Genomic DNA, 226,833 nt, shown 5'->3' with positions numbered 1-226,833 from the left:
TAGGTCTTTGGTTGTTCCCAATCAAAGTCCTCTGGTAGGCAGATTTGTTTGGAAACTGTCACTTATCATCTTGCTTACACAGTCTACTTAAGTCTAGCACTAGTTTCAGAATTAACTGCGATTTTGTTTTTGTTTCGTATAACCCCACATTATGGAGAATGGTTTGACAACAGAGTTCTCTCTTCCCTTAGACCTTTCCAGACAGAACCCTACTCTGACCTTGCAAAGAACAGAAGCACAGAAAAAGTATCAGCATATATAGTTTATTGTGACCTCTCTAATATCTTACAGCAGTGGGTTGATGGTTCACTCAGGAGCATTTGGGATGGGAGGCCGGGAGGCAGGCAGTGTAATGAAAGTGTAGCACATGAAGACAGCTTGCTGAGGGGCAGCCTTCCTGCCATTGCCTGCTGGTGACTAGTCTTAGTCCGCTAAGCTACTTGGGGCAGGAAGGAGCCAGGCCAGGCCAAGAGCCCTCTGTTCTCTTTCGGCTGGCCCAACCCAGGTTTCAGGCCCTTCCCCCCACTTCCTCATTCATGGTCCCCTAGAGCTGAGGGAGATGTAGGAAGGTAAGAAGCTCTCTAGCTGCCACGCTTGTGGGTGCTACCGGCTGAGCATGGGCTCCCCAGTCTGGTCCTTGGCTGGGCTTTCACTGCAGCATCTTCAGACTGGTTGGGATGAGGGATGCGGCTTTGCTCTTGGGGGGCTGTTCCCGCTCTGTGGCATCCAGGAGCTGCTGCAGGTAACAGGAGGTGCCGAGCAGCATGTGGCCTGTGGTCCGCATGCTGAAGAGGGCCCAGCGGAGAGCTTCCCTGGGTGGAATGTGAAGGCATTAGGGTCAAAACACCAAGAAAACCCCTTCCTGCCTCTTCTAAATGCCTGCTCCCCCAGGCTCCGTTTCATAAACTGTAGAGTGAGGTGCAAATGGAACAGATGTTGCCTTCCCTCAGCAGATGGGACAGGGTCTGCCTTAACTGAGATGTCTGCGTATTCTGCAAAATTCAAGCTCCTTTAGTCTTTCTAATACTGTTGATAACTTTGGATCAGCCAGATGGATCTGCGTCACATGACTCTGCCCATTCACCACCTCTGTTCTAGACGGAAGTGTTACCAAGACGTTTGCAATCTAGGTAGTTTTCAGAGTGCTGGATGTGAAGATCTCCCTGCCTGGTGCTGTAGCGCACTGAGAGCAGAACCCCAGTCACACAGGCTTGAGTTCTCATCCAGTCTCATTAGCTGTGACAAGCTTGGCAAGCTGCTATAGCTCTGAGCTGCAGCACCCTCGTCTGTGTCACACCACTTTGATCGCACACAGGGCTAAGGAGGTTGAAATAATATAAATCATTTAATACAGGGCCTGATGTGTAGAAGAACAGGGGAGACATGGGGTCAAGACTAGGTGGTTGATTGTTTGACTAACCAAATTCTTATCCAAATCTGTTTGAAAGAGGGTCATACGGGTGTCTAGTCCTAGCAGGGAGAAGAAAACAAAAGGAAAATGAATTCTTACTGGCTGATATTAAAATCTGTCTTCTGTTAACCTTCATTCAATAAATGAACTTATGATTGAGGTGGAGTGGGACGGAAAGTTCAAACCATGAACATCTGTACCTGAAAATCCTTCAGAAATTTAAAGGCTGTACCTGAGAAGAATACCTATTTCTCAGATTAGAGATCTGAGGCTTCCAACTAGCCGTCTGGACATAGATAGGAATGAAATTCTGACACATGCTACAATATGGACTTTGAAAACATGATGCTAAGTGAAATAAGCCAGACACCAAAGGGCAAGTATTGTATGATCCCACTTACATGAGTTACCTAGAATAAGAAAATTAACAGAGACAGGAGAACAGAGCTAAGTATGGCTGGGCAGGGTAAGTAGAGAGTTAGTATTTAATGGGTACAGAGTTATAGTTTGGGATGATGAAAAGTTCTGGAAATGTATGTACAAGTGACCATTGCACAATATTATGAAAGCAGAGACATCACTTTGCCAACAAAGGTCCATCTAGTCAAGGCTATGGTTTTTCCAGTGGTCATGTATGGATGTGAGAGTTGGACTGTGAAGAAGGCTGAGCACCGAACAATTGATGCTTTTGAACTGTGGTGTTGGAGAAGACTCTTGAGAGTCCCTTGGACTGCACGGAGATCCAACCAGTCCATTCTGAAGGAGATCAGCCCTGGGATTTCTTTGGAAGGAATGATGCTAAAGCTGAAACTCCAGTACTTTGGCCACCTCATGTGAAGACTTGACTCATTGGAAAAGACTCTGATGCTGGGAGGGATTGGGGGCAGGAGGAGAAGGGGACGACAGAGGATGAGATGGCTGGATGGCATCACTGACTCGATGGATGTGAGTCTGGGTGAACTCCGGGAGTTGGTGATGGACAGGGAGGCCTGGCGTGTTGCGATTCATGGGGTCGCAAAGTGTCGGACACGACTGAGCGACTGAACTGAACTGAACTGACTTAATGTCACTGAATTTTATACTTTAAAAAAAAGTGGTTAAAATGGAAAACTTTATGGTATGTATATTTTACCACCATTAAAGAAAAAAACACTTGCTGACACCCCTAAACCGTTCCAGAGATTCCAGCTTGCTATCGTTCTTGTTTTTCGGTACCAATACGCCTACTGTGTTTAGGTCAGAGTCCCACTTCCCCTAGATGGACCGAGTTTAAAGACGGAAACTTCTTGCTCTAGATTTTGCAACCTGCAGTCTGTTGGCAACAAGCCCAGATCAAGAGGGAAGACGATACAGGACAGGAAGAAAATGGAACTTCTTGCCACAGAACCAGGCCTGAGCCCGCCGCTGAGTGTCGTCTCTGGCAGGCAGACCACAGCCTCAGGTCCCTCATGTGGAGACTGGAAATGCAGAGAAGAAACTCGGAAAGCCAAGAAGGTCTGGTATGCTCTAGCCTCATTCCTTCTGGCAGAACTCTGGAGATCCAGAGTAGGATTTCTCAGCAGCCCACTGTGAATGACGATTCATATGTATCTTCATTGCTTCTCCCATTATTTGAATTATTGCTGTGTTACCAGCTGATACAGCATTTGCCAAGGAACTGGAGGCTACAAAAATTCTTGCCCTCTGGGAGCTTGCTCTGACATCTTATTTATCCCTGCGTCTCTAGCTCATAGCATAGGGTCAGGCACTTAGAGACTGCTCAGTAAACACTAAATGAAGCAACTGGGGAGAAGTGGCATCTGTCACAACTAACTGGCAAGAGGCCAGCTTTGTGGTTTTGAACTAGTTGGCTACATTTGCTTAATGGGGTAAGAGTTCTCTAGAGCACCACTTTGGAGCAACTGAATTTGGGAACCACCACCATAACTGTACTTTAATAACATTGTCCCATGCTTCCTTCAGTACTTGATTAGACTTTCAAAAGTAAAGTAAGAAGATTTTTTTGAAGTTTATTAGAAATATAAATGACTATTACCTATAAACTGCAGATTAATTCTGATCTATGGAAGGACAGTTAGTTCATCCCTTCCACACCCATGGCTAAATCCAGGTTTGTATTTATAAATTTAGCTCAGCATTCTTAATGAATCTATACATGGGTAGGATTTTGAACTGATTGTAACTTCTTGCTGGTTCTGTCCTTAATTGGGTTCAGTAAGATTATTGACACGTTTACTTTTTAAAAGTTGATTAGAAGATTTCTTAGGAAAAGTTACTACTTTAGCTGAAAAATAATTAGTTGTTATAGTGGAAGGTGATGAGGAAAGCTAAATGTATCCAGATTCCACCAGCAGGATTGTATGAATCCCTTTGGTATACACTGCTATAAACTAAAACATGACTGCAGCCATGAAGTCCTAGACAAATGCTGACTGTCGTGGTTTGTCAGCATCAACACCAGTCCCAGGCTCCCAGAAGGCTGAGGGTGCATGGGAGAAGCTAGGGCCGCTCCCATTGCTGTGTACCCACCCCAGCCCCAGCTAATCCCAGTTCACTCACTTCATGATGCGCTTGGCCCCGGAGCAGTGGAGATCATAGGAGACGGAGTATGTGCCATAGAGAGTTGCCTTCACGTTCAGGCAGCCAATGAAGTCCTGTGGGTTCACCTTGTATAGGTCGAAAGTTACTTGGGCCACATCGATCTTGGCAGGCTTGTGGGAGAGGGCGAGCTGGTACCTAGTGCTCTGCATCAAGACAAGCATGTGGTTGGCATCCCTCAAGGATTTCTCCTAAGCTCCCAATATTCTCCCACACAGGTGGGATATCACCTGTTCTGATGGGGGCTGCCATTTCTGCCCCTTGTGGAGGACCATGAATACGGTGTCATCTGCCAGGGATTGGAAATACTCTTCTGTCTCTACAGTTGTGCCATCTTCCTCCAGCACCAGGAAGAAAGGCCTGTACGCCAGCATCAGGGTATCCTGGACCTGGAGAATAAGGTAAGTGATGCTCTTGCCGTCCTATGTAGCCACAGAGCTGGTTTGGGGAAGACCCAAACCAGCTGTCAGGGACAGAATGAGTGGGCTGGGTTTTATGGGATGGGACTGAAACCCAGGGCTCTTGCTGTGGGGTCACCATCCAAAGAACCTATGTCATGGTATTCCTTATCTGACTTCATGGCTAATATTCTAGAATAGTGCTGTCCAATAAAAATATAATGGGAGTCACATATATAATTTTTAATTGAGATATAATTCACGTTATAAAACTCACTCTTTGAAAAGTACACAATCCAGTGGTTTTTCTGTATTCACAAAATTCTGCAGCTATCACCACTATCTAATTTCAAAACATTTTCAATCCCATTTTTATTCAAAGAGAAACCTAGTACCCATTAACTGTTACTCCTCATTTCCTCACCCTTGGCAGCTTCTCCTCTTCTTTCTGTCTCTATGGATCTGTCTGTTCTGGACATTTCATATAAATGGCTTCTTTCACTTAGCAAGTTTTCAAAGTTAATCTGTGTTTCAGCATGATCATTTACTTTTTTATGGCTGAATAATATTCCACTAAATAAATATGCTACATTTTTAATCCATTCTTCAGTTGATGAACATAGAGGTTGTTTCTACTTTTGAGTATCATAAATAATGGTGCTTTGCACCTTCATGTACACATTTTTGTGTGACATATCTTCTCAATTTTCCTGGATATATACCTAGCGTTGGAATTTCTGGGTCATGTAATAACTCTATGTTTACTCTTCTTAGAGAACTACCAACATGTTTTTCAAAGCAGTTGCATGATCTAATATTCTCACTAGCAACTTCTCCACATCCCTATCAACACTTGGTATTGTCTGTCTTCGTTTTAGCCATTCTAATGTTATGAAGTGTTTTTTATTTGCATTTTCCTAATGACTAAGGATGTTGAGCATCTTTTCATGTGTTATTAGCCATTTGTACATCTTCTTTGGAAAAACATCTATTCTGATTTTTTGCCCATTTTCAAGTAGATCCTCTTTTAAGAGTTCTTTATATATATTCTTGATACTAGACCCTTAATCAGATATGTGATTTGCAAATATTTTCACCCATTCTGTGGATTATCTTTTCATTTTTTTGTTAGTGCCCTTTGATGCACAAAAGTTCTTAATATTGATTAAGTCCAACTTTTTCCCTTTGGTTGCTTTGAGGTTTGGTGCCATATCTAAGATTCCTATGTTTTCTTCTAAGGATTTTATAGTTTTAGCTCTGCATTTAGGTGTTTGATCCACTTTGAATTAATTTTATACATAATATGAGGGAGGGATCCAACTCAGTTCTTTGGCATTTGCATAGCCCATTGACTCGGCACCATTTGTTGAAAAGACTACCTTTTCTCCATGGAATAACCTTGGCATTCTGTCAAAAATCAATTGACCACAGATACATGGATTTATTTCTGGACCTTCAGTTATATTCACTTGATTTGTATGTATTATGGGCTAAATGGTATCCCTGTGAATTTCATATATTGAAGTCCTAATCCCAGTACCTCAGAATGTGACTATAATTGGAGATAGAGTCTTTACAGAAGTAATTACATTAAAGTGAGGCATTAGAGTGGGCCCTAATCCTAATATGACTTTAAGAAGGAAAGGTGTCTCTATAAGAAGGAACGATTAGGGGCTTCCCTGGTGACTCAGTGGTAAAGAATCCGCCTGCCAGTGCAGGAGGCACAAGTTTGATCCTTGGTCCGGGAAGATCCCACATGCTGTGGAACAACTAAGCCCATGCACCACAACTATCAAGCCTCAGCTCTTGAGCCTGGAAACTGCAAATACTGAGCCCATGTGCCGCAGCTGCTGAAGCCCAAGCACCCTAGAGCCCATGCTCTGCAACAAGAGAAGCCATGACAATGAGAAGCCTGCACATCACAGCTAGTGAGTAACTCCTGCTTGCCTCAATTAGAGAAACCCCTGCACAGCAACGACAACCCAGCACAGCCAAAAGTGAATAAGTAAACAATTTTTTTTTAAATAAAAGAAGGAATGACTAGGACAAGTTACTCCCAACCAAGTGGAGGGGGAGCATGGAAATGGGGAAGGGTGTCATTCTTGCCACTGTGACTCCCACCCACAAGTAGTATGTGTCCTTGCTTTCCTCTCTGGAACCTTACTGATCAATAGTTTTTTGTTTTTTGTTTTTTTTTCAATTTAAAAAAGTTCTTTTTCTCCACACCAAGGGGCATGTGGGATCTTTCCCCCTCCAGGGATTGAACCCAGGCCCCCTGCATTGGAAGCACAGTCTTAACCACTGGACCACCAGGGAAGTCCAAGATTTCCTTTCTGATGGCAACTTCAATAGGCTGGTGGTGCCCGTCTGGAGTCTTGTCCGTCTGGTGATAGGAGGGTGGCAGTACATTATCATCTGATACTAACAATAGGCCAGAGGTATTTTTCAGAGCATATTTTTCTTATGAACTCCATCCCTACTGAAGTCCTACCTCATGATACCAAGGCTAGAGGCAGCTGTCAGGGCCAGCTCTCAACCAAGGTCCCCATGGTGAGCTGTGCGAAGGCAGGCCCATCCCTACCTTGACATGGAGGTCCTCAAGACTGTGCACCATGATGCCCTTCCTCACACTCCGGTCAGCAGTGGTTACTCTGCAGGGCCGGGCCCTGGGGGCCTCTGCACTGGGCTCCGACAGCTGCTGCTGGGTCACCACCGAAGTGCTCACTGCCGTGTACCTGGGAGCCATATGGAGCATCAGCATGATGCTGCCTTCCAGCTCTCACACCACCACAGGGTAACTCACTCCCCAGTTCTCTAGGCTCAGCTCAGGATGCTCCTCTTCCCCTACCATCCACCCAGTCTGCTTTGCATAGTCTTCCTTAAAAGCCTACTGGATCAGTGCATCTTAAACTTTAGTGGACACATATGTCCCCTGGGGATCTTGTTAAAATGCAGGCTCTGATTCAGTAGGTCTGGGTGAGGTCTGCGATGTTACATATGTAATGAGTTCCCAAGTGACATTGATGCTGCCAGGTCTTAGATCATGAGAAGTAGCCAGTGACAGAAGATGGCCCAACCTCTGCCTAATTACTACTTTCCTCTCTCTGCCTCCTTCTTATCATCTGTAATGTGAGATGAAATGGCAAAGCTGAGGTCAGTATAAGAGAGTTTTGAACTGAGATACACAATGTAGAACCAAAGGACTACAGGGAACCTAGGTTTTGGAGTCAGGCAGACCCAAGTTCAAATCTTGGCTTCACTACACATTTGCTCCAAGAGAGCGCCCACCCTGTGCCTCAGTTTCCCTGCCTATTAATCTGGCAAAATAATCCCCACTTCTCAAAGTTGGGAATTTTAAGTGAGATTAAGAATCAAAATCTCAAGCAGTGTCTCCCTGTTTCTACTTAGGGTGTGATATGAGGATTGGGAGAAGGCAGCAGCCTTAATATCTCCTGGGGAATTGTGGAAGGATCCCACTCCAGACCTCCTGAATCAGCATCCGCATTTGAACAAGATGCCAAGGTGACTTACATGGCCATCGAGGTTGCAGAACGTCTGCCCTACTGAGCATGTTAGCTCCCCTTCTCTTCCCCAGCTGGCTTTCCTCACCTGGAGAGGGACTTAGGGTAGAGAAGGCTGAGGGACTTCATGGCGTATTCCATCCTTGTCAGCTGGATAGTGTTGGGCCTGGAAAGCAAGCAGAGATAGCCCATTGCAAGGGATGAGCGGCTTCTCTCTCTCTTGTCTTTTTTTTTTTTTAATGTTATTTTGGCTACCCCACTGGGCATGCGGGATCTTAGTTCCCTGATTAGAAATCGAACCCCACCCACTCTGCAGTGGAAGTTGGGAGTCTTAAACAATGGATGCCAGGGAAGTCCTCTCTTGTTTTTTGAAACAGTGCAACCCCACCTCTATCCATCAGGCCTCCACTCTGGTTTCCCCTCGCAGCTCATACACACCTCCCCCAGCCCTTCTCCTGTCCAACCCCAGTAGACCACCATGACCAAGTTGGAGACCCCCTCAGTACCCAGGCTCAGCTCCCCTCAGCAGCCATGCCTCCCTCCCCGGCACCACTCACTCCATATTTCTCTGACCCCTGGTTCCAGTCACACTGATCAGGGATCCCAAGTCGAAGTGAAGAGGCCCTGCTCAGCTAGTTTCTGTCCTTGGGGACAGAGTCCAACTTTACGCTGGCAGGAGGCTAGTCACACCACCTCACAGGGCGGGGGACCTTCCCTCACCTGTCATCCAGAGACCTCCCAGGCCAGGCACCCCGCAGACTAAGCCTGCTCTTTCCAGTGGGTCCTTGAGCAATCCAAACCCCTCCTGAGGCTTCCCACTGGCCAAAGGGACTTTCTACCATGGTGGGTTCTATATCCATTCTAATACTGGAGCTGCTACCCTAACATGGCTATTGAGCACTTGAAGTGTGGCTAGTATGACTGAGAAGCTGGATTTTTAATCTTATTGAATGTTAACTGGTTTAGATATATACAACCACCAGGGCTGTGGGCTGCTGGCAGCCATCCTGGGCAGCACAGCTCTAGCCGACAGCCCTGGGCTGACCTGCCAGCCCTTCTCTCCTGAGCCTGCCCAATCCAGGCCTTCCTGAAGTCAGTTCCTCCACCAGCAGTGCCTCCCTCCAGCCCAGGGCTAAACCTTTGCAGCCTTGAAGCCTGAGTTTCACTGCATTCTGTGATCGCTCACAGAATTTCCCCTCCATCCTGCTACTTCCTTCCCCCCAGCCAGGTGGGCCTTAGTGTCGGCTTCTGCCACGCTCCCTCCAACCTCTCCCTGGGTGCCTCACCCTGAAATGTTCTCCTGTTCCCACCCCAGCGCAGACCGGGCCTGATGCAGAGCAAGGGGCTCAAGGAGTATATGGAGCACAGGCCCCTCCCTAGTCTTTCCTTTTGACAATGTAGGGGTCTCCAGCCTGACTGTGAAAGCCCTCTGCCCCAACTTAGCACTTTCCCCTTCAGCTTGCTCCAGCCTCACTCCTCACCCCCAATCACAAAACTGCCAAGCCCCACCTCACCTGTTCTCTAGGAGCCAAAACCAAATCCAAACAAAAAAACCCAGAATATAAAACTCCTTACCTCCAGCTCACAGCCTCCTAACCTTCCAGTCCTGCCCTGCTCAGCCCAACCCTCCCTCTACTTTATTTCCAGCTCCGAGGGCAGCCCCTCCCCTGGCCTTCAGCCCCAGCTGGAAGAGAGCATGGGCACTGAGTGTGCGGCTCTTACCCTTGGGATGGTAGGCCAGCCTCACTTCCAGAAAAAGCCAGAAAGGAAGGGTATAGGCGTGTTTTGAAAGCTTTGGGGCAGGGAATGGCCCAGAACATGGCATTGGGCACAGAGGGCACAGGAAACAGGCCAATGTGAATTGTGATCCCTGCTCTACTTGTGTTAGCTGTTTGAGTGCAGACAAGTTGCCTTAACCTCCCAGAGCCCCAGTCTCTCACCTGTTCAACAGGGATCCTGTCTTAAAGGGTTAAGGTAAGGATTTGTATGAATACAAGTGAAGGGCTTTGCAACAGAGATACTTAATAGATATAAACAAATATTGGTGTTACTGATAATGTAATTATTTAATAATAGCAGAGGATTTAATAATAATAATTAACACCAGCTGAAATGTGTAGTGCTTAAGAATAAGATCCGTGACCCAGCAATTCTACATATACATAATATTTGGAGTTATATTTGAAGTTCCAAGAGAAATGAAAATCTATATCCACACAAAAACTTATACACGAATGTTCATAGTGTTATTCATAACAGGCAAAATGTAGAAACAACCCATATGTTTGCCTTAAAAAGTGTTCATAGAAAATGTGTTTCCATAAATGGAATATTATTTGTCAATCAAAAGGATATATGCTGCTAGAGTACATCGATGAACATTGAACACGTGCAAAGTGGAAGAAGCCAATCACAAAAGATCACATATTAATATATGTTTGTATCATCTCATTTGTATGAAATGTCCAGAATAGGCAAAATCATAAGGACAAAAAATTAATCAGTGGTTGTTTAGAGCTGTGGCTGGGGAATGGAGAGGGAATGGGGACTGTTAGTGGGTATGGGGTTTCTCTTAGGGGACACAAAAAATGTTTTAATTTATTAATCTAATCCCAGTCTATTTTGGTGATTGCACCAAGTCTATTTGGAGGTTACACAGCCCTGCAAATATAATAAAAACCAATGGATTGTACTCACCTAAGTGTGTATAGTATATGAATTCTCTCTCAATAAAGCTGTTTTAAAAAAGGGGGTTCAACCTCGTCTTTCTTTTAATGATAGATTTTTCACACTAGTGAGTCAGAATCACATGGAAGGTTTGTTAAAAATCAGATTGCTGGGCTTCATCGCAGAGTTTCTGACTCAGTATGTTTGGGGTGGGGCCTAAGAACGTATATTTCTGATTACACGGTGATGTTCCAAGGTTCCAATGTGATGCTGAAGCTGTGGCTACTTAGGGACCCCATTTTGAAAACCAGCAGCCAGCACTAGCTGTGTGATATAACTCATCTAAGCTTCAGTTAGATCTGACCAATAGGGATTAAAAATAGCTCCTACCCCTTGGGTGGTCATGAAGAATAATCATGAAAAGTACTTGATACAAAGCTTAGTGCACCCTTCAGGCTCAAAAAATAGCTATCATCATCATCATCTTATTACTTACATCTAAATCCTTCCCTAGAGAAGCTTGCAGACAACCATTATTCATTCACTCAGCAAATACTTATTAGGTATTTACTGTAGGTAAATACCTAATATACTGCATTTACTGTATACTACCCCTCCTTGGGGCTGAGAATACAGCAGGAAACAAGACAACCTTGTCACATACTTAAAGGAGCTGATATTCCTGGAAGAAGGAGGCACTCAGACCATGAACAAATATGCAGATAATCAAGACGGTTTCAGAGAATGATGTTCTCGGAAGAAAACAACACAAAGTGATGTGACAGCAACTGGCTGGAGAGCTAGATTGGCCTATGGGCTCAGGAAAGACCTCAGAGGTGAGCTTTCAGCTAAATGATGACTGGTGAGAAGTCACTCTTTTGAAGATCTGAAGTGTCTTGCTCTGTTTGGGCTGCTATTCAGAAAACCATAAGTTGGTGACTTATAAACACCAGAAGTTTACTTCTTGTAGTTCTGGAGGCTGACAAGTCCAAGATCAAAGTGTTGGTAGTTCAGTGTCTGGTGAGGACCCTCTTCCTGGTTCCCAGACACTGTCTTCTCTCGGTGTCCTCACCTGGTAGAAGGAGCAAGGGAATCTCTTTCATAAGGACACTAATCCCACCTCCCGAGGCTTTCCTGTTGGCTAGTGGTGAAGAATCTGCCTACCAGATTCCAGAGAGCCTGGTCCATGTGGTCACAAAAGAGCTAGACACGATTTAGCAACTAAAGGACAATCCCACCTCCCCAAAATCCTACCTCCAAATACCATCACATTGGGGATTAGGTTTCAACATACAAATGGGTGTGGAGCAGGGGTCACAAACATTCAGTTTGTGTTCCTGGGACTGGAAGCCAGTCTTTTGAAGTGCTGGGGTGGGTGGGGGCATTCAAGCAAAGGAAACATCAGTGCAAAGGATTTGAGAAGGGAATGGGCAGGGTGAGAGGACAGGAACACAAATCACTAAACTTTAAGTGGACTAAGAGCAGAAGAAAAGTACTGATACTTCAGGGAAGATGTTCTGGGGAAACCGTTAGGGCCCCTCCCTAGAATATTCATGCCTCAAATATTTATTGAACATCCACCATGTGCTTAGTGTATCATGATAAGCCAATGGATGACTCAGAGGCAGTCTGGAAAATCGTGGAAATCACACACAGAAAAGACAAAGATAAGCACAAGCTAAAGCCAGAGGGGTGGGGTGGGGGCGGTGAAGAATTGCTGAGTGACCCTGAGGAGTCTTCACGGTGCTTAGAAGAGGATGATTTTTGGATCATTTGGAATTTATTACTCAGAAAGTATTTCTTGAGTTTTACCCTTTGCCAAACACATGGGTTGATGACTCAGTTCATATCTATCTCTTTAGAGCTCACCTCTAGTTGCAGAGGCAGATTTCTGAGCATGGTTCTCAAATGCTGAAATGCATAAAATTATATGAACACCTTGGAGGACTCTAGTTACGACTCAAAATTGAGAAGCAAAAAAAGGAAAAAAGATTATATATTCAACCACATTAAAAAACTATTCTGCATCTTAAACTTGTAACACCATGAGTAAAGTCAAAAGACATACAATACATAGGAAAAATATATGGCAACTAATATTAGAGATTCTCTCTCTCTCTGCTATCTATATAAATCAACAAGACCAACAATGCAGTAGAAAAAAATGGACAAAGAATATGAACACAGTTCAGGGAAATGAAATGCCAATGACTCAACATATGAAAAGATGCTTCAGTTTTTTTCAGTAAATGTAATTTTGAAATTCTTATTTTATGTATTTTTTCTTGTGGTAAAATGTACATAAAATTAACAATTTTTAAGTGTATAGTTAAGTGGCATGAAGTTATTTACACAGTTGTGCAACCATCACCACATTCACCTCCAGAACTTTTTTCATCTTTCTCATGTCTATACCCATGAAGCAAGTCCCCACTCCTTCGCCTCCCTCCGTCCCCCAAGTCCTTAGCGACCACTGCTCTGCTTTCTGCCTCTACCTAATTTCTTTCATGGCCTTGACATTTTTAAAAAGTATACTCCAGTTACTTTGTAGAATGTCCCTCAATTTGAACTTATCTGTCCGTCTCTTCATGATTAGATTCTGGCCAATTATTTTGGGCAGAAATATCAAATAAGCTATCAGCTTCCCTGATAGCTCAGTTGATAAAGAATCCGCCTGCAATGCAGGAGACCCCTGTTCGATTCCTGAGCTGGGAAGATCCTCTGGCGAAGTGATAGGGTACACTGCAGTATTCTTGGGCTTCCCTTGTGGCTCAGCTGGTAAAGAATCCGCCCGCGATGCGGGAAACCTGGGTTTGATCCCTGGATTGGGAAGATCCTCTGGAGAAGAGAAAGGCTACCAACTGCAGTATTCTGGCCTGGAGAATTCCATGGACTGTATAGTCGACTCGACTGAGCGACTTTCACTATCAACACATAAGTGATGCTGGTCCTCAGTTGTATCAGGAGGCATAAGGACTCTGTCTCACTCGTGGGCAAGTATTTAGTTAACGGGGTGCCTACCAGGTTTCTCTACTGTAAAGTTACCATTTCTTCTTGCAGAGATTAATCTGTGGGGAGATACTTTGAAACAATGTGGAAGATGCATACGCTTGAGAAAGTCATAGATCCCTTCCACGCGTCAGTTTCCCCATCTGAGAAGTGGAGACAGAGACGTCTGAAACTTGAATTCGAGCTTAAGGAAGTGAAAATGCTCGAGAGACTGGAGAATCAGCTTCAGCCCTTGGCAAAACCCCCAAACACTAGGAGTTAATTTTTTGAGCACTCCGAAGGATGGGGAGAGACGCCCAAGGCTGAGCCGAGACTGGAAACGCTCGCGTACGCGTGCGCAGGAACGTGACCACAGAGTTGGTCCTCCAGAGACAGAGAGGCCGGAAGTTGTCTTCAAAGAAGCACTAGACTGTTGGGTTGGGTGAGCTGAAGCTCTACGAACAGGGTCGGCAGGCAGTTCCGAGCGGTAGTCGCGGCAGTTCGTCGGCTTGAGGGGCTCCAGGAGTCTGGGTGGGGAAGATGGCGTCTCGGGCAGGCCCGCGAGCGGCCGGCACTGACGGCAGCGACTTTCAGCATCGGGAGCGCGTCGCCATGCACTACCAGATGAGGTATGAAGTGAGAAGAGGAGCCCGCAGGGCCAGAAACACAACGCCGGCCTGGTCTCAGGGTTTTGCTCCTCAGCCCGCCCTCGGGCACCTCCCAAGTCCCCTCCACCTGGCACAGTCCAGGGCCCGCCCCCAATGCCGGGAAGCCCCTTCACTCCTATGAGTTCCACCCCTTGATCCCTCTGTACCCTGAGGGAGTCCGGGCCCTGGGGCGTGGTTATGTTGGCCCGGCTCTCGGGAACCTAACTCCTAATTGAGCCTCAGTTTAATCTGCCTTTTTGGTCTTGAAGAATTGGTGAGCCAATAATCTCGTGAGAATGTAACATAAAATCTAGCACTGAAGTCTGCCCAGTACGCGGTAGCTGTTAAATTTTGGGTCGTTTTGGGGTGTGGACCCTAACGTCGAGACTTTGCCTCAAACGAATTGTATGGAACACCCCTCCCCGCCCCCCCCCCCCCCCATCATGTAAGGGATAGTTTTGCGTTCGTTTGTTCGTTCAACAAATATTTATTTACCTTCTACCCATCATGCATTGTGTTAGGCACTGAGGATATAATAGCGAAAGCAGCCCTGGTCTTCGTATTCATATTATACCTTCAGTAAAAATTTATTGACAAACAACAAATCTGGTCCCTGCCTTCATGGAACTTGAAGTCTATGGGTGACTGATCCCCCTCCCACCACACACACACACCTTTCTGCACTTTCTATTATATGATATATATATTTTTTAATTTAGAGGTTTTCGTTAAATCCACTGAAGTTTCTCAGAATCTTTTCCACATCTTTTTTTCCAGAGTTTTAAAGACTGACAGGCCCTTTGGAACCTCACTTTATTCTTATGCTTAGACCCTTGTTCAAGGGAACCTCACAACCCAAGCTAGCATTTTCATGCCTGTCTAGAGTAGAAACTCTGCCCTCTGGAGATGTGAAGGGGATATATTTAGGACCTAAGAAAATTCAAAGAATAAGAGAAAATTTGCTTACTTTAGAAGAAAAATGTTTACTTTTACTGAAGAAGTATGGACAGCCTGAGTTGGTTTCTTTGCTGCCAGTACCTCATTCCATAGGCTCTACTCATATGCTACGGTCAGGGTTCTCTTTTTTTAATGGCCGTGCAGTGCAGATTGCGGATCTTAGTTCCCTGACCAGGGGTTGAACCTGGGTCCTTGGCACTGAAAGCACAGAGTTCTAACCACTGGATTGCCAGGAAATTCCCCAGAGTTTTCTTTCTGAACACAGCCCTGAGTTACTCTTCTGTCTTTAAAATGACTGAGTCAGTCTTTGCAACTTCATATCCCACTACTCCCCTCCCTGCCACAGTGTAGTCCTTCCACACCGAGCTGTTTGCTCTCCTGGAACACAAATGTTTATGCCTTTTTGCCTGCATGCTATTACCTCTGCTCAGAATGTCTATCTCCACCTACCTCTCAGAGCCTAGCTCAGATATCACCCTTGTCTAGATAGCCTTCTCAGTCAACTCATTTCAGTCGGAATTGATTACTCCTTCCTGTGATCCCATATATTTTGCAACATAGATTTACAAGAGTTTTTCCAGTTCGTTTGTAATTACTTTTTCTTCCTCTGCTTTGTTCCCAGCCTCCAGGCAGGAACTATACCTTATTTATATCTGTATCCCTGTGTCCAGTACAATTGCTTGACATACAGCTGGTGTCAGAAAACTCTGAATGAAAGATACTTCTCCCTCTTCTCTGCCCCACAGTGTGACCCTCAAGTATGAAATCAAGAAGCTGATCTACGTGCATCTGGTCATATGGCTTCTGCTGGTTGCCAAGATGAGTGTGGGACACCTGAGGCTCTTGTCTCATGATCAAGTGGCCATGCCGTATCAGTGGGAGTACCCCTATTTGCTAAGCGTTGTACCCTCCCTCCTGGGCCTCCTCTCCTTCCCCCGCAACAACATCAGCTACCTGGTGCTCTCCATGATCAGCATGGGGCTCTTCTCCATTGCTCCCCTCATTTATGGCAGCATGGAGATGTTCCCTGCTGCACAGCAGCTCTACCGCCATGGCAAGGCCTACCGCTTCCTCTTTGGTTTTTCTGCCGTCTCTGTCATGTATCTGGTGTTGGTGCTGGCGGTCCAAGTGCACGCCTGGCAGTTATACTACAGCAAGAAGCTCCTAGACTCTTGGTTCACGAGCACACAGGAGAAGAAGCGTAAATGAAGCCTGCTTGATGGACTGCTGTGTGAGGTGACGCCTGGGCCTCCCACCCAGTGAACTGAGAGGGTAAAGGCGCTGCTGTAAAATCTCCTTTGGTGATTTTGGCGGCTGCAGTGTTGGCAACTAGTGCAAACTAAGCCTGAGTTCTGCAGAGCCCCTTCTGTTGCCATCAGCTGGTGGTGGAACTGATTAATTTATTCCTGGTTGGTGGAACTGGGTGATCAACAGCTGTGAAACAAACTTCGGCTTGTTGAAGTTGAGGTCCTTCTGAGTTTTTCATCCTGACGTCTTCTTGGTCATTCTCTCCACTTCCATCCATCACCCCTTCCCATCAAAACTGAAGGAGATGGGAAATCAGTCAAATTCTCCTTCAATCAGTGGGTCCTAGAGCAGGAAACATCTGGGAGGCTGCTCCCCCTGCAGGTGTTGGTCTCTACTGTGAACCCTTTTAATTAAAAAGAACCTCAATAAAGTTACAACTGCCTAGTCCCCCCTGTGCCTTGTGTTGGGGATTTGATAGAATGTGAAAAGTGTGTTTTGATGGCCTTAAGCACTCGGAGGTAGGTAGAGGCTCCCTGAGAAACCTGGCAGTGGCCTCAGGGAAGTGAACTGGGCACAGGGAACCTAAGTCATAGTTGAAACCCTGCAACTGATGGGCAGGAGCTACCATGCGCCATAAGGTTAACCTCCACCTGTAAAATGGTCCATTCTCATTTATGCAGCTTGGGTTATGGGCTTGTCTTTTGACTGGATATTAATGGTTACCACTCAGTGTTAATAGTGTCAGTTATGTGTGTAATACTGTTTTATGGTTTCCAAATGAATTTTAAAGTGTCCTACATATAGGGAATTTGCAATCTCCATGAAGCATAATATCCTTGTGAAACATCCAGTGAACATAGTATGTAATGGTGTGGAGCAGATAAGTGTAAAAGGGATGTGGGGAAGAGATCTGTGAACTAAACCTCCTAAAGTCTGACACATTGTAAATGTTTATTGCTTGAAAGATGAGTGTCCCTTTGCTCTTACCTGCTTGACTTTATCATGTCTGGATGACACCCAGATTCTAACTGTGGATCCCTGCCCTCCAGAGTCATTTTGTTCTATAAACATTCTATGTATTCAGTCTCTATTAGGTACTGGCAGTACTTCTGTGTACGTAAGTTTTAGACGTCCTGATTATCTTGACAAACTCAGTGTGTCCTGAACTTAACTCTTTGCCTTCCACCTCATATCCATTTCTCTTTCTGCCTCCCTGTGTGCTGATGAGTATACCAAGAGCACAGCTCCGAATCATCAAGTCCCTTACTTTGTGCCCTTGTTTTCTGAACAACCAAAATTCCTTAATCCCTTTCAGACATGTCCAAAGTGTGGTCCCAGTGCATCACTCCTGATTTATCTCCTGATACCCTCGCACACTGTCTGTCTCAGTCAGGAGAACCTCTCATGAATCCCCGTATCAGTTCCATGTTTTCCCAATTTCCTTCAAAATTTTCCTTTCAAAAAACAAAAGTTTTCCTTTTCTACTTCTTTACTATTTACTTCTCTTTCGAGACCTAGTTTATATGGTAATTCTGGAGCCTTCTGGTTACTTCAAGGAGTAAGGGTTCTTTCTTTAAATTCACATGTCACTTTAATTTTATCTTTTCTATTGACAGAACTACTAACATTTTTTTCTCACCCCTAGTAGCTAATGTATAGCGTGCTTTCTGAATTTATTGAGTGAAATAATTTGTCCTACTATAGACTAAAGTCATAACAAAGAACTAGACTGATGCATGGGTAGGATTTGGAGAGCAGAGAGGTGCAAACGTAAATGAGTGGATAATGGAGTTATGTGCACAGGCAATGACTGCTAATTTTCAAAGAACCGGGATATAAATAATTTATTTTTTAAAAGTATAAAATTTATTTGATTATTAGAATGGTACTTTACAGTCTTGGAGCACTTCTCAAGACTCATGGAAATTAGTGTCAACAACCAAAAAAAAAAAAAACCATTTGATTAATTTTAGTCTTCTGCTTGTTGGGTTGTTAGGATTCTAACTTTTCGGGCCTTTCCAATCACTTTTTCCCCCTTGCCTCATGGTTGTAGTATTCCCTGAAGTAAACAAGATTCCCTTTGTAAAGGATCCTGATTTAGTGGGAAGAGGACTGTATTTGGATCAAAAGGCAGCAGGTTCACATACCAAGATCAGCCCTGCCTAATTCACAAGAATGTTTTAAAGATCAAAAAAGCCTTGTGAAAGTGCTTAAAGAACTCTCTGTAGCACTATATAAATGTGAGGAATGGTTATTAATCCCTGATCTTATGGAGCTAGAGGATGTAGGCATTGGAAGTACCCTTAGTGAGTATCTAGTCTGTGGGAAAGGCAGTGTGGTATAGTGGAGAAACAGTTTCTGATACTACACTGACTCAAATCTAGCCAGACGTTTTGCTTCCTTTTGCCTTGATTTGAGCCTCAGTGTTTGATCTAATATATGGGGGATCATAGTATCTACCACACATGATGGTTGTGTGGGTTCAGTAATGTATGTAAAATGTGCTCGTGCTTAGTCGCTGAGTCATGTCCGACTCTGTGACCCCATGGACTGTAGCCTGTCAGGCTCCTTCTGTCCATGGGATTCTCCAGGCAACAGTACTGGAGGAGGTTGCCCTGTCCCCCTCCAGGGGCTTATCCTGACCCAAGGATTGAACTTAGGTCTCTTGTGTCTTCTGCATCACAGGCGGATTTTCCACTGCCGAGTCATTGGGAAAACTGTGTAAGCCGTAGTATGTGCTTAGCTTAATAAATATCAAAATCCCTTCCACTGATGAGCAGTGTTGGTGCTTCCCTCTCATGATGGAAGTCCCAGCCACTTCTCTTAAGCATAATTTCTTGCCTCCATATTCTGGAGTTTGATTCCTTCTGGAAGAGCAGGAGTAAGAAAGGGACACTTGTGTACTCTTGGTTTTTGTTGGTCTAATTGGTTGGGCCTTCTTGCCCAGGGTGCCCTGATAGTAGGCACAGTTGCCTCAACAGATCTTGGGAATCTGCCATTACAGGAAAAGCCTAGAGACCCTGCTGCAGTTGTCTGACCAGAGTCCACACATGGATAAGGCTTTGTCAGGAAAAACGGCTGTCCAAGGCCCCCACAGTGTACTCTACCTGAGCACGTGTCAAGGCCTGCCATGACCTCCTGAGCACCTGGCTTGGTCCCCAAGTAAAGGTTATTGGAGCATGAAGTCTGGATCAGCTCATTCAGACACAAACCACAGGTGAGACAGGCCTTGGCCACTTTCTAAAAGGATAGGACCTAGTGCTGCAGGCCTACCACACACCACTGTTGCCATTACTCCAGTTGGCCACCTCCTTTTCCAGCCACAGAAGGATTCCAGCTCCTCCCTTGTTGACACTTGCCAGACAATCCCTACTCCCCTAGAAATCTGATCATTGATAACTCATTCCCATAAGACATACGTATCCTTTATTCTTTGCATCTATTATGATTTCTTACCCCACGTTGTTAACCCTGCCAACTCATCACATCGTTCAGTCTAGTACTTCTGTGGACTACAAGGCCCAGAAACCACAGATCTCCCTAAAGCAGTGTGTTGTGACAGAAAGAGCTAGAAAGACATGGGGGTGAGTCCTCTCTCCGTTTTGTGTTTGGTTAAGTTACTTAATCTTCCTGGTGTTCCCAAGCCTGTAAGATGGTTTGGTAAGACTGACCTCAGGGGTTATAGACCAGTGGGCCAAGCCCATAGCCCAGAATCTGATGGTAGGAGCTCAGCAAAATGTTGGTCTTCCCCAGGGTGTGCTGGAATTCACCCACTGTACTTTTTAAACTCCTTTTTGGGAAAGGCTCCACAATAAATGAACTAGCAAAACAAAAAAATATAGACCTCCTTTTCTCCCTCCTTTCCCTTATTTTCTGTCTCTTCTGCCTTTTATACACGCTCTTTTTCTTCCCTTTCTTATGTATGTATATGTGTCTCTGTTCTTTCTTTTCCACTTCTCCTCCCATACCTTAGCCAGAGTCAGGGAACAATTAACCAAATGTTAAATGTTTTCATTGTGAGAATCAGAAGATGAACATGAAAGTGTTAGTCTCTCAGTTGTGTCCAACTCTGTGACCCCATGGACCGTAGCCTGCCAGGCTCCTTCTGTGTATGGAATTCTTCAGGCAAGAATACTGGAGTGGGTAGCCATTCCCTTCTCCAGGGAATCTTCCCAACCCAGGGATCAAACCCGGGTGTCCTGCATTGCAGGCAGATTCTTTACCATCTGAGCCAACCGGAAAGCCCAGAAGATAAAAGGAGTCAAAAGTGAAAAGTGTTTGAGAACGGAGCCAACTTTCTCACTTGGTGTCCCCGGCACTAGAAAACACATTATCTGTATAGATCTAAACTATTGTGGGCTAAGTGAAAAATTAGGGGGAAGACTCCGTAATCTATCTGAGCCACCAGGGAAGCCCAAGAATACTGGAGTGAGTAGCCTATCCCTTCTCTAGGGGATCTTCCAAACCCAGGAATCGAACCGGGGTTTCCTGCATTGCAGGCAGATTCTTTACCAACAGAGCTATCAGGGAAGCCTTAGTATGGCCATACCACCCTTTTCTCCCTTCACATCTTAGCAGTTTGCTTGCAGTGATGGGCTCCAAGGCCAAAAGAACTTAGGCAGGCAGGCCCTTAGAAGTTCTCAGGAGCAGAGGAGCATGAGGCAGTGGGAGGAGAGGCCCTAAGGATGGTAGAAAACGAACCGTGAGACGCTGGCAGAGTTGGAGCTCCTTGGGCTTAGAGACCTTGACCAAATCATTCTCTTTTCTGCTTCTTATTTCTCTCCTTAATTCTCACTTACCTGTCTTGTAAGATAGTTAAGAGAATCAGCTCTGAAAGTGTTTCACATATGAAATGTGAAATAAACTGCTTAGATGAAACATCATAGTTTACATTTACCCAACTACAAAGCACCTATTTCATGATATCCACTTCTAGGCACTGGAGAAACATAAAGAATAAGAAAAGATCTTTCTAAGGAACTCAAGAGTTAGTATTTTTAGGATAATGGGTACAATGGGGGTCTTCAGACAGTGGGCCTGAAGACTTAGAAACTTGCTAGAATTGGCCTAAAGACAGCTATGGTCAAGCTACTGAAAGGTACAGAGGGCTAATAACAGTGTCAAGGTACCTTCACCCAGTAGGTGTGCCCCCAACTTTTTTTCCACTGTGTGTGTCACCAAGGTGAGAGCTGAAGCAGCTCAAATGCTCCATGAGCAGGAGGAAGCCGTGGGACGACGGGGAGGGACCCCACAGAGAACAGAGCCTCGTCAGCATCGGAAACCACAGGAAACCAGGTCAGTGCGTGGGGCCCGCTCCCTCTGCTCCAGCACTCAGCTCTAAACTCTAGGGCCTCCTGAGCAGACTGTACTGATTAGTGGATCCTTGGAGCTGGAGGCCTTTTGGCAGAAGAGCCAGAAGAACAGGCCAGTGGGTCATCAGAAAGCTACTCTATAATCCTGAGAGTCAGCCGGCTAGGGCCAGGGTGCGCTGGGGGACACGTGAGCTTTATGTGCCTCCTATAGTGCTTTCTTGTTCTCTAAATAGTGCTCAGTCACCTCTGTCTCCAGCACCCAATGCACAGAAGTGCTTGATAGCTCTGTCAGCCCTCTAAGTGAGAGGATGAAGCGTGTGTCCAGGGGAGATCCAAGTCCAGGAGCTGCTAAGGGGCAGGTGCCATCCACAGGGTGTTGCAGGAGTAGGAGGGGTTAAGTAGATGCAACCTGCCATCCACCCCCTAGCCGTATACCCACCTCTTTCCTGTTCTTTGCCAGAGCAAGAGCCCCCTTGACCTTTAGGTAGGGGAGCGGGGTTTTCTGAGGGGTAGATGTTCCCCAGTCCCTGCGCTTGGGGAAGGAATGTGGCCTGGCTGGCTGGTTGGGAACGAGGAGGAGCTCTGGGGCAGGGCGGGGCAGGGGCAGGCTGAGGCGAGGGCTCCTGCTGGCACTGCACTCCCGGCTGCTGCGCAGCAAGCCGGCCCAGGCCCTGCCGCCCACCTTCGGGCCGTGCAGCCATGCACTGGGCGCCTTGACCCTACGGAACCCCATGGGGAGCCCCAGACTGGCAGCCCTGCTCCTGCCTCTTCTCCAGCTGCTCACTGGCCTGTCTGCCTCTGCTGGGATTGGCTGCCCCTTCCTTCCCCGCTGGAGTACTCGCTGTCTACTGGCCTCCCGCATGGTAAGGTGCGCCTGCCACTGCTGGTGGGGACACCTGGCTCGCACAGGCTCATAACACTCCCCACTCTCCGGCCTGTCCTTTCCTACCACCCAGGTCCCTAAGCTCTGATCGCAGCATCAGCGTGTCCTCTACACCATCTTGAAGTGATAGCCATAGTCCCAGGGCACCGAGGGCCTGGGCAGGGTGGAGCTGGGAAGAAGACAGCCGGAGTGGATGGGCTATTGGTTTACGGGTCTCAAGCAGGGAGAACACCCCTGTGAGAACCTCTGCTAATTCTACTTCTGTCCTTTCTTTTCCCTACCTGGCCCTGTGCTTTCAGGATGGCAGTTTCACTGGTGAGTCTCATTCCCTGCCCTGCTCCCCTTCCCTGTTTCCTCCATTCTAATTTTTTTTTTTCTCTACCTAAGAAGTGGCATATATCAAGGGAAAAGCACAGGGTTTAGAGCGAGGACAAGCCTGGATTTGCATTGCAGTACTGCCACATACTCCACACATGGCTTCGGGCAGTGCACGGTGTCTGAGGGGTACAGCAGCAGAGTAGAAATGATTGTACAATGAAAACTGTTGTCCCTGAGCTGTGGGGAGGATTAAATGAGAGCCAGGTAAATCTCCAGGCACTCTGCCTTGACTAGTTCTTCACCAGTCAGTCGTACAATGATCCTTGCTATTTTACGGTACCTTCTGCTTTACAAGGTATTTTGCTACACATTATCTTACTTGAGCTTGACAGCAGCCCCACTTTATGAATGAGGAAGCTGAGGTTTACAGGAGTCTGTAACTTGCCTCAAGTCACTTAGCCAGGGTGTAAGTGGCAGTGCTCAGCCTCAAGTCCAACTTGTCTAAGGCAGAAGGGACCTCCTGGGACCTTACTGTCTGATTTCCTTTTCTTCTGTCACAGGAAGGTCTGCCCAGATTCCTCACCATATCCAGCCGGCCCCCCACCTCTCCCCAAAGCCTTGGTGTGCTTGCTGCTGCCACTGTCCCCACTGCTGGTGTCTGCATCTGGTGTCGGGTCCCTCGGGTATGAGAAACAGCGCTCTGGGCCATTCTTAGAGGAGATGGGAATTGGGGGAATTGGGGGTGAGCCAAGTGAGATGTATCACACTAAAAGAGATGTTAGTCCTGTTGCCAACCTCAGCAGAGACTTCAGCCATCCTGAAATAGCACACTGTGCCTATGATAAGTTCTGTTGTATCATTTGGTGAAGGTGTTTCTCCTTTCAGCTGGTACCAGTTCTTGGGATTAAAATGTTTCAGTTCTATGAATTTACTATTACTACGTTCTAGTAAGGCAAGATCTGTCTTATAAGAAAGAACAGACAGATCTTATTCAGCTCTACATTTTTCTTGCCTACCTCAGTGCCTGGGACATACTAAATTCCCACACACTGCTTAAGAATCGACAGTTTATAATTTTTCACTGTTATAAATAATGCTACTATGAATCTTTGTATACACATAGATTTTTCTCTACTTAAGAAATTAGTTCTCTTTGGTTGTATCATAACTTTCAGGACTGTAAACGTTTGGGATCATTACCCTCCCTGATGTAAAATGATTGACTGTCCAGCACCAGGTCACATCTTCCGATAGGGGAGGGACTGCGAAGGGCCGGGTAGTAAGTGTGCTGTTCCCTGTGCAGGGCTTCAGTGGGGCTGGCTCCGCCTCCTAGTGCAGAAATCCGAAAAGTCTTACAAGTTCTGGCTCTGTAGGAGACACAGGATGCCAGCGTCTGCTCAGGTACTCTCCCTGCCAATGCCAGCCCTGCCCGATGCCCTACAGCCCTTCCCTTTCTGGCCTCTCCTTCTGTTCTCCAGTCATCCAAGAGAGAGGGAAAGCGTGGAGCTGAAGTAGACTATTCTGTCCATTACACAGTTAGGGACACTAAAGCTTAAATGTTGAGCAGCTTGCCTGTCGTGCCCCGGGCTGCTCCATAGACAGGAATAGAAGCCAGAGTTCCTGATTTCTGCCCTGAGGCCAACCTTGCTGTCTGCCTGCAGAGGAAGTTGCTGAGTAGCTGCTGCCTGTCTGAGAAGGGCCATCACAACTCCAGCCTCTCCCCAGATAGCTCCCACAAGGGGCTACGCTCCAAAAGAACCCAGCCGGTAGATCCAGAGGCAGGGGAAGGTCTCTCCAGATCCGGCTCACAAAAGCTTGGAGGTAGGCACGTCGTGTGACTGGAGATAGTGGAGCCAAGTAGTGGTGCCTGTGCTAAGGCCAAGAGACAAGGCCACCAAATCCCCCTTCTCCCCAGGACCTGAGTTCTCCTTTGACTTGCTGCCTGAGACAAGGGCTATTCAAGTGACCATTCCTCCAGGCCCAGAGGTCAGTGTGCGTCTTTGCCACCAGTGGGCACTGGAGTGTGAGGACCTGAGCCATCCCTTCGATGCCCAGGTATGCAGTGCCATCTGCCCATAAAGCCAAATCATACAGGGCCGGAACCAAAGGACCTACCTATTGTACAGATGAGGAAACTGAGGCCCAGAGAGGAATGGTAATTGTCCAAGACTTCTTACAAGTCTGAAGTGCCTATCATGAAGACTTTGAACTAGAGAGAGAAGGCAGGGGGCCGTGTCTCTTGGCAGGAGAGGAAGGGAAGAGGGGGTAGAGATCTGGGACAACCATGAATGCCCAGCAAGGTGAGGAATATGGCACTTAACCTCAGTGCAGTGACCCTCAGTGAGATTCAGGTTGCCTTTTCAGTTCCACCAAGAAGTTGTTTTCCCTGAGAAAGTAATAAATTGGTTACATCTGTCTTGATACCCTTCGATCTCTCTCTCTTTTGTCACTGCTCCTCAGAGAATGAGATGTCCCCTGTTCTCCCAGCCTGTGGCCTGACATCCCACCTCAACCTCCAGTTGTCATGGATACTCTTGTATACAGTTGGAGCCATTTGCAGGGACTGATGCTGTACCCAAGTCCCTCAGATCTCCACATTTAAAATGATGATGATGCCTCCCGACATCATCGTGATGCTAGCATTTAATGCATTGAGTTGGTGCTTCTAGCACCTAGCACCCTCCCCAGCATACAGTAGGGGCTCAATAAATGTATATTCCTTTCCCCAACTCCTCCCTCCCCCTATTCCATGTATTGAGACACTTAGAGCAGATGGCCAGACTACAGGACAGAGACCCCCCCTGAGAAGGAATTTGTCAGTGAAAGAAATAAGCCTCAGATAAGAGGAAAAGCAGGATGTATGGTGGGTAAGTTCCAGCTTCTTCCTGCCCTTGTCCAGGGTGCCTCTGCTCTTTCTCAGCCCCCTCTTCATCTCTCCCTTTGCTGAACTGTCCACAGAAAATTGTGCCTGGGAGCCACACTGTAGACCTGCCTTATGAATTCCTTCTGCCCTGTCTGTGCATCGAGGTAAGCAGAGGGAAAGGTGTGGATGGTCCATGCTCCACTCCTAGGCCACCCAGACAGCACAGTTGGTCAAGTGTATCTCCACTAAGTCCGGTTTTAAAAGGGCTGGTGTTAATGAGATGCTGGGGGAGACTGGTGCCAGCCTAACAATGAGCCTCACACTGGGTCAGGGGTGGAGGTGTCCTGCTGATCATGGGATATTCCTGGGGGTGATTCCAACCTCAGCCCCACCCAAACCCAGCTTGCTTTTGTTGAGACCCAGCCTCAGCCTACCCACAGAGCAGAATAGACAGCTGCCTTCACTGGGTGTCCTGAGCTATTAGGGTGAGGGCTCATGGCCACTGCAAGGTTGCATATGGCTCCAGAAGTGCCATTCCCACTAGCCCTACATGGCAGTCCTCCTCCTCTGCCTGTAGGGCTGAGGGGGCCTAGCATTAAGACTTATTTTAAGGGACTTCCCTGGTGGTCCAGTGGCTAAGACTTCACACTGTCAATGCAGGGGGGCCAGAGTTTGATCCATTGTCAGAGGACTAGATCCCACATGCTGCTACTGAAGATCTCACGTGCTGTAACTAAGACCCAGCACAGCCAAATAAATAAATATATTTTTGAAAAAAGGCTCCTCTGGGCTAGACAGAAAAGTCTGGGGGCCTTGTTACTGGGAAGGAGATGAAAGGGAAGGTACAGGCAGAGACATGTAATGAGCGCCTGCCAGAGGTACAACCACTGGATGTTGAGGGGAGAGGCCTGGAAGGGCACTTGGCAGCTTGGGAATTGCTGAGAATGGACACCTGGGAAGGCAGAAGTTGAGGAACATGGACCTCATGATTTGCCTCTTTCTGGGGCTAGATTCTCCTCTCCCAGAGAAGAGGACTCAACCCCTCCCTCACTGATCTCGCTCCTATAGTCCGGAGTTCCTCCCCAAGCGCCTCCACCCTGGCCTGCACCCCACATGGCTGCCCCTCCTTGGTGCCCAGCCAGCTCAGGCAGCTTGTGTCCAGGCAAAGTCAAGCCAAAATGAGTTTCAAGTCTGAGTGATGTCGGGAAAGCCAGTCCTCTGACCTCCATCCCTGTTCCCTTCTCCCACAGGCATCCTACCTGCAAGAGGACACCGTGAGGCGCAAAAAATGTCCCTTCCAGGACCAGCCTGAAGCCTGTGAGTGCTGCTCATGTGACTCCTGTGCACGCACACCTTCTCTCTGTCTCTCTCCCACACACACGTACATACACACAAACGCACGCACATGCACACCCTCTACACTGGTATGGGAGGAAGTCCGCAGAAAGCATGAGGCACTTTCTCTGGAATTAGTGCAGAGGCAAGTCATGGACTACCGTGTCTGCTAAATCAGACTGTTGAACATTGTCCTAGGCACTATGGGAGGTTCAGAAATATCCACCCCAGGAGTCAGTGTACTAAGAGGGTGGTTCAGAAGACTTGGGCTCATATCCCAGCTCTGCTACTCATTCTTCTCTGAGCCTCATCTGTGAAATAATGATACTTGCCCTGCTTCACTTTCCAACTCCTTATGAGACTGGAATTCAATATTATATGTGAAAGTGGTTGGTGACATCTATGCATATTGTTGAGCCCAAATTGCAGAGACAGGATGCTCAAACATGACAGATGAGTAGCACCAAGCAGCTTATGGTCCACAGCAGGATTGTAACTAAGGAATAGGCTATAGGGCATGACCTGTGGGGACAGAGAAGCCCATGATGGTTGTCTCAGGGGAGGGAGAAGCCCATGGTGGTTGAATAGAAAAGGTCTCCTAAAGGAAGTGACACCTGAGTTGGGCTCAGAAAAAGGGCAGGATTTAGAAAAAAGAGAACGGAGGATAAAGCATTCCTAATTCTGAGAGGAATGTAAGAAAAGATATGAAGATTTTGAGTTTGGGGAGCAGCAAGGAGTTGGCCAGAAGGGAGGCGCAAGAAGGAGAGGAGATAGCTAAATATAAAAGGTAGTAGGAGGGGCTGGAAGCGGCATGCTCCTTTATCACCTAGGCAGACCATGGCTGTACCAAGCTCCTTCAGAAATATCATCTTCTGATGCCCTGGGGATCAGGATCAGTTTCAGGCCTCCTGGGCCTCACTCTCTGCCCCTGCTGCCTGCCCAGATGGCTCAGACTTCTGGGAGTCAATGAACTTCACTGACCACAGCCAGCACAATCAGATGGTCATGGCCGTGACACTCCGCTGCCCACTGAAGCTGGAGGCCTCCCTGTGCCAGAGGCGGGGCTGGCCGACCCTCTGCGAAGACCTCCCCAATGCCATGGCTCGAGAGTCAGAGGGGGTGAGTCAGGCCTTCCTAGGGCCTGGGCGAGCAGGGCTAGGGCCTGGGGCCCTGCTCTCAACTCTCTTCTCCCCCCACAGTGGTATGTCGTAGAGAAAGTGGACTTGCATCCCCAGCTCTGCTTCAAGGTACCAGCATGTACCTTGAAGTACAGGGGCTGGGAAGGGTGTGCATGGTGCCTGGAGCTTGCTGACTTGCCATTCTTGGATTTCTCAGTTTTCTTTTGGAAACAGCAGCCACGTTGAATGCCCCCACCGGACATTCGGTGAGCCAATAAGTGACCCTGGCTGGGACCCCTCTCTCACCATTTCACCCTCACACAACTGTGGTGAAGCCAAACTCTATCCCTGCCCTAGACTTCTCTGTCAACTGCAGCCCAGCTCCTATAACCTCCCACAAAAACATCATCTCTCACCTGACGCTCTCCCCCGTCCCCCCCTCCACAGCAGCTCCATCCTGGAATGTGAGCATGGATACCCAGGCCCAGCAGGTGGTCCTTCACTTCTCTTCAAGGACGCATGTCACCTTCAGTGCTGCCTGGAACCACCCAGGCTTGGGGCAGGACAGCGTGGTGCCCCCCGTGTACAGCGTCAGCCAGGTATGGCCTAGCCAGGGTTTGGCTCCCACTGGGACCTATTGATTAGAGCACATCAGGGAGAGGCAAGCAAATATCTGACTTACAGCATCTGCTGATTTAATGACTTGATAAGCCTGTATTCAGCTGCCTCTTCTGCCAGTCAGTGGAGTCTTCGATGGAGCAATTTCTAGGCCTTTCCATTTCTGAACCAACAAGGATAAACAGGCAAGAGGCTGGCCCTCTCACTCCCAGCTGCTCTCTGACCCACTCCAACTGCCACCACATTTTGTACTGATGCCCTCTCCTGAACCAGCTGTCCTCCACACACCCCTGCCTGCCTCCACAAGGCATCGGGCAGGAGTTCTCTGTCTCTGGGAGACAGAACCCCAGGAAGCTGAAGTGCTCTTTGCAGAATACTGTGAACCACTGACAGATTCAACTCTGTCATGTGAACTAAAAACAGCTAACTAGCAGACTCTCTTCTGTGTATCTGACATAAAAACCACCATCAAATATATCCGCAAAACCACAGCACCAAGCTGACTAAGCATGGCTCGCTCTTTTCAGTTCTTTCTTATTCACATGCAGCTTATTTGTTTTATAGTCTTTGAGGGCTCCCAAGCAGACAGATGGTAGTAAATGCTATAGATTTAAGACAAAATCATGTGGGATGACCTAAAATAGGGAGCTATATCCAAGGACTCCTTTATTGCTGTGAGCTGGGAACATCATTGAGTTTAACCATGGTTTGAGAGCCACAGTATCATACCCGCTCACAGCTGGCTGGAGAATGGGGGCTGAGGAAGGGCTGGGGCAGGGGGTGGAGGGTGTTTCCAAAGAATGGAGATTGATCCACCCTAACCAATGCCCAGAACACAGGGTGAAGCCACATCCTGCCTGTAGACGGGGCTGTCAGTTCAGCGTGCATTTATTCAGTGCCCGCTCTGTTCCCACTCTGTAATAGGCCCTGGGAGATATAAGAAAATCATGTAACACAGCCTCTGCCCGTAAGAAGCCTATCGTGTAATAAATAAGCACTACTACCAAATGAATACACACTGCACTGTGTACTGTAAACGGCATCCACCTGCATATTCCCATCTGAGGCTTTCAGTAACCCAGTGAAATAAGGATTATTATCCATTATACACAGATGAAGAAACTGAGGCTCAAGGAGGAAGGTAGTCTATCTCGATGCAAAGATCTCACTGCTAGGAACAACAAAGGGAGAGTTAAGGCTGACTTCGCTAGCTGTGGTCTCCTGACTCTACAACTTACATTCTTTCCAGTGGACAAGCTGCCCCTCCAGGTTTGCAGGGCAGAGATTAACCTCCTGGTTTGTGAGCTATTAGAGGACAGAACCAATGTCTGTGCTCACCTTGTTTCCTCAGGGCTTGGTACAGAGTCAGTACTCAGAGTATGTTTGTTGATGAGTGCCTGATTAACATGTATCTGTGCCACAGTTCAGATCTGGGAGTGATCAGCAGGATCTGGGAATGAAGCCTAGGAAGGCTTCTTGTTGGGGTGGCACTTGGCCCTAAGCTTGGTAGGATTTGAGTGGGGGTGGCGTGGAGAAGGGAAGAACACCACCTGGGCAAAGGCTCAGGGGCTGCACAGAGCCAGATTTGCCTCTGTGGGGACAGTCATTCTGCTCTTCATTCCCACAGACTCAGGGCTCAACCCCAGTGACCCTAGACCTCATCGTTCCCTTCCTGAGGCCAGGAGGCTGTGTCCTGGTAAGGAATTCTGCCCTCACTCTGCATACACACCCCTGGCATCTACGCCACAGGTGGCACATGGGGCAAATCCAGTCAGTAAAAATGTTTGATTTGGCCAGCACAGTGTTCAAAATTGGAATTAGTTGTCACCATTTAACTAGTGGGAGACGTCATATTTTTAAAAGTTGATTTCTGGCGTTTCTTGAAAACTCAGAAAGCCTGGTGCTTTGTGTCCACATTCAGATGTGGTAATTGGTGTGGGAGCTCAGTGGTGTCTGATTACTTCAGTCGGGACTTGTGCCCCTCCAGCTCCTCTTGGGTGCCCTGGTCCGCTTTGGGTTTACTTTCTGAGTTTGCCAAAGCTGGCCCAGGCGCAAACCCTGTGCTACAAGAATGCCCTCTCCACGGTCCCCCTCTCCATCCTCCCACCTCATTCAGCTTCCCCTGGGAGGAGGGTTTACCTTGGCTCACAAGGGTGGGGGGCTCTGTGCCCTCAGGTGTGGAGGTCAGATGTCCAGTTTGCCTGGAAGCGCCTCTTGTGTCCAGATGGTGAGTTCTTGGGAGGGGACGGGGAGTGAGAGGGAGGCTGGGCACTGAGGAGCTGGGCTTCGCCTCACCCTGCTTGACTCAGTCTCTCACAGACGCCTGGGGCTCTTGATCCTGGCACTGCTGGCCTTCACCACTCTACTAGGAGTTGTTTTGGTTCTCACGTGCCGGCGTCCACTGTCAGGTAAGCTTACTGGGAGGTAACTTGGGGACTTTTTTGGCTGCTAGGCCAGTTGCCCTCTCCTTGCTCTCCTGCCCAGGATGCCTTCCCAAAGAGCCTCCTCCCTGCTGTGCGCACCCGTCCTGTTACCAAGGCTTTTAGCCTTAGGCCCCCTAGTGGGCAGAGATGGTTAAAGCAGGACAAAGGTCCCTCTGCCGGTAGTTCTCTGCGGCGTCTCTAGGCAAGAGGCAAGTGGGGTGGAAATGCAGCTTGCGCTGCACCTGTCGCCCTGGCCCTTGCCTCTTCCAGGGCACTTTTATCTAAATTAGCCCAAAGGTGCCCTATAGACTAAAGCTGCCTTGGGTACCCAACCCTGGCGCAGATGAGGAACAGGGAAGGTGGAGGGGGGGTGAAGTTCAACCCTATCAGGTAGCCCTGAGGCCTGGGAGGAGAGGGCTGGGTTTTCCTTTAGCCCCCCACACTGCTCATCTGTTGCTCCCGCCCCCAGGCCCCGAACGAGCGCCGCCGGTGCTGCTGCTGCACGTGGCGGAGTCTGAGGCCCAGCGGCGCCTGGTGGGAGCACTTGCTGAACTGTTGCGAGCCGCGCTGGGCGGCGGGCGCGACGTGATCGTGGACCTTTGGGAGGGCACACGGGTGGCACGCGTGGGCCCCCTGCCGTGGCTCTGGGCGGCTCGGGCACGTGTGGCGCGGGAGCGAGGCACCGTGGTTCTTCTGTGGAGCAGTGCCGGCCCCAGCCCCACGGGCGGCCCGGATCCTCGCGCTGCGCCCCTGCGCGCCCTGCTTCGCGCCGCCCCGCGCCCGCTGCTGCTGCTGGTTTACTTTAGTCGTCTCTGTGCCAAGGGCGACATTCCCCCGCCCCTGCGCGCCCTGCCCCGCTACCGCCTGCTGCACGACCTGCCGCGCCTGCTGCGCGCCCTGGATGCTCGGGCTTCTACTGAAGCCACCACCCGGGGCCGCTTCGTCGCCCAGCCGCGCCTGAGGGGTCGCGTGGAACTGTGCCGCAGGCTGGAACTGGAGGCCGCCAAACTTGCCGACCAAGGCTGAACAGAGCTCAGCGCAGTCAGGATGTCTGTGACTGCAGGCCTAGGGGCACTGGCTGGAACCCCCTCACTCAGCGTCCCCGCCCACTCCCCACGTTCCCCCAGTGTCCAACCTCTTCCTCCTGCTCATGCTTCCTCAGAACCCTCAGGGAAAGTCTCTTTTTACAGAGAACGCCCTTGACCTCAGTCCTGTGGTGGGTGGGGATCATCACACTTCCTCTCTCCAAAAGTTCCAGAGAATAGTGCACGTAGGCTCCAGTCCACACCGGAGAGCTTAGGGCTTGGGGAGGCAGGAGAGATGGCAGTTCTGTCTGGGAGGCGCCTCCAGACGAGTGCGGGAGGAGGGGGATCGGTGGAGAGGGCAGAACACCCCTTTGGGGCTAAGGATCCGCCTTTTTCAGAAGGAGGCCCTGCCCACAGATGGAGGGAGGGAGGGCTCTGGACCCAGGGTGGTGGGGGCAGACGTGGGACAGTGGGGACTGAGAGAAAGATGAATAAAAGAAAACATGATGGGTAAGCTAAGAAACACAAGGCGCCTCTTCAGTGTGCCCAGGGTGCTGAGCTGGGGAAGGGCCAGCATTACCCTACCCAGGGCTGGTTATACGTCATTCTGTGGGCCCAGATCCTCTGTGTCCACATCCACATCCACGTCTGTCACGTTCTCACAAGCAGTGCCTCTGAAAAGGCAAAGAGGGATCTGGAGATCTTGATCCTCACTGTGATTCTTCAGAGAGAATAAAGGAAAACGGGTGATGTGGGTCCGTGGTCACGCAGCTAGCCTGTGGCAACAGCACAATTAGGACCCTGTCTTCCTGCCTCTGGGGTCCTGGGTTCCTCCCCTCGACCCCACACTGCAGCATAAGCCAAGCAGTGATGAGAAGTCCACTTTCTAGTGCCTTTAGAGCTCCTGTCCCACAGTGAGGCCCAAGGAGAATGTGGGAAGGGACCTGGAGTCCCAGAGTCATATGGGAAGTGAAAATGCCCCAGGATTGCCCAGAACTCTCCTCCTTAGGGACTCCCAGAGTGAGTAAGAGCTCCCTTACTCACCCATTAGGCCACCACCCTCTTCAGGGGCCCCTCCCAGCCAGGTGTCAGCAGAGAAGGAGGAGGAGGAGGGGAAGAGGAGGAGGGACTGAGCCACCACCACTCCAGTCCAGGGCTGCTGGCTCCCAAGTCTGGTGTTGGTGGGAGGGACCGGGCGGGGCGGGAACAGACGGCTGCCTGCCGGGAGCCAAAACGAAAGCATTGTGGCTGGGACTGGCCTGGAGTCTAGACTCCCGGGAGAGGCGAGCGTGAGCGGGCCAGCGCTGGGACCCCAAGGCTGAGGAGCGATTCCAGCCTCTCCTGCCCCGAGGCCCGCGGCTGAGTGGGAGCAGAGGTGTGGTGTCTGCCCCCCCTCGGGGGGGGGGGCAGGACAGGGCCTCAGGCCTGGGTGCTGCCTGGCACCTGGAAGATGCCTGTGCCCTGGTTCCTTCTGTCCTTGGCTCTGGGCCGGAACCCCGTGGTCCTCTCTCTGGAGAGGGTTGTGGGGCCTCAGGACACGGCTCGCTGCTCTCCGGTGAGTCTGGGGCCCCGGGCGGGCTGAGGAAGGCTCCGGGTTCGGTCTGGGGCTGTAGAGGCCCTAGCCTGGCTCCTGTCACTGCCATCCCTGTCAGAACCGCCCTGGCTGGTCTGTCGGGTGCTGATGGGGTAAGAGAAGAATGGGGAGGGGGCAAGAGCTAGATCTGAGTTCTTCTGGGAGGGACTCGAAAAAGGGAGAAAGAGTCGGCGGCCGAGGGAATGTTAGATCTGGAAGCATAAACTCTGACTTGTCTTTACCTCTCTCCCAGGGCCTGTCCTGCCATCTCTGGGGTGAGTAGCTCTACTTTTAGAGAGGAAAGATCTTCCTGGGTTGGCAGCAGGGAAGAGGGATGGGAGCTGTTCAGCCTAGGGAGAGCCCAAAGCTCCTTGGCCCTCTGGGGGTGTCAGGTGCAACCAGACTCTGGGTCTGAGCAGCTTCAGCACCTACCCCACCCTTCACATGCAGATGGTGACGTGCTCTGCCTGCCTGGAAGCCTCGTGTCTGCCCCAGGCCCCGTGCTGGTGCCCACACGCTTGCAGACAGAGCTGGTGCTGAGGTGCCACGAGGAGACTGACTGTGACCTCTGTGTGCGCGTGGCCGTCCACTTGGCCGTGCAGGGTGAGCCTATCATCCTGTGACTGGGCATTGGGTGCACGTGAGTGTGTCTGATGTGGACACAAGGACAGGATGGGAGGAGACTGTCAGGTAGCCCGGGGCATCCTCAGATTCTCCTGGAGACACTGGCCAGTGCACACCGCCCAAGTCAGCCTGGTCTCACTGCCCACCCCCCAGGCCCCAGGCCTGGCCTCTGCTTCCAAGCACCGAGCTTCCTGGAAGGAAGCTAAACCCAGAGCTGAGGCTGGACCTGTGCCTTGCTCTTGGGCCCTTCCAGGGTACTGGGAAGATCCTGAAGATGAAGAGAAGTTTAGAAGAGCAGCTGACCCAGAGCTTGAGGAGCCTAGGAACGGTGAGAAGAAGCTGGTCGACCCAGCTGTCCCTGCCCAGAGCTTTGCCCTCCCTCCTGGGCCTGACCGCCTCCCCGCCCTGTTGTTCACAGCCTCTCTCCAGGCCCACATCGTGCTCTCCTTCCAGGCCTACCCTACTGCCCACTGTGTCCTGCTGGAGGTGCAAGTGCCTGCTGCCCTCGTGCAGCCTGGTCAGTCTGTGGTATGCAAAATAATAATAACGCTAACCACTTCCTAAAGCTGAAATTCATGAAGTACTTTCATGTACATTATCTCTTTAAGTCCTAATCTCAGCAGGGCTGTGGGCAAGTCATTTCAGTCCTTTATGCTTCAGTTTGCTTGTCTGTAAAGTGGGAATAAGAGTAGCCCCACCTCGGGAATTCTCTGGCAGTCCAGTGGTTGGGACTTCCAGCTTTCACTGCTGAGGTTTGATCTCTGGTCAGGGATCTAATATCCCACAAGCCATGAGATGTGCCTCCCCCACCAAAAAAAAAAAAGAAAAGAAGAATAGTCCTATCTTATATGGCTGTTGTGAGAATTAAATGAGTTGATATATGTAAAATACCTGGTATAATGCCCAGCTCGGAAGAGCCTCAGAAAGTTTAATTTTTCTTTTGTAATCCCTTAACTGAGTGGGAGGGTGTTATCCCTTCACTGGCCCTGCTGCCACTCCTCCTGAGGGTGTGTATCTTAGAGTCCTTGAGGACATGTTCATGATGGAATTTGGGGGCATACAGTATAGTCATTGGTTTGGAATAGGGCAGAGGGTGAGTGGAGAGGGTCCATGGAGAGGATTCTGAGCCTTATACCACCAGCCTTCCGCCACCCTCTCCTCACAGGGCTCTGTAGTATTTGACTGTTTCGAGGCTGCCCTGGGGGCTGAGGTGCAAATCTGGTCCTACACTCAGCCCAGGTACCAGAAGGAACTCAATCTCACGCAGCAGCTCCCTGGTAAGTGACCCCAGAGCCTGAGGGGCCCCAAGTCTGGCCCCTTGTCTGTCTCCCCACTGGCAACTGCCCCTCTGCACTCACCCCCTTGCTTGTCCCAACTTCACTCAGTCACTCTCGCCCCCAGCCTCCCCAGGTGACATTGCTCCCCAGTGGGCACTGAAGTAGATATGGGTGATATTGAGGGGACAGGGAGTCTTCCCAGGGGTTGGTTTGCCCCCCTCCTTTCTTTGGCCCCTAACCCCACTGGAGGCTTTTCTGTGATCTCTCCCCAGACTGCAGGGGTCTGGAAGTCCAGGACAACATTCAGAGCTGCTGGGGTAGGAGCTAGGTCCAGTGAGGCTGGGAGGAGGGAGGGGCTTGTTCTGGAGTGGGAGGGGCCCTGGGAGTCAACTTCAGGCCTGGCTGCCACACCCCACAGGCTCACAGAGCTCATTGATTCATTTATCACACATGATCTACAGTAGTTCCTACTCTGTGCCAGGCATTCAAAGGTGAATTCTCACTCCTTAGAACAAATATTTGTTCATACCAGAGACAGCCAGAGGCCCAAAGCATGGTCAGGATTATGGTGTAACCCCTGTCCCGCCCCAATATATCAAAATAAAAATAGCTTTAAACCATAAAATAAGGGCTAAGGATCTCAAGGTTCTGATGATGTTTTTCACATAAACTATTTGGACTTTTGTTTCATTCCTTTAAAAAAAATACTTTATTTATCATGGTGTACCATACATACAGAAAACTGTAAAATGCACTAATTTTAATTCCAGTTCAATTAATTTTTACATATGTGTACACTTGTGTAACTACCAGCACATCAAGACAGAAACACCGTGGGCTTCTGAACTCTTATATTATTTCAACTTCATTTTCTGCTTAGTTTCTTAAACTTAAGCTTGATGCCTCTTTGGTAATTCATTTAAGACTGCTTAGCACCAGGGTTTTGATATACAGATACACATCACGGATTTCATGTCTTGATTCATTTAGTAGACCTTGATTCACTTAGTCATCAGATATTTACTGAGTAATTATTCTGCCCAAGGAATATCCCTAGGCACTGGAGATAAAACAATTAAAAAAAAAAATCCCTGCCCTCACAGAGCTAACATTCTAGCTGGGAGTCAGGGTCATAGTAGAGGTGACAGAGGACACTTCCACGTATTTCACGTGGAAGTGTGAAATACACAGTAAGTTAGATGGTAATTAATACTATAGAGAAAATTCAGGGAAGAGGGATATGGAGGTTGGGAGTGGCAGTGGTCAGTCAGCATAAGACCCAAAAGAGGCGAAGGAGGAGCCATATGCATATCTGAGGGGAGAGGGTTCCATATGGAGGGAAGCGCCAGTGCGAAGGGCCTGGGGCAGGAGCGTGCCTGGTATGTTTAAGTGTTAGTAAGGAGGACAGTGTCTGCAGCAGGTTAATTAAGGACATGAGTGCTAGGAAAGGAGATTGGAGAGGTCACAGCAGCCAGACAGGAAGTACTTGCAGGCACTGTAAGGACCCTGACTTTTACTGTGGGAGTGAGGTGGTGGGGGCGGGCATCAGAAGGTTCTGAGCAGAGGAGAATGCTTTTAGTGGTTACAGGGTACTGTCTGGCTGCAGAGGGAGAAGCAAGGAGAAGAGCCAGCTCCAGACCCCCTACTGGGGTCTACACGGGCTCCATCTTGGGATGCAGCCAAAGTTTGGTTCGTGATGGGAGACACAGGCTCTGCCCTCCAGGGGCCCCCTAGTCTAAGGGGTTTGAAGGAAACTCCAAAGGGCAGTGGGTGGGTATTACCCAGGCTTGGGTGTGCGGAAGAGGTGAGGGAAGACTGTCTGTCTGCATCCCCCTGCAGCCCTGCCCTGGCTCAACGTGTCTGCAGATGGCGAGGACGTGCGCCTGGTACTGGACGTCTCTGAGGAGCAGCGCTTCGGCCTCTCTCTGTACTGGAACCAGGTCCAGGGCCCTATAAAACCCTGGTGGCACAGTAACCTGGTGAGGCCTCCCCCTCCCCAAGTCCATTCTCACCACAGGCTGATGCCCATGCTAAAGTTGCAAGTGCCTTATCACAGGGGACCCTTGAAAAGGACACAGCCACCCACAGTCAAAGCAAGGATCATCGGTGGGGGAACAGCTACCCGCCTGGTGTCCTTAACTTTGGCCTGCAGCCTTCCTCCTACTCATCTTCTCCAGCTTCTCCCCTTCTACTTGTCCCACAGACTGGACCACAGACCATTACCTTGAACCACACGGACCTGGTCCCCTGCCTCTGTATTCAGGTAGGAGCAGAGTCCGGCCGGGGGCCCGGGGAAGGGGATCAGGGAATTGGTGAGAGGGTTGGTCCTCACCTGCCTGGTGGAATCTATGGCTCCTAGGGGCTGGCCCCCTTGACCTTTTCTGTCCTGTGTCTTCTCCTTGTGCATGCCCTGAACACTCTTCCTGCTCTTTGAAGGCTTCTGCCACTCCTCTAGTTCCCTCTCTGGGCTTCCCTGGAGAATAGAGCCTGTGTTGTGAACTCAGACTCATTTGAATCCTGATTCTTGCCATTTCCTAGCTCTGTGACCTTGAGCAATTCACTTCACCTCTCTGAGCTTGTTTCCTATAAGTAAAATGAGAATAACAGTACCAGCCTAAGAGGGCTATTACAAGGAAGTGTGCCACTTCCAGCTTATATATGCTATAATAATACATTCTCCCTCTGATTGTACATTTAATTGGTCATCAGGTCCCATGTTTTACTTCTGACATTAACGTGTCTCATTCTCACTACCTAAAATGCCCTCACTTCTTTTTCATATACCCTAATCCTTCCAGTTCAAATGTTACTTCTTTCCCAAAGCTTTTGTTCAAACTCCTGGCCTCTCCTATCTCCTCCAAATCTTCTTGCATTTCTGTCTTTTCTGTTCATTATTTATCATTTCTTTTGTTATTTGAGCACCTGTCTCTTCTTGCACAAGACAAATCCTCAATAAATGGAGTGCTTGATTTATTAATTTGTATACATGTTTTATTCTTACTACAACTGCGAATCTGTGATTTCCCTGAAGGCAAGGAAATAATAACTATTCACATTTAGTAATTTCCCTGGAGCTTTGCATAATGCTTGGCATCTAGTGGGTGCTAATCAAGTTTGTTAAGTTAATGAATGAATGAATGCGTGAAACTCTACTGCTTAGCACAGTGTTAGGACATGTAACAGACATTCATGAAATGTTTGCTGTCACATAAATGTTCTCATTGCCAAGCACAATGCCTACTACATAGTAGCTCTTAAAGGTTTGCTGAAGAAATTATTCTATTTCTCCTGTGCTTAGAACAAGGCTAAGCCAAGAATGGGTGCACTTAAAAGGTCTATTGGAAGAATAAATGGAGAATAGACGGATGTGTCCTTCACACTTAGCACAGTGCCTGGCAAGTAGTGTGTTCTCACAAAGTGATTGTGGATTTAATTGTCGAATGTCCCTATGCCTACCATAGTGCTAAGACACATGGTAGGTACTCATTAAAAATTTGTTAAGTGAAGATGTTGCCAGATGTTGGCATGGGGATTGCTGAAAGAATAAATGTGTGCAATTCTAGGACTTTGCAGAGAACAGGAAGACCATATGTTTGTAAAATACGTCCTCCCTCTATATTCAGTATCCTAGAGGGATTAGTTCCAGGACTTCTGTGGATACCGAAGTCTGTGATCCTCAAGTCCTTTATATGATATAAAATGGTGCAGTAGTTACATATAATTCACTCACATACTCCCATATACCTTAAATCATTTCCAGATTGTTTATAATACCTAATACAACCTAAATGCTATGTAAACAGTTTCCTGTAGACAAATTCAAGTTTTGCTTTTTGCAACTTTCTGGAATTTTCTCCCCAAATATTTCTGATCTGAGGATGAGGGACAGTGGATAAGGAGGGCCAAGGAGGGCTGACTGTTTGGGGCTGAATGAATGCACCCCCAGGGCTTTAAGCAGAGGGTTGGCTGGGTTGAACTGACCTGTGGAGCTCTCTTTCCTTTCTAGGTGTGGCCCCTGGAGCCCGACTCTGTCAGGACCAGCATCTGCCCCTTTAGGGAGGGTGAGTGAACAGGTCCTGCCAGGGCGGGAGCAGTGCGGGAGGGACCTGCTGGTGAGCAGTGCAGTGACCTGTCCTGTGCCTGCAGACCCCCGCGCACACCGAAACCTCTGGCGCGCTGCCCGATTGCAGCTGCTTCCCCCGCTGGAATGGCGGCTAGACGCGCCATGCTCGCTGCCCGCCGAGGCCACTCTGTGCTGGCAGCCACTGGATGGGGGCCCCTGCCTGTCGCTGGTCCCGCCGCTACCCCGAGAAAATGTTACTGTGAATGTAAGTGAAGTGGCAGGAGGTTCCTGGGGTTGGGGAAGGAAGGGGAGCCCAGGAGCCCACTTTCATGACCTCATGCATTACCCTCTTTCCACAGAAGGTTCTTGAGTTCCCCTTGCTGAAAGGCCACCCCAACGTCTGTGTCCAGGCAAGAAGGGGGCGCCAGAGAGCTGAGCTGGGGAAAGGACCTGCACGGACCCCCAGTCTTCTGGATCCACTTTATCCTTGGGTCCCTGGAGCAAAGTGGTTACCAACTTCCTCTTTAGGAGTTCCACTATTTACTTTAGCAGTGCATGGCATGCGAGCCTGGGCACTTCACCTGTCTGAATGTCAGTCTCCTCATGTATTTAATGGGGATGATAATAGTAACTACTTCACAGATGAAGATTAAATAAGTGCTTCACCTTGGTGACTGGCACAAACTAAATGTTCAGCAAACCTTAGCTGCTTTGATACTTGTTATAATTATCCCATTTCCCTACCTGGAGAAATGGGTTGCTTTACAACTTCAAAGGGTGGTTATAAAAATATTAATTCAAGATTTATTGAGCACCTACTATATGCCAAGCACTGTTTTAGGCTCTTGGGATAGCTGTGTCAGTGAATAAAACCAATAAATATTCCCACCTTTAGAGAACTTATGTTCTAATGGAAAAAGACAGACAATAGACATAATGAGTAAATTACATAGTCTGTTAAAATTGTGTATAATTGCTATAGAAAAAGATGGGGAAGGATAAAGGAGGGTTGTAGTTGCAATTTCAAGAGGGGCAGTCAGATGAGGCTTCTTTGAAAAGGTGGTTAGATGAGAAGGGAGTATATAAAGTGCTATCAGAAATGAAAAGAGTAGGGACTTCCCTGGCAGTCCAGTGGTTCAGACTTTGCCTTCCAGTGGAGGGGGTGCAAGTTTGATCCCTGGTTGGGGAGCTAAGATTCCACATGCCTTCCAGCTGAAAAGCCAAAACATAAAACAGAAGCAATATGGTAACATTCAATAAAGACTTTTAAAATAGTCCACATCAAAAACAAACTTTATTTTTTTAAAGAAATGAAAAGAGCTAATTTAGGCTGGGCTTCCCAGGTGGCTCAGTGGTAAAGAATCTGCCTACCAATGCAGGAGACATAGGTTTGATCTCTGGGTTAGGAACATCCCCTGGAGAAGGAAATAAACCCACTCCACTATTTTTGCCTGGGAAATCCTGTGGACAGAGGAGCCTGGTGGGCTACAGTCTATGGGATCACAAAAAGTTCAGACACAGTTTAGAGATTAAACAGGGAAGCAATTTAGGGCTGTCAGACCCTTTAGCACAGATAACCTCACGAGGCTGAGGCTGAGAAAGATGGAGTGATTCCTCATTAACCAGCCTTGAAGCTAGATCTGCCTAAGTTCAGGTCCAGAGTCCAGACCACCTCCTCCCCCAACCTGACAGGCCTCCCCCTTGTTGCTCCTTCCTTCTCTTCTGATTTTTCTGGCCTCAGCTTCTTTGTTCCTCATGTCTCTAACTCTGGCCTCTTTTGAGCAGGTGAGCACCTGGGAGAAGCTACAGCTACAAGAGTGCTTGTGGGCTGGTGAGTGGAACCTCAGGGGAGGCTGGGGCAAGGCCACTGCAATGGGGTGAGCCCAGGAAGTGCCAGCCCCTGGGGTGAAGGTCAGACATGGAGCAGGGTTGGGTTGGGTCTAACTCAGAGTGGGCTCTCACCCTTTCCAGACTCCCTGGGGCCTCGCAAGGATGACATGCTGCTGGTGGAGACACGAGGCCCCCAGGACAATAGTTCCCTCTGTGCCTTGGAACCCAGTGGCTGCACCCCACTGCTCAGCAGGGCATCCACGGTGAGGGATGGCGGGCCCTCCTCCATGTCCCTTTCCAGCTCCATCTCACACCTGACCTCAAATTTTCACTCTCTTCACATTCCCCTCCTTCAAGCCAAGCCCTGTGCTGGTCTCTGGAAATGTGGGGGTGACTTAGACTTGGACCTTGTTCTCAATGGCCTCTCAGAAGTCTCCCAGCCTCCCTCCCCAACTATCCCGCCCACCTGTAGCCTGGTGGGTCGCCTAGGTGTGGTGCCTCTAGGTGACAGCCCCCACTCCTTGGCTTGGCAGAGGGCAGCTCGCCTTGGAGAGCAGTTACTACAAGACGTGCAGTCGGGCCAGTGTCTACAGGTAAGTAGGTGGCAGGAGGGCCCTTCCCAATGCCAAAAGGCAAGGGGCTTCAAACCCTGTCTTAAACTTTTTCTACCTCTTACTGTGTCTAGCAGGAAAGAGTGAGAACCCTTCTGGGGCAGGGTCCTCCTCACTGTCCTCTAGCACCCATCCATCCATGTGCTTATTTTCTGTCCAGCCCAGGGGAACCTAAGGGTTGAGCCACTGTCCCCAAGTTGCTCACTGCTGGGTAAGAAACCAGCAAACAGATAACCACTGGATTAAGACAGTTGATAACCAATGTGTTAAGCTTTGGGTTCCAGGGGACATTCAAGTAAGGGTCTCTTCCTGTGGGCCAGTTCTGGCACCAGAAGGAAGGCACAGTCCAGAAAACAGGCACAGCATGGGCAAAGCAGAGCAGCTTGTGGCAACCTGCTGTGTGTAGAGGGAAATACGCATGGTCAAGGCTGCAAATTTGGGACTGGAACTTGGTGAGTGTGGAACACCAAGCTGGGGCCCTGGATTTGCTTTTGTTTGTATCTTACAGCTCTGGGACAATGACCTGGGAGCACTCTGGGCCTGCCCCATGGACAAGTGTGAGTATTACAAGAACTGCCCTTATCTGTACAGGGAGCTGGAATCTTGACAGGGACCATTCCCAGGGAAGCACACACAATGAATGGCCTTGTCCTTCCCTGGCTAAGATCAACCAGAGGGTAATTCCTTCATTAATTCACAAACTAATCTGGTGATCCCAGTATCACCAGAGACAAAATCCTTGTCCTCATGCCAGTGTCCAAAGCCCTGAATGCTTACAGAGGGGAGCTGATCTAGGTCAGGCGAGTTCAGGGGAAAGGTTGGAAGTGAACTCTGAAGGCTGAGCTAGATGAAAGGGGTGGGTAAAGATGCATTTTTGTGAAGACCCTGGGTGATTTTTTGAGGAACTCCAAGGTGGCCACTGTGATTGTGTTTTGAGAGGTAGACCTCTGTCATGAGATGAGGACATGAGGGCCATTGTAGGGCCTTGGGAACAAATGTAACCAATTTGGATTTTATATTAAGAATAGCAGGAACTTTTTGAAAGGCTATAATCAAATTTGCATTTAAAAAGATCTTGGGCCGCCCTGTGGTAATGAAAGTGAAAGTGAAAGTCAGTCAGTTGTATCCAACTCTTTGGGACCCCATGGACTGTATAGTCTATGGAATTCTGCAGCCAGAATACTGGAGTGGGTAGCCTTTCCCTTCTCCAGGGGATCTTCCCAACCCAGGATCAAACCCAGGTCTTCGCACTGCAGGTGAATTCTTTACCAGCTGAACCACAAGGGAAGCCCAAGAAGACTGGAGTGGGTAGCCCATCCCTTCTCCAGTGGATCTTCCCGACCCAGGAATCGAACTGGGGTCTCCTGCATTGCAGGTGGATTCTTTACCAACTGAGCTATGTGGTAGAGTTAGAGGCAAAAAAGAAAGAGGTCAGAGACACCAGATAGAAGGCTGCTGCAGTCATCCAAGAGAGTGAGGTCAAGAGTCTAGCAACCCTAGCCTTGGAGTGGGGGCAATAATCTTAGCTGACATCTTAGCACTTACTATGTCCCCTCAGCATTATGTTCAGTGCTTTATGTGGATCAATACATATAGTCCTCACAAGAATCCTATGAAGTAGATACCACTGTTACCTCAGTTTTACAGAGGTGAAAACTGAGGCAGAAGGTGAAGTCACTTACCAAGGTCACCCATGTAGATTGATCTGTGTTCATACCCTGTACTCTGACCCTATGAGCTCTGACTTTAGGCAACTCTCTTCATTTCTCTGAGCCTCAGTTTTTCTCCTTCGTGAAGTGGGGGTCTCTTAACAAGCCCATCTTCTCCCTTAATTCTCCTAGACATCCACCAGCGCTGGGCCCTGGTCTGGCTGGCCTGCTTACTCTTGGCCGCTGTGCTTTTCCTTCTCCTTCTTCTCAAAATGAGCCGTGTGAAAGGTGAGCGCTTCCCAGCTCCCCATTCCCCAGGGGCAGGACTGGAAGTTGGCCAGGAGAAAGCGGGGACCGGGCTGACCGGCTGCCTCCGCTCCTCTCCCCTCGCAGGGTGGCTGAGGCTCTTGAAGGAGAACATCCGCGCGGGGGGTGAGTGTGAGCAAGAGCGGGGCGGGGGGCCGCCCCCAGCGGCCCTCGGGCCAGCTCACGTCTCCCTCCCGCTCTGTTCTCTCCCGCAGCGGCCGCCCGGAGCCGCGCGGCTCTGCTCCTCTACTCCGCCGACGACGCGAGCTTCGAGCGCCTGGTGGGCGCCCTGGCCTCGGCGCTGTGCCAGCTGCCGCTGCGCGTGGCCGTGGACCTGTGGAGCCGTCGCGATCTGAGCGCGCAGGGAGCGCTGGCCTGGTTCCACGCGCAGCGGCGCCAGACCCTGCAGGAGGGCGGCGTGGTGGTCCTGCTCTTCTCGCCCGGGGCCGTGGCGCTGTGCCGCGAGTGGCTGCAGGATGCCACTTCGGCGCCCAGGGCGCACGACCCGCACGATGCCTTTGCCGCCTCGCTCAGCTGCGTGCTGCCGGACTTCTTGCAGGGCCGCGCGCCCGGCCGCTACGTCGGGGCCTACTTTGACAAACTACTGCCCGCGGACGCCGTGCCCGCCCTGTTCCGCAGCGTGCCAGTCTTCTCTTTGCCCTCACAGCTGCCCGACTTTCTGGGGACTTTGCAGGGATCCGCCGCCCCCCGCCCTCGGCGGCTCGCGGAGAGAGCGGAGCAAGTGTCCCGGGCCCTGCAGCCCGCCCTGGAGAGCTGTTTCCGGCCCCCGGGGGCCCCGGGGACAGGACGCGGGATGGGGCCTGAGGCAGGAGACAGAACTTGAATAAAGTCAGACCCTATTTTTCTACCCGTGTCTCCAGTGTGTCTCCTCAGCTACTGTCCGCCGAACTACCGCCAGTATCCGGTATCCCCGCGCCCCTTTAACTCCCGGACAGGTGCAGTCCGGAGACGTCTCTGGTTGGCTGGCATGGGGTGACGCAATGGCACATGGCCCACTGCCATTGGCTGTGGCGTGGGTTCCTCCCCTCCCGGCTGCGGAGTCGGCGGCGGGTGCACGTTTTACGCAGCCGCGGCGTTGGGAAGACAGCTGCTGGCGACCGCGGGCTGGGTGGGTTGTCCCTTCCTCCTCCGCGGCCTATGTGGATCTGGATCCTTCCTTGCCCGCTAGTGGGCCATGCCTTTGCCGTCTGAAGGCCCTGGACCTGACCTCTTCATATCCGGATCCGGGCTCCTCCCCCCGCCCCCACACGGGGGTTCCGGACTCCTCCCCCCAAGACCGTCCGTCCGGAATCTTCTCCCGCAGTATTAGGAATCTAACCAGTTCTCCATAATCCCGCTGATTCAGCCTTTTAGAACCGTATTCCGACACTAAAACGATGGGCTGACTCCTACCTCCTTGCCGAGGATCCTAGCCATCTACCCCAGCAGCGACGAGGATAACTTATTACCATCCTGGAATTTTAGAATAGCTTCCTTTCCCTGTCTTCCCTCCCTCGGACTTAACCCAGTCTAGCCTTGTTTTCTTATACCACAGATCTGGGCCCCCAGACCCGCAGCACCGCAAATCCCACCCTTTTCTTTCCCACTTGGCTTCCCTAGTGAACCCTCCCCATATCCTCTGTCTACAGGTCCCCAGCCTGGGAAAAGATGGCCCCAAGATCCTCAAGGGGCATAGCCCCAGCTATGCTCTGTGGTTTGAGCCTCTTCCTTGGCTTCCCAGGCCTGGTCTGGGTCCAAATTTCTGTGCCTCCCCAATCTTCTCCCCACACTGAGCCCCATCCGTGTCACACCTGCCGGGGACTGGTTGACAGCTTCAACAAGGTGGGTGCATCAGCAGTATAAGAGGGAGGGGCCAGCTACTGTAACACAGTGGTTGAGAGTTGGGAGCTCTGGGATACAAGCCTGTATGAACTCATGTCCCAGCTTGGTTACTTGCTATTTGAATAGACTTGGGCAGGTTGCCTCTCTGCCTCAGTTTCTTGGTTTGTGAAATACAAGTGCTAGGATGTGCCAGGCAATATTAATAATTTTCTCCATTTCCAGGGCCTGGAGAGAACCATCCGGGACAACTTTGGAGGTGGAAACACTGCTTGGGAGGAAGAGAAGTTGTCCAAATACAAAGACAGGTAAGAAAGAGGCTGGAGGGGTGAGTTTGTATACCTAACATTCCCAGTCTCTGCTATGCTGGTAGAGGCCTAGAGACACGTGGAGAGGACTTACTCAACCAATGTTGCTGAATATAGGACAGCACTAAACAAGCCAATCAGAATCCCTCCTTCAGGGAGCTTACATTCTAGTAGAGGAGACAGTGAATAGATAAGTTGTTATTGTTTAATCACTAAGTCACGTCTGACCCTTTTGCAAGCCCGTGGACAGTAGCCCGCCAGGCTCCTCTGCCCATGGGATTTCCCAGGCAAGAATACTGGAGCTGGTTGCCATTTCTTCTCCACGGGATCTTTCCGACTCAGGGATCAAATCCACATCTCCTGTATTAACAAGCAGATTCTTTACCACTGAGCCACCAGGGAAGCCCAAATAAATTAATAATGTCATATCAGGTGAAGAATGGTAAAGCAGGATGGACTGCAGATTGGTGGGAGACATGGCATTCAGCATATGACATTTGAACAGAGACCTGAGGTGCAGAAGCAGACTGTGCAACAGTTCAGGAAAGGGTTTGGACAGAGCGGGACTGAGCTTGATGTATTTCAGAAGTGGTTGGATTTGGAGTAAACTGAAGGGAGAGTGGCAGAAGATGAAGGCACAGGGCCCGGAAAGTCACAAAAAGACATTTAGATTTTGTTCTGAGTATATCAGGAAGTCATTGGAAGTTTTGAAGCTGGGAAGTGATAACAGTTTTATTTGTACCTACAAAAGGTCTCTCACATGGGCACAGGAAAACCAGTTGGGAGGCTAGGTCATAGACTAGGCATGTTGGCAGTGGTGGATGTGGTGAGAAAGGGTCAGAGTCTGGGTTTATTTTGCAGATAGGATAGAACGTGATGATGGAATCATCATGAAGTGTGAGAGGTTTGGGGCCTGCGCAACTGGGTGAATAGTGGGACTTTTCTGAGATGAGATAAATGGGTCTAGGGGAGGCATGGAATCAGGTGTTCTCATTGAACATGTTGGGCTGAAACGTCCATTAAATAGTCAAATAGAGTTAGATGTAGGAGTCAGGAGTTCAGGGGAGAAATAGGGCTGGAAACATGAATTTGATAGTCATCAACATATAGTCAGTGTATAAAGCCAGGGAACAAGATGAGATTATATTGAGAGGAGAGGCTGAGTCCTAGACCCTTTAGCTTTTCAGAGTCCAATTGGGAAGAGGAATCGCCATGCTTGAAATTAGACCATGTTGTCAGTTGGGATCCTTTGTACCTTCGGGAAGGTCACTTCACCTTTGATCCTCTATTTCCTTATCTGTAAATTGGGAGTATTAATGTCAATCCAATTTTATATGATTGTGGTAAAGATTAAACTGTGATTAAACCACTAGAAAGAAAAGTTTTGGTACTCTGTAACATTGGTCATTTTCCTTTCCCTCAGTGGGCCTCATTTTCCTCATTTGGGAATGAAGGGATTGACCAAGGTAACCCTAAGGGCAATTCTAGCTCTATAATGGTTCCTGTTTTGTGGTTTTATTTTAAATCACCACGTCCCATATGCCAGGCACTGTGCAAGACCCTTTAAGCATAATGTAATACATTTTTTGTATTGCATATATACTAAATTTTTTTTATTGTTGTAAAATGGAATAACACAAAATTTACCATTAGATATACTAATGTATATTAAATATATATTTAGTATGTTCAGTGTTTTGCAACTATTACCATCATCTAGTTCCCAAACAATTTCATCCCCCAGAAGAGAAACTCCATCTCCATGGAGCATCATTCTCTCTTCCCCCAGCTGCTGGAAACCACTAATCTGCTATCTGTCTCCGAGGATTTGCTGATTCTGTTGGAATCATACAATATGGCCTTTTATGTCTGGCTTCTTGCACTCAGCATAATGTTTTCAGGGTTCATCCACTTTGTAGCAAGTATCAGTACTTTATTACTTTTTAAGGCTTAGTTATGTTCTGTTGCATTAATAGACCACATTTGTTTATCCATTTATCAGTTGATGGACATTTGGGTTGTTTATACCTTTTGGCTACTGTGTATAGTATTGCTGTGAACCTTTGTGTACAAGTTTTTGTTTGAACACCTGTTTTGCATTCTTTTGGCGAAGTATCCAGGAGTGGAATTACTGAGTCATATGGTGATTCCATGTTTAACTTATGGAGAAACTGCCGAATGGTTTCCACAGTGGCTGCACCATTTTTCATTCCCACCTGCTATGTAGGAGGGTTCCAGTTTCTCCACATCCTTGCCAACACTTGTTATATGATATGTTTTTAACTACATCTACCGAGCAAGGCTATTATATTCTGTTGTGCAGATGCAGGGACTGAGCTGTCTTCCAGCAAACCTACAGGGGAGCCATTGTCCCATTTTACAGATAAGAAAACATGTTCAGGAGAGGCTAAATGACCTGCCCAAGGTCACACCACTAGATTGGAACCCAGATCTGTCTGACTCCCAAAACTAGCACCCCTTGGCCTGTGGCCTTTGACATTGTCTGGCATCAGGTGGGGGAAGGGATTATAAGAGGGTAGTAGGTGGGCTGGAGTGTGTTCCTACCACCCGTCCCTGTCCCGTCAGTGAGACCCGCCTGGTAGAGGTGCTTGAGGGCGTGTGCAGCAAGTCGGATTTCGAGTGCCACCGCCTGCTGGAGCTGAGTGAGGAGCTGGTGGAGAGCTGGTGGTTTCACAAGTGAGTGAGAGGGGCCTTCCTGGGTGGGGCTCAGGCCAGGCCCGGCTGGTAATGCAGGGGGTGGCGAGCTAGCGGCTATGTCCTCCTTTGGCTCCTTCCTCCAAACCCAGGTGTGCCAAGGACTTCTGGGGAACCCAGGCTCCCACTCTGAGCTGCAGTCTGCAACTCTGCCAGTCAAGAAGAGGGCGGCCTTATGGGTCCTGTGCCCACAATGGCTGTATCACAGATGCTGTGGGAGGTTGGGGGAGGGGGGGTGGGCGGCGCCTCTGACTCTGTCTCAGCCCCCGCACTGTCCCCCTCCTCAGGCAGCAGGAAGCCCCTGACCTCTTCCAGTGGCTCTGCTCAGATTCCCTGAAGCTCTGCTGCCCTTCAGGCACCTTCGGGCCCTCCTGCCTTCGTGAGTTTTTCCAGGTCTTCTTGGGGGCTGGAAGGGAACTGCTGGGGCCAGGGGTCCAGTTGTGGCCCTGCCCCTGGCTGGCTCTGTGAGCTTGGGCTCCTCAGATTACTTCGCTGGACCTTGGTTCTCACCTACCTCACAGAGCTGGTTGGTGAGATGAGCAAATCAATGGGGAATGACTCTGAAAAGAGATATGGGGCTAGACTGAGTCAGATGGGACCATGGTTTCTATCATGTATTTGAGAAATCTGCCCCCCGCCCCCAGCCCCACCTTTCCCATGCCTGGACTAAGGGACTAAGGTATGACCTTCTTAGGGACAGGCAGGTGTTGCCTTGAAGCCCCTGCTGTCACCAGTTTTTTTTCCACGAAGTCTTGAGACAGGAGCTGAACTCACTCCCAGCCCCTTTTGAGAAATCTCTCTTGCAGTTGCACATATAAAGAGTTAGCAACAAAGATGGTCAATTCAGTCTTCCTAAAAGAAAAGATTTGTAAATAACCTAACCATTCCACAATGGAATGGTTAGATAAATTTCATAAAGTTTTATGACAGAATATTATGGCATTGTTAAAATGGTTTCTTCTCCAAAAATGTTTACTGACATGGGAGAAAATACTCTCTACATACAAAGTTGTATTTATGACCCCACCTGGTTCGGTGTCTGCCCACAGCCTGTCCTGGGGGTGCGGAGCGGCCCTGCGGTGGCTACGGCCATTGTGAAGGGGAAGGGACTCGAGGGGGCAGCGGGCACTGTGACTGCCAAGCTGGCTACGGGGGTGAGGCCTGTGGCCAGTGCGGCCTCGGCTACTTTGAAGCGGAGCGCAACGCCAGCCATCTGGTATGTTCGGGTAGGTAGCCCAGAGGCGCGGCGCCGGGCAGGGGTGTGTGGGATACCTGCCTGCCCACCCTCATACTTCCTCCGTTCCGCCCAGCTTGCTTTGGCCCCTGTGCACGCTGCTCAGGACCTGAGGAATCACACTGTCTACAGTGCAAGAAGGGCTGGGCCCTGCATCACCTTAAGTGTGTAGGTGAGTGGCACCCTGTCTGGGAGGGCAGGCAAGGTCTCGGGCTTGGTGACCGACCGACATACATATCTCTAGGCTCGACCAGTGCAGTCTGCATCTTCATAGAGAAATACCAACCTGCAAAAGTGGGAAAGTAACCAGGCACTTTCAGTACAGACCAATTGTTGTATAGCGGGAAATGTGTCTCATCCAGTTTGGTGGTGGGGAGTCAGGAAAGGCCTCTTGGAGGAGGTGTCACTTGGGTCTGGTCTTGAAGATTGGATAAGGGTTAGCCAGGGGAATGAGGATAAACTTGGGGTCAGGAAACCTGTGTTCGAGACTTAGTTTGGTCCCTGTCTAGTCATTTAGATAGACGAGGGTAAAGGCTAAGCCGCTGTAACAGAAAGATCCCCAAAGACTGTGGCTTAGTGAATATAGAGGTTTATTTTCATGTCATATCAGTGTTGAAGCCGGTGATCCAGGCTAGCAGAAAAGCTCTGCTTATCACGGTCATTAGGACCTGGATTCCTTCTGTCATACTGTGCAGTCATGGGCATCTCTTTGTTTCACCATCTGGCACTGAGGAGGTGAGGTAGAGAAGAAGGGGCACAGAGGATCTAAGTCCATTGTTTTAAGCGAAAAGTGCAGCACGTCACTTTTGTCTGCATCCCGTTGGCCAAAACTCAGTCCCAAGGCCACAGTTAGCTGCAAAGTTGAAAACCAGTAGTCTCCAGTTGGCCAGGCGGAGTCCAGCTGCACCCCTGTATCTGTGGCGGCGGACAGCCTGCTGTCTCAGCCACACTCTTTGAGCCTGGGCAAGTCCTTTCCCAACAACCATGGCCTCAGCTTCCCTGTGAGTGAAATGGGGATTGAAGTCCCCACCCTGCCGGCCTCTTCGCAGACATTGATGAATGCGGCACGGAGCGAGCCAGCTGTGGAGCTGACCAGTTTTGTGTGAACACGGAGGGCTCCTACGAGTGCCGGGGTGAGTGTCTGCTCCTGTCTCTGGGGACAGCTATGGGGAGGGTTGGGGGAGCTGCTCCACGCCTTTCCCCACAAACTGCCACCTTGCCAGGTGCCCCAACCCCTCCACCCTAGGTCCCTTCTGGAGCAGGGCTCCCCCAGGCCTACAGGCAGCTCGCCCCCATCTCTCTTCCTGCTCCAGACTGTGCCAAGGCCTGCCTGGGCTGCATGGGGGCGGGACCCGGCCGCTGTAAGAAGTGTAGCCCTGGCTACCAGCAGGTGGGCTCCAAGTGTCTCGGTGAGTGTCCTGCCACCCAGGAGGGCCTCGCCCACCACGAATTGACAGGGGCTGGACTGTGGACGGGGTGTGGGAAGGAAGGGCGGAATGTTGTCTGAGCCAGGGCAGAGGGGTGTCAGGATGTGAGTGAGATGGGACCCTGGCGGTCAGGGCTCTGAGCCCTCCTTGCCCTCCCTCAAGATGTGGACGAGTGTGAGACGGCGGTGTGTCCGGGGGAGAACCAACAATGTGAGAACACCGAGGGCAGTTACCGCTGCATCTGTGCTGATGGCTACAAACAGATGGAGGGCATCTGTGTGAAGGAGCAGATCCCAGGTGAGCCCCAGGAACCTGGGGAGGGGAGTTCCTCAATACAGGGGGAGGGCCAGCAAGCCCCTCGTCTGGGCAGCTGCAGACCTTCCCTTCCCCACCCCTTCACAAGGCTGCCCTGGCACAAGAACCCCACCGCCCAGGCTGGCTTTCGGTGGCCTCACCCTTCCCAGGGTAGAAAGGAAATCTGACTTGGTGTCAAATCATTCTGCCTTTCCAAGCCTCTTTCCCCATCTGTCCTTGCCCTGCTGCTGAGGGCTGTTGTAGGCTGTGGGTGTGATGAGACGAAGGACAATCACAATGATGGTGATAGTGACCACTTCCATGGTTTCAAACTGCATGTCACATGCTGTTCCAGGCATGTTGTACATATTGACTGATTTCACCCCTAAAATAGGATGTGATGGATCTTATTTTCATCTCCACTCTGCATAGTGGAAACAGGGACACAGATGAAACAGCTCGCCCAGGGCCCCATGGTAAGCAGGTGGCAGAGCTGGATGTCAAATCCAGGTGCTCTGACTCTGGAGCCGGGCTTGTACACATGCTCTGACATGACAGTCTCATGGCCTTGGGCAAACCTCTCGGCACCCCAGTTTTCCATTTAGTGAAACATGGATAATAACTGCCCATCTGGGAGTTGTTCTCAGCGGTGAATGACGCTGTGTGCTGGTGTGCCCAGCGGGCATGTTTGTGGCAGTGATGATCAGGTGTGTAGGAGGCTCCAGAAAGAGAAAATGGTGACAGGCGCTTCTCTTGCTCAGAGTCAGCGGGCTTCTTCTCGGAGATGACGGAGGACGAGCTGGTGGTGCTGCAGCAGATGTTCTTCGGTGTCATCATCTGCGCACTGGCCACACTGGCCGCCAAGGGTGACTTGGTCTTTACCGCCATCTTCATTGGAGCTGTGGCAGCCATGACTGGCTATTGGTTGTCAGAGCGCAGTGACCGTGTGCTGGAGGGCTTCATCAAGGGCAGATAATCGCTGCCACACCTGCATCATCTCCTCCTGCCCAGGCTGCCCCTGAGGTCGGGACTCTCCCATCTGGACACTTGAGGCACTTGCTTTATTTTTGAGAGTGGGGTAAGCACCCACTCCGCACTTTATAGAGCAGCCCAGACACCAGGCCCCTGGAGTGAAAAAGTAGCCCCAAGGGTAGGTGCCTTGAGATCTTGACTTTGGGGCACTGGGCCAGCTTCACAATGTGTGAATTTTTTTTAAACAGTGTCTCCTCGTTGTGGCTGCTGGTGAGCTTTGGCCCTTGCCCAGGGTGAGGCTGGGGGAAGGTGTCCCTGCAGGGGTAGGCCCTTCACAGCCCCCTCCTGCCAGCTGCATGCTGCCAGTTCCTGTTCTGTACTCACCCCCTGCCCCTCAGCCACTGATTTATTTATTCATCTCAGGAAATAAAGAAAGGTCTTAGAAAATGGAGAATCTTGTCTTCCTACCTGTTCCCACCTGCTGTGGGTTGGCTTAAGCTACTGAGAGCCCTCCACCCTTGGGGAAGTTTCCTAAAGCCCTGGGAAACTGAGGGCTCTCTTGATGGGAGGAGTAGAGGGAATGCAAAGGAGAGCCTTGGCCCTGAAATATGTTAAGAGAAGGGGGATGGCGGAACCAAGCTTAGGAATGGAACTTTCTTAGTTCAGTACTGCCTATCATTTGCCAAAGGACCCTGACAAATGACTCTTCTCTAAAAAATGACTCTTCTATAAAATGGGCATAATAATGCTTCCCATCCAGGCTTAATGTGAGAATTAAGGTGATACAAAGAGCTGAAAAGTGTACAGCAGATAGATATTCCATGAAACATTGGTAGCCATTATTTTTAAAGCCTCCAAGAGGACTTCCCTGGTGGTTGAGTGGTTAAGAATCTGCCTGCCAGTGCAGGGGACACGGGCTCGATCCCTGGTCCAGGAAGATTCCATGTGCCAACGGGCAACTAAGCCCATTCGCCACAACTACGGAAGCCCTCATGACCTTGAGCCCATGCTCCACAACCAAAGTAGCCCTCCCTGGCCACTGGCCAAGACTAGAGAAAACCCACACACAGCAAGGAAGACCCGGTGCAGACCAAAAAAACCAGCCTCAGAGGGTTGAGTGCCCTTTGGAATTCCTCCCTTCCACAGTACACACAGGACTTGGAATCACTAGGTGGGTGGGTGAAGGGGGCCATCTCCTCTAAACAGGATCCTGGCAAGGGCAGAAGGAGGCATGAGCCAAGTCCTAAGGTTTATTTCTTTGGCACAAAGAGGACAGTCTGGACAAGCAAGACTCATCTCCACCCTGGGGAATCTGGAGGGGATGTTTCGGGCACCTGCATCCTGTTCCCCATTCTCAAATCCGTGCATGTCCACCCTGTATTCCGTATAAGTCTCGGCCTTTGTGCAAAATACCCGCTGAAAAAAATAGAGATATTTTAAAAAACAAAAATCCTGGGCTGGGGGTGGGTTCATGTCTGGCTGTCTCCGGAGGTTGCATTCAGTTGGAGGCCCAGGAATACTCCTGGAATGTCTTTCAAATGCTCAAAGTCCCAGAAGGTCTGCGCTCGGGGCCCTGGTCCTGAGTTTCTGGACCCCTCAGAGCTCGATGGTGTCACTGGAGGCGCTGCGCGAGTCTCCAGTCTTGCAGCGAGGCTGGACCCCATTCTGGGGCTCCCCAGACCATGCGGGAGCCGGGGCAGGAGCTGGTGTAGACAGTAGCTGCACTGTGCTGGGCAGCTCATCCAGGGGCAGACTGTCCACCGACGACAGCCCGTGGCGCCACGGGTTCCAGCTAATCTTGAGCGAGCCCCGGGAGAAGCTGTCCACGGAGCTGCCGGAAGCCGCCGCGTCAGCTTCTTCCACCACGTGTGGCGGGACCGGGCCGCGCACGCGCACATCGCTGAGCGACCGGCAGCGGCCTCGGAGGAGCGAAGAGCCCAAGCCGTCGAGCTCGGCGTCGGGGTGGCTGCCCCGGCGCGACCGCAGCGCGCCCCCGGGCGGCGGGGAGGCCAGGCAGCGGAGGCCGCAGCGTCGGAAGACGCTGTCTTGGACCAAGTGCTCTCGGAAGAGCGCGGCATCGATGCTGCGGCTCAGGTTGATGGGTGATGGCGGCCGCAGGTCCAGCTCGCTTATTGACGGCGCCGGCCCCACGCTGCTGCGGGACAGTCCGGGGCCACCCTGGGGACCGCGGCTCAGCGACGTAGCCGAACCCCAGGCGCCGGAGCTGGGCGTGGCTGGAGGCCCACCCTCCGCTGGATTGCGGATAAGGCTCTTGCTGATGTCTAGGGTACCCGCGCTGACGCCACTGGGCCCCGCATAGCAGTTGTTGGGCCGCTCCGGCACCTCGCTCTTGCTAGAGGGCGTTGGGCACGCCAGGCGCAGCAGCTTAGCCCAGCAAGCGTGCTCTGTGGGTGGCCTGGGCCGCGCGGCGGCCAGAGCGGCCAGCGCCAGGGTGAGTGCCCATGTCAGCTCCAGCAGGCGCAGCCAGAAGTGCACGCCCCACCAAGCCCACGAGAAGCGGCCCACCCGGCCCGGGCCCGGGTACAGCCAGAGCGCCGCCGCCAGCTGCAAGCCGCTGGCCAGCAGCCCCAGCGCGCCGGCCACGGCCAGCAGCCTAGGGCCCGGGCTGGCATCCCAGCCTCTCGGCCCGTCCAACAGGCGGCGACGGCACAGACAGAGAGTGCCCAGAGCCACGGCTGCGCCCCAGGCGCACGATAAGCCCTGGGCCAGAAGGTTGAGCGCAGGCCTCACCGACAGCAGGTCTGTGGTGAGCAGCCCCAAGCCGTGCGTCAACGCCAGTGCTCCCAGGAGGAGTGGGTTCTGCAGCTGCTGTGGCAGCCCCGCGCCCAGGCCCAGCAAGGTCAGGGCTGCCAACGCGGTGAGTAGCAAGGGGAAGGGCAGGTTGTAGAGCACGAGGCCGGCGCGTAAACCCAGCCGTGCCTGCGAGCCATACGGGTCGGTGAGCATGTAGGCGGATCGCAGACCCCCCGCTACCAGCACCAGCACCGCCGCTACCAGTGCCAGCCGGGGCCCAGCAGGGGCGGCTGCCAGCGAGGCCAGTGCCAACAACGCGGGCAATAGGAAGAGCACCCCCACCCCATAAACGTGCAGCTCCCAGGAAAAGCTCAGCACCCGTCGCAGGGGACCCCAGCGCAGAGGGGGTGCCGTGGCGTTGGTAGGGGGGCTGGAGGCAGGGACTGATGCCATGGAGCTGGCTGAGGGCTCCGGAGGGGGTGGCTGGCCCAGGGCGCGCTGCGTGGTGACCCGAATGAGGCCCCGGCGAGACGTCGAGGGGGCCTGGACAGGGGGTGCTGGGGGATGGCTTTGGGGGCGCCCGGGCCACTCCTCGGCTTCATCTGCAATAATAACAATATTAAAATAGCCCTTTGAAAAGTGCTTTTGATTTCCCATCATGCTCCAGTGTGGTGAACAAGTTATATAACTTTGCCAAGCACATCTGTAAAATGGGGATGGTAACAGCAACCCCCTCCTTGGGTTGCGGTGAGGATTAAACCTTTAGCATAGTCCCCAACACCCACTAAGGGTTAAATGGATGTGTCCTGCCATTTTTATTGAGATATCAGCAGTTCTCGTTAGGGGCTGCATATTAGAATCACCTGGAGATCAACTCAATCAGAATTCCTCTTGCTGGAGCCTGTGCTTTGGAATTTTTTCAAAGCTCCTCCAGTGAATTGTGGGAGTTGGAGAATCTCTTGCACTAAATAAACCCATGTTAATTTAAGACTTTTCTAGTCCCCAGAGTGCAAATGACTTCTCCCAGAGTACCCAGTGAGTAGTAGTTTATTATCCTAAGTTGTTTGAAGTTGTTGGTCAGTTCCTTTAAGGAGGCATTCATCCCCATTCATTCCCCACCCCTCCCCTATATGCTTCACACAGGTTCTTTTATTCCAGAGTACCCGCTCTGGCCAACCCCCCAGCCATGCCCTCACCTGGCTTCAGGGATCCCACAGGGCTCTCTGTTCGGTTTGCAGTTGGGCCAAGGTCCAAGGGGCCAGGGATGAGGGACTTGGGGGTACCTGGGGCCTCCACTGCACCTCTCACCCGCTGAGGGGAGATGGGATCTGCTCCATTCATTGCTGCCAACTCTGAAATAAAAAAGCAGTCATGGCTTTGCCTGACCCTCTAGCGTTCCCCCAAATCTAATCTTCCAGGAGAGAGGCATATCACCCTCATTTGCCAGAATGAGGTAAATGGGACCCAGAGGGAGCAGAGGTCACACAGAAACGGGGACATCCAGCCGCCCTGGAACACTGCCCCTCCCAGCCCTGATCAGCACCCTCACTTTGATACCCACCTGGCTTGGGCTGCCCATCAGAAGTCTCTGAGGATGGGAGATCTGACGGCTGGGGTCCTGGTGAGCCCCTGACATCAGGGAGGTGAGCCTCTTTGGGGGAGGGACTTGAAGAACTGACTTCCCAGGCCTCCCCAGCTCCAGCCGTCTTGGGCAGCTCCATGGGCTGCTCCTCAGCAGGAGGAAGGCTTCTGGCCAGTGCCAGGTCTGGTTGGGACTCAGGCTCCTGAGAGGATGCCCCCTCAGCTGGTGACACTGAGCCAGTATCAGGGGCTGCTGGACCCTGCTGGGTGGAGAGGGGGCCTTGAACTGCCTCCTGGAAGTCCTCCTCACCCCCACCCTGTTCTTCCATCCCCGGCCTCGCCACAATACCCGGGTGGGGCACAAGAGTTGGGGAAGGGCCCTTGTGGTCCTCGGGAAATGTCTCCGAGACCCTGGTCTTGCCTTTGGCCAACAGACCCTCATCTCTAGGCGGCAGCTGTCCCACTCGGCCTCCAGGTCCCCCCGACGTGGGAGGAACAGTGGCTAGCCCGAGGTGGAGTCTGGGAGTCGTGGGGAAGAAAGGAAGGTGGGGTGCCCCCACTGGATAGGGGACTGGTGCTTCTTGCTCCATAGGCTCCTGTGAGTCAGGAGGTCCTGTCCAGCCCTGAGAAATTGGCCCTCGAGCCATCTGGAGGTCGTCGGTCACTGGGAGTCCTCCTTTCTGAGCCCCGTGGGCCGCTTTAGGTCCATGCAGGGCTGGGCCAAGGGCGTCTTCAGGCCTCTCTGGCATCTCCTCAGCAGGGACCTGGGGGACACTGGCATTCCAGGGGCTCTCGTCTCGGGGGTTCTCCCAGAAGAAGTCGAAGGCCTGACGCTCCGTGTCAAGAGGGCCCTTGCCTTGGGCTCCAGGGGCCAAGTGTGGTTCTGAGTCCTCAAGGGGTCTGGGAAGGCCCCGGCCCAGGGCAGGGCTGGCCCCCAGGGACAGCAGGGGCAACAGCAGCAGGAGGCCATGCACACAGCCCCAGGGGCTGGGGGCCATGCTCCACGCTGATGCCTGGGCCTCGAGCCCTCCGCTTCCCGTCCTCACCGGATGAGCCTGAAAGAAGGAGAGGGGGATGGCGCATGAGGGGGGTCTCCGATGGCTACCCCCTGGGGGCTGGTGGGAAAGAAAGAAGCAGCTTCCTCTCTACCCGTTCCTTCCTGTTCAGCCTCTGCATGCTACCCAGAGTCCTTTTAACACTACCTCTCTGGTCATGCCACTTGCCATAATTCAGAACCTTCAGTGGTTCCGCATCACCCTCAGGAGAGAATATAAGGTCCTCTCCTGGCCTCCCAAGGCCACACCAGGCTGCTCACCTATCCCTCACCACCCACAGAACTGCCTGACACTCCACGCCTTCGATACTGCTCTTCCCTCAGGCTGGAATGCCGTCTCCCTTCTCCTTGCTGAAATCCTTTATATATAAATATATTTTAAATCCTATTCTTGAAGGCCCAGCTCAAAAATTACAGAAGTGGAGAGGGAGAGGAATATGCCCCTGCCTTTGAAGAGGGATCTGGGTTTGAATCCCAGCTTCACTAGTTTCTGGGTGACTGACTTTTCCCCTCCGCATCATGGTTTTCCCATCCGTAAAACGGGTATAATAATAGTACCCAACTCCAAGGGCCTCTTATAAGACATAACAAAACACGTGATGGGCCAGGCCCATAAATGGAGCTGAATAAGCATTAGAGCCCTCTGGCTTTTCCTTTTGTCCAGAAAGCTTTCTTTCTCACCAACCCTCTAACCATGTCAACAAATAATTGGAGCACGTACTGTGTGCCAAGCCTGGGGGATAAAGCAGTGAACAAGACTGGCAAGATCTCTGCCCTCATGGAGCTGGTGTTCTGGGTAAAAGACAGACAATGACTACTTTTAAATAAGATGGGCTATGGAGAACATAATACAGGGGTAAGAAACAGAAGAATGGGGGACGACTTTACACAGGCGTGCAAGAAAGGCCACTCAGGTGACATTTGAGCTAAATACAGAATGGGAAGAAGGAGTCATCCATTAGATGATATCCAGGAAAAGCATTTGCTGGAGGAAACAAAGTGCAAAGGCCCTTCGGCAGGCAGAAGGAGCACAGCAGACGCAGGAGAAAGGAGCAGAGGGAGATGAAATCAGGGAGGCAGGGCTTTCTCAAAAGCCACAAAAAGGCACCTGGATTTTTTTCTCAGTGTCCCACCCAGGAAGCCAAGGGAGATGACAAGCATAGAAGTTACAAGGGAGATCTGAGAAGTGTTTTAAAAGGGGGAGAGAGGCCGTTGCAGAAATCCAGGTAGGCTTTGACGGTGGCTTGTTTCAGCTTGAGTATTTCTTTCCCTGACACCTTCTCCACCCCTTCCGTCACACCGGTCACACAGCATAGTAATCTCCTGTCTCCCCCACCCGCCTGGGGCTTCTCAAGGGCTGTGTCTTTTATTTCTTGTCTCCAGTCACTGCATATGCCTCAACCAAGTATATTCCCTTACAGTTCCCCTTCCTGAGAGTCCCTAATGTAGGCGGGAGGCAGGAAGGGACCCCACAGCCAGCAGAGGGGGACAGCGGCTGTGAGAGCCAGTGCCTGGGTGAGTTTAAGGGCAGAGACCCTGTTCGATTTCTCTCTGGGGACCAGTTGTGCTCAAAGCTCCCAGGTTCCTAATCCTTGGTGGCTCACAGACACCTTGAGAAGCTGAAGAAAATGCCAGGTGGCCTCCCCGGGGAAATGTCCAAGTTCACCAAAGCTTGTGGGTAATTTTAGGGGGAATCAAAGACCCCTTAAACCCATCCCCCAAACTGAGTTTAGGCTCCGCCTCGTTAGTTCATTTCTTAAACCTGGCCCAGGCTAGGTGCTGGGGACCCGAAGAGAAGGCTCAGTTCCAGTGTCCAGAGTGGGGTTGACCTGAGGTGGAAGAACTGGAAGGCCACGGACACAGGCGCTGGTGAATAACAGTTCTCCTTTGTCAAGCTCGTCCCCACTTAGGTTCCTGTGCTAAGCTTAGCTGAATGTCCTCGATTTCATCCACCTCTCCCGACACAAGCAGGTGTGGGTATATCCATTTCATAGGGGAAGAAAGCAAGGTTCAGAGAGGCTGAGCAACTCAGCCAAGGTCACACAGGCTGCCAATGGCTATAGCAGGGGCTGTGAAACCCGCACGGACTCAGTTTACACAGGGGGTCCGAGAAGATTTGCAGAGGAGGAGGCAGTAGAGTTGGGCCTTCAAGGATAAACATATGCCATCTGCTCACCACCCCCGATCCAAGAGATGTAGTCATCTCCGGATGAGCAGGGGGCTGCCCAGCTTTGGGTTCCAGCTGCTGAAGAGATTTTTTTTTAGTGGGGAGGGTGTTCTCCCTACCTCAGGGACTGGGGAGAGGCCGTCCTGGGGGGAGGGTGCGGGCCGCCGCAGGGCAGCCTCAGGAGCCGGTCCATCTCGGGTTACCTCTCCTTTTTCTCCATCTCCTCTCCTCTGGCTCCGCGCCTTCCCGCAGTGTCCTGGGTGGGGGTAGGCGCTAGTGCAGACCCTGCCGCTCGCACCTGAGAGCGGGGCTGCAGGCCATGCTCCCTGCCGGGGCCCCTCCACTGCCCCCTCCCTAGTCCACTCCTCACCTGGGCGCCAAGCTGGCAGCCCCCGTGTTCACCTTGCGCGCGTCCCTGAAGCTGCTCTCCACGCCGCATCCTCCGAGATGCTCAGACTTGGCTAACAGAGCCCGGCGCTGCCGATAGGGGAGCCCGCCCACAGGAGTGCCGTCCCAGCTTAACCCTTTCCCCTTAAGGGTGGATTCTTCTCCCAGTCCTAACCTCCCCTCTCTGAGAGAGTCTCAGGGCTAAGAAAAGAAGCGAGGTCACCTCGGAGGGATGTGAAAATCACTTCCGCAGCATCCCTGAAAACGGGGCAGTCTCTTTTTGCATACCTCCTGTGATGGGGAGCTCACTCCCTTTGTAGTCTAGATCGATATCCTTATAATACATACATACTTACTAGGGACCTCCTACAGGTAAATCCTACCTATGGCGTGATGTATATCCTTCAGCTTTTTGAAGGCACAGCCACATACACATTTTAAATAGAAATGAGATCATACTGTACATATTGTTCTGTAACTCGCCTTCTCCTTCACTTCCCAATATATCCTGGCATATTCAGCATGTACATTTCTACAGAGCCATCTCATTTCTTGTATTCAGCATGGAGAACTGCAGCATATGATCAGCCTGCCATTTTTACTTAGCCAGTTTGGGAAGTCGGACGTGTAGGTTGTTCCCAGCTATTTGTTAGCAAGAATATCAAGGCACCGGCACTCCCGTGCAGACATCTTTGTGCACATGCACTGGTGTGCCTATCAGATAATCTCTACCCGAGGCATGGGTAGGTCAGTGTCTCTGCGCATTTTCAGGTTGGTCTGTCAGAATGCTCCAGGCCCCTCTTTGGACAGTTCCTGATGTATTCAATGGCCACCATAAGGCTCAGTACATTAAGGAAAATCCATAGAAGGAATACCTGTGGTCATTAAATATGATGTGGGATCTTTAATGGCATGGAGACATGTCGAGAGTAGACTTGTTTATTTATTTAAAGCACAGTCATTCGAGTTATAATATATGCTGAAATTGTCCCAATTCAAGCAACATAGAAACGTTCAAAGAATACAGGAACTGTCTTATCTTTGGTCTCTCCAGCTCTGCTCCCCCCCCGAGATGTACCCATTGTTAACATCATACTTTTCTTTGCATCATATAAAAATATGTATGTGCATGCATTTCTACAAAAATGGGATCATACTATGTGTATTGTTCCATAAGCTTGTTTTGTTTTAAGCAGATATATGTTGGAAACATTTTGAAGGCAACACATACTAGCTCGGCCCTTTCTTTTCATTAGCTGTACAGTTTTGCATGCTGTGGATGTTCTGTTAATTTGTCAGACAGCCCCAGTATTCCCCTACTGATGAGTAATCAGGTGATTAACAGCTTTTTTTTTTCCCCTAGAAGCAATACTGCAATAAGCATCCTTACATACTAATATATATATTATTATATGCTGATACTCTCATTTCTCAGATAATTATTTGTATGATCCTATCCTATCCCTAAATATTAGAAGGTAAATAGTGATTGATGTTGTGTGTATGTGCTCCGTCATGTCCAACTCTTTGCAACCCCATAGACTGAGGCCCGCCAGGCTCCTCTGTCCGTGGGATTTCCCAGACAAGAACACTGGAGTGGGTTGCCATTTCTTTCTCCAGAGGATCTTCCCAACCCAGGAACTGAACCTGTATCTCCTGCATTGGCAGGCAGATTCTTTATCACTGTGCCAACTGGGTTACTAGGACACGACTGAGCGACTGAGCACTCATGCAGATAGTGGTTGATATAATTTTTATCTAATTTTGCTTTTCTGTTTACCAATGTTTTATACAACCATGTATTTCTTTTGTAATCAGAGGTAAGAATGATAATATCATTTTAAAAAGAAAGAAAGAAAATCCTTCCTAGGGTTGAGCTGAAGTATCTGCCAGTGTTTTCCTATCTTTAGCTCTCACAGAAAACCAACACTCAGCCCTTAGATGTGTCTGACATGCTGTAGTGTGAAGAGTGGTCAGTCTCTGCTGCTGCTGCTGCTGCTAAGTCGAGTCAGTCATGTCAGACTCTGTGCGACCCCATAGACGGCAGCCCACTAGGCTCCTCTGTCCCTGGGATTCTCCAGGCAAGAACACTGGAGTGGGGTGCCATTGCCTTCTCCGGTCAGTCTCTAGTAGCTGATAAATGGCGGAGCCTGAATCTAGCTTTTCTGACTCTGGGGGAGAGTTCAGGCTTCTCCCATTTTACCATATCATCTGACCAGCTTTACTATTTTTTCTTGTGGAAACCCCTTCAGGATTGTAAAGTCATCTGTTATTTCTCTAGGATTTTCTTCTTCCAGGCCAAACCCTTCCAGTTCTCTAGCCTTCCCTTGAAAGACAAGGTTCTGAGATCTCACCATGGTGACATCTCTCCTCTGTTTGCTTCTTACCAGGTCAACAGTATTCTCTTTAAAGAATGACTCTTGGAACTGAGAGAATAAAACTGAATGTTCACCTCCCCTTTCCTAGAGTCTACTCCTCTATTAATATGACCCCACCAATTAATATGCTGAAGTAATGTTTCTGGCAGCCACATCACTTTATTCTCAATATTGACCAGGTCTTCCCCATCTCACTGTGTGCAGCTGGTTTCTTTTTTCTTCTCTTGGACATATCCCATGGCATGTGGGATCTTAGCTGTCCACCCAGGGATGGAACCTGTGCCCCCTGCAGTAGAAGTGCACAGTCTTAACCACTGGACCACCAGGGAAATCCCTGCAGTTAATGTTTTGATCCTCACTAGAGGATTCTACATTTGTTTGTTGCTTATCTTATCTTGTTAGATCTAACCAGTTGTTCTGATTTTGTGGGAAACTATCTAGATCCTGATTCTACGTATAACAGCTAGTGGGCATTTTTTGGCTTTGTCCAAGATCTCTCTTCTGACAGTATGCTCATGTCCTTTGAGGGGCCTCTGTCTTTTCCCCTGGGGGCAGTCTTGGTGGGAAGGCAGTTCTAGGGGCCTATTACGGAAGCTGTGGGATCCAGGCCCCTCCTTTCAGTGCCTTATGGGAAAACTCACTGATGAGTCTCCTTTGGAAATGTCAAGATTCCCTCAGCCGGTTCAGGGCTGGCTTGATTCCTTTCCTCAGTTTCCTCCAAGGAGGGTATGGTTTGTGTGCTTGGACCCCAATTCATGCCTTTGCAGAGTCTCACTGGCTTGGCGGCGCCCAAATCCCCAGTTCCCTCAGAATCATCAGGCTGCTGCTCCCCGGCTGCCTCTCTGGAGCCCCAATCCCATTGTGTTTCCAAACCATGGATTGGTAGGGGCTTTGAGATTGCAGACAAAAGCAAGGAGATTATGATCCCTTTGGCCAGAACCCACGATGAAAGCTGATCCAAAGGAAAGAGGAGACTGGCTAGGGGTGGAGGTGAATGTTAAGTGGGGAGCATGGGGTGCCATTCTGGCCCTAAAAGCTCCTGACCTCATCCTGGAGAGGCTGGGACAGCAAGGATGGGTGGGGGATGATTCCAAGCATAGCATACGGCGTATGGTCAGTAGCTGTTTATCAAGCTCTTAGTCTGCCAGGAGCTGTGGTACACATCTTACATGCATTATTCTTTCTAAGTCCCGACAACACCCTATATACTATTTGTTTTTCCAGTTAGGTTTTGTAAAAAATATGTGTTTATTTCTGGCTGTGCTGGGCCTCTGCTGCTGCACACAGTCTTATTCTAGTTGCAGTGAGTGGGGGCGACTCTCGAGCTGTGACGCACAGGCTTCGCAGCCCGGTGCCTTCTTTTGTTGCAGAGCGCAGGCTCCAGGGTGCATGAGCTTCAGCAGTTGCAGCACGTGGGCTCAGTAGTTGTGGCACAGGCTCTGTTGCCTCGCAGCACGTGGAATCTTCCCACATCAGGGATCAAACCTGTGTCCCTTGCATTGGCAGGTAAATTCTTAAGCCTGGACCACTAGGGAAGTCCCCATGACCCTGTATTATTATTTTTTTATTTTTAATTGGAGGACAATTGCTTTATAATATTGTGTTGGTTTCTGCCATATCAACATGGATCAGTCATAGGCTTACAGATGTCCCCTCTCTTGAACCTGCCTCCCATCCCATCCCACCCCTCTAGGTTGTCACGGAGCACCGGTTTGAGCTCCCTGAGTCATACAGCGAGTTCCCACTGGTGATCTATTTTATATATGGTAATGTATGTGTTTCCATGCTACCCTCTCAATTTGTCCCAGCTTCCCCTTCCCCCACTGTGCGCACAAGTCTGTTCTCTGCCAACAGCTTGATACATTATTATGCTTTCCATTTTACAGCCAGCAGGCTCAGGCTCAGGGAGGTTATGTAATTTGTCCAAGGTCACACAGCAAGTAAAAAGCCAAACCATAAGAGCCAGTGATCTTAAGAGTGATGACACTATCCTGCCCCTCTGGAAGAATCGCAGAGAGAGGAGAGATGAAAACCACAGGCTTTCCCGGTGGCACTTACTGTGCTAGGAGTTTGAATCTGAAAATAGGCCTCCAGCGCTCGCTTCGGCAGCACATATACTAAAATTAAAAACAGGCCTCTGACGGGATCTCCGATGAAAGGAGAGCCAACCACCAGCTTTGGGAATTTTTGAGAGCTCCTAATCCAGAGTACCTTGGAAGCTCCCAAGGAAGGGGAGAGAGAATGAAAAGGCAAAGGTGAGTGACAGCCAGGATGAAATCTCCTGCTTGGACAGGACACTTGGCTGGCCTTTCTGTTCTGGCGAGTCACTATGGTGGGAAAGAGCAGAGAAACAAAAGGCAGCTTGGGAGTGGGGCTCGGGGAGACGGTGCTGTCTGGCAGACCTTGTCTGTTCTCAGCCACTGTCTTAGCTGTGAGGGCAGGAACAGTCACACTCCCACATTGAGCCTCAAGGGTTCCTGGAATCTTAATTCATTCTTTCTCATATTTTAGCCTCCACGGATACCAGCTAAATGAACCCTATTTTTTTTTTAATATATATTTTTTATTAGTAAGTCTGATGAACCAGTACACACTGTAAAAATCAACTGTCCTTTATTTTATTCCCTCTCACTCCCAATTCTTTTCAACTCTTTCTGGTAGTTCTGATTATTTCTTTGGTTTTTATATGTATTTTCTAATTGTCAGATTTATATTGCTAATTTTTTTTTTTCAGCTTTAGGTTTTACCTCTTGACTACTACAAAGGAACGCGAAGATTTAGCTCTTATATTGCCTTCCACATTTTCCTGTGCCGCTTTTGTTTATATCATCAATCTGCATTTACAATAGTCCAACCACGAAACAAATTATCCAAGCTGAATCAGGAGTGTGCTATGATTATAATTCCTTTGCTAGATGTTCTGCTTTTCCTGGGGTAAGTGTGGCTTGGGTTTTTATTTACTTAATTGTCTATGCATCTGTCACTGATTCCCCATAATCTTTCCTTGAAGAGAAAAACAATCTGAAGATTTGGTCTCCCATCCCAGGTGAGAATACTTTCAAAAAGGCTTACAGACTTCGATAACAAATACGTAGTGTCTTCAACAAACTAACAGCTTGGAAAAAGCAGGGGGAAGGGAAAATGTTATAAGAGACTTGAGTCATAGCAGTCAAATGCCACGTGCAGGGCCCTTGTTGGGATCCTCATCCAGACAAAGCAAGGACACGAAGGTGCTGGAAGATAACTGGGTAATTTGAACATTGATTGGGCCTTAGCATGGACTAAACAATAAACCTGTTTGGACTCGGTGAATAAGGGTATTATGGGTTATGTTTTATCATTTCCTCATCTGTTACAGCTACTTACTATTTATATGTGAGATGATATTGTATCTGACATTTACTGTTGAAACACTCCAGGAAAAAAACAAATGGGCTTGGATGATACATGAAAGATTGACAAAATATTGATTATTATTATCAGTGAAGGGAGATGGGTATGTCCTTATACTATGCTCTCCACTCTTGTGTATGGTTGAAATTTTTCATAGTAAAAAGTTTAAAACAAAAAAATTCACAAAGAAATGGAAGAAAGGAAAAGATTGCACAGGGCTGGCTGTGCAATTGGTGAGCTGGTTGTAGAAATAAAACCTTTTACGTATTGAGCACTAGCCCATTTTGTGTCTAGTACGTGTTTTGGGTCTAGTACATGGATATAGAACTCGGGTTTCTGAAGCCTGCTGACCTTCCCAGGCTCCTCCAGAGCCTGGGAGATGGGGATGGTGGGACCAGGGTGAGCACAGGGTGAGGAGGAGGGCTGCTAGGGCTGCTGTTAAAGCACAGGAGAGGCTCAGGGACATGCTGGCATGCCCGACACCCCTCTGCACCCAGCGTTCACAGATGTCTCTTCCATGCCCTCCTCATACATCCTGGATAGTATCCAAGAGCCCCTCATAGCCGTGACCTTGAGAGATCTTGATGTCAACAGCCAGGGGCTTACCCTCACTTAATGGGATGTAATTCACCTATTTAAGGTGTTCTATTCAGTGGATTTTATTATAGTCACGGGGTTGTGTAACTATCACAAGTACAACATTTTATCATTATCTTTTATTACTGAAGTACGGTTGACTTACAATGTGGTATTAGTTTCAGGTGTGAAGCACAGTGATTCAGTTATATACACGATTACACATTTGGTTGATGGCTATTTGGGTTGTTTCCACTTCGTGGCGGTTATGAATAATGCTACTGTGTTTGTGTACAAGTTTTTGTGTGGACATATATGTACTCATTTCTCTTGGGCTATCGTCTAGGAGTGGAATTGCTAGATCATATGGAAACTTTGTTTGAGCTTTAGAGGAACTGCCAGACTGTTTTCCATAGTGGCTGCAGATCTGGGCTGGGAAAGGAATGGATGGGATAGAAGCAGAGAGTAACGGGGTGGTGAGTGGGGAGACTGAGGCCCAGAGAAAGAAAGTGCCTTACATACAGCCACACTGAGGCAGAGCAGGAAAAGTGGGGCTAATCATCTTGACGGCCTCAACTCCACCCCAGCAGCAAATCCCTTCCTACCAGTCCCTCCCAAAGGTTCTTGAAGTAACATCAGGATGAAGTGCGTGTCTGAGGAGTGACTTAGAAGCTCTCTGCCATCTGGCCTTGCCTCTGCCTCATCGCATCATGTCTTTTTTGTGTATTTATTTGGCTGCATTGGGTCCTACTTGCAGCACACGGGATCTTTAGTTGAGGCGTGTACTGTGGCATGTGGGATCTAGTTCCCTGACCAGGGATTGAAACTGGGCCCCCCTGCATTGGGAGCACAGAGTCTTAGCCACTGGACCACCAGGGAATTCCCAGGAGTGCTTTTCACTGCACTTACGGAGCTGGTGTCTCCGTGAGAAGACAAAATGCCTGAGAATAGAAAAAAGCAGACTTGAGAAAGCAACCAAGTCTGGATGGTATCATTTGAGGCCCTGGCTCCAGCTACACTGGAGTAACTGACCACCGGGCATTTTAGTTTTTGAACCAATTTACATTAAGAAAAAAAAGAAAACTGCTTAACCCAGATTGAGTTCTGTCAGTTGCCACTGCAGTATTCCTCACACAGTAATCCCCCATGCCTCCCACATGTAGCCATGCCCACCAGGCTCCTCAGACCACACAGGGGAACCACACTGGCTTTTGCCTCTAAGCACAGGTTTACCTGCTGTCCTCCAATCCAAGTCATCATTATTTTTATGAGTTGCGTTTTGCCACTGACTGTCCATCTTTAGTCTTCCGTGCAAGGTGCCTTTCATACCACCATTATCAGCAAGTGGACATTCCAGGTTGCCCTAAATGGTTTTGGGTGCTAAGACCAGGTTGATGGTAAAGCTGGAATGCTCACCTAGCAATCTGATCCAAATTAAACTCCAAGCAGACATAATAAGCAGTGTTCCCTGAACTTGTGTGCTGGTCCTGAAAAGACCTTGCCAAGACAAACTTGGCTTTTCCCTTTGACTTGCTGGTGCCAAGGACATACACATTTACCACCGTGATGGGTGAGAAGAGTCTCACACATTTTACCCACCCAGCTTCACTACAGGGAAAAGGACAGACTGTGTGGGTCAAGAGGCAGACCGAGGACACACTGTAGCAAAGAGGGTCCTACACTCAGTCCCCGCACTCTCTCCATTCCTGCCTGATTCGGGCCTTTCTGTATATCCCATGCCACTCCCCACTTCGTCAGGAAGCAGTGAATTGTAGACATTTTCATCTGCGGGCCTTGGCTGGTTCTCTTCCCTCTGCTTGGGATGCTTTTCTACACTGCAGAACTCTTTCAAGACTCAGATCAAATGTTAGCTCCCCTGGGAATCTTTGGTCCTTTAATATTTTAACAACTCTTTTAAATATTAGCATTTCTTAACCTTGGGTCAGTGTGTCACTATGAATAGGCTTTAAAGGGTCTATCTGTGCTCCTGGGGTCACCCTAGAGGTCTGTGCCCATGTCTGTTACTCTGGCGGCCAGGGTCAGAGCATCCATCAGATTCTCAAAGAGGTACTGTGACCTAACGAATGATTAAGAACCACCAGTTTCTCATGTGTCTCTCTTATGAGCTCCTGAGGACAGAAGTCCCATCTTTTCCGTTTTAGACTCTCCAGCACTGGTCCACAATACATACTCCTAACTGCTGGCAGAAGGCTGTGAGTGACCCACAGAGGGAATGTTTTTACAGCAAAGACAAGAAAACAGAGTAATTTGTAGAGTCGAGTTGTTTGTTCTTGATTACAACATTCAACGTGTAGATTACATTCACCTCTTGGTACCGAAAAGGCCCTCTGCCACCTTCCTGGGACAGTTAATCCAGAGAGAACTATTCCTGGGCAACCCTTACCTCTGTGTCCGCCAGCAATCACCCTCTCTCCCTTCTTACAACCATATGTAAGGTCTCTCTCATCCAGAATAACTTGGACATGGGGTCTTTTGTTCAGTGGAGTAGCCATGTATAGTACAGCTCTACTGATTTGACAATGGATTTAATATATTATGAATTCCAGATCAAGACCTCACATTATTTAACTGCTGAAGTCTTTGAGGATACCAAAGGCATTTGAGAATCTGGCAGTGTTGCAGGGTCACCAATTTTTACTTGATAGTATTAAAACAGAGAGAAGGTTTGCTAAGTCTGTCCTGGCCCTGGGTTATTTACTCTGAAAAAGAGCTTGAGTAAGGTTTTGACACATTTGCTTTTCATGTCATTTGCAGGCGCAAGATGAACAACACAGAGAGTTTCATTTTGTCTATCCATTGGTCTTAAATTTTCAACAATGAAAATGTATTATTTGTGAAAGGGAAGTTTACTAACAAAAAATTAAAGGTGAAATGCCAGGTGGATGGATTCCAAGAAAACAGGAGTTTACTGAGGTTTAAACGTCAGAATGACTGCACATAATAATTAGGTTTAATTAACGATGCTTTTTCCATAGACTGAATTTTCGCTGTTTTTTAATATTATCACTAACTTGAGTGTCCCCCCTTTCTCTTACTTTTATTACTAGAGTCACCAGAAGGAACATTTAAAATATTTAAAAAATAGCTGTTTCTGGGCAAGTCACCCAGCATACACTCCTCATGTTTCCTCTGGGTTCAAACATGAAGGGGAGCCTGCCTCAGACAAGAACAATCCTTGCTGCACCCCCGCCAGCTCATGCACCCCCTTTTCATTCCAAGAGGCTCCAGCTCAAATGAAAGTTATAAGGTTAAGTGCGACTCCGAGTTCCAGACACAGCTAGCCCCTGCTTGGTCTTCAAAAAATAGAGGTCTGTAATTCCTTTTTGAACATGCCTTCGAAATGGAGGTCTTTGGCCATGAGCTCCTCTTCGACATCATCCAGCGCCCATTGGTGATCCGTCAGTTCCAGAGCTTCCCACTCTGTCTGCAAAGGAAGAGAAACATGGGGGCAGGGAGGGAAGGGCTATTATAGGAGCAATGCTGATGTGCTCAGGCCTCGAGCGGGATAGAGCTCTGCACATGTGACCCTCACTCAGTCCTATGAGGGAGGTGCTGCGGTGCCCTCACCCACCCCCACCCCTAAGTTACAGACAGGAGACTAGGCTAAGAAAGAAACAATCTGTTCCGGTCCCTGGAGCTGGCAACTAACTACACTTCTCAAGTATTCTATTAATGTTGACTACTTTTGCCTTTAATTAGTAGGTCTTTAAAAAAATGCTCTACGAAACTTAATGTGCAATATAAATGTTAGCTCACAGGTATGGGTTTTAAAAAATAATAATTTGCACAATCCATCCCTTCAATGTGTGCAATTCAGTGGCTTTTAGTATTTTCATAAAGATGTGCAAGCATCATACTATGTAGTTCCAGAACACTTCTGTCATGGCAAACACACTCGACATCAAACAGCAGACACTCCCATTATCCCCTCCCCCAAGCCCTGGCAACGACTACTTCATTTTCTGAATCTTGTCATCTTTTCTGGATGCAGTATGTGGCCTTTTGTCACTGGTTTCTTTCATTTAACATTAAAAAAAAAATTATTTTGTTGAAGTATACTTGATCTACAATGTTGTCTTGGTTTCTGCCATAATGCAAAGTGATTCGGTTATACATATACATTTAGTTTTTTTTCATCCTTTTCCATTAAGATTTATAACAGGGTATTGGTTATAGTTCCTTTCTCTTAGCATGTTTTTACGGTCCCTCTCTGTTGTGGCATGATTCAGCTCTTCATTCTTTTTTTTCTTCTTCATTCTTTTTTATGGCTAATGTTCCACTGCATACATTCCATTGTCTAGACATTGCATTATCTGTTCATCAGATGATGGACATTTGGATTGTTTCTAGTTTTGACTATTATCAGTAGTTTTCTGAACATTCTTGTACTCAGTTTTTGTGGGAAAATATGTTTTCAGTTCTCTTGGGTGTTTAGCTGAGAGTAGAATTTCTGGGTCATATGGTAAGTGTGTTTAAGTTTTTGAGGAAAGACTAAGAACCGCGTTGCAAAGCAGCTGGACAATCACCAGCACGTACGAGGGTTCCAATGTCTCTACATCCTTGTCAACACTCGTTATTGTCCATCTTTTTTATTATAACCATATGAGTGAGTGTGAAGTGGTATCTCACTGAAGTTTTGATTTGCAAAACCCGCGATGACTAATGATGTTGGGCATCTTTTCATGTGCTTAGCTTATTGGGTATTTGTGTGTCTTCTTTGAAGAAATGAATATTCATATCCTTTGCCAACTTTTTACTGGATCATGTTTGTATTGTTGAGTTCTAAGAGTTCTTTATTCTGAATCCTGGACCCTTACCAGATATATGATTTTCAGACACTTTCTCCAATTCTATGGGTTGGCTTTTCACTTTGTTAATGGTGTCTTTTGAAGCACAGAAGTTTTCATTTTGACAAAGTTCCACTTATCTATTTTTCCTTTTGTTGCTTATACTTTTGATGTCATATCTAAGAAATCATTGCCTAATCTAAGGTCACAAATATTTACACCTATGTTTTCTTTTATGAGCTTTCTAGTTTTAGCTCTTATATTTAGGTCTTTGACCCATTTAAAAACTTTTATTCAAAACATTTTTTATTGTGGTAAATATTAATATACATATGACACAAAATTTGCCATTTTTAACCACTGTTAAGTATACAATTTAGTGGCAGTTTTTAGGTTCACAATGTTGTGCAACCATCACCACTAACTTTTTCTAAATTTTTCATGCCCTGAAACAGAAACTCTGTACACAATAAACAGCAAAACTATTCTTTCCCTCAATGAACTGTTTTGGCACCTTTCTCAAAAATCATTTGATCTACATGTATGAGCTTCTATTTCTGAACTCTCAATTCTTTAAAAACAAAACAAAACTTTTTTTTATTTATTGGCTGCACTGCACAGCATATGGGATCTTAGTTCCCTGGTCACAGATCAAACCTGTGCCTCCTCCACTGGAAGCACACAGAGTCTTAACCACTGGACCGTCAGGGAAGTCCCTGCTGAATGAAATATCAGTTCTGTTCCACTGATCTGCATGTCTGTCCACACAGTCTTGATTACTATAGCTCAGAAGTAGGTTTTCAAATCAGGAAGTCTTGAGTCTTCCAACTCTGTTCTTATCCAACATTGTTTCGCCTGTTCTGAAGCCCTTTCACTTCCGTATTATCTTCTGGATCAGACTGCTAATTCGTACAAGAAAAGCTGGTGGGATTTTGAGTCTGTAGATCAACAGATGCCATCTTGATAACAGTAAGTCAAGACAATATGTACATGGATATATTTGCATTTATTTAGGGCTTCTTTAGTTTCTTTCAGCAATATTTTACAGTTTTCATGGTACAAATCTTGCTGTTTTGTTAAATTTATTCTTATCCTTTTCGATACTATTATAAATGGAATGATTTTCTTAATTTCTATTTTTCAGATTCTTTATTACCAGTGTGTAGAACTGTGACTGATTCCTGTAAACCCTGCTGAATGTATTACATGTAATAGCTTTTTTGTGGATTCCTTTTAGGATATTCTATATAAAAGACCACATTACTTGCAAACAAAGACAATTTTACCTCTAAAACTTTTTTTTTTTTTTTTTAATTTTGGCTGCACTGTGTCTTCACTGCGATCCACGGCCTCTCTAGTTGTAGCACGTGAGCTTGGCTGCCCTGTGGTATGTGGGATCCTAGTTCCCAAACCAGGGATCGAACCCAAGTCCCCTGCATTGGAAGGCAGATCCTTAACCACTGGACTGCCAGGGAAGTCCCTACTTCTTCCTTTCTAATCTAGATGCTTTTTCTTTCTTTTTCTCGCCTAACTGCCCTGGCTAGAACATCTAGAATAATGTTGAATAGAAGTGGTCATAGTGGACATCTTTTGTCTTGTTCTTACCCTTAGGGGCAAAGCTTCCAGAATAAGTATGCTAACTGTGTGTCCTTCATAAGTATCTTTCATCAAGATGAGCAAATTCCTCTCTATTTCTAGTTTTCATCATGAAAAATTTGTGAGATTTTGCTGTGTAAAATTATATTGGATTTTACAAATTCAAGAATCATTGTATGAAAGGCTCAAATAATTTAGATTTTATGGGGGGGCAAGCCACATGGCCTATGGGATCTTAGTTCCTCCACCGGGGATTGAACCTGGGTCCTCGGCAGTTAGAAGAGTGTGGAGTCCTAACCACTCGACTGCCAAGTATCCCAATTTGGATTTTACTGAATGAAATTTATATCAGGTCCAAAAAAGTTCAAAATATTCCAAATGTCTACCTCGTATCTCTGATTGGGGTGTTTTTATAACTTCATTTGCACTGTGGATTAAATTGGGTGAGCATTTAAAAACCACCAAAAGTACCAAGAATCTCTAACTTACTTATCAGATGATTCTGTCTCTGGAATAAGAGACATGTAAATGAAAATACATCTTTGCTAAACTTAAGATGATGGAACCATATATATAGCACACTCACTTAAGGGAATTCATCTTTAAAAGTAACTCTGGTAACACCTTTGAGCCTCAGTGAAGCTGGGAAGAGAAGTGAGTGTACCTTAAAAGCTTTGTTGGTGTCTGCGGGCATGGCCATGGCTGCGCCAGTCATCTGCTCCTGCATCATCCGTGATTGGTCAGCAGCTGCAGCATAAGACACACCCCAGTGAGTGCCAGGGCACAGCAGGCACCCAGGACCCTCAGGGAAGAATGGTTCTCACACAGCACTTACAGATGCTTGGCAGTGGGTTAGAGGACCATGGGACAGTTCACTGACTGGCCTTGTCACACACTTTGTGAAAGTCACTTTACCTCTTGCAAAAAATGGACGTGATAACAGCAGGAGAGAGAAGATTAACTAAAGGAAGCTCTAACCTTTATTTCAAATTTAAATAACACGAGCAATAGCTATGAGTTACTGAGCAACACCAACATGCCAGGTACTTCACTAAGTGCTCCATGTATCTACCTTATCTACTCCTCACAGCAAACCCAGAAGTCAGTTATTAAGGTCCCTATTTTACAGGTAGGCAAACAGAGCACTGGTGTGGTTAAGTAACTTGCCCAGGGTCCCAGCTATTTAAGTAAGAGAGCCAGGACTGGTACTGGTCTCTAGTCAATGGGCGAACTGATCAAACCAGCCTTCTCTCAGCTTCAGGCTTGCATTGCTGGTGCTGGATCCCTCATAGGAGGGTATCAGACTCTGCATAACTAAATACTGTCCCTGTGATTAATGAGATCTTCAGTCTGACCTTGCGATGTTTAAGACTCTTTCAGAGTACCTCAGAAACTTAGGAATAAGTTTAGGGAATGAAGCACCATATTTCACTCTGTTCAATACAACTACATAATCACTCTGGCCCTGGTATGAATGACTCAGCTATTGAAGTAATTGCCTCTTACCATTATCTTGGCCCAAAATCAGAGAGTAGATGCTCCGAAGCCCAAAGACGTTGAGGAAATACCAGGATGCAGAACTCACCCTAGGAAGCAAAAGTGAAACAATGTAGGTAGCTATTTCAGAATACACTAGTTCACACACTTCTCCCACCCGAAGTTGTTCAGAGTATGTAAAGGAATCTCCTGGGGTCAGCCAATAGTCATCCAGAGCACAGCCAAAGAAGAAATACATGTTATGAAGGCCATGTTACAAATATTAATAGTTATAGCTCTCTGCAGGCGAATAGCTGAGCCTTGTGGACAGACTTGGGTCAAACCTCGATTCTTCCACTCACTTCAGAGAGTTGCCATGAGGGTAAAATGAGTTAATATATGGAGGTTAACGGCTCCTTCTTTGGCATTCAGTAGCAGGAACTGAACTCACACCTGGTGGGCTTCATTTTATCAGGGTATACAAGTTTTGTTTAATTATCCTGCCTACATAGTGGGTTTTCAAACCATTTATTATTTGTAATCATGACAACACACACTTGTTATTGATGTATGTATATAATACACGCAAATAATACTGAAGTACGTAAGATAAATTGAAAGAGGCCGCCTGTCCTGAATCCCATTCTCTAAAGAAACCACAAGTGTTAACAGGCTTCATATTGAAGACTGTAGTGACTGGAAAAGCCATTTCAAGTTTTGAACTATATCCCAAAGCTCTCCTTAGGTTAGGTTTCCCACCTTGCCCCAGTGAAGTTAATATGCTTGCATATAATAAAAAACTAAAACGAGTGTCAGAAATGATACAGAGAGAAAGGACCCACGCTTCATTCCAATACTTGGGTCACACTTATCTGTACATAATCTTTCAGATTGGTAAGCTAGTTCATATGTGGTTCCAGGCTCCTTTGTCCACACGAGCATGTCAGAAACATACTTGTCCAGGTGCTGAGAAAAGATAAAACAGCTTTTCTCCACCCCATGAAGTTTGTGTTTGGCCCACAGGAGACTGGAAGGCCAAAGCTGAACAGTCATGCTACTTGTAGGAAGTATAGCTTTTCTCCTCTGGGGGAAGTGTGCACGGCCAAGACTCTCCCAGCGCCGGGTCTGTCGTGTCCCTCCCAAACAAGCACAGACTGCTCCAATGGGGAGTCAGTCAAGATCAGTCAGGCAATGACCCCCAACGCCCATTCTCCTCCTCCTACTGTCTGGCTGTTTTATTTTATTCTAGTCTACTCAATTTTATTTTGGCTACGCTGGTCTTTGTTGTGGTGTGCAGGCTTCTTGAGTTATGGTGGGCTGGCCTAGTTGCCCTGCCGCAGGCGGGATCCTAGTTCCCTGACAAGGGACTGAACTCGTGACCCCTGCATCGGAAGGGGGACTCTTAACCACTGGACCACTACGGAAGTCCCTGTCTGGTTTCCATTAGATGCTAGTTTCTGGGAAGCCAGACAAAATAGTCTTGGAGAGACCACATGAAGAAGCACTACTGTGTTCCCGAGGCTGCAGCACTGTCCTAAGAGCTCTTCATATTTGGGGTTTTATTACTCTGATATAAAAAACAGAACAGTAAATAAGACACAAGTGCTGGATTTGGACAGACTTGTGGTCAAATCTCAATGGCTCCACTTCATAGGGTTGCTACGAGAATAAAATAATATATGGAATGTATCTAGCACAGTGACTGATACCAGTGAAAAGAATTAATGTTGTTTTTGGAAGTATTGTATTTTGAAACAAATAATACCAACATCCACTTCCATAAGCTCCAGGGCTTTGTTGTTAAAAAGTCTGCTTTGGCCAGAGTTCCTGCCTTTAACTTTTTTTGGGGTGGACACATCTACTTTTTTGAGCTCCTAAGACCCAAGAAACTAGGGGAAAGAGCTTGATACATTCTCTCCTTTTGCAAGAAAACTCATGTAAAAGTTATCAAAATCTGTGGCATTCTGAGTGGAGTTTCAATGAGAAAAACTCCAAAAACCTATTCCAGTGAAGCAGGCAAACTGGAAATCCTGTTGTTTAATAGATCGCTGTTTTAGATTTTGGTTGGTGTTTTTACTCAATAGAAGAAAGTCCTTACCAGGAGGCATCTAATGTTAGTAGTTCAATTCCTTGCTGTAGCATAGGCTTAAAACGGAGGGTCAGTGGAAACGGGACCTTGGCTGCAGAAAAGAAAGAGAAAGTTCAGAATCACACCCAGCTTCCTCTGTAGAACGGTTTAGTAAGTGTGATACACATATTTCCCTGAGGAGGTGGGAACTCTGTACCATACAGTGCTTAGAAACTTATTTCCACAAAGAGCCGTATGCCACTTCTGAAGGATTAACACTCAAAAGTCACTCTATTCTAGTTCTTTGAACAACACCAGCTTCTCTAGTGCTTAAGAAGTAAGGGCTCAAACTGAGCTGTGCCCCAAAATCTGGAAAAGAAACCAGCACTAGTCTGTTAAACCCAAAGTGGAATATATACACACAAAGAACTATATTACTGAGACACCAAGTTCATTTAAATCAAAGCGGCTCACGAACAAATCGACAACTGACCCCAACACCTCAAAAATGAAGTCAAGACAGAAACAGGCTTCCCGTCCTCCTACTCACTGGGACACAAAACTAGTTTTGGATACAAATTAGTAAGCCACTCGTTCAAGTCCCTTAGTGAAAAAGCTCCATGTCATGAATGTATGAACGCTCTGGGATAAGAGCCATGAAATTAGAGCATAATCAATTTTTTGTTCAAGAACTGTTATCAGTTTCCACTCGAGAACACAGGACCCGGGACAGTAGTATGTCAGCAGCACCTGGATTTCTGAGTAGGGTCATGGGAAAGGATCACAGATGAAGTAAACCTGAAGTCTTCTGAGTCTGTAACTTACTTGTGACAAAGCCTGAAAACGTCATGTTGATCCATCCACCAATAAGAATCATAGGCAGGACATTGGTGACATTGCCTTTCATCATATCTGTGAGCATGGTGGGATCTAAGACAGAAAAACAAGCAACCAATAGCTGTTACCACAGTTGGTAGGGATTTATTCCTTGCTTTCTGTAACTTTTTACTTTACTTGACAAAATTAATACAAGTAATACAAGTTCATTGTAAAAAATTCAAACGACATAGAAACATAGGATGTGGACAGTTCCTCTGCCTACTGCCTAAACACTTTTAACTGTTGTCTATTCTTCTATCTTTATATGTCAATACAAACATACATATATACCTATACATGTATATACACAATGGTTTCTTTCTGTATATATATACATGAAGGGATACTATGCTTACTATTCTGCTTCTTAATTTAAAAACTTAACATACTGTGATATATTATGTTTCCATATTGGTGTAACATGGCTCATTATTTTTAATGTCTGCATAGGCGTCCACTGTGGTCACACTCATCACTTCTGGTTAGATCTATAGATTGTTCATTGGCAAAAAGAAAAATGTTGTGAACAACTTCCTTGTACATAAATCTGCAAATTTGTGTAAGTGCTTCTGTGAGAGAAACTCTTAGAAGAATTTCTGGGCCAAGGGATTTGACCATTTAAAACTGACTTTCAACAACAGTAAGAGGACTTCATTTTCCATGACCCTGACAGTAGCAGTTTTGGTCAGGCTTTTCAATCTTTTCGAATTTAATGGGTTAAGAAGGACACCGTGTTTTAATTTGCATTCCACTGATTTTAGTGATGTCAAGTATCTTTCCATATATTTTATTGGTCTTTTGTTTCTTGTAGGTTTGCTAAAAGACTTATTATTGAAATCAATTCCAGTACCTTCTGTCTGGGTTTATGATACTGGTTATCTAACCTAAAGAAATAGGTACTGAAATAAATGGATAAGTAAAACCAAATACTACATTATTTTTGTTTTACTTTAAAGCTGCTGTGTTCTTCACATGACTGGGATCAGAGGAAGTAAGAACTCTGTTAGAGGAAAAACTGTAGGGGGAGAGCAAGCAATCATGTCTGACAAAGAAATGAATCACCGAGGGAAGCATTTAGGCAGAATCTGGGAGTCATCTGCCAGCAGCAGGATTGCACTGGGTGGGACCTGGGACTGGAATGCTTTCCAGCTGTGCCCCTCAGAGCCCTGGGTCCTGAGGAACAGCAAAGGGGAGACACCTGGGGACAGGGGCCCTATTCCCCGTCCCCTTAGCCGAGAGGTCTTGCTTTTAATTCCACTTTATACAGTGGAGTTCCCAAGGTATAAGATTTATTTGAAAAAGAGAATCCCCCCTTTTGTAGATCCCTGTATCCGATGATCCCTAAGTTCCCTCAGATTACTGTCTTATACTATTTAAATTTCAAATAAAAGGACATCCTCCCTGCTCATCCCACCATCATGTTAAAAATCTTCCTTAAAGATGAGAGAGGGGAATATACATACCAGTCACAGGAGAAGGCGGCACAACCTTCCTTTTAGTTTTTTTGAAAAATCCATCCTCTGGGTTGTTGAAGTAATATTTTCGTGTCAGGAAAGACTAGTAGAAAAAAGAACTTTTTAAGTCTTAAAACTGTGACATAGAACATTGTCAAATTATTCCCCCGAGGTTTAGTCAGAAGGCCCTTGGAATATGCTATTACACTCAGAGCTGGCAGCCTACTTGGCAGCCGTCCTGACACTTTAGCTGAGTCACATTTGAAAACAATTTCTCAAGAAGAGCAAGGTCACAATGACAGCAAACACCACTAGGCCACAGCTTAATTACTGACTTGCCTGCCTTCAGCTTTCCCCGAAGAGTCCCCTTATAAAACATTCAGCTATCTACTGTCCTCAACAGTGAATCGTGGAGCTTGTAATAAAAGATAAATGAGTACCTGTTTGGGAATGTATTTTCCATTTTCCCTGAGGACTCTGCTTCGAATTAGGACTTGACTGAAGGGAAAAAAAAACAAAACAAAAAAACAAAACCAAGACAATGAGATTTTTAAAAGTGAAACTCTAGAAGAAAATGAGAGAATAAAGTAGAAAACCTATTTAAACACAACAGAAGGCCTATTTGGCAATAGCTCTGTGTGGAAACTTTTCAAAATACAAGTCTCCTTAAAACCAACAGGACATACTTAACCCAACACTCAGCTTTCCACAAGAAGTTTTCAGGAGTGACTCTTTCTAAATAAAGATTTCTGAGGAAGGCACATTTGGGACATGACGCTTTTTCTTACTTTATAATGAGCTAAGAAGGAACTTTTCTCTGCGTAAAAAGAGTAGCAGTTGGATGCTACTCAAAAGACCTGGGGGCAGAAGGGAGGAAGGGCAAGGATAAAAGAAGGAAGTTTAAAAACAAAGCAAAACCAAAGAAATGATTACAGGGCTTGACAGGGTTGTTACCTGACAGACAAATACAAATTCTACTCAGGGTGCAGATGTTGGTAAGCTCTCAGTAGATACTTACTGAATTCATAAATGAAATTATCTGGTGATATTTGAACATAGTTGATTCTTACAGATAACAAAGTGTACCAAGCGGGCAGTGTTAGAACAAACATCAAACAGAAGAGATCAAAACGCTAATTTTTCTAGGTTGTTTTAATGAGGGGAGGAAAAAACCTCCTTAATGGAAATCCTTCTTAAAAAGTGAGACAAAACAAAATGCTATAGACACAAGCCTGAAGAGTTGAGAGGTGATATGTTCCATTCCCTGGGAGCTAGACTAAAGCTATTCATAATGTGGCCTATGTCGCAATGCTGGTCTGTGGTGAGGTAAGAACAGACACTGAGACTAAAGGTTTAGAAACTTTTATAGCAATCTGACATTGTCCAAACATCCAAATATGTGATCAAAAATTTTTTATCAAAGCACCAGCCTGTGACAGACTGAACATTCAAAAACCCAAACCGGTCCTTTACCCCAGACAGTTTAAGTAGCACTGGGTCTAGAATAATGAGTAAAAATTTAAGCTCTGGAGTTGGACAGATGGGTTCAAATATTGGCTCTGCCACTTGTTAAGTATGTGATTCTGGGTGAGTGCCTTAAATTTCCTACACCTCCATTCATATTGTACACAATAACAGGCTTATTCTCGTTGAACGAATACTTCTCGAGCTTCATGCCATGTTAGGTGACATGAACAACAGCGATCAAAAAGCAAGAATCTATCTTGGACTTCCCTGGAGGTCTGGTGGTTAAGAATCTGCTCTTCTACTGCAGGAGGCATGGGCTGGATCCCTACTCAGGGATCCTGCATGCTGCGGCCAAAAAAAAAAAAAAAAAAAAGGCAAATATCTCAAGGAGGTTAAAGTCTAGCAGGGAAGAAAAACAATAGTCAAATAACCACAGGAATAAATGTCAAATCCATCTGTTACATACCAGGAAAGAGAGACGGATAATCTGAGTGTGTTAACAGGGGGATGTGACTGAGTCTAAGAAGTCAAGGTCTTGGAGAAAGCTTTCCTGAGGGGCTATGATTAAGCTGAAATCTTAAAGACGGGTAGAGACAACCTTGGCAAAGAGCTGGAGCATGGGCAAAAGCCCTGAGGCAGGAGTAAGCACTGTTGTCTCTGAGGACCAGGAAAACGCCATATGGGTGGAAGCAAGAGGACTACAGAAACATGGTGAGACAAGGCTTGAGAGCTTGGCAAGAGCTGGACTATGTAAGAGAGTCTCAGTGCTATTTTTTAAAAAAATTGTGGTAAAAAATATTAACATAAAATTTACCATCTTAACCACATTTAAGCACACAGTTCAGTAGTGTTAAGCATATTCACACTGTTGTGAAACAGATCTCCGGAACTTTTTCATCCTGCAAACCTGAAACTCTATTCCTATTGCACAATAACTTCCCTATTCCCCATCTCCCAGCCCCTAGTAACCGCCATTCTGCTTTGTGTTCCTGTGAATTTGACTATTTTAGATACTTCATGTAAGTAGAATCATACAGATATTACCTTTTTGTATCTGGTCTCTTTTGTTTAGCCTCATGTTCTTAAGGTTCATCTGTGTTGTAACCATGTGACATGATTCCTTTCTTTTTAAGGGTTCCACTGTATTGTAATCTTTATCTTAAAAGCAAAAGGTTGGGGAAAAGGAAACCCTTGTTGGTGGGACTGTAAATTGGCACAAATTTATGAAAAACAATATGGAGGTGCTTCAGAAAAATAAAAATAGAATCACATTATATATACATATATATAATATATGTATATATGTAACTCTGTGTTCATTGGAGTATTAGTCACAATAGCCCATATATAGAAACAACCCCAAGGACTTCCCTGGTGGTCCAGCGGTTAAGAATCTGCCTGCCAATGCAGGGGACATGGGTTCAATCCCTGGTCCAGGAAGATTCCACATGCCATGGGGAACTAAGCCCTTGCACCACAACTACCGAAACCCATGAGCTCTAGAGCCTAAGTGCTGCAATTCCTGAAGCCCGAATGCTCTGGAGCCTGTGCCCTGCAACAAGAAAAGCCACAGCAAGAAGCCCATGCATCACAACTAAATAGCAGCCCTTACTCTCTGCACACAGAGAAAGTCTGCACACAGCAAAGAACACCCAGCACAACCCCAAATAAACAATAATTTTAAAAAGTCCTGAAAGGATAAAGACAACATGATATATGGGTGGACACAAACACCGGAACATTAATTCAGCCACGAAAAAGAAGGAAATCCATTCACTTGCAACGACATGGACAAACCATGAATACACTATACAATGAGGCAGACCCAAAAGGACAAATACTGTGTGATTCCACTTACTGAAGTACCTAAAGTAGAATGGTGTGTCTCAGGAACTGGGAGAGACAGAAATGAGTTCAATAGGCTCAGAGTTTCTGCTGGGGTCAGGAAAATACTGTGGAAGTGTACAGTGGTGGCAGGTGCACAACAAGGTGGATGTACTTCACGGCACTGAACTGTATAGTTAAAAACAGTCCAAGTGGGGCTTCCCTGGCGTCTCAGTGGTAAAGAGCCTGCTGCCGACGCAGGAGACATGGGTTCAGTCCGGTTAGGGAAGATCCCACATGCTGCAGAGCAACTCAACCTGTGTGCCACGACTACTGGCCCACTTACAGCCCGTCTTCCGCAACGAGAGAGGCTAACGCAATGAGAGGCCTGCGGACCGCCAGCAGAGAGTAGCTCCTGTTCTCTGCAACTAGAGAAAAGCCTGTGCAATAATGAAGACCCAGCACAGCCCAAATAAATAAAATTAAACTTTAAAAAAAGAAAAAAAGAAAGTGGAAAGTTTTATATGTATTTTACCACAGTTTTTTAAAGAGCAAAAAGCAAATACTAAAGGATTTTAAGCTAATTCTTCACATATGTCATTTAAGGTGATTACCACTGTACTTAGCATACCCTGAGCACTAAAATAATAGTATTTCCTATCTTCCCTTTACATGTTTTATCACTTGGACTAAAACTCCCTGAGAGTAGGGTCTTGTCATATTTTGTACCCCCTAGCATACAGCACAGTGCAGGGCACATGGTAAGTCGTCAAAAAAACCTTGTTCACTATAGAGAATTCAGGACTTCCACAGGCTTAACAGAAATTCAGATAGATCTCTATTTATACTGCTGAGCAATTCTGCAGATGTGGGGTTGAGAATCATGTGAGGCATTTAAACCCTGAAATAAGGCCAACTTAAATTATCCTATAAATTTTAAATACTCAGTTTCTCTTAAGGTCTGCAAATTCTACAAGAATTTTTGAATTTTGCATTTTTTTCCCACTAGTATCTAAAAATAAGTCCCTGCTCAACTAAGCACAACAACACAACAACTGGCAATAAAGCTAAAGTTTATCTTCTGCCGTCGTAATTTGCAAGTGAAAAACATTTTCTTAAAATGAAACTCTAGTTTTCCAAGTCAGTATTTTTCAAACTGGAGTTTCACATTCTTAAAGATCTATTTGTTTTTACTTTCCAAAAAGTCACCATTCTACAAGCTTGAGAGTCACTTTTTACATACGTTCTATTCCCAAATATGGTCTAATGTTTTTTCATTTATATATTTCTCCATTTTGGTTTAACACATTTTAGAAAAATTTTAGTAACCTCTGAGGCAGCAAAACCTTAATTATGAAACCAAATGTCCCATTTGTGATCATTCAGGCTTATGGAAACTTATACCGTATCTAGAGGAATGTTTTACAGACATCATCTAAAATTTAGTTCCCACTCCTGCTCTATGAGGCATGTCCTGTTATCATCCCCATTTCGCAGATGAACAAGTGAAACACAGGGGTAACTCAGCCAAGGAAACTCAGCTAGTGGGGGCCTGATTAAGCCGGGCAAACTGACATAACCCCTGTGCTTTCTTGCCCAAGGTCACGAGAGTGAGATTGCCGGAGAGGGGAGGGCGCTGACCTGTCGGAGACTTGTTCCTGGGTGAGCTTCTTGTCGCTCTGCAGCAGGATGGACACGTAGTGGCGGATCATGCCCACGAAGAAGGTGATGATAACGATGGGCAGGACCACCCAGAGACGGATGTTGGAGTCAAGCAACAGCTCCGGCCCCGCCATCTTCACAGAGTGGGCTCCCGGCCGAGTGTAACCGGGTTTCTTTTCGTCGGGGCACCGGGTCCTAGTTGAGGCCGCCTCTGGGCCTTCTCACCGTCCTCAGCCAGGCGAGACCCGGACCCTACGGCGGCGTTGTCCCTTGAGTCCTGCCCCAAGCCGGGCCGCCGGGCCGCCCACTTCCGGCGCGGACGTTTTACGTCATGGCGAGGGCGCGCTGAAGTGGCGTCAATGTGGCGTCAGTGTGGCGTCCTACCGGCGGGAAAGTTGAAGAGGCGGGCCGGCGACGCCTTCTCCGCCGGTGACTGGAGCAGCGGTCGTCGTCTCTCGAGGCCTCGTGAACTTACGGCCTGGTTTCTCGGTCCCAACAGAGCCTGGCCTTTCCCTCTGAGCCTCCGTGCCCTCAACCTCAGCTTCTTCAGCTATCTAGTCGCGGGATAATACCTCCAGGTACCTTCCTGCGTCGTTAAAAAGACGAAACGAGGAGAGACTTGACCCCCATCCCCGCCCCCCGCCCCTCCCCGGAGGACCTAGTCCAGACAGCCCTCCGGGTTTCCCCGGGTTTGAGGCTGCTGGACTGGTTAGCAGGTGTTAAGGGCGTGTTCCCTGAAGTCCAGAGGCCATGACTTGCCTTAGTTTTTCCTTCTGTAGAATGGTTGAGAATGCTTATAAATGTAAACGAGGCAAAGTATATAAAAAAAATGCTTAGCATGACGCTTGGTAAGTAGTAAATGGTAAGTATTGTTGGAAGCCACTATTATGGGTGGTAGTTAAGAAGCAGGTAGATCCTGGAGCCGGACTGCTAAATTGGAATCTCAGCTCTGCCACTGAATCTGAGAATAATGGGGGGTGGGTGGGTGGGTGCGTGTGCGTGTGCGTGTTCGTGTGTGTAGGCGCTCTTGTGCGCCCGTACGCTCAGTGCGTCAGTCATGCCCCAGTCTGCAACTGCGTAGACTGTGGCCCGCCGGGCTCCTCTGTTCATGGAATTTTCCAGGCAGAAATACTGGAGTGGATTGCCATTTCCTACTGCAGGGGATCTTCCCGATCCAGGGATTGAACTCAGGTGTCTTTAGAGTAATGGTACCTACCTCAAAAAGTTTTGTGAGAAATAAAGGAAGTATTAGATATAAAAGACTTAGTAGTTTTTGTTAGATATTAATATTTACCTTCCTGCCAGCTATTCTCATTTAGCGAATATTCTCAGAAATTTTTTTCTTTAATTCTAGGTACCATGCTGGGCCCTAGGGATACCTGAGATAAACAACACTGGATTCCTGCTCTCAAGGAGCCCCTCAGTCTAGTGTGTTCTAAGGTTTCTTACATATACTCTGGAGCAGGAAAGCTGGAGGAGTAATCTCCTTTCGGGATAGGAGTCCAGTTTTCAAGGAAGAAGACATTTGATTGAGACTTTAAGGAGATGGAGTAATTTCCAGGCAGATAACAGCATTTCAGTTGGAGCAGGAATCATTTTTGGTTCACAAATGTAACCCCAACACCTAGCCCAGTCCTCAACATTGGAGTTTTGGATTAATGAGTTAAAGGAATAGTAGATTGGGGCTAAATGGTGAAGGATCTTCAATGTCAGAGAACTATGGGTTTTATTCTTCAGCAAGAGAAAAGTGATCTGGCTAAAGAGGCAACTAGGTAAACAAGTCGTGAAAGTAAGCAAGTATTGACCAGAAAGAGGAGTTGAAATTTTCTCAAGATCTGGCTTTAAATAGCATTTTGTGAAGTCTTTGGTTTTGGATAGAGCATTAATTGTTTTCTTTGAGCTAATATTTTTAACTTCTCAGAATTTATCTAGCTTCTACAGAGTAACTTATGTTCTCTGATTTGTTCTGCAAAGTAATTTAACTGAAGAAGACTGGTCAGAATGATTTCCAAAAGAAAACTATCAGTGTCAGAGAATAAAGAGAGCCTGACAGAAGATGCCTCTGGTAAGTGTCTAATCATTTGTTGCTTTATTTTTTGTAGCAAATGTGTGAGGCACTAAAAGGGGTATAAAGTTCCTCCTTTCAAGTGTTGGGAGTCATCAAGTCTTAATAGATAGGACACACACAGTCCAGTGTCAAGAGATTTGGAATTTCTACCTCTAATTGCATGTATGACTTTGGGCATGCCTATAGTCTGTGAGCTTCAGTCTCCACATAAGTGGAATCTACAGACGTAAGAACTTATCTATCGTACGTCCTTCAGGTGCTGGGACACAAAGATAACTACATAGTCCGTGCTTAGTCGTCAGTTGTGTCCAACTGTTTGCAGCCCCATGGACTGCAACCCACCAGGCTCCTCTGTCCTTGGGGATTCTCCAGGCAAGAATACTGGAATGAGTTGTCATGCCCTCCAAGGGGGTCTTCCCAACTCAAGGATTGAACCCAGGTCTCCCGCATTGCAGGCGGATTCTGTACCAACTGAGCCACCAGGGAAGCCCCAAACAATTGTTGTGTTAGTCACTCAGTCGTGTCCGATTCATCGGGACCCTCATGGACTGTAGCCCACCAGGCTCCTCTGTCTATGGAGTTCTCCAGGCAAGAATACTGGAGTGTGTAGCCATTCCGTTCTCCAGGGGATCTTCCTGACCCAGGGATTAAACCTGGGTCTCCTGTGTTGCAGGCAGCTTCTTTACCATCTGAGCCACCAGGGAAGCCCCTAACCCTTTAAAAATCTTATGGTCATCTTTCCTCCCTTAAAAAAATTTATGATCTCAATAAATGCTGTGATGGTGATACAGAAAGGAATAGCATCATATCAAAGCAAACACGCCAGAGGCAAAGAAAGAGGACAGACTCTGTCTATAATGAGAATGCAACTGACAGAAGCCCTAAGTATTCCTATGAGAAGTGGTTGATAGTCTTTTGTTTATTATATTCATCTACTCTATTAAGGCAATTCTAACATTGCTTCATTAAGGGAGAAGAGTAGATAATCATACTGAACCTCAGGTACCTTTTTGTTTATGTTTGCTTATTTTTTTTTAATTACTTCTCATGGATTGAAAGCCTTGGGGTGAAATCAGTCTGGACTTTGTACTCAAAGATAAGACGTAGGCGAATCTGTCACATTCTTCCACCTCTGCATCCTTATCATTGGTTCTCAAGCTTCGGTGGGAGTAAGGATCATTACCTGCAGAATATGAATTATTAAAAATTTAGATTCCCAGGCTCTAGCCTTGAAATTTTGATTTTGTACGTCTGGGATGTGACCTAAGAATATGCTTCCAATAAGCTTCTCAGTGATTCTATGCAGTGGTTTGTAGAGTACATGAGAGACCCTGGCTGCTTTAGAATTTGGGTGGAAACCATTTCTATGGTTATTCTTGTTAGAGGTGGCATATTTTGAATTCTTCAAAAGAAAACTTAATAGGTGAAAATAATTCTGTTTGTTAATTGTGTTGTTTGTCTGCAAGCCATTATTGCTGACCCTTGTTAGAGATAAAATTTCACTGCAGCATCAGTTCCAGTATAGTCTCTCAGGGACCCATCAACTATCCTAGGTATTGTTCTAGGGTTTACATTTTAAGCTTTGCTCTACTCTTTGTCGAATTCTTGACATTTTTTTCAATTTTCAGAAGCCAGGAAGCAACCACTTTCCAAAAAGACAAAGAAATCTCATGTTCACAATGAAGTTGAAGAAAATGACAATGTCTTTGTAAAGTTTCTTAAGGCATCAGGAATTACTCTTAAAACCGGAGAGAGTCAGAACCAACTAGGTAATGTTTTAATGAAAATCTTTTATCTGGGTATAGTGAAAGGGCTCAGAACTGAATAATGGATTTTCTAGAGAGGCAGTGAAGATTAGAAATGGGAGCACCATCTGTCTGGAGACAAGGATGAAACTGAAATTATATTTTAGTTAATGACTGTTAAGTAAAGTATGTCTAATTCTTTTTTTTTTTTTTTAAGAATGTTATATATAGTATTACTTTGTTTTCTTGTGAAAAAATAAATACCCAGAGAGTATTTATCTGGGTCAGAATTAATTTCAGAGGAAAGTTTATAAATAAAGCCATATAAGGCCCTACTTTAGGAGCATAGATTATCCCATTCAGTTAAGGGTATGGCATCTTTTTAAAATACTTAGTAGCTATCCTTTACTAATGCTAATTCTCTTCTGCTGTGAGTTTATTAGGTTGGGAATACCTTTATTGGTTTCATCAGACAGGAACCTAGGTCTTAGGAAAGGGAGACAATAGTCAGGAGAGTTCAAGACACTGGGGACCAACTCGTCTTCTTTTCTTATAGCTGTGGATCAAATCGTTTTCCAAAAGAAACTCTTTCAGACTCTGAGGAAACATCCTTCTTATCCCACAGTATGTATTTTCTCCCTAGTGCTGTTTTTTTTTTTTTGCCAGCAGTACTCTTCAGTTGGGAATTTAAAGTCACTGGCATAAAGTTGAATGTGCTACAATGATTTTATTTAACCCACAGCAAATGTTAAACTAAAATTTTTACTCTTGTTTTCTTTGAATGTTACCAAGATAATAGAAGAGTTCGTTAGTGGCCTGGAGTCTTACATTGAGGACCAGGACAGTTTCAGGAACTGCCTTTTGTCTTGTGAACGTGTGCAGGATGAGGAAACCAGGTGTGGAGATGAGTCGTCGAGTCTTGCTGAAATTTTACACCAGTTGGATTGGGGGGTGTGGGGAGGTTGGATAGAATGCAGGTTTTTTTTTAATTTGGTTTTGATTTATAGCTCTCTTTTTCTCAGAGTTTTAGCCTAACCTTTAAATTATTAAGTTCAGGATACTAAGAATCCAGAATGTTTTTTAAAATGTATCTCACCTCTGTTGGTGAAAATTTCAACTCTTTACCTCTCTGTGACTAAGAACTGTCTTCTCATGTGCTGTACTTCTTCTCCAACAGGATAGTTTCTCCTAAAAAATTACGTATTTAACCAATTTTATGGACAAAGGATAATAAAAACCGTAACACAAAGCAGAAAACAAATTTCTCTCTTTTTTTTTAACAGCACGGGCACATCTTACTGTAAGAGCCTCATTAAATTGCTTCTGGGGATTGACACATTACAGGTGAGGCTGTGCCACTTTTTGTGTGAACATCTCATGGATGTGATTTGTGGTGTATGCCCAAGTATAAATGGCTGGAGCACGGGGTAGAGCAGGGGTAATAGAAGCATTTGAGTTTGTAGCAGTTTCCCACAGCCCTGTTGCTGAGATGAATCTGGAGAGCAATATCTGTGGTTTGGACTGAGCTGATTTGCCTATTGTATCCTGAAGTCTCGTTTGTCCGGTCAGCCTCTGCTTCCTGTTTTGTAAAGCTTCATGCTATGTGGTCTGTATACCATGTATGTCTCTGCTATATTCACATCTGCATCATCTCCCATTTAGCTTTGTATTTGCTTATTAACTAGATTTTGCCATTTTCCTTCTCTCTGCCTCTCTATTTAGTAGACAGTCTGTCCCACTGTTAATCTTAGCATTCTCTTTTCCTTTTCATTGGAAATCTTGAATATCACTTAGTTTACTTAAATCTATAGGAACTCTCTTGTTCCCCTGAAGAGAAATCTTTATTGCAAACTATTTGATAATCTGTTAAGATTTGCATGTCATGGGTTAACAGTTCTCATTATAATTAATCATACTATTGATTATCTGATTATTTTAGTGTTGCCTTGATAGTCATTTTGCAATTTTTCAGAGGGTGGGTTATTGACAGATTTTTGTATTCCAGCAGGTTCTGTTCAAAATACAGGCAGCATTCATGTGGACATTCTTAAAAATGAGCATTTCAATTATAGCAGGTTTTTGCCTCCAAGAATCTTGATGGAGAGAATTACCGCTGGTTGTACATTTCTTTTGTACATTTCGAGACCATCTCCTAACTCCCTATGTCTTCTTTTTTAGCCTGCCATTATCAAAGTCTTATTTGAAAAGTTGCCAGAATTTCTTTTTGAAAAGTAAGTGAAGTTATACATCCTGGTGTACTTACGTTTCTCTGAAAAGATTGCTCTGAAACATCATTGGTACCTCTGAAGATCATATTTATCGTGACTCCAGATTTTTAAGTAACTACTCAAGTTTAACTGTGGTGACTCTTTAGAAATTTTAGTAGCGTGTCTTATGTATTCCTAGAAGAATGCACGATAAACTGGTGGTAGTGATTGTTTCCAAGGAGGGGAGCCAGTTGGCTGGAGTCAGATATTGTCTGAATGCTGTTCTTTACCTTTTCAGTTTTATACTGTACATGTGCTGCCATTTTTTAGAAATGTACTTTAATGGTTAAGATTCCAGGCTTTCACTATCAGGGGCCCAGGTTTTATCCCTGTGTGGGGACTAATATCCTGCAAGCCATATGACATGGCCAAAAAAGAAAAACAAACACAGTTTGTTTGTTTTATTAAAAAAAAAAAGTTAGGAAAAAAGAGCAGCCTAATAGAAAAGTAGATAAAGATCATGAATAGATAATTCACAGAGAAGAAATATAAGAGCATTAAATGTTTTTTTAATGCACAAGTTCATTAATAATCAAAGATGACAATTTCAAATAATATTTTTTACTCTCAAAGGATCTCCCTTGTTGAGTGTAATTAACAAGCCAGTTCATACATCACTGGTAAACATATATAAAGCATTGTAATCACTCTGAAGATCAGGAGGTTGTGTGTATCATAACCTTAGATTTTGCTTTATGTTCAGCTGTACATCCTAATTTATCCTAAGGTAATAGCTCTGAATGAAAACAGTAATGAATATTATTGCTGTTTAAAATAAAAATTGTAAACAGATTTTTAAGTATTAGGGATTGGTTAAGTAAATTAGTATAGGGATATCATGTGGATATTAAAAATTGTAAAAAGGGTTATATAATACCATTTAATTAAAAAAATTCAGGTTGCAAGTCATATTTACAATTCACTCAATATTTTGTTAACAAAAATTCATACATATACATTTACATAGACATATGTATGTCAGTGATGGACATCTCTGGATGAGAGGATTTGGGTCATTTTAATTTTCTCCTTTTTAAAATGTGCCTTTTCAGTGTCTTATATGTAATAATAGTAAACTTGAAGGTTTATCTTTAAAAATTCATGCTTTGCCTAAATGGATTGCACTAGATGATTTGTGTCCTGGCTAGTCTTTTTTAGTAGTTAAACTTGACTATTATAAACAAAAATTGAAAGTGTTGTCAAGAAGAGGAGCTGGAGGTAATCCAAAACTTAGACATAGGAGGCTGGGAAGAAGGCAAAGACTGTCATCTTACGGGAAATAGTACTGAGTCAACTTTTTTTCATCCATATATGGATGGTTTTTAATACTTTCACAGACATAATCTCATCTGACCTAGGTTTCTATACCAGTAAAAAATATTCTGCTGTTTCAGTACTTATCACATCTAGGTAATTAGTTTTTACTTTTTAAAAATAATTTCTCTTACCCAATTTATTAATAATCTTTATTTTAAAAATTGTTCATGTATTTTAACAGATACTCTCCAGACCTTTCTTCCCCTCTCAACCCTCCCCAGATATAGTCATTAACAGTTCAGTGCATCTTCTTCCAGACATCTTTCTCAACATATATGCATATGTCCTATGTTTTTTTGGTATCATCTGTGTGTCTAGCACAGCGTGCAACCCGTGGTTAATGTTTCATTTCAGTTCAGTCACTCAGTCGTGTCCTACTCTTTGCGATCCCATGAATTGCAGCACGCCAGGCCTCCCTGTCCATCACCAACTCCCGGAGTTCACTCAAACTCATGTTCATCGAGTCGGTGATGCCATCCAGCCATCTCATCCTCTGTCATCCACTTCTTCTCCTGCCCCCAATCCCTCCCAGCATCAGTCTTTTCCAATGAGTCAACTCTTCGCGTGAGGTGGTCACAGTGCTGGAGTTCCAGCTTTAGCATCATTCCTTCCAAAGAAATCCCAGGGCTAATCTCCTTCAGAATGGACTGGTTGGATCTCCTTGCAGTCCAAGGGACTCTCAAGAGTCTTCCCCAGCACCACAGTTCAAAAGCATCAATTCTTCGGTGCTCAGCTTTCTTAACAGTCCAACTCTCACATCCATACATGACCACTGGAAAAACCATAGCCTTCACTGGATGGACCTTTGTTGGCAAAGTAATGTCTCTGCTTTTTAATATGCTATCTAGTTTGGTCATAACTTTCCTTCCAAGGAGTAAGCGTCTTTTAATTTCATGGCTGCAGTCAGCATCTGCAGTGATTTTGGAGCCCCCAAAAATAAAGTCTGGCACTGTTTCCCCATCTATTTCCCATGAAGTGATATGACCAGATGCCATGATCTTCATTTTCTGAATGTTGAACTTTAAGCCAATGTTAATTGAATGACTGAGATGTTATATGCAGTATTAATGTTTGCTGCTGTGTAGGTCAGACAGGCTATGTTCCTGATTTTTCATCCACTCTAACATTTCAGAGTGAACAGTGATGGAATCAGCATGCCTCGACTCATCATCAATCAGCTAAAGTGGCTGGACCGAGTTGTGGATAGTAAGGTAGGCTTGGGTACTTTTTTGGTCTCTTGTCTTTAGAGAGTGTTTTCTGCACTTAACACCAAACCTTTGGAATTTGCAGGGTTTTTTGCCTTTCTAGACAGGAAATTCATATTCTTCTATCCATTAGCTTTTTTAGCTTTCGTAGTTTGAAAGTCATGGTTATTTCATCCTTTAAATGTCTTCAAAAAACAGAAGTATATCTCACTGTGATGGAAGTGAAGAGTCTTGTCCGACTCTTTGCAACCCCATGGATAGTCCATGGAATTCTCCAGGCCAGAATACTAGAGTGGGTAGCCTTTACTTTCTCCAAGGCATCTTCCCGACCGAGGGATCGAACCCAGGTCTCCTGCATTGCAGGCAGGTTCTTTACCAGCTTAGCCACTAGGGAAGCCCATAACTGTGATGACTGGATGTGATTTATTAAATTAATTATTTGTAAGGAATTCACGAATTTCTCAAAATACAGAGATTATTATGTTTTATTTCTCAAAAAAAGTGAGGTCTGAAACCATCCTACTTCACTGCAGATGTGTTGATTTAATTATATATTGAGGAAAATTTCTTTGGGAGTTTTGTTATTAAGTACCTTGGTAAAGATGAATCTGTTTTGAGCCTTTTGCTTATTCTTTAGAGTTCTTAAAATCATTCTACTAAGTTTTGTCACATTCAAAGGCTAAATCTTTATTTGAAAGAACATAAGTTTTGGAGTCTCATCTGGGCTGGAATTTTGGGTCTGGCACTTCTTAATTGTGTATCCTTGAGCAACAGATCCCTACCTTTTAAAAAAGGAAATAGAGATGTAAATATTAAGTGAAATAAAGATACTAGATAATATGCCATCCGGCCTACTTTTTTTTTTTAATATAGATACCATCTCATTTATGAAAAATCTCTAGGTGATTTACTTCTGATTTTAGATTTTGAGCTTGGATGTATGTGTAGTTGTCATATTGTACACAAAATAATTCCAGGTCTATATTTTGGGAGTAGGAAGTCTTTCTCTATTCTGGATACTGTGTTACAGTTCTTATAATAGTGTCCTCCACTGCAGGATCTTACCACCAAGATCATGCAGCTGATCAGTGTTGCTCCGCTGTGCCTACAACATGACTTTGTCATCAGCCTACCTGAGATCCTAGGGGATTCCCAGCATGCTGATGTGGGGAAAGAGCTCAGGTGGGTAAGCACCTTGTTGCCAGCTTGAGCAAGCCTTCACTCTGGGAGCCTATTGCCACAGTATAAAAAGAGTAATAATACTGTGTTTCTGTATAAAAGAGAATGATACTTGTCTTACTGGGATATTGAATGTGGCTTGTTTTTCTAATAATATATATTTAAGTAGGTGTACGTATCTGTTGTGAATATGAAGTCTGGCTTAGGATTAGGTATATAAATTTGATCTGTGGAGACGTAAACTTTCCTTTATTAGCATTTTTTTTTGTTTTGTTAGCATTTCCTGTACCCACGGGTGTCCTCAATCATGACTGCACATCCAGATGGTTTGTGGAACCTATTAAACATCAACGTTCTTTGGTCCCTAAATGATTAATTCTAGTGCACATTGTTGTGTCAGATCCATTGCTTTCTGACATTTATGTGAAAAATTCTCATTGATAGAGCAGTAACGAAGAAGGGGTAATGCAACTGTGTATTTATCCTAGAAGTAATTAAAAACTTCAATTTGTAATACCTCCTCTTCTGTAGTTATCTGTAAAGCTATCTCCGAAAAGGTCTAGAGATTTCTTGCCTTTGTACTTTTGGGCAGACTGCTCCTTCTGTGTATAGCCCTATACCCCTCCCTTTGCCTGCCTGTCCTTTTGTATAACTTTCTCTTAGAATCCATTGCTGTCCTTCTCTACTCTATGCTACTGTAGCACCCTGCACATATAGGTATCATATTTATCCCACTTCATTATAATTGTGGCTTTTCTTTTTCCTTTTCTGAGGAAGGATATGGACCAAATCTCAACAGTGGTTTCCTCTGAGTAGAGGGTATGATGAAATAGGGTTTCTTGTTGTTTGAATTTTTCAAAATGTGCATGTATTTTTTTTACTCAAGAGAATTTTAATGAAACATACTACAAATAGAATTTAATGGAAGCTAAGTATATCCTCTCTTCCCATCCTTGGATGATTTTCCCAAGTCATTACTTGCTCAATTCTGTTAAAAGTTGGATAATTTCTTTTCCACTGTTCCCAGCGACCTTCTAACAGAGAATACTCTGCTCACCGTCCCGATCCTGGATGTCCTTTCTAGCCTCCAACTTGAGTCAAAGCTCCTGACTAAGGTACGGAGGACTTTGCTCTCCAGAAACAGAACTAGTCTTCTCACCTCCCAGAACCGATATCAGTCATTCATTGCCCTGGACCAATTGTATATAATGAAAATTTCATTTTGAAACAGTGCTGAAAGACACCTATTCTTTTTTTTTTTTTTTTTTTTGGTGAATTTTATGTGCTACGCTGTGATAGATGAACTGTTTGTTTTTAAGCCGTAAATTTTAGTGGAAATTGTCTGTGTTGCCTGCATATTTACAAACTGTTCCCATAGGAATAACAAATTTTTATGGCTTTCTGTAACCAGTGGAAAATTCAGACTCCAAAATGTAAGATAATAACTTTCATATTAATCGCCTCTCTGTTTTTGAAGAAGCCGTAGCATTAACAGTTGAGAGCTGGTAATTTGGAAAAAAGTAAAATGTGTTTTTCTTCTGAAAGTGCAAGTGAGAAGCTGAGAGAAATAATTTTTCTAATTTTACCTAATGAGTCGTTACTAGATTGTGATATTAACATGGAAATATGTAAGATTTTGTGTTTTTTGTGTTTAGGTCCGCCAGTTAGTGATGGGTAAGCTGTCATCTGTCAGTTTGGACGACTTACCTGTGATCATCAAATTCATTCTTCATTCCGTAACCCCCACAGATGCACTTGAGGTACTCTGCTGTTTCCTAACAAACACTAGGGTATTAGATCCTGGACAGTACAGAGAATAGTTGTGGTGCTCTTGTGAAACTCAGCAGTGAAAAGAAACCTAACCTAGAGGAAAATATATCAAGATAAATTGTTTAAAAGGTTCTGATTCCTCTTCTCTGTCCTGAAACTAACTGATAATGCTAATTAGTCCAGATAGTATTCAAGGGAGAGAATGGATCTACTAGTCAGACTTATTGTTCTGTATTAGCCGCTATAGGTTATATTTGCTATTTCAGTGTAATGCCTCAAGGAATTCTGGACTTTTAAGGAGCATGACGTACTATAGTTGCATTAGTTATTTTCATCAACTGTCTCTTTCAAACTGCATTGTTTAATAATTCATTTAATAATTCTTCCTCAGTCTTTGAGGAGAATGTTATGATTCTTCTGTTGGAAAAATAGATTGTGCCTAGCTGCTGTGAATGATCAGAACACACAGCTAACACATTTATTTGCTGTAGGTAATTTCTGAGCTTCGAGAGAAGTTGGATCTGCAGCATTGTATTTTGCCTTCACAGTTCCAGGTTTCTCTAAGCAGGTTGAGAAATAAAGGACAAACAAGGTATAAACTCATGGACAGTTAACCACCCTTTTTCTCACATGAGCAAGGAAAGTTTTTTGACATTTATTGTGGAGCCAGGACAGAAGATCTTAATATTTACAACTACAAATTATGTAGTAATATCATAATAATATATTACTATTATTTTTCAAATAATATTTATATGTATTAAGTATGTATATGTACATGAGTGAGTGTGTGTGTGTGTGTGTGTGTATTCCCTTTGCTATTCACATCAATCTCTGATAGACTGCAATAAATTTTTATTAGCTATTTTACACATGAAATTGTGAATAGTTTTAAGGCACATGCCTAGTAAGCAGGAATCTAGATCTTACAGGTCCTTCTCTGGTAAGAAGGATTTCCTTTCCCTCTGCTACTTGTAGTTTTTCAGGAAATCAAGAAAATAGCAGTCAAGACTGTGTTACTCTTCTCTTCGATGTAATAAAGTCAGCTATTAGATATGAGAAAATCATTTCAGAAGCCTGGATTAAGGTGAGTGAGATCTTTGAACATTGAGGAAGAAGTGGCTGGCAATCAGTCATGGATATATAAGTAAAGGTAGTTGAAATAAAAGTCTTGAAAGTCAATCAAGTAGAAATAATAGATGATGGTTTGCCAGATGAACAGATTGGTTCAAACGTGTTCTTATGTGTTGTAATATTTTTGTGACCCTTGTTTTTCCAGGCAATTGAAAGGACCCCCTCGGAGGCTGAACACAAGGTAATGTTCCTCTTCTATGAATGTTAAATATTATAGATGTAAAATTAGTGATATTGCCTGGCTTTCCTCCCTGCTGTTTGGCCTGGGATCTTCCAGTCATCCTTTTGCAGCTGCTCTGCTGCTGCTGCTGCTAAGTCACTTCAGTCGTGTCCGACTCTGTGCGACCCCATAGACGGCAGCCCACCAGGCTCCTCCGTCCCTGGGATTCTCCAGGCAAGAACACTGGAGTGGGTTGCCATTTCCTTCTCCAATGCATGAAAGTGAAAAGTGAAAGTGAAGTCGCTCAGTCGTGTCTGACTGCTAGCGACCCCATGGATTGCAGCCCACCAGGCTCCTCCATCCATGGGATAGGAAGATAATCTGAAAGGATGGCTTGCCAGATGGTCTTTATTCTGGCAATACAATGAAATAAAATATCCACAAGGGGAAGTAGTAATATTCCAAACAGTCACAGTGAACTGCAGTCAAAGAAGCTCCCATGAGGAGATGAGCACTGGAGTCACCTGGGTCATGAGTCAGGTGTTTAGGTCCCTCTGTCTGATTGCCCTTCCTCCAGTTTCACATGGAATTGTCAAGATAGTAGCATTTCATGTTTTACTTTCTTTTACCTGATGAGTGAATCAAACAGTCCATCTGTTATCAGGGTCATGATACTGAGTCTATCTTAACTCTGGAAATGCTTTCTTCAGTCAGGAAGCCAGAAGATTGAGTTCCTTATGTGCTGATTGGTTCCATTTAAGGATATTCTTTAGTTGAAATCTCTTGTTTTGGGGGGGTTTGTTAGTTGAATTATTCAGTTGTTGGATGACTATTTTGAAAGCTGTTGTGATATTGAATAAAATAATGAAAAACTCATTTTTTTTGTGGTGGCAGGATAGGAGGGTGATCAGAATATCCAAGACAACTATTATTGCATAACCCTTGGCTTCCTGCATAGCTATTTTTACTGATTTCTATTCATTGTATAAATATAATTTTGTGTTCTGACTTTTTTCTCTTCACATTGTGTCATAAATGTTTTATGTGCTTCTGCATTGTCTATTTTCATTTTTAATAGCTGTATTTTCTGCTATAATCTATCCTAATTTTAGTGTCTGAGTTGGGCCATCAGTGAAAGGATGTCCCAAGTAATTTGTTGTTTTTTGTTTTTATTAATTAGAGCATCTAACAATATATGTTAATGTTAATTGAGATAAAGTTGATAAATTGATAATATTATATTAGACATACAATGCAAGGATTTGTTATTTGTATAAGTCATTTGCAAAATGATCACTGCAATAGTGGTTAATTTCCATCACCGTACACTGCTAGTACAAGTTTTTTTATTTGTGGTAAGAACTTGCAAGATCTACTCTCTTAGCAGCTTTCAGATGTGTGATACAGTATCAGTAACTATATTCACCATGCTGTACGTTACATCCCTGTGACTTAATTATTTTATAACTGAAATTTGTACCTTTACTCATTTTACCAATTCCTTCCCATCACCTCTGGCAACCACCAATTTATTCTCTGTATCTGTAAATTCATTTTTATTTTTTAGATTCCACATATAATTGAGATCATACAGTATTTGTCTTTCTCTGTCTGATGTATTTCAGAATGATACCCTCAGGGATCATCCATGTTGTTGCAGATAGCAAGATTTCATTCTTTTTTGTAGCTGAATAATAGTCTCTCTCTGTGTGTATCACATTTTCTTTATCCATTCCATCAGTGGACTCTTGAGTTGTTTCCATGTCTCAGTTATTGTAAATAATGCTCTAATGAACATGGAGGTACAGATATCTTTGCAAATTAGTGTTTGTTTTCTTCGAATGCATAATCAGAAGTGGGATTGCTGGATCTATAGTACTTCTATTTTTATTTTTTTGAGGCCCCTCCACACTGTTCTCCATAGTGGTTGTATCAATTTACATTCCCACCAACAGTGCACAAGGGTTCCCTTTGCTGTCCCTCCTTTATTATTTTTGTCTTACATTTGTTATTCTTTGTCCTTTTAATTATAGCCATTTTAACAGATGTGAAGTGATATTTCATTGTGGTTTTGATTTGCCTTTCCCTGATGATTAGTGATGTTTTACATCTTTTCATGTTGGCTGGCTAGCTGTATGTCTTTGGAAGAATGACTGTTCAGATTCTCTGACCATCTTTTAATTGGATTGTATTTTTGCTGTTGAGTTGTGCAAGTTCCAAGTAGTTTGTTCTTTTCTTTTTTGTCCTGCTTGGCTTTTTAAACTCTCCCTCTCCTTTTTTTTTTTTTTTAAATTAAACATAGGTAATACAAGCTAATTGGGGAGGGAGAAATATCACAAGTATCTAAATATCTGTAAAATAAAGTTTACCTCCAATCTCTGTGCCACTCTTCTGGATTATCGTTCTTCCAGATATTTTTTTTTTTTTTTTAACTTTACAATATTGTATTGTTTTGCCAAATATCGAAATGAATCCACCACAGGTATACATGTGTTCCCCATCCTGAACCCTCCTCCCTCCCCATACCATCCCTCTGGGTCATGCCAGTGCATTCACATCCAAGTTGTATATGTGTGCAAGCACAAGCATGCTCACTCTGATATTTACACATATTTGTACTTGTATATTGTTTTTATACAAATGGAATCTTACTGTGATTATTGCAGATTGCTTTTCTTTTGCTTCACAATATATTGTCAAAAAATATAGTATATCTCATTTTTAATGGCCACATAATATGTTGAAAATGACCATTATAATTTATATAACCATGTTCAGATTGACATTTTCAGTCTCTAACTTTTCACAAAGTAATTTTCCTAATAACAATGAAAATATATACTGAATTTGGCAAGTGATTTCTTTTCTTTAATAAATGTGAAGCTATTCAAAGTTGTTTCTGTAATAATACTACTTTTACTTGTATTCCAATATTTTAAAAATAATTTTTTTATTTATTTATTTTTGGCTGTACTGGCTTTTCATTGCTCCACATGCTTTTCTCTAGTTGCAGCGAGTGGAGACTACTCTCTAGTTGCCCTGCTCAAGCTTCTTATTGCGGTGGTTTCTCTTGTTGCAGAGCATGGACTCTTGGGCTTTTGGGGTTCAGTAGTCATGGCTCTGGGACCCTAAAGCACAGGCTAAATAGTTGTGGCACATGGGTTTAGTTGCTCTGTGGCATATGAGATCTTCCCTCATCAGGAATTGAACCTGTGTCTTTTGCATTGGCGGGCAGATTCTTCACTACTAAGCCACCAGGGAAGCCCTTCAATATTTTCTTAAAGGATACCAGTGGTTAATAGTTGTGACACTTCATTTCTCTGAAAAATCTTCTAGGTTTTATGAAACTGTAGGTACTCCCATGGGATTATGTTGAGCAAATGAGTAGTGTTTGTCTTAATGGAAAAAGTTGAGAGCTGCTGTTTTGTTGTAGTAAATGTACTGATTTAGTAAACTGTTTTCCTGTTGGTGCATATTTATTAACAACAGATTTTTGACCTGGCAATGCTTCTCATCATCTATAGCACCAACACTCAGACAAAGAAGTACATTGAGAGGGTGCTAAGAAATAAGATTCGATCAGGCTGCTTTGAAGAAGATCTGCTACAGGGTACATTCTATATTCATTACTTGGTAAGTATCAGAGAAATCGGGCAGCATTAGTCTGAAAGTTACAGAGGTGGTTTTAACCTTTCCTACCCTGTGTGGAAATCATGACACTGCCACCTTTGCTGGGTAATAATGTTTTACAGGGAGCTTAGTATATTTCAGAACATAGTGGAATTATTACCATCTTGATTGTGACATTATAAATATTAATAAAATCCAACTAAGATTGGTTTTCATCTTTTTAGCAAAAAAAGCACAAAACTGGTTCAACAATTCCTTGAACACTGGACTCAAGCCCTGTATTCTTCTTTTATAGGAAATATTGTAATTCATGTCTTCTATAATTTCATTTTGACCTAAAATGTTGAACTTCACATCTCCCTTAGAAACTATCATATTAGTTTCAACCCATTGTTCAAGTCCATTGAGACTTTTGAATCTTAATTTTATGTATTAATCATTTTAATTGTCTAGCTCTCTGTGATCTGTAACTTTTGACAAACTTGCCTTCTGTATCCTGTTATAAGTAGTTTCTAAAAACCCTTGAGTATAACATTATCAGAGGAATGCTAGTAGAGACATAATTTTATATCTTTTGAATTATTACTATTTTAGCCATTCAGCGTATGACCCTTAGGTGATCATTCTTGTTGAAGTATAAACCATTTGATATGGAATTTTATAATCTAGAAATGGTATTTTCCAGGTGAATATTCAGGATATTAACAGTGTACACCTTAGAAAACTGGGTGAACCAGAGGTTTGGGGCTTAGGAATTAATGAGAATATGTAGTTGAGTCTTAAGACTTTATTATTTAGGAATTGATTTAAAGATAGTATTATTTTATCTTACAGTCTTTTCTGTGCTTATTTGTGCTCTGATATGTGTTTTGGTCTATAATTTTGCAGAGGGCAGAAACCATATATAATTTTTTATTGCATCTTCCTCAGTAAAGCATTATACCCATTTAAAGAAACAATAACTGGTTATTTATTCTGATTCCATTCATGTCCACCTACTGCCTTCTTGTTAGGACATAATCAGTTCTCTTGATGTACTTTAAAAGAAATCAGTTTAATTAGATTGAACCTTATAGACTGATTTAAAATCATAACCAGGGAAGAATAGGCCCACTGTATCCCCAGGGAGGCAATAAGATTAAGTGAGGAAATTTGAATTTAGAAGTTTGGGTTCTTGTCCCAAGCTGGGCAGATTACAAGCTATTAGGCTTGTGATTTAACTTCTTTGAAGTTAAAGGTCAATTCTTATCCATATATTGAATTTCACTGATTCTAAGAGAAGCTCAGAATGAAGGATTATTCTGAGTAAAACAAAGATTAAAATTCCTTAAAATAAGAATTAGGGAGAACTCTGACATCTTAAAAGGGTTAGCAATAGCAGCTCTAGGTGCTGTGATAACGAAGTCTCTCCCACAGCTTCATTTTTCTCTACTCCTCTCTCCTCAAGGTTCTTAAGGATATTTGTCCATCCATTTTGTCGCTGGCTCAGAGTTTGTTGAACTCCCTAGACCAGAGCATAATTTTGTTTGGCAGTCTTCTATACAGATATTCATTTATGTTTTTTGACACTTACTGCCAGCAGGTATGTTGAAATATTTATCTTGGGAAGGAGGGAACAGGGGAAAAGAAAAAAATGCCATCCCAAATGACTTGCATGTGATCCAATATTTGTTTCTTTTTGGTTGAAAGGCATTGAAGAAGGAAGAACTCTGAACTGGGAGTTGGGAAAACTTAGTTCTAGTCCTAGTCTCTAAATGAAGGGATTGGACTTGAGGATCTAACTCCATGTTTTGATCTTTAAATTCTCGAAGTCTTGCTCCAGTCTGCTTGAAACAAACATTTGCCCTGGGGTTATCATGTAGTTTTCACAGTACAGGAATGGCGGTTTTAAACTTACCTGCTAATAATCTACTGCCATTGATCCTGAAATTGTTCTCAAATGCAGATTTATTTGAGATCTCAAATAAATCTCATAAATAGTTTCTCAAATGCAGTAGCTATCTCATGCCAGATGTCTATTACTCCGCTTTAAATGTGTATTTATCACAAGCACTATCATGACATCCTGAAAAAGGTGTCATGAGAAACAAACGAGAGAGAAATGCCTGAGGGCCTAACCCTCTTTCCATGAATACCAGACACCACATTTATTAGCACACTTCTAGAGAGGGAAGGCTGTACTTGTGGAAAGTGATTAGAACAAAGAACAAAGTGTCTTGTTTTGTATTGGTCATTTATGTTATACCTTTATTAACAACAGTAAAGCACATTTGAAAGGGCAACTTTTAAAAATGAAAAATGAAATTTCTTTGGTGGTCCAGTGGCTAAGACTTTGCACTTCCAATGCCAGGGGAGTGGGTTTGATCCCTGGTCAAGAAACTAAGATCCCACGGTGTGGCCAAAAAAAGAATTTTAAAATGAATAATATAAAATTTTTAAAATTTAAAGCAGGAAAAAAAACACATTTAAAGCAGAGTAATAGACATTTGGCATGAGATAGCTACTGCATTTGAGAATCTATTTATGAGATTTATTTGAGATCTCAAATAAATCTGCATTTAAGATTGATCTGCATTTGAGATCTATTTATGCTAGATACCGAGCACTATAATTTGGTGTGAAACAGCAGTATAAAGGAAGGGAAGAGTGACATCTAAGATATTTGTGGAGAACCATCTTAATGTCTTAGAGACACCATCATGACCCACGTTTACTTGAAAAAATAAGTCTAACTTTAAAAAAAACCTTTAAAACCTTTAGCTTCTTGAGTGCCACCTTTTCAGTAAATTTTAATAGATTAAGTACAACTACAATTTAATGGGTAATATTTGACACTTATGAGAAAAAAGAAAGATAATACCAGGAAGCAAAATCTAGAGGGCTTAGATAGTGCTCACTAGTAAAATATGGGTAGTAAATCAAGACTGGATGGTAGTGTAGTTAGAGACATAATTCTAAACCTCTTGAATCTAATGGTAATGAAACCAGTTTATAGAAGTAGGTGATGGAATGAGGTCGGTTGGGATTTTAACCAGGTTGAGATTGGAATGGCCTCGGGCACAAACCTCTTTTTGATGACTGTACTGTATTTTAGCTTCACACAGTAGTGTTGACTTTTCTCTGCATAGGAAGTGATCGGTGCCCTAGTGACCCATGTCTGCAGTGGAAATGAAGTCGAAGTTGATGCTGCATTGGATGTCCTCCTCGAGTTGGTAGTTGTAAGCCCATCTGCTATGAGGCTGAATGCTGTCTTTGTGAAGGTATCTAGTCCTACCATTGACATATATTCAATCATTTTTCTTTCTTACATATATCTGAGAGACACCTGATAACTTGTTAGCAATTTATTTTTTATGCTAGATACCGAGCACTATAATTTGTAGAAGTGGAGGGGATGAAGGTGGGGTGATGGGGAAAATAATAGAAAAAATAACTCATCTGTCTATATATTTATTAATTCAGCAAATACTTCTTTATACCTAATGATGCGCCAGGCTCTATTCTGGGTGCTGAGGATATAAACAGTAGTCGTTGCCTTTGATGATAGAAAGTAAGATGTATAAGTACGTCACTATATATACAACATGACAAATTCTCTAATAAAGTGCTATAGATACACCAGTGCAGAAATAATTAATTTGGCCTGGGAAACTGGAGAAATCTTCAAACAAGAGATAATATTAGAGTGATTCTTGAAAGGTAGAAGAGATTTGTCAAGAAAGAATAAAGGAAGTATATCTAGGCTGCTGCTGCTGCTAAGTCGTGTCTGACTCTGTGCAACCCCATAGACGGCAGCCCACCAGGCTCCCCCATCCCTGGGATTCTCCAGGCAAGAACACTGGAGTAGGTTGCCATTTCCTTCTCCAATGCATGAAAGTGAAAAGTGAAAGTGAAGTTGCTCAGTCGTGTCCAACTCTTAGCGACCCCATGGACTGCAGCCTACCAGGCTCCTCCGTCCATGGGATTTTCCAGGCAAGAGTACTGGAGTGGGGTGCCATTGCCTTCTCCAATATCTAGGCAGAGAATAGTTTGAACAGAAGCAAACTGGCACTTATGTCCATGGTGTGCTTGAGAGATGACAAGTAAGATCAGCATGATTGGTAGATAGGGTAAGGTGGGAGGCGAAGACCAGATTATGAAGGATCTTAAATACCGAGCCAAAGAGTTGCAACTTTATTTTATAGACAAGAGGGAGTTGGTAAAGGGTTTTAATGGGGTTTGACATAAGTCCTTCCATATCTATAAAGAAAAAATAAATAATTCATGGAATACAAGCTGAGAAGTAAGGTCAGAGACATAACTTTTGACAGAATATTGTTTTCACTAAGAAAAAGGGAAGCGTGGAGAAAAAGTATAGGGAGAACTAGGAGCTATGTTAGGATGACTAAGTAGAATATCAACCCTTTGTGCTCTGAGGCATAGTTTTAGAGAACTTGAGCTTTTGTGAAACATGCCTGGCTGTCTGTGTGTGTGCCTTTTATGAGAATTTTAATTTTTTTATTTAAAGGAAAAAGAAAAGTTAGTTGCTAATCTCATCATTGACTTTTTTTTCTCCCAGGGCATTCTGGATTATCTGGATAATATGTCCCCTCAGCAAATACGAAAACTCTTTTGTGTTCTCAGCACACTGGCATTTAGCAAAGAACATGAAGCCAATAGTCACATCCAGGTAAGTAACTGTGTGTTGAGAAAGAATCTTTTAAACCTCTTCGGTTGAAATTTGTGGAACAAAATCCCCACAGCCTGTGTAGTAGTATAACTAAAGTACATAGCCACAATCCTGGTATTTGTTTATTCTTTCCTGCTACAAACATTATATGCCTACTGTATGCCAAGCACCGAGACAGTAGATGTATATTAGACCTGCCCTTTAGGAGCTCAGTCTGTTAGTATGGAAATGAGCCTATAATCTGCACATTATGAAACTAAGAAAAGCCATTCAGGTACTGTACCAGGGGCCATGGAAAAACAGGGAATACTCTTGTTCCATAAGGAACATCTCCATCTAACGTGAACTCCGTCTGGGGCTTCTCTGCTTTGTGAACACCATTCACTGAAAAAGCCAAAGCCAAGCAAAATGTCTAAAGTAAGATTGGGTTGGAATCAACTCATAGCTCTTTTGCATCTTCAGTGCCACCTTGTGGCAGTAAGCCATACTGGTCTTTGGACAACTTTTTTTTTTTCCACTAAGTTTCAAGAATTGGCAAGGTAGTATATACCATGGTACAAAATTCAAAAGATACTGAAAGGTAGTGAAGAATGTACCCTCCCTCTCAGTCCTCGAGGCTGAGATTCTCTAAAGGCAATCACTATTACTAGCTTATAGCTTTCTGAGATGTGCTGAGCATAGACAAATTTGTATTTGCCCATATAACTTTTCCACACCATATCCTCTTGTTTTGTGTCTTGCTTGTTTGATCTAGCAGTATAGTTTGAAGATTTCATCATATCAGGAATAATAGAGCTACATCATTATGTTTTAATTGTGGTAAAACATACATAAGATAAATTTTACTGTTTTAACCAGTTTTAATTATACAGTTCAGTGGCATTGAGTACATTCACAGTGTTGTGCAACCATCACCATTATCTGTCTCCAGAACTTTTTCATCATCTCAAATAGAAATTCTATCCCCATTAAGCAATAACGCCCCATTTCCCTTTCTCTATACCCTGGTAACCTCTTACCTACTTTCTGTGAATTTGTGTGATCATTTAAATAGTTATACACATTATACACATTTAAATAGTTACACACATTAAATGTGTGATCATTTAAATAATTATACAATATTTGTCCTTTTGTGTCTGGCTTATTTCACTTAGCATAATGTGTTCACAGTTCCTCTGTGTTGTAGGATATATCGGAACTTTATTGCTTTTTATGGCTGAATATTCCATTGTATATATAGACTGTAACTAGTTTATCCATTGATGGATATTGGATTTTCCCCACCTTTTGTTATTTTGAAGAATGCTGCTGTGAACACTGATGTACAAGTATTTCTTTGGAGTCCCTGTTTTCAGTTGGGTATATACTTGGTATATACCTAGGAGTGAGATTTCTGAATCATATGAAGATTCTGTGTTTAACATTTTGAGGAGCCACAAAACTGTTTTCCACAGTGGCTATACCATTTTGCATTCTAATGGGCAATAGAGGGTTCCAGTTTTTCTACATCCTTATCAACACTTGTTTGATAAGTGTGTGTGTAAAGTGGTATCTCATTGTGGTTTTGATTTCTATTTTCCAGATGACTAATGATGTTGAACATCTTACTGTATGCTTATTGGTTCTTGTATATCTTCTTTAGAAAAAATCTATTCAAGTCCTTTTGCTCACTTTTTAAATGGGTTATTTTTTGTTGTTGACATGTAGGAATTCTTTATATATTCTGGATATTAGTCCCTTATCAGATAAATGATTTGGAAATATCTTCTCTCTGAGATTATCTTTTCAGTCTTGATAGTGTCCTTGGGTGCAGTTTTGATGAAGTCCACTCAGTCTTTTTTTCTTTTGTTGCTGGTGCTTTTGGTGTCATGCTTATATTTTTTAAAAATCACAAAATTTGAAGTCATGAAAAATTTTCCCCAAGTTTTCTTGTCAGAATTTTATAGTTTTAGCTCTTAAATTTAAATCATTGATTCACTTTGAGTTAATTTTTATGTATGGTATAAGGTAAGGGCTCTACTTCGTTTGTGTGTGTGTGGGTATCCAGTTTTCTCTAGCACCTTTTGTTGAGTAGTTTGTCTTTTTCTATTGAGTGGGCTTGGCACCTTTGTGGAAAATCAGTTGACCATATTTGTGAGGGTTTATTTCTAGGATCTGTTCTATCTATTGGTCTGAATATGCTTATGCTGGAAGCACGTTTTGATTACTATAGCTTTGTAATTTTGAAATTGGAAAGTGTGAGCCCTCCAAACTTGTTCTTTTTCAAAATTATTTTGACTGTTTGGGGTCCCTTGAAACTCCATATGAATTTTAGTATGGGTTTTTCTATTTTTGTAAAAAATGTTGTTAGAGGTACTTGCCTGGTGGACCACTGAGTAGGACTCTGAGCTCCCAATGCAGGGGGCCCAGGTTTGATCCCTGGTTGGGGAACCAAATACCACGTGCTGCAACTAAGAAGCCCTAATGCCTCAGTGAAGATTCCACAAGCCACAACTAAGACCCAGTGCAGCCTAAAAAAAGAAATATTTTTAAAATACTGTTAGAATTTTTAAAATGATTACATTGAATGAGTATATCATCATCTTAACAGTGTTCAGTCTTTAGTTCCATGAACATGGAATACCTTTCCTTTTATTTAGGTCTTTAATTTATTTCAGTAATGTTTTGCAGTTTTTACAATGTGCAAGTCTTTTACCTCTTTGTTAAATTTATTCCTAAGCACTTTTTTTTCTGTTTGATTACTACTGCCTGAGCAGCCAACGACATGATAATTCACATTATCCATATCAAGCAACTATCCCAGCAGTAACAGTAATAGCTATTATTATTGAATGTCTACCATGTGACAGATGCTGTTCTTGGAATTTTTTGTAATTTGGTCTCTGATCCTCACAAAACCTTTCCCTTTCTATAGATGAAAAAAATTGAGACTCAAAAAGATTGAGTGACTCATCAAAGACCACACAGTTAATAAATGATAGAAACCTTGCTGTTCTGGTTGTTTGGTTCTAATATTTGACTGTCTTGCTGTACCATTCCAACATCTTCACCATTATTTCCTTGCAGGATGACATGCACCTGGTGATACGAAAACAGCTGTCTAGCACCGTATTCAAGTACAAGCTTATTGGTATTATTGGTGCTGTCACCATGGCTGGCGTCATGGCAGCAGATAGGTATGTATGGAAATTCTGATTTCTGTGGCTCATGGTCAGTTAATACAGTTGCTGTCTTACAAAATAAAGTGTTATATTGTTTAGACATCATTATAACAGAAGAACTAAAACCATAATAAGAGAAGTTACTTTTCATGTTCTTTTAAATCTTGACTGTATATGTTACCTATAATTTTTGCAGAATTGTGATCATAGTCATTACATTCTCATTGTTTAAAACTAGGGAATGCTAAGAAATTAAGTTTTAGAAAATGTTTGCACAAAAGAGGGAACCCTGATCCTCCTGGGATGCTTTTTTTCTGCATCTGCTCCAATCTTAAGCATTAGACAATACAGGTTTCTCCATTACTGTGTTTTTCGTGTCTGGAACACCTCATTTGATATAAAGTCTTCTTTTTAAAAAAAATTTATTTATTTATTTTAATTGTGATATAAATAAAGTCTTCTTGTGGATTTTCCCTCCTGTACTAGTTCTTTGATTCCACAATTGTAACATCTCATAGAAGCTTGGGGCTTGATAAGTTGTTACTGTTGTGAAGTCATGAAATTTAGTTCATGCTTCTTGGAATTGATTTGTCATGAATTCCTTGGAGCTCAAGAAACATCCTTAGAGTTAGCATTAGTAATCTGTAGAGGCTGCATAGTATACTGGTTAAAAGTTCATTCTCTGGAGCCATTTGCTTGCCTGGGGTCAAATACTGGCTCCATTGTTCTTAGCTGAATGATCTTGGATAAGTCACTTTACCGTTCTGTTTCTGTTCAAATGTGTGAGGTAAAGATATTAATAGTATTTACTTCATAGAGTTGTTGAGAGCATTAAGTAGAACAATGCCAAATACTTGCTCTTATGATTTTTACTAGTTTAGTTAGTGTACACTTAAAAAAAAATCTAAGGTAGCCATCATTGCGCTAATCCACCTTTTGTAAGGCCTTAATAAATACTTGGCTGTGCTTTCATTCGATTTCATCTCCACCCTGATCTTAGGGAAGGCAATTTTTAAAAATTTATTGCTGGTTGTTGTAAAATATTACAGATGTGAATCTAAAATAACTTGTTTTTAGAAGTAGATCTTCCAATTTGACCCCAGGGAGTGGAGAGCTGAGCAGTGAACAGTGCACCCAGGTGAGTTCTTGTCTTGGGGTTGGATATGTTTATGAGTAACTGAGAAATTGCTTCTGGTCACTGTTGGCTGAGTGCCAAAGAATTGATGCTTCCGAATTGTGGTGTTGGAGAAGACTCTTTGAGAGTCCCTTGGACTACAAGGAGAGCATACCAGTTAATCCTAAAGGAAGTCAGTCCTGAATATTTATTGAAAGGACTGATGCTGAAGCTAAAGCTTCAGTACTTTGGCCACCTTATGCAAAGAGCCGACTCCTTGGAAAAGACCTTGATGCTGAGAAAAATTGAAGGCAGGAGGAGAAGAGGACGACAGAGGACAAGATGATTGGATGGCATCGCCAACTCGATGGACATGGGTTTGAGCAAGCTCTAGGAAATGGTGAAGGACGGGAAAGCCTGGCGTGCTGTGGCCCATGGGGTTGCAAAGAGCTGGACACGACTAAGCAACTGAACAACTGTCACCTTACAAAGAGTGCTTCTTTTTTCAAAATATGTTTTCCTGAACTCATAGTTTTTGTAATTTGTACTACTCTTTTGGCCTTTAAAATCCTTTGGCTTGGGTTGTATTTTAACTCTGTATCTGATCTCCTTATTAAATTGTAAATTCCTAGAGAGCAAAATAGGTGGGCCATGTTTGAAGAGTAACAGGTTGACTAGAGTGTAGGGACAAGTAAGTGTATAATTGGAGAGCTGGAGATAGAGCTAGTTTGGAGATAGAAAACAGAGTGCTCTGAATGTGAATCAAGACATTTTAATTTTTACACAGAGGTAGTCTTTAAGGGTTTTAGCATAGAAATGGCATAATCCAAGCTTTGCTTTAGAAAAATTAATCTGGTTCATGTGTCTGGATTGGAAAAGAGGTAAAATTGAAAAGAAAGGATTGGTCAGGAGGCTTAGGAGAAACCTCAGGTGAGAGGTGGTGATGAGAGCTTTGCCAATGCAATTGGAAAGGGAAAAACTTATTGTTGAATGGAGTGAATAGTTTTTAACTAGGAAGCATCAGCAACTCAAGGACTGGACCATTCTTTCTCTTCGACTGTTTCAGGTGACCTCCTTGCTACAGTTGGTTCATTCCTGCAGTGAGCAATCTCCTCAGGCCTCTGGACTTTATTATGATGAATTTGCCAACCTGATCCATGGAAGGAGGCTAGCTCCAGAAGTCCTGGTGAGGCCAAGTATCTTTTCTTAAAACAGTGAAGCTCAAGGGCTGCTTTACTATACATTCTTCAAATCCTTCTCTCTGTTGTATTGCAAAAATAGATGTGCCTGTGAGCTCTCCCATATTCTAATTGGGAAGGCTGTTCTGACTCACTCTGTCCCAGGCCTTTCTTCTGAGGCCTCCTTCACATACTAAGAGTGAGAATCATGATCATTTGGTTAATGATATTGTTAAAAGCCACCGTCTATTCTGTGCCAGGCACTGTATTAAGCATTTTTCATGTATTATGTCTATTCCACATCAGAATAATGCAGTATGTATTACTTGTATTTTCTTTTCAGAAATGAGGAAACAGGCTTCAGAAAGGATAATAGTTTATTTAGGGCTTTATAGGATGTACACCCTGGGCTACACAGACCTTTTTGTTTGTTTGCTTCCTGAAGGAATGGCTTGGGCAGACCATCTTTAATGATTTCCAAGATGCGTTTGTGTTGGATGCCTGTGATGTTCCAGAAGGGTAAGTGCTGTTTACCCACTGACATGGTTATATTGGTAAAGAAATTTTGTTAGTTATGTTGATAGCTGGTACCAATCTCAGAATGTCTTTGACTTCATCCAAGTCTATCCTACTCCTCCAACTTCCCTCCTCCCAACCCTAACACCCCAGCAGTCCCAGCTCCAGGACTGCTAGAAGATTCCCCACTTGTTCTTTCTCACTTCTCATAATAGAGAAGACTGGTTTGTCCTAGTGGTTTTTCCCATATAGTTGCCATACCCTGATGCTGGGACCTCACATTCTGGGTTCTCTTTGCAGTGATTATCCATTTCCTGTGAAAGCACTCTACGGACTAGAAGACTACGATAGTTGTGATGGGATTGTCATCAACCTCCTGCCACTGTTGTTCTCTCAGGACTTTGTGAAAGATGGGAGTACACGGACTTCGCAGGAATCAGACCAAAAGTCAGTATACTTTTTCTTCTCTAAAACCGCTGTTGGTATGTTGAATCTTGACAAAGAATGACACAGTTCTTGTTCACAAGGAATGCTACAGTTCTTGTAATCTGTTGGCAACTTGATTGAAAAGCATTTCTCCCAAGACAGGTGGTATTTGGATGCATTACCAAGAATGGATCAGACTCCTTGTTTTCTCCCAGATCCTGGGATTGGGATTTGCAATGGCTCATGACAGCCAACAGATACTTTGTGAGGCTGCTTTTGTTTCTGTTTCTTTTCCCCACCTGGGAATGTGTTTGTGTACCTATGCCAGTCATGTGCCTTCCTTCTGTGTTACCCGTACTTTATCTTAATGCGTGGATATTTCACACTTACCTGTGTCTTCTTCCCGTTCAGTTCATTATTTATTTGCTGAGCATCCACTATGTTCTTTGTCATGTTTTTAAAAGTAGACATTTATTTTGGGCAAAACTTGTTAATTACAAGATCGGGGTCTCTATAAACATGGACTAATATGTCTGTAAACTGTGACCTAGAAATGGATTTTCCTTCCCAGATTGGTTTCTCCATTATGCCTGGCTCCCTATTTCCGGTTACTGAGACTTTGTGTGGACAGACAACATAATGGAAACTTGGAGGAGATTGATGGTTTATTAGGTATAGAATGAAGTTATCATGTTCTTTCTTCTTTGTAACCTTTTTTTGGTAAACTTAGGGAAGTGGTACATTGGTACTTGTGGGGGGACGGGAGGGAATTTTCTAACTTTACAGAGACTTTTAAGTTACATTTGTTGATGCTGCATGGTATGAGGGTATTTTTGAGACTAACTGAAACTTGACCTTAAAATATCCATTAAAGGGGGAAATAAGTAGAAGGAGACCTAGCTCTGGGGGCAGCATCCAGGTTCTGTTGACTTCAACTAAAAGAGATTAGAAATGTTTGTTCTTCTCTTTCAGATTGTCCTATATTCCTCACTGACCTGGAGCCTGGAGAGAGGCTCCAGTCCATGTCTGTTAAAGAACGTTCGTTCCTGTGTTCACTCATATTTCTTACTCTCAACTGGTTCCGAGAGGTGAGCAGAGTTATTGGGATGTTTCACCTACTGTCTGTAATTTCTCTAGAAAGGAAACTATTTTCTTGGTTCCCATGAGACTCCTTAAAAATTGTCCACCAACCTCTAACCCCTGTGTGTCTCTTTGGCGATTGTGTCCCACCCTTCCCTAGTTACATGCACCTCTTGATGTAGCCAAATCAAAATGCTTAGAATTCACTTAATGTTGCCCATGCTTTACTGCTTCTAAGCCTTTTCACACTATTCTGCTTCCTGCATGGTATAACTTCACCTTCTCCACTGTGAAAATACTGTTCCTCCTTACAGGTATGCGCTTAATATCTCGATTTAGTGAGATCAAATGAAGATAGTTTTCACCATCTTTTAGAATATATTTGTACTTAATGAAATGCACAATAATAATGAAATACTTTGAAAATGACAGTAATATCTTATATCTATATCACATTTCCTTTCTCATGCATATTGTTTCTAAGAATATTTATTCACTTTAATGATCTCTTCTTATCCCGACAACTGTATTATAGTACAGGCAGGGTAGGTATTACTATCCTTGCTTTATTCATATGAAATTGCAGTTACAGAGAGTTCAAAGTCATTAAAATTTATCAAACACATGTGCCAAATGCTGGGCTAGTTTCTTTATTCACACTTAATCCACACAACTGCATTCCCATTTTATAGTTAAAGAGATAGAAGCACAGAAAGGTTCAAGACTTGGCCAAGGTCACACAACTGGTAAGTAGCAGACCTTGGACTTGTTTCACCAAAGGTTGTACTCTCTAGCTGCAGAGAGATACTTAACTTCTGTTAAGTTAAGTAACAGGTTCTGCCTTGTTACTTAACTAGCAATAAGTAGAACTGGTATTAAAAGTTAGGTCCTCCTGTATTGGCCCAGGGTGTTTTTTCTCTGCAGCACCTTGCTGAGAAGACTTTGATATTGCTCACTCGGCTCACGGATCCTTTCACTGAATGGCTCTTTTAGCCTTTGCTGAATAATGCAAATGAGGTTAAAATCTGAACAGTTCACAGATATGATTTGTACTTCTACAGGTTGTAAATGCCTTCTGTCGGCAAAAGTTGCCCGAGATGAAGGGGAAGGTGCTCACCCGATTAAAGCACATTGTAGAACTGCAGCAACTCCTGGAAAAGCACTTGGCAGGTGAGGGAAGGGTCCCGGCTGGGAACCCTGCTGGGCAATAGTGAGGAGATAAGAGGACAGCCTTTAAGCCAGACTCGATGATAGCTGCCCCTAATTCATGTGGGACAAGAAAATGTTTGCTCAACAGAAATTTTTAAAAATGAATACAGCCATTTTCCTCCCATTGTTTTCTCCAGGAGACCTTGGTGTTTGAGAAAAGACAAGATATAAAACATTGGTTGGGCTTTTGTAAATTACTTTGGTTCTTCAGATGTCAAACTTCCAGTGCCCTTTACCTTCCTGAACATCACCATGAGTACAGCTGAGAGGCCTCTTGATACCCTCTGACCATTAAGAAAACTTGTTTTACAATTCTAGCTTGATTTTCTGGGGAAAACAGAGCCTCCCTCAGGCTCTCATCTAAATAATTGTGTGTAAAACAACTATGTGACCAAATATTGCTACTATCTTTAGATTTTAAATGTAAGTTTATTTTTAGTTCTTAGCTGTTTGGATACTTTATATCTTTATTTAGAATGATTTTATGTTAGTTGACCATAATCAGTTAATGCAGTATTTCTATAAGTTATCTTTGGCCATTTTACTGTCCCAAAATGGTTAGCGTCACATGACCTGCAAGCATCTGATAGATAGTCAGCCATGCTTGGTAGTTCTGGAAACTAGATTTTAGCTACTTGGGTGATGATCATTCAAGTTTAACAGTGGTATATGGTTGGTATACATTGAGCTTCCTGCTCTCTGTTTCAGTCACCCCAGACTATGTTCCTCCCCTTGCAAACTTTGACTTGGAAACTCTAGAAGAAACACCTCATACCAGTACTGCCGTTTCAGCAAAAATCAGAATGAAAGGAAAGACAGGTATTTTCTTTTCCTCTTATTCCGTCTCCTCCTATGTGTTGTGTTGAGTTGACTTAGAGGTTATGTGTGTCAAGGCATCAGTAATGGGAGAGGTTATATAACTGAACCCATTCTTTAGCATGGTTATCAATGAACCGTAACTTAGGGTTATAAAATTAACTTCTTCATCTCTAGGTAGTCTTTAGCAGGTTGTTTCTTGAAGGCAGTGATATTTCGCAAACAAGATTACTGATTATTTCAGTTACTTTTCTCCTCTTGAAACATAAGGAGGAAAGAAACGAAAAGCAGATGGCGGCAAAACATCCTCCCCTGATGTGCTTTCAAAGGACGATAATTCAGAATGTGACCCTACACTAGCTGAGAGGAGCCAACAGGAAAAGGTATTGGAATGATGAATCTCCATGAAGATGTGTAACAACCCAGTGAAATTAGCAAGGGCTAGCATTATCCTATGCATTTCACAGAGAGAAAAGTTATGGAAAGGAGAGGTGAACAAACTCTGATAGGCCTTGGAGTGACCCTGTCAGTAGCAGAGGTTGGGTGAGACTCGAAATATTTATCACTACCACACACTGGTTCTTCTCATTATTTTCTTGATCATATTACTCCCTTTTTTGCACCCCAGGAGTACTTTGAATTATCTTGTAGCAATTATCAAATTCTGTCTTTGGATGTATTCTAAATATACTTCTTTTAGCTTTTTTTCCTCATCTGATCCCAGATTATTCCCTTCTCAGTGAATTGAGATAACACAAAATGCTTAGCATAGTTTCTTAATACAGATACTTAACAATTTCCTATAATAGTACCGCTCACAGAGTTGGTTTGTGAAATTGCTTAAACCACATGGATCCCAGTTATTTCTGTTCTTTAGCTATTGTTTGTGAGTATTTGTTATGTATAACTCCTCTAATCTTCCCAAAATCAAGTTTAGTATTGATACCTATATATAATAGATGAGAAAACTTAAGACCCAGGGAGAGTAGGTGACTTGTTCAAAGTTATACAGTTAATAAGTGCTTGAGCAAGGGTTTGAAGCCAGATTTTTTGGTCCATAAGCTCACAGTTTTCTGGTCCACACCATAGTGCCTTGATTTGCCTAGTAGTTCATCCCTAAGTGGAAACCAACCAAGAGTCTCAGTGTGCAACCTATATCCCAGTGTTACATTGGGTACTCTGTCTCAGGAATATTTTGAGACCTTGGAAAAAGAAAGTTGATAAAAGAATGTAATGAAGTGTAACTTTTTGTATAAAGTAAATGCTTAACTGCACTTTGAAACCTTCATTTAAAATTAGATTAATAAAGAAACCTTGTTCTGTTGGTTACTCGTACTTCTTAGGAATTCAGAGGGAAAGAAGAAAAGACATCAGTGTCATTACAGAATTACCACGCTTTTTTCCGAGAAATGGACATTGAGGTTTTCTCTATTCTGCGTTGTGGGCTTGTGACCAAGTTCATCTTAGATACTGAAATGCACACCGAAGTAAGTGACAGAACTGAGATCCCAGAACTTAGTCTTTTTTTAGGAAGTTCCTCAGCTCTCTTCCTTTTTCACAAAAAACACCATGACACTGGGAGAAGTAGGACTCTGGCTTCCAAAGCCTTTATATGTGAAAAAGTAGATAAATAATTATCCTCATCATCTTGATGTTTATAAATCTAAGTTTTGGTTGTTTTTTTTTCTTAATAGTACATTAGACATTACAGAAGATCATGCTAATGGTGTGATCCTTACTTTAGGTTGCTAATAACCAGCTGTTTGGATTACTTTATAAAGCAGCACTATTTTGGTTTATAGTTACTCAGTGTTCTTTTCACTTTTTCATGATATTTGTTCAGTGTCCATGATATACTTGTTGAGTCAGTTTTTTGCCACTCACCTAGACATTGGCAATTCAGTAGTACATCCAACATGATGCTCGCCTTCAAATAGCTCATAATCTAATAAAGGAAGTAGACAACCAGTAGTACATGCTATGTGCATGATCTGAACCAAGTACCAGTGAAACTCTGAGGAAAGAATGGTATTTATAATGAACTTGAAAGTGGAGGACATTTACACAGAGAAGGTACTTTCTGATACAGGATTTCACCAGAAGGTAGAGGTTTTCCAGGTTAAAAAAATTTAAAAAAAAATGGTGTGGATTTTTGCCATAGATTTTTACAATGTGTATTTTTATAAGAATGTTTTGTTTTTTCAGTATTTCTATATCAGCCTGTACTTGGAGATTCTCCATAAATGTACGGTTAAGTGAAAAATTTGAAGTGAGACTGCATTGGATCCATTCTATTTCTGGTAGTGCAACGCACTTATAACGATTCTGCCAGTCTTATCTTAATAGTAGTGAAACGTTTCAGGGAGAGAAAATGCGAAAGAATTATTTAATGAATAGAGAAAAGCAAAAATTTCTTGAATTAGTCTTTTTTTTTTTTTTTTAATCCCAAGGTATTTAGGAAAGGCATCACTGGTCCATAGCTGGAAGGATATACAAGAGGCATTTATTTCTAGAGAAAAAGAGTGTCTTCTAAAACTATACTGCCTCATTACTATTTAATAATTTTAAATTTTGTTTTACTTAGGAAATGCATGACTTTGATTTGTTGACAGAGTACAACAGTCATTTATGTGAGGTGGGGGAAATTTCCCCCTTTCTTTTGGTAATGATCATATTCTTTACACATTGTAGACAGTAAAAACATGGACTGTATCCCCAAAAGATGGCTAGAGCATGTTGGGAATTATTCTTTCCTTCTTCCTTATAACAGGCTGCAGAAGTTGTGCAACTTCAGCCCCCTGAACTGCTTTTCTTGCTGGAAGATCTCACCCAGAAGCTGGACAACATGCTAACACCTGTGGCCAGGAGAGTCCCCTTCCTCAAGGTTAATACAGACAGGAGCACAGGGCCTGTCCTGTGGATTTGGAAACAAAGAGGTCTTAGTAGTGAATAAGTTGTCAGTTTCTCTGATAGTTTTTGGGTTAGCGTGGTGGTAGGCCTGTTGCCAGCCCACAGTCACCTTGCTTTAGAAAGGAACTCTAAAACCGAGAAAACAAAAAGCCACCCAAAACAGAAGATGTATTTCCAAATGCCCTGAGAATTCCTGAATCCTGTTCTTTGCTTGGGTTTTGGTTTTAATACCCTCCCAAACAGCCTTTGTCCAAGGCTCAGCATGGTAGTTGGCTGTCTAGAACAGTCCACAAGCTCAAGTGTGTATCTAATGGACAATGCATGCAGCATCTGGGGAAGCAAATAGATGATAGGAACAGCAAAATGAGAGAGTTTTAGGTGTGAATGTTTAATATATCCAGTTACTTGATTCTTCTTGAATTTAATATTTGGTCTACATTCTTATTAGACTAAATGATTTCTATTTTTGTGTGAGCTTTATCTCATTACTAATTTGGGGTTTGTACTTCTCAAATGTTGTGCTGTGCTTAATTGCTCAATTGTGTCTGACTTTGAGACCTTATGGCCTATAGCCTGCCAGGCTCCTCTGTCCATGGGGATTCTTCAGGCAAGAATACTAGAGTGGGTTGCCATGCCCTCCTCCAGGGGATCCCGTCTCAAACACTGTACTCTATAAAAGCCAATCTCTTGGTTATTTGAAGATTGAGTTGAGTTTCCTCTGTCAAAATATATCCCTAGTTTCTTCTTTTCGCTCTACCTGCTGATATAAGGTTTGATTAAACCCCATAACAGACTCTTAGTTTCAAAGAAGTTATCCAACAGTTTCTTTCCTAGTAACTCTGAATTTATTATAGAGCAAAGGAAACCGGAATATTGGATTCTCACATCTCCACCAGAGATCTGCCTCAGAAATCGCGTTTAGGGTTGTTCAACTGCTGAACCCCATGTGTAACCATCTGGAGAACATTCACAACTATTTTCAGGTCAGAAGCCTATCTTATCACTATAGAGATTTAGAAATTGCTAAATGAACAAGAGATTTCATTTTTGGCTGAAAAATCTTGAAGGAAAATGATGGCAATTGCTAAAGCAACAGTCTTAAAAGCACCTTTCCCTTGTAGTGCTTAACTGCTGAGAATCATGGTGTAGTTGATGGACCTGGAATTAAAGGTCAAGAGTACCACACAATGTCTTCCTGCTATCTGAGGCTACTGCAGATTTTTCATGGGCTTTTTGCTTGGTGAGTATGTGGCAAGTACAGTAGGTAGAGATAATCAAGAATGTCCTTGCTTCTACCTGACAGTCACCAAGGCACTGAGGTGTAGAAAAGAAGAAAAGGACTCCAAAAGGTTATGTCAATATGACACTTACTTTTTCTGAAGTGTTTTTGTCTCTGCATCATTTAATTTGGTTTGGCACACTTTATCTGTTACTAACTCATTTGAAAATCAGATGACTTGCTCTTTTCTAACCTGTAACAAATCTAGCCATCTGATTCTTGGCTAGTTCGCTGTGGCACCCTTTCCCTAATAGCACCAGGGTGAGTGCTGTAAGAAGTTGTTACTCATCAAGTTGTAGATAAATTCCAGATTGTGTGGTAAAGAGCTGCAGGCAATGTAAGCCAGGGTGTCTAGGGATGCCTTCATGAAATTGTGGGACTTGATGGGTCTACCTTGGAGGGTAGATGGCTTTGGGGAGTAAAGGAAGAAACTGTAAGGCACGGCATGGACAAGAGTAGAAATGAGGGAGGTGTGTCCCTTACATGCTTCTGTTCCTCAGGGCTGGGTCTTGGCCTCTCTGTTCTCATACAGGTTTCCTGGGCAGTCTCAACCAAGGTTAAATTTGGGCTAAAATTTAACTTCTGAGCTACAGGCATTTAACTCCCACCTGCCTTACTCAGCTCCTCCTTATACCGGTGTCACTGACAGCTCAGATTCATCACATCCAAAGCGTGTTTCATCCTCCCCACCACTCCTTCAGCTTTCCCTGGCGAGACAGATGGCACCACCAGTTGCCTGAGCTAGAAGCTAGGAGTTTTTCTTTGTCCCTTTCCTTCTCTCTACCCTTTCTCTGTTCCGCATCTGATCACAAAATCCTATTGAGTTTATCTTCTAGATTACATCTAAATGGCTACCTGTCCTCTCCTTCTCCACTGCTTCCAGACTCCTGTTATCTCTCACCAGACCTAGAACAGCTCTACAGTTGGTCTCTCTCTGCCTCCACTTTTCCTCTTTTGGTCCCTCCTTCATACAGCAATTAAAGTGATCTTCCCAACATAAATCTGATCATATCTTACCCCACCTTTGTTCTGATCGCCGTTATATTTCTCTTGAATTCAATCTCTTCTACTTAGCTTCTAAGGACTTATTATCTGACTCCTGCTGTTCTACTCACTGTGGTGCACTCTGCCCTCCAGTTATACTGAAATAATTTCAGCACCCTATATAGCATTTACCTAGAAGGCTACACATACTCATCCTTCTGCCAGGATCTTCACCTTCCTTGACCCCCCGTCTCTTTTAACTCATCCTTGAGATCTGGATTTAAACTTCAGTTCCTCAGGACCATCTTCCCTGACCCCTAGACTGGGTAAATCTTTCTGCCTCTCTTATCCCCACTTCTTTTCTAATACTCTTAGGATAAAACTTCTCACATTTTATTATAATTATTTGTTCATCTGTCTTCCCTGCTGGACTGTGAGCTCTATGAAGGCCTAGACTAGCCATTATCATATTCTCAGTACTTAAAAACAGTGCCAGACAAAGGATTTGAACAGATGCTTAATCAAGGAGATATGTGAGCGGCAAGTAAACATATGCAAAGATGTGCAGCAGTGTTAGTTATTAAGAAAATACAAATTAAAATTACAGCACGGATGCAGTAAAAAGACTTACCTTGCCAAGTGCTGGTGAGGATATAGAGTAATTGGAGCTCTCACATGCTGCTGTTGTGACTGTAAAATGGTATACTCGCTTTTGAAAACCGTTTGGCAGTTCATCAGAAAGTTAGATATATACCCACCATACCACCCAACCATTTTACTGCTAGTAAAAGTAGTAATTTATCCAAGAGAAATGAAAGCATATGTCTGCACAGAGTTTTCTATATGAATATTTATTGGAGCTTCATTTGTAATATCCTCAAGTTGGAAACAATTAAAATGTCATAAAATGGTGAATGGATAACAAATTGTAGTGTCTCTATGTGGTAGAATACTAAATGCAACAACATGGATGAAAAAAGAATTATACTGAATAAAAACCAAGACTGTAAGAGTGTGTAGTACTTGATTCTAGTTATATTAAGTTTTAGAAAAAGTGTATAATCTTGTAGTGACAGAAAACTGTTCAGTGGTTGCCTCTCATTGGGTGGGAGGATGGAAGGAGGGCTGGATTACAAAAGAATACGAGGAAACTGTTAGGAATAGATATGTTTATTATTTTCATTGGGGTGATGGTTTCTTGGATTTGTGTATAAGTCACAAATCAAATTCACCATTTTAAATGCATGCAGTTTAGTGTATGTCCATTACACTTTAAAAAAGCTATTCAGGGGAAAAAAAAAATACAACATTATAGGCCCTCAGAATTAATTTGTGGAAAGGAAGAGAGGCTACCACTGGTGATGCGGAAATGTTTCTAGAGGAGTGAAAGTTCTAGGGGGTCAGGTTGTGCTGGGCCTTGAAGGTCAGGCAAAAGAAGGGTCATGCTGGCCTAAATGGATTGGAAAGGCAGCCAAAGAGACCAATGAAAAGATGTTGGTGTGATCCATGCATGGGATGATGATAAGGGCCTGGCCTAGAGGATGGTCTTGGCTTGGAAAGGAAGAGATAGTAGGAAAGACAATCAGAAGACAGAACTGTCAAGATTTGACTTAATCTGGTATGGATTAGACACTGATTTAAGCAGTTTCACAAAATTATTCCTATTTTTTTGTTGTTGTTGTTTGTTTTGAGAAGATTGACAGTTATCTCTAAAATGTATACAATAAAGGAGAGTTTTTTTTTCCCTTGGAAATAAACCTAGGAGGAGGACTGTTATAGATCCTTAAGAAAAGACTGTTTAGGGTACCCTTCAGCTTCTAGTCTGGTATTCAGAGCTGTGACTAGATTTAGCGCTTGAGTACCTTCAGTACTTGAGTTCTTGTTCTTCTGTTGATTTATTGATGGTACAGAATAGTGGCCAGGATCCTTAAATGCTGTCCACATAATCTTCCTGAAACTGAGCTCAGCTACCTTTCCTTGACTTTCCTTTAGGAGTGGATTCTGTCAACTTCAAAATAATAATTTACTATACTCAGCCCTTGGGATCCTTACTAGCCGACTGAAGCCAGGAGAGCGTGACCAATCCATGGAGGAGCTGCTCAGGTGGGCTGGACCGCATGTCCCTGAGAGTTATCTAAAGAAATTCCTAGGAATAAAACAGGCAAGATTTCTTGGAGATAACTTGGTGTTTTCAGTGCCTTTTCCTCATTTATGTGAGCTTTCTTATCTGTGTATTCAGATATATCCTGAAACTTTAGAAACTGTTGAATAAATCAAACTAAATCCTCATGTATCCTTCATCCTGTAAAGTTTGTATTTTCAGGTAACAATGATGAAGGTGCTAGCCAGGTGTAGTCAACTCTTGATTATCTAGGTACCTACTCTGTCTCCTAATTGGGTTGGATAATTAGGTAGCAGTCAGTTATCACTTCCCTCATCTTGAAAGAGGAGAAGGCAGTGGCACCCCACTGCAATACCCTTGCCTGGAAAATCCCATGGATGGAGAAGTCTGGTGGGCTGTAGTCCATGGGGTCGCTAAGAGTTGGACACGACTGAGCGACTTCACACTCACTTTTTCACTTTCATGCATTGGAGAAGGAAATGGCAACCTGCTCCAGTGTTCTTGCTTGGAGAATCCCAGGGATGGGGGAGCCTGGTGGGCTGCTGTCTATGGGGTCGCACAGAATCGGACATGACTGAAGTGACTTAGCAGCAGCAGCAGCATCTTGAAAGAAGAGGAGCCTAGACTGAGAGCACAGGAGATGAGAAGGAGCTCTAAGGAGCATGGCTTCAGCCTCCGCCCCAGCTTCACCCAGAGCAGTTTGGTCTTTCCCTTACCTCCCCTGAGAGCCTAGGCCATCACTGAGTCCGCAGTCTGCCTTTAGCACCTTATTTCATTTTCGATACAGTTCTTTTAAATTTGTTTGATTTACTTTCCACCAGTCAGTAGTTGACTCTGGTTTTATTTTAACTATGATTTTAGATTAATTGTGTTTCTTCATCTGCTATTACTTCAGAACACGAAAAGCTAACTACATATGATACATTTATCAAGTTCTGCTTTATCGTTTCCTTTTACCTTGTCCCTTGTCCTTGCACCTTCCTTTTACCTTAACCCATAATTTAAACATTATACTCAGTGTTGCCTCTTGCCTTAAAGAGCAAATAATTTACCCGAGGTTGCACATATCAGCATGGCCTAGGCTAGCACTTGGTTATCTTGGCATACATGACTCTCTTCAATGCCAGCATCCCATACACTGGGTCAGGCCTCTACACCCTGGCTTTCTCCATACAAAGTTACATTTCTCCATAAGATCTTGAAAGAAGGTTCTACTAAAGCACCTGCAAATGAGGAGGATTCTGCTTAGACCATCAGGCATTTCAGTGGACTTGTATAACTCATGGATTTAGACACATCTGTAATACTTGTGATGGTGGGTTTTTTTTTTTTTTTTTTTGTCTCTTTACAGGCAGAGCTTCCATTACTTGCAGAATTTCCATGCCAGCATTCCCAGTTTCCAGTGTGCTCTTTATCTCCTTAGACTTTTGATGGTCATTTTGGAGAAATCTGCAGCTCCTGCTGAGAACAAAAGACAAATTGGTGATGGATCCTCTTTTTGTCCTTCATGAATAGACTAGTAAACTTGGGGCTTCCTAGAACCTTGTAAATTTTACAAGCAAGTCTCTCCATCACTGTGGATATACTCTCTTTCTATACCAAGAAGGACATAGTCCCAGTAGGAGCTATGTCTGAGCTCTGCTGACATGGCTTAAACTGAGTGTGGTTAGTTTACTTGGCTGGATTTGCTGTTTAACTTTTGTTTATTCATATCCTTCCCTTTTTTTTTTTGTTATTAAGTATCTGAGACATTTGACAGAAAAACATAAGCCATTAAGTTAATAAAATGGGACAGAAAGGAGAAATCAGGATTAAGTGTAAAGAAAATTCTGGTCCCATCCCTGATCTTTTTCTTTAACTATCTTTTGACATCGCTCTTAGAATGCATCTCACTGATAAATCTTAGTTGGCAGCACACACAGAAAGCAAGAAAAAATGCAAAACCTTTATTCCTGTTCCTTAAAGGGGGAGGGTTTTATATGAACCTTGGAGGCCCATACTGTTTATTGTTTACTGGCCTGCCAAGGAGTACCTGAGATGACTTCCCACTGCCCAGCAGCACTCCTTACTCTGTGTGTCTGTATGGTTCATGTTTGTGTCAAGACAGGATAAGAGGGTGGGGCATGTTAGGTCTTAGAGAAATGGGTTTATTTCTGGTAGAAGGACTAATAGAGCAGGAACTCATGAAAGCTTCCCCCCCGCCCCCAAAATTGTCTGTTAGTCTAGGAACTTCATAGTAAATATAAAAGAATAACGTTTTTGATCAATCATCATCCCCCAAAGACTGCAAAACAAGAATTAAGTTCATTTTCCGTGAATCAAATTTGTGTTGTTTCACCAACAGCTTCCCTGGCCAAACAGTTCCTCTGTCGAGTGTGGCCTAGTGGAGAGAAAGAGAGGAGCAGCATTCCTAATGACCAGCTCCAGGCTTTGCTTGGGTAAGAGGCTCAGCTTCTGTCCACAAGCCAAATAGCCTTCCATTTGCCCCTGTTTGGATCCCTTGTTTGGTAAAAAACTGAGAAATTTATCTTGGTTGATGATAATTTGGAAGCAGTGAAATAGGTGTGAAATTAATGTAATTTAGAACATGTGGATTTTCAGATCCTCTAGTTCTGTTTTATGCTGTCAATTCTTTAGTAAATCAAATCATAGAGGAAGTGGAGGAGTCTGCTGTTGTATCCTGCCTTGTTAACCCATGAGTCAGATATTTATTATTGCCTACCATATCTAAGACACAGCCATCACTTCATGGTGTCTAACTGTATTTCTAATGGAGACATCATTTCCTTTACTCCTGAAAAGTAATTGGAATCTTTATGTTATTAAAAATAAATGTTGGGAATTCCTTGGTGAGCCACTGGTTAGTGCTCAGCACTTTCACTTCTGTGGCCCTGGGTTCAGTTCCTGGCCGGGGAACTGAGATTCTGCAAGTCGTGTGGCATAGCAAAAAATAGATTAATAAAATAATTGCTAATAGTTGGTTTAAAGCTTAGTACCTGGATATGTCTCAAGAAAGAAATCTTGATTTAGAAATTCTGTAATGTGTGTTCATACTCCTGTGGCTATCAATACAGCATCTACCTGGAGCACACAGACAGTGTACTGAAGGCCATAGAGGAAATTGCTGGTGTTGGTGTCCCAGAGCTGATCAACTCTCCAAAAGAAGCCTCTTCTTCCACATTCCCTACACTGACCTGGTAAGGGAGCACTCTCCTCTAGTCCTTTCCGTAAGTTAGAATCATACTAATGTATGTAGGTTCCAAATAACTACCTTACTCTTTATCTAGTTCTGATACAGAAGGTATGTGCAGTCATTTGTTCAACACATAGAATGTCTGCTATGAATTCTCTTCAAGCTTCAAGCAGTCCTCACCCCGCCCATATGAAAGGATATTATTGAGGAATGACTTTTCAGTAGTTACAGTTTTTAGAGACATTGGATATTTAATCACCAAATTTTTTCAGTGCTTTCACTCTTTATATGTCAAATTATTTTTCCAATATTTTAACCACCTTTAGAAGGATACAGTGGTTATTGTGTCTAACCATATATGTGTCACTTAATGGGTTTTGTGTCTCATAGTATCAGTGGTTATCTGATATTCATATGGTCTTTATAGTTTATAATGCACTCTTATATTCCTTATTTCATTTGATCCTTTAGATGAATCTGTGAGGTAGATTTCATTTCCCCTGTTTTACTGATGAGGAAAATGAGCTTTAGAGAGGGAGCTTGCTTGGAACTAGAAACTTAAAGTTGAATCTTCTGACCACTACTTTCCTGCTCTTTCTCTGCCACCACACTGTCCCTTCATGAAATTAATCCCATGGTTTCACAGGCCGTCTTCTTGGCTCATTTCTAAATCCTTCCTGCTCTCACATCCTCCTAGAGTAGACCCTAGTGAAAGCATGTTTCCAGAGGTAGGGAGGGAAATCACTTTGGGTTCTCTGGTTTCATCCCAGGACTTTCTTTGTGATGAGTGCATCATTGTGTGAGTGTCATACTTTTCTCTTGTAGGACCACGTTCGTCATTTTCTTCCGAGTAATGATGGCTGAACTAGAGAAGACAGTGAAAGGTCTTCAGGCTGGAACAGCAGCAGATTCACAGCAGGTGAGTCAGATTGTCCCACCTCAGGAAGCAGACTCTGGATTATTCGGAAGATTCTGGTTGTTCTCCTTGGGTCTAGAATTTTCTCCTAAGCTATTTCCTTTAACTTACTGAGATCCAGAACTTTTTTCGAAGAGTTCTTGATGTCCTTTCTTCTAGTTGGAAGTGAGAATTAAGCTGTTTTCCCTGCTACTTCCTAAGGATAACCTTGGACTCCATAGACCTAGTCTGGAAAAAATATCTTTGGTTGCAGCCTCATGTACCCAGCTGCAACTTGTGAGCTGGCATGAGGTTAACAAGCCTGTTTCAGATGCTGTGGTCCTAGGCCTTGGCAACCTGCTAACCAGAGCAGAGCTAGCCTTCTAGGAGCAAGAGCTTGCTTAGGGAATCAGAGAAACTACAGGGATATGTTGCAGAAGCTTTTTCCTACTTGTAAGTTATTGAAGAGGAGTTGTCTTCTTAGAAAGTCTCAATAAGGTACCCTAGTGATACCATATATGCAGGCCTCCAAACCATCTACTGGGTTCACTGGTTGCCACATCTGTTTAGGAGGATACTTGGTTTAAAATCTCTGTAGAGCTCTGTAGTTCAAGAATCATATGTTAGTGGGAACATGGTAAAAGAAGTATTTGGCTGCAATTCAAAGATGGCTGTATATTTGGCTACCCCCAGATTCATGAAGAGAAGCTCCTCTACTGGAACATGGCTGTTCGAGACTTCAGTATCCTCATCAACCTGATAAAGGTAAGTATGGAGAGGCTCCCTGTTCCATCTCACTGGCTAACTGCAGAAACTGCCAAGGGGCCTGGCTTCCAAAATGGACCCTCTCAGCTCCTCCCCACCCTTTGTTGGGCACCTGTTTCCCCATCTTGTCCCTGTGCCCTGCCCATCCTGGATAACACCGTCCCTGCTTCCTGTGCAGTGTCTTTCCCTTCTCTGCCTTCCTCCTTCCAGTCTGTGCCATACTGTTTACTATTTAATGACTCCTTCCACCCATCATTCTCCCATACTCTCTCACCACACCATGAATCTGAGCACATTCCCCGTGGTCTCCATCTTCCAACTTGAATGCCTTCTTTATCCCTCATGTACACTCTGCTCTCCTCCACTCCATGATTTTGCCCAGACTGTTCCCCAAGCTTAGAATGTTTTTCTTTCCTTTCTGCCTCTTTCTTCAGGCTTCCCATCAAGGTTTGGGATCTCTGCAATGCCATCTTAACATTCCCTGTTGGAATCAATTCCTTGTTCCTCTATGCTCCCCTCTTCTTTTCTTGAACTTCAGTTACAGTGATTACTTTATTCTTTGTGATTGATTTGTTGACATGTTGATGTGCCTCCTTCATTTTAGACGTCTGTACAACACTCAGAGCTGTGCTTTGCACGGTGGGGAAGAGGCTGGGGTGCTCAGAGGAGCAGATCTCAGCTCTGGTTTCTTGTCCTTCATCTTTCCAGGTGTTTGATAGTCGTCCTGTTCTGTTTGCGTGTTTGAAGGTGAGCAATAGACTGGGCCCTCTTTAGTGTTTATTCTTCCTTTGGATCAGCTGAGTGGAATTGCTTAATACCTTGCCCACAAGCCAGTCTCCAGAATCTCTGCTAATAGGTAGTCTATAAAAGACCATGGATATGTTTTCCTATATTAGTTGGATAACCAGAGAAACCAATTTTCCTATGAGTTTGAAAACTTAGTCTTAGAACTAGGATGATTGGCTTAAGGAGCAGTAGTCACTCCCTGCCATTCCTTCCCAGTCAACAGGAAGGAAGGAGGAGTGGGTGAGTCCTCTTTTTAAAGCCCGTGGGTGGCCTCATCGATGTGGGAGCTGGCCTTCTGGTATCCTCCAGGGGAATATCCTGGATTAGCCCTAGATTTGGTGATAAACACATTGGGTTAAGAGCTAAGGAAGGCAGTAGGGAGAATGCTTCTCCCCTTTCCCAGCAGTTCCTTCCAGGAGATGGTGCCCCGTACTGTTGTCTCCTGGCTTCTCTCTTCCTCTTTACTCACACCCCGCACTGATGCCAGCGTGAGGGATGGTTGAGAAGGGGGAGTCCTTTTCCTGATGGGTGAATTGGGCAGTTGGTCATGTGCTTCCTCAGCTCTACCCAGTTTATTCCTTTTGAGAGTAAGTTGCCCTCTGGGAGCAGGGGCTCCCCTCAGTTCCTCTGTGCTCTCATTCTCAAGCTGAGCAATACCCCGCACATTGACTGTGTGTGAGGCAGGTAAGGATGCTTAACTCAGGACGAAACAGGCCTGTTTAGCCTTTGCATTAAGCTGTATTCTCTGAATTAACCTTTTGAACCCTTTCCGATTTATTTTTTACATATAAAAGAAAATAAACACTCTGGTCTGAGAAATGCTGTGTTGCCTCAGGCAGGGGCATTTCCCACGAAAGACCTCAGCGAGAGGTCCTCACCAGCTTCTCTCTTCTCTTCCTCAGTATGGGCGTCTCTTTGTGGAAGCATTTCTGAAGCAGTGTATGCCGCTCCTAGATTTCAGTTTTAGAAAACACCGGGTAAGAACTGAGAGCAGAGAGCACAGGCATGCTCTGTGTAGTGGTTCAGAAAGTATGTCCACAGCGGCTCCTGGGCAGCCATGGGGACAGCTCCCTCACCCCGGCTCTGGACACAGACTGACGCAGGCACCTCTGGTCACCAGCTGTCCCAGAGACGTCCATGGAGGACTGACGATTCCCTAGTGGACCCACCTTCCGACTTCTGCTCCAGAGCCGAGGATGGTTTCTTTTAGCCTGGTTTTATTATGCTACTGCCGTCCCAGGACCTCACATATTAGTGTGTCATTTGTTCCTGTGTACTTTTCTGGGTCTGGTCTCAGGAATTATAAAAAAAGGAAAGAAAACTCATTTGTGTCATAAACTACACTGTAAGCCCAGAGTCCTAACCACTAGACCACCAGGCAAGTCCAGGAGATGATTTCTTGCATATATTTACCAAGTTGAACTTTGCAGAACACTCTCACAATATTTGGTTGGTCCCTCATAGCACAGAAAGAGAGGGGAGGACAGCCAGTGAGCACTCCTCCTTCTGTTTGAGGGCCAAATCCATATAAACTTGAAAAATTATGAATCACTGTGTTGTACACCTGAAGTTTAAATCAACACTACGTCAGTTTGAAAAAGAGATGATTGTCCATCTATGGCAGAACCTGAGGCTTGATGTCTTTGGTACTCTTGGTTGCAAGGATATCTTGCACGTAAAGTGAAATGAGAATGTTTCATACGGCATTTGTGCGTGTTGTTGGTTGTAGGAAGATGTTCTGAGCTTACTGGAAACCTTCCAGTTGAGCACGAGACTGCTTCATCACCTGTGTGGGCATTCCAAGGTAAGAGGGAAAGCAGGTCACAATTGTTGGTTTAATCTGTGGTTGCTCTTTGGAGACCCAGGGGCTCCAGTGCCTTCTTCCTTTTTTACCCTTCTTAAGTCTTTATTTCTGAGACTATGTCTGTCCAAAGGCAGTTTATCAGAGTGGTCAAAGCCTCAGTTGCTGGCTGAGATTGGGTAATCATCTCGAGGGAAATTTCTGCATCTGAAATTTGACTCAAACTCCATAGCCCTGTTTCTTCTGGGGCCTCTTCTTTGGTAAGAGAATGTTGGTGGGTGTGTAACTACGTACCATACTCTGGGCAGAAGGAATATTAAGGAAGTGATGACTCTACTGGAGATGAGAAGGAGTTCTAAAAGCAGCTGTTTTTAGAGCTTTTCTGCTGTATTATTTCCTAGTCAAGGAACACATCTGTCTCTTCTGAGAATATTTTAGCATTCAAGGACTTTTCCACTTAAAGTGTACAGTTGAGTCCTTGTCACTTTTTGTCTGAAGGGGCACAGAACCGTGGAATTGTGAAGTCACTGGCAAGCCCTTGATTCTTCCACCCAGTGCCTGTCATTCACTTCCTCCCCTGCTTATAAATTTTTAAGGTGCTGAACAGTGGAATTTTAAGGACTCCCTCCACTACAAAGGGGTACTTTCTATTGATTAATATCAGTATAATATGTGTTCAAGAATATTTTAGGTAAATTCATTGATAATTGATCAATGAGAGATTATGATGAGGAACTGAGAGGTATTGGTGATATGTCTTCTAGGCTGCTTTGGCTTAAAGGACAACTACCATTCTCTTCAGAGTACTCTCAGTTCAGCTCAGTTCAGTCGCTCAGTCGTGTCCGACTCTTTGCGACTCCTTGGACTGCAGCACGCCAGGCTTCCCTGTCCATCACCAGCTCCCGGAGTTTACTCAAACTCATGTCCACTGAGTTGGTGATGCCATCCAGCCATCTCATCCTCGTCATTCCCTTCTCCTCCCACCTTCAGTCTTTCCCGGCATCAGCGTCTTTTCAAATGAGTCAGGTCTTCACATGAGATGGCCAAAGTATTGGAGTTTCAGCCTCAACATCAGTCCTTCCAATGAACATTGAGGACTGATTTCCTTTAGGATGGACTGGTTGGATCTCCTTGCAGTCCAAGGGACTCTCAAGAGTCTTCTCCAACACCACAGTTCAAAAGCATCAATTCTTTGGTGCTCAGCTTTCTTTACAGTCCATCTCTCACATTCATACATGACTACTGGAAAAACCATAGTCTTGACTAGATGAACCTTTGTTGGCAAAGTAATGTCTTTGCTTTTTAATATGCTGTTTGCTGCTGCTGCTAAGTCACTTCAGTCGTGTCCGACTCTTTGTGACCCCATAGACAGCAGCGACCAGGCTCCCCCGTCCCTGGGATTCTCCAGGCAAGAACACTGGAGTGGGTTGCTATTTCCTTCTCCAATGCATGAAAGTGAAAAGTGAAAGTGAAGTTGCTCAGTCAGCGACCCCCTGGACTGCAGCCTTCCAGGCTCCTCCATCTATGGGATTTTCTAGGCAAGAGTACTGGAGTGGGGTGCCATTGCCCTCTCCGAATATGGTGTTTAGGTTGGTCATAACTTTCCTTCCAAGGAGTAAGCGTCTTCTAATTTCATGGCTGCAGTCACCATCTGCAGTGATTATGGAGCCCCCAAAAATAAAGTCTTCCACTGTTTCTCCAGCTGTTTGCCTTGAAGTGATGGGACCGGATGCCATGATCTTTGTTTTCTGAATGTTGAGCTTTAAGCCAACTTTTTCACTCTCCTCTTTAACTTTCATCAAGAGGCTCTTTAGTTCTTCACTGTCTGCCATAAGGGTGATGTCATCTGCATATCTGAGGTTATTGATATTTCTCCCAGCAGTCTTGATTCCAGCTTGTGCTTCATCCATCGTAGCATTTCTCGTGATGTACTCTGCATATAAGTTAAATAAGCACGGTGACAGTATACAGCCTTGACATACTCCTTTTCCTATTTGGAACCAATCTGTTGTTCCATGTCTAGTTTTAACTGTTGCTTCCTGACTTGCATACAGATTTCTCAAGAGGCATGTCAGGTGGTCTGGTATTCCCATCTCTTTCAGAATTTCCCACATTGTGTTGTGATCCACACAGTCAAAGTCGTTGGCATAGTCAGTAAAGCAGAAATAGATGTTTTTCTAGAACTCTTGCTTTTTCCATGATCCAGCGGATGTTGGCAATTTGATCTCTGGTTCCTCTGCCTTTTCTAAAACCAGTTTGAACATCTGGAAGTTCATGGTTCATGTATTGCTGAAGCCTGGCTTGGAGAATTTTCAGAGTACTCTACCAGACTACTATTTGGGGAATGTGTCTCTGGTCTATATTGGCAGGGCTTATGCTCTTGTTGAGTGTTCAGGGTGTTAGGAGTTCGAAAGTTTCTGTATAGGAAACGTGAAAGCACGATGATAAATGCAGATGAATTGGTTGCATTTGTTTCCATTCAGATTCACCAGGACACAAAACTCACCAAACATGTGCCTTTGCTCAAAAAGACCCTGGAACTGTTAGTTTGCCGAGTGAAAGCCATGCTTATCCTCAACAATTGCAGAGAGGCTTTCTGGCTGGGCAATCTTAAAAATCGGGACTTGCAGGTAAGCCTGGGACCCTACCAATGATAATCTCCTTCTCTTCTGTTCTTTGTGAGAGCATTGGAAAGTATCTAAGGAAGGTGACCTAAGCTCCACTCTCTCAATACTCAAAACTACTTTTCTCTTAAGTGACTGTTTAGCTCTTAAAGTTACTTTGTTCTTGGGCCCTGGTTGCAGGTTGCACCCCTCAGCAACAGCAGCAGCAGAGGCACCAAAACATACCATTGATGTATTAATAAAAAAGGCCTCAGACAGAGAAGCAGATCAGGAAAACCTTTTTCTACAACTATGGAGAAACTTTTTTTTGTTGTTTAGTTTTTTTTTTTTTTCCCTCTAAAAGCAGTCTGTTCTATTCCTGAAATTATTCTCTGTGCTGATTTTTTTTTTTTTTTTCTGACTGATTTTAACAAGTTAGCATTCCTTACTTCTTTCAATTGTCTGACTGATGGGCTGAAATCTTGTGTTGTTTATACTGTTTCTTTGGTGTAACACCATTTTTCAAATACAGCCCAAGCCCCTATCATTCATGTTTATAATATCTGAGTCTCATAATTCATACATGAAAATAATAAATCCCCATAGTGTTAGCTTCCTTTCTTTACATCAGTGTTATTAGGTAGATACTCTTGTTATTATGAGAATTGAAGCTCAGAGAGGTTAAGTAACTTGCCATTCAGCAATATGAGTGCAGAAAAGGTTTGAGTCCTAACAGTCCTCATCCAGATTTGGTATTCCTAAACCACTTTAGTATACTATCTTTCAGCCTCTAAATGGCCATTTGTAATTGGTGTGGGTTTTCTTTTTTTTTTTTTTAGATTCAATTTAAAAAAATTATCTATTTTTGTTACTGGGTGTGCTGTGTCTTCATTGCTGCTTGAGGGCTTTCTCTCATTGCAGCAAACGGGCTACTCTAGTTGTACAGGCTGCTGACTGCAGTGGCTCCTTATTGCGGAGCTTGGGCTCCAGGGCTCTTGGGCTTCAGTAATTGCTGCATGTGGGCTCAATAGTTGTGGTGCATGGTGCTTGAGGCATATAGGATATCCCCAGACCAGGGATTGAACCAGTGTCCCATGCGTTGGCAGGCAGAATTTTAGCCACTGGACCACCAGGGAAGCCCTGTATATAGTTGATGTGTTGATGTTCATGTTCACATACTTTAAGGTATTTGAGAAAGTTTAGAATCATATTGAGCATTACCTGAAAGAGTCACCAATACAATCTGGCCATGTAAAACTAGTATTATACTGGAATACAAAGATGAATCTTTTGTAAAACTGCATTTGTGTGAGAGCCAGAAGCATCTCAGAAGCCTTGGGTTGATTATCACTTCTCTAGCTGCTGGATCATAGGTTGGTGTCTGTGTTTGATCATATTTGAATGACTTTTTTTGCCTTGCCTATAAACTTAAGCCTTTCTCTCCTTGAGACCCATGTGTGATCATTATAACCCACCATTTGTCTTGGCCCATTCACATTCAGGGTGAAGAGATTATATCCCAGAATTCCCAGGAGAGCACTGCAAATGAGAGTGAGGGTGACACATCATTCCAAGGAGCAGAGGTATGTGCAGGACTTCTCCCGCCCAAGTTTATAATTACTTCCTTAGGTGAATTCTGTGAGGGCCAGAAAACACACACACACACACAACACACACACACACACACGTGCAGGACTTCTCCCGCCCAAGTTTATAATTACTTCCTTAGGTGAATTCTGTGAGGGCCAGAAAACACACACACACACACACACACACACACACACACACACACACACGTGCAGGACTTCTCCCGCCCAAGTTTATAATTCCTTAGGTGAATTCTGTGAGGGCCAGAAAACACACACACACACACACACACACGTGCAGGACTTCTCCCACCCAAGTTTATAATTCCTTAGGTGAATTCTGTGAGGGCCAGAAAACACACACACACACACACACACGTGCAGGACTTCTCCCACCCAAGTTTATAATTACTTCCTTAGGTGAATTCTGTGAGGCAGACACACACACTATTATAATCACTGTTGAGTATCTCAGGTTGTGCCGTATGTTATACAGTTGAAAATTCCCTTCCATTATAGCCTCTTGTTTTTCCCTGAATTCGTATCTGAAACCATTTTAGAGGGGAGATAGGAAGAGGTCAAAGTGTTTTGTGAGTGTTGAGAAGAATGAGTTAAACCATTTAAACATGTTGTTTGAATATGCAAAATAGAAATGTAAAAGCCAAAGCACAGAATCAAAAGCTGTCACCACTGAGGACTACAATAATAGTGGTAGTCTTTATGCTCTTCTGGGCTACTCCTGATGCTGTTGAGATTTTAAAGCAAAGAAAAATATATTTATAAAAGTTTCTTACAATTTGGACAGGTTATAGATATCGAGAATCTCAGATTTAAGAATCTGGATATAATTTGTAATGCCATTTGAGGCTGTGAAAAGATCACTTAGTATGAAAAATTATTTTATTACATGGTTCTCTGTTTTATTTGTATCGAATGCCTCCGCCTTGTTCTCATAAAAAAGTTTGAGGCAGACAATATTCTATTTGATGCTTTGTCCTAAGCAAACCTCTCAGATTAGATTTTGCAGATCAGAGAGAATCTTATGCTGGATTCCTGTTGTATTTTGAATTTAACCAACATTTCATTCTATACTGAATGCCCATTTTATTCCTGTGTCATATACATGCTGTAGTGCTGTGAGCTTATTTAAAAATCACACATGGTTGGGTTGCCGAATGGCCCAAGTCAGTATCAAAATGGCTGCCTCTATCATCTTCAAGGCTACCATCTTCAAGAATACCAAATCTGGCTTCAAGGCTTTAAGGCCATGATAGGAGAATGGAGCAGCCTCTGATTCTTTTCTCAAAAGAATGGTTTAAACCTATCATTGATTTTAACAGTGAAACAGTGCAGTTGTACATGCTGTGGGAGCAGTGTTGCAAGTCATGAGGTTGATCAGATGACCCCAAATAATTATCGTTTGCCTCTTAGGGTGGCGAAGAAGATAAAGCAAGTGATGGAGAAAAGGAGCGAGAGAGTGATGAAGATGAGAGTGATGACGACTGAGTAGGCTACAGAAAGGTGCTCCTTCCCGTCCTTGCCAGCCACTCACCACAGTGTTCAGGGTCACAGATGCTGCCGGTCTGCCTAACTGGAAGCATCCTATTTTGTCCTTAAAAAGGGGGTTCTATTGAATCAACTCAATTGTGGATTTCACGGATTGTCTACTAACGTTAAAGACGGTGGCTTAACGTCTACTATATTAAAGACGAAGGTAGCATTGCTTACCCATTTGAGTGAACACGGCAGAACAGTCATGATTCTAGGCTTTGGGAGCTGGTTTTGAAACTCTGGATTTATTCTACAATTTAAGCTTGTACCAGTTTTCAAATAAAGTCTCAGTTCTACCTCAGCGATCTTTTGTAATTTCCTTCGTAGGTGGGACTGAATTGGAGTTTGTGCAGAGAAATAATGGAGAATTAAAATGATCTGTTCCCTATTAAAAGGACTGTCTTATTTGACATGAAAACACATTTGTGATCTTTTTGGAAGAGTGACAGATTTCTTGTAGTGCTCAAAGAAAGTCAAACGTTTGGCTGCATTTTAAATTTTTGGTGGTTATGTAGACATATAAGACAAAGGTGAAAAGGGCAGCATCCAACTCATGTTAACTTTGCATAAATTTTATTTCCACATTATTCTGAGTTATACCTATAATCTAGTTATAAGAATACTACAAAATGGCTTGTAGTCGATTAAAAATAAAACATTAAGCATACACTTCAGCTAAAATGGGGAACTCTTCATGTCTTCTGCTCTTATTTCAGTGCCAGACTGTTAATATTTAATATTTGTTAATATTTCTACCTACTTTCATACTCTCCAGTAATGTTAGGGTGTGGGTGGTTAGGTTTTTATGTTGTTTTTTGGTGGGGAGGTTAATCATTGACCTATATACACATTTTTGACCCCTTTATCCTCATGTACATAGGAATCCATAATCTCCTTCCTTGACATTCTTTGTTTCTCCACCTCATTGTGGTTTTAGTGTTGAAATGAGGTCACAGTAGGCTCATTGGTGTATATGGTTTAATGGTTCTTTATCACATGGTACATGTCAGTGCTAGTTTGACTCTCTTTCAAATGGTTGTTCGGCTTTACAGTGGAAATGTTCTCCTCCCTTGCTCTGTCACTGGCCCATTTTTGGAGGGAAAGGGAGGAGAGGGGCTCCTGAATTGTCACCGCCTGACTGGAAAGCAAAATAGCTGGGACAAGCAGTTTCCTTTACAGGGACAGCTCTACATAAGCTTCAGGCACATAGCGAAAGACATGGTGTGAGGAACAGGAATCAGATGGGACCCTTTACTTGGAATGTTGCAAGGCAAAGGTACACTTCTTGTATGTTGCATACAGCAAGAGGATGGAGCGTAACATCTGTTTGCACATGGTCACTGTCATCTGAATCTGAGGTTCCTTAAGTCCAGTGGGCCACTGGTGCTCCCGGCTAATGATTTTGCAAAAGGCTGACTTCTCTGAAACTCTGAAGGTCCCAGTCCACTTTGGTGGCTGAGCTGTGATGACCCTGCCAAAGACAGAATCCACTCCACTGAGGCGGACAGGCTGAGGCTTCCTGACCAGCCCTTTCTTGTTGTTCATGGTTCGGAGCTCTGATGTGTGATAGGGCAACTTGGGACTCACCCCAGGCTCCAGGAAAGGGCTGTCTAGGACTAGAGTGACCTCTTGAAAGCACAGCTGCACTTCAAGGTCAGAAGGGGTATGTGGGAAGCAGGGGGAAGCCCTAAAGGGGTGCTTGGAAGAAGGGGTAGGTGTTGTATGCCGCAGCCATTGGAAGCTCTCATCCAGTGGGGTCCATGGTGACCAGAGCTGGTATCCTGCCATTGACAGTCCTAGAGGAGAGGAATCAGAACATGGAATTTCCCTAGCATGCTTTTGGCGAGGGTAGGGCTGTTCAAATTCACATCTCTGTCTCAGTATTAACTTTACCTTACTCTGTAGTTCTCATGAACACAGATTCCAGTACTTTGTTAGGATACAAGTAGTTCTATAAAGGGCAGTAGAGGATAGTGACAAGTATTGAATCTGGTAACTGCTGTGTGTACTTTATTAAACCTAATCACAAGCCTCTGAAGGTAGGTTTTTATCCATGGTACAAATGAGGAAATGGATTTGTCCAAAAGAGTAGCCCTGTTTGGTATTAGGATCTGTGCTGTGTTGATAACTGCTAAAGACAGAATCTGTGCCTCTCAGGTGGCAGAGGCTGCTGGCACTCCATGGTGAGACATTTGTGGATGGGTGCTCAGAAAGGCCTGTCTCACCAGGTATTTGTGACTAAATCACATGTACTTTATACCGTTGGTTCTCAAAGTATGATTCTGGGACTGGCGCCTTAAGCATCCTGTGGAAACATGGAAGAAATGCAGATTCTTGGGTCCCCTGCATTCTGCACTTAAAGAAACCCTCCAAGGGAGTCTGATGCACCTTACAGTTTGAGAACTTACGCTTTTTCTTTAAGGAACTTCAGCTTTTCTATTCTTAATTATGGACAGTCAGAACCTCTTTTGACACGTGACCAGCTCTCTCGGCGCCCTGAGGTACTTATACACCACCTCAGAGGAATTACACAAGGCAGGAGGGGAAAAAGTTCCCAAGACCAGTCCTTTTTTAGTTTTTAAAGATTTTTCTGGTTCTCCTATGTATGTGTTTTTTGGGCTTCCCTGGTAACTCAGCTGGTAAAGAATCTGCCTGTAATGCAGGAGACCCTGGTTCAATTCCTGGGTCGGGAAGATCTGCTGGAGAATGAATGGGCTACCTATTCCAGTATTCTTGGGCTTCCCTGGTGGCTTAGCTGGTAAATGATCCATCTGCAATGAAGGATACCTGGGTTTGAAGCCTTGGTTGGGAAGATCCACTGGAGAGGGGAATGGCTACCCACTCCAGTGTTCTGGCCAGGAGTAGAGTCACAAAGAGTCGGACATGACTAAGTGACTTTCACTTCACTGGGTATGTTTTGTTTTTGTTTTTTTATCTGTGTAAGACCCACTGGTTGAGATTTTTTCCTTTCTTCTTTGAAGATAAAGGAAAAGGCGTGGAGGATATGTCGCTAACTCAAAATTTACCCAAGTAGAATTTACACTTTCCATCTTTCTACTTTAAAATTGTCAGTATATAAAGGATTTCACTGAATTCAAGAGAGATGTAACATTTATTCAGCACCTACCTACTATGATAAGGGGCACGGCAGACCCTTTTCTTTCTAGTCAAGTGTATTTCTCTGTATCTTCACTATTCTTCCACAAAGGTAGCAGCAAATGGGATCCCATCCCACCCAGTAATGGCCCAGGAGAAGTTTGACAACCTCACCATAGTTTGTGAGACAGTGAAGTTTTGTTTTGAAAAGAGAATTGTTGGTGACATTTGAAACAGAAGACCTGCCCCTGACAGTGGTTAGTAAAAAGATTTGTTGATTTCCTCCGGCTGGGAATGTTTCTCCTGAGGTATGCAAGCTCTTGTGCATACTGTGTTCAAATATCTGGACTGCCTTAGGATGAGAAAGTGACAACCAAGGGATAGTTATCGGTTTGAAACAGCCTGTGAAAGGCTTCTGGTACTTGATATTCTGGCCCTAAGAGCACGCATCCAGGATCAGGGCTGCTCTGGTACCCCATCAAGACAAGGTCGGGGTGGAGAGTGTTAACTCTGAATGTATGATACAGAAAAAAAAAAAAAATCCAGGAGCCCTTCTTCCTTGTCTCTTGAGAGGAAATAGGGCCAGAGGGAAAAGACTTTATCGAATGTCCAGCCGAAATACTACGCAGAACCAACATGGGGTGAAAGAGAGCGTCTGACCCCAGGTCCCTTCCACCACTTTTACATAAGGATCAAATAAAGCTAGTTCACCGCTCGATCCTACCAGCCACGAGTCTCCATCATCCACTTCAGGAGGATTTGAACCTAGTCAGTCTGTTCAAGCTGCTCTAAGAGCTCCCAGGTAGGGAACACCTGCTTCTAGCCCCAAAGGTTTTCCCTTCATACCCTTCCTCCCTTGTCAAGAAACCCAGTCCCTTCATTTCCGCACCTGGGAACGGGGAAGACAGCGTCAAAGTGCAGCTGAGGTCCTTATGAACTGTGATCCCGAGGGGCTGGAGCTGCCCTGAGAGGAACAGGCTCCCCCTCCCTACCCCGGGGCAGGGGCCAGACGGATCTGGCCGAGGCGGAGGTGGTGGTGGGAGCCCGGGCCCGGTCCCACCATCCGGGCCGTGGTCTCACCTGCTGAACTCCGCGGGCCTCACGCTCCAGAGTGGCGGCTGCTGTTCCCTGGCCGCATCTTCGCCGGGTGCTTGGCAACAACCTTTGTGACCCAGGACCGTGGCGGCGGGGTGGGAGGGGTTGGGGGGGAGCGGGGAGAGCCCGAACCGCGGAAGGGGCGCGGTGAGGGGGCGGGGATCGAAGCGCCCCGTTCGCTCGGAGCCCCCATCTCACTGGAACACCCGGTCCGGGATTCAGCCTTCAGGAGTGCTGAACCGAATTCTCTTCCCCTCCGCCTCTTCCCCACCTCGCCACAGCGATGTGCCTTTGATCTATCTGGTCAAAGAGGACTACGGAGCCCATTTCAAAGACTGGCCGGGAACCTGCCTGCATAAATGTCAGGGGAGGGGGAGCTGTGGTTAGTATTAAAAGGTTAGCGCTACCCTTTAAACCCTGCTCTGAGTTACCCAGAGTTCTGAAGGCTTTTGTGGCTGCATTGAATAACCCCAGTGCAAGGACCCAGACAGGTGCTCCCCTGTCAAGATGGAGAAAGATAACTCTCTCCTTGACTTCCTAACCAAAAACTTTGCTTTCTGTTAAACTTCAAAAAGGAAGATTCTCATTCTCAGAAAGCTGAAAAACTGACACTTTCACCTTAGTAAAAGAGTGATTTGGCTACTTTTAAACTTCATTGCCAACAATTACTCTTTAAGGCCGCGGGAAGGGAGGTCTACCCAGTTGACTCCTATATCCACAGTGCCTGACTATCACAATGCCTGGCAGGGTGCAGTATTTGTAGGAAGAATTAACTAATGGCCCACCTGCGCTTCCCTTACCCAGAAAACCGCCCATGCACTTTGTGAACCCATGGAACACAGCGCAAACAGCTGTCAGGTTTGTGTGACTCTAGGTGAAACTGAAGGGGAGAGACTGGGCATCTTTGGGTTGGGGTCAGGCTGAGATCCTGGTTTGGAAGACCAAATAGTCTTGAGGGACTTGTCAAGAATTGTCAGATGCCCACTGTGTGTATGTGTGGCCTTGTGGAAGGAGAGATAAGTGGAGAGAGTTGGAGAAGGTTGGTGGCAGAGAGGGGAAAGGGACAGAGAATGATGAATCTTGGAAGAGACTAAAATGATTTTAACTTACCACTTTTTACCCCAGTAATTTTATTTTTATTTTCCTCTTGAATAATTTTGCATAGTTGCAATTTTTTAACAGTGTATTTTGTTTTCCGTTTCAATTTATCATCTGTGTTGTGCTGCCATAGTATTTTTCCTGATTAGCATTTAAATGACTGCATAATACTGCTCTGAGTGGCTATACCAATAGCCATTCCCCAACTGCTGAGATTTTTAAAAAACAGATTATCTCAAAGAACACCTCTGCGCTGAAAGTGTTTTTTCCCCAATAATTTTGTTAAATAATTCAAAAACTTTGAAAATGTGTACAGCTCTTGCTTTCAATTTTACAAATTTCCTTCTGAAGAGACTGTCAGTTTCAGTGTGATCAGCTAATTGCGACGTTTACCGATTTCCCCTCAGCCTCTTCAAAACTGAAAAAAATAACGTTTTGTTCGCTTGATAATTGCAAAGTGGCACATCATGTTCTGTTGTTTAAAAGGTATTCTAAAAATGATTTGTATTTAGTGTGGTTTAATTGGCTATGCCCAGCTTGGTTTGGACACAGCTCGCAAGCTTACTTTGAAGCACTTGAGAGAAGGTGTGAATGTGGACCCATGCGCCGCCCCCCGCCCAACGACCATAACCGCCAGAGACGGAGGCGGGTATTTGAGGGGGATCTTTGCATCTGCGCACCCTATTTTCCTCGTCGGCTTGGGGCGGGTCTGTTCCGGGGCGTGGGAGCAAAGCGAAGACGCTACCGAGTACTTGATAGTGCGCAGGCGCGCCACAAGGCCCTGGGATTCGTGGGTACCCAGGCAAGGGTGTGGGAGAGCGGCGCAGGCGCCCTGGCGGCCTGGAGGGTCGAGGCGCCTGCGCAGTCGCGCTTCCTCGGGCAGCAGCCATGGCGGGACAAGAGGATCCGGTGCAGCGGGAGATTCACCAGGACTGGGCGAACCGGGAGTACATTGAGGTCATCACCAGCAGCATCAAGAAAATCGCAGACTTTCTCAACTCATTCGGTCAGCGGGCGAGCAGGGGGAGGCTGGGAAGAGGGAAGCCCGCTGAGCGAGGGCGCTGAGAAGCTTTGAAGGGGAGTCTTGAGTGCCCTAGGCTCCTGCTGATTTTCGCTTCCTCATTCAGGCCGCACCTTCCCCCTCTCGCCCTGACCCCGGGCTCCACTGGACAGTCCCTGGGGCGGAGGGGAGGGGGGGTGCGGTTATCCTGCCCCAGACTGAGCTCATCGGCAGCTTTGCCTTTACCCCGGATCCATTATCGAGTCTTTCCTTTTCCCGGACACGTCCTGGCAACCCTATCCTTCGTCTGCGCCTTTTCTTCTCTTCAGTCGCCTCCCTTCCTCCTCTGTGCTTCGTTTCCAGTTCCCACTTGGCTCTCAGATGCAGCATGATCTTGTCACTGCCCTGTAAAGACTCTAGAGGTTTCCCATCTCCTTTCTGGTCGAGCCTTCTAGTCGCCCCTCCGGCCCCTCCTGTTAGTCCCTTCTTGTCCTGTGCTGAGCGGGAGCAGATGAGGGCAAAGTAAGGTCCACATCTTGTCACGCCATGGACATCTCTGCGTTGCTAGTATGAAACCGACAGTGGGTGTTCTGCTTCTAGCAAAATCTTTCCTAGGCATTAACCTACTCGTGACAGTCTTAAATTCTTTCCGCTTTGTCGCACACCCTTCTGGACAGCAAGCCGGTAGCAGAGACCCCTACTTCCAGTTCTTCGAGTGTTTCTTTGACAGAACTGAGCACTTGGTAGACTTTCTATGTCATCACAAGGAGTGGGAATGACATTTTTCCAACTGGTGTGCTTCTGGTCCATTCTTTCAGCAGTGTTAAATGGTTAAGATTAAGGAGGGGTCAATGATGTATAAGAAAAGATTTCAAAAGGAATTATTTTCTAGCTGGAGAACCTGACACATCCTAAGGAGTCTAAGGACAGAGCAAAAGTTTGATCAGAAGGCATCTGCAAGAGAGACTAAGTCTTGAGTACAAGGCTGTCTCTTAGGCTAGGTGGGGGAAAAAGCATCATTTTCCTGCCGTTAAAGAATTTCTGTCTTGCAGATGAAATAATGACAGCTTCAGAACAAAGCAGAATATTGTTTATGTTTTAATATATTTACATACAAGGTGTCTTGGGGTGGTGGATTTCCTCACTCAGGTAATGGGAGTGATGTTAGTATTAATGAGAGACAAGAATAGAATAAATTTTATATCAGTGACACAAATTCACACGTATAACTTCCTGTAGTGGTTGTAATAGGAAATGGTAGTCAAGAAATCATAGAGCTCATGTATTTTTTAAAGTTATTTTTTAAAGTTCTATGCAAACTCTTCCAGTGTTAGTTCTCCTGATTGTCTCTTCTGCTTCCCTAGAGAGATGAACTATTACGAGGGCTCTTTAGGGCACTTTATACTCATAACTTTTCCTCAGAGGAAGGACCAGATAAAATATTCCATGCACAGGGAGGGATAGAGTGATGACAGAATGGCATCTTTGAAACTTTGGCTTAGACTGAGGAGGCAGTGGAACGTGGTTGGACAAATAACTGACAAAGAATTTTTACTTTTTAAAAGATATTTATTTATTTGGCTGTGCTGCTCGACGTTTGTTCAGGCAACTGGGATCTTTGGTTGTGGCATGTGGGGTCTAGTTCCCTGACCAGGGATTGAACCTGGGCTCCTTGCATTGGGAGTATAGAGTCTTAGCCATCGGACCACCAGGGAAGTCCTGAGAGCCTTTACTTTTAAAACCAGAAGTAAAAGACTTCATTTATATGGTAGGCGTTAATATCTGATACGTAGACAGAATATCCTAACAGAATATTAAGAAAGTCAATTCAGTAAATCAAGCATCTAAAATAAGTTAAACTGGGGCTGTTTTTCATAATTAAAAGTGACCTAGTGTCTCAATTCCCCCAGTTTGTATCTAGATAACGTAATAACTTCATTTCTGAGCATTTAATCATATTAATCTACCTGCAATGCAGGAGACCCCGGTTTGATTCCTAAGTCGGCAAGATCCCCTGGAGAAGGGATAGGCTGCCCACTCCAGTATTTTTGGGCTTCACTGGTGGCTCAGTTGGTAAAGATCCACCTGCAATGTGGGAGACCCCAGCCTGATTCCTGGGGTTGGGAAGATCCTCTGGAGAAGGGAATGGCTACACCCACTCCAGTGTTCTTGCCTGGAGAATTCCATGGACAGAGGAGCCTGGCAAGCTACATACAGTCCATGGGGTTGCAAAGAGTCGGACACGACTGAGTGACTTTCTCTTTCAATCATATTAATAAACATATAATAAACATGCATTCATCTCTGACATAAAACTTTTTGGCATGTTACTGTAGTTTTAGTTGGTGAGTCTTGGAATTAACCAAAAATTGAAGCATTTGAGCTTAGAATTTGTGGAGGAGAAATATCTCTTTTCTTGCTATATAAGCAGGGAAATATATGCTGCTGTGAGATTTTATCAAATACATGTGAGTTACATTTTATCAGATAGAAAACAAAGGCTTTTCTCTCTCTCTCTCTTTTTTTTTTTTAGTTTCCAGCAAGTCCTAGACTAAGGAAATAGACACACAAGATTCCAGTCTTTCAGGAGCTGGAAGAAATGGCTTCCCTTAGCTTCGGCCATTATTTTCCTCTAAGGTGGGGGTAATGGCCTAACATTAGCGATTACTAGGTGATTTTTGAAGATTTTAGAAAGTGGATTTAGGCCTTTTAAAGAAAAGAACAGTTAATTACAAGTAGAAATAATTAGGAAGCACAATTAAAGGGTAAAGCAATTTGACTTAGCAGTTAGATATACCTGAGGCAAGGTCCCAAAGATTGGCGGTATCACGATATAAGAGTTTAGACAAAGACCAACAGGCTGAGAAACTGGATAAATCATAAAGATAGATGAGTACATTGTCTTGGCATTGGATGACTAAGGATGAATGAGTGTGGGATGTATTTTCCCATTCTAAGCCATTTGCATGACTCCTCCATTCTGATGTGTGGCTGCGGGGCTTGTATCATGTGTGTGATGTGATTTGGTGGCGCAGAGGTTTAGCAGGTGTTTCCTCTAAGGGGGCATCTACAGCTATTTGAAAATGGCAGCAAACCTACAGTTCTCACCCTGACCATAATAGGCTTGTAGGCCATGTGCTTTGGAGAGGGAATTGTTTTTCCAGGATACCTAATGACTCTGAACAGCTTTACCCTGTGATTCTGGCTGGTGAGAGTAGGGTTTTGATCCATTTGTGGTTTTCTCTTTGAGCATGGGAGGACCACTGGGACCTAAGGACACACGCATCATGATGTACCACAAGCATCCTAACACTAGGCCTATTCTGTACTTTGAATGGATGAAGTTTCTAAAAATAGATTGTTACAAATGATAGCTTTTTATTTTTATACCTTTTTATCCTGACTCTGAAGCGAACACATGCAGAGACATGTAACCAAAAAAACAGAGTGTGTAGCTATTTTTAAATCTCCATTTTCTTAATAGTTAGCCAACAAATATTACTTGCCTGTTGTGACTCCAGCTGTGTGTCAGATGCTGTGAGAAAGGAATAAATAAGAGTAAATGGACAGAACCACTTCTAAAAGGTTTAGAATTTTGTTGGAGAAATAAAGTCTTCCCTTGTGGCTCAGGTCTCCTGCCTGCAATGCGGGAGACCTAGGTTCGAGCCCTGGGTTGGGGAGATCCCCTGGAGAAGGAAATGGCAACCCACTCCAGTATTCTTGCCTGGAGAATCCAGTGGACAGAGGAGTTTGGTAGGCTACAGTCAGTAGGGTTGCAAAGAATCAGACATGACTGAGCAACTTTGGAGAAATAAGATCTTATGAGAAAGACAGTGTTGATTTTTGTAGGCTAAAGTTATGTGCAGTAAGAGTTCAGAGAAGTTGTTTGATAACTGGCATTTGTTAGCAGTGGTCATGTATGCACACTGTTAAACACCCTGATGAGGACACATGGCGTTTTCAGTTAAAGTCTGATGATAATGTACATATAAATGCATTGTGGTTTCAAATTTGTCCAGCTGCCAGGTTCCTTCCCAGTATTTTGTTTGAACCAGTATTATTTAATGGAATCTGAAATATGACTGAAGTTTCTAGAGTTTAACGTGTTACATTTTCAGCAGTGCTTATCTGTGCAGGCCAGTAACACAGTGTTGTTCTTGGATTCTGACTCATCACCAGATTGACAGAGCTGGAACAGAACAGCCACCCAGGAAGGAACCCTCCCTCTCACCACCCCACCCCTTCATTGTGGCCATGACTTTTTTTTATGGGAAATGACAGGTTGTCGGTGATAACACGCGTGCTCATTCTGAATAGCCTTTGAGCTTCTAAAAACCAGGCTGAAAAGAGATTAGGTCCTATTGGGCCTGGGAATTCGAAGCAGCAGCACTTGCAGGTTAAACACACATACACACACATACACACACCACCCCCCTGCCAAGAACATGTATTTGTATGGCTGAGTCCCTTTACTGTTCACGTGAAACTATCACAACATTGTTAATTGGCTTACCCCAATAAAGACTGGTTTTGGTGTTTAAAAAAAACAAACCCAATATTTAAAGGAAGAAGGAACAGTGTCCAGGATAGGCAAATCCTTACAGAAGAGGGAGGATTATGTCCACTTGGCAAAGACCTCTCAGAGGTCCACTTTGAATGGACTTGAAGGAGAATGCTGAGGCAGGCAGGATGAGTTAAGATTTGGACTTGATGGGATGAAAGTCGAGGCAAGAATCAGGGTGTGGGAGATTTCTTAAATTGGGTGCTGAAGTACTTTTACATAACATCTAGGGAAAAGTTGAAAGGGAGGATTGTGAGCTAAGTGTTAAATCACTGGGTGGGAGACTGTCTTGGAGAGCAGATATTTAGAACTTCAGAAGTGGGGATTATTGAGTGATGCCTGAACATCAGTGTTGGAGGAGGGTGGGAATAATTAGCGTGCCTGGAATGTGGAGAACAGTTGGAGGAAGAGTGGTCAAGTGATTTCTGTTGAGAAGTTTTGTAGGGAAAAGGTATCCTAGAGCAAGTCTAGGTTTCCTTTTGGGCGAGGTGGTAAAAGAGACTGGAAAAATTAGAGGAAGAAAAGGAAACTTTTGCAGATGGAAGGCAGGCCCCACAGGGTTTTTGATGCTCTCCAGGTTTTCTCTTGTTCCAAAAGGCCTGTGCAGGGACTGTTGGGTCATCAAGGGCCCCAAGAGCAGCAGCGTGGCAGGGCCTCCACGAGCTCAGCAGCACCACACCTTCTGTCCTTCTAGGGTCTGCTGCTTCCTTGACCTCTACTGTTCTTCCCTCTTAAGATTATTTTCTTCCTCTTATCATTTCCCCTCTCTTGGAAACTCTTGGTTTGCCCATTAATTATCAAGTGGCCATCTGTACAGCCTTGGTGTATCAGTTTTTTTTAAATTTTCTATGGCTGCCATAACAGATTACCACAAATGTAGTCACACAAACCACATACATTTATTATCTTAAGTCATGTACATCTGAAGTCCAGCAGTGGTTTGCTGAGGTGAAATCAGTGTCAGCCCAGAGCCTCCCTCCTCAGCTGGAGGTTCTAGGAGAGGAGCTGATTCCTTGCCCATAGCTTGTGGGCAGAACTCATTCTCTTGCAGCTGTAAGAATAAGATCTGTATTTCCTTGCTGGTTGTCAACTAAGGACTATGCCCAGCTTCTAAAGATCACTTGCATCCCTTGGGTCATGGCCTCCTTCTTCCATCTTTGGAGCCTTTGATGACAGGTTGAATCCCACTCACATCCCTTGTCCTCCTTCTGCCTTTCTCGTGCCTTTCATGTCTACGTTTATGGACTTGTGATTACATGGGGTCCATCTGGGTAATCCAGAATCTCAAGGTCCTTCACCTTAGCCACATCTGCAAAGTCCTTTTGCCTGTGAGATACATATTTGTGGGTTCTGGGGATTAAAGTCTGGACATCTTGTGGGGAGCAGTATTCTCTGCCTGTCACATTTGGTAGGAGGTTAAGCAGATCCTCCCTAAGCAGCTGTGTTCCTAAGATACTTCTTACCTTATCCTCCCACTGCCTTGCTTTGCCCACTCGCTCCCATTTGTGCCTTGCATGATACAGCATTCCTCCTCTTCATCTTAGGGGGCTGGCGTGTGTCTATGTCTGGAATGGCATTAATCCTGAACGTCTGTCTTCTTTTACTAGATATGTCTTGTCGCTCAAGACTCGCAACACTAAATGAGAAATTGACAGCTCTTGAGCGGAGAATAGAGTACATAGAAGCCAGGGTGAGTATGCCGGGCACCGGGCGTCCTCATGAGGCAGGTGTGGCTGTGTGAGAGAGAATACACATTCTCACTTGTTGCTGCAAAAACTGGGAAGCAGAAACAGGCTTAGAGAAGTTAAGTACCTTGCCTGAACTTAAACCTGCTTTCTGGGACTCCGAAGCTGTCCCCTTTTTCTACCACTCCCCAGCTACCTAAGATATAAAAATTTAATAAAATTTTAGACTCTCTATTGCTTTTGAGTTTATCTAATTGTCAGTTTTCCTTTGACAGGTGACAAAAGGTGAAACCCTCACCTAGGACTGTGCCATGCTGCTGCTGGGAAGTTTGCTCTTACAGCAGCCAGCCTCTCGTGGGAAAGGCCCCAGCAGCCTTCAGCTCCTTCCTCTCTCCTTAAAGAACAACAGGGCTTATTCTTGTTTTTCTTTTTTTCAAAAGTGTGGCCTTTGGGCTCTGCCATGCACACCCAGAAGTGTGATGTGGCGTGTGGGGAGGAGTCCGGGGCCCTCTCGGAAACATTGTTAGGCATTTTACCTCTGCAGTAACATTCTGTAGAACTACATGTCAACACATTTGAGGCACTGAGAGCCAAAAACCTGGGACTCTGTCAAGGTCCTCCCCACCTCTCTCTCTCTCTCTCTCAGTCTTTCCTTATAGCTCTCATTGCCTGTGCATTGATTCTATAAACAGTCCTTGTCTTATTCCCACCTTTGGCTGGGGGTAGGAAGCAGTCCTGGCTGAGATGCCCTGGTGAGGTGGCTGCCAGAGAATGTTGTTGCTAACCCACCAGTTTCTTGTCCTTTTGGGGAGGTCAAGGCCAGGCCCCCACTTGGCTTGAAAAGGGACATTTTCAGAGTTTTCTGTCTGTCATTTGGGGTGTCTTTACCTCTCATATTTCCCTAATAAACTCCTCAACTTTATCTGACTGCTGTGATTGTGGTGGGGAGAGGAGCTAGAGACGGGGTACACCTCTTTCACAGAAATCTGATGTGTGGGATTCTTAATCTAACAAAACTTTCAGATGTAGCCGTTTGATCAAAGCCTAGGTGGCTTGCAAGCTGGAGCCCCCATATTCGGACTTTGAGCTCATTCATCCTGGGGATCCTTTGGTCATTCAGCAGACATTTACCAAGTACTTACTATGTAGGGACTTTATGCTCCAATAAAATATACAGTGTTGAATCAGGTGTGATGCTTACCGTCTATTTAAATACCAGCATCTACACAGTTTAACTGCAGTCCATGGCAGACTATGAGTTTTATTAGGTACAAGCGAAATGTCTACTTTTAGAAAGGAAATCATTTAAACAGAAGTGTCTAAACTTTTCATTCTAGCATCAAAGCCTACTGTAAACTTGTGCCAACTCACTAGGCTTAACCCCCATATAGAATTTTCATTTTAGTCACGTAGAAGTCATTTCTCCCTGTTCAGATCTTATTTGCCACTGAAGGTCTAGCTTAAGGCAAACCTCCTCCATAAAGTTGTCCTGTCTCCCTTTTCACTGAGTGCCGCACTGTTGCTTTTTCACAGTCCCTCCCATCCTGCCATGCTAACACCGCTTCAGCCCTGAGTTTGGTCTTGTTCTTTGACTTAGCGTCTGCATCTTACAGTATATATGAGCACCTTAGGCTTGTATTGTCCAGCCGGGTACTTTGCAGAAGGCAGGCAGTCAGTAAATAGCAATTGAAATGCCTTGCAGAGCTCAAGCTGCAAGCACACATCTGTGCTTAGATCCTTGTTTAGACCTTTGGAAGACCATCTGAAGTAGGACCTTCATGTAAAAAGGTGATGTTACAATGGAGGCAAAACTGCCGTCCTTCACTTTGGTAACAGCTGTTTTTGAACATTATTGAGCTCATCTGATATGCTTTTAACAATTGCTTGAGATATTTATTCATAATATCTTCCCTGTCCTTTCTGGGATAAAAAATGTATTCCTAAAGTTCAGGTTTTAGATTATCTAGTGCTCTGCAGTCAGTTTAACAGATACTTATCAAATTCCTACTATATTCAGTGACTATAATGAGACAGTAATAGAGGCAAAAATGATGGTAATCTTCCTTAGATGACATGTGAAAATGATAATTTTTTATGGTGCTATAGACATTCTTTAATGATATTGAAGTAATATTTCTAAAAGAAAAATAGTGCCCTAAATAATATGATGTTGCTAATGGTAAGCTACTGGTTGTCGGGAAAACAACTGGTATGGGAACCAGTGAGTCCAGCCTCCTCTAGTAGAGGTAACTGCTCTGTCTTACCTGATCCTTTGAGGAATCACCCCCTTTATATATTGAGCCTCAGCTCAGGGATATATAACTAGCATTATCTATAATTTATTGAGTGCTACCATATGTTAGATGTGCTAAGTGCTATGTGTACTTTATGTCTTTAATCCTCAAGCCCTAACAAGTAGGCTTTCTTCATGAAATTTTTCTTTTTTTAATTTCTTTTGATGTGGACCATTTTTTAAGTCTCTATTGAATATGTTAAAACACTGCTTCTATTTTATGTTTTGGTTTTTTGGCTGTAAGGCTTGTAGGATCTAAGCTTCCCTACCAGGGATCGAACCTGCAACCCCTGTACTAGAAGGCAAAGTCTTAACCCCTGGACCACCAGGGAAGTTCCCCCATGCACTTCTTTAGAGAGGCTAAAACTTGTGCCAAGTCATACAGAGTAAGTAAAGGTGCTAGAATATGGACCTAGACTTATCTGACTCAGATTCTACTTCTGAATGTGGTAGATCTAAAACCAGATCTAAAACTTTCTCGTTCCTAGTTCAATGCTATTAAATAATTTTTAAGCTGCTACACACCCATGTTAGTTTTACCTGCCTTTCACTGTCCTTTGGTAAAGAAGGCTTCATGGGTTTTCCTGGCTCTGTCTATCAAATGCTGTTCACATTGATGTCTGTGTTGTTTTGCTTCTTCCAGCTTCCTTTCTCTGAAGGCTTGTGTCATGTCTTTTCTGGAAGTCTTGCCTAAGGAATTTTATCAACTCTGGCACTTTCCCTGGCTATCTGTGGGTTTCCTTCTGAAAGACCATATTTGGTCAGGCTCCAGAAATTGGGATTTTATTCTCAGGTTATACACATCTTTGCACATAGGTCATTTCAGCCCATAAATAGTGTTATGCTAAACCACCATTTGGAGAAGACTCTTGAGAGTCCCTTGGACTACAAGGAGATCCAACCAGTCCATTCTGAAGGAGATCAGCCCTGGGATTTCTTTGGAAGGAATGATGCTAAAGCTGAAACTCCAGTACTTTGGCTATCTGATGCGAAGAGTTGACTCATTGGAAAAGACTCTGATGCTGGGAGGGATTGGGGGCAGGAGGAGAAGGGGACGACAGAGGATGAGATGGCTGGATGGCATCACTGACTCGATGGATATGAGTCTGGGTGAACTCTGGGAGTTGGTGATGGACAGGGAGGCCTGGCGTGCTGTGATTCATGGGTTCGTGAAGAGTCGGACACAACTGAGCGACTGAACTGAACTGAACTGATACACATCTTTGCACATAGGTCATTTGAGCCCACAAATAGTGTTATGCTAAACCACCATTCATTTTGTCCCCAATGTGTTCCTTCAACTTAACGTAGAGTTCTGATATATTTTACTCTCACTGATGATGATAAAGTTATGGTTTGCATTTTAATCCATACTAAGTCACTCAGGTTTTTAAATTTAAACATAAAATGTTTTATCCATTTATAACAAAATTAAGATGTTGATAGGATAGCTGCTTTGATTTGACCCATATGGAGACTAGGAGTTCAGAGAGGTTAAATGTTAATATTGTACCCAGCTTTGCTGAATCAAGATTGTTCTCAGTCATCTCATCATCATTAACAAAGTTGTTCTAGATAAAAGAACTATCAAAACTCAACAGCTAAGAAAAGCTAATAAAGAAATGGACAAAAGATTTGAATTGATACTTCAAAGACAAAAGGATGACAAGGTCATGAAAGATCTTCAACATTGTTAGTCATTGGGAAAATATAAATTGAAGCCTCAGCCAGATTCCACCATATGCACTCAATCAGAATGGCTAAAATTTTTCAAAATGCACAAAATCCTGATAATACTAAGTGCAGGCAAGGATGTGGAGCGACTGGAACACTCATACATTGCTGGCAGGAATGCAAAATGATATAACCCACTTGGGAAAACAGTTGAGCAATTTCTCACGAAGTTAAGCATGCACTGACTGTGTCTCAGCTGTCTTATCTGTAGATGATTCTCACCTAAGAGAAGTGAAAACTTAACGGACACACACATAAAACCTGTATGCAAATGCTTATAGCTTTATTCATGATTGCTCAGTGTCCCTTAGCTGGTGAGTGTATTGTGGAGTACCACTTGGCAATGGAAAGGAATAAACTTGATACGTTCTACAATATTGATGAATCTCAAGCACACTAAGTGAAAAGCCAGACTCAGAATTCTACCTGCTGTGTGGTCCTATTATATGACCATCTGGAAAATTATAGAGATGGAAAAAAGATGTATCAATAGTTGCCAAGACTTAAGCCTGGGAGTAAGGTTTGATTACACTCATTTTTGGGGGGTGGGAGAGGGTGGATTGTTCTGTACTTTGATTGTCCTGATGGTTACATGACTATCCATTTTATCAAAACACACCCCTATACACCAAAAAGAGTGAACTCTACCATATGGAAATTTAAAATAAATTTAGGGGGAAAAAAAGTAGCCTGGTTAGACACATCAAACTCATGGTAGTTACTGCCTATGAAGAAGGAAGGGAAACAGGGTGGAAGTTAAAGGAATTTTGGCCTCATCATTTATGCTGTCATAACTAAAAAGTAAGTATGACAATGTACTGTTAATTTTATATGGTGAGATTATCAGTGTTTGGTTTATTACTCTATACTTTTTAATTGGTCAAAATATTGTTTAGTTGCTAAGTTGTATCCAACTTTTTTGGGACCCCATGGACTATATAGCCCAACAGGCTCCTCTGTCCATGGAATTTCCCAGGCAAAAATACTGGAATGGGTTGCCATTTCCATCTCCAGGAGATCTTCCCAACCCAGGGGTCAAACCTGTATCTTCTGCTTGGCAGGTGGATTCTTTATCACTCTGCCACCAGGGAAGCATAAACAAGGCAAAATACATATTAAAAGAAAATTTTGAAAAGGCTGAGAAGTAGAAGAAGAAAAAATCACTAGTTGTTTTGAAAAACGGGTACATTTTCTCTCTACTTGTTTGGCATAGTGTAAAATGTACTCTAAGAACAACATAGCCTGTAGCTTGGACTTAGAATACCCAAAATACATTTTCCTTTCTCTTAAATATGTAAGCGTTTGCAATGATACAATGTTAGTGTTAAGGTCTGTGTTTAATAACTTGTTTTATTTCCTCTGTATTCTTTTTTGGTAAATGATAAAAGAATTTCCATTGATGGTGGTGATATAAAATTTCCTCTCAGATGTGTTCAATTGGGTATGCCTAGAAAAACTTTGAAAGGAAATACAAAAAACTGATGATATTTATTGCCTCTAGGGATTCTTTTGAGGTGGTTGGGGGAACTAGGATGAAAGGGAAATTTTCACTTTATCCTACTTTTCTGTACAAAACTCAAATCTTGTGATCCAAAATGGAAACAAAACAACTTGATTAATAAAATTAGTAAATAGCGCAGATGGTAGGGAAAATACGGCAAAAACCATGACAGTCTTAAGGCAATGAATGAAGCTAAAGAAATGCTGTGTGAAAAACCTATGGGTGGCACAAGAATCTAACGTTCAGAGGAAACCCTGGGGCAAAATGGCCTAGCGCCACCCTCCGCCTCACAGAAGGCTAGTCCCCTAAAGTTAGGTGATACATCTGCACATGCGCACCGCCTCTAGCCTGCCATCTTCAGGGTATAATCCATCCTCCACCGAGAGCACGCGAAAGCCGCACGTACGCCTGCCCGGGGACGCGCACGCACCCCCCGCCCCGCCCCGCGCGGCCGGCGAATCCCGCGAGGCCCGGGTAGTCTAGGCTCTTGGAGGTAATGCCCCGGAAGGCGGGGGACGCGGAAGAGGCTGAGGCCGGCGCTGAGGAGGCGAGTGCAGAGGACCCCGGCGCCGAGCGGGAGATGGAGGCCGGGCGGCTGCGGCCGGTGCTGCGCTCCGTGAACACGCGCGAGCCGTCCCAGGTCATCTTCTGCAACCGCAGCCCGCGCGTGGTGCTGCCCGTGTGGCTCAACTTCGATGGCGAGCCCCAGCCTTACCCGACGCTGCCCCCCGGCACGGGCCGCCGCATCCACAGCTACCGAGGTAGGCGGTCCGGGGTCGCCCTGTCGCGCCCGGCCGCGCCGCCCCCTTGAGCTGAGCGCAGCGAGCCGCGCTGTAGGCCTGAGAATCACGGTGACCGTGGCTCGGTCTCACCGAATCCCCGCCCCATTCGGGGGAGGCAGCTGCTGTTGTCATTTTTATTCCCATTTTACACTCGAGGAACTGAGGCCCCAAGAGAGGTTGTGACAGATTCAAGTTGACGCAACTAGTAAGTGACAGTATCTTTCTAAGACTGAGTAATTTGCATTTGAATATCAACCCCACGTGTATTCCATCCCTCACGCCCATTTGTTCAGTTTGTGATTAGGAGAATCCCACATTCTCCGGTGTGCCCAGTGAGCCGGTCCGCGTCGGGTCCCTGTCGTGATGAAGTGTCTCTTCTGCCCATTAGAAGAGACAAATGCATAAATAGATAAGAACAAGCCAGTGTCATAATTGCTGCAGTAGGAACGGAGCACAGCATTGCACCTGCTCAGTGAAAGAGAAGGGGGTGTGCTTTCAGTTAGGGAAGCTTCCCAGAAAAGGAGAATTCTGGAAGATGCATGGAATCTGACCAACCCAAGACAGGAGTTGAGAGCTGTAGACAGACAGAACCGCATGGCCTGACACCTGGAACCTGGGAGAGGGGAGAGGGTATGCAATGGGAGAGGAAGTCTGAAAAATGATTTTACCCCTAGGAAAATGGGGGCCATTGGAAATTATTAAACAGAGAAATGGTATTGCCTGATTTAATACTAAAAAGCTTCCCCAGGATGCAAGGTCATTTGGAAGGGGAAGACTACTGGTAAGAGTTAGAAAACTGTTGTAATAACCCAGGCTGGAGATGTCCAGGCCAAATGAAGTTAACGCTTACTAAAAATTCACTATCTTTCTCAGAGGATCTTGATGAATCTTTTTTCTTTGAGGGTAGCATAGTCAGTGATGCTCTTCAAACTTTTACACCAAATTTCTCCTAATACTAAATGAGGAACGGAAATTCTTTGGGCTTCCCTGTGGCTCAGAAGGTAAAGAATCAGCCTGCAATGAGGGTGACCTGGGTTCAGTCCCTGGCTTGGGGAGATCCCCTGGAGGAGGGTAGGGCAACCCACTCCAGTATTCTTACCTGGAGAATCCCCATGAACAGAGGAGCCTGGCGGGGTGCAGTCCATGGGGTGACAGAGTCAGACATGACTGAGCGACTAAGCATGCACCAGTGTTTTAGGACTCAGTGGTTTCTCTGCTGGCCCTGGTTGGATTCCTGGTGGGGGAACTAAGATCCTTGCAGGCCACGTAGTATCCTAGGAAAAAAAATAATTTTTTTTTTTTTTTAATGAGGAAGAATTCAATTCTTCCAGACATCCACATTTCTGCAGTCTTATATCTGGGAAATTGTGTGACTTTTGTATTCTCTAAAATTTATCTGTGCCTGATTTAATACAAACGTTAAAAAAATTACTTCCTGAATGTACTTAATGTTCCTAAATTATACACTTAAAAATGATTAAAATAACCAATTTTATGTTATGTATATTTCGCCACAATAAAAAACATTACTTCTCACTTGACATTTCTTAAATTTTGCCTCCAAATCGTCAAGTAAACATATGCCCAGGATCTCATGCTGTTTTTGTTCTGAAAGAGCCTCCTTCCTTCCTTGAACAGAATCTTAGGCCTGGGATTTTTTATCTCCTTCCAACTGTCCCCCTCTCTTTTTTTTTCGCATAAGATATATTTATTTCTTAAATCCATTTTTTAATTTGCATGCAGTAAAATACACAGATCCTAGCATTTAATAGGTTTTGACAATACCTAGATCAAGTTATAGATTAGAATATTTCCATTATCCCAGAAAGTTCTGTCTTGCCCCTTTCTACTCTTTGGATTTTTCACATCCTTGTTTAGTTTCATCTCTTCATACAGAATGTACTCTTCTCTATCTGGCTTTTTTCTCTCAGTGTGATGTTTTTGTACCTTGTTGTTTTTGAAAAGCACAGATCTGAGGAGTTGGTGACCTCTCTCCTTTTAGTTTGCACCATTGGATGTGATTTGCAGTTCAAATGCTTTTGCACCAAGGTAGCAGAAAGGGCCTTCATTTTGGAACCTGGTATAGTTGCTCTTCTGTCTACTGTCTCCATTGCCTTTTGTGAGGATTCAATAGAATAACATTATTGGGAGGGCTTTGTATGGTATTCGAGCATAACGAGAGGCAAGTATTTCAGTCTGGGGAGATGAAGGCAATAGATATGTGACTACTTAACCTCTGCTTGTCTTAACAGGTCACCTTTGGCTCTTCCGAGATGCTGGGACATCTGATGGGCTTCTAGTTAACCAAACTGAGCTATTTGTGCCATCTCTCAATGTTGATGGGCAGCCTATTTTTGCCAACATCACACTGCCAGGTATACCGATGTTCCATCTTACTTTTTAAAAAGATAGGCTGTTGTGCTAAGTAGAGGATAGGCCCTTGAAAGAGCTCAGTCCTTAGTGACTTTTGCCTGATGCTGGGCAAGGTATCCAGCTTTTCTGTGTCTTATTGTCCACCATAAATAAAATGTAAGAAATGTACTGGTATTCTCTATGTTGAACAAAGATGTTGTGGTGTCTCAGAAGCTCTTTGGGCTTGTCAGGAGTGGGCTAAATTAAAATAACTGATTGTAGAATTATGAGTGCGTTTTGTTTCCGTGGCCTTGGAGTAGAGTTATGCCCTGGAATCTCAGAAGAAAAAACATGTAGAGAGTGAGATATCATGGCTTATTTATGACTTCTGGTGTTGTATCTTTTAATGTAATTTAATGCAATCAAGCTTACTGTGCCAGTCAGGGTTTTTTTTTTTAAAAAAAACCCACCAAATTGAACATTAGCTTCATAGCTTACCACTTGTTTAAAACTCAAGTGATTTTATTAGATTGAACCCCAAGAAACTGATCTTTTGGGTTAAGAAAAAAAACCTAAATATCTGTGGCTTCATAAGGTTCACACTAGTATGTGTATATAGATTTTGTTTTAAGGCAGTGGATATACAGAAGTGAACACTGGTAAGTTAAAATGTAGGAAATTTTGCTTTGTAGGAGACCTTTAAAGAGTAAGTTCCCCAGTGAGTTAAAAATAGGATTTGAGGAAATTGGTGACAGTCAGCTGGAATCCCCAAAAGGCTATTGACAGAAGGAGGTTTCAATAAGGAAAGGTTGAGACCTGCCTCAGGATGAACAGAGTAGTCAGCAGCTGGGCTGACTTCCTAATATGTGGGACCCAGTGCAAAATTAAGATGTGGGACCTTTTGTCCAAAAATCAGGAAAACTACCATTTAAAATACTAAAATATTTTCCCTTTCTTCTGTGTCTCTCTCACAACTTGTTACGGTGTCTTTTCTGTTTGCTACTTAATGCTATTTTAGGAAAAGTTAAAGTTTTTTAATTACTTAAAAAAATAGGATTTGAAGGACTTAGGATTTGAAGGACTTCCTTGGAGGTCCAGTGGTTAGGATTCTGGCTTCCACTGCAGAGAGCACGGGTTCGATCCCTGATCAGGGAAACTTAAGATCCCACAAGCTGTGAGGTGCGACAAAGAAAAGCAAAAACATAGAATTTGAGTTCCCCCCAGAATCCAGTTATATGCTGTTTTAGTTATCTTTTGCTGTGTGACAGCTACCTGTAACTCAACAACATTTTATTTGTTCATAATTCTGCAGGCAGGGCTGAGTTCAACTCAGGGGTTATTCTAGTCTCTGGTGGTCACTGGTGTGGCTGCTTTCTGCCGGCAGGTTGGCTGAGGGCTGGGCCTCTCTCCCATGTCGTCTCAGGGCCTGGCCCTCTTTGTGTGGTCTCTCTTGCTGTATAACTCAGGGCTCCTGAGGGTGTAAAAGCGATTGTTGCCAGAGCTTCTTAAGGCTGAAGCCCAGAATCAGCACAGCGTCACTTTGCCCACATTCACTTAATTAAAGCACATGATAGGCTCAGCCCAGCCTCAAGGGAAGTCCTCCACGTGGCCATGAATGCTATGAGATGTCTGTTGGAGCCATCATGTTACACTCCGCCACAACCCGCGTACTCACTTTTTTTGTCCAATGTGAGGTCCAGCTGTCGAAAATGTAACGGCCTCGGTTAGCCAAGCCTCGTGAGCGCTTAATCCCCAGGCCTGAGTTTGCTGCTGAGAGTCGCTTTTCTGCCCTTACAGTGTACACCCTGAAAGAGCGGTGCCTCCAGGTTGTGCGAAGCCTGGTCAAGCCTGAGGATTACAGGAGACTGGACATTGTGCGATCCCTCTACGAAGATCTGGAAGACCACCCCAATGTGCAGAAGGACCTGGTGCGGCTGACGCAGGAGCATATTGAAAGCCAGCGGATGGCAGGGGAGATTGAAGATGTTTAGTTCAGAGTCACACTCCTGGGTCTCAGCTTTTGATGGTCCTGACAAGTCTTGATCTAGAGCTAGGACTGGTCACCTTTTCTCAGCTTCAAGGTGTCTCATTCTTGGAGTGAAAATGCTCCATTGCTTAAAACAAAGTTAACTGACCTCACTACAAGGCATTGTGATGTTTAAGGGCAAATATCACAAAATGTAATAATTATGCCTGCCTCTTGTAGAAATATTTATCAAGGAAAAGTAGTTGCATCTTTGCTTCCTAGTGAGTCAGGAAAGTTTCTGTGTAAGGACTTTGTGGAAGTAATTACAGCGAGAATAGTAGCTTCTTGTTGAGTTGTAAGGAAGCAGTGGTGCCTGCTTTTCATTGTTGTGTTGTGGTCTGTGATGTGCCCGCCTCCCGCTCTGGGAGACAGAAATGTCCTTGGGGCAGGGGAAAATCTGTCTGCTCTTTGAGACCCTAGTGCCTCGCACATTATGAGCCTTCCATCTGGTGTTAGTTGAATGAACAAACCAGTGGGTCCTTTGGTAGAAAGTGTTTAGAGGTTTTGACCCTTTTTTTTTGAGGGGGAGTGACAGTGGGGACCTTAAAGTATATACAGTAAACAGATGTTTAAAAGGGAATCATTTTTATAGAAAGTAATCTTTTAATAATTTTCTAAATTTTGACTTTTCTTAGTCCATTGTTGTCACAGGGCTGTGTCACTTCTGTTTCTAAGCCAGGACTAGCTTTCTACAGTTCTTGTGGTGATGGCTTTTTGAAACTTGCTATCCGCACAGGAGAGAGGAGAAAATGGCCATTACCTTGTTTAATCATAGTGTTAAAGAGCTACTCCTGTACTATAAATAGGTTTTTGCCAAGTGTGCGTATTTCTGTTCTTTTTTGTAACTCCATGACTTTTCTGTTTAATTCAGCAGTTTTTCACCAGGCAGGATCTGGTGACACTTTGCACCTGGCTAGAGGAGAAGACGAAGAAGCCCTCTAAACTCTGGAATGTTACAGCTAGCACACTGTGGATTTAGAGAGTAGCCTGAAATCTTTTATAGTTTTGTACATGCCCAGATCCTTTCCTATAGGCTGGACTTAAATTCATTAATTTGAATTCAAAACTTCTATCAGGCATCCTTTTTTGGTAGCTAATCGTTAAAAAAAAAAAAAAGGATCCTCCCCAGTAGAGAAAATTTTGGAAGAAACGGAAAAATAAAAGGAAGAAAAGATCAGGTAGATACATTGCTTAAATACAACCACTAACTTAACATTTTGAACAGCCTTTTTTTGGCTTGGTTTTACATAGTTGAGATCATACTGAATATACAGTTTTATATTCTACTTTCTCATTTAACTTTATAACTTAAAATATTTTTCCATGGTATTATAAGCTCTTCATACTCATGAGTGCAGCCTTCCTTTTATAAATAATGTGGGACTATTTCTTGCCATCCTTATTAAATCCTTCTGCTAACTTTTGAGCGCATTTCCTGTGCTCTGATATCAGAGTGGAGTGAATGAATCAAATGCCTTACAGTTTTTCCACCTAATCATATTCTCCTCTTTCAACATTCAACAAATAAGGGGCTTTTGTTTTTTAATCTGTTGTGTTATTCATTCAGTGACACACCTCTAATTTTTTTTCTAATTTTTGTTGTTGAATTGTTGGGTAGAGAAGAAAATATGCTGGTATAGAAGGCAGCCATACGATTAAAAAAGTAGGATAGTATGAGAGATTTAAGGAAGTCTCTCGGTGCTGGATTAGTTCAATGTTGGTTTTATTGTTTTTTTAACCTGCCGTTGTGTCAAAATGTTCCTGAAACTTGCAATTTGAGTACTGTTTTTGTGTTGTCCAAAGAAGCTCATTTGAAATCTTATGAATGTATTAAATGTATTGCTCTTGAGAGACTGTGATCTTACCTGTTTTCAGTTTTTTTTTTTTAAAGCTTCCTTTGGATACAGTAAATGGTGCTGAGTAAAGGAAATGGGTAGGATGTCATTTGCCAGGTTCTTCTGTCTTGGAGAGGTGTGAAGACTGTTTAATGGCCTTGGGAAGACGAAACACAAGGAACCTGGTTCTCTGTCGCTTTTCTTCGCAACCCTGGATTTTGTTTAGAACTTTATTTTAGCTCTTCTTTTCTTGTAAAGATGAAATATCGCTAAATATTTTAAGCCCTACAGAAAAGGATGAAGAAGAAAAGCATTCACATTGGGAAGAAAGGCATTTTTTTTTTTTCATGAAAATAGAACCAGCCTTAACAAACACCTCCCTAAAGAAGATACGCGGATAGCAACTAAGCATATGAAAGGATGCTCCAGGAACTTCCCTGGCGGTCCAGCGCTTAAGACTCCATGCATCCAATGCAAGGGGCGTGCATTTGATCCCTGGTCGGCTAACTAAGATCCCACGTGCCAAGTGGTGTGACCAAAAAAGTATTTAAAAAAAGAAAAGATGGTCCACGTAGTACGTCATCAGAGAATTGCAAATTAAACAGCAGTGAGATACTACTACACAGCTATTAGAATGCTCCCCACACACACAAAAAAAGGCTCACATCCAGAACACTGACCACACCAAATGCTGGTGAGGATGTAGAACAACAGGAACTCTGATTCATTGCTAATGGGAACGCCAAATCTTATGGCCACTTTGGAAGACAGTTTGATGGCTTCCTATGAAATTAAATGCTTATCGTATATCCAGTAATTATGCTTCTTGGGTATTTACTCAAAGGAGCTGAAAATGTACGTCCAAAAACTTGCACATGGATGTTTATGGCAGTTTTGTTCACAGTTGCTAACATTTGGAAACAAGCAAGGTGTCCTTCAGTAGGTGAATAGATGCATATATGATATATTCAAATAACAGAATATTGTTCAGCACTAAGATGAAGGGAGCTGTCCACCAAGAAAAGAGAGATAAAACTTAAATGCTTATTACTAAGTGAAAGAAGACAGCTTGAAAAGGTCACACACTTTATGATTCCAACTCTACAACATTCTGGAAAAGGCAGAATTGGATTAAAAAGGGATTGAGGGAACTTCCCTGGCGGTCCAGTGGTTAAAACTGCACGCTTCCAATGCAGGGGTCATGGTTTTGATCCCTGGATGGTGAACTAAGGTCCCATGTACAGTTGGCATGGCCAAAAATAAATAATTTTTTAAAAATTTATGGGGCAGAGAGGGTTGGAGGAGGTGGAGGGATGAATAAGTAGACCACAGAATTTTTTGAGGTAGTAAATTTATTCTGCATGATAGAATAGTGGATATATATATTATTATACATCTGTCCGAACCCACAGAATGTGCAATGCCGAGTGAACCCTAAGGTAAACTGTAGACTTGGGGTAATAATGATGTGTCAGTGTAGGTCCATCGATTGTTAACAAATGTACCACTTTATGGGGATATTGATAATGGGAGAGACTGTGTGTGGGAGCACGAGGTATATAGGAAATCCTGTACCTTCCTCTTAATTATGCTGTGAACCTTAAAACTGCTCTAGAAAATAGTCTATTAAGAAAAAGTGGTTAATATCTCACTAGGACTTACTGTATATTGAGAAGATGAAAAGAAAGTAGGGCGCTCAGCTCACTAAGGACATGAAATAAATACCAGTGTTTTACAGTCCTGAAATAGGAACACCAGTATGACCTTTTCAGATATTTCACGTTTGGTTTCTGTATCCTGTTCTCCACCTCAGCCCCGCTCTATACTAGTCACTGGGCTGCCTGTTACCCTTCACCATTTCTCCTTTCTGTCAACTAAGCTCCCTGCCTCAACAGAACGTTTTCCTGGAGACTTCTCCCATCACCACACAATCCCAGTAATCCATAGGCAGATCACACCAGTTGACTCTTGATGTTGTACGTTCTGTGAGTTTGGACAAATTTCTAATGACATCTATCCACTTTTATAATATCAGACAGAATAGATTGACAGATATGCTTGTGCTGTTAACCAAAAGTGTTGGGCAGTAGCACCGGACACTTAAATGAGAGAGAAACCTGCAAAACTTGTTTCAGAATTTGGAACATGAAACCTCAGGAAAATACAAGGCAACATACAAATAAATAGCAATATGCTCTCTCCCTATTCAGGTAGAAAACACAAAAGATTGTTTTGCTCCAGTTGGGAAGAGTTGAGTCCCTGATAACTGGACTGGACCCACAAATGTTAACAACAGACCTAAGATTTCTGAAAGACTCAGAGGAAGTCATTTTAGCAAATTATTTTATCTTCAGATAAATTGAAGAATTAATTGGGTGAAGAACAGCCTAGCAGCAGTTTGCTAGGGAGGACATAAGATGACATTCTTTACCTGAAGGAGCAGGGTCAGATACCCTGGTCCAACTTGGAAATACTAAGAACTTGTGCTTCAGTTATCCAGTGCTCAGAAACAATCAGATGGAAACTAGAGTGGAAAATTACTCTAGCGGGTCTGGATTACCCTTGTCCTGTGGCAAATGCAGAGAGTGAAGGGAATTTGGGGAAGGGTCTACTATGTCCTCAGGGCATCAGTTTTCCAAAAATTGGTTTATGGTTTTCCTTGATAGACTTTAGGACTCCCCTTCCCTTCCTGTAGATGAGAAAGCAGACACCTCTGGAACAGAGTCCAATACTGGAAATGTACATTAATAGGAGATGGGCCAAATCGCGTATCCTAAATAAACCATTAAAAGGGAAAAGGTAGATTCTTATATATGGACATGAAAAACTGTTCATTATTAGTTGAAAAACATTTATAGAAAATTAAATGTGTTTTTAAAATTTTTATGTTAAAAAGTTAATTTTATAGAGGTCTAAAAATACATGCCGGAGAAGGCAATGGCACCCCACTCCAGTACTCTTGCCTGGAAAATCCCATGGACGGAGGAGCCTGGTAGGCTGCGGTCCATGGGGTCGCTAAGAGTCGGACACGACTGAGCGACTTCACTTTCACTTTTCACTTTCATGCATTGGAGAAGGAAATGGCAACCCACTCCAGTGTTCTTGCCTGGAGAATCCCAGGGACGGGGGAGCCTGGTAGGCTGCTGTCCATGGGGTCACGCAGAGTCAGACACGACTGAAGTGACTTAGCAGCAGCAGCAGTAAAGATACATGCAAGTATATACACCAAACTATTAATAATGGTTGTCCCTCCAGGATGAGACTATGGGAAGGTGTTAATTTCTCTGTCTCTGTCTCTCTGACATAACAGGGAAAAAAAAAAGTATATATATGTATATGTATATGTCTATGTATATATATAGGTCTCTGCCTGAACTCCTGGTACACAGCTCTCCTAAAACCATTGATTTCAAATTCCTAAGTGATAAGATCACTAGGAGTATCTTTTATTCTAATGAGAGGACTCTGGGCTGGCTCTTGTATGACTCCTGGAAGAAAGCATTGAATTTTCAGCCCTAGCCACCCTTCTCTAGCTTAGAACACAGTAAACAGATCTAATCCCGTATTTCTCTTCATCTGGATATTCATCTGTATTCTTTATCATATCCTTTAATAAAGTGGTTAGTGTATTTCCATAAGTTCTTTGGGCAATTAGCAAATTAATTAAACTTAAGGAGGGGTCAATGGCACCCCACTCCAGTACTCTTGCCTGGAAAATTACATGGACGGAGGAGCCTGGTAGGCTGCAGTCCATGGGGTCGCGAAGAGTTGGACACAACTGAGCGACTTCCCTTTCACTTTTCACTTTCATGCATTGGAGAAGGAAATGGCAACCCACTCCAGTGTTCTTGCCTGGAGAATCCCAGGGACGGGGGAATCTGGTGGGCTTCTGTCTATGGGGTCGCACAGAGTCGGACATGACTGAAGCGACTTAGCAGCAGCAGCAGCAGCAAGGAGGGGTCCTGGGGACCTGTGATTTGTAGCCATGTTGGACAGAAATAATGAATAACCTGGGGTATATAATGAGTAGTACAACTACTTGGACTGGCATCTGAAGCAGATGGGGACAGTTTCATGGAACTGAGCCCTTAACCTCTGGGATCTGACACTATCTCCCAGTAGATAGTGTTAGAATTGAGTTAAATTGTAGAACTCCCAGCTGGTGTCCTAGAGGATTGCTTGTTGTGGGGAAACTACCCCCTCTCCCTCATTTGGTAACTAGAAGTGTCCCAAGTGAAGTGTTGTGTGTAACAGTGTTATTGAAAGTAACTTGGGTCCACTTGCCGCATGCAGTAAAGCCAGCCTACTTACACTGAATTGTGGTGAAGGAAACTCCTATGTTTATTTGCAGGGCACCAAACAAGGGAGTCCAGGCAGCTAGTGCTCAGAAAACCTGAACTTCCTGAAGCCTTTCAAGGAAAAGATTTTTGGTTTTTTTGGAAACCTTTCATTTTATGTAAGAGTACGCTGCTGCTGCTGTCGCTTCAGTCATGTCCAACTCTGTGTGACCCCATAGACAGCAGCCCACCAGGCTCTGCCGTCCCTGGGATTCTTCAGGCAAGAACACTGGAGTGGGTTGCCATTTCCTTCTCTGATGCATGAAAGTGAAAAGTGAAAGTGAAATTGCTCAGTCATGTCCAACTCCTAGCGACCCCATGGACTGCAGCCCACCAGGCTCCTCCGTCCATGGGATTTTCCAGGCAAGAGTACTGGAGTGGGGTGCCATTGCCTTCTCCCATGTAAGAGTATAATTGATTACAATGTTGTGTTAGTTTCAGGTATACAGCAAAGTGATACAGTTATGCCTATACATGGATCTATTCATTTTCTTTTTATTTTAATTTCATTTTATTTTTAAACTTTACAGTATTTTATTGGTTTTGCCAAATATTGAAATGAATCCGCCACAGGTATACATGTGTTCCCCATCCTGAACCCTCCTCCCTCCTCCCTCCCCATACCATCCCTCTGGGTCGTCCCAGTGCACCAGCCCCAAGCATCCAGTATCGTGCATCGAACCTGGACTGGCGACTCGTTTCATACATGATAGTATACATGTTTCAATGCCATTCTCCCAAATCTTCCCACCCTCTCCCTCTCCCACAGAGTCCATAAGACTGTTCTATACATCAGTGTCTCTTTTGCTGTCTCGTATACAGGGTTATTGTTACCATCTTCCTAAATTCCATATATATGTGTTAGTATACTGTATTGGTGTTTTTCTTTCTGGCTTCACTCTGTATAATAGGCTCCAGTTTAATCCATCTCATTAGAATTGATTCAAATGAATTCTTTTTAATGGCTGAGTAATACTCTGTTGTGTATATGTACCATAGCTTTCTTACCCATTCATCTGTTGATGGACATCTAGGTTGCTTCCATGTCCTGACTATTATAAACAGTGCTGCGATGAACATTGGGGTACACGTGTCTCTTTCCCTTCTGGTTTCCTCATTTTCAAATGGAGAAAGGTTTTCAAGATTGGGTGAGGAAGTGGGGGTTGTGGGGTGTGTGATCCAGTCATGGATATTCTTCTGATTGGTTGGTGATGAGATAATGAGGAATTAACATCATCAGCCTTCTAATTCTGACTGGCCTGGGATCTACATGCTTGTGGGCAGCATATGGTTAACTTCTTCCATCTGGTGGGGGTTTCAGTATCTACAAAATAGTTCAAAGAATTTGGCTCAGAATATTATGTCTAGCCCTTGAGGAGGAAGTAACAGTCCTTAATTAATGGCTAAACTATTATTTTATCTTACTTGACTGTTTGCCTTTCTTCATTTTCTCACTTCTCTGATTAAATTTACTCTTTGGAACACGTGGAGGGTCTAAGAGGCTGAATTTTCCCTACAGACCAGATGGAGGCAGAGAACATGGCGGGGGGGTGGGGGTGGGGTGGGGTCTGCTCTGAGAAGGAGCCCCGTAGGGTCCTGCTCAGTTACAAGTAAAGAAACACAGAAGGGAGAACTGGGTTTTCCCTTACACAAGTGGAACAAAGTCCAGGACTGGCTTTTTTTTTTTTTCTTAATTTCCCTCCTTTGTTTAGGACAATGATCATATACTATCAGAAAAACCAATAAAATTATTTTTATTAGAGAAGAAAAATATGTGCAAAGTACACAGAAAAGCATTATTTTGGTTATTTCCTTTTTATCAGCCTTCTTTCACTTCCATCTTCCTGATGTCCCACGGGTTCTCAACTCTGCCTGCACATAAGTAGAACTACCTGGGAAGCTTTTTGAAATGCCAGTGCTTGAGTTCCAACCCAGAACAGTCGCACCTGGATCGTGCCTGTAGGTTCTCTTTTAAAGTTCCCAAATGATTCTAAGGTGTAGCAGGGATTGCAAACCTCTGTATTTTCAAGGGAATTAAACATGAACATGGAGAAGGCACTGGCAATCCACTCCAGTACTCTTGCCTGGAAAATCCCATGGACGGAGGAGTCTGGGAGGCTGCAGTCCATGGGGTCGCTAAGAGTCGCACATGATTGAGCGACTTCACTTTCCCTTTTCCCTTTCATGCACTGGAGAAGAAAATGGCAGCCCACTCCAGTGTTCTTGCCTGGAGAATCCCAGGGACAGGGGAGCCTGGTGGGCTGCCATCTATGGGGGTCACACAGAGTTGGACATGACTGAATCGACTTAGCAGCAGCAGCAGCAGCAAACATCAACAGGTCAAAATGGCACAACTATATCACTAATTACATTTAGCTTCAGTAACTTTTTAACCAACCCTAGTAGGGAGGGTGTTGGTCATGGAAAAGCTAATTAGGAGAAACTATGTATTGTTCAGGATCACAGGAAAATTTTCGGAGAAGAAAATAGGGAACAAAGAGCCCTTCCTTGGGATCAGACTTGGGTTGAATCTTGTTACTTGACCAGTTTGGCTTGGACAAGTTACAACTGACTCAAGCCTAAGTTTCCTCATCTGTAGAAGAGAATGATAAATGTATCCTGTAGGAGATGCCTGGTACTTGATACGTGAGTGGCAACTCTATTAATTAGTAATAACAAAGACCTTACTTTGAGGAACTTACTCTAAAGAATGGGGACAAAGTCATGTCCATAAGATGGCCTGCTGAGGCCCCGCACTACTCAAGCCTCTCTGGAGGAAAGAATCCAGCACCTAGAGCAGTGTCTGGCAAATAGTAGCTGCTCAATAAATATTGGCCCTTAAAATCACAGTCTATCCTGAGTCTCCTATTTAATACAGAGTCCTACCCCTGCTTCCTCTGGACTCCTGATTTCTCTTAAAGTACCCCCCCCCCACACACACACACAATAGCACCTTTTAGCATTTCATGTAACTTATTTATTCAGTAATGTTTTATTTATTGCTAATTTCCTCCATCCACTCCCACCCCCGTCTAGATTAAGTCCCATGAAAACAGGGACTTTTGTAAGTTTTCTGCACTTTTGCATCTCCAACCCCTAGAATAGTGCCCAACTTATAGCAGGTTATTAATAGACTATCTCTTGAATGAGTCGAATGTGGCTGAGGGGCTAAAGCCCTGGAGGTGGAGTCAGAAGGTCTCTTGGGATCAACACTGAATTTCCCTGTGGTCTTAAAGGTGTTTCCTCTCTCCTCTGGGCCTGTTTTTCCTCCGGGCTCTGACCGACTTGGTTTTTCAGCCACTGGTCAAGCCGGCCGGGAGGCGTCGCGCCCCCAGTGTCCGCCAGGGGGCAGTCGCACACAGGGCCGGCCCCGCCCACTTCCCGGCGGCCCGCGGTGGGTGGACCCACGAGCCCGCGGGTACAGAAGCGGAGTCCTGCCTGCGTCGGACTCAGTTGTCAGGCCGCCTGCCCGCCAGCCCTCAGAGCCTGGCCATGTCCTGCTACATCTACCAGCTGCCCTCCTGGGTGCTGGACGACCTGTGCCGCAACATGGACACGCTGAGCGAGTGGGACTGGATGCAGTTCGGTGAGTGGTCCTTTCTGCGACCCCACTAAGCCCCCTCCCCAACCTGTCTACCGTGGTCCTTGATGTCAAGGGCTCTCTCTGCTGCTTTCCTGGGCCCGGGCCTCCCTGTGTATCCTCGGGCCTCCTTGTGTGTCCTCGGGCAGGGGCTGCCCCTTCTCTGTTGGTGATCTAGAAGGTGTGAGGTGATCTCGGACGATTTCTGCTGTTACTCAGTCTGTCGCTAAGTAATGACTGGCTGCACTTCGCTGTTTACGGTAAAGCTGAAAATTATTGCTGTCAGCAATGACTGGTGCTTACTGTGTGCCCGGCCCTGACGCAAGAACCTGACACGGATTATCTCATTTAATTTCCATAACAACTTGTAAAGTGCATATTTCTCTTACCCCGTCTTACAGACCAGGAAAAGGATTTAGAGGTAGACTCACTTGTGAGGGCAGCCACTTATAAGAGTCACTTGTGCAACGCGGTTCCTAAGTGGCGGTTCCTAAACCCTGGCGTCTGGCTCCGCCAGGACATCCTTAACTCCTTGTTCTATTTTCTTTGTTTGCGCCTGGTGATTGACTGAGGGCTTGGCATTTTGGGGCATGCTGAGCATGTGGTCCTCAGGCGCCCAAACAGAGGTCTGTACTCCAGGCTCCGCCACATCCAACTGGTGACTTTGGGCAAGTTGCTTAACCTTAATCTGAGTCTCAGTTTCTTAATCTGTAAACTGGAGGTGGTTGTGAGGAATGAAAATTGTATAAAAAGGTCTTGACACCTGCGTATCAGAGTTTCTTGTAAGAATTAAGGAAGTATTAACAATGACCATTCTTAGTTGTTTTTTTTTTTTTTTTTTTAAACCGTGCAACTGGTGCCACTTTATTTGAAAGGTAATATCTGTATTTTAAAAAACTGAGATTATGATATATACCATTTGAACAAAGAATGTAATATTTATGTATGGTGGAAAGAATAATAATACAATGAGCATGCATGTTGTTATCTATTCAGTTTGAGGAAATAATATATACTTTAACCTAGTGGTTCTCAACCAGGGGCAATTTTGACCCCTTTAGGGAACATTTCTAATGTCTGGAGACATTTTTGGTTGTCGCAGCTTGGGGGATATAGTGAGTAGGTGCCAAGTGTGTCGGTAGCTCAGTCGTGTTTGACTCTTCGCAACACCATGGACTGCAGCCAGGCTTCTCTGTCCATGGAATTCTCCCAGCAAGAATACTGGAGTGGGTTGCCATTTCCTTCTCTAGGGGATCTTCCCAACCCAGGGATCGAACCCAGGCCTTCTGCATTGCAGGCAGATTCTTTACCATCTGAGCCATCCAGGGAAGCCAAGGATGTTGCTAATTGTCGTACAACACACAAAACAGCCCCCTCCTCAAAGAACTATCCAGCCTAAAGTGTCAGTAGTGCTGAGGTTCAGAAATCCTGCTTTGAACCAGTCACAAAAATAATACATGCTTATTGCAAAATACTGAAGGAAGCAAAGATTAGCTCAAACTCTGCCGCTCAGTGATACCATCCTATCATTTGGGTGCTAATAATAATAATAACAGCAGCAGCCGGTAACATGAATTGGCTTCTAACCATGTTCCAGCAGAGTGCTAGGTGTCATACCTTCTAGTTTTTTTTCCCTAAGCATATTTATTTATGAATATACATTTTCCAAAAATCATAATTTTGTACATTCTACTAGCCTACTTTTTTCACTTACACTGTATCACAATTTCTCCTTGCCAAGCAGTATTCTTTAGCAGCACAGACTTCAATTTTTATTTCAGTGTGTATTTTTATTAACTGTTTAGTGGAAAAAAATAGCAGATGTGCTAGGTTAAATGAACAAATCAGGCCCCTGGAAAGTTGTGTCTTTCCCCTCCCTGGTCCTCAGCCTCCCCTTTCCTCCCTGCAGAAGCAGTACCTTGGTAACACATCAGGGCATCTCTGAGAATGTCTGTCATCATCTGATTTTCTAGACTGCACTGTGACCCTTTGCTCAGATGATCTGTGATTTCACTGCTTTTGACTGTTTTGTGGGTTGTGGAAAAACACTTTATGTAAGAGACTGTCTCTAGTTTTTCCGTGTGGGCCTCAGTTATGAGACCAGAACAACTTCTGTTTCTAGGATACTAATTTAGAAGGCACTCCTGTGAAGTTCTTCCTCTTCTTTATAAACTAAAAATTTTTTAAATTGAATTATAGTTGATTTACAGTGTTGTAACTTCTGCTGTACAGCAAACTGATTCAGTTATATATATTTATATATTTTAAAAAAATTCTTTTCCATTGTGGTTTATTACAGGATATAGGATATAGTTCTCTGTGCTATAAAGTAGGACCTTGTTGTTTATCCATTCAATATATAACATTTTGCATCTGCTAATCCTAAACTCGCAATCCATCCTTCCCCCATGCCCCTGCCTCTTGGCAACAAGTCTGTTCTCCATATATGACGATTAAAAAAAAACCAACAACACAGCACAGCTTCATTGAGGTATAATTCACCTACCATGCAGTTCACACATTTAAAGTGTACAATCCAATGGCATCTAGTATATGCAAAGTTGTATATCCATTTCCATATCAATCTTAGAACATTTCGATTACCCCAGAAGGAAACCCTATACCCCTCGACCGTCTCTCCCAACCCCGCAAACACATCTCCTGTTTCCTGCCAGCTTTAGGCATTGCCTATTTTGGACATTTCATATAAATGGAATAAATCATAAAACATGTGCTCCCTTGCAACTTTAGCACCTTTCCACAGTTCATCCATATTTTAGTGTGTATCAGTGCTTAATTTCTTTTTATTTATTACTGAATAATATTCCATTGTATGGAGGTACTTCATTTTATTTATTCATCTGACATTTGGGGTTCTTTCCACTGCTTGACTGTTATGAATAATCCTTCTGTGTACATTTGTGTCCGTCTTTGTGTGGCTGTATGTTTTCATTTCCCTTGAGTAGGTACCTAGGCATGGAATTACTGAGTCACAGCGTAACTATGTTTAACACTTTGAGGAAGTGTTACACAGTTTTTGGAAATGCATTTACCATTTTACATTCCCACCAGCTCTGTATGAGGGTCCCAATTTCTCCATGGCCCCCTCCATCCATGCACTTGTTACTCTCCGTCTTTCTGAGTTTCTGGCCATCTGAGGAGCCCTTCGAGGAGGTATGAAGTGATTTTTTGCTGTGGTTTGGTTTGCATTTCCATAATGACTAATGATATTGGGTGTCTCTTCATGTGCATTTGTACATCCTCGGTGGAGAATACCTCTGACCCCTCAGACTCTGGAGACACCAGAATTGCTCAAGGTCCTCAGAGGCTTCCCATTGTGATTTAGGTTATAATCCACTTTCCTCACCAGGCCCGCCCGCTCTGGCACAGTGTGAGCTGCACTGACTTTTGTGTGACTCTCCTCCCACACCCAGCTCTTGCTCACCCTGCTCCAGCTATGCTAGCCTCCTTGGTCCAGACTCAGGGCCTTAGTACTGGCTGTTCCCTCTGTCTGGGACATTCTTTCCCCATCTTCCCCAGGGCTGGTTTTCTAGTCTCTTTTAGACTTCTTTTGCTGCTGTAACCAATTACCGCAATTTAATGGTTTTAAAACAGCCTTTATTGTGTTGCAGTTCTGGAGGTCAGAAGGCCTAGCAGGACAGCTGTCCTTGCAGAGGCTAGAGGAGAATCTATTTCCTTGTTTTTTGGGCTTCTAGAGGCTGCCTGCATCCCTTGACCTGTGGCCCCTCTTCCACTGTCAAAGAGACCAGGGTAGCGTCCCCAGCTGTCTCTACCTCTGCTTCTGTAGTTTTCCCTGAATCAGACACTCCTGCCGCCCGTGTATAAGGATCCTCGGGCTCACTCAGATAATCCAGGATAATCTTATCTCAAAGCCCTTAACTTAATGCCATCTGCAAAGTCCCTTTTGTCATGTAAGGTGCCATATCCACAGACTTTGGGGTTTAGGCCACTGACATCTGTGGGGGGCATAGTCTTTCAGTTCTCAATTCATATGCCACCTTGTTTGAGAAGCTGACCCTGTCCCCCTTTCTTTCTTTTTTTAATCTCATCTCCATGTTTTATTTTCTTCATCTCTCTTAACACGCTATGACCTTGTTCCTTATTTGTCTATGTTCGTCTGTCCCCAGATAATGTAAGCACCATTAGGGCAGGAACATCACCTGTCTGGTTTGCTTCTGTATTCTCGGTGCCTGGGGCAGTGCCCGGCCAGTGCACACTCAGTACCACTTGAGTGAATGATGGGCTGAAGGATGTGGGAATGGTGAGGACGTAGGATGGCCTGGAGCCCCGTGCTCAGCCAGCTGTCTGTGCTGAGTCAGAGGTCACTGGGCTGGGAGCCAGCCATGCCCCCCAGGTGACAGCTCCTTGCCAAGGCAGCGCTTCATGATTTTCTGTTCAGCACAAGTAATCGTGATTGTCCTTCCAGCCCTAAAGAGTCTTGGCTTCTGCAAGTCTCTTTTTTGTTGTTGAGATTGAAAGACCTTACTGCAAATTCCACAATTGATTCTTTTTTTTTCTTTAATGGCATTCTAGCGTTTTACTATTACAGATAATGCCAGTCATTTTAGAAGCGATCATCCCTTAGGGGAGATTGTGATACTGGGGAATGGAGGTGGAAAAATCCATCAAGTGATGCAAAAATCATACAGTCACAAATATGCAAACTCTTTGGATTTGACAATTTTGGCAGATAACATGTTTGCCTCCTGTTTGTTTCCCTATGATTGTGACTGCATTGATGTTTCCCCTTGGGGGAAAACAGGCTTCTTACTGTTTGACTCATTCCTGCTGCATTTCGAGGGGTCCTGGGGCAGGGATTCCTTTGTTAGATGGCTCCTGTTCCTCCTCTCTCATGCATGCACCAGTCTTCGTGTACAGCCCTGCTTTGTCCCTGCCCAGCTGTGTGACTTCAGGCAAGTGACTGCCTCTCTCTGAGCCTTTAGTTTCCTCATCTGTAAAATGGGGATGAGTTGCTGAGAGTCTTAGGGGACAAGACACTCTCCCTTTCCCACAACCAGAAAGGAGTCTGGTTAGTCCAGACAAGGAGCACTTCATACAAGGGCGGATCATTTCAGGAGACTGTTCCCTCTCTGCTCCAGAGAGCGTTGCAGATGGGCAAGGTTTTTCCCTGAGTCCTGCAGGACTCAGGATCCCAGACCAGAAGGGATGGTCATCACGTAGTGTTAACCTTCGGGGATGAAAGCAGGTTTTCATAGAGTATAGATGGCTTAACAATTACAGCGAGCATTTATATCTCAGGTATGTTATCCTATATGTATAACTAATCTAATCCTTGCAACAACCGCTGAAGCAGGTGGCATTGTTTTCCTCATTTGAAAATGAGGAAACTGGGGCACAGGGAGAGGTGAGGAGGCGCCTTCGCTAAGCACACTGCAAATAAGTAGCAGAGAGAAGATCTGAACCCAGGCCTCAGAATCCAAGGTCTAGGGACTTGGTGGTCCAGTGATTAAGACTCTGCACTCCCAATGTAAGGGACCTGGGTTTGAACCCTGGTCAGGAAACTATATCCCACATGCCACAATTAAAGATCCGGAGAGCCGCAACTAAGATCTGGTGCAGCCAAATAAATATTAAAAAAAAAAAAAAAGAATCCGAAGTCTGGTCCCTAAGCCTGTGATTGTAACATCCATCCTGCTGACATAAGCATGTATTTTTATTTCTGATAGAAGAGTCTACAAGAGTATAACCAGTGCTTTCCTTGGGGTCTTCCAAGTGGGGTGATCATGGGGGCTTTGATTTTCTCCCAGTTTCTGAATGTTCCACATGTGATGACCAGGTTGTGAGTGTTGGGCAAAGAGCCAAGGACTCAGCAGGGCACTCGGCAGTGACTCATCCCACTAAGATCTGTATCTTGTCTTAACCCTGATTTCAGGGTCTTGTTAAATGCTGACAGGTTAGTGCTGTGAGAGATGTCACTTTCACAGAGCTACAGTGTCCACACTGCAGGGCAACTCCGGGTTTAATTCCTCTTCCTCCCACGTTGCCTGTGAGGAAAGTGCAGCCCACAGAAGTGAGGGCTGCCGCAATGGAGCCCTGGGGGTGGCTTCTGTTCCTCCCATGACATCATGCTGCCTCCAGAGAGTGGGAGGTGAACCTGTGGACAGACCTTGTGTGCATGGAGGGCTGGGAAGAAGGGGTTCCTTCCTCTTCCCTCCACTCTTTTGTCTCTGCCACTGGAAGCAGCCCCTGACCCTGCTGACATCACATCCCACGGACCAGAAATCTGGTCTGGGGTTTCCAGTGACTAAGGTTGCAACTCAAGAACTTTCCATCTCTAACTGGGCAGTTCTCCCAGAGGCTTTCTCTCTGTGGGAGGCTGTCACAACCTTCCCCATTCCTCCAGAGGAACAGGGACTGTCCAATAAGATCATGTCCCTCCCCGGCTCTGAGGTGTTTCATGGTGTCCTGGTGTCTGTGGCTCTTAGGATCAGGTTCAGACTGCAGCCTGGCATTCGAACTCCATTGTTCTGTGATCCTGGGCTCTTGTCTTGCTCTTCCCCACTCAGTTCACTTAATGTTTGTATATTTTCAAACAGAAAAGCTCTGTGGACTTCGGGTTGACTCACCACTGTATCTCTGGAACTTGTCATAGGCCTGGAGCGCAATAATATTTTGTTGAATGAATGTATGACTTGATGTTTCACATAGGTTTCTGAAATCCTGAAACTGAAGTCTGATTGTTTGTGTCCTAGTTTAAAAATAAATAAATAAATGCCTGCCTCATTTCAGGAAACTCAGCAGAATACTATGTGACCACTCAAGAATGCTAAATATGAAGAGCTTGTAACCAACTTGAAAAATGCTTACAGTATAATGTTAGTAAATAAGGTCTAGATACACATTCTGTCTTACAGTCTGCAACAACTGCATCCAGAGGCACACCTGTATGTTTTGGGGGAGAGTCTTAGAAGTGGAAAGTATCCTAGTGGGATGCTGTGTCATTTATTAGCTTTTTTGCCCCTGTGTTTTCCAAGTTTTCTTTAGCAAACAACCATTAACTTTATAATAAAAATGAAAAGAAGGAAGGCATTAGTTTTAGTATTGTAGACAGCGCGTGCATGCTCCATTGCTTCAGTTCAGTTCAGTTTATTTGCTCAGTCGTGTCCGACTCTTTGCGACCCCATGAATCGCAGCACGCCAGGCCTCCCTGTCCATCACCAACTCCCGGAGTTCACCCAGACTCAAGTCCATTGAGTCAGTGATGCCATCCAGCCATCTCATCCTCTGTCGTCCCCTTCTCCTCCTGCCCCCAATCCCTCCCAGCATTAGAGTTTTTTCCAGTGAGTCAACTCTTCGCATGAGGTGGCCAAAGTACTGCAATTTCAGCTTTAGCATCATTCCTTCCAAAAAAATCCCAGGGCTGATCTCCTTCAGAATGGACTGGTTGGATCTCCTTGCAGTCCAAGGGACTCTCAAGAGTCTTCTCCAACACCACAGTTCAAAAGCATCAATTCTTCGGTGCTCAGACTTCTTCACAGTTCAACTCTCACATCCATACATGACCACAGGAAAAACCATAGCCTTGACTAGACGGACCTTTGTTGGCAAAGTAATGTCTCTGCTTTTCAGTATGCTATCTAGGTTGGTGATAACTTTTCTTCCAAGGAGTAAGTGTCTTTTAATTTCATGGCTGCAGTCACCATCTGCCGTGATTTTGGAGCCCCAAAAAATAAAGTCTGACACTGTTTCCCCATTTATTTCCCATGAAGTGATGGGACCGGATGCCATGATCTTCGTTTTCTGAATGTTGAGTTTTAAGCCAACTTTTTCACTCTCCTCCTTCACCCTCATCAAGAGGCTTTTTAGTTCCTCTTCACTTTCTGCCATAAGGGTGGTGTCATCTGCATATTGAGGTTATTGATATTTCTCCCGGCAATCTTGATTCCAGCTTGTGTTTCTTCCAGCCCAGCATTTCTCATGATGTACTCTGCATATAAGTTAAATAAGCAGGGTGACAATATACAGCCTTGATGTACTCCTTTTCCTATTTGGAACCAGTCTGTTGTTCCATGTCCAGTTCTAACTGTTGCTTCCTGACCTGCATACAGGTTTCTCAAGAGGCAGGTCAGGTGGTCTGGTATTCCCATCTCTTTAGGAATTTTCCACAGTTTATTGTGATCCACACAGTCAAGGGCTTTGGCATAGTCAATAAAGCAGAAATAGATGTTTTTCTGGAACTCTCTTGCTTTTTCCATGATCCAGCGGATGTTGGCAATTTGATCTCTGGTTCCTCGGCCTTTTCTAAAACCAGCTTGAACATCTCAAAGTTCACGGTTCACGTATTGCTGAAGCCTGGCTTGGAGAATTTTGAGCATTACTTTACTAGCATGTGAGATGACTGCAATTGTGCGGTAGTTTGAGCATTCTTTGACATTGCCTTTCTTTGGGATTGGAATAAAAACTGACCTTTTCCAGTCCTGTGGCCACTGTTGAGTTTTCCAAATTTGCTGGCATATTGAATGCAGCAGTTTCACAGCATCATCTTTCAGGATTTGAAATAGCTCAACTGGAATTTCATCACCTCCACTAGCTTTGTTTGTAGTGATGCTTTCTAAGGCCCACTTGACTTCAGTCATGTCCATCTCTTTCCGGCCTGCCAGGCTCCTCTGTGCATAGGATTTCCCAGGCAAGAGTACTGGAGTTGGTTGGCAAGCCCTCCTCCAGGGGCTCTTCCCAAGTCAGGGATCTAACCCAAGTCTTCTGCATCTCCTGCATTGCAGGTGAATTTTTTACTGCTGAGCCACCAGGGAAGCCCATTGTAGACAGTAGCCCCCTGTACATTGTACACTGCTTCAGAGTTGGCAGAGTGCTTTTTAGATCCATGGCTCTCTTGCTCCTTGTAACAGTTTTTTGAGGATGGCGGGCTGTGGATTCATTGATTGATTCATTCAGTTCTCCCTGCCAGGGCTGGGACTTAGAGGTGACGAGAATGAGATACCCAGGGCAAAACTATAGGTGGCATCTACTCTCCAGCTGCTTCAGGGGCAGGACCAGCCCCGAGAGTGAGCACTTCCTTAACGTTTGCCCCCTGGCTGCCTCCACGGCCTCACTTTGGTCCTGGCCCTGCCCCCACTCTGTGCCGGGCCTTCTTCTCTGTCCTGAGGCTCTAACAGTGCCTACATGGGGCTTCTTTTTGGAAGGGAAGACAGACAAAGTTCTTTCACCTTCTGTTACACTTGAGGAAACCGAGGCTCCCATCCCCCTGGGCAAGTGTCTTGCCCATAGCAAATAAGCAGCTAAAGCTCAAGACCCCTGACCCTCTTGTCCAGTGGTTTTTCTCCTAAGTCTTGCATGGCCACCCAGGGTGACATTTACATTCAAGTGTGAGCATGCTGGTCCTGGTGGTGTTGAATGACTTGGGCTGCCGGTGGAGCCCAACTCATGGTGGAATTTCAGGTAGAGTGAGGGGCAGGTGGCTTTGTGATGGACAGAGCCGGGCCAGCATGGGGTCCCTCTGGTGGAGGGACTGCCCTTCTGACTCTTAAGTATTTTTTCGTGCTCACCTTCCAGCCTCCTACGTGATCACAGACCTGACCCAGCTGCGGAAGATCAAGTCCATGGAGCGGGCCCAGGGTGTGAGCATCACACGAGAGCTACTGTGGTGGTGGGGCATGCGGCAGGCCACCGTCCAGCAGCTGTTGGACCTCCTGTGCCACCTGGAGCTCTACCGCGCCGCCCAGATCATCCTCAACTGTGAGTCCCCACAGTCCCCTCACAGCCAGCAGGAACTGCGCTTTCTGGCCTTAAAAGCTTTCCTGATCTTAAAGACATTTCTTACCACCCAAGTAAGAAATTAATAACAGTGGTCACCCCCAGGGAGAGGAATGGTGCAGCCAGGGAAGCAGGAGTTGGAGAGAGATTTTATTTTATTGATTTTTTGATTGTCAGTCTCTTTTAAATGTCATCTTTTAAATGTTGGTTCTCTGTTGCAAAAATAAATAGAAGTTTAAAAATAGCTATAACATAACAATTCAAGAAAGTCGGCAGTAAAAATTATTTATATCCTCATCCTGTTTCCCAATTTGGCATCCCAAGAAGTAACCACTAGTTACAATTTCTTGTCTGTTTTCCCAGAAATTTTCTAGGCAAATGTTTATATGTATCTGCAATGCTTTTAATACAAATGGCAGAGAGAAGACCATGCACTCAGACGGCCCCTTTGTTTTCACCTGGCAGTTGATCTTCCAGGCTGTTTCATATTGAGATCTTTTGTCAGCAGTGACATTGTATTCCTATGACATACTGTATGGCGATTTATTGATGGGTGTTCAGGCTGCTTCTAGCAGTTGCCTATTGTATACAGTGTTGGGACACACACCGCATTTGCACACATGTGAATCTAGTTGTGGGATGATTTTCCCAACATTGGAATGGCTGCGTTGAAAGTTTGTATATTTTAAGTTTTGATGAGTTCAGTACCAGTGTTACAAACTGGCCCCCTACAGATATGGCCATGGTGGGACTATATTAACAGGTAATAAATAATAACCCCCTTACCTTGAAGGGTGTCAGTGAAACTGAAAAAATAGAATATGTCAAGGGCCTGGTGTTCAGCCAGTGTTCAGCAGAGGCAGGGGGATGGGGGGGGGCGCTGATAATCTACACTGGACCCCCCAGCCCCATGTTCCCAAAGAGACCCTTTCAGTGTGGGGCAGTGTGCCAGGCCTCACAGGAATTTACTGAGCCCCTGCCCAGTGCCTGGTGCTGTCCGAGGTCCTGGAATACAGGTGGGAAAGCAACAGGTCCTCTGTTCTCATGGAGAGCATAGTGATGGGGAGACGGCAGACAGGAAAACAAGTAAAAATAAAGGGAGGGAGTGACTGAGTAGGGGAGCCTTCTAGAACATGGTGGTCATGAAAGGCCCATCTGAGGAGGTGAAGTTGGAGGAGTGAAAAGAAGGCACCTGTGAGAGGAGTTGGAGTAAGAGAACCCAGGGGAGAGGGAACAGCCTGTGTGAAGGCCCAGGGGTGTTGAAGGAACTAGCAGAAAGCTGGTGTGAGAGGTAGACAGCGGGGCATTCAGAGCCCCACCGGCCTGTGGGAGACCTGTGGGCCCTGAGCTGGGAATAACCTGACTGAACCAACAGACCTCAGTTCAGCACCTGCCTTCTGGAATCAGGGAGGGCTTCCAGGAGGAGGAGGAGGGGCTTAGAGCCTTCCATCCTCAGAGATAAATCAGGAGCTATCAGGGTGGCCTATAGGTGGAGACACACAGTGGTTGGTGTGACTAACACCTGTCCTGTGTAACTGCTTGCAGATCCCTCTTTGGCTTGTCTGCAGCCCCAGAACCTGACATGTGGTACACTCTGAGTTGAGTAGATGTGCTTTCAAACATTTTTCATGTTTTGATAGAATTAGTGATAAACTCTAAATGGGATCAAAAAGAGGTGAGGAAATTTGTGCCTGTCCAAGGATGCTAAAGAGAAAGAGAGGGGGAAAAAGAGAGAGTTGTGGAGAACGGGGACTGCAGAGTGGAGCAGGAAAGCTGTTGTTGGGTCAGGTCAGCCAGAATGGAGGGACCTCGGCTCAGGCCACTTTGGAGAGGACACCTGTTTAGGGTACTGGGATGCTGCAGGGGTGTCTGGAGGCCTAGGGAAATTGAGGAATTGAGACACATCTCTTGTTGGACACACCAGTTTGCCATTGACGTCAGAAACTGACTGTTGACTAATCTTGAACATATTCTTAACAATTTGAGGTCAACACACAGCTTAATGCCAGATTCAGAGAAACACACTCATTGCAGTGTGACCATCTGAAGCTGACACTGACTAGGCACTTTTGAGGTGCCAGGCACTGAGCTTGGTTCCTCCCAGAACCCCCTCGAGGTGGGTGCTCTAAGGAGCCCCTTCTCCCACTAAGAGGACACTGAGGTCAGGAATGGCTCAGAGCCTTCCCCAAGGGCACAGGTCTGGTCACACCCAGGCGCGTCTGGATCAGAGTCCTCATTCTTAGCTTTTCTCATGGGAACTTCACTGCACGCAGTGTTTGGTCTTCCAGGAAACAGTAATAGTTATCTGTCAGCCTTTCTTCCTAGAACTTTACTCAGTTCCCTGCTTTCCTGTTCCAACCGCCTGTAACCTCTCAGGACTGTGAGAGTCTGCCTCTGTTCCCCAGTCCTCCTTGGCTCTGATTAAAATTGCCTGAGGAAGAGACATTTGTTTTGGGATTTCGGTTGTGTTTTCACTATTGCTTTCAGTCCTCAGGCAATACACTTCCCCTTTCCGTATCTTGGGGGTTTTTTGGGTTTTGTTTTTCTGTGGTTTGTTTTTTTTTTTAATTAAAAAAAAAAAGGTGCCGTAAATCTTGGTCACTTTTTGAAATTGAATACAAAAGGCATGAGTGAGGCATATTAAATTTCTGTTATTCCAGCCAATTAGATCAGTTTTCCCTTCCCTAATTGTAACATTGCTTTTGTTTAGTCCATGCGTCCTGTGGGCCTCTGTGCCATCCCATGGACTGTAGCCCACCAGGCTCCTCTGTCTGTGGGATTTCCAAGGCAAGAATACTGGAGTGGGTTGTCATTTCCTTCTCCAGGGAATCTTCTTGACCCAGGGATTGAACCCGCATCTCTTGCATTGGCAGGTGGATTCTTTACCCCTGTGCCACCTGGGAAGCCCTAATGGTAGCATTAGTTAAACCTTGCTTTGCATTTACTTTGTGTCAGGCTAGTGTATTCTCCTCGGTTCTGTCTCGTCACAACAAAGATTTGGAGCGATGGACATTAAAGCCCTCGGCGCGTCACAGCTCTCGGGTCTTGGACAAACCGTATTATAGCTCTTAGACAAATCAGTGTTACAGCTCTATTTCATTTAGAAGATAGCAGGAGGATCCATCCCCGAAGTGTGAGGGCATGCCAACCCAAAGACACGAAGAGAAGAGAGTGGAGAAGCGCACCAGCTCCCGGGGGAGAGAGAGAGAAAGAGCTCGCTTTGGCTCCTCCTTTTATGTTTTTTCCTCCCCCTGGGCCTGCCCTATGCAAATTGGGCTTAGCCAGGAGTGCTGTTTGTTCTTCCTGAGGTCTTCACACCAGTCCTCGGACCTTCCTTTGTTCTATTTTTGCGGGCTTTTCCCTTCCTTGTCTTTTAGCCACCGCCATTTTGGACTCCTGTTTTCTATTCTAACTACCTAACACTTGCTGAAGATTGTTTATGAGCTTGCTCAGCTGCCCATAGCAGTTTGAGAACCTAACTTCTGCCCACCACTTTTCAGATAACTTTAAGACTAGGTTTGACTAAAACAGAACTTGAGAACCAGACACCAAAAGTCCCACATATAAAGCCTCAGAGACTTAAGACTCTAGGTAATATATTTGTATTTAGCAGAGACCTTCCAAAGGTTGTACCTGAACCAAAAGGCTGAGTGTGGGGTTCACGGAGGGCCACACGTGTGTCCTGTCTCTTGAAATCATGTCCTTCAAAGAGCTGAGTGTGTGGGTCTCTGTTCCTTGATATTTTCTCAGCCTTAATTGCCAAGACCATTAATATTCAATTGTCAGACATTAAATGTTATAAGAATTAGAATAAACTAGTACAGAAGCCTTACCATTGCTTTTTCTGGCAAATCTGCTTGCCAGGGTCAACCTTTTTTACTCCTTTAGCTGTTTCTTGGTAGTTTCCTATATTAGTGTCCCAGGTTTATTGCTGTTACTAAGGGCAGACTACAGTGATTTAAATAAGACTTAAACAAGACTGTGCCTCCACACATGCCTTCCAGCCAACAAGAAAGGCACGATCCCCTGGGAATTGCAGTGTAACCTCCCTTCACAGACCATTGGCCAGGGTTGATCACATGATCACATGTAGTTGCAAGGGAAGCTGGGAAATGGGATCTGTAGCTGGGAGCCTGTGTGCACAACTTAAGTGTCTATTACTCTAGAAGATGAGGGGATACATGTTGGAGGGACAGCTGTCTTCCTTTGGCCCTTTGCTTTGGGCCACCCTAATATCTGTATGTATCCTTTTTCCCACAAACACAACATGCTCACCCTTTCCCCAAGGGAGTCTCTTTCGGCAAGGGGAGTGAGTCCTTTGCTTGGTCCATCTGGCAGCCCCTTGTTCTTTTAGTTGACCAGTGATTCTTAAAGTGTATTCCTTAGACTTCTAAGGCTTAGCTTCCCCTGGGAACTTGTTAGAAATTCAGGTTCTTGGGCCTTACCTCAATTGCCAGTGTAGATAAAGTTAAGAACTGCTGTTCCAGCACCTGGTTCTCTGATTTCTGACCCTGTTTTGAGGGGTGGGGTAGGTATTGGTGGAGCTTCCCTGCTTCCTGTTCTCTGTGGTCTCATCAGAAGTGGGAACTTCTGATAAGGCTGCCCTTATAGGGGGCTACATGGCTTTTATAGCGCTCTTTCTGCTGGGGAGAAGTGGTTTGGGGGCCTCAGAGAAGCTGTGGGGTCAAATAATGGCCAGCTTTTGTCACACCAGGCTTGTGGTTTCTTTGGCAATACATTTCCCTCAAAATGCTAGAAATTTCTGGTCTCTTGGCTTCTAATCAGTTGTGTATGTGATAACCACAGCTAATGATCCAGCCTAGATAGCTTACTTCTTAGCCCTGAAAGGTTTGCTCTTTTATTTAGTGGCCTATGTATTCAGCCTGCACCTTGCCCACCCCCCCACTTCCTCCTAATTTAAGGTGCATACCTGGAGCCTCCCCTGAGGCCACCTGAAACAATAACTTGGATGGGATGGAAGTGTTCTTCTTTGGACTCTTGCTTCTGGGCTCTGTGTCTGGCAGATAGTGGTGGACTGAGAATTAGATCAGTGGTGGACTGAGAAGTGTGAATTAGAAAGGTTGGGGCCATGCTGTCACCTCCTGCTGGGACTTTCCCTTTGGGACCCCTGACAGGGGACGTGGTTCTTGGTCAACTTGGATTTTCTACTGCAGGCTGCATCATCATTTTCATCTCCGCTTTAACATGGTCTGGCTCCACAGGAGTTCTTCTGCCTTTGTTGGAGGTCTCTTGAAAAAGAAGCCACATACACCAACCCTCAGAACATTTTCAGCTTCTCCATTTAGAGTTACGGGATTGCTTAGCACATGGACTGCCTTCCGAGGATCACAGGTGACAGTTTTGCTTTGGTATGAGGAGAGTAATCAGCTTTCCAGCCTGCCATACCTGGGTCCTTGCCACCTCTAACATTATTATATTGATCTGACTCCTATGTTTTGTGCTTAGCCATTCAGTCGTTTCCGACTCTTTGAGACCTTATGGCCTGTAGCCCGCCAGGCTCCTCTGTCCATGGGGATTCTTCAGGCAAGAATGCTGGAGTGAGTTGCCATGCCCTCCTCCAGGGGATCTTCCCAACCCAGGGATTGAACCCAGGGCTCCTACATTGTAGGCGGATAATTTACCAGATGAGGTACCAGCGAAACCCTGGCTCCTATAAGAAAGGCCAAAATAACAACGAGTTAAACTAAAAGAAGATTTCTCTCCATTAGTAGTGTGTGTGTTGGCAAAAAGGCTGATAGGGTGGATCCACAGTGTCAGGGATTCAAGGTTTTTTTCTACCTTATCCTGCTATCCTGAACATGTGGTTTCCAGCTTGTGGTTTGAGATACTCTCTTCAGCTCCTCTTCTCTTTTCCATATTCCAGGCAGCAGAAAGGGGTGGGGACTTTTCTTTCCTTCTAAGGGTTTAAGCTGAAAGAGGTACTTTTATCACTTCATTCAGTTCAGTTCAGTTCAGTCGCTCAGTTGTGTCCGACTCTTTGTGACCCCATGAACTGCAGCACGCCAGGCCTCCCTGTCCATCCCGGAGTTCACCCAAACTCATGTCCATGGCGTCGGTGACGCCACCCAGCTACCTCATCCTCTGTCATCCCCTTCTCCTCCCACCTTCAATCTTTCCGAGCATCAGGGTCTTTTCCAGTGAGTCAGTTCTTCGTGCCACTCGAGTGTATGTTCCTCGGTTCTTTGTCTCATCACAACAAAGACTTGGAGTGACAGACATTAAAGCCCCCTCAGCGTGTCACAGCTCTCAGGTCTTGGATAGACCGTGTTATAGCTTTCAGGTCTCAAATGGACCATGTTATAGCTCTTAGACAAATCAGTGTTACAGCTCAGTGTTACAGCTCTATTTTATTTAGAAGATAACAGGAAAATCCATCTTCGAAGCGTGAAGGCACATCGATCCAAAGACACGAGGAGAAGAGCGCCCCAGCGTGGTGGGGAGAGAGAGAGACCTAGCTTTGGCTCCTCTTATATGTTTATCTCTCCCTGGGCCTGTCCTATGTAAATTGGGCCAGCCAGGAGTGTTTGTTGTACCTGAGGTCCTCGCTCTGGTCCTCGGACCTTCTCTTGTTCTATTTTCGCGGGCTTTTCCCTTCTTTGTCTTCTAGCCACCGCCATTTTGGACTCCTTTTCCCTATTCTACCTACCTAACATTCGCATCAGGTGGTGAAAGTATTGGAGTTTCAGCTTCAGCATCAGTCCTTCCAGTGAACACTCAGGACTGATTTCCTTTAGGATGGACTGGTTGGATCTCCTTGCTGTCCAAGGGCCTCTCAAGAGTCTTCTCCAACACCACAGTTCAAAAGCATCAATTCTTCGGCCCTCAATTTTCTTTATAGTCCAACTTTCACATCCATACATGACTACTGGAAAAACCATAGCCTTGACTAAACAAACCTTTGTTGGCAAAGTAGTGTCTTTGCTTTTTAATATGCTGTCTAGGTTGGTCGTAACTTTCCTTCCAAGGAGTGTCTTTTAATTTCATGGCTGCAGTCATCATCTGCAGTGATTTTGGAGCCCCAAAAATAAAGTCTGCCACTGTTTCCACTGTTTCCCCATCTATTTGCCATGAAGTGATGGGACCGGATGCCATGATCTTCGTTTTCTGAATGCTGAGTTTTAAGCCAACTTTTTCACTCTCCTCTTCCACTTTCATCAAGAGGCTCTTTAGTTCTTCTTCACTTTCTGCCATAAGGGTGGTGTCATCTGCATATCTGAGGTTATTGATATTTCTCCCGGCAATCTTGATTCCAGCTTGTGCTTCATCCAACCCAGCATTTCTCATGATGTACTCTGCATGTAAGTTAAATAAGCAGGGTGACGATATATAGCCTTGACGTACTCCTTTTTCTATTTGGAACCAGTCTGTTGTTCCATGTCTAGTTCAAACTGTTTCTTCCTGAACTGCATACAGATTTCTCAAGAGGCAGGTCAGGTAGGCTGGTATTCCCATTTCTTCATTAAGTTCTATTAACTAGAACCTAGTCACATGACCATAATTAGCTGCAAGGGAAGTCTGAATGTAGCTTAAAAATGTAGTTTTTATCCAGGCAGCTGTCTGTCTAGCTAAAACTTCTAAAACTAGAATGTAGGAACTCATTCCTACATGTCAAAACATCCCGACATTCTAGAATGTAGCTAAAACTAGAATGTAGGAAGACAAGGGGAATGGATATTCCCACCACATTTGCACTATCTCTAAATAATGTGCTTATCCTGTTCTTTTCATATATATCAATTTAAATATTATCCATTAACTTCCTAGAAGAGAATTTGGCTCTACATGTTGCAGTAAAAAGGAAAAAAGAGGTATGAGTTTTTCTTTTTCCCTTTTCTGGGAACAAAGAAGATAAAGATAAAAATCAGCGAGCAGGCCTGAGCATTCCTTGTTTTTTTTAGTCTCAGTTCAGTTCAGTTCAGTCACTCAGTCGTGTCTGACTCTTTGCAACCCCATGAATTGCAGCATGCCAGGCCTCCCTGTCCATCACCAACTCCCGGAGTTCACTCAGACTCACGTCCATCGAGTCAGTGATGCCATCCAGCCATCTCATCCTCTGTCGTCCCCTTCTCCTCCTGCCCCCAACCCCTCCCAGCATCAGAGTCTTTTCCAACAATGAGTCAACTCTTCCCATGAGTTGGCCAAAGTACTGGAGTTTAAGCTTCAGCATCATTCCTTCCAAAGAAATCCCAGGGCTGATCTCCTTCAGAATGGACTGGTTGGATCTCCTTGCAGTCCAAGGGACTCTCAAGAGTCTTCTCCAACACCACAGTTCAAAAGCATCAATTCTTTGGTGCTCAGCTCTCTTCACAGTCCAACTCTCACATTCATATATGACCACTGGAAAAACCATAGCCTTGACTAGACGGACCTTTGTTGGCAAAGTAATGTGTCTGCTTTTCAATATGCTATCTAGGTTAGTCATAACTTTTCTTCCAAGGTCTACTGATCTTAATTTTGCATGTCAGTAACTAAGTTTGCTTTTGTGCCCCTTAACTCTGCAGGAGCTACAGTGCACATTTTCTTCTTTGACTCTATGCTAAATACATCCCCTATCTGGTGTTTACCCTTTCAACACCCTTCCCCTTGTAGTTACACATCAAAAAGAGGGCCGCAGAGCCCCCCAACTATCAGACTCAATTATTGGATTACCAGTGCCAGTTTATGACTGTCTTTGAAACAACTCGAGAGGAAGAAATCAAGATCCTATCACCTTTGTTCCTCATCACCATCTCATGACTGCAAGCCCTTGCCTTATAGAAGTCCCTAGACTCCTCATGGAGGAGGGACGCAGTTCTGGGGGCGTGAGCCTACTATGTTCCCCTGTCTACTGGCTGAGAATAAAAACCATCTTTCTATTTCCTCCAAACTCTGTCTCCGTATTTTTTATTTAACTTTGGTGGGCAGAGAAGGCCAAGATTTTGGCCGGCCACATACACACCTCTTCTCCCCGTTCCTCCAAATACATTTACAGCAATACATTTATATCCTCTGTAATCTGTAGATGGATTTTTAGTTCCTCTATAGTCTGTAGGTTGTTGTTCTAACTTTTAACGAATATCATTACATATTTAATGAATTTTCCATCAGCTCTAGACAGTGTCCCCCCCCCCTTTTTTTTCAAGATATCTTTTGATGTGGACCATTTTTAAAGTCTTCATTGAATTTGTTACAACTTATTTTCTGTTTTCTGTTTTGGTTTTTTGGCCAAGAGGGATTTTAGCTCCCTTACCAGGAATCAAATCTTCTTAACCACTGGACCACCAGGGAAATGCCTAGGCAGTACCTCTTGATGGTTCACTTTGTGAGATGAAGTGACTTTACCTTGCCCTTTATTACTCTCCCCTCTCCGCTTTCACCTCCTGACTTCTGGCAGAGACCAGACATAAAGTGACTTTCCATGGATGTCTTCACATCCAGGCTCTTCTGAGCCCACAGGGAAGAGCAGGGTCTTAAGTGAGAGCCCACAGGGAAGAGCAGGGTCTTAAGTGAAGCCCCAGTCTCTGAGTCAAGATAGGAAGAGGAATGGGGCCTTTGTATTGCATTGAAAAATGTCTTTTTGTGATGGGGAAAGTACCGTATGCATAGGATATCCCCAGGGTGACTCATGGCTTAGAGTAGCATTTCCCAAATCACGTGCCCGTGTGCTCCAGCAAGTTACCTCCTACAAACAAAGGGTTCATGAAAAAATAAACTTGGGCAATCTGTATGCTTTATCAGTGCCCCCTAAGATACACACCAATGTTTTAAGGCTCTGATAAGTTCTGTAGCAAAGGAACCTATTTAGGCCAGTATTTTCCATTTACATTTGACTATGGGAGCCCTCTTTTCATTTGATACTTATTAATATTCCCACGGAATCAGTACACTGTGGGAGTCACTGCTCTAGTAAATGGTGGCCACGGTGCAGTTGTTGGGCATCCCAGGGGGGCCTCATAATGGAGAACCTGGGGCATCAGGGGCGGCATTCACATGGTCAGGCCAGCATCAGAAGAGTCTGACCCTGGGACCTAGGTTCAATCATCACCCTGGGGCTTAAAACCTGAGCATCCTTCTCCTGATGGGGACTTTTCCTGACCACCAGGCTTAGGGAGAGGGCTGTGTGCTGGCATCTGGGGGTCTCAGGAGCTGGAATCAAGGCAGAGGCCAAAGTATCAGAGCTGTGGCTTCCCGCCAGAGGTAGGTTGGTTGTCATTGCAGCTGAGCTTCGGAGCTGATGAAATGCCACTAAGGTGGGCACGGGAGCTGAACCCGCCAACAGCAGTGGTCTGATGGCTCTAGCTCTGAGCATGAAGGCATGAAACCAGCTATGCCTGACCTGTGAGGTGAAACTCTCCCTTGTTCTTCCTCATAGGGAGTTAGATACACAGAATCTGGAGAAGAGAGTCAGCAGTGAACTGAGGCATGTTATCAAGTGCCCACCATGTGCTAGGTGCCGAGGACACAGCAGTGAAAACACAGACTAGATCTCCGACCTGAAGGAGTTTGCAGTTTAGTTGAGAGCTGGATATGAACAGGATGCTGGCATAGAGATGGGTACCCAGCCGCAGCAGGAGTGCTCAAAGGAGAAATGTAGGTAGGTAGGTAGGAGGGTGGGAGAGGGGAAGTTTTGATTTCATCTGGGGAAGCTTCCCTGAGGAACTGAAACTTGAGTCTCCACTCAAAGGACGGGTTGGCCAACCACACAGGCATTTGCAGGCAGAGGGAACAGCATGTGCAAAGGCCTGGTGGTGGAAAGGAGTGATGCTTGGCCGTGGTCAGGTCTGCTTTCATCAGGAGTGAAGGGAAGGTTTGGGAGGGAGTATCCCCACTGCTCTGGCCATGGTGGGGAACAGGGGCCTCTGAGGTTCCAGGTGTCAGCTGAATAGGAGAGCAGGAAGCTTCTGGAACCTGAAGGGACTCCAAGGGAGGTGAAGCAGGTTTCTTCTTTCCATCTGCTGCTGTCATCTTCCTGGGAGTTTGTTCTTTCAAGTTTCCCAATTTTCACACGGTCTTTTCTTAGTTGAGCAACCTTCACAGTTTCTAACTTTTGTTTGGTGGCTCAGCCAAAGTCATTTCCTTCCTGGAGCTGGGCTCTTGCTGGGTGGGGAGTTTCTGTCTGTTGTCCAGATTCCTAAAGTGAAATGGAAGAGAACAAACCCTTTCTCTCCCAAAGAGGCTGAGCAGTTGCAAGGACCAGACAGGCCTGGTGTGTGTATTCTCCTGGAGATTTCCCCAACACCCGCTCCTTTCCTACCACTAGGGAACAACAAAGTGTGGGAAGGACTCAGGTCCTAGGACCCCAGGAGACTTGCCCCTGGTGGTGGCACTGCACTGGACCAAGAGCCCCCCTGCCCACTCCCACCACATCCCAGCCAGGAGTCATGTTACCTGAGTGCTAGTTATAACTTGTATTTAGCACCTGATGTGCTGGGCAAGTATATTACCTCACAGATCTTGCTATTTTCATTTCATGGATGAGGAAACTGAGACGCAGGGATTAAGTAAGTCACCCAAAGCCACACAGCGAGTAAGCAATGGGCAGGGAAGGGATGCAGGTCTGCTTGATCTTAACCCTGCTGGGGGACATCACCAGAGGGCATCAAGTCTCACTTTCCCCTCTGAAAAACAGGCGTAGACATTGTCCTGTCTGATTGTCTCATAAACAGGGAAGCTTCAGAACATAAGTGGCACTAGGCTTTCTGAACATCCTTGCTGTGTGACTTAGCATGGTCTCCTGACCCTCCTTCCACGCATTAGTGATTCCACTGGAAAAGAGCGAAGCTTTGAGCACTGTAGGTTTCTTGGGAGTCCGTGTGAGCGTGGACAGAGGGGCACATGTGGTGCCTTTCAACCAGTCCCCAGGTTTTCAGAGAGGACGAGTGGGAGCTGGAGGGAGAGGAGCCACGGTTTACTGAGCTCCTGCTCTATGCCACGCTGTGGAAAGCAGCTCCTCTGGGTTACGAGCATTAGACACATGTTGAGGTTGCCCATTAATCAGGATGGGCTGTGGTATTGCAGTCACAGATAAACCTGGAAATCTTGGTTGTTCAATGTAGCAAAGATTGATTTCTCAGAGTCTAGGGCTGCCTCCTGCCTTCTGGCACTTGGTAGGCCATCAGGAATGCATGGTTTCCACAGTCACTGTAGAGGGAAAGAGACGAATGGACGAGGCTTGCTTTATCCGGGAAGTGACAATGGCATTTCCACTTAACACCTATTGGCCAGAACCAGTCAGTGCCCTCAGCCTAATTGCTAGAGAGGCTGGGGTCTGAGGGGCCAAATGACTGTTTGGTAAGCACCGTCTCAGCTCTAGGGTACCTCAGTTCAGGGGGTTTTTTACAAGATTCCACCTCACTGTGGCCCACGCGGTCTCACAGGGTCTAACCCTCGCCCAGTTCTCTCAGCTCATCTTGGCTACTCCCCCCACCCTCCCATTCATTCAGTTCAACCAGTAGGGTCGTCTTTCATTTTAGGAGATAGACCGAACTATCTTCTGCCTCAGGATTTTTGCACATGCTGTTCCTTCTCTTTACAATGCTGGTCCGTGCCCACCCCCACCCCCCAACTCCCTTGTATTCTTTCCGTGGTTCATCCCTCTCATCTTCTGAGTCTCGACTTAAACGGCACCTGTCCACAGAAGCCTACCCTGGACACCCCATGTAAGTAAGTGTCAGGTACCCCTCCCTTCCTCCAGCTTGTTTTCAGCGCAGAACTCCTCCCAGTTTACAATTAGATATCTTTGAACTATCATGTGGGTTTTGATAACGGTTGGCATCCCCTGTCCCTAACACAATGAGTAAGTGAATGAGGATGGATGAGTCATTTTAGCAGCTGGGGGACAGTTCCAATGGAGGATCCTAGATAGGGTGATTGGGAAGACAGGTCATGCTCTCTGACTTGCCTAACTTCATGTCTAGCTTGAGCTGGGAGTTTCTAGGGGTGTGTGTGTATGGACTTTGGATGCACAGGGAGGGAAAGGAAAAGGAAAAGAGAGGGTCTAGAAAGTTCTGTTTGTCCTGCTGTGGCCAGCTGGCACCTGGGTTCTTCACTTGGGGGCTGAATCACTTTTATTTGCTCTCAAAGGGATCCCTTTAAGCCACATGAGTCAGAATAAACACAAAAAATAAAGACAAATATATAAATACTCCATCACGGTTTACCTTGAGGTAGCACCCCTCAGCCGAGGGCTGTGAAGAGTGGGGGAAATTCCAGACTTGCTCACCGGGGAAATACCTTGCCGGCAGCTGGAGTGCCCTTTGCTCAAGCATGTGGCTCCAGGGTTTGCCACTGTATCAAATGTTCCCAAATTGCTGGCCCCTGCGAGAAGATCACAGGGCCCTCTGCCAAGGACCCAGCATGTGTAAGCCTTTCGACCAAAGGAAGTGGGGCCTCCATAAACAAAATATAAGTAAGAGAACTATGTCAGGTTTCACTTTACTGAAGTATTACCTAGAGATAGCAACCGGCCTTTCCCCCCAGAGCTGTCATCTGAATTCAATAGGTTACACATACAGGAAAACACAGGAGGAAAAAACGCCTGACCTAAACTCGGGGGAGATGAGCATAACAATAGTAAATTACAATAGTAGCTTATAACTATTGAGCACTTACTTATTTCATCATCTCTGGGGGCGGATGGCACAGTTCCTCATCCCACTTGTCAGATGAAACTTGGAGAGTTTCCTTTGCCCACAAGCGTAACTGCGGTGTGCATGAGTGAATTCACTGAATTCACTATTGGGCCCCACAGCACATGTGATCTGTGGCTCATTAGAGAGAGTGGAACATCCTAAAAATACAAAGCGGGGAGAAAAAGGAATCAGACCCACTGTTCCCTGGGAACTATGGAGAGAGCGGAGAGAAACGCTTCTTTCTGACCCTTCCTCTGCCCCTTGGAGCTGGAAACTCAATCCTCATCATTCTGGGTTAAACCAACTGTTCTGAGCCTTATCTAGGGAGCTTTTGAAAACATCCAGACTCTGATTTAATTGATCTGAGAACCAACACCTCAACCCCTTGGCATCCACAGCCACCAAAGATGTTACTTTGAGCTTTGGCATCTCCTCCCATTTCTAGGGGTCTCAACAGGAGAACCCCAAGTTGCCTGTCCTCCTGGGTGTGAGCAGGCCAGCTGCCAATGACACAGCGGACAGAAGCAGGGCAGAGCTCTCCTCTATCAGGGCTTCTGTAATACTCAGCGCGACGGCCACTGCACCTTCAAGGCCCTGCCACTGCCCACTGAGACGCACATGTCCATTGGAGGGTTTAAACTGTTGGAACTGTCCATCCCAGATGCTTCCTTCAGAGAATCTAAATTGGGATCAGAGATTCTTCCTCTGTGTCTTTGAGCAGCAAGAGAGGACAGAGAATGACTGAGTCACAGTTTGTGCCCTCTCCCATCACTGGCCCAGCTGTGTATCTGGTTTTATATCTGGTTCCACTGAGTCCTGGGATTGTCCTGGGATAGAAGGGTTATAATGATTCTGACTCCATAGAAGATGCAAATGAAGCTCAGAAGGTTAAAAAATCCAGCCTAAGAGGGGCTGGCTCTGGAAACTTCCCCACACTTCCTCTCACTTCTACTCGGTGATCACAATTCCTATTTTTGGTTCTCATGATACAGCAAAATCAACTTTTTGTGTGCACTCTTTTTGAACATGTAATTGCAGCAGAGAAAAGAGTGCTGTCTCCTGGAAGTGTGAGGCTGCTCCCGTACATCAGTCATAGGAATAAATGATGTCACTGACTTGCTTTTTGGTCTTGGCAGACAGGAAACTGGTGAGATTTAAAGATCATCATGACCCTTTCGTGTGAGCGTTATGTCCTCCTTTGCCCCATCCTGCTCTTGATGTTCTATTTTTATTTCAACGACACTCTGCAGTATGTACTGGCCCAAAGGAGTGGGCGTGGTATCCTCTCAGGTATCACGATCAGTTTCCAGGCAGTAAGAGGGGAAAACCACAGTTTCTCCCACTCATGGGTTTGATGGTAGGAAAAGAGACAAGCAAAAGCGTGCCCTGCACCTTCCAATTCAGATCGGACACCAGCAACCCAAGAGTCAAACTGAAGATATGTCATGTTTATGACATGTCATGTCATGTCTGCATCTCAAAACCATCTGAAAACCCAGAGTGCTGAGACGGGGGTTTCACAGGAAACAAGCTTCTCAATTTGATTGCTACCGCAGGCCTGAAGCTGGGCTCCATCAGCTGTCCTCTATGCCCTTGTGTGTGAGTAGGTGGGACTCGAGTGGACTTTAGCTGAAATGCTCTGACGAGTTCAGTTTCAGGCTGGAGCCCCCGCTGGGTGCCACAGGACTGTTCCCTCCCCAGTCCCACACGTTTGCACAGAGCACAGTGCCAGCTGTAGGCTCCCGCATGTCACTGCACACTCTCCTTAGGGTGACAATGTAACGAAGCTGTTTCTGTTCCTGAGGGTGGAGGCCAGAGAGGTCAGCCACTGGTGGGTGGGTGGCCTTGATGTTCCTACCAAATAGATCTTGACCGAGAGGCAAAGATCTGTGCAGAAAGGGAAAGGGGAAAGGGATAAGTCACTGAAGTGAGGTCAGGCCGGGATGGCCACCTTCACTCCCATTTGACTGATGACGAAACAGGCTCAGCCAGGCCTCGGATGGGGGAAGGTGCCAGTTGGGGTGCAGGTGGGACCTTTAGAAGCTGTATATTCAGGAGCATCTCCTGCTGTGGTGGGCTGTCTGGGATCCCCTTCACCAGCAGGCCCGACTGGCCCAGTGCAAGGGGAACTGGAGCCACAGAAGAGCCACCTCTGGCCCTGTGCCTCATACATAGATGTTGTCATGAGGACGGCTTGGATGTGGCCCTTTGAGAAATATGAGACCCACACGAGGCAGTTGGTGGAGAGTGGGGTGTGCCAAGGGGCCATCTCCTCAGGCCAGAGAGGAGAAAAGAGGGCTCTGAGAGGCCCGGGGGCCCCTTCTTCCTAGGCTGTTCGCTTCTGCTCCATATCTTCCCAGGAATCAGTGTTCACTATTGGTGACTGTCCCTGTTGTCACTCTCTACAAGAAACTGTCACCCAGCACCTGAGGAAAGCAGTATATGACACGAGCAAAGACGTGGGAATCCGTGAATCCTGCTGGCAGGGCTGCCCTTGGGGAGGAACCTCGCTTCTGGGATCACAGTTGGGCCAGAAGGGCCTCTCCCTGATGGGATTGGCGTGGGGGCAGCGTGGTGCCTGAGGACCCCAGGTGGGGAGAAATAAAGTGTGTGACCTCTGGGGCCCCCCTATGGGGTGGCGTGAATTTCAGTTTGGGAAGAGGGCAATTCAGTTCGGGAAGATGAAAAAGTTTTGGATGGATGATGGTGATGGTTGGACAGCAGTGTAAATGCACTTTTCTTTTTTTAAACAATGTTTATTTATTTATTTGGCTGTGTCGAGTCTTAATTGTGGCATGCTGGCCCTTCATCGCAGACATGCTGGCTTCTCTCTAGCGGTGTCTAGTGTAAATGCAGTTAATGCCACTGAACTGTAAAATTATTAAGATGATAAATTTTACGTTTTATGTATTTTACCACAACTTAAAAAAACAAATGCAGTAAAACAACAACAAAAAATTGTAAATGATTCAGAGTTAGGTTAAATGAAAACAAAAAGACTCCAGCCTACATTCTTTACACCCAATATGTGGGCTGCTTAAGAGATAACCTGTGGAACTTCCTTGGTGGTCCAGTGGCTGGGACTCCATGCTCCCAACGCACAGGGCCCGGGTTCAATCCCTGGTCAGGGATCCCATGTGCTATAACTAAAATCCTGCATGCCACGACAAAAATTGAAGATCCCACATGACGCAACTGAGCCCCAGCACAGCTGAGTATTTTGTTTTAAGAAAAGAGATAACCCACTATTTTAAAAATATGATACCACCACCACCACCAATGAAGTTCCCATGTTTTGAGCTAATCAGTTAACGTGTGCTGATTCCTCTTAGTCTCGTGGAAGCTGTCCAAAGCCAACACACCTGGGAGGTGATGAAACTGGTGTCCCTGCCAAAACCTGGACTCTGAGCAGCTAAGCTCTGCTACTTCTTTATAAGATAAAAGATATCTTATAAGATGCTGTGCTGTGCTTAGTTTCTCAGTCGTGTTCAACTTTTTGTGACCCCATGTACTGTAGTCTGCCGGGCTCCTCCATCCATGGTGATTCTCCAGGCAAGAATATTGGAGTGGGTTGCCATGCCCTCCTCCTGTGGGTCTTCCCAACCCAGGGATCAAACCCAAGTCTCTCGCATTGCAGACGGATTCTTTACCATCTAAGCTACTAGGGAATCCCATGAATACTGGAATGGGTGGCCTATCCCTTCTCCAGGGGACCTTCCTGACCAGGAATTGAACTGGAGTCTCCTGCATTGCAGGTGGATTCTTTACCAGCTAAGCTAACTGGGAAGCCCATCTTATAAGAAAGTTCCATTTAAAGGAATAGTATGTCAGTGACAGTAAAGGAAACAAGGAAAAAGTCACCCATTATCCCTCATTCGGCCTTCGGGATACTTTTGTGCATTCCCTCTGGCCTTTCCTCACTTGCTCACAAGCTGTTCCCTTTGTCCTGCTTTTCCTCCGGTGGGGCCACGCCAGAGCCGAGCCACCTGCAGAGGGGAACAGGAGTGCTAAGGACAGTGCATTTGAGTGGTTCTGTCCTTGCTGGGTAAATAACAGTGAAACCAGCCCCAGGGTTTGAATCCATCAGCTCTTTGGCTGGGAACAAACCATTTCACCCATCTGAGCCTCAATATGCTCAAAAGTAAAAGGCAGAGATAGCTGTCAGCCACCAGAGATGGTTGAGAACATCAGATAAATCTGCATGGCCTTCCGTGTGCAGTGCCGTGAATTTAGGCATTATTATTGTTCTAGTCCCAGAGCGCCTGTGTGAGAAGTTTGGTTCCGTAGCAATGATTGGTTTTATTTATAGAGAGACACAGTTTGTGTGCCTGCTCAGTCATGTCAGATTCTTTGCGACACCATGGACTGTAGCCTAGCCTAGAATTCTCTATCCATGGAATTCTCCTAGGCAAGAATACTGGAGTGGGTTGCCATTTCCTCTGCCAGGGGATCTTCCAGACCCAGGGATCAAACCTGAGTCTCCTGCATTGGCAGGCAGACTCTTTATCGCTGAGCCGCCCTGGGGAGCCCCAGGACACAGTTTACCTGTTGGAATAAATGCTCCTGCAGACCCAAAGGCTGGAGGTGTTTCGTTGAAGCCCCACCCGCTGCCCATGTGAGAACGAGCGAGTGGCCAGTCTTCCCCACACTTTGGGGTGCTCTGTTTTTTTGGTTCTCAAAAACATATGGGTCCACCTCTCACCACCAGGAGGTTGAAGGGCCTTGAACGCAGGGCTGTAGAATTAGGATTTGGTCTGGGAGGCAGTGGGGGGTGGGGGGTGTCAGAGGGTTCATGTGCGGAGTGTGTGTTTTATCCTGTAAGTGGGGAGTCAGATGGGCTCTAAGCAGGGAAGTGGCGGGGCCAGGAAGGTGTCTCAGTAAGATGAGACCTGGGGAGGGCTCTGGAGGCCACTGGAGCTGGAGGCCGGACCAACCTGAGAGGACGGCAGTGCTGGGGGAGGGGAGAGGAAGCCGGTTCTTAGGAGCAGGCTCTGTGGAAGCTGGTGGAAACACACCCTCCAGCACCTTTGGGGTTTCCCAAATCACTGCAGAGAGGAAGTGATTATTCTCAAAAGGCAGCTGACCTCCACCCAGGCTCCTTTAGCCGGTCCTGCCTACTCAGGCTGTGTGATCTCCGACAAGCCACTTAACCTGCTCAGGCCTCAGAGTCTTCATCTCCAGCAGGATGCACTGAAGGACCTTGGGAGGATTTCATGCTTGCAGAACTGGGGCTGACCAGACGTCATGGCTCGCAGTTGACGTGGCTGCAATTTTCAGGCTTCCCATCTCTAAAACAGGGAAAGGATGCACGTGTCTGCACTGCTCATGGAAGGGGAAGCTGGAAGACGGGCAGTACTTTTATACTTAGGGGCTCAACTAGGGACTCAGTGGTTCCCCGATGTGTTCAGAGAACCTCATGGTCTACAGAGCCCTTTCATGTATGCGTTCTCATTCCCTCTTCCTGACAGCCCTGTGAGGGAAGCAAGCAGATGTTATCATGACTATCACTTCTGTCTCATAGGTGAGGAAACAGGCTCGGAGAGAGAAGGAAAGTGACTTATCAAAGGTCACACAGCTGGTAGGATTGGAAGTCAGGTGGGTCTGACTCAGAGTGCCTGAGATGGACGGTCGCAGAGATTGTCGGGTCCAAGCGCTATACATTACACGCGGGGAGGCCAAGGCCCAGAGAGGGAAACAACTTTCGGGGGCGCATGAATCTGAAGCCAAGCCCAGACTCTGAACCAAGTCTCTAGATTTCTCCATCCAACCTCTCGATGGCTAACCCACTTCACTGAATGATAATAGCTTTCTTTCTTCCTACCTCATTTCAGGGAAACCAGTTCTTGAAGTCAAGTCTTCCATCCCAGACTTCTCGGACACTGTGAAGCCAGGAAAGCCTTTGGCAGCTTCTGTAAGAAACACTGAGGATAAGCAAGAAACGGGGCAGCCTGTGAGGCCACCCACCTTTCCAGGCTCAGGTAGTTTTAATTAAACTTAATTTTTTAATTTAAAGGAGATTTATTTAAGGAACTGTTTTATCTATGAGGATATTTAGCTCAGAGTATAATAGCAAAAAAATGGAAACAACGAGTGTGGGTGGCCAAATTAATCACAGATGGCGGTAACAGTAAAATCCTGCTAACAGTGACATAGGGATGAATATACACGGGCTTCCCTGGTGGCTCAGATGGTAAAGAACCTGCTTGCAACGTGGGGGACCTGGGTTCGATCCTTGACTTAGGAAGATCCCCTGGAGGAGGGCATGGCAACCCACTCCAGTATTCTTGCCTAGAGAATTCCCATGGACAGAGGAACCTTGTGGGCCACTGTCCATAGGGTTGCAAAGAATTGGACATGACTGAGCAACTAAGCACAACAGAGCACGTGTATATACACGTGGAAATATGCTCGTGATACGCTGAGGTTAAAAATGTCAGATGACAGAAGGATATATGCCATCTATTACCTTTTTTTTTTGTTTGGCCTCACTGCACAGCATGTGGGATCTTAGCTCCCCAACCAGGGGTTGAACCCTGAATTGGCAGAGCACCTGGGAAGTCCCGCATTTTTGTAAAAAGGAAAAAGAAACTCAGTAACAGAGGGCTTTGTATGTGTTACACACTGTTCTAAATTTATCCTTCAAAGATGTTGACCTTTTTAACCTTCAACTGACTGTAGGAGTTTGGTATTATTTTTCTCCCCATTTCACAGATGAGGAAACTGAAGCACAGAGAGGTTTTCATCATGTGTGGTAAGGAATCATACACCTTGGAGTTGCCACCATGTAAATGCTTATTAAACGTTAGCTGATCTTAGGAACATTCCAAGCACCCCAGCTAGGTTGAGTCTGGAAAGTTAATTCTAGGCCGAGTAGTCTGAATTATTTCCTATAGCCTATCATGTTCATATGCTATGGGCCCAGGTATTTTACCTTTGGTTCCCCAAGACCCAGCACAGGCTCCGGGCAGGGAGCCTACTGACCTCTTCATCTGCCATCCTCAGGCCCCTGGCCCTTGCAGCCATGTTGGGGGTTGCCAAGGGGCGCTGCCTGCCCCATAGCCGTCCTCCCCTCTGCCTGGTAGAGATCTGCTGCTTTGTTCTGTGGAGTTTGAGTATGGAGCGTGAAAGTGACTTGCTCAAGATCATGTGGGTAGGAAGTAGCATCTGAGCCATGTGATTTGAACGCTCATGTCCCCAGCCACTACACACACCACTGACCCAAAGCTTCTCAGCCCGCTTCAGTTGTCTCCACCTCCTTGTCCCCTGGGGAGGGACTCAGCCAGCAGGTGACTTCCCCAGGGGACCCGTTCTTCATGCCATCCTTCCCACGTCTCCCCCGGAGTCCCACCCACCTTCTGTTTTTCTGCAGTCTCCTGAGTAGAGAGCCGGAGACCCCAAATCCACGAAACCTCCCAAAGTCATTGATGTGGCCCCCAAAGCCAGGGTCAGTGTCGGCTGAGAGGAGCAGGCATGGGCTTTTGCATCTGGCAGACTTATATTTGAATCCCAGCTCTGTCCTCTTATCAGGAGACTGACTACTTTAGCCTCTCTGTACCTCATTTTCTTCATCTAAGAAATGGGCATAATAATAGAAACCATATCATCCTGTGTGGGAAGTAATTATACACCTTGGGGTTACCACCATGTAGATGCTCATTAAGCATTAGCTGATCTTAGGAATGTTCCAGACACCCCAGCTAGGTTGAGTCTGAAAAGTTAATTGTAGTCCAAGTAGTCTGAATTATTTCCTACAGCTAAAGAGTTTTTTTGTTAAGGGCAGAACTCTGATCAGTGATTAAAGATAAGGGGATATGGTCCTAAAGCTCATTTGACAGTGGTTGGTAGCCAAAGGGAAGGAAACTAATAAAATAGGGAGATTCTAGGGGAGTGCGGGTGAGGCTAGAGAAGATTACTGATAAGCAGCTTCTTTGGAGGTTCCTAAGCTCAGCTGCTGTGAAAACAAGCACCGTGTGTCTCTGCCAGCCTTCGCACCCTTTGCTTTCTTGAATGGCACCTGGAAGGACATGTTCTTAGACAAGTCAGGACCATAACTATCTGTAGACAGAGACAGGAAGTCTATTGTCTGTCTTTACCCAAGCTGAAAATATGGGTGTGATCATTAATTTCCTCAAACAACCCAAAGCCAGTCTTCTCTTGGGAAAACCCCAAGGTTCTATTGGGCCCCAAAGTTCCAGCTGTTTCTCTCATAGGAGTGGAGAAGGTGGAGGCAAAGGTAGCTGGGGAGGAGGACTGACAGGTGGGAACGGTGCCTACTGGCAGTCACTGAATCGGCTTGACACCCTAGGGCGGAGGGCTCTTGGTAGCTAGGGAAGGAGGCATAACCTGTCGAAACTCTATGGCTGACCAAGCGGCGGGAGTGGGATTCAGCTCATGTGAATTGTTCCAGAGTTCACATCTTAACCTCTGTATCTCCTGATCCGCTGGCAGTAGGTAGGGAGGAAGTAGGGAGAGACATGGAGAAGGAAAATACACAAGCAGATGAGCCATGGACAAGTTCTCAGTACCTCCTTAAACAGATACTCCAAGCTAGATTTCAGATAAAAGGGCACTGAGCGGCTGAAATAACTGTCACAAAGCCTTACCTATAGGAGAGGCATCGGCTGTTCATCAGAACTGATTTGCTCTCATTCTATATGTAGTTTTACCAGCCTTGGTACTCCATATATACCAGAGGCTGGTCTTTGTGCTTTATGCCATCTTTTAATCTGGAAAAGAACTCTACACAGAATGGACTATTACTGTTTTCTTTTGTTGTTGTTTCTTCATTTTTACATTTGAGAAAGCTAAAATGAGGCACAACTCACCCAAGTTCAAATCTTTAGTAATGACAGAGCCAGGACTGGAGCTCAGTTCTGTCTGCTACCAAGAAAGAGATAGGGAAGCTGTAGATGCTGATGCACTGCCTGCCACATGGCAGGATCCAGAAAACTCCAAAATGAGATACAGCACTCTGCCTGCAGTGATGCAACTCAGCAGGACAAGATTTTGGTGTATTCTGCTTGAGAAAGCAAAAAATCTTCTAGAAAGATTTCTGTGGGAAATGGCACACGAAAGTTGAACTCTAGTGTTTTGGAAATGACATTTGTGTAGACCAGTGTCTTCCATGAGTGTTTCCAAAGAAAGCAAAGGCTTGTTCTTACCTGGTTTCTCAGCCTTGCAGCACTGGCCCACATTCCACTCCCTTTCCCTCCACTCTCCAAACCAGAGAGACAAACAGACTGAACCACCCTCAGTAGCTCTCCTGTGTCACAAGAGCAGACCTCAGCGATCTCCCTACACTGAGAGGCTTGGTGCAGCCCCCAGAGCAAACCCCAGGTATCAGACCAGAGAATCGTGGCTGTGTGAGGCCAGTGCAGACCTTGGTATTGCTGGGCAGTGGGAGAGGGTGAGGGACCATGTGTGCAGCCTAGTGCGGCCACCCTGGGGTGGGGGGAGCGGATTGTGCAGAAATGCAGGAAAGAAGCAGCGGGGGAGTTGAGTTGGCCTAGAGCAGCTGTCCCCAGAGTGCAGAGCCTCTGCCCGCCAGTGTGCATGGAACACAGGTGTTAGAGTGTGTGTTACATGCACAAAAGACTAGGGATTCAATGCTGAATACTCAAGATGTGAATTAGAGCAGAGTGAAAGAAAACATCGTGGGGCAGCACGGACGCATGACCCACACCTAGGAGGTGGACGACTATGACCACTGTGACTCAGGCCAAGGAAGGGCACTGAGCCGAGCCTAAGAGATGGCGGGGTGACAGTGGAGGCCTCTGAAGATGGAGCAGCTGTGGGTGGAGCACCCACCCAGGGAGCCTCCCCTCTGCATCCAGGCACCAGGGTTGGGGGCAGCTGTGGCAAGCTCAGCCTGGGGGCAGATGCACAGAGGGATCTGAATGAGCAGCTGGTCTTTGGTCAGTTATACTGCCAGCAGCTGGTCTGCAATGTGTTGCTGGTTTTACTTAATTTGTTTTACCTTTTTATTTTTTTTAATTGAAGTATAGTTGATTTACAATGTTGTATTGGTTTCAGGTATACCGCAGAGTTATTTAGTTATACAAACATATATATCTATTCTTTTTTTTTCAGGTTATTTTCCCTTATAGCTTATTACAGAATATTGAGTATAATTCTCTGTGCTATATAGTAGGTCCTTGTTGGTTATCTGTTCTGTATATAGTAGTGTGTATCTGTTAAACCAAGCTCCTAATTTATCTCTCCCTCAACCTTTTCCCTTTTCCCTTTCATTTTTTTTTTAGTGGCTGAGTAAAAATACCCCATCTTCTTTATTCGTTTATTCTGGTTTTATTTTTTCCTTTTTATTGGCCGAAAGTTTAATATCTATGCCTGAGCTATAGCTCTTATTCCGAAGCTCAGTTTAAGCTGCAGTGCCCTGAGGGACAGAGAGGGTATGTGTGACTGTGTGTACACCTGTGTATTTTGGGGAGGGGTGTTTATTGTTACTACCCCCATTCTGGGGGTCTCTGGTGCAGTGTGGGTATACCAACATGGTACCTTCTCAAGTGTAGTCCTTTCAAATATAGCCAGTGCTGGAAAATATGGGGGAAAAAAAGAAAACAAAAGACAAACAAAAACTCTAGAAGCAGCAGAAAACTCAGGGAGAGAGGCTTACTTAGGGTGGCCCCTCTCCTCAGAGAATGAAAGCGCCTCAGACTTTGTATCAGGTGAGTTTTGTTTTATTAGCTGCCTGGGTAAATAGTTTTGAAAAGCTGGTTCTAGTTTCACCATGGTGCTGTTTTCAGTCTTCTGAGTTAATTTTTATGGCCAAAGTTCCACATTAATCACTCCTTTGCTGGTAATGTAAGCCAGACATACTTGAAGCAGGTGGACTTAGGTCCACAACACTGGGGCCAAAGTCAGGTTCCCTTGGGAGGGCCGGCCTCCTGTTACACAGAGGCCAGGCCTGCGGGAGGACCACTTGGGTATTTCCAGAGGATGGCATCTGAAGCTCTGGCTTCTGGCCAAGGTCCACTTTCACGTGTCTCTTGTGAATCTTCTCCATTCACTAAGGGCGTGAAAGCACAAACTCTGGAGCCACTGACTGGGTGTCTTTGGAAAGGTGGGGTCACCTCTGTGTGCCTTAGTTTCACCACCTGTAAAGAGTAGATGATGCGTCTGTCTCCTGGAACTGTTGTGAGGGTGAAATGAATTAGGTCAGGGAAGGGCTGGGAACAGAGCCCGGCATACTCTCAGTGTGTGTTAACTGAGTGTGCCTGGAATGCTTACCACAGCCTGGGCTTTCCTGCTGTGGCTTTACCTCCTCATGGGCTGGTTCCTCGGCCTTGGTGCCTTCCCTCCCTCACAGCTACTTGTTGCAAATGTTTCCTCATCTTGGAGGTCCAGGTCAAGTGTTCCTTCCTCTGTGAAACCTTCCTTGATCTCTAACTCACTGAGGCAGACCTCTCTTGCCTCTCCCCTGGGAGGCTGGTTATTGCCATTCCTGCCACATGGAGGTTTCTAGAAGTCAGGCTCTGTAGCTGATTCACTTGTGTCCTTCTCAGCTGCTTTCGAGGGAGGTGGGTTAGGGCTGGGAGTCCGAAGGCACAGGGAGCTCCCTTTGAAGGCTGACTTTGCCACTTCCATCAGTGTGGCCCTGGGCAGCCAGCCGCCTCCAGCGCCTCCTTTCCTCCTCCTGTCACGGGGGACTTTGTATAGGACCAACCCACAGGGCTGTGAGAAGTCTTCCACAGGGTAACATGTGAGCAGCCTGTGGGCTAGCGCCTGGCTGTCAGGAAATGGCTGACCTCATGATCGACAGTAAGTGTCACTGGCGTGAATGAGACACTGGCTGGGTCGGGGGACCAGTCAGGGACCCCTCCCACCTTCCTCCAGCATCCGAGGCCTGATCCACTGTCTCTCCTTTTCAGGACCTGCTGCAGTCAGAGTCAACCTCCCAGCCCCTCCTGAAGATGCCTCTTCTTCCTTAAAAACCAACCAGACTGCCTCAGCTGATTCAAAGGTAAACCCCCCACCCTGAGTGTAACCCCTGGCTTTGACTGTCTTTCTAAAATGCAATGTGTTTATTCCCTGAGACCAGTTTGGGGGTTAGGGGTCCGAGTGAAGAGGCGAACCCCATCGAATTACTCTGAGCTTCCAAGACTCTTAAGTGCCAACCCTCAATAAAACAGGAGAGAGGGTCGGGGAGAGGGTGAGCTTTAGTTTTTAATGAGCTTTTCCATTATTTGTGTTTAAATGAGAGCTGATAATTGGCATCCTCCTCACCCCCCGAAATATCTTGGTGGCAGTAGTCATTTGCTTAGAACATGCCTTCCCTCCAACCTTTTTTCAACACAAAATATATCTGATTTATTCTGAATTTTTAATGATTTGGGTCCAGGGTCACTAGTGACTTCTGTGAATCTTAAGCACTTTTTGCCTTTCTAGGCTCTTTCTTTCATTTAAAAATGTTTTTTAAAATCATATTTTATGATTGCAATGGTATAAAGATGAACATAATCCAAGTTGGATTAAAAATTTCAACATTTTCTTTGAGGTGAAAAGTACATTTTTATTCTTTAGACTTTGAAAGAAATTATGTTAAGACATTTTTGTGGGCCCTTAAAAGTGTCTTGGTGTCTGGCAGGGAAGCCAGTGCTACACAGATCTGGTCAGTGGAGCTTTTCCATAAATGGGACTATCACTTAAGCAAGGTGATTTATATTTTAATAATTAATCATTTCAAAGACAACTGAATAATTGGGAGAATAATCATGAAGTAATGTTAAAAGAAAACACCAGAAATCAAAACAATGTGTGTGACATGATCTCAGTTTTTATTTATTTATCCTTTATTTTTCTTCTTTTTTTGGCTGAACCGCAGCTTCTGGGATCTTTAGTTCCCAGACTAGAGATCAAACCCATGAACCCTGAAGTTGAAGTATATGGTCCTAGCTGCTGGACTTTTAAGGAATTCCCACAATCCCAATTTAAAAAAGAAATCCTCATATATCTAACTGGCAAGAAGAGGATAATGGGGTCATGCATAATTAGCCCCCGACTCTAATTCTTTAAAACTGTTTGTGAGAGCCTGCTATGCTGTGCTGTGCGTGCACGCTCAGTCATGTTGGACTCTTTTATGACCCTGTGGACTGCAGTCCGCCAGGCTCCTCTGTGCATGGGATTTCCCAGGCAAGAATACTGGAGTGGGTTGCCATTTCCTACTCCAGGGGATCTACCCAACCTAGGGATTGAACCACATCTCCTGTATTGGCTAGTGGGTTCCTTACCACTGTGCCACCTGGGAGTTCCTTATAAAAGCATATATAACTTTAAAAAATGGAAATTTATGTCTACCTATTTTAAGGAGGGCCGCTTTTCTTAGACTTACGTAGGTTATGTGGACCTGTATCCTGCTTCTCAGCATGTATACCATGTGTAGGACCAGGGGCACCAGCCCAGCCACTGACCTGGAGTGGAATCTGACTTCAGTTGTTTGACCCTTTGTAAACTGAAAATAAAAAATAAAGGAAACATTGACCGTGGGCTGGGAATACTCACATTGTAGTTAATCTATAGGTAGAAAGGTAATGTTACCTTTCAGGGTACTATGATTATCTTCGTTTTTGCTGATGAGGCAGTGAAGGCTCAGAGAGGTTAAGTAACTTGTCCAAAGTCACAGAGCAGGTTAGAAGTGGAGCTGGGATCTGTCCTTTTTGTATTCCTCCTCACTGGATGAGATGATCCCATTCACCCCTCAGCTCTGCTGTTCTGAGATTCCCTGAGGTAGTAGGGAAAATAATACTTTCCATATTAATCTCTGTCTCTTCTCTATGAATTTCTAGGATTTCAGTGCCTCCATTCCTAAGCAAGAGACACTTTCAAGCCTGGCTGGAGATGACCTTTTCTGGAGTGAGGTAGATGTGATCCAGGCAACTGATAATTTCAACCCAAGCCACAAAATCAGTGAGGGGACCTTTGCCGACGTCTACAGAGGGCACAAGCGTGGCACACCGTTTATCTTCAAGAAGCTCAGAGAGGTAGGCACTTCTTGGTTTCCGGTAAGAGGTGGAGGCTGCATGGTGAGGCTGGATTTTCATGCTTCAATGTCTTTTCCCACAGATGGCCTGTTCAGGTCCAGGATCAGTGGAAAAATTCTTCCAGGCAGAGGTGCAAATTTGTCGTAGGTAAGTCTCCTCTTTGGAAAATACTCTGTTTGATAGTGATGACAGCTAACCTGTATATAGTGCTTCCTATGTGGCAACATGTTTTAAGCATTTTCTTTATGTAATCCTCATAAGAACCCTGTAACATGGCTACTATTATAACATTATTTTACACATGGACACATTGTGGCACAGAGATGTTAAGTGTTTTGTCCAAGATCACACAGCTAGTATGTGGCAGAGCTGGAATTTGGTTGGTTGATCTGACTCCTTCCATGCTTTTTCTCTGTAGCCACTGTATGCATGGATTAGAATTATAAAAGAACCTCGGCTCACTTGGCTCAACTCCTTCCTTCCAGTCAGGAAAGAATCTGTTTCTGTCCCATTTTTTGAGATGGACAGAAATGTACTGATTCCAACTCTAAAAGCAAATGATGACCCACAGGCTTAGCCTGGCCTAGCTCTATTTTAATGGCCTGAGAGCTAGGAATAGTTTTTACATTCTTAAAGGGTTAAACAAATAAAAAGAAGATAATTTCATGACACATGAAAAGTATGTGAAATTCAAATATCAGCATCCATAACGAAGTTTATTGGAACCCAGCTGTCCTTATTTATTTCCGTGTCATCTGTGGCCGCTCTTTCGTGATGGTGCACAGTGGGGGAATTGTACCAGAGGCCAGATGGCCTACAATGGCTAAAATATTTACTGTCTAGTTTTTTATAGAGAAATTTTGTTTACCTCTGGTCTTGAGCAATAAGGGCCTTCAAAAGTCATCCTCAAACCTGCATTTTATAGATGACGAAACTGAGGCTGGAGAAGTAAAGTGAAGCTTCCATCACAGAGCTTAGTGGGGGCAGGGGCACTGGGAAAGAGAAGGGGAGGACATTTGCAGACCTGGACACTTGTCCTGCCCCTGCTGTCATTGCCTGATGGATTTAACACACGCATACTAGGCCTTTGCAGTGTGCTGGACACCAGCTGTCATTTGAGCTGGCAAGTCACTCTCCGAGTTTCTCTGCCAAATATGCAGTCTCGGGAAAGCAGTGTGTGATGACTGTGGTATATTTTAAGAAATAAAGAAAGTTTTAAAGAGGAAAATAGAAATCACCGATTTTCCATAGCATCTGTAAATTACTACTACAGTATTCAGATTTTTATATATTTTCTTTAGTCCTTTTTCTCTTCATATATATATATATGGCTACACACAAACACACACACATATACATATATACACATCCTTAACTACACACACACACATGCACACACATGCACACTCGTAATGGAAACTGGATATCTGATTCCCTTTCCATCTTGGTATAGAGCCTTCCTGGAGTAAGCAGCTATTGCTTCATTCATTCATTTGGCAAGTGTGAGTCATCAAGGCCTTTCTTGGTTCTCGGGAGTGCAGACATGCAGAAAACACAGCGTCCGCCTTGGGGAGTTCATGGTGCCGAGGGGAGAGTGAATGTAAATAACTGGTGAGGGTGGAAAGTGTGCGGTAGTGCAGTAGGATGGCCTAGCGGGAAGCGGAGAGGGGCTGAGGGGCAGGCAGGTGGCCCTTGAAACAGTGTTCAGGAGAGTCCATCAGCATCTGCCTCAAGGTGGAGGAGGGAAGAATGAAGGGGGTGTTTTCAAAGCTATTTATGACAATGAAAGGTGACTAATTAGATGGGAGAGGTAAGGAGGTTTCTAGGAAATTGGATGGTTGGTGGTGCCCTTGGTTGAGCAAATAACTAAGTCTGGAGAATCAGGTTTGGAACTTGTTGAGTCTAGGCTGTTCACCTGGAACATTGGGATGCAATTTGACATTCAGGTCTGGACTGTGGGTTGGACCTGGAGAGATGTAGGGGTGCTCCTCATAGAGAGGGTGCACTTTGTAGAGGTGAGAGATCCCTGATGGAGCAGCTTATAAAATGAGATGATGAGCCCATCCAGGGAGACTCAGGTTTCAGAGAAAGGCTGAGGAAGAGGGTCTTAGTGGAAAAGGCCAAGGAAGAGCTGTCAGAGAGGCAGGAGAGTCAGGAGGGAACAGTGACTTTCAATCGGCCAGAAGAGGATTTTGTGAAGAATCACAAGTGGTTGGGGTATCATGTACTTTGAGTTCTTTGATTTCAAGCATCTTGAAGGCATGCAGTTGTCATCTCTCTACCCTCAGGAGTCAGAGCATTTGGTACCTGGGAGCTTCCTGGTGGCCTCGTGGGTGGAGAGGGCAGAAGAGGTGGAGGAGGCAGGAAATGGAGCTGTCTTTGATTATTCTTTCTGTCTAACTCCTCATGCCTGCACTGATGCCTAATTTCAGATGCTGCCACCCCAACGTCTTACCTCTGCTGGGCTGCTGCACTGGAGAACAGTTTTACAGCTTGATTTACCCATACATGGCAAATGGTTCTTTACAGGATAGACTCCAGGGTCAGGTAAGGGGCTGGGTCATGGTCAAAGAACAGGACTAGGCAGCATTCACTTACAGAATCAAGGATTAAGAATTTAAAGGAATCCAGAGGGGAAGAGGGCCACTCAGCGGCCCTTTAAGGAGAGGAGTTGGGCCAAGATAGATAAGATCTGGCTAAACATCTTCAGGGAAAAACCTATTTAAAAAGTTTTTTGACAAAGAGGCATTTAAATCAAGAGTAAGACAAAGGTAACCCATAGCACTATATTATCCAGTATTGTTCTGAAGGTACAAGCCAGTGCACTAGGCAAGAAAAAGAATGAACAGATACAGAGTATGGAAAGTGGAGGTACATTTTTCTTAAAAATGGTATTCTAATAAATTCCTATTTGTTTGTGAATATATGGAATATTTATGGAGAGATACAGGAAACTGGTACCTTGACTGCCTCTGGAGAACTACATGTAGACGGGGCTCAGGTTGGGAGACAAACTTTTACTACATACTCATTTGACCTTTTGCATATCATACCATATGAGTGTTATATCTATTAATGTTATAATTTTTAAGACAAACAAGCCTCCTTCCCATAAAGTCCTCAAACAGAGTGACAAAAGTTATTCCACAGCAGAATTATTGCTTCCCTTGGGAGGGATAAAAGTAGTTATTCATGGTATAATAATGATTGTTAGCTTTGCTGAGCTCTCACTGTGGGCAGGACACCGTGATAATGGCTTTGTACATCTCCTTCAGGCCTTGCCACCACCCCAGAGGTTCCCCCATTTTCAAAAAGAGGAGTCTCTGCCACAGAGAAGCAAAGTAACTTACCCAAAGAAACACAGCTGATGGGTATCAGGGCAAGAGTTCATGTGGCTCCAGATTCCAGAGTTTTTGAGAAGAAATCTATTAGCAAGGCCAGTTCTTAGAGGACGTAGAATCTAAGAGGTCACCTAAAAAATAAGAAGGGATTTTTCTTGGACATTCAGCCTTAGAACAGCAGTGGAAGTATAGAGGGCTTTAGACCACCCATAATCTCCATCAGCTCTTGTGACATCTCTCCAGATACTTATAAAATCAGCTCATGTGCTTGATGTGCCAATGTAAGGTCCTTAGTTCCTCTCCCAAGCAGTCCCTCTTAGAGACGAATTCCAGAACTGCTGCATGATAGTCATGATAAAAATAGCTGCTATTTAGTGAGCACCCACTGTGTGGCAGGTACTATGCTGGGGGCATACCATTCACTCCTTTGAATCCTTACTACAGCCTTAAAGCATAGGGATTAACGTTTCTATTTTATATCAGAAAAAACTGAGGCTCAGAGACGTTGAGTGTCTTTTCCAAAGTCACACAGCTAGTGGGTGTCTGGGCTGGGATTTATACGTAGATCTGTCTGATGTCAAAACCAGTTCCCTGCCAGTAAACCATGCTGGTTGAGCCCTGTTGTTGAGGACCTGAGGGCTGGAGGAGAGACAGGAGCCCAGGACTCTGTCACTTTAAAGTCCATTGAGACTTTAAAAAGGCACAGATGTCACTATTTTCTCCTCCTTTTCTTTCTCTTAGGGTGGCTCAGACCCTCTCCCCTGGCCCCAGCGCATCAGCATCTGCTCAGGACTGCTTCATGCCGTGGAGCACCTGCACAGCTTGGAGATCATCCACGGCAATGTCAAGAGGTGAGAGAGGAGGGCTGAGCCCCGCCTCAGGCTGGGGTGGCAGGGATGAGGCCACACACACTGCTGGGTCCCATTCCTTTCCCTTTGTCTCTCTTTTCTTTGACTTTCTCTCCCCTCCTTGCCTCTCTTGGATATCTTTTTCTTTGCTGTTCCCTGGAACATCAGTGTTTCTAGGTTGTACTCTGTCTCTGGTTGCTGTCAGCATGACTCCCTATCTCCCTAACAAAGGTATTTCCCCAAAAAGTTTGTTGGTATTTCCCCACAAGCCTTCCATTCCCCTGCCATATTTCACTTCCCCTCCAGCAGCCGATCTGGACTGGGTCCTCGAGCTGTGGGCTGTGGCTGCCAGGCTCCCTGGGCTTCTGAGACCTGCTTTCGTTCGTGCATCTGTTGTCACAGATCCTGTGACACAGGTTAGGTGTGCACCCCAGCATCTCAGTACCGTGCTCCCAAGACTAGAAACATGGAGAGGGATTCCAGAAGATACCAGAAGATCTGGCAACAGTGACCTCGAAACCATAGCATTCGCACTTCCCCAGAGTTCTGTCCTCTTTTGGCCAGTGGAAGCCTTTTCCTCTTTTCTCCCCCCTGATTTTTATTGAATTGTGCAAACAATTGTAATAGCAAGAAAGGAAGTAAAGGGACAAGAGGTCATCCTGACCCTATTACCCTGACGTGGCCTCCATTTCTCTGCTGTTTTTCTTTTCCAGCCCTTGCCCACACAGATATCTCAGCCCTAAGAGAGCACTATTACCTGATTACCAACTCATAATCTCTTTTCCCCCATGATTTAAACATTTCCTCACGTTGCATGTCATCAATTTTTTGGCACTTCTTAGTCTTCCATTGAAGGTATTTGCCCATAATTTACATAATGGCTCCTAATAGCCAATATTGGAATTGGTGTCTACTTTTTTTGGGTGACAAGACAAAAGGATTTATTGAAAAGGGATGTTTAAGTGAACAGCAGCAGGGTCAGGGAACCCGGGAGAACTGACCTCTGTATCTACTTTTTACAAACCATTTAGGGTTAGTTTGAATATTTCTTTTAAAGGTTTTGTTGTTATTTTTTTTGATGTAGGTTATTTTTAAAGTCTTTATTGAATTTGTTATGATATTGCTTCTGTTTTATATTTTGATTTTTTTGGCCATGAAGCATGTGGGGTCTTAGCTCCCTACCCAGGTATTGAACCTACACACCCTGCATTGGAAGGCGAAATCTTTTTTTTTTTTAACTTTCTGTTTTGTATCGGAGTATAGCCGATTAACAATTTTGTGATAGTTTCAAGTGAACAGTGAAGGCACTCAGCCATACATATACATATCCATCCTCCCCCAAAACCCCCTCACATTGGAAGGTGAAGCCAATCACTGGACCATGAGAGAAGTCCCCAGTTTGAATATTTTTATACATGTAGGTTAGTTTTTAAAAATTAAATTTTTTTCCTTTGGAGTACTTTCTGAGAGTATTCATTCCTGTAGATTAGATGCTTAAGTCTAAGAATATTTTTACTGTTCGTCTTATTCCCCATGATCTGAGCAGGTTCAGTCCCAAAGAATGCTGGTGTTTAGACTTGAGTCAGCAAGGCCACAGCTGGGGGTTGGAACAGCTTCAGAAGAGATGGAGCCAGTACAGCCTCTGGGCTCAGGGCTGATATCCGTGGGGATAAGGATGGTCGTGCCTCTCTGGCCACCAAATGTCATTTCTGGGGCAGCAGGACTGATCTTATCTTCCTCCCCATTTGCTGGTGGAGGTCGGCTCCCAATCCCCACCCCCCATCAGGACTGGCTCATAAACTTGTTGAGGGTCTTCAGTGACCCTCGTTGGCTGGCTCACTACTAAGTTGCTTTCCAAAAGGGTCTCCACGGCAACCTCTTCTTGTCCACCTCCAAACAAGAAGGTTCTCTCTGCCTTCTTTCCCACAGCTCCAATGTTTTGCTAGACCAAAACTTCACCCCCAAGCTGGCTCATTCGATGGCTCACCCGTGTCCTGTCAACAGAACATCAAAATACACCATGATGAAGACCCACCTTTTCCAGGCCTCCACTGCATATCTTCCAGAAGATTTCATCAGAGTGGGGCAGCTGACAAAGCGAGTGGACATATTCAGCTGTGGAATAGTAAGAGCTTCCTTCTGTGCTCAAATCAAGGCCTGCACACATCTGTCCTTCCCATGGCTCCTCTGTAAGCACAAACTAGAAATATTCCACAAAGTACAGCAGGACTTGGCAAATTATGGCCTGCAGATCAGAACTGGCCTACGGCCTATTTTCTATGGCCTGTAATTAAGAATAGTTTTTATATTTATAAAAGACTGAATAATAACAACAACAGCAATAATAAAAGAACGTGTGACAGAAATTGTTTGTGGCTCACAAAACCTAAAATATTTACTGTCTAGCCTAGAAAGTAAATATCTCTAGAGATATTTACTTTCTAGAGAAAGTTTGCCAACCCTTGAAGTAAAGCTCCCCCTCCCCATGAGTGTCCAGATTCTAATAGGCTACAGATAGCTCCTGACTTCTCTGATGTGCATTCAGCCTGCCATCTAATTATCCATCCGCTTGTCTATTTCTTCTTGTTTGTTCATCTGTTTAGTCCATCTGTCCATCCATCAGTCCGGTTATTATCCAACCATTCATGCAACAGCCACCCATCCATTCGGAATCCATCCAGCCATCCAACCCGTGTCCTAATCACCACTGCTGTCCATCATTACTGTGTGCCAGGCACTTGGACTATAAATGTAACTAAAACACAGACCCTCCCCCAAGAGTTCATGGTCTGAATCTAGCAATCTCCAAAGCACATTTCTATAAAACACAGTTCCCTGATATCTCAATAGGTTTGATGTGTTTAAAGGGTTTCGATGTGTTCAAATAGGTTTGAGAACCGCTGGGTTGAACAAGATTATGCTTGTTCAAGGAGAAAAAAGTTACCACAAAAAATTAACCAGGGCCTTTCATATGGTAATAGTCTTTAACCTGGTAATAATGAAGCAAGGGTATGCAGCATGTCCCAAATTCCCTTGACTATGGAGCCTTGTTTTCTTAGCATCTCTAAACATCAGAGACCTGGGGATCCCAGTCTGGGAATTTCGGGCTGAGAAAAGTGACGGTTTCTGGCTGACCTCTGCCTAGAGCCAACAGCTGCATCTTGGCCCTTGCCTTCTCTCTTCGTCTCCAGCCTCAAACTCTGCACTTCCTCTCCCTGACCACAGTCTGTCTGGTTCTTCCACTAATGCCCTTCTTCGGAGCCATCTTCTGCCCTCAGCCCAGCTTCCACATATGAGGTTCTGCTTCCTACTGTCTCCTGGCACATCAGCCCTTCTGGTTTACTTGTCCCTCAGTTCTTTCCTGCCTCACCCCCTCCCCACCCCCACCAGCACCACTGTGGGGGCTGCTCAGTGAAGCTCAGCAGGGTCAGCCCAGGATCCTCCTCCCTTAAGAACCAGTGGAACTAAACCCCGAAGCTGCCAGGCACATACAGTGTAGAGCTGAAGAGCATGAGTTTGAGTCCCAGCTCAGCTGCTTTCAGCTGTGTGACCTGGGGTATCACTGATAACTCTGGGCCTCAGGTTTATACTCTGTAAAATGGAGGTAATGATGCATATAGAAATTAATGAGATTCATAAGATAGCATATAAAAACTGGTTAGCAGAGTATGTTACGTTGATCAGTATGATTATTATTATGGGGATTAGTGTTAATTATTATAATTTTCCCTGCCTTCACACCCTCACTCCTGATTTCTGTTTATGCTTGACTTTTTAACTCAGTTCTGGATGTAACAATTGACTTTCCCTTTCATTCATTCAGTGAGTGCCTACTGGTTCCCTTCAATCTTTTTCTCAGCTCTGCTACTGATGGATGGTATGATTCTCAACTTTGGTTCTTGTTGTGGGGAACACTGCCCTTCTCTGTTGTTATTGCTGTTTTTGTTTATCTTTTTTTTGAATATAGTTGGTTTACAACATTGTGTCAATTTCTGCTATACAGCATAGTGACTCAGTGATACACATATATACATTCTTTTTTATGTTCTTTTCCATTGTGATTTATCCAAGGATATTGAATGTAGTTCCCTGTGCTATATAGTAATAAGTCACTGGTTTTTTTATGAGCGCTAAGTAATTTTTGTAAAAGGCCTGGCACAGGGCCTGCCCTGTGGAAGAGGCAGAGGAAGTTTGTCTGTTCATTTCCTCTTGTTCTTCTCTCCAGTCTTGGCAGGACCTCGACTGGAGTCCCTTTTCTCTTGGCTTCCCTCCACCAGCTGCAGCGGTGCCTTCTGCTGCTCCCTCCTGGCAGCTGCAGTCTGTTAGTAACGCTGCAGGCCCTTTCAGGGTGGAGGAGGAGTTCTTGGCAGTTGTTCAGTAGCTCAGTCATGTCAGACTCTGTGACCCCATGGACTGCAGCACGCCAGGCCTCCCTGTCCTTCACCGTCTCCCGGAGCCTGCTCAAACTCATGTCCATCGAGTCAGTGATGCCATCCAATCATCTCGTCCTCTATCGTCCCCTTCTCCTCCTGCCTTCAATCTTGCCCAGCATCAGGGTCTTTTCTAATGAGTTGGCTCTTCACATCAGGTGGCCAAAGCATTGGAGTTTCAGCTTCAGCACCACTCCTTTCAGGATTGATTTCCTTTCGGATTGACTGGGTTGATCTTCTTGCAGTCCAAGGGACTCTCAAGAGTCATCTCCAACACCAGAGTTCAGTCAGTTTTTTGGTGCTTATCCTTCTTTATGGTCCAACTCTCACATCCATACATGACTACTGGAAAAACTGTAGCTTTGACTAGACGGACCTGTGTTGGTAAAGTAATGTCTCTGTTTTTTAATATGCTGTCTAGGTTGGTCATAGCTTTTCTTCCAAGGAGCAAGCATCTTTTAATTTCATGGCTGCAATCACCATCTGCAGTGATTTTGGAGCCCAAGAAAATAAAGTCTGTCACTCTTTCCATTGTTTCCCCATCTATTTGCCATGAAATGATGGAACTGGATGCCATGATCTTCACTTTTAAATGTTGAGTTTTAAGTCAGCTTTTTCACTCTCCTCTTTTACCTTCATCAAGAGGTTCTTTAGTTCCTCTTCACTTTCTGCCATGAGGGTGGTATCATCTGCATATCTGAGGTTATTGATATTCCTCCCAGCAATCTTGATTCCAGCTTGTACTTCTTGGCAGTAACTGGACCTTATTCTGTCTTTGAGAGAAGTTGTTGGAGGGAGATTTAACACTAAACTGGAGTACCCACTCCCTCATATACAGTCATTAGATCACAATGTACCAGATAAGGATACAGGCTCAGATTTTAGTTTCTTGCCCACAGATCACCCCAGCATGTAAGGAACAGAGTCAGAATATGAACCCAGGCCCATGTGACTGGCTGGACTCCGTAGCCAGTGTGCTGTTACCTCTGCTGAGAATTTCTGTTCAAAGCAGCTCTCGCATTTATTAAGATACAGATCACAGTTTGTCAGTTTGGTGGTGGCTTACACCAGCTCAGGACTGTGCTCTTTTCATGAATGGATGAATTAATGAGCAAACAATGTTAATAAAAGCCTGTGGATGAAAATGCTATGGATATTGCCAAGATTTTCTGTCTGGAATAGATATCTGCATGTGGATTCCTCCTTTTCTTGAGATTAACATAGCAGTGCCTGCTTACCATTTTTGATGGGTTTTAAATGAAAATATTTTTAATATATAGTGTGTGTGTATACATATGTATGCGTGTATACAGATAGATGTTTATATATATATATATATAGAGAGAGAGAGAGAGAGAGAAGGGGGTGTGTGTGTTTGTGTGTGTATATCTATCTGATGGTGATACACACACATTTGGTTTTCATCCTCCTTGCTTTGCTATCAGTTTGAACTTCTCCTAGCAGCTGGGTGATGTGTTTAGCTAGAGAAGGTGTTTAGTGATGTTTACACATTCCAGATTTGGGGCAAGTGTCTGTGCTGGCAAATGACAGAGCCAGGCCTGAAGCTCAGACTGTATTCCTGAGAAGAAGCTTCTCTCTTGGCCAGAATCTCCTGTGTGAACTTGTGCGTGTGTGTCTGAACTGTGCTAACTCTGTATTCTCTCCAGGTGTTAGCCGAGGTCCTCACAGGCATCCCTGCGATGGATAACAACCGGAACCCGGTTTACTTGGTAAGCGAACCAACCCTTTCTGGCTCACAGCTATGAGGGGTTTAGGGGTGGGGAGAGCAGGAACCTCCACTGTACCCTCTGTACCCATTTTTATTGCTAATGAGGCCTAAATCCAGGATTTGATTTGTACCTGTGCAAAGCAGCTGTAACCTTCCCCCTTCACCAGCCAGACAACAACTACTTTTGCATAAAAATAGAGTTTAGAATGTTTGGGGAAATCCATTTCTTCTGTCTACATGTCAGGCAATCAAATAGGGTTTGTTTGATTTTTTTTTTTTTTTTTTTTGGCCACACCGTGCAGTATATGGGCTCAGTTCCCCAAGCAGGGATCAAACCCACGCCCACTACAGTGGAAATACAGTATTAATCTCTGGACCACCAGGGACGTCGTAGCCTTTGTCTTTAAATTGGTGAAAGTAAATTTCAGCCCTTTTAGGTTTCTATAATAATTTCTATTTTGTAGGTTTTATAACAACTGTCATTCAAATATACATGTGTATGTGTATAGTGGCAATTTCAGAAATATAATGACATAGCCCAACTCTGTGATTGACACTTTATATATGTGTATGTGAGTGCTCAGTCATGTCCTACTCTTTTCAACCCCATGGACTATAGCCTGCCAGGCTCCTCTGTAGTATTTTCCAGGCAAAAATACTGTAACCAGTTGCCATTTCCTCCTCCAGGGGATAGTCCCAACCCAGGGATCGAACCCAAGTCTCTTGCATCTCCTGCACTGGCAAGTGGATTCAGTTGGGAGTTGGTTAAAAAAGTGACGATAGTGGGGACTTCCCTGGTGGTCCAGTGGTTGAGAATCCTCCAGGGAACACAGATTCGATCCCTGGTCCGTGAGCTGGGATCCCACATACCACAAGGGAGCTAAAGGCATGTGCTACAACTTCTGTAGCCTATGAGCCCTAGAGTTTGTACTCTGCAACAAGAGAAGTCATCATGATGAAAAGCCCTTGTGCACCCTGAGTAGAGAGTAGCCCCCATTCACCCCAACTATGGAAAGCCCACGTGCAGCAATGAAGGCCCAGCACAGCCAAAAATAAATAAATAAAGAATGACAATAGGGACTTTCCTGCTGGTCTGGTGGTTAAGACTTCACACTTCCACGGGACAAGACCTATGATTTCGTTGGCAATAGCCAACTGGGGAGCGTCTCCTTACACCATTCCTTCAGGGCAATCACTGTACAGGTTCTCATTTGTTTCAGATGGTGTATTAATTTCCTATATTTAATCTATTTAATCAATACAAGTAATATATTTATAACCTATTTATATAAGTAAATGCATACATGCAAAATGTATCATGTAACATAATTTATGCTATACAAATATATCTATATATAGTAATATATCTATTGTTATTTGTATAGCATATCTTCTGTTTTATGCATAGTTCAGATTTCTGCTAAGTAGCATAAAATATAACATGTAGTACAAAATTTATAAAATATAAAAATATACATAGTATTATTTATATAGTACATCTCCTATTAAATATGTATGGGCCAGAATCCTACATCCTAACATTTTCCTGTAAATGTTAATAAGGTGGGTTATTAGTATAATTATACTATATTGTACTATATTGGTATAATTATGCTATACTGTACTATGTAAATGATAGCTATTATTACTATTAATTACAATCACTAAGGAGATCAGTCCTGGGTGTTCTTTGGAAGGAATGATGCTAAAGCTGAAACTCCAATACTTTGGTCACCTCATGCGAAGAGTTGACTCATTGGAAAAGACCCTGATGCTGGGAGGGATTGGGGGCAGGAGGAGAAGGGGACGACAGAGGATGAGATGGCTGGATGGCATCACGGACTCAATGGATGTGAGTTTGAGTGAACTCCGGGAGTTGGTGATGGACAGGGAGGCCTGGCATGCTGCAATTCATGGGGTCGCAGAGTCGTACACGACTGAGCGACTGAACTGAACTGAATAGAGCATTAAATGTTGATTCTGTGTCAAGTACCACACTTTATGCACTATGTCTTCTAATTTGTGTTAATTTTATTCCCATTTTCCTGATGAAGCAACCCAGGCCTAGAAAGGTTAAGCCCCTGCTTGATGATATGAGTGTGCTATGAAATGCCCTGTACATGTGGGGGATTTAGCCGTTCTCCAGTTCTTACTGTTTTACTTGTTTCTGGGATCCTTGCAATTATTTTTTAAAAACCATGTTCGTTTCCGGAGTGTTTGCAGCTCTGGTGCCATGCTGGAGGTGGGCGGGGCACATGTGTTTGCCATGCTGGAGGTGGGCGGGGCACATGTGTTTGCCATCCTGGAGGTGGGCGGGGCACATGTGTTTACCTTCCTGGAGGTGGGCGGGGCACATGTGTTTACCTTCCTGGAGGTGGGCGGGGCACATGTGTTTACCTTCCTGGAGGTGGGCGGGGCACATATGTTTACCTTCCTGGAGGTGGGCGGGGCACATGTGTTTGGACCCCACACCCCTGGACCTCACATGGGGGTGTTTCCACTCTTTCCAACAGAAGGATTTACTGCTCCATGAAATTCCCAGCAGCACCATATCGCTCTGCTCCAGGAAGATGGGTGTGGAGAAAGAGATGGCAAAGGAGATCTGCCAGAAATACCTGGAGAAGAGAGCAGGGAGGCTGCCGGAGGCCCACGCCGAGGCCTTGGTCATGGCCGCCTGCCTCTGTCTGCGGAGGCGCAACGCCAGCCTGGCAGAGGTAAGCCTGAAGCTCAGCCCTTCCCTAGCAATGAGCCCTGTCTGTGAGTCGGCTTTACCAGGGGCTCATTACGATCCCTTTACCAGTCCCTTCACCGAGAAGTGATTTCATGATTCAGAGCCACATTTAGTGGCAAACAGCAGTGTCTGCTGGAGCTGACAGCAGCTAAGCTGGAGTCAGAGGTCCTGAGGGTGCCTCGGACCATACTCTCAGATGTAACAGAAGTCCATCTGTTTTCTCTGAACCTGCTTTATTCCTTGTCCTCTCTGTGGGCCCCTTTTCCTTCCCTTCATCCTCTTGGTCAGGGGATACAGCCATTTTCATTTACATGTCATAGTCCTGTTTTCACTAAGTGGCCAAGTCTCCAGGTCCCAATTTCAACCTCTTAGTGAGAGAAACTCATTGGCTTAGCTAGAGTCAGGTGTCCACCTGTTGGCAATCAGGTAAGGTAGGAGTTCAGTATATAAACCTCCTGGCCAGGGAGTCAAGCCTGGCAGGTGGCAGGGCCAAGTCCCAGAGAAAGGGATCATTTCTTAGCCCATGGACTAGGCAGACACACCAGAAATCAATCACCACAGCAGATAAAACATTTTCCTATGGCTAGGATATGCAGAGGTGGTTTCCATGGTAGTAGGTATAAATTTGGGGACCAAATTTGCTATGTCTTTTTAAGACAAAATAACTCCCTGAGAGGGCTCTTAGAGGTTATCCCATTGAGTGATTTTGAAGTGGTGTCTGGCAGAGAGGGGCTCCTTGGGAGCACCTTTTAGCAGAAAGAGAGCTGCAGGCCCTACCCATGACTCCAACCAGACATTCATTGTCACTTCTCATAACTGTATTGGGTTCTTAGTATTTTATTTGAGGAAAGGGTTTGGTAGCTGAAACAACAACAACAACAACCACAAAGACTTCAAACACCAATGCTTACAGCCAAGCCTCCCATTTTACAGACGAAGTCAAGACCCAGAGAAGGGGGGAGGAGGCCAGAGGGATTTTGGGTCAGAGCCCTCTGGACTCCTGGCTCAGCCTCAGGGTCACCATCTTTGGCACCAGGATGTGGCAGGAGCCAGAGACCAAGTCCTGACTCTCAGCCTGGGCTGGCTTCAGCTACCTGAGTGCATTCGCGTATTGAGCAGTGGCGTGCTGGACCCTGGGGATAAATGGGGAACAAGGCAAGCCCAGTTCCGCTTTCCTGGAGTTCACAGACATTGTGCAGTAACTGTCTGATGAGTGGTGTATGACAGGGGAGCCCTACCCAGGACTTTCCCGAAGAAGTAATATGTAAGCAAATGAAGAGCAATCCAAGCAGAAGGAACAATGCATGCAAATAACCTTAGTTGAGTGAGAGCCCAGCAAGATCAGGGGCCTGGTAGAAGGTCAGAGTGGCTAGAACACAGAGTACATGGGGCAGAGTGCTTTGTGATGAGGCTTCTGGGGAAAAAACCTAACAGTAGAGGGCTTTGCAGGCGCAGTCAGGATGTTGAGAAAGTCCCTGGGGGTATTAAGCAGGAGCAGAACATAATCAGACTTATGCTTTAAAAAGATCTCTTTCCCTCAACATTCATTCTTTTTATTCTTTTGTTCAGGGTATCAGAGTACATTCAAAGAAGCTGCTATGATGAGGAGACTCCAAAATAAGGGAGATAGAAATTTGTTCTTTTTAGCTCAAGAGTTTGAATGTTGGCAGTCCAGAGCTGATGTGGCAGTGTCGCAGTATTAGGGATTCAGGCTCCTGTATTATGGCTCTGCTGTCCTTATCATGCGGCTTCCATGTCAGAGTCCAAGAAGGCTGCTGTAGCTCAGGCCATCACATTTACATTTCAACCACTGAAAGGGAGTTTAAGAGGAGAACATATCCTCTTTTTTTTAAGGGTGTGACTTGGAAATGCACACATCACTTTTTCTCACACCCCATAGGCCAGAACCGAGTTATGTAGTTTTGTAGTTTTTAGCTTGACAAATATTTACTGGGTACATCCTGTGAAGATTTATCTCAAAAGGTAACATTTGAACTGGGCCTTGAAGCATGAGGAAGCATTTGCTATGTAGAATAAAAGGGACAGGGCACTATACGTATACATAAAGGAATGAGAAACGGTCTTTGTCCCCAGTATTTCACAACCAAGCTAGGAAGATGAGAGATCAGTAAGGCCTGGACTTGAAGGGTTTAGTGGTCAGCTCTGCCACTCACTGACTGGGTGACCTTAGGCAAGGAACTTAACCTCTCTGATCTTTTAAATTTTTATTTATAAAAACTCATTGTATGTCGTGTGTCAAAGGTGCTGTGTAAATTGCAAGGCACTGAGCAACTGAGATGTGTTATTTTTACTAAGGGTAGGTTTGTGTGCCATTTGTATGAGAGAGAGTATGTGTGTAAGGAAGAAATATTTCTTCCCTGCCTGCCTTTAATCTTCCTAACCTCCCTAACCAGAAAAGCCCTCAGGTGCAGTATCTATGTTACTTAGGGCATTTCTAGTTGAAAGTGATAGAAACTCAATTCAAATTCTTAGATACAGACACACAGATGTGTAAACAGAAAGAGAAAGAGAAGGGAGCCTGTGAATGAGCGATTTATTGGCTCATTTAACCACACCACAGGCAGGATAGGCATTGCTGGGGCAGCTAGGCCCAGGGTCTCAACCAGCAAAAGTACAACAATTTGAATCTCTTGTGCCTGTGGCCCCTGTGCTCACTCTCTCTACCCCCGCACACCACCCCCATCTCTAGCCCCTGCTTTACTCTGTGTGGGAGCTTCATTTTCTCCTACTGTAAACGCGTTTTCTTTGTGAGGCGGGGAATCTGGCTGTGCCACTGGGAAGGAAAAGACAGTATTTCCTCAATAAATATTAGGTGCAAGAGTCCCAGAGAAGGATCTGATTGGCCTACTTGGGTCACATGCTCAAATCTGGACCAATCATTAAGGTCACAGGGATGGGATACTGAGATCGACCCATCTGGGTCATGTGCTGAGGTGGACGGTGATGAGGTCAGCTCTTTTCAAAGGAAGGATGCTGTTCTTTCAGCCAAAGCAACACTCATTTAGTTTTTCAGTATCTCTCTCTCTCCCCCGCTGCCTGGGAGATCTGTTAGATTTTTAATTTCAGAAAGAATTCCTGATGAGTGCTCTCGTCTCTCTTCCCCAAGGTGTGTAGCTCCGTGGCTGCTGTGGAAGAGCAGCTGAGAGGTCAGGAGACCTCGCTCCCCTGTAGTGGGCTTTCTGAGGGCACAGGCTCTTCCTTCAACACCCCAGAAGAAACAGATGACGTGGACAATTCCAGCTTCGATGGCTCCTACTCCATGAGGGCTGCACCCTGGGCTGGGGCTACCTCCTCGCCTCCCCTGACAGCAGATGAGGAAGGCATGCTGCTGGCTGGTGGAGCAGTGGAAGCTGACTCCTCCGCTGAGGCCTGTGCCCCTCCAGAGCCTCCCCAGGATGGTAAGTGTGGTGTCTCAGTGCTTATACATGGTCATTTATGTCCCTTAACTCAGCCTATCATTTATTCCTTTTCTCCCTCATTCATGCATTAATACAGTTATTCACCTGTCCACCTGCCAGCTGACTGGATGAAGAGTGTCATCCTCCTTTTCCCCCCAGCCCTGATGTCCAGTCCCTCACTCACGCCTCTCTATTGACCTAAGTATCCTTCACCTCCATCTGCTTCTCTGCATGGCCTGCCCCCGTAACCCTCCCCCTCGTCTAAACTACTCTCCTCTTGCTGGGTGACTGTACAGCCTCCCTGTGGCCTCCCTGATCTGCTCTGGTCCCTCACCAGTTCTTCTTCCAGGGATCAGCCACTGTGGTTTTTTAAAAACAACTCCTGTCACCCCTCATTTAAAGCCCTTCTGTGGTTCCGCACTGCACTTAGAGACCAAGTAAAAACTCCCTCGGAACTAGCAAAGCTCCTTGTGGTCTGTCACCACCGCCTTTTCATCCTCACTTCACACCTTGCCAGCTGCTTCCAAAGATACTTTATATTTCTGCCTCCTGGGTCCAAATACACCAGGTTCCTTCTGAAATAAACATTCAGAAGGCCTTTACAATTCAGCATCCTCTTCCCCTAGTAAACGTGGCTCTGTGAGTGTCTCAGACTCTGACCTTTCCTGTTGTTCCTCTTCCTACATGGAGGTGAGAGGAAAAAGAGAGAGTGTAAGCTTCATTCTAACACTGTCCCCTACTTCCAGGGGAGAAACATGGAAGCCTTTCCCCTCTGAAAGGTAGGGGTAGGTGGCAGTTTTTCCCTGCAAAGGCAGAAGCAGTGGCAATGCTCATTCCACTTAGGCCTGATTCAGAACCCCAGTTTAAGTCAAAAACTCTGACCAAGTCTGACTTTCTTAGAATTACAATAATAGTAACTATTTCCAGCTATCAGTAGTTGCAAAAGGTATTTACGTTTTGTTCAAGTTGCTTTTCTTTACATTGAATGTCAGCTACAGAGACTTCGTGGAAAATCGAGATCAATGAGGCCAAAAGGAAACTCATGGAGAATATCCTGCTTTACAAAGAAGAGAAACTGGATAGCATTGAGCTTTTTGGCCCCTGATGACTTGAACACAGCTGAGGACCCTCGTCCTCCATTGGAAAGATGAACATCAGATCAAGAAAAAGATCTAAGGAAGAATCGCGATCTCCCAGGAAACACCAAACATCAGCTTCCCTTGGGTCAGGCGAAGAGATACTTCCACTTTTCCAGAGTGAGTCAGGGGAGATAGGACTCAGCTTTCCAAGACACACAAATCCATGAAGTCCTCTTCCTTTCTGGGATTTGTCAATAAGACCTCTGGGTTATCAGGCCACTAAAGTGGAAACCCTGGTCCATGAGCCCAGGATGTGGGCAATTTTGTGGTTCTGGGGAGTATGTGATGATAACCACCCCCGCAGATGCCGTTTCCTGGCTCTCACCCTCGACAACCACTGGAGCATTCCGAGTGCTGATGGCACTTTCCGAAGCTAAGCTCTCTAGGTCATATTTGCCGCCTGCAAACTTCCATGACCTCAAAGACTTCCAACTTGCGTCCCAGTTCGGTTCTTCACTCCTTCCTCAAGGTCTCAAGTTTTACACAAGCCAGACACTTGGCAGAAGGCTCTGGAGATTTCTCTGTTTTCTCTTTTGGAAATCTTGCAACTCACAGATATTTATTTAATGCTTACTCTGCACCTTTATTTTCCCACCCCACTAACGCTAATAATTTAAATGGAGCTGTTATTTAGAGAGTATGTGTTATTTATGGCTGGATGAAGAACCAGAGGAACTAGTTTCATGACTGATTCTGCTGCTAATTAAGTCAAGCATTTAATTTCTGAGACCTCAGTTTCCTTGTAAGTAACATGCATTCATTCATTCTCCCTCCCTGGGCTGTTGGGGAGGAAGAGGTAGAGACATGGCTACAGAAATACTTGGAAAATGCACATCTTGTTTTATTAAATAAATTTTTAAAAAGGACATTAAGTGTCTACTTTTGTTATTCAACTAACATTTATGCAATGGGTTTATTTCTTAAAAGTCATGTTGCAAGTCTTTTTGTTAAAATGCTAGTTTAAATTCAGTGTATCCTATTTTAAATAAGCCTAATATAGTGATTTTTTTATTTCGTAAGATAAAAACACATTGGGAAAGCTAATGTGTATCATAATTAGTTGCGTGTCCAGATGATATGGAGAAGTTTCTCTGCATCCATGAGTGGTATAGTGAGGTAGCTAAGAGGTTGGGCGCTGGCTCTAAAATGTTGGCTAATAGTTGGATGATCTTGGGCCAAATTAGGGAGTTACTTTGAGCTTCTGTTTCCTCATCTGTACAATGGGGGAGGATAAAAAGTACCAGTTTCATAGGTTTGATAGTAAAAGGGCATTCAACAGCCCCCCAGCAAGGTCAGCTTTGTACTAGTACATAAGAAATCTGAGTGGACTCCAGCCCAGGTGGACAGTGATTTCTACTGACACCTTTGTCTTAAGCTCTGGTAGCTGTTAGGATTCAACTAGAGTCTGTGTTATGTACCCCAAAAAGGACCTGAGATGTGGTAAGCACCTTCAAATTATGAACAGTATGTTTCCAAAGCATTTTGAGCAATAGAGGACAGTTGCCGATTGGGTAATGTTTCCATATGACCCAGAAATTCCACTCCTATGTATCTAAGAAATGAAAACATGTTCATACAAAAACTTGCACCCCAGTTTTTATAACAGCAATATCCATGATAGCCAAAAGGTAGAAACAACCCAAATGCCCCATCAACAGAATGTGTGGCATATGCATACAATGGAATTGTATTCAACCATAAAACATGAAGTACTGATGCAACATGGGTGAACTGGAAAAGATAATGCTGCTACTGCTAAGTCGCTTCAGTTGTGTCCGACTCTGTGCAACCCCATAGACGGCAGTCCACCAGGCTCCCCCGTCCCTGGGATTCTCCAGACAAGAACACTGGAGTGGGTTGCCATTTCCTTCTCCAATGCATGAAAGTGAAAAGTGAAAGTGAAGTCACTCAGTTGTGTCCGACTCTGTGCGACCCCATAGACGGCAGTCCACCAGGCTCCCCCGTCCCTGGGATTCTCCAGGCAAGAACACTGGAGTGGGTTGCCATTTCCTTCTCCAATGCATGAAAGTGAAAAGTTAAAGTGAAATTGCTCAGTCGTGTCCGACTCTTAGTGACCCCATGGACTTCAGCCCACCAGGCTCCTCTGTCCATGGGATTTTCCAGGCAAGAGTACTGGAGTGGGGTGCCATTGCCTTCTCCAAAAGATAATGCTAAGAGAAGCCAAACATATATACTTCCATTTTTGTGAAATGTCCAGAACAGGCAAATTCAGAGAGACAGAAATTAGGAGTGTGTGTATGGGGGAGCAGGGAGTGGTTTGGGGAGGGAAGTGGTAATGATCACAAGATTTTAGAGTGATGAAATGTTCCAAAATTAGATTATGGTGATGGTTGCACAACTTTAAATATACTAAAATATAATAGAATTATATATTGGTCAACTTTATGGTATGTAAATTATATCTCAATAAAATTATTAGAAGCACACAGAGTGGTTACTCACAGACATAAAAAATTTTGTATCTTGAGGCTCCACTTCTCATTTTTTACTACACACAGTATTTTCATTTATTCTGGATCCTGTTTTTTCTTGTCTTTCTTGGCTATTCTTCCTCAACAGTATATTTGGAGCACTTCCTTCTTTTTGCCTGCTATTCCATTGTATGGTTATTCTGTAATTTACGCAACTAACGTCACTTGCTGGATACTGAGATTGTTTTCATTCTTCCTGCAACCAAACCTTCCAAACAGGTTACATCAGTATAAGCTCAGTTGGTGATGTATGGGAGTGCATTTCTGCACATCCTCAACTACAGAGAATATCATCATGCTTTTTGATCACTGCTAACCTAATGGGTGAAAACATAATTTTATTTGTACTCATTAAATAATTCAAAATGGAGCCATTTTTTCATATGGCAACATGAAATTTAATCAATTTTGTTATTTGTTACATTCATCAATTCATTTCCTTTGCCCACTTAATTATCTTATTGTCAAAGTTTTTACATAGTAAGGACATGAGCCCCTTGCTATGTGTTGCAAACATCTTTCCAAGTTTGTACCTTGTTTTTTAACTTTGGTGTTTGTTTGCCAGAGGATAGTTTACGTTTTTGTGTAGTCTTTTGCCCCCCCCCACCCCTCACCCCGTAGTTTCTGAGTCCAAATCCGTCAGTTTCTGG

General features: G+C 44.9%; 12 protein-coding genes and 1 long non-coding RNA gene across 42 annotated transcripts; 9 read left to right on the top strand and 4 right to left on the bottom strand.

The window, feature by feature from the left end:
• Nucleotides 1-247: 247 nt before the first annotated feature.
• On the bottom strand, nt 248-9,680 carry CIDEC (cell death inducing DFFA like effector c). Of its 6 annotated transcripts, none has more exons than XM_010817501.4 (6): nt 9,651-9,680; nt 8,017-8,094; nt 6,989-7,142; nt 4,240-4,398; nt 3,971-4,155; nt 248-812 (listed from the first exon to the last, which is right to left on the bottom strand). In XM_010817501.4, the coding sequence occupies exons 2-6, from the start codon at nt 8,067-8,069 to the stop codon at nt 650-652; spliced, it is 714 nt and encodes a 237-aa protein (XP_010815803.2). In that variant the 5' UTR covers nt 8,070-8,094; nt 9,651-9,680; the 3' UTR covers nt 248-649. The 6 variants fall into 6 exon arrangements, with proteins under 6 accessions (XP_010815803.2, XP_015314928.2, XP_005222555.2 ...); XM_015459442.3 differs by lacking the exon at nt 9,651-9,680 and adding an exon at nt 8,486-9,541; XM_005222498.5 differs by lacking the exon at nt 9,651-9,680 and adding an exon at nt 9,504-9,541.
• A 4,401-nt stretch (nt 9,681-14,081) lies between these two features.
• JAGN1 (jagunal homolog 1) lies at nt 14,082-16,880 on the top strand. The gene is given in 2 exon segments (NM_001046450.2): nt 14,082-14,212; nt 15,934-16,880. Coding segments are annotated over 2 exon segments (552 nt in total). The 5' UTR covers nt 14,082-14,123; the 3' UTR covers nt 16,397-16,880.
• A 95-nt stretch (nt 16,881-16,975) lies between these two features.
• On the top strand, nt 16,976-33,475 carry IL17RE (interleukin 17 receptor E). 7 transcript variants are annotated; one of them, XM_059880023.1, is made up of 18 exons: nt 16,976-19,652; nt 21,618-21,730; nt 22,524-22,615; nt 22,930-22,945; nt 23,509-23,631; nt 24,252-24,349; nt 24,610-24,769; nt 24,864-25,003; nt 25,907-25,975; nt 27,062-27,128; nt 28,090-28,265; nt 28,346-28,393; nt 28,482-28,530; nt 28,712-28,863; nt 30,510-30,578; nt 31,058-31,109; nt 31,192-31,290; nt 31,775-33,475. In XM_059880023.1, the coding sequence occupies exons 2-18, from the start codon at nt 21,646-21,648 to the stop codon at nt 32,329-32,331; spliced, it is 2,052 nt and encodes a 683-aa protein (XP_059736006.1). In that variant the 5' UTR covers nt 16,976-19,652; nt 21,618-21,645; the 3' UTR covers nt 32,332-33,475. The 7 variants fall into 7 exon arrangements, with proteins under 7 accessions (XP_059736006.1, XP_010815898.1, XP_059736007.1 ...); XM_010817596.4 differs by lacking the exons at nt 16,976-19,652; nt 22,524-22,615 and having other exon boundaries at nt 21,661-21,730; XM_024983345.2 differs by lacking the exons at nt 16,976-19,652; nt 21,618-21,730 and having other exon boundaries at nt 21,779-22,615; nt 28,715-28,863.
• Nucleotides 33,476-33,568: 93 nt separating this feature from the next.
• On the top strand, nt 33,569-45,131 carry IL17RC (interleukin 17 receptor C). 11 transcript variants are annotated; one of them, NM_001434854.1, is made up of 19 exons: nt 33,569-33,885; nt 34,157-34,178; nt 34,354-34,506; nt 34,781-34,855; nt 34,946-35,044; nt 35,693-35,804; nt 36,077-36,121; nt 37,644-37,783; nt 38,008-38,067; nt 39,811-39,865; nt 39,951-40,132; nt 40,227-40,277; nt 41,653-41,698; nt 41,839-41,960; nt 42,231-42,290; nt 42,817-42,865; nt 44,150-44,245; nt 44,351-44,389; nt 44,479-45,131. In NM_001434854.1, the coding sequence occupies exons 4-19, from the start codon at nt 34,802-34,804 to the stop codon at nt 45,105-45,107; spliced, it is 1,839 nt and encodes a 612-aa protein (NP_001421783.1). In that variant the 5' UTR covers nt 33,569-33,885; nt 34,157-34,178; nt 34,354-34,506; nt 34,781-34,801; the 3' UTR covers nt 45,108-45,131. The 11 variants fall into 11 exon arrangements, with proteins under 11 accessions (NP_001421783.1, NP_001421780.1, NP_001421782.1 ...); NM_001434851.1 differs by having other exon boundaries at nt 34,946-35,055; NM_001434853.1 differs by lacking the exon at nt 36,077-36,121 and having other exon boundaries at nt 34,946-35,055.
• A 194-nt stretch (nt 45,132-45,325) lies between these two features.
• On the top strand, nt 45,326-53,503 carry CRELD1 (cysteine rich with EGF like domains 1). The gene is given in 11 exon segments (NM_001014851.3): nt 45,326-45,392; nt 45,913-46,105; nt 46,328-46,410; nt 48,997-49,107; nt 49,413-49,504; nt 50,175-50,351; nt 50,436-50,531; nt 51,409-51,492; nt 51,673-51,768; nt 51,949-52,083; nt 52,842-53,503. Coding segments are annotated over 10 exon segments (1,263 nt in total). The 5' UTR covers nt 45,326-45,392; nt 45,913-45,931; the 3' UTR covers nt 53,057-53,503.
• Nucleotides 53,504-54,288: 785 nt separating this feature from the next.
• On the bottom strand, nt 54,289-61,126 carry PRRT3 (proline rich transmembrane protein 3). Of its 2 annotated transcripts, none has more exons than XM_003587616.6 (4): nt 60,979-61,126; nt 57,368-58,442; nt 57,003-57,158; nt 54,289-56,408 (listed from the first exon to the last, which is right to left on the bottom strand). In XM_003587616.6, the coding sequence occupies exons 1-4, from the start codon at nt 61,045-61,047 to the stop codon at nt 54,649-54,651; spliced, it is 3,060 nt and encodes a 1,019-aa protein (XP_003587664.1). In that variant the 5' UTR covers nt 61,048-61,126; the 3' UTR covers nt 54,289-54,648. The 2 variants fall into 2 exon arrangements, with proteins under 2 accessions (XP_003587664.1, XP_005222668.1); XM_005222611.5 differs by lacking the exon at nt 60,979-61,126 and adding an exon at nt 60,728-60,944.
• A 221-nt stretch (nt 61,127-61,347) lies between these two features.
• On the top strand, nt 61,348-70,418 carry LOC101906632 (uncharacterized). The gene is made up of 2 exons (XR_001494713.3): nt 61,348-65,628; nt 66,108-70,418. It is a non-coding gene; the product is annotated as an uncharacterized lncRNA (long non-coding RNA).
• On the bottom strand, nt 70,292-84,855 carry EMC3 (ER membrane protein complex subunit 3). The gene is given in 8 exon segments (NM_001035056.1): nt 70,292-70,787; nt 74,411-74,493; nt 75,253-75,332; nt 77,321-77,402; nt 78,116-78,220; nt 79,633-79,726; nt 80,064-80,121; nt 84,556-84,855. Coding segments are annotated over 8 exon segments (786 nt in total). The 5' UTR covers nt 84,711-84,855; the 3' UTR covers nt 70,292-70,658.
• Nucleotides 84,856-84,942: 87 nt separating this feature from the next.
• On the top strand, nt 84,943-136,115 carry FANCD2 (FA complementation group D2). 5 transcript variants are annotated; one of them, NM_001192429.1, is made up of 44 exons: nt 84,943-85,154; nt 86,551-86,641; nt 88,273-88,413; nt 88,946-89,013; nt 89,182-89,285; nt 89,673-89,733; nt 90,568-90,620; nt 93,106-93,184; nt 94,236-94,360; nt 95,385-95,472; nt 96,013-96,117; nt 96,619-96,719; nt 97,106-97,214; nt 97,407-97,442; nt 100,911-101,054; nt 102,499-102,633; nt 104,180-104,311; nt 105,610-105,720; nt 108,790-108,899; nt 109,962-110,022; nt 111,065-111,184; nt 111,622-111,695; nt 111,993-112,139; nt 112,690-112,790; nt 113,091-113,206; nt 114,260-114,368; nt 115,116-115,226; nt 115,497-115,606; nt 116,567-116,710; nt 117,994-118,107; nt 118,988-119,116; nt 119,255-119,373; nt 122,389-122,499; nt 123,870-124,000; nt 124,863-124,956; nt 125,593-125,715; nt 126,537-126,630; nt 127,300-127,371; nt 128,080-128,118; nt 129,060-129,134; nt 129,887-129,961; nt 132,442-132,588; nt 134,064-134,144; nt 135,579-136,115. In NM_001192429.1, the coding sequence occupies exons 2-44, from the start codon at nt 86,578-86,580 to the stop codon at nt 135,651-135,653; spliced, it is 4,338 nt and encodes a 1,445-aa protein (NP_001179358.1). In that variant the 5' UTR covers nt 84,943-85,154; nt 86,551-86,577; the 3' UTR covers nt 135,654-136,115. The 5 variants fall into 5 exon arrangements, with proteins under 5 accessions (NP_001179358.1, XP_024838446.1, XP_024838445.1 ...); XM_024982678.2 differs by having other exon boundaries at nt 84,948-85,154; nt 109,965-110,022; nt 115,494-115,606; nt 135,579-135,999; XM_024982677.2 differs by having other exon boundaries at nt 84,948-85,154; nt 115,494-115,606; nt 135,579-135,999.
• A 547-nt stretch (nt 136,116-136,662) lies between these two features.
• Nucleotides 136,663-139,924, bottom strand: FANCD2OS (FANCD2 opposite strand). 2 transcript variants are annotated; one of them, NM_001077121.2, is made up of 2 exons: nt 139,875-139,924; nt 136,663-137,494 (listed from the first exon to the last, which is right to left on the bottom strand). In NM_001077121.2, exon 2 carries the CDS (start codon nt 137,484-137,486, stop codon nt 136,950-136,952), a length of 537 nt encoding a protein of 178 aa, NP_001070589.1. In that variant the 5' UTR covers nt 137,487-137,494; nt 139,875-139,924; the 3' UTR covers nt 136,663-136,949. The 2 variants fall into 2 exon arrangements, with proteins under 2 accessions (NP_001070589.1, XP_024838852.1); XM_024983084.2 differs by lacking the exon at nt 139,875-139,924 and adding an exon at nt 139,684-139,868.
• A 1,940-nt stretch (nt 139,925-141,864) lies between these two features.
• On the top strand, nt 141,865-149,417 carry BRK1 (BRICK1 subunit of SCAR/WAVE actin nucleating complex). The gene is made up of 3 exons (NM_001114510.2): nt 141,865-141,993; nt 148,156-148,238; nt 148,509-149,417. Exons 1-3 carry the CDS (start codon nt 141,876-141,878, stop codon nt 148,533-148,535), a joined length of 228 nt encoding a protein of 75 aa, NP_001107982.1. The 5' UTR covers nt 141,865-141,875; the 3' UTR covers nt 148,536-149,417.
• Nucleotides 149,418-154,257: 4,840 nt separating this feature from the next.
• On the top strand, nt 154,258-159,133 carry VHL (von Hippel-Lindau tumor suppressor). The gene is made up of 3 exons (NM_001110019.1): nt 154,258-154,522; nt 156,796-156,918; nt 158,693-159,133. The coding sequence occupies exons 1-3, from the start codon at nt 154,258-154,260 to the stop codon at nt 158,884-158,886; spliced, it is 582 nt and encodes a 193-aa protein (NP_001103489.1). The 3' UTR covers nt 158,887-159,133.
• A 9,411-nt stretch (nt 159,134-168,544) lies between these two features.
• Nucleotides 168,545-224,557, top strand: IRAK2 (interleukin 1 receptor associated kinase 2). Of its 3 annotated transcripts, XM_059879630.1 has the most exons (14): nt 168,545-168,679; nt 178,226-178,408; nt 197,889-198,035; nt 203,946-204,037; nt 205,860-206,054; nt 206,137-206,201; nt 208,487-208,601; nt 210,137-210,246; nt 212,173-212,368; nt 216,341-216,403; nt 218,072-218,254; nt 218,916-219,116; nt 222,261-222,552; nt 223,545-224,557. In XM_059879630.1, the coding sequence occupies exons 1-14, from the start codon at nt 168,586-168,588 to the stop codon at nt 223,655-223,657; spliced, it is 2,049 nt and encodes a 682-aa protein (XP_059735613.1). In that variant the 5' UTR covers nt 168,545-168,585; the 3' UTR covers nt 223,658-224,557.
• Nucleotides 224,558-226,833: the final 2,276 nt, after the last annotated feature.

This window comes from Bos taurus, chromosome 22 (genome assembly GCF_002263795.3).
Source record: "Bos taurus isolate L1 Dominette 01449 registration number 42190680 breed Hereford chromosome 22, ARS-UCD2.0, whole genome shotgun sequence".
Classification (NCBI taxonomy): Eukaryota; Metazoa; Chordata; class Mammalia; order Artiodactyla; family Bovidae; genus Bos; species Bos taurus.
This window is presented reverse-complemented; position numbering and strand designations above follow the sequence as displayed.

Coding starts and splice junctions, on each gene's coding strand:
- VHL (NM_001110019.1), top strand. CDS start 154,258: ATGCCCCGGAAGGCGGGGGACGCGGAAGAGGCTGAGGCCGGCGCTGAG. Junction 154,523..156,795: donor CCGCATCCACAGCTACCGAG/GTAGGCGGTCCG, acceptor TTGTCTTAACAG/GTCACCTTTGGCTCTTCCGA. Junction 156,919..158,692: donor TGCCAACATCACACTGCCAG/GTATACCGATGT, acceptor CTGCCCTTACAG/TGTACACCCTGAAAGAGCGG.
- FANCD2OS (NM_001077121.2), bottom strand. CDS start 137,486: ATGGCAGGATACCAGCTCTGGTCACCATGGACCCCACTGGATGAGAGC.
- FANCD2 (XM_024982677.2), top strand. CDS start 86,578: ATGATTTCCAAAAGAAAACTATCAGTGTCAGAGAATAAAGAGAGCCTG. Junction 111,185..111,621: donor GGCTAGCTCCAGAAGTCCTG/GTGAGGCCAAGT, acceptor TGCTTCCTGAAG/GAATGGCTTGGGCAGACCAT. Junction 113,207..114,259: donor CTCTCAACTGGTTCCGAGAG/GTGAGCAGAGTT, acceptor GTACTTCTACAG/GTTGTAAATGCCTTCTGTCG.
- CIDEC (XM_015459442.3), bottom strand. Junction 4,156..4,239: donor GGCAGCCCCCATCAGAACAG/GTGATATCCCAC, acceptor GTCTTGATGCAG/AGCACTAGGTACCAGCTCGC. Junction 813..3,970: donor GGGGCCAAGCGCATCATGAA/GTGAGTGAACTG, acceptor CATTCCACCCAG/GGAAGCTCTCCGCTGGGCCC.
- BRK1 (NM_001114510.2), top strand. CDS start 141,876: ATGGCGGGACAAGAGGATCCGGTGCAGCGGGAGATTCACCAGGACTGG. Junction 141,994..148,155: donor AGACTTTCTCAACTCATTCG/GTCAGCGGGCGA, acceptor TTCTTTTACTAG/ATATGTCTTGTCGCTCAAGA. Junction 148,239..148,508: donor TAGAGTACATAGAAGCCAGG/GTGAGTATGCCG, acceptor TTCCTTTGACAG/GTGACAAAAGGTGAAACCCT.
- IL17RE (XM_010817592.4), top strand. CDS start 22,292: ATGTGGCCTGGCTGGCTGGTTGGGAACGAGGAGGAGCTCTGGGGCAGG. Junction 24,770..24,863: donor CGGCTCACAAAAGCTTGGAG/GTAGGCACGTCG, acceptor CCTTCTCCCCAG/GACCTGAGTTCTCCTTTGAC. Junction 27,129..28,089: donor CCAGGACCAGCCTGAAGCCT/GTGAGTGCTGCT, acceptor CTGCCTGCCCAG/ATGGCTCAGACTTCTGGGAG.
- IRAK2 (XM_059879630.1), top strand. CDS start 168,586: ATGTCCTGCTACATCTACCAGCTGCCCTCCTGGGTGCTGGACGACCTG. Junction 168,680..178,225: donor GTGGGACTGGATGCAGTTCG/GTGAGTGGTCCT, acceptor CTCACCTTCCAG/CCTCCTACGTGATCACAGAC. Junction 216,404..218,071: donor ACCGGAACCCGGTTTACTTG/GTAAGCGAACCA, acceptor ACAATCACTAAG/GAGATCAGTCCTGGGTGTTC.
- PRRT3 (XM_003587616.6), bottom strand. CDS start 61,047: ATGCGGCGTGGAGAGCAGCTTCAGGGACGCGCGCAAGGTGAACACGGG. Junction 58,443..60,978: donor GCTGCCAGCTTGGCGCCCAG/GTGAGGAGTGGA, acceptor TCCTTCTTTCAG/GCTCATCCGGTGAGGACGGG. Junction 56,409..57,002: donor TGTGGGATCCCTGAAGCCAG/GTGAGGGCATGG, acceptor TTATTATTGCAG/ATGAAGCCGAGGAGTGGCCC.
- IL17RC (NM_001434851.1), top strand. CDS start 33,781: ATGCCTGTGCCCTGGTTCCTTCTGTCCTTGGCTCTGGGCCGGAACCCC. Junction 33,886..34,156: donor ACACGGCTCGCTGCTCTCCG/GTGAGTCTGGGG, acceptor CCTCTCTCCCAG/GGCCTGTCCTGCCATCTCTG. Junction 37,784..38,007: donor CCTGGTGGCACAGTAACCTG/GTGAGGCCTCCC, acceptor CTTGTCCCACAG/ACTGGACCACAGACCATTAC.